At 35.1% G+C, this 257,728-nt stretch overlaps 9 protein-coding genes, 6 long non-coding RNA genes and 1 other non-coding gene across 35 annotated transcripts; 8 read left to right on the top strand and 8 right to left on the bottom strand.

Moving 5' to 3' along the window:
- Positions 1-14,555: 14,555 nt before the first annotated feature.
- Positions 14,556-17,620, bottom strand: LOC125676960 (uncharacterized). Its single transcript, XM_048914851.2, has 5 exons — positions 17,169-17,620; positions 16,493-16,620; positions 15,309-15,400; positions 14,865-15,074; positions 14,556-14,775 (listed from the first exon to the last, which is right to left on the bottom strand). Exons 1-5 carry the CDS (start codon positions 17,289-17,291, stop codon positions 14,738-14,740), a joined length of 591 nt encoding a protein of 196 aa, XP_048770808.2. The 5' UTR covers positions 17,292-17,620; the 3' UTR covers positions 14,556-14,737.
- Positions 17,621-24,482: 6,862 nt separating this feature from the next.
- Positions 24,483-26,160, top strand: LOC130053004 (uncharacterized). Its single transcript, XR_008801437.1, has 2 exons — positions 24,483-24,682; positions 25,735-26,160. It is a non-coding gene; the product is annotated as an uncharacterized LOC130053004 (long non-coding RNA).
- A 3,620-nt stretch (positions 26,161-29,780) lies between these two features.
- LOC125675747 (uncharacterized) lies at positions 29,781-32,994 on the bottom strand. Its single transcript, XM_048913536.2, has 4 exons — positions 32,846-32,994; positions 31,952-32,013; positions 30,682-30,822; positions 29,781-30,494 (listed from the first exon to the last, which is right to left on the bottom strand). The coding sequence occupies exons 1-4, from the start codon at positions 32,914-32,916 to the stop codon at positions 29,881-29,883; spliced, it is 888 nt and encodes a 295-aa protein (XP_048769493.2). The 5' UTR covers positions 32,917-32,994; the 3' UTR covers positions 29,781-29,880.
- Positions 32,995-36,172: 3,178 nt separating this feature from the next.
- On the top strand, positions 36,173-65,238 carry LOC125675901 (uncharacterized). Of its 2 annotated transcripts, XM_056159415.1 has the most exons (13): positions 36,173-36,329; positions 39,662-39,725; positions 40,466-40,697; positions 43,930-44,040; positions 44,203-44,275; positions 45,906-45,947; positions 50,428-50,522; positions 51,632-51,688; positions 53,905-53,961; positions 57,542-57,622; positions 58,739-58,761; positions 58,851-58,920; positions 63,888-65,238. In XM_056159415.1, exons 2-13 carry the CDS (start codon positions 39,669-39,671, stop codon positions 64,088-64,090), a joined length of 1,101 nt encoding a protein of 366 aa, XP_056015390.1. In that variant the 5' UTR covers positions 36,173-36,329; positions 39,662-39,668; the 3' UTR covers positions 64,091-65,238. The 2 variants fall into 2 exon arrangements, with proteins under 2 accessions (XP_056015390.1, XP_056015391.1); XM_056159416.1 differs by lacking the exon at positions 51,632-51,688 and having other exon boundaries at positions 36,174-36,329.
- A 4,339-nt stretch (positions 65,239-69,577) lies between these two features.
- LOC125672967 (coiled-coil domain-containing protein 28B-like) lies at positions 69,578-86,382 on the top strand. Of its 2 annotated transcripts, none has more exons than XM_048909168.2 (7): positions 69,578-69,797; positions 73,740-73,878; positions 75,578-75,721; positions 76,349-76,448; positions 79,680-79,740; positions 80,132-80,154; positions 80,945-86,382. In XM_048909168.2, exons 2-7 carry the CDS (start codon positions 73,797-73,799, stop codon positions 80,976-80,978), a joined length of 444 nt encoding a protein of 147 aa, XP_048765125.1. In that variant the 5' UTR covers positions 69,578-69,797; positions 73,740-73,796; the 3' UTR covers positions 80,979-86,382. The 2 variants fall into 2 exon arrangements, with proteins under 2 accessions (XP_048765125.1, XP_048765126.1); XM_048909169.2 differs by having other exon boundaries at positions 69,584-69,802.
- Positions 86,383-87,523: 1,141 nt separating this feature from the next.
- LOC125674490 (mediator of RNA polymerase II transcription subunit 14-like) lies at positions 87,524-130,455 on the bottom strand. Of its 4 annotated transcripts, XM_056159405.1 has the most exons (39): positions 130,340-130,455; positions 127,383-127,541; positions 125,942-126,074; positions 125,232-125,326; positions 124,482-124,560; positions 124,063-124,192; positions 123,593-123,633; positions 123,283-123,370; positions 122,851-122,958; positions 122,342-122,385; positions 121,996-122,084; positions 121,417-121,454; positions 119,270-119,451; positions 118,134-118,173; positions 117,909-118,037; positions 117,023-117,101; positions 115,819-115,978; positions 115,188-115,380; positions 114,407-114,453; positions 113,044-113,172; positions 111,574-111,650; positions 110,255-110,366; positions 109,525-109,573; positions 108,488-108,625; positions 108,036-108,127; positions 107,460-107,609; positions 106,905-106,979; positions 105,894-105,970; positions 104,633-104,750; positions 104,074-104,316; positions 101,975-102,164; positions 99,274-99,465; positions 98,497-98,544; positions 97,767-97,972; positions 95,505-95,625; positions 90,898-90,959; positions 90,176-90,283; positions 89,051-89,185; positions 87,524-88,634 (listed from the first exon to the last, which is right to left on the bottom strand). In XM_056159405.1, the coding sequence occupies exons 2-39, from the start codon at positions 127,511-127,513 to the stop codon at positions 88,392-88,394; spliced, it is 4,371 nt and encodes a 1,456-aa protein (XP_056015380.1). In that variant the 5' UTR covers positions 127,514-127,541; positions 130,340-130,455; the 3' UTR covers positions 87,524-88,391. The 4 variants fall into 4 exon arrangements, with proteins under 4 accessions (XP_056015380.1, XP_056015381.1, XP_056015382.1 ...); XM_056159406.1 differs by lacking the exon at positions 98,497-98,544; XM_056159407.1 differs by lacking the exons at positions 127,383-127,541; positions 130,340-130,455 and adding an exon at positions 127,059-127,113.
- Positions 130,456-137,493: 7,038 nt separating this feature from the next.
- LOC130053003 (uncharacterized) lies at positions 137,494-153,980 on the bottom strand. 5 transcript variants are annotated; one of them, XM_056159412.1, is made up of 7 exons: positions 153,740-153,980; positions 146,144-146,255; positions 144,828-145,510; positions 144,055-144,141; positions 142,526-142,568; positions 141,436-141,682; positions 137,494-138,611 (listed from the first exon to the last, which is right to left on the bottom strand). In XM_056159412.1, exons 3-7 carry the CDS (start codon positions 145,470-145,472, stop codon positions 138,599-138,601), a joined length of 1,035 nt encoding a protein of 344 aa, XP_056015387.1. In that variant the 5' UTR covers positions 145,473-145,510; positions 146,144-146,255; positions 153,740-153,980; the 3' UTR covers positions 137,494-138,598. The 5 variants fall into 5 exon arrangements, with proteins under 5 accessions (XP_056015387.1, XP_056015384.1, XP_056015386.1 ...); XM_056159409.1 differs by having other exon boundaries at positions 137,494-141,682; XM_056159411.1 differs by lacking the exon at positions 153,740-153,980 and having other exon boundaries at positions 141,519-141,682; positions 146,068-146,181.
- LOC125672966 (reticulon-4-interacting protein 1 homolog, mitochondrial-like) lies at positions 146,430-169,815 on the top strand. The gene is made up of 10 exons (XM_056159414.1): positions 146,430-146,544; positions 151,651-152,007; positions 153,975-154,126; positions 154,882-154,950; positions 158,035-158,159; positions 159,487-159,535; positions 164,141-164,277; positions 164,769-164,946; positions 168,010-168,102; positions 169,487-169,815. Exons 2-10 carry the CDS (start codon positions 151,695-151,697, stop codon positions 169,595-169,597), a joined length of 1,227 nt encoding a protein of 408 aa, XP_056015389.1. The 5' UTR covers positions 146,430-146,544; positions 151,651-151,694; the 3' UTR covers positions 169,598-169,815.
- A 4,286-nt stretch (positions 169,816-174,101) lies between these two features.
- Positions 174,102-192,433, top strand: LOC125675486 (uncharacterized). 7 transcript variants are annotated; one of them, XR_007370522.2, is made up of 8 exons: positions 174,237-174,867; positions 176,554-176,698; positions 176,856-178,182; positions 180,393-180,480; positions 180,583-180,945; positions 188,042-188,085; positions 191,438-191,525; positions 191,636-192,433. It is a non-coding gene; the product is annotated as an uncharacterized LOC125675486 (long non-coding RNA). The 7 variants fall into 7 exon arrangements; XR_007370525.2 differs by lacking the exons at positions 174,237-174,867; positions 176,554-176,698 and adding an exon at positions 174,102-174,217 and having other exon boundaries at positions 178,028-178,182; XR_008801435.1 differs by having other exon boundaries at positions 174,236-174,862; positions 176,554-178,182.
- Positions 192,434-198,058: 5,625 nt separating this feature from the next.
- LOC125675904 (uncharacterized) lies at positions 198,059-203,761 on the top strand. The gene is made up of 3 exons (XR_007370693.2): positions 198,059-198,202; positions 202,464-202,530; positions 202,760-203,761. It is a non-coding gene; the product is annotated as an uncharacterized LOC125675904 (long non-coding RNA).
- Positions 203,762-212,023: 8,262 nt separating this feature from the next.
- On the top strand, positions 212,024-216,415 carry LOC125677251 (uncharacterized). 2 transcript variants are annotated; one of them, XR_007371012.2, is made up of 5 exons: positions 212,024-212,124; positions 212,221-212,299; positions 214,621-214,729; positions 214,941-214,994; positions 215,216-216,415. It is a non-coding gene; the product is annotated as an uncharacterized LOC125677251 (long non-coding RNA). The 2 variants fall into 2 exon arrangements; XR_007371013.2 differs by having other exon boundaries at positions 212,035-212,124; positions 214,600-214,729.
- Positions 216,416-223,748: 7,333 nt separating this feature from the next.
- Positions 223,749-238,000, top strand: LOC125677221 (uncharacterized). 2 transcript variants are annotated; one of them, XR_007370997.2, is made up of 6 exons: positions 223,767-223,795; positions 230,125-230,258; positions 233,032-233,091; positions 233,223-233,416; positions 236,401-236,465; positions 236,689-238,000. It is a non-coding gene; the product is annotated as an uncharacterized LOC125677221 (long non-coding RNA). The 2 variants fall into 2 exon arrangements; XR_007370996.2 differs by lacking the exon at positions 230,125-230,258 and having other exon boundaries at positions 223,749-223,795.
- On the bottom strand, positions 233,023-238,319 carry LOC130053002 (uncharacterized). Its single transcript, XR_008801433.1, has 2 exons — positions 237,995-238,319; positions 233,023-233,402 (listed from the first exon to the last, which is right to left on the bottom strand). It is a non-coding gene; the product is annotated as an uncharacterized LOC130053002 (long non-coding RNA).
- Positions 238,320-239,495: 1,176 nt separating this feature from the next.
- LOC125675575 (uncharacterized) lies at positions 239,496-244,693 on the bottom strand. Of its 3 annotated transcripts, none has more exons than XR_008801432.1 (4): positions 242,660-244,693; positions 240,959-241,122; positions 240,147-240,245; positions 239,496-239,827 (listed from the first exon to the last, which is right to left on the bottom strand). XR_008801432.1 is itself a non-coding variant. In XM_048913316.2 (4 exons), exons 1-4 carry the CDS (start codon positions 242,438-242,440, stop codon positions 239,781-239,783), a joined length of 339 nt encoding a protein of 112 aa, XP_048769273.2. In that variant the 5' UTR covers positions 242,441-242,582; the 3' UTR covers positions 239,496-239,780. The 3 variants fall into 3 exon arrangements, 2 of the variants coding, with proteins under 2 accessions (XP_048769273.2, XP_056015379.1); XM_048913316.2 differs by lacking the exon at positions 242,660-244,693 and adding an exon at positions 242,412-242,582; XM_056159404.1 differs by lacking the exon at positions 242,660-244,693 and adding an exon at positions 242,083-242,371.
- Positions 244,694-245,563: 870 nt separating this feature from the next.
- Positions 245,564-256,597, bottom strand: LOC125675566 (uncharacterized). Its single transcript, XM_048913299.2, has 7 exons — positions 254,538-256,597; positions 251,532-251,963; positions 249,887-250,209; positions 248,576-248,798; positions 247,987-248,184; positions 247,279-247,560; positions 245,564-246,921 (listed from the first exon to the last, which is right to left on the bottom strand). Exons 2-7 carry the CDS (start codon positions 251,953-251,955, stop codon positions 246,818-246,820), a joined length of 1,554 nt encoding a protein of 517 aa, XP_048769256.2. The 5' UTR covers positions 251,956-251,963; positions 254,538-256,597; the 3' UTR covers positions 245,564-246,817.
- Positions 256,598-256,904: 307 nt separating this feature from the next.
- LOC125677763 (U12 minor spliceosomal RNA) lies at positions 256,905-257,054 on the bottom strand. Its single transcript, XR_007371268.1, has one exon. It is a non-coding gene; the product is annotated as a U12 minor spliceosomal RNA (small nuclear RNA).
- Positions 257,055-257,728: the final 674 nt, after the last annotated feature.

Below are 257,728 nucleotides of genomic sequence, written 5' to 3'. Positions count from 1 at the left end.
ATATTAAGGAAATATCAAGTCTTTTTGTGTGTAAATAGTCGCAAAATCACTATTCGGTACCGATATTTTCCTCAGCAAATACATTTATCAGTAGATACCATACTTCATAGTACAAACCACAGTATGTGCCCCACTAATCTGCTCCTTTGATTCACTTGTTCAATTATCAAATTCAAAGCAGAACAAACATATTCAAATCGCATAAGACATTTTGCATCATTATAGAATGTAAAGGGATTAGATAAAATTTCAACGACGTTTCCTTACACACAAGCTGAGTTTATTTTCTTTTTTACAGCTTAATTCCATTCTCTTCTCTCCCTTCGCAACCTGAAATAAGAAGGATGAGTTTGAATTATTTATAGATGTTTCAAGACACCAATGTGATGGAGATGTTTGCATGTCTAATCCAATATTACCGAAGTCCTTCGATTTGACAAAGAAGTCCCCTATATCCTGACCAAGAGCCCGTAGAGCCTGCTTCATTGCTTCTTCAATAATGCGGGGATCCCTCGGACGAGTTAATATGAAGTAGCTCTCAGGAAGATGACGTGTTTGCCGGTGGATGACAATAAATCCCTCAGTTGGATGAGGATCAGCATATTTAAATGTGACCTTTCCTACGATCTCTTGTATATATAAAAAATTCAAAACAAAGGCGTTATTTTCAAGAATGAATCTAACTCATGTGGGATCCTGGAGATTATAGTTTACAAAGTGGCTCCATGAATGTTTACCTCTCTTTTTCCATTGGAATCATTACTTCATTAAGTTTTGTGATTGATATTCAATAATCGTTTAGTTAAAAAGATATTTTAGTCCAGACCTGATAATGGCATACACACCATTTGTAGACATCCGGATAATTAAACCATCGGGTGAATCTGACTTTTCGGGTTGAAATGTTATTGCTGTTGTCCGACACTCTTCCAAAGACCTAAAATAATGCACAGCCTTTCTGGTTGTTTTCAATAAACAGGGAAAAAGTAGTTCAGCACTTTTAAAAGGCAGAACAAATATACATTGTGATGAGGGACATGCTGAACACGTCATTTAGATGTGACCTTAAAAAGAAGATGCCGTGTCTCAGCACGTTCAGGGATTCTCACTGCTGGTGGTATTACAATATGAGTGAGGGACACAAGACATCAAAGTAAACAAAATTGATTGATTTCTTAAAATTAGAAAAAGTCAGTATACACACATACTTCGTCACTATACAACTTCACCCCTTGCTTGTCATAAAAGGCAACTCAATGGAGCGGTTATTCGGATGAGACCGCAATAACCAAGGTCCCTTGCCACAGCAGGTTTGGCACGATAAAGATTTCTCCCAGCTCAAAGGTCGAAAGCATCGAGCATAGGCCTAAATTTTGCAGACTTTCACTGGCAATGGTGATGTTTCCATTCTAAGATCTTCTCAAGCAAAACGTTGAACAATACATAATCAATCAATCAATAGGAAACAATGAACAGTTACAAAGCCGACGATCATGGTAGTTATCCATATATAAATTGATTGTAATTTGATCTTTTAAACACAGATGCTATATTTAAACTCATTGTTCGATTTATATTTTGAAACCAAATTGACATTACAATTCACCAATTTCTTATGCTGCCTTTGGGAGGTGAAGATAACGTCTTAAATGTGGTGTATATTAAGACATAATATGCGAATGGCTCTTACGACATCCAACGATGAAGGAGTTGAACTGATCTAATTCTTCCATCGCAAAGAACCACAAAATCTACAAATATGTTATTCCTGACAGTGTTATTCAATGTATCAATGTGCTCATACCATCGCCCTGAATACTACAACATAGAATGTGTATACTAGTATCTTATTGACATATAAATCATTTGCATTATTAGCGAATGAAAGTGGTGCATTAGTAGGCACTTTTTTCTTCTACTACACACAATTGCATTGGGTTTTTAAATGATCAGAAGCGCACGTCTTCTTGGCCTTTTATCTTCCGACATGATGCTAACTACTAATTAAGAGAAATTTTGTAGCATACCATTACGTAGTCCAAACTTTTTTGGATTTAGATAATCGTTTTTGCAAATACCGGGATTTGAGGACTCCTCGTGCTTGTTGAGCTTCATAACACATTTTGTTCAGGAAAGACGATTGATTCGGGTGACAAAACGATTAAAACTTAGGATTTGTAGCATACCTTTCCGTGATCCACACTCTTTGAATTTAGATAGTCTTTCTTGAAAATGCCGGGATCTGAAGATGACGACGTTGCCGAACATCGAATCAGAAAAACTACTAAATATAATCTAAACGCATGCATCTCAGGGATTACTTTCAAGATGATGTTGAAGGTACAAATCGTCTTTCAATATAATGGATCAGATGGATTCATCAGTGTCTTAAATATCGCCGAACTTTTGACCCAAATCACTCCGCAGCGAATGAAATCAATCCATTAAGAAATAAACGGAATAATGTACATCAGTTTTCTAGAAAAGAAAACAAAATAGATATTTATGATTTATGCCTTAAAATTCCGAAATTTCAGTCCTTTTAAAAATCATGATCTTGATCATGATTTCATCCTTAACAGGATCATCAAGAAGATACTATACATAACTTTATAGTTTGTCTGTTTGCATATGCAAAATTAGGACTATGCTCGTCTCTTACGGAAATGGGTGATCTTTAATAGGTATCGTCCGACGGACCGCCCCATTTAGTCGCTTCTTACGACAAGCAAAGGGTACTGAGAACCTATTTTGATCCGGATCTCCTCGGTAGTTCATAATTGGGGAAATATGAAAGGAGGGGATAACGAACAGCGATCAATCTCATAACTCCTATAAGCAATACAAAATAGAGAGTTTGGCAAACACGGTTCCCTGGATAATCCAGATGGGATCAGATGCCTAGGAGGAGTAAGCATCCCCTATCGACCGGTCACACCCGCCGTGAGCCCTATATCCTGATCAGGTAAACGGAGTTGTCCGTAGTCAAAATCAGTGTGCCAAGAACGGTCTAACAATCGGTATGAAACATTTCATATAGCATTTGACTCAAAGATAGGTTGTAATGGCAAACTAGATCGATTTAATGACCTTACACTTTGCGAAATGTTGACTTTAAACGAGATTGTCTGTTGAAACCCCTGCACCATCAACTTGTTTGTCAGTAGGCTGCTTCTATTTATAAAATGCCCATACGCAGAACAAGCTATTGTGTATCGAATCAGTTGAAAGATATAAACACTATAATTATGCAGGTGATAATGGAATATTGCTACATGAATATGGGAAGTTGACGATGGAGTAGCTGAAATCACCTGGTTTGTCATACAGTTGAGTTGTTAGTTTGGCGTTAATATCTACGTTCAATAAAATACCTAAGTATGAAGCAGAAGTAGACGACTCCGGGTGTCTTTTATCTCGAGTTCACTGGGATATATCAAATCGACATGTGAATGAAAATTATTACTGTTAATAGATAATACGTCGTCGATATATCTAAATGTGGAATTGAAGGCCACAGCAAGATATTTTGTTCTTCTCGCGTAGAAGTTTTGGAATAAGTTCTGCTTCATAGGAATATAAAAACAGGTCAGAATAGAAAACTGAAATATATAAACTTTGATATTTTTTCGAGACCTCTAAGCCAGTTTGTAAATCGCAAACACGTAATCAAAATAATTTAATCCCAAACAGCAGATACCAAGCTTTTGATGGTGTTAATACATTGATATCTTTTAACGCGTCTCACAATTAATATACTGCAATAAAGACTCTCGGTTCTGTATTCTTCATTTTTCATTTATGACATAGATAACAGTTTGTTATCTTCACTTTTCCTTATTCTGTGTGGATTAATATTGTTTAAACATTGGGACAGCAATTTCGTCTCCAACGATAAAATCGTTTTAAGGAGTTGCTCATAACTGAAGACAAAAGATGGTACATATGGGACATGTTAATACAAGATTTACAAGTCTGGGTAAATACATTGCAAAGGCTTTTACGACTTCTTCAAAATTTGAAATTGTCTAAATAAACAAGATTTGAACACTACATTCGATCTAGTTTGCGTTAGTATGAGTTCAAAGGTTTGAAACGGAATGATTTGAGCATCTTCATCGTCAACTTCCATAGTCATGTGTCAAACTGCCATTAATTATCACCTGCACACGATATGGTGTTTGTGTCTCTCACCTGATTCGACACGCAAGAGCAAGTTCTGCATATTATTAGGGTTTTTTAATCCAGGTCGATTACTGCAAAATATGTTGATGTTACAGCAGTTTTTATTGTCAAATTGAAAGTTAACATTTCGCAAATGCTATGGTCATTATAATGATGTAATTTAGAAATGCAACCTGACACCAAGTTAAGTGCTGCCTGGCGTATTTTATATCGATTGTTTGACCTTTCCTCACATACTGAGTTTAACTACGAATGATTCCGTTTACCTGGTCGAGATATAGAGCTCACGGCGGCTGTGACCAGCCAACAGAAGATGCCTACTCCTGGGGTATTGATCGCACCTCTGGTTTGTCTTATTACTAATTTGGATTATTCATAGAAGTAATAAGATTGATCACTCTTCGTTATCTTCACCTTTTCATTAAATGTCGCCATGTGTACATACATTGTACGTGTAGGGTAATTTCATTGAACAACGTTTTATAGTTATGGTACAATAGTTTACATTTATTGGTGAAAGGTAAAAAGAACGAACAGCAATCAATCTCCTACCTACTATAACGAATGCAAAATAGAGAGTTGGGAAACACAGATTCATGGGTATCAGGTGTCCAGGAGGAGAAAGCATCCCCTGTCGACTGGTCATAACCTCCGTGAGCCCTATTCTGGATCAGGTAATCGCAATAATTCGTACTCAAAATCAGTCTGTAATGGACGGCCTAACAATTGGTATAAAACAAGTCAGACAGCATTTGAACTAATGATACGATAGACTGACAAAATCAATCATTATAACAACCATACAATGCTGACTTTAACCAATATTTCATTAGCGATAATCCCTGGCTCGGTAATAACACTGCCTAGTCATTTTGTGATAAACCAGTTAAATTAGTGCAATAATTGAACGTGAATGACAGAAATAAGTGTGTAACACTTTACGAGATTTTAGCATAATGAAGGCATAAAATTATCCCATACATGTACAAACGAGCAAACCATTCATTATTTGAATACCCATTGATACTAGTAATAAGAATAAATACTTATCAATAAAAATGTATGGTTAAAATCAGATAACTTTGGTTTTGTCCCCAACAATAAAGAGTTAGAAATAAAGTCCAATTTCAGAGAGAGAGAGAGAGAGAGAGAGAGAGAGAGAGAGAGAGAGAGAGAGAGAGAGACAGGGAGACAGAGACAAACAGAAAGACAGAGAGATATATAGAGAGCACATCTGTAATTATTGAATATCCCTAATTCATATGGTATGCTTTTCATTTACTGTATATCAATTCACATTCCAAACACGAATTGTCTCTATTACTCATTATCACTATCATTGCTATTATTAAACAGTGGAATTAAGAATATTGATGAAATTGATTAAATGAATGAAGGGAATTACAATGATTATTTCAAACCCAGGTTTTCTAATTACCATTTATAGCATTTTATATCGTAGTAGTCATCTCAATAAGCTGAAAACAATATACACATTTCAGAGGAAATAACTTTGAAACATTCACAGTTAGAATAAGTATTTAGTCTTTCGCACATTTTCATATTTTCTGCCAGGTCACGTTAAACTAAAATATATAATGATTTACATCAATTTTATAACGACAAATAATTTCTCCAAAGTTCAATAAGCATTTTGAAAGTTTCTGTTCGTTATGGGTGCCCAATGAACATTAACACAGAAAGGAATGTGTCTCTGGTTGATCAGTCAGTAATGAAATTTCGGCGAGTCAGTCGGTCACACTTACCGTGAGCCCTATACTTTGATCAGATAAACGGGGTAATCAAGCGCAGTGAATAGAGAACAGCTCAATTTTTTATCAGCAAAATTAATTTTGCATGCCTAAAACTACTTTCAATGTGTTTTAAATGAAATATTTACCGTAGTTTCAGAGTTTGAAAGCGATGGAATTCTTATTAGGGTGTTTTGTGTCGTTTAAGGGTGTACTACATGTAGCTGTCAGTAGAAAGGATTTTGAGGGAAAAGATGATGATGATTATTTGTCGGCGCAAGTACTTTGCCATCTAAATAGATCATAGGAGCCTTTGTCCACATACAGTTTTTAAAAAAAAAAGCAGTAGGACAGAGACCCAGATGAATTGTGACAAAATGAATAAATCGAAGCTACCAATTGCTAGGCCTACAACATATGCATTCTGTTCTGGCCTTAAAATCCGATTTTGTAAAATATCTAACACTTCTTTCACAATCAGTTGATCGAATAAGTTCGCCTGTGATGTTACCGTACCAAATGACTAGCTAACTTATGAACAATACTTTTTTGAAATCGGGGCTTAGGTTGCAATCCATGTTATGGCTAATTATTGCCATATGTCGGCGAAACAGCTATCAGAATTACTATAAGCATAAAAAAGACAAAATGCATATCAATTTGTATACTTTAAAAACATGCGATGTGTAGTTTAAGGGATATCCTTACCCATAGCACAAGTTAGAAAGCATTTGACCCAATGACACGGTGTATGGAGTATCTCCCTCATGCATAGCTCTTATCTTTCGACAAATTTAGCTCCACTTTTTGGCACTCTGTTTTTCCCTAAAATAGCTCTAACAAGTATGCTGTTATTTCGGATTTCAAAAATTTCGGTTGAGCATCACTGAAGAGACATTACTTGTCGAAATGCGCATCTGGTGCATCAAAATTGGTACCGTATACGTTTTTACATGAGTAAACTAGATCAGTAAAACGAACATAGAAGTTGCGAAATGCTGACTTTAAACGAGACATTAGAAATCCCTGTGACATCACCTTGCTTGTCAGTATGTTACATGCATTCAATATAGATTCCTACAGTACGATTACGTTAATCATGTACAATATGGAAAGTAACTGGAGTGAGAAACTAAGGAGTTCATTGTCAACGTTATAAAAAGCCCAAAGAACATTATCAAGTTATTCACATCCCAAACAGCGGATATATTAATAATGCACGTACTGAGGTTAGTACACTGTTATCTTTTGACGTATCCTAAATCTAATAACCTATAATAAAAAGTGTCCGTTTCGTATTCTTCATAAAAGGTGAAGATAACGAGCAGTGATCAATCTCATAACTCCTATCAGTCAATACAAAATAAAGAGTTGGGCAAACACGGTCCCCGGATATACCAGAGGTGGGATCAGGTGCCTGGGAGGAGTAAGCACCCCTTGTCAACCGGTCACACCCGCCGTCAGCCCTATATCTTGATCGGGTAAACGGAGTTATCCGTAGTCAAAATCAGTGTGTCAAGAACGGCCTAACAATCGGTATGAAACATCAACTTGTTTGTGAGTAGCCTGATCATAAGCAGAACAAGGACTTTAATTCAATGGGATTCAAAACATTGATAACAGTTTGCTATCTGCACTTTTTAATATTATATGTGAATTACGTATGTATAGTATGGGATATCCATGGTTATCCATTTTCCGTAGGTCGCAGGTTTACAGACCTCTCTTTCTCACTAGAAAACCCCACCTGAAAATTTGACCGATGTATCTTGCCAATGTATATACTACTTCGTTAAAAAATATTTTGCATTCAACAGCACAGTTTTTAGTAACTACGTCTTCAACATACCATTGTTTTAACGGTATCGACACTGTTATCCATTGAATTATATGGAAAATAATAGTGATTGACTTTATTCATTGAATAATTCAACTTAAAACAGACAGATTTTGGTATAATTCAACTTGATAATATTGGTATCAAAGCGAAACAAAAACAATTTGAAAAACATTCATGAAAACAATTATGGGGTAATTGAGTTCGTTTATTAAAGAAAAAGATGTCAAAGTTTTATAAAAACTCTCAAAGCAGCAGTTTTTAACAAATAACGTTACAAATATTCGCGACGTCATTCAACAACGTTATTCATTTACATTTAATGCATCACTTCAAATAGAACTCAAAACAACGTTATTGACTCCTGGTTTTGAAAGGGAAATCAAATACGTATAGACAAAATAATCAATTATTCACAAGATATATATCGCAAAATTTCTTAATATATATAAATGTGTATATTTATTGCGCTATATATCTTAATCCTCTTGCGCTGCTAATAATTGAAATTCTTTTCTTCTTTTGCGATCGCATGATCACAGTAAAAATGAGTAAAACTAATACAATAGTATGCTTTTATTTTTGAATGCCATTAAGGTTAGATGTTTAATTTCATATAGCTTAATCATGCCTTGATATTCAAACCAGAAATAAAACTTAAGTTGTTTCTATTTTACAATATATTTATGTTAATGTAACACCACCATCCCTCACAAACACATAGCAATGCTCACTTTCCCAAAACATCAACGTGATTTAAAACTAAAATCATCTTTAGATTCACTTGAAACGTCTGCTACTTTTTCTAATTTTCGATCAACTTCACTCTCTTGATCTTTTTACATTTAGTCTTGAGCCCGCTGCAGTGTTTGAAATAGCCGTGCGCCCGACCGCCCGAGACGCAAAAATTTTACGACGGGCGAATAAATTTCTTGGTATGAACGCCCGATCGGATGTAATAAAATTTCCGCTAAATAATAATTTATCAACTTCATATTTGTACCTGTAATAAAATGGACAGACCCCGTCATTTTTTGTACATTTTACTGTTTATTCTACCGTATATCGACATGTCAATAAAATATAATGTACCAGAAACGAATTAGGTCCACCGCACTTCATTAGAAGATTGATACATGTATAGTCCCTGAAACGTTCTTCTTTCCCACTTGAACGGCGAGCAAACGGTGAACGCACGGTGAGCGAACGGTGAACGAACGCAGAGCGAACGGTGAACGCGATTTGGTGAACGGTGAGCGAACGCAGAGCGCAAAGTGAACGATGAATGAACGATGAGCGCACGCTGAACGCAAAATGATCCATTTACTCGGAATGTTTCGGATTTTTCCTAGGGATTTTACTTATTTCATAATCAAGTAATAAAATCATGTACATATATATTTCATCAATTAATAAAAAAAAATTAGATAAACCGGAATCGTGATACAGCATATTTTACAGTTCTGGATATATTCAATGTAATATATTTTTTGTACAAGCACCGAGTATACATGTATATATTTCATGAAATTATCGCAAATTGTACATTAATACACGCAACAGTCATTCACAAACAAAAGCAAATTCCGTATGTACATTGCGTATACCATTACATGTACAGATATATTTAATGCATGGGTATAATATAAACAATGCATGTGAAAAGGAAAACATCCAGAATTAACAGGTGTTCATGTATGGCTTCAAACCTTACGAGCTCAATCGTTTGGGATACCTGTAATTGACAAACACCCCCGAAAGGAGTCAAGATAGATGCAGTAAACAAACAATACGGACAGTATACCCTGTGTCAACACCTCAACACTCCTAACAGTATTAAATATTCCTACTTACATTTTGTGTCATTCATTTGTTGCAGCTACATCGACCCGAGGAAATAATCAGTACAAAACTTTCTAGTTTTATTATTGAGTTGACCATAGATTACAGTTAGATCGTGCAATATTTATATTTATTATATAGCTAATAAATAGTCTAATATAAAATCTGCGGAAAATCTAGAGAATGTTAGTGTTCAATATCCTGAGAATTTATTGAACGCTAACATTGCATTGCGTAAATTGTATGCTCCCGAAACATTCCGAGTATGAGCGTTCAATATTGACGTTATCGTAACAAGCCAAAATGGCAGACGACGGTCCTCCGAATCTGACAGAGCCGGTATTTGATATTTACTTAAGCAAAATGTTTCACTGTACATAAATCATGTCCCCATTTACAAAATCAGTTTGCTTCATGCATTAATGACTGGTTAAATATTGAACAGTTAAGAAATGCATGCTGTTATTGCACACTGCCAATATTGAAGAATTCTCGTCTATTTTGGAGTAGTTTGAGTGAAAAGGGATATAATTTAACAACTAAATACTTTAGCTATATAATAAAAGGGTTATTGAACTTATATAGGTGAATATTGGCACTCGTTGGCTGTCAAAATGCACTCGCAAGCTCGTGCATTTTTACAGCCAACTCGTGCCAATATTCACCAATATAAGTTCAATAACCCTATAATATTTGATGTAGATAAAACTGTTTATTATACTGAACTACCCGTAGAATGTTTAAAGGCTAATGCAGAATCGTACCAGATAAGCAATCCCATCTTTGCATTTAGGACAAATTTTACAAAAGTTTCAAATTTAGCAAGAGTAGTAAATAGCAGTTTATTGACAATGTCTTTCATAAATATAGGCGTAAAAATAGCTATATCAGTTTGCATTCTGACACGTACATACGGTACAATGTACATTATGTAGCATCGTTTGTTTGTTTTTATTTTTCAAAGTAGGGGGGGGGTGACTTTTTTAAAACTCTTGTCAAGCAATGCAAAATAATTATAATGATTTGTGATTTTGCCCGAACTTGTAAATGCTAAATCGTGAACACAGGAACTTGTAAATGCTAAATCGTGAACACAGGAACTTCTAAATGCTAAATCGTGAACACAGGAACTTGTAAATGCTAAATCGTGAACACAGGAACTTGTAAATGCTAAATCGTGAACACAGGAACTTGTAAATGCTAAATCGTGAACACAGGAACTTGTAAATGCTAAATCGTGAACACAGGAACTTGTAAATGCTAAGTCGTGAACACAGGGGAAGAGGTTCTCATTACCTGGAACTCCCTTACTTTTTGTACTTGGGTTAAATTCATAACGACAAGCTCTTATATTCGTCTCTCATTTAGAATTCTTTTTAACCAAAAGCTCAGATGAACCTTTTGGCATTCACAGTGGATAATCCTGACATTTTGTACTTCAAAATTAAATTTCTGATATAGTAAGAAAGTCTCCTTCCACTCTTACGCACACGTTCAATTTTCATTTTCGCCTTGCCATCAAGATTGGTCCTTTCACTTTAGTGTTCCGAATGACAATGAAAAGACTGAACGATGAACGAACGGTGAGCGCACGCTGAACGCTTTGTGAACGGTGAGCGCACGTTGAACGGAAAATTGTGAACGGAGAGCGCACGGTGAACGCACGCTGAACGAACGGTGAACGCACGGTGATCGAACGGTAAACGAACGGTGAGCGAACGGAAAAATGGTAAAGTATAGAACGTGTCAGGGACTGTAATCATACATGTAAAAGTAATTTGTTTAAATGCAGTTAATTATTTTCACAGGGCTGGTAGGTCTTCGGCGGGGCTAACAACTTTTACAAGAAGTGAGCTCTGCATGTTTAGCTGATTTTAAAGCGAGTTTCAAACACTCCTTAAGGTGGGTAGTTGTAATATTTAACTTTGCTAAAATACACGTATCGTTTAATTGTTTACTTGCTGTTCCCCAATACCGGCATTCATTTGTAAATATAATTGATTTCTCTCTCTCTCTCTCTCTCTCTCTCTCTCTCTCTCTCTCTCTCTCTCTCTCTCTCTCTCTCTTCATTAGATGCATTTTAATTTTCTTGGGGGAAAGCCTTTAAAGTATTGGAAACTCCTGCTTTCTTTTCCAGGGGGTTCTGAAAGTGTTTTAGAGACATTCCCAGCAGGATACATCGACACATTTCTTGACAGGAAATCCCTGTCCAACGTTTTCTAATTATTAAATGTTGTTCGATCTTCGAGAAATTTGTATGATGGGTAGGAATAAAATTATGAACTCGCCATTTTCAAATGTCCGTCATAAACTCGTCAAATCTCTGAATAAAACTTTCATGAACTGGGGAACCCCATCCGATTTTTTCCGAGTTGTTTTAAAAACGCTTATAAAGGCATTCCCAACATCGCCAGCCGTCTCACCTCCCCAAGTTGTCCGCTGCTAAACTTTATACAGTAACATTGTCAAACACATTACATTTTTGTACTAGCCGAAATTTTGCACCGGAAACGTAAGGAAGAATTAAAAAATTAAACGAAGCATGTTCTACTTCGATAATAACTGTTGGTAATATTTATAGCGAGCGCAGCGAGCCAGCGCGGAGCGCTGGCTCGTACTGCGAGCTCTAATGACTAGAGCGCGGGAAATAATCCGAGCTAAATCTCAACCTATAACAAGAATTTTTTTTGACGCCAATCCCAGAAGTCCCTCGTACAAAATGGCGGATGGTTCGATTCGTAAAATAATAATTAAAAAAAAATCTTTGAAGTATTACAAACCTTTCTTATTTGAAAGGAAAGGATGAAAATCATATTCTTCCCCCTTTCTTTTTCTTTTTAAAATATTGTCTAAAGAAATGTAAACAGTCGCGTCACAATTACCAGGCTACGTCACAACACGCTAGTTGCATTTCCCGCTAAACTGGTTCCTACATTGGCGAGAAGAACAAGACAGTAATACAGTGAACCAGATCAGTTTTCCTTGTTTTCAATATAAATTTTTTGAAAATGTATTCAGATATGCTGCGCTCGCCCCAACGGTCACACCGTAATCATATTATGAGTTCAATAAAATATTACGTACTTTATATATGTAAGACTCTAAAGTGCGATGTCACGCCAAAGGGCAATGGTATGCGCCAAAGTCCGGAGTTCATTAACGTTTGTGACGTTACATCATTGCGTCGTCATTCTTAACGTCTTTCAAAATAAAACCGAAAGCAACGTACGGTAATCTTTACACTGTTGAGGATTATGAGAACAGCAAAGTGCATTTGTTGTCGAACTATCTTCTTCGCCCAAACATTCTTTAATTCATGATCATTTATTACTTTGACGTACACGTATTAAATTGATAAATTTCTTGGGATATGCTATAATACAAAACATTCTATACGATTTCGCGTTGAAACCTTTTGTGTTTAATAACACGACAACTAAATGGTAATGAAATAAGTTCTTATTCTTATTTTTGTGCATGAATTTTGCACTGATATTTTGGTGAAACAACACACGGTTGATTCAGTCTGTACCAAAACACTGTGTACTTAACAAACCAATGGATTTCGGCGTGTCACACCATCGCACTTTGGCGTGTCAGATCATCGCACTTTGGCGCATAAATGCGGACAACCGCACTTTGGCGTGTCACACTATCGGGGTTTGGCACAGATCATCGCACTTTGGCGTAACCATCACACTTTGGAGTCCTACATATATTCATTCAATGACCCATGTATACTTTATTCAGACAATTGTTACGTCACAATTGAAGGTGCACGTAAATAGACGTTGAATTGAGTTGTAGGATTTGCGTACCCCAAAACGATGACGGAAGCAAACCCGCGACCTACGTTAAATGCATTGCGGAAAGTTTTACTTCAAAATTATAAGGCGTTTAAATGAGTATAAAAAAAACATCTAGACTTCGCTAGTAATAGTACGTCACATGTACTCGATAGTATTTTATATTTTTGTTCAAACATCTTCTAATTCGCATAAAGTCATAAACTTTTCCGCAATGCACTTGATAAAGAAATAAATGTTAGACAATATTGGAGGGTACGAACTCCGACGCTTCAACCAGGCATGCAGTGTTAAGCGCGTTAACAACTAAATACACGGGAACGAGATTCGAGGGACAAAAGAATGTTAATTGAAACGTTGGGAATTCTACAAAAATAACTCTAAAATGAATAGGAAGTAATACTTTACACGTAACATTGGTAGAGACATCCTACAATATCGATATTTTTTCATAGATTTATAGGAAATTACACCAGGAATTTAGTCAAGATTTATAGACAACAGTGTTCGACCTTAACGCCTGTCCAACAAATAATCAGGATGAAATGTTTTAAAGGATAGTTTGTCCTTTAAGCCGGTAAATTTGCATGCTTGCTTTGCAAAAGAAAATAAAACAACCATTTCCCTCAACCATGATAGACCAAAATATACAGGTATATTTCATTTTACAGGTTGGTTTTTGTTTTGTATCCCGTTGAGAATGTTTCCATAACATTGAGACGTCATCAATTGTAGGTGAAATCCCACAAAAACATGCTTAGCGCTTACGGTCGTAACATTGAGGTTCCTTAACGTTCCAAAACCTGTAGCGACACGGTGCCTTCGTTTTAAGGTCATATTAAAAAAAAATTTGATTTTCATTTTTAAATCGCTAGCGTTTGGTGAAGATGCAATAACTACCTATGTTTACATTATCTGTCATGGCACGTCTTTCCAATCACGAAGCGAATGTTCAGAACTCCTGAGCTACCGTAACCGGTAGTTGTAATCATATGAAGAACAGTGTAGGAGATTCGGAATCATTTGTATTTATGGTTATTTTATGTATATTTTGAACGTGATTACCCACAGCATTTATCATCACTAATCAGTACCGACAATATTTTGCTCAGCATATCAGCAAATATCAAATTTCATAGTACAAAGAACAGTTTGTACCCCACGAATCTACTCCCTTGATTTACTTGTTCATTTATTAAATTGAAACGAGAACAAACATTCAAATCACCTAAGATATTTTGCATCGTTGTAAGTTGTAATGGAATTCACTGAAATGTTAACGATTCCATAAACTCGTTCTAACTTTATTTCATTATTTACAGCTTGATTCCATTCTCTTCTCTTCTTTCACAACCTGAAATAAATAGGAAGAATCTGAATTACTTGTGGATGTTTCAAGACTCCAATGTGATGGATATGATTGCATGTCTAAAGAAATATTACCGAAGTCCTTTGATTTGACAAAGAAGTTCCCAATATCCAGATGAAGAGCCAGTAGAGCCTGTTTGATAACTTCGTCGAGGTTACGGGGATCCCTCCGGCGGGTTGAAATGAGGTAACTGTCGGGAAGATGATGTGTGTGTCGGTGTATGACAACAAATCCCTCAGTTGGATGAAGATCAAGATATTTAATTGTAACCTTTCCTAAGGTCTCTTGTAAATTAAAAATTCAATATACAGGCGTTATTTTCAAGGATGAAGCTGATATGGTGTCCTGACGATTATGATTTACACGGTAATTTCAAGAATATCAATATCTTCTTGTCATTGGAATAATTATTCCATTATTTGTTTGCGATTGATAGATACTATTCAACAATCATTCTCATAAATTTTAGCTGAAAAGAAATGTTATGGATAGTCCAGACCTGATAATGACATACACACCATTTGTGGACATCCGCATAATAAATCCATCGGGTGAATCTGACTTTTCGGGTTGAAATGCTACCGCTGTTGTCCGACACTCTTCCAGAGACCTAAAATAATGCACAGCCTTTCTGGTTGTTTTCAATACAAAGAATAAAGACAGTTCGGCAAAATTGGTAGAAGTTTGAAAGGGCTAAACAAATATACAATATGACAAAGGGCAAGCTTAACGTATCATTAGAAATGATTAATTGATTGATTGAATATTGTTTAACGTTCCTCTTGAGAATATTTCACTGACATATAGTCGTCACGATTGCCAGTGAAGGGCTGCGAAATGTGCGCCTTTATACGGCGTTTATGGTCTTTGAGCAGGAAGGATCGTTATCGTGCCACACCTGCTCTGGCATTGGACCTCGGTTTTTATGATTTCCCCAAAGGACAACCATTTTAGTTGCCTCTTACGATAAGCAATGGGTATCAAGGATCTATTCTAATCCAGATCACCACGGGACTTAAACAGAGGGTTCCGTGTCTCAGCACGTACACGAATTTCCACTACTTGAGTGCAATACATAGGTCTTAATTTGTGACGTTTCACCAATAGCTGATGGTGTTCCGATACGAGTGAGATATTACATAATAGCTTGATTGCCTTCTTACAAATAGAAAACATGAGACCTCACACACACTCAAACACACACTCACACACACACACTCACACTTTGTCACTTTATATCATCACCCCATGCTTGTCGCAAAAGGCGACTAAATGGGGACAGTCCTTCGAATGAGAAAGCAAAATCCAAGGCGCCATGTCACAGCAGACGCGGCCCGACAAAGATGCCTTCCTACTCAAAGGCCGTTAGCGCCGAGCATTTTGGCATAAATTATGCGGCCCTTCAACGGCAATGGCGCCTTTTTCATTGTAAAATATTCTCAAGCCGGGCGTTCAACAGTATACAATCAATTAATAGGGAATAAAGAACAGTCACAGTGAGCCAACGAGGACTATTGCGATAGTTATCTATACATAAATTGGTTATAAATAGATCAATTTAACGTAGATGTCATGGTTCAACTCATTGCTACATTTATATTTTGAAGCGTAATTGACCATAACTTGCACCAATTTATTATGCTGCTTTTGTGACGTCATAATAACATCTTAAATATGATAAACAATGCTAAAAAGATCTTACGAAATCCAACGATTAAGGATCTGAACTGATCTAATTCTTCCATCGCAAAGAACCACATAATCTACGAAGGTGTCATCTCGGAGGGTGTTATTTAACGTATCCATGTGCTCATACCACCGTCCTGAGAGCTACAACATAGAAACATTGTATATCGTATTGACCTATATATCATTTGCATTATTTGGGATTTAAAGTGTTACATAAATAAGCAATTCTCTCTCCGAGTAAAATACAATTGAACTGGAGTTTTAGATAATTAGAAGTACATTTTATCTCCCTTGGTCTTTTGTGGTTTAGCAGCACATATGTTTTCTTATGAATTTGTATCTTTATTAATATCTTATATGAAGAATTCATAAACATTGGAAATACATGTATAAGTTTTACATGTATTCGAGTTCATATTTGATTTGGTGATGCTGAAACAAGTTTTCTGTATCTGTTATACACTTGCGGAAGTGATACGTTTCGAGAATTTTTTCCCTTCTATCATTATTATTCTTCCTTATTGTTTTCTATTTATATTCAAATGTCACATATAAAAATCCTGGTTGATTTCTGTGCATATCAAGTTCATTTGATATCAATTACTCCACAAACAAACATTAGCAAAATGCTTTAGTAACTTCAGACAAGACAACAATTATTAATTAAAAGAGAACTTATTGAAGCATACCTTTCTGTGATCCACACTCTTGGGATTTAGATATTCTTCCTTGAAGATGCCGAAATCTGAAGATGATGACGTTTCGGAACATCGAATAAGAACTACGAGTAGATATACTTTAAACGTATACATCTCTAGAGCAACTTTCAAGACGATGTCGAAACTAACGATCGTCTTTTCATATAATGGATCAGCAGGTTTGGTTTGTTTCTTTTATAGTACCGATCTTATGACCCAAATCACTCCGCAGCGAATGAAATAAATCCAGTAAGAAATAAAGGGAATTATATACATCAGTTTTGTAGAAACGAAAAACAAAGGTGGAGATTTCAGATTAGTGCCTAAACACTGTAATATATTAATTAGGTATGTCAATTTACTCGGATAGCATAGTCAAATACTCGGATGCTTTTGTCGAGCGATAGTCGAGTACTCGGTAAAAATATCCGGATTGACAGGGTACAAGTGTACCTAAGTCATCATTTTTCCATTATACTATTTTTAAAGTATGTCCAAGAAGTGGAGATCGGAAGTATATTTACAGGCCAACATCCAAACTCAAATGATTCATTTGAACATGAACGAATTAAAACCAGTTTGACTTTACCATCACATGATTTTTACTCACAAAAATACTGAAGGAATTAGAATTTATAACCATTACTAAAATAACTATTTTAACGAGTACTCGACTTTGAAAAATTTGGTCAATGATCGGTATGATCGAGCGATAGTCGAGTACTCGAGTACTCTTTGACATCCTTAATATCAATTCTTCTGAAAATTACAATATTCATCCCCACCTGATTTTTTAAAATGATGATCAAGAGAAGAGTTTTATACGTAACTGGTTTGATTATTTGATTGTATATTGTTTAACATCTCGTTCTTCAATTTTTACTCATATGGACACATCACCATTGCCGATGAAGGGCTTCAAAATTTAGGCATATGCTCGACACTTACGGACTTAGAGCAGGAAGGGATACTTATCGTGCCACATCTGCTGTGACATGAGGTCTCGGTTTCTGTGGGCTCATCTAACGGACCGTCCAATTTAGTCGTTTCTTACGACAAACAATGAAAACTGAGGACCTATTCTAACCCGGATCCCTACAGGAGTCCACAACTGGGGAAGCCTTGTAGGACATGTATAGGTACAGTATCTACCTTTTCTCTTCCATTTGCAACAAAAGCAAGGTTAAATTTCAACACTACTCCCTGTGTACTGAAAATCATTATTTTCTTGAACAGTGACACTTGAATCGTGTGTTGAATGTAGGAGAAGTTTGTAAGAAATGTCACATCCTAGCAGATCTTGGAGAAATACTTTATACAATTTTTTTCAGAGATGTTACTAAACCTTGGAATAAGGTAAAAATTGCAGCTTTTTCTTTACAGTGGCGTGATGACGTCACGCTATTCAGTCGCATTTCAGGAGTTTTACTTTCTTTTTACCGTAATTAAGATTTTCATGATTCAAATTGACAAAACTCTTTCTACATGTTACGGAATTTCAAAATATTAGGGTAGTTTATTACATTGTTAATCATACTCAAGCATGCTAGCCTAGGTGATTTTGTTTCTTTACGTTCAACACAAGTTCTCGGAAACGCTGCTAAATTATTATTTCTTGTTATCCTAATGAAAGGTGAAGATAACAAACAGTGATCAATCTCATAATTCCTATAAGCAATACAAAATAGATCTGGATTGCACTAGTACGAGTACGTTACAGATGTACAATAGGAACAGCGATTTGGGTGACATACTGATGAGTTACTTGTCGACATTATCAAAAGAATTTTAATTAATAACGTGTATATTACCCAGATTCATGAACAGAGTTCACTACATCCACTCGTGTATTGACTCGGTTCCTACTGTAAATTCCTATACATGTATGATATACACCGATATTTATTTCTCGGAAAAGAAAAGAAAATTTTCCTCGGATTTTGACTGCTCTAGGAATAGAAAACTCAACCTTATAAAGTTTAATTTTTTTCGAGACTGCTAAGCCAGTTTCTATAGCACAAACACATTGCCAAATTCTTCAAATCCCAAAACATCGGATACAAAGCACATTGTGCCGTTAACACAGTGCTATCTTTTAACGTATCTTAAAATTAATAGACTGCAATAAAAACTCTCGGTTCTGTATTCTGCATAGGATTTATGAAATAGATAACAGTTTGTTATCTTCACTTTTCCGTATTCTGTGTGGATTAATAATGCTAGACATCGGGACAGCAATTTCGTCTCTCGAGATAAAATCGTTTTTAAGGAGTTGCTTTTAACTGCACACAATAGATGGTACATATGGCGCATAGTTATCTAAGGTTTCTAACTCTAGGTAAATGCATTGCAGAGAGTTTTACGACTTCTTCAAAATTAGAAAGTGTCTAGGTAAACAAATTAAAATTTTCGACAATTCACTCAATCTAGATTGCGTTAGTATGAGTGCAAATGTTTCGAGTGGAATGATTTTGGCTTCTTCATCGTCAAGTTCTAAAATATGTAGTAAAGTACCATTAATTATCACCTACATATGATGTTTGTGTCTCTCAATTGATTCGACACGGGTGGCTAAGTGAGAATAAATCACTTCTTCCAGTGACCTTCAATTTGACATTTAGGTTTATCAACAACGTTTTGTCTATTAAAACATAATTTTCATTCATATTTCAATTCGATATATCCCTGTGAACTCGAAATAAAAGATAACACAGAGTTCTCTACTTCTGTTTCATATCTAGATATTTTATTGAAAATAGATATTACCAGCAAACTAACAACTGAAATTTATGAAAAAAGGGATAAGTTCAGATTCTCTGTCGTCAACTTTCCATATTTATGTAACAATATTACATTATCAATTGTGTTTGATGTTTACATATCTCAAATGATTCGATGTGCAAGAGCTCGGGCTGTGGGTGATCGATTTTTGAATCGGGACAGGCTATTGACGAAGAATCTGTTGGTGCAGGGGTTTCTAGATCGTTATAATGACCATAGAATTTGCGAAATACTGCCTTTAAACGAGACTATTGAAACCCCCTGCATAATCAACTTGTTTTTCAAGTCACCTGCTGTGACACGGGGCCTCGATTTTTGCGATCTCATCTGCAGGACCGCCACATTTAGTCCCCTCTAACCACAAGCAAAGGGTACAGAGGACCTATTTTAACCCTGATCCCCACGGAAATTAGCTCGCGAACCTTTTGATCATCCCTCCTTTATAAGTATATATTCAAGTATCACAAGCATTGGCCGGTTCTATTTCTTTTGTAGAGGTGAGTACTTGAACCTCTGTAGTGCTGACAGAGATGTCCACGTGTCTACACTGTCATTATGGACCATGCTTGGTGTCAAATTGATAACCAATTTGTTATTCATTTTCACACGGTAAGAATTTCTCGGGGTAAGTTAAGTTTTTATTCAATAATACATTTATACAGCTTTGATTGTTACGGGTTAGATAATGATTTACCGTCTGCGTTTGGTGTGATCATGCTAAGTGATTTTGTTTGCGCATGCCCTGTTAAGATTGTGCTACATCCGGCGTTATGTACGAATGATGGTCTTGTTAAGTTTGATCCCACCTCTGGTGTGTCCAGGGGTCCGTGTTTGCCCAACTATCTATTTTGTATTGCTTGTAGGAGTTATGAGATTGATCACTGTTCGTTATCTTCACCTTGCATGTAAAACTTGTACGGTACCAATGTTGATGCACCAGATGCGCATTTTGACAAATAATGTCTCTTCAGTGATGCTCAACCGAAATGTTTGAAATCCGAAATAACAATACACTTGTAAGAGCTATTTTAGGGGGGAAAACGGGAGTCAAATTCGTCCAAGGAGTCTGGCGTTATGTACGAACGATGGTTTTTGGCTTCAGTGTTATCGGTATAGATTTAGAAATCATTTTTGTTATATAATGTATGTATGCATGTATGTAAGGAAACTCCATAACTAGGTTTAAGTAGTCCATGTCGTAACAGTTTATCTGTCGTTCTGCTGGACATTATTGACGAAAATTAGATAAAATAATATATCCGTTCTCTTGCTCCAACAGACCCTGGGGAAATAAGTCATTACTAACGAATTATTCATATCAGTCAATTAAGTAATTCTCCACGAACAGTTAATTCAAGTACTGGGCAGATGCAAATGTTGGCTGAAAATGAGAAGTTGTCTTGTCCAGCTATCTACATATTATATATGTATTCTTTGTGTTTATTCTATTTCTGTGGCTTTCCGTGGACCGGACGCGTGAGTACTTTGCATTTGATTTGACTTAGGATTTGATGTGTAGCTCGACATCTTTCTTCTTCATTGTTATCTTGATGTTTTCCTTTAAATGTTAGCATTAAAATGTTGACGCCTAAATATGCCTGGGGTCATTATCATAACCACACATTGGTATTTCATCGTAATACTTCCGGTGTAATAATTAGACAATTTGTAAACATAGGAGACATGGTACAATCGCGTTAATCGAGGAGTGATTATATATGATTAAGAAAATAAGAGTTACATGCCTCTACGAATTTTATATACCATGTCAGAACGACGTGAATATGGAAAAATGAAATCCAAAATGGAGAAACACATGTCCTTGCGCTTGCAAGATATATATGGTTTAATTTTGCATCAGTTTTCTATATTTTTCTTTAAACATGCATATTTCTGTTACCTATAGAGAAAAGCTGCTCTCACGGCCTGAAGGTCTCTATAATACATGTATATCATCATTTATGTAATGCAACATTCCATTTACAACATTTTAAACATGATAAATTCATAGAAAATTACGTATTTGGATTTGATAATGTTAAAATTATTCTTACAGAGTTTAACACATTCTTAAACACCCTAGTTTAACACAAATATTACAGTTTGTGTATAAAATATATATCTCAGTTTGCTAATTGCTCGGGTACTTCAGATGTTATTTTATCTAATTCAATTAAATTAGCCTATTCTTAAAAATTACATTAAACAAATGCGCTTTTATTTCTATTCAGTCATGTTAACTTATTCTTAGAATATGTCATTAAACAAGTGTGGGGTCTTTTTTGGTAAATTATACCTGAGATGTAAAGAAAAATTTAGAAACGTGGCGTGTGACAGGTGTCCTTAACACAAGTCATAACCATCACGACTCCTATATCATCCAATGCAGCTTTACGAAACTGCAGTAATGTAGCGATTAATTTCTTAATGATCTTAGCGCTGTATCCGAGATCTGGAACTCTGACGTGAAACTAAATCAAATTGCTTTAGGTGGGAGACAATTCAATTTAGAGATTAAAGAGCTCAATTGGTAAATCAATGGAGTGGGAAAATGTAAATATACACAAGGCTTTGTAACGCATCATAATTAATACTTGTCAGCAGCCAGGGTTATGAGTCATACATGTATCCAAAAACAAGTACATTGTATATCTTTCATTCAGCAACAGAAATTAAATAAACTGCGAATAAATGCAATTCCATATATTTAGATTGGTTAAGGTATATAATAGTGTATGCCAAAGTATTTAATTAAAATTAACAAGCATTACAACTTTCATTTTCAAGGTCCTCAAACCCAAAAATGGGCACGTTACCTATTCGCATTCCGAGGAAAAGGTCGTCTCAATCCACTTCTTTTCTGTCAGTATTATGGGATACCTGTGATTTTGACAAAAATGGCTACCTGGACAATGCTGAAAGACGATGTCTTCAACGGTTCTCCAGTGTTGCATTCGGATCATAACGTGTCAACTTTGTGGCGGAGAACAATGAACACATATACTGATATAGTTAGAAAACAGAAAACATTGTAGTGTCTAAGAGAGTAAATGGAACTTTCTGACAGGTTGAAGAAAATGAAACATAGTATGTTGTTGTTTTATTTCAACACTTGATATTGAAATGACTTATATACTTCATAAGATAGAAGGAATAAAAACGCATTCACGTTCTCTGACACTAACGCACCTTTATTTCATGAAAGCCTAAAATATTTTTCAAAGGTGTAATAACTCAACAGAGAGGCGTGATACAGCGACTGGGGGATCTTATAACGCAAATAAAGGCGTAATAACGCGAATCAAATACACGCCTAATAACGCGATATAGAAAGGCGCAATAACGCGAATTAAGGCGTGGATAACGCGATATAGAAAGGCGAAATAATGTGAGATAAATGCGTAATATTTAACGCGAATCAAATACACGCCTAATAAGGCAATATAGAAAGGCGTAATAACGCGAATCAAATACAGACCTAACAACGCAAAGAACGGCGTAATAACGCGAATGAAAGGCGTGAATAACATAATATAGAAAGGCGCAATAACGCGAACCAAATACACGCCTAATAACGCGATATAGAAAGGCGCAATAACGCGAATTAAGGCGTGGATAACGTGATATAGAAAGGCGAAATAATGTGAGATAAATGCGTAATATTTAAAGCAAAAGAAATGCGCCATAACTCAATAGGAAGGCGTAATAATGCGAAAGAAAAATGTTATTCAAACGCATACAAAAGGCGCAGTAAAGCAAAATATAGGTGTAGTGAAAATGACCTAAGATGCATTATGATGGTAATTCCAAGGAAGGGTGTTATGATAATTAATACCAATTAAGATTCTGTGTTTATCTCTTTGATCTCATTGATGTACAATGGTGAGCAGTTTTTCACTTCGTAAAATGTGATACGACATGGCACTCTATAAGGAATATACGATGAGATTTTCTCTTTCACATAACTGAGTAAATTCATAGCCCTTCATACAAAAACATGGAGAAATATTGGAGTATTTTATATACTGCCTAGGGCTGTCCCTTTTACCACTGTCTTTAGGATCGAATCGAATTCGGAACAAAATTGGTATGATATCGAATCGAACCGTGTCACGACAGGCGTTGACAAGATAAAGAAGCCTCTCCACAACGCTGTCAACGTTAAACATTAGCCATTGTGCCACAGAACCTAAAGCTGGTGGCGTCTCTTTTCGAATGGGACTGTTATAAAAACAAAAGTTAGACAAAATGACATTGGTGGTGTGCTAATCGGTAAGGGACGGCTGTCTTTGAAAAGTTTAAGAGTGAAAATAAAGGAACCTGGTGTACCTATGTAATTAAGATGTCGTATCAGTTGTGATTTGTAAACATACACGGAAACAATTTGCACAAAACAGTCTTTAAACACTATCTTATTCATTAAATGAATATGAGCGGGCAGTGTGTGTTGCTCCTCCCTCTAACAAACAATCGTATTCTCACTTTGTGATGAGCAAACAGTCATTAGACCCTCCAGGGAGACATATATCATGACACCACTCTACATTATAACAGGAATTCTATCTGATAAAGAAAATTCAGTTCACACCGAACAATTCAAGATACTTTACACTTGTTAAAGTCCTGATGAAAATGAGTGAATTTCAATCAAGGCGCTTTGTGTATTGCTTATGTATTTTCTCGATTTATTGGCATTCATTAATGGGAGTAAATGGACTTGATAGGTGAGTATTTGTAAACAATTGTTCTGAATTTTGAAATGGTATCATAATAGCGTATCTACATGCATTTTCGTTTCATAAATAGTAATTTCATCTTATTATGATTTTTATTCAAATGTAGTTTTCGAAAACATTTAACCAAGTAAGATTGTCATGTTGTATATATAGGTGTATAGAATACATTGTTAAAGGAACCAAAACATATATAAACCCTACCTACATGTAGTCCTATATTTAAAAAAAATAGTTCTCTTCAGATGAATGAAACTTTTCACACTATACATCGGTTCAGTTACAAAATGTACATGTAAATATTACATGTAAATATAATCATTTTTAACCATAACTAAATCCCGAGGAGTTACTTATATATCAAAAGTGATTTTTTCAAAAAGATTTGTTGATAGTCATCTAATTACAAAGCAATATGATTATAAAATTTGAATTTAAAGAAAATGTAATGAATATAAGTATGCAAAATCTTTTAAATAATAAACTAAATATAAATCATATAACTTGAAATATCTTATCCAAGGGGAGATGACAGTTTCATAATACTCTGAAGGTGAGTCAGTTGGGATGGGTTGTGGGACTAATTATGATCACTCATTAAAACTATCCTACACACAGTGTTTTATCAGGGATGACATAGGTAATCCTTCAGTGTTATCAGAATGTAGATTCACAGACTGGGATTAATTAAATTATTCCAGGTACGGAAATTCGGACAATTTTTTCTACCTCTAAAAATCAATAATTTGACGATATTAAAAAACATTAAATCGGATGACAACTGATGTTCTCTATAAATCTACGACAGGCTCTGTAGTGAACAACCGACAATGTTCATTACCTAGATGGAAAGTTCTATGAAATGGAAAGGAAACAGGTTAAATTCAATATTTAACAAGAAACCATGTTTCGCTCATATATATTTTCTAGCATAATGTAAGTGATTTAGAGTACCTCGAAATTTCTCAGTATCATGAAAATCAATATTACAATACTCTATTAGATTGTGTTTTATAATTATCTAAGTACTTCTGTTTTAAAAGGTCCATGAGCCGAAATTTAAATTTCCTTCCACTCCGGTTTCGGCGGGCCCAGTCATCTCCATCCAGCTCCTTCCTGTCTGTGTTATGGGATACCTGTGACTTTGACAATAATGGCTACTTGGACTACGCCGAGAGACGATGTCTTCGAAGGTTCTCCAGTGTTGCGTTTGGGTGATGACGTCATTTTCCTGGCGGATGAGAATGATTAACAGCCTGCTGTCGATACAATTAATCGTATCAATCAAAACATGGTGCGGTTAAGGAAACACCCGCTCAATCGTTTATCTCAAATCTTGATTCAAGTATATTTTATCGTATACAAAATCATTTAATATTACTTGCTAAATAAGGGTATTTTCAATTTTAAACGTTAATTGCTAATTCTACGTTTATAAGATTTTCAAATATATTTTTGTGCATACAAAATAGTTTTTTTATTTATTGTTTTGTTTTCTGCAACTGTCCGTAAATCACCGTATGGGTGTCGACATTATGGATTTAACCACGTCTTCAAAAATGATTTAAAAATCTTCCTTTTATTGCCTCTGAATTTCGGACAGGAGACAGAAATCCTGATGCTCAATATTGACGTTTCCACAACAGCACAATGGGCTTGCGGTAATGTTGCATCTGTAAAGATCATTGTCTAGCACACAAATTACTAATTTCTAGTATGATCATAATTTAAGCGCATATCAACATAGTTAAAATAGGATGATGATCATTCAATTTTATCTAGGATTTGAAATTTGAGATTGAATGAACTATATTCATAACATCATTAGAGAGCGGGATTTCATTAAATACCGTCAGTTTTTTCTCTTGTACTAAATACAGAAATAGAAATATTAATTTGTTTGAGCCATTTCTTAGACTAATCAAGACTTGAAGATCATGAATTAGGTTGTCATAAAATAATTTATCCGATTTTGAAGACTGATGCAGAGAACTCTCATCGGCAAATAATCCATATACTCACTGTGTTTAATATCTGCAATATCACTGACTTATAACAAAAAATAATGGTCACAATCTAGATAGCAGTGGTATTCCAGCAGCCAAAGACTGAGAGATTGATCATAAATATCTGTACACAACATTCTGGGTCCTATTCTCGTTCAACATTTTAACCAAAAGACAACATTACCTTGACTACCATACGATTTTTACTTAAATGGTAATCCTTTTGCGCTGCACACGGTTTAATGTTTTCGATAAGTTACAAAAATCATTCAGGAATTTTCCCCATCATTCACTGCCTTAGAAATACTAGTCATTGGTATACTGTATAATGACAGGTAAAATGTCCGCCTGATATAGATTTATACAAAAGAATGTTGTCTTGAATAATTGTAATGCGTTCTATAACTCTGTTGAGATATAGTTCTATTAACAGACTCTAACATATAGATTACCTTCGAGATCGCCTTTAATTCTCGTTGTTCTCGTGCTCTATTCTTATAGTCGCGAACGACGGGAACACGTGCACACCAACGTGTTATTGCTCTTCAACCACACTACCTACAGATGTGGTGTGATTTCTAGCACCTCGAACTCGAGCTGAGTTCCTCGGGTTTTTTCCGCTAGGAAGCAGACAATATGATATTTAAACAAATGGAAAAACATAAATGGAAGAGAGAACATTGGAATTGTTAGCGAGGAGATGTTGGAGAACTTGAGGAATTGAGAGAGTTGGTCAACATGTAACAATGAATTTTAGCAAATTATAATATTAAACTATAAAGAATTGCAACAATTTATTTAAATTGCTAAATTTTATGCCATATACCGGTGCATGTATTTATTGATTTTAACTTGTATCCGTTAATGAACCCTTAAAATTCACTATTTTCAAATATATAATAAAAACAACAATACATAACAAAATCTGCATCACCATCAATATCAATCCTCAACCAATATCAGCCCTCGGGATTGGAGTCTCGCGTTGATATGGAGTGCAATACAGATTTTGCCACGTATTATTCTCTATGTATATACAACAAGAAGCAACAAGAGTTGGTACTAGAGGACCTTAATGTGTCTACATTTACATAAATCAATATTCAATCGCCACATATATATTTTGAAAAGGTAGAGTAACGCAGTAACGCAGTAAAATATGTGTTTACAGTATTAATATGTGCGTGGACATCTTGTTGCATAAACTTCATAAAAAATAGTAAATTAATAATATTTATTTGATAATGAATATAAATATATTTTTCTTCAATACTTCTATGCATGTTATTGATAGGGAAGTGTTCTACAAAACAATAAAAATAATGCTTTTTCATTTCCCTATGCGCACTTTGTAACTGTACGTTTTCGTATTACGGGGGATAGGCTCTTCCTCAAACACTGATTGATCTATAAACCAGATAATGCATAAACCAAGACCGATATATCATTAGTTTAAGAGTAGTTTCCTCTATATCAATTTGCGGTCAATTGCATCATATGAATAACTTAATCAAGGATTGTTGAAAAACCTTATCTTAACTTGGTACCATGTTGCATTATAATTTTTTATACACAATCAGGCATATTTTACATGCTATTCTTCACTTATATAATCTGATAATTACTTATAAATCCTGTTTAGCGGTTACAATAAACTACATGATTGTGTTGTTTGGATGAAACTTTATTGTACACACTAGCTTAGTTAGTTTACCTTAAAATGTGTGCTCTTTTAGTTCATTTGTTCTACACTCTACATGCCTTTGGTTTCTATCGTACATACTACAATGACAGGGCATGCTTACTCCTCCTAGGTACCTGACCCCAGTATATCCATGGATACGTGTGTGCCCAATTCTTTATTTTTTACTTCTTAAAGAAGTTATGAAATTGGTCGCTGTTCGTTGTCTTCACATTTCATATTATGCTTTTTCTAAACTGTGATATAAATGTCAATACTTATTTTCCAATGTGCATCTTCCTTTGAATTAAACATTTCGACAAAATGCACTCCATGCCCCGCCGTTGTTGACATTATCCGTTTATTCCCGGTGTCTTAAAACCCATACTGTGGCCCCTGTGGACTGATTAGTCGCTGTTTGAGCACACATGATTTCATCTTCATTTTATAAGATATATTTCGAATAGTTTTAAGACTTTTCGTATGGCCAGTGGTTCTTTTTGATTTTCTTTAAGTACATGAACTCCATCCTCAAATTTCAATATTTATCAACTATCTCACCATGGCTTTTCAGATATTCAACTATTTTCTGTACTGCTGGCCCTGTACGTCAATATAGTTTACAGTACATGTCTTGTCATTTCTCCTCTTTGTTGTTTGGTAGGGTACACGTTGAACCTTGGCTGTTTAATTAACATACTTATACTGTACATTGTATGTACTATCGAGACAGGTTAGTGACACTAAGTTGATGTTACAGGAGTTTCAAGTCAGCATATCGCACATTTTATGGTCGTTATAATGATCTAATTTACCAACACAACCTGTCATTAGGTCACATACTGTCCGACGTGTTTCATGCCGATTTTTAGGCCGTTCTTTACACGAATTTGACTACGTTTTACTCCATTTACCTGATCAATATATAGGGATACAGTGTGTATGACAGGCTGACAGTGGCTGTTCACTCCTCCGAGGTACCTGACTTCACCTCTTCCATGTTCAAGGGTCGCGTTTGCTTTACCTGTAATTTTTATTTCTTTTTGAGATTGATCGCTGTCAATTATATCTTAATTTTCATTAAAAGGAATGCATGATCAACCCCCTTAAGTATATACATGTAAACCATTCTATAGTTTAGCGCAGCTGAGGTGAGTGTATAAGTAACCTATCCTTTGTCATTCGTCGTTGTTGTAGTCGTTGTTATCGTTGTTTGCACTTTTTCCACTCTCAAGAAACAGTGGACCATTTTGAACCAGCCTTGATACAAACTATTCGCAGGTAGCGATAATACAACGTTGTTCAAATAAAGGGTTATTTCCCTTTCTAAAGGGAGACAATGACGATTTGATTTGATTACCCTTCTGCATTTTATGGTATAAAATAATAAGGTGTGCTCTGTGAGATTATTATTTTAATGTTTAATGAATTTAATATAATGTATTAGTTGATAATTACGTGTCTTAATACAGTAAGTATTCATTATAATAAATGTATGGGCGTCAACTAACAGGCGTGATATACTCAGCTCTATCATTCATCACTTTCGAGCCCGTAACATGCTGATCTCCAAATGTCACTGGTGTCAAATACACTTCTATGGCAAGATTGGGGTCCTTCAAATATGGTGTTACTTCATCAGTAATATGAAGGTACTGTTTATCCTCGAAGCTCTGTTCTAATTTACCATACTGTTCTTCTTTTATCTCTTCATACATATGAGACGTGTGCTCATTTTCTATAATAGCATTCTGTTGAAGTTCATGCGAACGTAAATATGAAACGCTGTCTTCTTCGGTTCCTCTTGGATTGTCTACCTCTGATATCCTATTTGATACAGAATTTGACTCTAAAGCCATTTTTGTTCTCTTTTGACAACCTTTGCTGTTATTCCGAAAGAACATAAGTATACTAAATACTATACTGAAAAGCACGATAGATGATATGGTTATGACTAATAAAAAGGTGTCTTTTTGAGTAATTATAGGGAGTTGAAAACTGCTGTTTACATGATTTGAATTCGAAAATGTGACGGTTTGATGATTTTCGAAAAAAGTGTTTCTTGTAAATCTTTGGTCTGTGATGAGGTTCTGATGCGAGGACGCAAACTGTATTCCTGTAAAATAGTTGATTCACTTCATGTATTCAAGAAGTTCAGAATTGACATCTGATGACGGAAATTAAATCGAATTCACAAATACAAATATGTAAAACTTATACGGTACCAATTTTGATGCACCAGATGCGCATTTCGACAAATAATGTCTCTTCAGTGATGCTCAACTATTGTAAATAAACCCCACCTTTAGTTTTCAATGAATAACAGCCATCAGCTGGGTCACAAAATGAGGGTTCACAGTAACACTCGTATTGGCATCTTTCACCATAACTTGGATATTTACATTTCAGCAAACATCCTTGTCCATAGTAACCTCTGGAACATTCTAAAACGGAATAAAAGGTAGTTTGATTGTGTCATGGATTTGTTTGTTTGTTTTCCGTCCCTTCGAAAATATTTCACTTGAGACTTACGGTAACAGTCTGTGCAAGGGAGGCAAATTGTTGAACTTTACATTTTGACGGAAGAAATGTTTGTTTACATCTAATTGAAATGATTTCATAAATGAGTTTGTTTATGGGACTTATTAGAAAGACTTTGAAGTGAAATTTGATATTTTAATCCTCTCAACATTTAGTTATCCAATTATTGTTACCATTCCAGACAAATTGTCAAATCTGGTTTAGGACACAGTCATATAAAATTGATATTAGACAGAGGGGAGCGAAAGGTCTGGAAAAACAATTACATGGAAATGTCTGAACAACCAAAGATTAACAACTGTTGCCGAAATAGCAATTAAAACGTTTTCATAGGGTTACTTCCCATTTACATGTATTTGCTTTGATACAGAATGTAAATTTAATGTTATTCCTATTCTGTTCCTTTTCAGGAAAATGAATCAAATGCAAGTATCGTTATCCTATTCATAACTTGAGAATAGTATAAAGTATGGTATAAGGACATTGGGTATTTGACAGAAACACCATTGATATGTATAAGTAACTAATATGATATATATATATATATATATATATATATATATATATATATATATATGCAAGGCGAAGATAACGAACAGTAATCAATCTCATAACTCCTATAAGCAATACAAAATAGAGATAGTTGGGCAAACACGGTCCCCTAGATACACCAGAGGTGGGATCAGGTGCCTAGGAGGGGTAAACATCCCCTGTTGTATATATATGTGTGTGTGTGTGTGTGTGTGTGTGTGTGTTGTGATTTATTTTAACTGAATATGTAGTCATCATTTGTTTTGCTCTCTATCAAATTAGAATTCTGCTTTATTTTTTATATGTGTTATCTGTGTACATGATTATCCGAGTAGACAAAATTAGGGGCTCTACAGTATGTATATGTATGTGTAATGTGAGGAAATTATGGTTGTATATTGCATAACGTCGTAGAGAGAGAGAGGGGGGGGGTATATGATATCATAATATAGAATTACTTTATTCAAGTAAGTTGCTCGATGTGTTACTTAAGACACCCACCTTCACATTTTCCAATATTTGCATTCCATATGAAGCCATTACAGCATTCAAAACCATTTTTTCTGAAAAAAGAAAATGCATTGCGTTTTTAGAAGTAGAATAAAGATTTTTCCAAGTGTTTTCTTCCATTCGTTTTTCTTGATTCCCTCGTGACAAACGAGTAATATTTTCATGTTTGTAACGTGAAAGGTGAAGATAACGAACAGCGATTAACGTATATTCTACCGTCAATCATTATTTCTTATTATCATAATCATTGTACATTTATATAACCATTTAGTTTTTCAACACAATTACCCTAATGCGCTTAAACAATTTATGGTCCACGTTTTGCAATCTGGTTTTAAAGAACAACGACGTTTTATATTAAAGTTTTATTCTTAGGATTTTTTTTTATTTGCATAAACGTCAACTTCCTTGTCAGTAGCCGTAGAACAAGTTCTTGCTTATCGAATCAATTGAGAGATATAAACCCCTGTAACATCAACTTGTTTGTCAGTAGCCATTACAAACGCCATAGGCTGACTGGTATAGCGGGTGAACGCTCTCGAACTTGTCAAACGAAGGTCAGATCGATCCATGAATAACGTAGCATTTACATATTCGGATTATAATTGCACAAAAAACTCGAAATGAGACATCATGAATACACAATTCAAAAATAAGTCTCTCTCTCTTTCTCTCTCTTTCTCTCTCTTTCTCTCTCTCTCTCTCTCTCTCTCTCTCTCTCTGTGTGTGTGTGTGTGTGTGTGTCTCTGTTTCTCTCTCTCTCTCTCTCTCTCCTCTCCTCTCCTCTCTCTCTCTCTCTCTCTCTCTCTCTCTCTCTCTCTCTCTCTCTTTATATAAGAATATAATTCAGTCAAACATTTTCCTCTGACATTGCAAACAACTTACCCAAAACATTCTCTTTCCAGGGAAATATGTGAAATCGCCAGTAAACATTGCACTACAAATAATATGTACATCTTATCATTATGTGCATTACAGTGGTTACACAATTTTTATTCTGATGACAGCTCAGTTTGTTTCCTTAATTGCACATGGTGATTTTTTCAGGAAAACGGAAATTATTTTCACACACCCAAATTCAAAAGAGAGATGTTTGAGAAGGACCTATTCCTGTTGTTGTAATCAACCAGACAAATACTGTCTAAAATTAGAAATTATTGTTTGATCTGGTTAGGTTTAGAATTCCAGGTTTGACTAAAACAATGCAAACGAGAACCCTTTTTGACACTTGTATTTGCTTTATAAAAGTTGTAATTCCAGTTACAAAGGGTAGTAATTGCTTCTTCGCCAAACGCTCGGCATTTAAAAGTCAGAATCACGGGTCATTCGGGTATGACCTTAAACACGGATGCCCCGTGTCGCGACAGGCGTTGACATGATAAAGAACCCTCGCCGTTATGACTCTGAGCGCTACGCATACTTCTAAGTTTATGGTACTTCACCTACAGCTGGTGACGTCTCAATATGAGTGAAAAATTCTCAACAGGATGTAAAACAATCAATCAATCATAACTTCTATAAGGAATAAAAAATAAGAGTTGAACAAACACGAATCCCTTCATATGCTAGAGGTTGGATCAGGTGCCTAGTAGGAGTAAGGATCCCCTGTCTATCGGACACACCCACCATGATCCTTAAATCTTGATCAGGTAAACAGAGTAATCAGTAGTCAAAATGGGTGTGCCAGGAATGGCCTAACATAGGTATGAAACACGTCACACAGCATTTGACCCAAGGACAGATTGGATTGGCTAACTAGATCGTTATGGCGATCATATAATTTGCGATATTTTCATTTGCTATTTCACTATTATGTAAATATTTGTCGGCGTAACTTACTACATGGTTTCTGAGCTCCATCATGTAGATGACTTTGTCAAGAGGGTTGAGGATTAGAACTCAAAACAAGAAAAACTCTCATTTATCCCCTTTTAAAACTCCTAGCAAGTGTTGCAGAAAATTACCAAATAGTACCCATGCTAATGTTCAACCACATTGAGCATGTCTTCTAGAGATAGAAATTGTCCGAAGTATGGAGTTAGCAGGTTATTCAGGTTATCTTACATAATCTGAAAATGCCTAGGATTCTGTTTTGCAGTGGTTTTGAATCCTCCCCACCTCTCACCACTAGCGGAGGGTCTTCGGACGACGATAGAGCCTGAAATCGCAGTGATAACCGCAGTTGAGCTGTGTACGACTGTTTATATTCAACAATATTCATAACGCAAATGATGTATTACCAAATGAGACATCGAGGATATCTGAATCTTGGACTTTTTAAAATGACTAATTTGAGGTCATCATTCTCCATTTGTGCTTACATCGATTTCCACCTAGACTACAGTTGACAGAAGAAAACAGAACGTGTCTTTGTATTAAATGATTTATATCTAGGCACTGTTAAGTATGTGATTAAAAAGTTTGGATGCAGTAGTAAAAGAAGTAAGAAATACAGGATGTAGGAATGACGGAATACAATACTCAAATTTATTTCGCCTTACTTTATGTAAAAGTCAAAGAATTTCCAAGACCATTCCTTTTTACTAGATCGGTTTAATGTAATGTCGATTTATGCAGTCCGCGTAACGGCATCGCCTCACGTCTTGTAGTGCACTTATGTTATCAGGCATCTGTGTTAACCTTACTTCGTGTCATAAGAGTATTAAATCTGAAATAAAACTTTATTGATTACATATTTTTAGATTCTCTTTTGCATACAAAGAACAGCAACTGACCTTAACGTACTACTACATTTACGAAGTGCTAACTTTAAACGATATTCTGGATATTGTATGCTTGCAACAGCAGCTTGTATTTCAGTAGCTTGCCTTGATTTAAAAACTGACCATACACAGAACAAGCTCTTGAGTATAGGATCAATTGAGAGACATAAACACGCTATGCAGGTGATAATGGAATATTGCTATATAAATACTATGTATCAGAAGTTGACGATGGGGGAACTGAAGTCTACCACTTTGTCATAAAATTGAGGATTTAGTTTGCCTTTAATATTTATATGTTCAATAAAATATCTAAGTATGAAGCAAATTCGGAAAACTATATGATATCTTTTATTTCGAGTTCATTGGGATATATGAATGAAGAATAAATAAAACACTGTCGATATATCAAAATGTCGAGTTGAAGGTCACAGCAAGAATAGTTTTCGTCTCATGTAATAGAAACATAAAAGATAGAATGATACACTACTGACAACCTAATAGTATTGCTGTCACAAACTGTCGTGAATCATTACATAATTAGTTCAATATATTGATGTTTTTATTCCCTGTGTTCATAAACATAACTTGTGTTTGCATATCCCAACTATAATCCTTGACAAAGTAAATCACTTATTACGTTTTTTACTGACTCTGTACAGATATATATTGGATTGGACAATCTCTATAGATTGAATACACACAGAGAGAGAGAGAGAGAGAGAGAGAGAGAGACCGTGTGTTCGGTCGACACGGATGCTTACTCCTCTTAGACATCTGATCCCACCTCTGGTGTGTCCAGGGGTCCGTGTTTGTCCAAGTAGTTTGTTTTTGCTTGTAGGAGTTACAAGATTGATCACTGTTCGTTATCTTTACCTGCCATAGTATTGATAGTTATGTCTTTGTAGAGAATGATTTGTTATTGTTGTATGCTAATTAGTTTAATGCAAACAAATGTTTAGAATGTTTGTACGATGTTCCAATGCCAAATTTTGGTCGTCTTTTTCTCAACCTCTTTAATTGATTTAACTGTTTCAAATCCTCTGTTCATTGCATAGTTGTATGTTTTATGCAGAAGGGGGATACAAAAATATATTCTTTTTATATATTTGACAGTATAAAGATAAATTCTAATTCAATATTTGTTTAGGAACGACGGATCCAAATCAAATTTCGCGCAATTGCACTTAAATTCGCGCATATATAATGCTTCAAACTGTCGTTGGTATACACAACGAAATAAAAGAAAATATACACTCTTTTCTTGTTGTTGACGACAATACCTACTATCGCACCTCCATTTGTGATATCCTAGATCCACCACTGCAATTATGTTGTGGTAAACGATGAAGGATATGGCATCAAGTTTAAAGTTTTATCTGATGTCACAAAAAGCATATAATTCTGCATTTTACCTACACAATTAAACGTCAATGTCTATCCAAATTTGCGCATGTGTACTGCAGACTATGCATTAGTAAACATGTGCGCTCATAAATAACGTGAAAATACATTTTGTCAAGAGTTATTTTCCTTTAACATTTTGAATCGAAAGTAGTTCAATTTAAAGTGATATATTCAAAATGAATTGTTAAAGAGTCTACAACTTGAAGTCCATTGGATTCTCATCTAGTTCATCTCTATATGTAAGTATACAAAATGAGACTGCCATACCGCGGGTTAAGTATGTGGGACATTTGTAAACTGATATATTTCAAAATGTAAATGAGATAAGGTGAAGGTAACGAACAGTGATCATTTTAAAGCATACAAAATCTCGAGGAGGGCGGATACGGACCACAGGTGGGATCAAGTGCCTAGACGTAAACATCACCATGCATCTTATATCTTGATCAGGTAAAAGGTAATCAAAAATCAGTGTGCAAAGAATGGCCTAACAAAACATATGAAACATGTCAGACAAACTTTACCTATCGACATATTGCATCTTGATAACGACCATAGAATTTGCAAAATAACAAACAATGATATTTAATAAGAGTCACCCCGTGATTCCAAATGCAGTCACCTTTCAATTATGAGTATGAGATGTTATCAATAATGAAAAAATAAAACGACTGTTAGGGACCAACGATAGCAAATACATTTTTTGACTTAAAAGCCATGCTTTAAATACCCGATTACAAAACTACAAATGTCTGCTATAAATAGATATTCTATAGTCAGCGTTGACCTAGAAATAGGCTGCAAAATATTTTTGTAGAGATATGTTGTACTTTAACTGTTAAACTAACAGCACACAATATATGTCCGATCATTGCAATGAGTATTATTTGTATCTTCATTTATTAAGAAAATCATTGATATATTTATAAAGCATTTATTTTACGCTGTTTTAAAAATTAATAGATGGATAAAATAATATATATCTTACATGAATGTTATAGAAATAATGTGATAAATTCTAATTAGCATTGTTCTTCGTTACATTCGATTACGTGTTAACTATATAAACTAGGCAAAAAAGACACTATATAACAATATGTTGCTTTTGGTTATTTTAGAATGATACATCAATGTGTTTCTATTTTTACTTTTTCAGTTCTTACTTACAGAATTTAGTCCATTCATTTTTCTTCTAACATCACGTATAAACCAATGCACACTCCCTGTAAAGTTGTTAGAAATTCATTCTATGTTTTGGAATACAAAAAAAATATATGAAAATGAAAAATGCATTTCAATGTCTTGAATGATCAGCTGAATCAGAGGCAACGTTTCATTACATAGCTTCTTCTGTTTTCTGCAGTTCTCATTTTGATTCAAAGGTTGACAAAATTTTATTTCCGTATCTCTATGACACCATAGATGAGCAATACACCATATAATGCATGTTTAAAACTTCTATGAATACAATAAATTCTACATCATGATCTACCTGAAATAGTTTCACTTTATATTTAATCCATTGCCAACAATTTTTTTCCTTAAATATAATACTTATAGGTTCACTCTTTCAAGACATATTTGCTAGCAATATGGGAAAACAATTATAATAATATTGTTAAAAGTCTTTTGTAACGCAAAAACACGTTCTCAAAATTTCAATCTTAAAAATCGTTGTATGATATTGCATTTTCGTATTGCATACCTAATAGATTATATATCTTATCTATCTCACCTTTTTTCACTTTCTTTGATTAGAAAGAGTAAAATGTGACAAGTATGTTCAACTTTCATCCATATGTTAGAACAGTGAATCCGTTCTTTATTGAATTTATTTTATTGATCACTGTTCATTGTCTTTAACCTTTTCGAGAATGAAATACGTTTTCATGTCATCTGAATAACTCAGGTGACTTATTGCAATTGATCTGCGGCTGTCGTCGTGCGTCGTCCGCCATGCGTCATCCATTGTGCGACGTGCGTTAATAAGTGAATATTTTTAACTTCTCGATAACTATCATTCCAATTCTTTTCAAATTTGGTATGAAACATCTTTGGGACAAGGGAGACATACATTATAAATTTCAGGTCCCCTAAACCCCTGGGGCCTGAGGGACAGGACAAACTAAATGCATCATGATGTAGAGCAGGAAAGCCTACTAAAAATTGTAAATTTCATGATCCCCGGGGTAAAGTTCCTGACACCAGAACGGGGTAAAACTTGTTATATAGTGCTCTTAAAATAATATATTATTTGGTGCTATTGGTACTTAATAGAAACTCAATGGATATTTACAAAGAATAGGTAGTCCTTTACCAAAATTGCAAATTTGATGATTACAGGAATAATGATTTTGATATCAGGGTTGGACCAAAATATTCAGTTATTAAATGTGTAAACAAGAGAACAGTTTTAACTTCCTCTAGAAAAGTACCATTCCAAGTCCTTTCACATTTGGCATGAAGCATCTTTGGGACAAGGAGGACATAAATTGTAAATTGCAGGACTCCTGGGGCCATTGGGGCAGGGCAAAAAATACCAAAAAATTGGCCAATTTTTAATAAACGTCTTCTCTGCAACTGTACATTTTCCGAGTAAATAAACGCAAAACAAAGACCAGAAATGTCCCCATCATAATTTTGAATTTCATGATCCTAGGGTAGAGGTTCCGAGTCGAGGGAGTGGTCTAACTTGGGGTGTATATATATATATATATATATATATATATATATATATATATATAACACAAACAAACAATTATAACACTCTACCTTACAATTACCCCTAAGATCTAAACGATACATGTGATAATCAATTAATTAATATATAAAGCACCAAATAATCACAACTAGGTACTGAAAAATTTTCACCCCAGCCCGGGGTTGAACCAGCGACCTACGGCACCCACCGCCTAGCAAGACTTGCTAGGCGGTGGGTGCCGTAGGTCGCTGGTTCAACCCCGGGCTGGGGTGAAAAATTTTCAGTACCTAGTTGTGATTATTTGGTGCTTTATATATATATATATATATATATATATATATATATATATATATATATAGTGTAAAAGTGCAAAACATGTAGATGATATTTGCTCTAATGCTAATGATACTAAATTGAAATTAAATGAGCCTATAAAAGGAATTTTACCAGTGATCCTAGGGAGTACGGGTTTGATTTCAGGGTGGAGCCAAAATTATTATAGTGATTCATTTGAAGGACTTATCTAAATTTACTGATACAGCAACCCCAGGGTTTTGACTTTAGAGTGGGACCAAATTAGTGACATCGTTTAATGATAATGCATATATCATATGTAAAGCATTTCATCAGTATATGCACTTTTGAGGGCATTGAAGTCTTTAGAACAAAACTTGTTTTATGCTGTTGTTGAACAGTAGAATTTAGCTTAGATATTCAGAACAGGATTTCTTCTGGAGCTTTAGCCATTAGGATTAGTGATAATTTTAGCTAGTACCCAGGTGACCGATAATGCCTGTGGAGCTCTTATATTTTGAATTGTGCGTTCAAGCTTGTCAGTTATCAATTTTAAGTGTCTATTTTCTTTTGTAGACAAGGGATGTGGAGCATTTATTGTCATACAATTTTCCAAATTTTTATCATCTGGATTGAAAGGGTATGATTACCGCATTTTATTTCGAATTTTGTATCATCATCTTAATAGTGGAATTAATGTTGTCATGCTTCACCAAAAATCGGTTAAATGCGATGACAACGCATTCGGTTCGGTTTGTTGTTTTTGGATTTCGCTCCGGTTTTGTTTACGTTTTACAAAATTCAATTTTGTTTAATACATGCGCATGATTAGTTCGATATTTTGACTAATGTTATTATGATGAATGAAATTCATGTCACACCGCTTGCAGTGGAGCAAAACACGGCGACATGTGCAAAAAATAGCTCGGCATTAAGGAGTGAGAGTCGCGGGTCTTTCGGATATGACTTAAAAGCTGTAAGTCCGGTGTCTCAACAGGCGTTGGAACGTTTAAGAAACCTTATTGTTACAACCGTAACTTACGGTGTAGGTGAGGTACTGCAAATCCCTACCTTTGTGAGGCGCTTAAGACCTGATTATAAAAGTATTTGGGAGCTTATGTTGTATGTCATATTGTCCTCTATCAATAAATATTACTTACCCTTATCTTATTGAATAAAATGGATTAGAAATTGATGTTTGCAGTTGTACAAAAATATTCAGGGCCATCATTATCCTTAAAATCATTACGTTATTTTTACGTTATCAAAACAAGAAAACGGATGTTTTGTTTCCTTAACAGACCGAAGATATCTGAACCGTGACAGCCCTGAGCGGAACGTGTCCGTTTGAAATATAGTATTTCTAATTATTTTCTTTAGATAGAGATCACTAAACAGAATGGCTGTGATGTTTCCTTTTCAACACTTCGGATGGTATCTGCATGTCCCACAACAGTAGAAGAGTTGCAAAATGCCAAAACCCAAAAGAGATGCGATAGCCTTGCACTGATACAGAAATGTGTTTTACATACAAATTTCACATATCACTGCGTTATCAACTTTTCGTTTAATGAAACATATGAAGTTTGCGCGCCTGCAATTTTTTCTCAAGGTATATTGCGAAATGAAACAATATCATAAGCACTACTTTTAAATAATTTATATACCAACATGTTTCAATATGCTTACTGAAGTGAAATTACTGGTTAAAGTTTGTCTGCCTGGCTCGAATTCTTTCACATATCTTTATTCATGTCATCAGTTAAATACATTTGTTTTATAAAACAGCATCAATGATAAATTTTGTGCAGTAGCCTCCTTAAACAGTTTCTACAGGTGGTCTTTTCATTAGAGCTAAGAGCTACAGATGCGACTTTGCGTGTTTTCGATTAATCTTAATAAATTTTTTTTCTTCTTTTTTGAAACAAAAAAATACGACCACAATTTGTGAAAATTATATGCGGACATTCTCAAAGAGTGGAAATTCAGATTCGATGGAATTGCGATCCAATGAGGGGGAATCATAAGACGAATATCCTTGTTAGGCCGTTCTTGGCACATTGATTCTGTGCGAATGCTGTCTTTAACCGAGACTGCTGAAACCCACGTAACATCAATTTATTTGCTGGTATTTGCTGTCTGGATTTAAAATTTGATCATATACCGAACTTGCACTCGATTATCGAATCAGTTTGTAGACATAACCGCTATAATGCAGGTGATAATGTAATACTGCTACATAAATATGGAAAGTTGACGACGGAAAACCTTCAGTCATCCCGCTTGTCATAAAGATCAGTCCTTATTTTGACATTAACATCCGGGTTTTTTTAGCTTTGATCTTTGAATAAGAAATTTCTTTGAGTTATAGTGTATTTGATTCTTAAACTGTTATCTTAACCACAAGTCTATTCATCAAATTACATATATTATAAAAGTATCCTCATATAAGATATCTTGTTGTAACGTATGCCCATGTAAAGTATACACATTAAAAGTATACTCATTAAAAGTATGTCCATGAAATATATACCCCCATGTAAAGTATATTCATTTAAAGTGCAAATAATTTTTTGTAAAAGTATTATTATGCAATGTTATGTATACTCATGTAAAACATACTCCTGTAAGGCACAGTTACATAGAATATCCCCATGTAAAATATGTTCATGTAATATATACCATGTAAATTATCATCATATAAAGTATCATGATGTGAATCATTGTCTTTTAAAGTATACCTCACGTAAAGTGTCCTCAAATAAAGCATCCTATTGTAAGTATCCCTCACGTAAAGTGTCCTCAAATAAAGCATCCTATTGTAAGTATACCTCATGTAAAGTGTCCTCAAATAAAGCATCCTATTGTAAAGTATACCTCACGTAAAGTGTCCTCAAATAAAGCATCCTATTGTAAGTATACCTCACGTAAAGTATCCTCAAATAAAGCATCCTATTTTAAAGTATACCTCACGTAAAGTATCCTCAAATAAAGCATCCTACTGTAAGTTTACCTCATGTAAAGTGTCCTCAAATAAAGCATCCTATTGTAAAGTCTACCTCACGTAAAATATCCTCAAATAAAGTATCCTATTGTAAGTATGCCTCACGTAAAGTGTCCTCAAATAAAGCATCCTATTGTAAAGTATACCTCACGTAAAGTATCCTCAAATAAAGCATCCTATTGTAAGTATACCTCACGTAAAGTGTCCTCAAATAAAGCATCCTATTGTAAAGTATACCTCACGTAAAGTGTCCTCAAATAAAGCATCCTATTGTAAGTATACCTCACGTAAAGTATCCTCAAATAAAGCATCCTATTTTAAAGTATACCTCACGTAAAGTATCCTCAAATAAAGCATCCTATTGTAAAGTATACCTCACGTAAAGTGTCCTCAAATAAAGCATCCTATTGTAAGTATACCTCACGTAAAGTATCCTCAAATAAAGCATCCTATTTTAAAGTATACCTCACGTAAAGTATCCTCAAATAAAGCATCCTACTGTAAGTTTACCTCATGTAAAGTGTCCTCAAATAAAGCATCCTATTGTAAAGTCTACCTCACGTAAAATATCCTCAAATAAAGTATCCTATTGTAAGTATGCCTCACGTAAAGTGTCCTCAAATAAAGCATCCTATTGTAAAGTATACCTCACGTAAAGTATCCTCAAATAAAGCATCCTATTGTAAGTATACCTCACGTAAAGTGTCCTCAAATAAAGCATCCTATTGTAAAGTATACCTCATGTAAAGTATCCTCGCGTTTCTTTTACGTCCAGATAACAAATTTTCACTCTTATTGAGACGTCACGAGTTGTCGGTGAAGTACCACAAAAACTTATATTTGTTTAGTGCTAACAGCAGTGGCAGTGAGGGTTCTTAAACGTGTCACCGTCTGTCACGACACGGGACCAACACCTGTAAGGTCATAGCCGAAAGACCCATGATTTTCACCGAGCGTTTGGCAAAGGAGCAATCTCTATCTAGGTTTACATTTTAGGTTCGATTCCGCCATGACATGAGCGGGGTTTGAATTCACGACCTCTTGGTTACAAACCAAACTCTCTAATGCTGAGCTACCGCGACCGATCCTCATGTAAAATACATTCATATTAAGTATACTTATATGAAAGGTGAAGATAACGAACAGTAATCAATCTCAAATCCCATAAGCAATGAAAAATAGATAACTGGGCAAACTTGAACCCCTGGATACACCAGGTATGGGATCAGCTGTCTAGGATTTTTTATATACCACAACACCCAGGCATGGAAATCATAAATTGATAATCAAGCAGACAAACTTTTAATTCAAATCATGCTACAACTTCATTGTTATTTCGGATTTCAAACATTTCGGTTGAGCATCACTGAAGAGACATTATTTGTCGAAATGCGCATCTAGTGCATCAAAATTGGTACCATATAAGTTTTACATTTTTTTTTTCTTATTCACAAAGTTCCTCCGCGATGTGCATATATTCAACCATCTTCAGTTCAACAACCATACAGGTATCAGTTTGTCAAATACATATGTAAAAAAACCTTCATGTAGCTTAAGTGTAGATTCAAGCTGTTCACCTAACAACAAAATCTACATTTGACATAGTCATCTTATCTTCATTACCAAATGAATGCATTCCAATCTGATTTGATTATCGCCATTGGGAAAATTCATTTGATCTAGTGAGTGATGTGCCGTTAAGTCGCTTTTTTAATTCGTGTAAGAGATAAATGTATCAATCGAGAAGATGTTATTATCTATAAACATAGGTGTGGTAGGTGCCTATTCTGAGAGCACTGGCTACAAACAGAAATATAATCATAAATATTATTTGTTGTAGGGCATTGCCTTGAATTTAACAAGCATGGAAAGGTCATTCAAGAACTTCCAGACACAGACTGTGTTAAGCTTGGTTGCCCAAAACGATTCAGAAGTGCAGATGTACTTAAATGTATGAATGATCCGGATCCGTTTGTCCTTTTTCGTAAACTTACAATCCAAATCCTTGTATTCATCACATAAATTGAAAATCGATATATTTACAAAGAAGGGTTGTAATCGACATAAATATGGAACGGAATCTACAATACAGTACACTGTTTATACTTTTCAGATGTCCAATGCAGCAATTTAGTCAAACAGAAAATATCTAAGACTGATAAATTCGTCATCAAGGATTCTATTAAGTGAGTATTTCCCCATGCAATCGACAGAGTAGAAAACCCCATTTTAGTATATATCAATGCCATAAACACTTGTGAAACAGAAATGCATGAGGTAATTGTTCAGTTTAAATTCAAAACTGTATATTAATTAATTCTACAAACCTCCAAAATCACAACTGAAACTTCCCGAATCTTTCCGGCAAGCGGAAAAATCACGAATGTATTATGATATCCTCGATTTTTACAATAAATCGAAAAACGACCAATATAAATATTAGTCATTTTATACAGCCATTCGGTCAAATGGTGTCAGAAATGTGTCATACCCATTGTTGGGCCGTTCTTTATACACTGATTTTGACCTGATCAAGATATAGGGTTGGGAGGGGATGCTTGCTCCTCTCAGACACCCGATCCCACCTCTGGAATATTCAGTGGTCTGTGCTTGCCCAACTCTTTATTTTGTATATCTTATAGGAGTTATGAGATTGATCACTGTTCCTTATCTTCACCTTTCATGATATATGAGGTCGAGATTCGATGCATCACTATGAACTTTATGCTATGGTTTAGCGTGTATACCACAAAAAAATGTAAATGCCGTTGGATGATTAAATAGTTCTTAAACTACTAGGCAGCGAAATTTCGAAACTCAATATGCACTGAGTAAAATAGCCATAAAATGAGAAGTATCAGGAAATAAGTTAGAGATACATATGTGAAAATTATAACAGCACACAAAATACTTACCGGTTTCATATATATTAAAGTTACAAATTCTGAAATACATTTTTAAAATTTTCGTCCCCAAAAACTGAAAACAAAAATACATAAAAGGGTGAAGATAACGAACAGTAATCAATCTCGTAACTCCTATAAGGAATATAAAATTAAGGGTTGGGAAAACACGGACCTCTGGCCATACCGAAGGTGATTAAGTGCCTAGGAGGAGTAAGCATCCCCTGTCGACCGGTCACACGCCGAGAGCCCTATATCTCGATCAGATAAACGGAGTGATCCTTGTCAAAATTAGTGTGTAAAGAACGGCCTAACAATTAATATAAAACACGTCAGAGAGTGTTTGACCAATGACACCTTGTATTGGCAAACTAGATCGTTATAATGGCCATATAATTTGCGACATGCTGGTTTTAAACGAGACTGTTGAAACCCCTTATTTGTCAGTAGTGTGTGTCAGTTTAAAAACTGATCATACTCAGAACAGGCCCTTGCGTATCGAATCAGTTTAAAGACATAAAAACCAATTACTGCTAATAATGGAATATTGCTACATAAATATGGGAAGTTGAAGAAATGTCATAAAGTTGAGTTATTAGATTGCCGTAAACATCTACGTTCATACTATTCACAAGTACAAAGCAGATTTGGAAGACTGTGGTGCCTTTTATTTCAAGTTCACTCGGATATATTGAATCGACATATGAATGAGAATGATTAATGATAATAGATAAAATTATCGTCGATATATCTAAATGTCGAATTGAAGGTCACAGCAATATCTTTTCTTCTCATGTAGAAGCGTTTGAATCAATGCATATCAATCCTCTGGAATATTTAAAATAATTTTTACTGTTTCTACTAGATCCTGATTATAAGGTTCATTTAGTGAATATGATTTATATGATTTTAGGAATACAAGCACTACAGATTTCCGGAAATCAAAGACAACAAGGTACTGTAAAACAAGAATTTTCAGAAGTGAGGCAATAAAGAATTGGATCTCTCCGCCAAATGAAGTTAGATAAATGTCCCTTTTTAGTTAGCATACTATATTTCAACACAGCCTGGTGATTTCAATTGTAAATGCACTCCCTTTCATAGTTCCGACTTTACTGCCTTCGTTGTATTTTTTTCTTAGGTTATTGTCACAGAGCTGCCAGATCATCGTGTGCTATTCTCCCAATATTTATCTACTCTTATTGTTGTCTGTTTCACCCTTAAGATGAGCTAAACCAATAAGATGTTTGATATGCAAGGTGAAGATAACGAACAGTGATCAATCTCATAACTCCTATAAGCAATACAAGATAGATAGTTGGGCAAACACGGACCCCTGGACACACCAGAGGTGGGATCAGGTGCCTAGGAGGAGTAAGCATCCCCTGTTGACCAGTCACACCCGCCGTAAGCCCTATATCTTGATCAGGTAAACGGAATTATCCGCAGTCAAAATCAGTGTGCCAAGAACAGCTTAACAATCAGTATGAAACACGTCAGACAGCATTTGACCCAATGCGAGGTTGTATGTCCTCATAACGTTTGTTAATGTCTACTTGAATTTCTATTCAACGTTTTGTACATTTGGAAAAAATGTTTTATTTATGACACGTTGTCCATTAAAGAGCTACACTAATAAACGCGATATGTTGCTTAGAAGTTCCGAGCGCTCGCTTGCCAATCGGGAACCCGGGTTCCATTCTTGATCCCGATGTGTTGTCAAACCTAATATCCTTCTTAAACATGCCTTCAGTTCTCGAAACTTAAATATACATACATAGGAATAGATGACGTCAACTTAGGCAACAGTCTTTGTTATAGAAAACGTTTGTCTTGTATACCATCATAATTCAAGTTCAAGTCTGCACCCTGTATTTTTTACAAGTATACCTCCACTATTGATTCCAAATTTGTAATTACAAATAAACTTTACAGTGCCTAGATATAGATCTTGAAAAGGTGAATATATTTATACATATTATACAAAATCCCTTGCATGCTCTTGTTCTTCTTTCAACTATAGTCCAGCTGGACATGTAATTACTGCTGATATTGATATAGTTGAAACTGACGACCTGAAGTCACTTATTTTGAAAGTTCCGAAATTCAAAGATTCCAGACCATTTAATTGGCGAATTTTGTTTTTCTCTAAAATGAATTCTGTTGAAGATTATACCAGATGAAGAACTGAATATTACGAGAAAGAACTTGATAGTTTGTCAGGTTGGATTAAAAAGGAACACAAAAATATCGTTTTAGTCAGATTAAGGATAGGCATTGCAGTAGAGTGAAAACCTTTTCAAATGATGCTTGGTAAAATACAAATCTTTCAAATCATATAAAAGGAACCATCGTCATGTATGCTGATTACCATTACCTCAGTCCTGTAAAACTTGCTATGTAATCAATTTAATGATGTAACACAACTATCGGGAATGCATACCTTTTCCATAATTCTAAGACATTTCTGTCAGATTTTGTGGTCTTAACTATGAATTAAGAATACTTGGAAACCCCATTTCATTATTATTACGGATACACTTGTCTGATTTTATAAGAAAACCTGTTGACGAATTACACACTTAATATGGAATATGAATTACTCAAGGTTACCTCAATGTTAAACTACAGTGACATTTAATTGTGCGCTCTTCAATTGCTGTGGATGTCATTTATCCCCATATATACTTAAAGGGTACCGACGATACTTATCAATATCTAAGAACTCTAAGGAACTGTACAATTCAAATTCATTCTATTCTTTCATATTTGGAATAGATTCGTGGAGAAATTCATGAAACAAAAAATATCCACAATTAATGCTTTGCGATTTCCCCATTCGCCAGAGTTTGTGAGCCTTATAACTATTACATCACAATGTGCAGCCCGCTATAACGAAATACCATACCACGAGATGTAACGTAGTTTGTTAGGTTACAATGTCATACCCCCGGTAGTTAGTAAATCTACAACAGCTACTACTATGACGTAGAGTTTCTGACATAAAGTATTTCAATTACGTAATTAGTATCCTGCACCACCTATCCATGTTTATTTACTACATCAGAAGTGATGGAAGAATGAGATAGGTTACATATGGAATATGTATTGGTTCCAACTGACAAAGCTTGTCTTTGTTAGTAAGGCTCATCATTACAACTATCTTCTAAACAAACTTTTCCTTAACTCCACATTTCTTATTCCAACTTATACTCCAAATTCTCTTTCAAAAGAGGCTTCTGTATTAAACACATTTAATATCCCAGGAAGTGAAATGAATGAATATGAGTTGTTGTTCCTATACAAGATTCTGCAACTTCACAAAAACCCTTATACATATAGATATATTGCTGGATCCAGTAAATGTTCTACCAAGCTCCTATTTTTCTTCCTCATAGAAGTATTACCTACTTTGAGGGAGAAATGTCAGAAGCATTGTACCACGACATTTTTCGAGAAGTTGTATAAATCAAATGTAGATTCTTTATAATTCTAAATAACTTTTAGCACATTTGAAATACAATTTTTTCCCAAATCAACAGCATTAGAGCGTATGACTTTTCAACACTTTACAAGACCATTCCTCACGGTAAATTAAAGACTATGCATTTTGACATCATAAGCAGCTGCTTTTACAATTACCATTGCAACTATCTTTGCGATCAGTCATCCAAAAACACCACTTTGATTCTACGCACAAGTAGTACCGTTCCATTGACAGACTCTCACTTCATTTGATCGAACATACAATTTTCATCCACTGGTTACCTGTATGGTTTGAATAAAACTGAGTTTGAACAACCACGCTGTGCTATATTTGCAATATAATTGGTCAATGAAATTAAACTTAAAACTCCTTGAAAATGTCTATGTTGGTTTATATGATCAGCTCTTCCAACATATCGTCTTTGTTTGACCACAAGAGGCTTGTTAAAACAAATCAACTTTTCAAGAACCACTGAATTTCAGTATGTCACACTTTTACAGATGTAATGTGAATTCAAATTTGTTCACAGCGTTTGGAAAATTCCTTAGATATTATATTTTCAAGAATCACAATGGTTCAAAAGGGCAAATTGACATGCACACAAATGGGTGAAAGGAGAGTTTTGACATTTGCATAGAAATATGCATGAAGAGCATTTAAAATAATCCTCTGAGGAGCTGGGTTGACCAAAATATGAGTTCAAAATGATTCATTAAAAAATTGAGGTCGGTGTTTATAAAATTATATTTTCAAAAACCAAAAGGACTTGGTTTATCCAGTTACTAGACAAGAACCCTTAAGTTATGTAAATTCACTTTCTTCATACCATGATCATGAGCTTTAATGTTCTACATAACCTAAGGTATAAATAAAAAATCTTTTAACATCAATATCATCTTCTCAGGAACTGCAAAGAGCAATAGTGTTGAGCAGATTCATGTATGTCAACACCATGAAAGGTGAAGATAACGTACAGTGATCAATCTCATAACTCCTATAAGCAATACAAAATAGATACCCGGACAAACACGGACCCCTGGACACACCAGAGGTGGGATCAGGTGCCTAGGGGGAGTAATCATCCCCTGTCAACCGATTAGAGTTTTAAAATTATTTACCTTGGACAACTTCTTTAGTCAAAAATGTGGCTTGTATTGGTTTCCTGTTTACCTAACTTGGCATATATCATTTACAGGCATAGCAGAGCAGTAAATGTGAATTTTATTACTCTATCTGTCTCCAGGGGGTTGAATAACGTGGTCAAACTCATCAAAATTACACTATGTTTAGAAATCTCTTTTGTTCTTTTACATTTACGAGAAATACCGTAAAGATACCCCCGATAAGCAAGAAAGACTCTTCTAAATTGAGAAATTCCAAACATCTTGATCGGCGGCACTGGGGCTACCACGGGGTTTTGTAGCTTATTTAGCTAAAAAAAATCCTTGCAATTTTTCGCCTGGAGATCAAGTACTTGAGTCATATGAAAGGTGAAGATAACAAACAGTGTTCAATCTCATAACCCTAACAAAGAATACAAGATTAAACATATGGTAAACATGGACCCCTAGATATACCAGAGGTGCAATCAGTTGTTTAGAAGGCGTACGCATCCTTTGTCGACCGGTCACACATGTTGTTAGCCCTAAATCTTGATCAGGTAAACGGAGTATGGTAATCTGTAATCAAAATTGATATGTAAAAATGGCCTAACAATTGCGTGGTATAAAGCACATGAGGCAGGTTCCGATGCAGTATTAGCTTGTATTTGCAAATACAGTTTGCAAATATAGAAAAGGACATATTGTGATATAATTACTAGTAATTGACAATGAACCTTTGTTTGAAATCTAACCGAATGGCATAATATCAATGTTATATCTTTACTCATTTCTCTTACCAAAGAATCGTATAATCCATTATGTGATTACGTTTTTTCATATTTCAGAGGGATGTACGAATATGTGACATATATATTGATTGGAGTCTTGATCATGATACCAATTTCTTATTTTCTCATCCGATATATAAGGAAAAAGAGAGGTATTGAAGAAAACTCGATTAAAGAAAGCTTGTACCTTATCTTTACCTAACTATCTACTTATTCATCAACATAATCATCTATCTATTTACACATCTAACTATCTACGTATTCATCAACATAATCATCTATCTATTTACACATCTAACTATCTACGTATTCATCAACATAATCATCTATCTATTTACACATCTAACTATCTACGTATTCATCAACATAATCATCTATCTATTTACACATCTAACTATCTACTTATTCATCAACATAATCATCTATCTATTTACACATCTATCTACTTATTCATCAACATAATCATCTATCTATTTACACATCTATCTATCTACTTATTCATCAACATAATCATCTATCTATTTACACATCTATCTATCTAACGATCTCGGTTCCAATAATTCTTTTACCAATAAAACACGTGACATGTTACACCGATGCAATTGAACGCGCCTAAACCCTTTGTAGCAGCCACTTCTGGTAGAGTGTCATATCTTTATGGATCGCCAAATTAACATAAACGAAAATAACTGAAGATCACATTAATTCATTTGTCTCGCGCAATAATGCAATTGATGAGCGCATCAAATCAGTTATTGCATTTCTTAATTGAACTGATGTGACAATAACTGATTTGAACATCCCTATAGCACAATTAAACTCTAGATATAGCAGACTTTAACAGCACGAAATGGTAGAGGGTGCACTTGTATTATTGAAGTAAAAACATTTCAATGGCTACCACTTCTTCAATTTTGCAAAAGTGACAATGGCTAACACCCAGACATGTATGTTCCCTGTATGTATATTCTATTACTTGTAAAATGAATAATGTATTTAAATAAAATGATGAAAATATTATCGAAAATTGAAGATTGTGTTTCTTTTACGTGTCACTGTATCAATACATATTGGATAATTCAAGACCTTAAAAAAGGCACTACCATTTCCAAGCCTCATCCATTCTATCAATACTGATGGGTATACATGTATATTGGAAGTAAGAACGTTATCTAATGAATCACTACATATTATAACATTTTTATTTACTAATGGATTATAAAAGAAATTATTATTCATACCATCTTATTTCTCTGCATAGGAAATACTTCAAACGAACAAGATCACAACGACCCTGAGCAAATTCCTTTAGATACAGGTATGAAAACTGATGTAATTCATTCTAATTCTGAACGTTTATAGAAATGCTACAAGAGATAAATGAAATTTCAATCTAACGGGCATGGGATATTTCAGACAGTGGCTCATCCATCTTCCTCCAACTCTTTTGAATATCAATGCTAGCTCATGTATTCATATCTTAAAGATGGTAAATAATAACGATAGTTTGAATATGATTTAAACAATTATAGTAATTAAAGATAATAGCATCATCGATAATTTTGAGTAGTTTTGCCAGAAGGCACCACAGGAAGTTATGATACTTTTATAACTTTTCATAGTAATGTTTAACAAAGCGTTCTTTGTGACGTCATAATAACGTTGAGTTACCGGTGAAGAAGAAATAACGTCGATTAACCTACTAATGGTACCGATATAGTACATAGATAAAAGAAACATTTACACCAATGACAGGATGTATTGGCAACTAGATCGTTATAACGATCAACGAATTTGCGAAATGCTGACTTTAAGCGAGACTGTTGAAAGTCCTGTTATATCAACTTGTTTGTCAGTAGCCTGGTTCGATAAATAGTTATCATACTGATCAGACAAATGTAATGTTCCCTGCTGTTCTAATGATTAGAAATTGCATTAATTGAAAAAGAAAATATTCATATCTAGTGAACAGTAATTCAAATATTACTTCATTAAACACCACTCTGCGCACAAGTACTCTGAAGTTGATTTGAAAAAGATTCTAGAGTTCCTAGAATATGATTTAAACGATTATAGTAATTAAAGATAATCACATCATCGATACTTTTGAGTAGTTTTGCCAGAAGGCACCACAGGAAGTTATGATACTTTTATGACTTTTCGTAGTAATTTTCAACAAGCGTTCTTTGTGACGTCATAATAACGTTGAGTTACCGGCAAAGAAGAAATCACGTCGAATAATCTACTAATGGTACCGACATAGTACATAGATAAAAAAGCACTTGTCCCAATGACAGGATGTATTGGCAACCTTGTACATGAGAAGAAAAAATCTTGTGTGGCCTTCAACCTGACATTAAGATATATCGACAATGTCTTATCTATGAACAATAATAATTTTCATTCATATGTTGATTTGATATATCCCAGTGAAGTGGAATTAAAAGATACTGCAGGGTTTCCACATCTGCTTCGTAGTCATATAATTCATTGAACATAGATGTTAACGGAAACTAACAACTCAACTTTATGTCAAACGAGATGACATTAACTTCTCCATTGTCAACTTCCATAATTCATGTAGTAATATTCTATGATCACCTGCATGTGGTTTTTATGTCGATTGCAATTGAGTGATTCGATATGTTGGAGCATTATCTGTGTATGATTAGGTTTTAAATCGAGACAAGCTACTGAAAAACAAGTTGATGATACAGACGTTTCAACAATTTCATTTAAAGTCAGCATTTCGTAATCTATCTACTTATTCATCAACGTAATCATATATCTATTTACACATCTATCTATCTATCTAACGATCTCGGTTCCAATAATTCTTTTACCAATAAAACACGTGACATGTTACACCGATGCAATTGAACGCGCCTAAACCCTTTCCATCAGGCACTTCTGGTAGAGTGTCATATCTTTATGGATCGCCAAATTAACATAAACGAAAATAACTGAAGATCACATTAATTCATTTGTCTCGCGCAATAATGCAATTGATGAGCGCATCAAATCAGTTATTGCATTTCTTAATTGAACTGATGTGACAATAACTGATTTGAACATCCCTATAGCACAATTAAACTCTAGATATAGCAGACTTTAACAGCACGAAATGGTAGAGGGTGCACTTGTATTATTGAAGTAAAAACATTTCAATGGCTACCAATTCTTCAATTTTGCAAAAGTGATAATGGCTAACACCCAGACATGTATGTTCACTGTATGTATATTCTATTACTTGTAAAATGAATAATGTATTTAAATAAAATGATGAAAATATTATCGAAATTGAAGGTTGTGTTTCTTTTACGTGTCACTGTATAAATACATATTGGATAATTCAAGACCTTAAAAAAGGCACTACCATTTCCAAACCTCGTCCATTCTATCAATACTGATGGGTATACATGTATATTGGAAGTAAGAACGTTATCTAATGAATCACTACATATTATAACATTTTTATTTACTAATGGATTATAAAAGAAATTATTATTCATACCATCTTATTTCTCTGCATAGGAAATACTTCAAACGAACCAGATCACAACGACCCTGAGCAAATTCCTTTAGATGCAGGTATGAAAACTGATGTAATTCATTCTAATTCTAAACGTTTATAGAAATGCTATAAGAGATAAATGAAATTTTAATCCAACGGGCATGGGATATTTCAGACAGTGGCTCATGTAAAACTTATACGGTACCAATTTTGATGCAACATATGCGCATTTCGACAAATAATGTCTCTTCAGTGATGCTCAGCCGAAATGTTTGAAATCCGAAATAACAATGAAGTTTTAGCGATTATAGGGACAAACAGTGTGCCATAAAGTGGAGTCAATATCGTCTAAGGATAAGAGCTATGTATGAGGGAGATAATCCTTAATTTTGAAATGTATTTCTAAATTTTATAACAGCAATTAAATATGCATCCGTATTTTCAAGATAGTAACGGAGTACTTAGCTATTGGGCTGTAGAGACCCTCGGGGACTAACAGTCCACCAGCAGAGGCCTCGACCCAGGGGTCATAATGTAAAACTTATACGGTACCAATTTTGATGCACCAGATGCGCATTTCGACAAATAATATCTTTTCAGTGATGCTCAGCCGAAATGTTTGAAATCCGAAATAACAATGAAGTTTTAGAGATTATAGGGACAAACAGTGTGCCAAAAAGTGAAATCGAATTCGTCTAAGGATAAGAGCTATGCATGACGGAGATAATCCTTAATTTTGAAATGAATTTCTAAATTTTATAACAGCAATTTAATATATACATCCGTATTTTCAAGCTACTAACGAAGTACTTAGCTACTGGGCTGTAGAGACCCTCGGGGACTAACAGTCCACCAGCAGAGGCCTCGACCCAGGGGTCATAATGTAAAACTTATACGGTACCAATTTTGATGCAACAGATGCGCATTTCGACAAATAATATCTCTTCAGTGATGCTCAGCCGAAATGTTTGAAATCCGAAATAACAATGAAGTTTTAGAGATTATAGGGACAAACAGTGTGCCAAAAAGTGGAATCAAATTCGTCTAAGGATAAGAGTTATGCATGAGGGATATAATCCTTAATTTTGAAATGAATTTCTAAATTTTATAACAGCAATTTTATATATACATCCGTATTTTCAAGCTAGTAACAAAGTACTTAGCTACTGGGCTGTAGAGACCCTCGGGGACTAACAGTCCACCAGCAGAGGCCTTGACCCAGCGGTCATAATGTAAAACTTATACGGTACCAAGTTTGATGCACCAGATGCGCTATTCGACAGATAATGTTTCTTCAGTGATGCTCAGCCGAAATGTTTGAAATCCGAAATAACAATGAAGTTTTAGAGATTATAGGGACAAACAGTGTGCCAAAAAGTGGAGTCAAATTCGTCAAAAGATAAAAGCTATGCATGAAGGAGATAATCCTTAATTTTGAAATGAATTTCTAAATTTTATAACAGCAATTAAATATACATCCGTATCCATCTTCCTCCAATTATTTTGAATATCAATGCTAGCTCATGTATTCATATCTTAAAGATGATAAATAATAACTATAGTTTGAATATGATTTAAACGATTATAGTAATTAAAGATAATAGCATCATCGATAATTTTGAGTAGTTTTGCCAGAAGGCACCACAGGAAGTTATGATACTTTTATAACTTTTCATGATAATGTTCAACAAGCGTTCTTTGTGACGTCATAATAACGTTGAGTTACCGGTAAAGACAAAATACCGTCGATTAACCTACTAATGGTACCGATATAGTACATAGATAAAAAGAAACATTTGCCCCAATGACAGGATGTATTGGCAACTAGATCGTTATAACGACCAAAGAATTTGCGAAATGCTGACTTTAAGCGAGACTGTTGAAAGTCCTGTTATATCAACTTGTTTGTCAGTAGCCTGGTTCGATAAATAGTTATCATACTGATCAGACAAATGTAATGTTCCCTGCTGTTCTAATGATTAGAAATTGCATTAATTGAAAAAGAAAATATTCATATCTAGTGAACAGTAATTCAAATATTACTTTATTAAACACCACTCTGCGCACAAGTACTGTGAATTTGATTTGAAAAAGATTCTAGAGTTCCTCATTGGCAATATCTTAGTAGTCTTTGGTGATCAGGTCTTCCAACAGACGAATTGTGCTTCTTGTTTTTAGCTGACCTGTTTTGATATTCTTATAAGACAGAATTTATTCAACACCTTGTACATGAGAAGAAAAGATCTTCCTGTGGCCTTCAACGCGATGTTTAGATATATCGACTATGTCTTATCTATGAACAATAATAATTTTCATACATATGTTGATTTGATATATCCCAGTGAAGTGGAATTAAAAGATACTGCAGGGTTTCCACATCTGCTTCGTAGTCATATAATTCATTGAACATAGATGTTAACGGAAACTAACAACTCAACTTTATGTCAAACGAGATGACATTAACTTCTCCATTGTCAACTTCCATAATTCATGTAGTAATATTCTATGATCACCTGCATGTGGTTTTTATGTCGCTTGAGTGATTCGATATGTTAGAGCATTTTCTGTGTATGATTAGGTTTTAAATCGATACAAACTACTGAAAAACAAGTTGATGATACAGGCGTTTTAACAATTTCATTTAAAGTCAGCATTTCGTAAATTTTATTGTTATAATTTGGTACAATGCTGTCAGAAGTGTGATGTGTTTCATACCAAATGTGCCCCATGGGGATCCAGGTTAGAATAGGTTCTAAAGTACCCCTTGCTTGTCGTAAGAGGCGACTAAATGGGGCGGTCCTTCGGAGGAGACCGCAGAAATTGGGGCCCCGTGTCACAGCAGGTATATCACGATAAAATCCCTCCCTGCTCAAAACTCGTAAGTGCCTAGCATAGGCCTAAATTTTACAGCCCTTCACCGACAATGGTGACATCTCCAAATGAGTGAAAGATTCTCGAGCGGTAAGTTAAACAATATACAAACATCATACCAATTGTAAGACCGTTCTTTACTGATTTTGACTACGGATTATCCCGTTTACCTGATCAAAATATAGAGCTCATGGCGGGTGTGACCATTTGACAATGGATCCTTACTTCTCTAAAGCACACGATCCCACCTCTGGTATATCCAGGGGTCCCTGTTTGCCCAACTCTTAAGTTTGTATTCCTTATAGGAGTTATATGAGATTGATCACTGTTCGTTACCTTTACCCTTTCATAAATATTAAAATCAATTAAGATCTCACATGTTCTGATATACCAATACAAATTGAAGTGTTTTCAAATGTTGTCTTTTTTGGAAATCATATAACAAATATAGCTGGATCCATGTGTAGATAGACCTCAGATAATAGCATTTCGACCTCGCACTACATGTTTGGCAATGGTGTTATTCTCAGAGATTGACATATCTAAAGGCTATAGTTGCATTATAATTAGATATGAATATATATATATATATATATATATATATATATATATATATATATGTATGTATGTATGTATATATATATATATATATATATATATAATAAAAGTCAAGAAACACAAAACACGAATAACATTTCACTGTTAGCGCTTTCGGCTTTAATGCCTCTTCAGACAGTTATAAAACTTTTATATATCATAAACCTATATAAAATATTTTGTGCTTAGGTAACTTAACCAGTGAAGTTTCAAATGTTCAAGAAATGAATATTCAAGAGCTTGCTTTAGCCAATCTTTCTACAGACTATGGTAAGTTTTTTTAACAAGATACATTCTGATATTAAAGCCGGCTTTTATGAAAAATCGACGTTTAGATAGAATATATGACTGTTCGAACATAAGAATGAATTCACAGCATTACAATTAAAGGATGCATGTAAGTAACATTTGAATCAGAATATATTTTCATAAATATCCCTATATCTATGGAGAATTACAAATTCAAATATGATATTGGCTCAATGTGTAATTGTAAAGGCAGAATAAAATAAATATCCTGAAACTTAGGAAATCACAAAGAAAATGCAGGTGCACATTAATTGTAATTTTCTGTGAAATTCAACATTACATTCATCTCCAAACCCATTACGATGGCCTAGTGGTTAAGATGTTTGCAGCCCGCTGTAGGTCCTGGTTGGTCCAGGCACCGTGTTAAACGCCAAGCGCCCAGCATTAGTGAAAGTCACGGTTATTTCGGATAAGTAAGAGTTCCTGTGTCGCGCAGGCTTTGTCACATTAACAAACCACATTGCCACAGAGTTGTCCACTTCGCATAGTTCTACAAATGTAGTCATTCACCTAAAGCTGAACTGTCACGTTCCTAGAACTGAAATTTAGCAATTTCGCGACAGATGTTGACATTTTAAAGAAACCTCCTCTGCTATGCCCCTGACCGTCTTGGAAAGGTCAAAACGTAGAACATTTCAATTAACGCTGACGACCTCTCTACATTTCGAAAACTATATACAAACAAACAGGAAAACAAACTATTCACTTTTTGAGAAGGTTTAATGCTACATTAGTTGTATGAAGATTGACAAACATATTGCAATCTCCTTCATTAATATTGGAGGTCATGAGTTGCAACTTTTCATTTGGCCACGTCAATTCTAAAGTGTAAACTATTTAGCAATTGTTCCTTTGCCAATTGCTTGGCATTTAGTCTTAGAAGTTAAAGCCACGGGTCGTCCGGATGTGACCTTAAAACGGAGGTCTCGTGTCGCTACAGACACCTCAAAGTTACGACCATGAGCACTAAGCATATATATGTAGTGTACAGCTAGGTCTAAATTGATGATGCACTTTTAGCTAAACTTTTGTGACCCTAGAGCTGTAATTTAGTATGATTTTGATTTCTGGTTGCAGAGTCACACAAAAGAAAGAAGAAGGTAAGAGATAAATACATTTAGCTTCATCACCAATTCTCCATCATGTATGTGATTTACTTAATATCATGATTTCTTCATTCTCTTTTTAGACTACAGAAGAAAGGAGGATAAGAAATTCTAGTATAGAAAGTACTATAAGTAATGTGTCTGTGAAAACTGGTAAGATTTACAGTGAGAAAGTGCTAAAATACGGTGTCTGTAAGAAGTGTTACAAGCAATGTGTCTGTAAAAACCGGTAAGATTCACCGCGAGAAAGTGTTACAAGTAATGTGTCTCTAGAAACCGGTAAGATTAACCGTGAGAAAGTGTTACAAGTAATGTGTCTGTGGAAACCGGTAATATTTGCTGTTAGAAAGTACTACAAGTAATGTGTCTCTAGAAACCGGTAAGATTAACCGTGAGAAAATGTTACAAGTAATGTGTCTGTAGAAACCGGTAAGATTCACCGTGAAAAAGTGCTACAAGTAATGTGTCTCTAGAAACCGGTAACATTTGCTGTGAGAAAGTACTACAAGTAATGTGTCTGTAGAAACCGGTAAGATTTACCTTCAGAAAATGCTACAAGTAATGTGTCTCTAGCAACCGGTAAGATTTACCTCAGAAAGTGTTACAAGTAATGTGTCTATAAAAATCGGTAAGATTTACCATGAGAAAGTGTTACAAATAATGTGTCTCTAGAAACCGGTAACATTTGCTGTGAGAAAGTACAACAAGTATTGTGTCTGTAGAAACCGGTAAGATTCACCTCAGAAAGTGTTACAAGTAATGTGTTTCTAGAAACCGGTAAGATTTACCTTCAGAAAGTGTTATCAGTAATGGGTTTGTAGAAACCGGTAAGATTTACCTCAGAAAGTGTTACAAGTAATGTGTCTCTGGAAACCGATAATATTTACCGTGAGAAAGTGTTACAAGTAATGTGTCTGTAGAAACCGGTAACACTCAGCGAGAGAAATTTTTACAAGTAATGTGTCTGTAGAAACCGATAGCATTTGCTGTGAAAAAGTGCTGCAAGTAAGGTGTTTGTAAGAAGTGCTACAAGTAAGGTGTCTGTAAGAAGTGCTACAAGTAAGGTGTCTGTAAGAAGTGCTACAAGTAAGGTGTCTGTAGAAACCGGTAAGATTCACCGTGAGAAAGTGCTACAAGTTATGTGTCTCTAGAAACCGGTAACATTTGCTGTGAGAAAGTGCTGCAAGTAAGGTGTCTGTAAAAAGTGCTACAAGTAATGTGTCTGTAAGAAGTGTTACAAGTAATGTGTCTCTAGAAACCGTTAAGATTAACCGTGAGAAAGTACTTCAAGTAATGTTTCTAGAAACTGGTAAGATTCGCCGTGAAAAAGTACTACAAGTAATGTGTCTGTAGAAACCAGTAAGATTAACCGTGAGAAAGTACTACAAGGAATATGTCTGTAGAAACCGGTAATATTTGCTTGAGAAAGTGCTACAAGTAATGTGTCTGTAGAAACCGGTAATATTTGCTGTGAGAAAGTGCTACAAGTAATGTGTCTGTAGAAACCATTAACATTTGCTGTGAGAAAGTAATATAAGTAATGTGTCTGTAGAAATCGGTAAGATTTACTGTGAGGAAGTGTTACAAGTAATGTGTCTAGAAACTGGTAAGATTCACCGTGAGAAAGTGTTACAAATAATGTGTCTGTAGAAACCGGTAACATTTGCCTTAAGAAAGTACTACAAGTAATGTGCCTAGAAACCGGTACGATTCATCCTGAGAAAGTGTTACATGTACAAGTAATCTGTCTCTACAAACCGGTAACATTTGCTGTGAGAAAGTGTTACAAGTAATGTGTCTGTAGAAACGGGGAAGATTCACGGTGAGAAAGTGTTACAAGTAATGTGTCTGTAGAAACCGGTAAGATTTACCATGAGAATGTGTTACAAGTAATGTGTCTCTAGAAACCACTAAGATTCACGATGAGAGGGTACTACAAGTAAGTGTGGAAACCGGTAAGATTTACCATGAGAAAGTGCTACAAGTAATGTGTCTAGAAACTGGAAAGATTAACCGTGAGAAAGTGCTACAAGTCATGTGTCTGTAGAAACCGGTAAGATTTACCGTGAGAAAGTGCTACAAGTAATGTATCTAGAAGCCGGTAACATTTGCTGTGATAAAGCACTACAAGTAATGTGTCTGTAGAAACCGGTAAGATTTACCTTCAGAAAGTGCTACAAGTAATGTGTCTCTAGAAACCGGTAAGATTTACCTCAGAAAGTGTTACAAGTAATGTGTCTCCAGAAACCGGTAACATTTGCTGTGAGAAAGTACTACAAGTAGTGTGTCTCTAGAAACCGGTAAGATTTACCTCAGAAAGTGTTACAATTAATGTGTCTCTAGAAAACGGTAATATTTACCATCAGAAAGTGTTATAAGTAATGGGTTGGTAGAAACCGGTAAGATTTACCGTGAGAAAGTGTTACAAGTAATGTGTCTCTGGAAACCGGTAACATTTACCGTCAGAAATTTTTACAAGTAATATGTCTGTAGAAACCGGTAAGATTCACCGAGAGAAATTTTTACAAGTAAGGTGTCTGTAGAAACCGATAACATTTGCTGTGAGAAAGTGCTACAAGTTAGGTGTCTGTAAGAAGTGCTACAAGTAAGGTGTCTGTAAGAAGTGCTACAAGTAAGATGTCTGTAGAAACCGGTAAGATTCAACGTGAGAAAGTACAAGTAATGCGTCTGTAGAAACCGGTAAGATTAACCATGAGAAAGTACTACAAGTAATGCGTCTCGAAACCGGTAATATTTACCGTGAGAAAGTGTTACAAGTAATGTGTCTCTAGAAACCGGTAACATTTGCTGTGAGAAAGTACTACAAGTAGTGTGTCTGTAGAAACCGGTAAGATTTACCTCAGAAAGTGTTACAAGTAATGTGTCTCTAGAAACCGGTAATATTTACCGTCAGAAAGTGTTATAAGTAATGGGTCTCTAGAAACCGGTAAGATTTACTGTGAGAAAGTGTTACAAGTAATGTGTCTGTAGAAACCGGTAACATTTACCGTGAGAAAGTGTTACAAGTAATGTGTCTGTAGAAACCGGTAAGATTCACCGAGAGAAATTTTCACAAGTAAGGTGTCTGTAGAAACCGATAACATTTGCTGTGAGAAAGTGCTTCAAGTAAGGTGTCTGTAAGAAGTGCTACAAGTAAGGTGTCTGTAAGAAGTGCTACAAGTAAGATGCCTGTAGAAATCGGTAAGATTCAGCGTGAAAAAGTACTACAAGTAATGCGTCTGTAGAAATCGGTAAGATTAACCGTGAGAAAGTGCTTCAAGTAATGTGTCTCGAAACCGGTAAGATTTACCGTGCGAAAATACTAAAAGTAATGTGTCTAGAAACTGGTAAGATTCACCGTGAGAAAGTGTTACAACAAATGTGTCAGTACAAACCGGTAACATTAGTCTTAATAAAGTACTACAAGTAATGTGCCTAGAAACCGGTACGATTCATCCTGAGAAAGTGTTACATGTACAAGTAATGTGTCTCTAGAAACCGGTAACATTTGCTGTGAGAAAGTGTTACAAGTAATGTGTCTGTAGAAACGGGTAAGATTCACGGTGAGAAAGTGTTGCAAGGAATGTGTTTGTAGAAACCAGTAAGATTTACCGTGAGAATGTGTTACAAGTAATGTGTCTCTAGAAACTACTAAGATTCACGGTGAGAGGGTACTACAAGTAAGGTGTCTGAAGAAACCGGTAAGATTTACCATGAGAAAGTGCTACAAGTAATGTGTCTCCAGAAACCGGTAAGAGGTTACCTCAGAAAGTGTTACAAGTAATGTGTTTTTAGAAACCGGTAATATTTACCGTCAGAAAGTGTTATAAGTAATGGGTCTGTAGAAACCGGTAAGATTTACCTTGAGAAAGTGTTACAAGTAATGTGTCTCTGGAAACCGGTAACATTTACCGTGAGAAAGTGTTACAAGTAATGTGTCTGTAGAAACTGGTAAGATTCAGCGAGAGAAATTTTTACAAGTAAGGTGTCTGTAGAAACCGATAGCATTTGCTGTGAGAAAGTGCTCCAAGTAAGGTGTCTGTAAGATGTGCTACAAGTAAGGTGTCTGTAAGAAGTGCTACAAGTAAGATGTCTGTAGAAACCGGTAAGATTCATCGTGAGAAAGTGCTACAAGTCATGTGTCTCTAGAAACCGGTAACATTTGCGGTGAGAAAGTGCTGCATGTAAGGTGTCTGTAAAAAGTGCTACAAGTAACGTGTCTGTAAGAACTGTTACAAGTAATGTGTCTCTAGAAACCGTTAAGATTAACCGTGAGAAAGTACTACAAGTAATGTTTCTAGAAAATGGTAAGATTCACCGTGAAAAAGTACTACAAGTAATGTGTCTGTAGAAACCAGTAAGATTAACAGTGAGAAAGTGCAACAAGTAATGTGTCTCTAGAAACCGGTAACATTTGCTGTGAGAAAGTACTACAAGTAATGTGTCTGTAGAAACCGGTAAGATTTACCGTGAGAAAGTGCTACAAGTAATGTGTCTCTAGAAACCGGTAAGATTTACCTCAGAAAGTGTTATAAGTAATGGGTCTGTAGAAACCGGTAAGATTTACCGTGAGAAAGTGTTACAAGTAATGTGTCTCTGGAAACCGGTAACATTTACCGTGAGAAAATGTTACAAGTAATGTGTCTGTAGAAACCGGTAAGATTCACCGTGAGAAAGTGTTACAAGTATTGTGTCTGTAGAAACCGATAACATTTGCTGTGAGAAAGTGCTACAGGTAAGGTGTCTGTAAGAAGTGCTACAAGTAATGTGTCTCTAAGAAGTGCTACAAGTAATGTGTCTGTAAGAAGTGCTACAAGTAATGTGTCTCTATGAAGTGCTACAAGTAAGGTGTCTGTAAGGAGTGCTACAAGTAAGATGTTTGTAGAAACCGGTAAGATTCAGCGTGAGAAAGTACTACAAGTAATGTGTCTGTAGAAACCGGTAAGATTTGCTTTGAGAAAGTACTACAAGTAATGCGTCTAGAAACTGGTAAGATTTACTATGGTTTTGCTGTTTAGAAACGGAAGTACTGAGTAATCCGAATACTATTTGGAAATTGAAAGTGCGTTGAATTTAGTGTTGAATGTATATTTATTGATGCATTTTTCTAAATGTTTTAGGCTATGATGCAGGGAGTTTTTCTTTCTATCTGAAGAAGTACAATCTGCAGGAGTGTAAAGAGTCATTATTTAACAATGGAATAGATTGTGTCAGGACATTTTTAGATCTAGATAGGGGGAAAATGCAAGCCTTTGGATTGAAGTATGGACAGATTCAAAAATGTTTACTAGCAATACAAGACATATCGAAAGAACGTACTTAAATGTTTAACTGTAGCTAAGTATATACAGTGAGGCCTGTCTAATCCAACAACATTAATACCGTAATACCTGTCGTATGAAATCTTGAGAATGGACAATACATGAATGGGTCGTATATGTGAAGACAGATTAGCAGAATGTTGATATGTATCTAATGGTTTTAAAAACGTATGCTTCAAACTGTTTGAATAAGAACCTGTTTGTTTACGATGTTTTAAAACATAACAAAAAAGCAAACCCTCTTAATATGATGCTGGTTTAATATGATTATTCCAGTTACATGATTGTTGTAACATAAAACACATCTCATTAACTGTCCTTTAATGTGGAAAACCGCTAATTACCTATACTGTACATGAAGTGGCATGCGGGACCTGTGCATTCCATTACAGTTGGAAAGAGAGAAGATGGGATAGGTAAACACTCCAATGTAATGCATCACACAGCTACCTGAACCTGGTAGACTGCATGTCATTATCTTGATTAATAAACAGCCTCATCACATAGAAATATGCATAGTTTTGTGTATGTTAGTTAACTGAGCAGTTTTTAAAAAAAAATTAATTTTGTGAGAATTCATTATGCTAAACATTTTATTTCATAGATTGAATAGAAAATATGCTTACAATACCCACACATGTACAAGAAAAAGTAAACATACTGTGTTCAGCGTGACCTGTTGTTTGTATGAAAATGTATAGATTATATACGAATTCTTCATGATTTTAACCCACTTACGTATTGTGTTGAAATAGTTTGGAAAACAAGACATCATATTGCCATTCTGTGCCATATATTGGGATATTACTGTGTTCAGACTTAGTGAAAACCTTACAGGAGGAAAACAAATTGCTGTTAAAAGGATTGAATGTGGATAAAGTTGTTATATAAATGAATAATGATGATAGTAAAAAGACTTTCAATTTATGTATATATAACGTGGGAGAGTGAAACTTTCTCTAAATGACTGTTAAAGGTACTTCATTTTAGTAAAGAAAACAAGCATTTTGCAAGTATTGTTAGACAATGAGTCAAGTTTGCGTAATATTCTGCGTGAATTATCTTATGCCAGCAGTTTACGCATTATCAAAACAAATATGCACTAGAATTTTGAAATACATGTAAGTCTATAAATATTGTCGAAATCCCATGGGCACGAGTTGTGCTCCTCTATTAGCTTTTTGTATTCTTATGAGACAGGGTTTATCTTAAAGCTTCTACGTGAGAAGAAAAATACTCTTGCTGCATGGCCTTCAACTCGACATCTAGATAATTATATCGACGAAGATTTATCTATTAACACTAATCATTTTCATCCATTTGTCGATTCGATATATCCCTGTGAACTCGACTAAAAATGAGACCCCATAGAGTCCTCCACATCTACCTCGTACTTAGATATTTTATTGAAGTTTAGGAATTCAGTATAGGTACACTGACTCATACCTGTTATCTCAGCGAACTCGAAATTAAAAAAAAACACTAGAAATTTCCACATCTGCTTCATGCTAACTATGTAGATATTTCATTGAACACAGCTCTGTGAACGACAAATTATAACAGTTCAATTTTATGACAAACGAAATGACATGAGCTTCTCCATCGTCAATTTCCCATATCTATGTGGTGGTGTTCCATTATCACCTGCAGATGGTGTTTATGTATCTCAGCTGATTCGACAAGCAAGAACATGTTCTGCGTAAGATCAGATTTCTTTAATGAAGACAGATTACTGACAAATAATTTAATGTTACAAAATTTCGCAAATTCTATACTAATTTTGACTACAGATTGTTCCGTTCGCCTGATATAGGGCTCATGGTGGATGTAGCTGGTCAAAAGGGAATGCTTACTCTTCCTGGGCATCTGATGTGTCCGGGGTCCATGTTTGCCCTACCCTTAATTTTGTATTCCTTATAGGAGTTATGAAATTGATTTGACAACACTTTAATTTACAATTTTGAGAGAAAATCTCTTGATCTTAAACAGAATATACAGCATGTGTAATTCTTAACAATAGTTTCTTTATATTTCTTATGCACAAACTATGGCCCCGTGCTGACACCAGTGACTATGATTTGAACTAAATTCAGTCAGTTCTACACAGGGATTGTTATGAGTCCCTACCCTGGACGGGGTGTCTTGATTTGATTTTTAACTATATATTCTATTTAAGGAGAATAACATGATGTGTGTTTTCTGACCCTGAGGATGGATTCTTCTGAGTTAGAAGATTTGACATTATGCATTAGGCCCTAATCATTTCCTTATTATCTCCCCTTTGATGATGAGAACTTGGTCTACTATAAACTGGGTATTTTGTTACAAGTTTATAATGGTTCATATTTTACTTCCAATGAACCCATCATACATTAGGTCCTAATCATTTCCTTATTATCTCCCCTGTGATGATGAGCACTTGATCTACTATATAAAACTGAGTATTTTGTTACAAGTTTATAATGCTGGAACTTGATTCGACCTCGCCGGTATTACCGAGCCGCCGGTTTTTGACCGGCTGAACACTTGATTGGAAGCCGATTATGCGTGTGCATCAATCGGGCCGGCCTGCTGGCGCCAAATTTTTTGACAGGCGTGAGCGGGACCAAGATGGCGTCGTTTGTAGATATGCAAGTTTTGTCAGTTTCATTAACGAACAGCAGCTTCTACATAAGTGCATTATGCATATATTTTTACAAGATCTTGTAACAACATATATCTTTATTATTCATTTCATCACTTTTGTCAATGCATACACCTCGAAGACCCTACATTTATGAAATAACAAAAGAATGTGAGTTGTTTAGTTACGACTCATCCAATCTTACAGGTCAGTTGCCGATTTTTATTTTTCTTAGGGTTAAATAAATAGTTCTAGAAAAGCCACTTGCAGCTGCAAGAGAGGCTAGGACAGACAGTAGTTTATGTATGGTTGTCCGATTATTGTGTCAAAATAACTATATGGAACGCTATCAATATATGTCTAATTAAAAAACTGACACATACGGCATTGTTGCGGCAATGAATATTTCGTCGTTATCATCGTCAACCTCTTCTTCTAAAATTGTGTATAAAACTGTAGCGGTTATGCTGGGCGCAGCCATATTGGATTTGGAGCCGGTGGTGCCGCCACACTTGAAGGGCGACTTCGGTTCATACCCGAGTTAGTAAGGTAAATATTCCAATGTTCTTTCTTACTCCCATGTATAATACTCCAGCCAATCACATCTATCGTTTGAAAACTGACACATGCGCAGTATTATTCCAAGACCGACATATTGCTACCACACTAGCCCTCATAGAAGGCAGGGTTAGTTGAGTAGAGTTCAAATGTCACAATACACCATATAACAGTTGAAACTCTCTCCGTTCGGTTGCAACTCGGGTAGCCCGAGTTAGTACACAGGTACGAACCGAAGTCGTCCTTGATTCATTTTCAGCCCGGTCACATGACTAGCGGCCCGATTTTGCTGCGCATCAAGTTCCAGCAATGGTTCATATTCATCACGTGAAGGCGAATTTATGTACGGAGTCCTCGGGTCATGATGAAATGATATATGCATGATAGTTCGAATTTAATATGTTTACGTTATATGGTACAGATGTTTATGATAAATGTACAAGTCATACCTCAGGCGAATCAATTACTGTTATGCTGTTTTAAAGCTGTATGGTCCGAATTACAATATTTTTTCCATCTCGTAAAAACGCTATTAAACATCGCACGTATACACTAGTTATGAGGCTGTATGACATGTCATACATTATTTCACCTGTTTTAACCCAAATTATTCGATATTTACAAATAACCACTCTGACATTTCAAGTGACAGTCACGTGACCAGTTCAAACTTTTAGATCATCGGTGGTCTTATCTGTGAAAAGCTGTGTATTTTGTTACGACAGTACCGTGCCATAAAAATATCAAATACCTCTTAGTAATTCGTTGTTTTACGCTCTTTCAGCCTTAAAACTAGACGTTTGCATTTGAGTTAATACATCATGTTGGGATTCCCCTGACGTACGTGGGTCTATTTATAGACGTCTAATATGGGATGATTTATATATGTACCACACTATATTTACTTTCTAAATAATATTTTCACTGTTTTCTTTCACATGCAGATGTTTTCAAGCATGTAATTAAGGGAAAGTTAATAACTTTATAAAGTAATTAATCTGCTTTAAAGTAATTATGTACAAAAATAATGCATCAACATCGGGTCATACATAAATGTAGGGCCTATATAGTCCATATACCCCCCTCCCGTATAGCAAGTAAGTAATTTATTTCCAATTTTGGGCCCAGAGAGCATACAAAGAATTCAAAGTTCATATACATAAATCATAAAAGAGTGATTATTCAGAAGATAGATAAAGAAATTTTACAAGTTCACGATAAATCAACTTTTCTTAGTAATGAACAGCTATAAATTTTCAATAATAGTTTTACATTCGTTGTAAGCCAGACAAACTTTTCTCTATCACACAGGTTTATAAAATTCTTGCACAAAATGTTCATGGACTCTATGAATGGTTTTCTTAATTAAGTGTTGGTATGCTATGCAGTCAAATACAAAATGGAATTCATCTTCTACACAGTCAGATTTGCAGACAGTACATTTTCTCTCATTGACATGTGTTTGTGTGTAACGTCCAGTTTCAATAGTCAAAGAATGAGAACTGATTCTAAAATTTGTGAAACATTGCAAAAGATGAGGATTACAAATTACTGAAAAATATTTTTCTCTACAGAATCTTGTTTTGCATAGGTTTCAAAGTTTAACATAAAGAGGTATTGTATATCCAACTTATTCAAAATATAATGAATGCTACTGATCCAGCTGCTTTTGTTATCATCATATAATACATTGTTTCCATGTACAGCATTTATTAATAAGGAACTAAAATGAGCCGTGTAGTGTCTCTTAACAACTTTAATAACTCTTTATGCTAAACTTTGATATCAAAGGACAAAGATATTTTATAACTTTGTCCCAGTATACATGTACTATGACTATTGATTTATTTTTTCTTCATATGGCAGGGCCGTAAATTACATGGAGGCGGAGGAGGTAGCTGCCTCCTCCAACTTTTGAGCCAAAAAAAATTAAAAATTAAAGTTCATTAGAATTTATGTTGTTTCCAATAACTAAGAACATGATACCTCCCTTAAAAAGCATTCCAAATCTTTCTTTTAGAATGAGTTAGTCAAGTAACATCTTAGAAGGCCCTAGAATCAAGGATTTTGCACGAAACGTGTTCAGTGTGCACAAAATGTGCTCAGCGTCTGGGGGCCTGGGCGTCCCCCAGACCCCCGCCTAATTTCCTGCCTCCTCCAAACTGAAGGTTAATTTACGGCCCTGTATGGTAGCATGTCCACAGTCGATTTAAAAATATCATTTCTTAACGACCAAACCGACAACGCACAGGAAACCGGAGAAAATATTTCCCTTGCAATTGCCTCCAGTAATTACCTTGCGGTTGTAGTTTTCCGGTCGAAACAAATAAGTAGTCAGCAACTCGGGGAAACCTCACTTACTCAGCCTTGACGGTTGACCAAGTTGACAGGAATAATTTTGATTATTTTCTAAGGAAGGCCTGAAAAAGAGGACATTAGACTTGTGTTTAGTTATTGATAGTAATCAACACAGGACGAAATCCGGCTAACCAATCTTTATCGGTTTCCCTGCACACCAACAGAAGCAGGTAAGGTGGGTGATCAGGCCTGGAGGTTATAAAACTTTTACCGTACTCATACTCAAACTCAGCTATATTTGTTTTGAGTACAACTCTGAGCAAGCTCCAAAAATACTCGAAAAATCTTCGAGCATGTTCTCCATTTCAGCATGAGAATAATTTTGTAAAAGTTTTACCTTCACTTTTGAGGACTTCTGGAGAACCCGTACCCAGGAAAACCCGTACCCAGGAGAACCCATACCCAGGAGAACTCATACCCAGGAGAACCCGTAATATCTGGGTACGAGTTCTACTAGAGAAAAACTTTGTCATTTTATCAAGTAGAAATGTGGGTACAAGTTCTCCTAAAGAAAAACTTGTCAATCGTATTATAAAAATCTGGGTACGAGTTCTCCCAGAGAAAAAACATAGTCATTTTATCTGATAAATCTGGGTACGAGTTTTCCTACAGAAAAAACTTTGTCATTTCTGTCAAAAATCTGGGAACGACTTCTCCCTAAAAAAAAAAACATAGTCGTTTTATCTGATAAATCTGGGTACAAGTTCTCCTACAGAAAAAACTTTGTCATTTCTGTCATAAAAATCTGGGTACGAGTTCTCCTGGTGAAAAACTTCGTCATTTTGTCATATAAATCAGGGTACGAGTTTTCCTCCATGTGCCGGAGAATAGAGTTACGCTATAAAAATACAATGTCGCAGGTTTAAAATTGGTGTTTAATTGCAATAATTATACTAATTATCGTCTCAAGCCAAACAGCAATTCAAATGAAAAACAAAACAACAAACAAGTATGATCATTGTATTTACTTTTTTTATTCAATTGAAAGGCATGTTTATAGTAAATTATGTATAATGTATAAAATCCTCGATTTTTTCAAGGGAAAGTATACCCAGATTCCAATACCTAAAATGGTAACGAGATAAACTCGTATCAAAATTTTGATTACTATATATTGAGTATATAATGACAAACTTTTTCTCCATGAGAACTCTTACCAGAATTTATATGACAATAAAGACTAATAGAATCCTTCATTAGTACGAGTGTGGGATAGGGAAATTCCACCGAGGGGACAAGATTCGCAGTCTAGGACGAGGCTTTGCCGAGTCCTAGACAGCGAATCTTGTTCCAGAGGTGGAATTTCCCTATCCCACACGAGTAAATAATGAAGGATTATTTTTCTCACATTTTACCTACAGTTTAGTGCATAAATTTAGGAACTTTGAGAAAATTCTAAATTATCAAAATCCTCATTTGAACTTCGATGCAAAAACTAATTAGATAGGCAGAAAGAGCATACCCGAAAATGGTTTACTCTGTAAGTGTAAACTAAAAAACCCAAGGTTGTCCAACAGAAAGCTATATACATTAAAATTTAAAGATAACAATACAAAATATTTTTGCTTCACCGTGTAACGTAAATCTTCACCGTGTCACGTAAATCATAGAAAATATATGACGTCACAATCAAATGACGTCGCAGCAGTGTGAGACATATAGAATATCACACTCTAATGTTGATCTCGGACCTGGGATTGGCCCCGAGAGTTGATCACTCTAGGGGCAATCCCAGGTCCGAGATCAACATTAGAGTGTGATATTGTTTATATCATATACCTAAAACACAACAAGTTGATAAACATTTTTTTTTAAATTGGGGTGGGGGGGGTCAAACATAAATACATGGTATACTGTACAACGATATTTGACTATTTCATTCCTTCAGAGAGTTTACTTTAATGGTTACGTTTCCAGTACTATTGACATTGTGAAACATGCTAAAGTTTGGGTTTTGTAGCTTTATTCCATTGCTGATTTTTATTTATTTTTTCGGATTTACCAAACTCGCCCGTTTTCAATATTTCATATAATTTGTAAGAGTTGTAGAACTTTGTTTACGTGGCGTCATCGTATGAACGGGAATGTTTACAGATCTGATGCTGCTATTTCTTTGCTTAAGGAATGTTACCTTATACTGAAGTAAGTTTTTTTTTTACCGTTTCCCATCTGTTTAGCATCTATAAGTCGTTGAAATACGTCGGAAGATAATGGTTCTACTTTTCTCGTTTTATTGCCAAGTCCTCGGGAATTTAGATTTCAGAAATCGTTTTAAAACAGTTTTCTACATCAAAATTGCTGTAAATTAACATTTTATCTCCATTAGGACCGGGGATTTCTGAAAATGCTTCAGTATCACCCTCCATAACCCTCCTACTGTTTTCTGTCACCTAGAACGTTGATTGTTTTGAAATGAAGTTAAACGTGTTATTGTTCTAAATAAACAAGTGTTACTTGGGTTACCCCCCTTTGCTTAGATACTCGCTACAATTTAGCGCTGTTTTCAAAAACGTTTTTGTTTAATTTTTCTGCTTAAATTAAATTTTGTCGTGGAAGAAAGTATTATATATGAAAAAAATTGTGTCTAACATCATTTTTTCATGTAGTTATGTTAGATTTCAAAAGATTAAAGAAGAAATAGCCATTTGAAATTTGAGGGCGAGACAGCCCCTTGACAACGGGCCGAGACAGAGATATCTCGGCCCTTAGGGCGAGACAGCCCTACCTACTTGCAGCTGTCTCACCTTAGCCAAGATAGGTGTATCAGGGCTGATACACTACTAGGTATATGATATAGAAAAATCTCACATGGCTGTCTCACATGGGTAAAGTCTATCTCACACTGGTGATAATGTGAGAAATAGTTTTTCTCCATGAGAATCCATTTAATAAAATGATTAAGTTTTTTTTTCTCCGGGAGAACTCGTACCTAAATTTTCATAACAATTTTTTTTTCTCCAGGAGAACTCGTATCCAGATTTATCAGATAAAATGACAAAGTTTTTTCTCCAGGAGAACTCGTACCCAGATAAATATCCGATAAAGTGACTATGGTTTTCTTTTCCAGGAGAACTCATACCCAGGTTTTTATGACAGAAATGACAAAGTTTTTCTCCAGGAGAACTCGTACCCACGTGTAAAGTATTGTGAATCGAACCATAGCATGATATTACCATGATATACTATCTCATGGTTAATCGTTTCCCCCTTATTTGTTACAATAATTACTTGCAGACGTGGACCGTGGTTTAGACTCGATATCCATGGTACTAGAAATAGCATTGTCACTTCTACTCAATCCAATTCCGTGCTTTCAATGTTTTGTCATTGACGGTGTTCATCCTGTGGCGTATTTCAAATGTTTCTAACATATCTTACATACTGTCATTGTTTTGTCCACAATGCCTTCATTTAACAATTGATCAAAATACAGCCACATTTGAGGATTTTGATGCCATTTTGTTTAAATGGATTTCTAATAATGATTCTAGACTATCACAAACCGAAATACGGAAAAAATGGAGCCGAACCTGACCCGAACAACACGACTTGCAGGTTTTCCGTTATTTTGGGTACCTGTTGCAGCCCTAGTCTATCATATATTTTTAATTTATTGATAAAATTACCGACTCCTGCGATGTGATACCCAAAAGGACCCTAATCTGGAAATAAAGCTATTCCTGATTAATTGATGAACGATATTTCTCTTTGATGAGAGTACAATTCTGCTGGTGCCATTTTCATGTGCATATACCCGAATACATCTTTAAGGCTAGTGCACATTCCATCTCTAAATACCCAAGTAAAACATTATGTATACAAACATTTCCGTATTGTATCAATATTCTGTTAAAGGCTGTAAATTATTTGTCAGCATTTCAGATGTTGTTTAAAGATCTTGTAACCATGGTAGCAGAGTAGTTTTACATGTATCTGCTTGACTTTCAAGATGCAAATTAAATTGACTGTTCAAAATTTCATATCTTATCACTGAGTTATATATATTGTCTTTGAACAATGTATTGTTACCTAGCAGTAGATGTGATAGTGTAAATGGAGCTTAGTTGTGAAGGACTAATGGCTCATTCATTTAGAATTTTATCATTTCTCAGCAACAAGTGTATCCCCCAATTCCCTGCAGAATGGAGTGAATAAAGATTCAGGAAAAAATGGAGGCTGGAGCAGGTGTCTTCAAGGAAGACATATACCCCTTATCCATACGGTCCCCAGAGAAGAAACACCGAAAAACAGGTAACAGTTACATATACGTCTCACCCTTACAGTCCCCAGAAAAACCCACAGAAAAACAGGTGACAGTTACGTATACCCCTCTCCCTTACGGAGATACAGAAAAATAGGTAACAGTCACATATACCCCTTATCCTTACAGTCCCCAGAGAAAAATCTCAGAAAAATGGGTATCACTTCGTTACAACAGTCCAAAAATCATATACTGTATACACATACAAACAACTTTATTCCACCTGGCATCATATGGTGGTTTTGAAAAAAAAAAACCCACATGCAATGTTCTATTTTGTTCATGATTGGAAATGGTGAGTATCAGAAAGGTATTTTACAGACATCTGAATCACGAATTGTTAAAAAAATATTGAAGAACCTAGACTGCTATTTTAAACATTTGGTGTTTAAATATTTATTAAAGGTTTTTAATTACATCTTGTAATATAGTTTTCCTCTATGAAGTAACGAATTTCAGCGCGCGACACAATCCGTTCACATTGACTATGAACGGATTATGAACTAGCTTAAAGCACGCGACTGAGAAAGCGTAATGATTTGAAAAAAATAGAACATCTGTTACAAAGATCTCACAAGTCACACCTTTGGATTAAGATTGTAAACTTACGTGGATTATCAATCCAATCTTGCGGTCTCCTACCTCCAAAATACAGTGCACCTTCCAATGTTGATAAAAGGCAGGGTGAGACGAAATGTGACGTCATGTCTATGTGTTGACATACGTCACAATAACTACTGTGACAGAGGCTAGGAGTTCGTTTTATGCAACAAAATAGAAGCAATGTAAACAAACAGTGTTTTAGTAAATGAATATAAATATAAGAAATGAACATCACTTTTGAGCTGTTCATGGTCAATATGAATGGATTTGGATTTGAGGCAAATTCTCTGTGAATCGCTAGCGCAATTCACAGAATTTGCCTCTGAAAATCCAAATCCGTTCATACTGACCATGAACAGCTCAAAAGTGATGTTCATTTCTTAGATATTCCAATGATTGATTTTAATGAATATTATGGATGTGGTGTTGAATTATGGTATACTTGTGATGTTATTGAAAAGTATTATCTCAGGTGCCTCCATATTGCAGCAGTGTTAAAAGTTTGAGGTCATTTTGTATCTCATCTCCCCACATAGTTAGTCTTGTACTTTATAATTATCTTAAGACAAATACTTTATAATTATCTTAAGACAAATACTTTATAATTATCTTAAGACAAAAAACATTTATCAATAACTTTTCTTTTCACTTTCAAAGCATTTTAATGGCAACAAGGTATATTGCATGAGTTTTTTTCTGTATAGAAATGGAGAAAACATATTCACATGATATTTAATATCCAAGATGCAATGTTACTCACAAAGCATATCAACTTTACTACTTTATATCACACAATATATATGTGATACATGGATATAATTACTATATATTTGGATAATATATAACCTAGAGAGTATTATACCATAGAATTACCAACTTCTGAAAAGTGGCCCAAAATTGATCCTCAATGTATCTTCTTTGTTTTTTTCATTATGAAAATATTATTCTTTGTAAAACTGATTAGTTTGCTGTCAGATGTAAACTATGACAGATGTTGGACAAAGTGTTATTTTTACACACGTTTAAAACACATGTGTACATGATACAGTACTGATTAAGCAATGGTGTACATGATTTATTGTAAAGGTAAAAATGACGCAGTCTCACAGAGTACAGGAAGGATGTGTAAGGAGCACACGTTTCTGACAGATGTGGCGGACGTTCGGACGATGGAGCACGGTCTCTTACAGCTACTGGAGGACTTCCACTGCGGGAAATTGCAGGCATTTGGTAGGTTACAAAATTACAGGCATTTGGTAGGTTATAAAAATTTACAGGCAATTGATAGGTTATAAAAATTACAGGCATGTGGTAGGTTATAAAATATTACAGGCATTTAGTAGATTATAAAAATTTACAGGCATGTGGTAGGTTATAAAATATTACAGGCATTTAGTAGATTATAAAAATTACAGGCATTTGGTAGGTTATAAATATTACAGACATTTAGTAGATTATAAAAATTACAGGCATTTGGTAGGTTATAAAAATTACAGGCATTTGGTAGGTTATAAATAATACAGGCATTTGGTAGGTTATGAAATATTACAGGCATTTGGTAGGTTATAAAATATTACAGGCATTTGGTAGGTTATGAAATATTAGAGGCATTTGGTAGGTTATAAAATATTACAGGCATTTGGTAGGTTATACAGTCAACAGAGAAATTTTTCAACAGAATGCAGTATGTATGTATCGATGCTGTTGACAGTACAGATACAGTGTCAGTAAATAATGATATACTATCTTGGACATTTTTGATACACTTGTGTAGGTGGGTTAATGTATGTGTTAACATGAGACAGATACAGTAAGTTATGATATACTATCTTGGACATTTTTGATACACTTGTGTAGGTGGGTCAATGACGTTTGAGAAGATGGACCAGATCCGAGAGCAGCAAGAACAGCTGGCCAGGCTTCACTTTGAGATGGACATTCAGCAGGACATGCAAAGGTCAGGGCAAGGAATCTCTGTACAGTCCACATTACTGTCATTCAGGACAATGAATCTCTGGACAGTCCACATTACTGTCATTCAGGACAATGAATCTCTGGACAGTCCACATTACTGTCATACAGGACAATGAATCTCTGGACAGTCCACATTAATGTAATTCAGGACAATGAATCTCTGTACAGTCCACATTAATGTCAGGACAATGAATCTATGTACAGTCCACATTAATGTCATTCAGGACAATGAATCTCTGGACAGTCCACATTAATGTCATTCAGGACAATGAATCTCTGGACAGTCCACATTAATGTCATTCAGGACAATGAATCTCTGGACAGTCCACATTAATGTGATTCAGGGCAATAAATCTCTGTACAGTCCACATTAATGTCAGGACAATGAATCTCTGTACAGTCCACATTAATGTCATTCAGGACAATGAATCTCTGTACAGTCCACATTAATGTCACTTTCATTAAGTAGAATTTCGTATTCTGTTAGTGTTAGTAAGTAGTATTTACACATGTCGTATTGTATCGACCACATCAATGTGATGTTATGGAGTTTGCTACAAATTACAACATAAACAACTTGTAAACAAGTGTCACAAAATAAACAACTTGTAAACAAGTGTCACTACATAAACAACTTGTAAACAAGTGTCACAACATAAACAACTTGTAAACAAGTGTCACAACATAAACAACTTGTAAACAAGTGTCACAACATAAACAACTTGTAAACAAGTGTCACAACATAAACAACTTGTAAACAAGTGTCACTACATAAACAACTTGTAAACAAGTGTCACAACATAAACAACTTGTAAACAAGTGTCACTACATAAACAACTTGTAAACAAGTGTCACTACATAAACAACTTGTAAACAAGTGTCACTACATAAACAACTTGTAAACAAGTGTCACAACATAAACAACTTGTAAACAAGTGCCACTACATTTAAAGATAATAGCTGTAGAGAAGCGTTGCATTTGCAGCTGTAAACAATAGAGATGGGACGATGATCGATTATTATCGAAAATTGATTGGTTTACCCTTTCCGATTCCGATTATCAATTATAAAATTCTATAATCGAAAGTCGCTGTCAAGACCAATAATAAAAATGGCAGATAACAAGGACCAAGTTAGTTTCGTATTTTCGTTAATTTCAAAATGGCGATCCAAAGTAATGACCATGCCGGTTCCAGATAGTGCCAATTTCGCTGTTAAATAAAACAAAGCGTGTATCTTTTTTATGTTCAGCACAGTTTTACATGTGGAATTTTTTTTTTAAAACTATCTGTTTCAGCCCCAGGGTTAGTGTCAGTTTTATTGTAGTTTGCTGTTAGATAAAAAATAAATAGTGCATCAATGACTGGTTTTGTTCATTTATGCAGTATTCATATAGAGAAAGTAACATACATGGTGTTGCAGAAGGTTTAAACAAATAATATTGAATGAAAAATATATTTTTTAAACGATTATTAATCGAAAATTGATCGGTTTTCTACTCCCGATTACAAAATAATATTGATTTTAAACCGATTGCCCATCACTAGTAAACAAGTATTACCACTTTGTGGCTGGAAATAATTAAAGATCATTGCATTCAATGCTATAAAGAAGTATCACTGCATTGATAGTAGTAAAATAGTGTCACAACCTTCACAGCTGTAAACATGTAGCTGTAAAAATATCTCTACATTCACTACTGTAAATACATGTCACAGCATTCAACACTGTAAATACATGTCTCTACATTCAATACTGTAAATACCTGTCACAGCATTCACCACTGTAAATACATGTCACAGCATTCAACACTGTAAATACATGTCTCTACATTCAATACTGTAAATACGTGTCACAGCATTCAACACTGTAAATACATGTCACAGCATTCAACACTGTAAATACATGTCACAGCATTCACCACTGTAAATACCTGTCGCAGCATTCACCACTGTAAGTACCTGTCACAGCATTCATCACTGTAAATACATGTCACAGCATTCAATACTGTAAATACATGTCACAGCATTCAGTACTGTAAATACATGTCTCTACATTCAACACTGTAAATACGTGTCACAGCATTCACCACTGTAAATACGTATTACAGCATTCACCACTGTAAATACCTGTCACAGCATTCAGTACTGTAAATACATGTCTCTACATTCAACACTGTAAATACATGTCACAGCATTCACCACTGTAAATATATGTCACAGTATTCACCACTGTAAATACACATCACAGCATTCACCACTGTAAATATGTGTCACAGCATTCACCACTGTAAATACATGTCACAGCATTCAATACTGTAAATACCTGTCACAGCATTCACCACTGTAAATACATGTCACAGCATTCAATACTGTAAATACGTGTCTCTACATTCAATACTGTAAATACATGTCACAGCATTCAATACTGTAAATACATGTCTCGACATTCAATACTGTAAATACGTGTCACAGCATTCAACACTGTAAATACGTGTCACAGCATTCACCACTGTAAATACATGTCACAGCATTCATCACTGTAAATACATGTCACAGCATTCAATACTGTGAATACATGTCACAGCATTCAATACTGTAAATACATGTCACAGCATTCACCACTGTAAATACATGTCACAGCATTCAACACTGTAAATACGTGTCACAACATTCATCACTGTAAATACATGTCACAGCATTCACCACAGTGACTGTAAATACATGTCACAGCATTCACCACTGTAAATACATGTCACAGCATTCATCACTGTAAATACATGTCACAGCATTCAATACTGTGAATACATGTCACAGCATTCAATACTGTAAATACATGTCACAGCATTCAACACTGTAAATACATGTCACAGCATTCACCACTGTAAACATGTCACAGCATTCAATACTGTAAATACGTGTCACAGCATTCACCACTGTAAATACGTGTCACAGCATTCACCACTGTAAATACATGTCACAGCATTCACCACTATAAATACATGTCTCTACATTCATCACTGTAAAGAAGTATCAATGTATTCAGCTGCTGTTAACAAGTTTTGCTGTATTTAAAGCTTTAAACAAGATCCACTGCAGAGATTTTCTAATTGAAGGAAAATAAAACTGTATAAGGAACATAATAGTAACTCTGACAGCCGTGAATATTTTCTTTTCTACATAAGCATTATAACATACAAATTTACTATTTTTAGAAGAGATACAGATGAAGGCCGAGCGGCAGCCAATGAAAAGCTGAAGAAGCTGGTAGACAAGGTCAGTATGTCGAGTGCTGTTTTAGAATTGTACGCATCACATTGAGATTAAAAATACATACAAAACCTCTACTGCAGCAAATAAATTCAAAGAATAAATGCATTATGAGACAACTAGTGAGGCTACATTTGGTTATTGATGATCTGGTTTTCTGTCGATATTGAATGTACATATTATGAAATATTGACAAGGACGTGTTTATATTCCACATTTAGTGCTCTGCTATACCAGATATAGATTGGAGTAACAATTAACTGTACAAAGAATAAATTTAATCTGGAAGATGAACACATAAGTCAGTCATTTTACAGTCATGCTTATTAAAAAATAAAAATTCAGAGAAAGAGTTTCTGTTATGCATGTTTACATTTGATTTTCTTTTTCCTTTCAGCTACATTCAATAAGCTCCTCCATGTATCCTTTGTTTACTGATTCTATATACTGTTTGTGTTTACTGATTCTGTTTATTGTTTGTGCTTACTGTTTGTCGTGGTGAGTGATTCATAACTTCGTGATTAGGAAGTCCTGTGTAAGAAGCACTGCTGGTACTTTGTCTATGTCTGACTTACACACACAACTAGGTACTCATGACTGCTTTAGCACTAGGCATTTAGAAGCGGATTTGACCTTAAAAACAGAGGTTCTACATGTACGTCATGGCAGGCATTTGCACATTGAAGAACCCTCACTGCTACAGCCCTGTCAGAGTGGTATAAACATGGGTCTAAATTTGTGGTACTTCACCTACAGCTGGTGATATCTCAATATGAGTGACAACTTCTCGAAAGGGCATGCAACAGACAAACAGTCATAAATCTTACTGAGAAATTTTAAACTCAGTACTCAATAAATAAAAAAAAAATAGATAACGTAGGTTGACATAAGTATTTTAGATAATAAATCAAGTAGCCGTGGTAACCAGACGCATCAGAGTAACAAATTACATTGGAATGACAATTGATATGAAAGACAAAGACAATCATAGATTTGAAAAGATTTAATGAATAAAAAATGGGCAATGTCTATAAGTTTGATAGACTTTTTATATGTACATGTACTTGCTGTCTATAAGTTTGATTATATGTACTTGATTTGCTGTCTTTAAGTTTGATTATATGTACTTGATTTGCTGTCTATAAGTTTGATTATATGTACTTGATTTGCTGTCTTTAAGTTTGATTATATGTACTTGACTTGCTGTTAGTCAATCACTTCCAAAGAATGAAGGCAACAGATAATCCATTCCAGAACCAAGGACTCCCAGAATTCCACTTCCTGTCACCGATTCCATGTTTATTTTGTGTCTAAGGTTATATTGTGACTTTTTATATAAGATGGAACACCATTCACGTTTGTAGAATAATGCTTGTTTGCTTTTCTTTGGGTTGAATTAATTCATGACAATGCATTTGAATTCTATAAAGGCATTTTATTGTTAATTTAGACTCATTTCAAAATGTTGACATCGTGGTAGACTTTTTAAAAATATGTGGGTTTTACATACATTGTATTTTATTTTTCTGCACTGTTTATACTATATCTTTCATTGGTCATTTTGGCACCTTGGTAATGTTGACTTTCATGTCAAAATTTCCATTTATATGAAAAAGATAATCCACCTAATGTAATGGAATATTTCACACCATTTTCTTAATTATAGTAAACATTTCCTGCTTTAAAATGTGGTGATGAATGGTAACTAACTGTATTGATGTCAAAGAAGATTTATGAAGAGGAATGTACAGATTGATATCTCGTTGTCGTGGTGTGGGGAATTGATTTCTCGTTGTCATGGTGTGGGTTTTGATGTTTGATTATCATGTTATTCTTCCCTGTAACAAAGTTATAGGGACTTCAGAAACTTTTGTGTTTGTGAAAAATATCAGGGAAACAGTGTGTAGAGGACCACTTAGCATTGCTGCCAAATAAACAGCTATCCATCTCTTGGTCCGAATGTACACAAAAACTGTAAGCGATGATGATGCGTGTTGCAATCTCTTTGTGGTCACACCCCCTCACCCGTCTTAACAAATAGCTCAATATAATCATTTTGCTGTCTCAGATCTGATATTTTACAGTTTTATATACACAAATATCATTGCTATATCTTTGCTCTTTTAGTTATGTTTTTTTATAAGTTGTATGTACAATAATTGTGTATTTTTTCAATTGAACCAAAGGAACAATAGTGATATTTAAAGGTATAAGTTTACTATGTAAGTTATATACTGGCATTCTCGAAGTATATTTGTATACACATGTACCACATATTTATTCATTTCTGACAGTCTGCAGACCAAAGCTTTCCTTTGTTGGCATTTTATACACAGATGTGAGTTAGGGCATTCCTGCTATTTATGGTAACTTCTTTACGATGTAATATACTCTCAGTCAGACTTAGGTTGCTTATGGCCAGATGGTGTGTCCTGACCTTGAATCAAATCTATCTGGTCAAGGTCACTTGTAAAAGATGTTAGGATTTTTTTGCAGTGCCATTAGTTTATAACAGAGACATTAGGCACACAAAAATGATTCGAAGACTGCTTAAAGATATGGTGTCTCTTGAAGGAAGGAATGTATCGTGATCTTCCAGCAAGGTCAAGGTCATAGACCTTATAATTTCAGGCTAGTCTGTGATTGATGAGCCCCACAGGGGATATTGGCACCAATAGGACAGGATCTAGTTTAATAATTCACACAAAGTAAAATCATTGTTTTGCGTGGGGTTTTTTATGCAGTAGGAAATTTTTGCCATGAATGGTTGAATGATACATGCACAGATCCAGTTTTCCTCACATGATGCCAAGATTTTACATATTAGAACGTGGACGTGTTCTTGTTTCACGAAGTGTAAATGGAAAGATGCTTGTGTTTGTGAACATGCATGTTGTGTTTGTGAACATGCATGTTGTGTTTGTGAACATGCATGTTGTAGTTGTGAATACACATGTTGTGTTTGTGAACATGCATGTTGTAGTTGTGAATACACATGTTGTAATTGTGAACACGCATGTTTTGGTGCACTCTCCATAGCTTCCAGGAAGGTAGATAGATTAGCATACATTTATTTTGTTCTAGATTATTTTTCTATTTTACTTGTAAACAGTTTCTGAATGTGAATAACCACATTACTACACTCAAAATGCGGAAATAGAATTGCCACTGAAGAAAACAATTTTACAGATTTAGCTATGATGTTATAATTCAGTCGTGTTTGCATTTACTAATATTTTTGTCAGTGACAACTTATGCAGTGTCAGTGTATGATATTTCTTGATAAAAGCACGGACCTTTCAATTTCACATGTACTAGATAGACTACTAATTTATAGAGTAAATGTCAAGGTCATTTGTTATGTGGATATCAAGGTCATTTGTTTTGTTATGTGGATATAAAGGTAATTTGTTATAACAAATGACCTTTATATCCACCTAACAAATAACCTTTATATCCACATAACATATGACCTTTATATCCACATAACATATGACCTTTATATCCACGTGCACATAACAAATTTGTTATGTGGATATTAAAAAAAATGGAAGCATGCAATGATGTGATTTATGTCCGATCTGTTTCAACTGTACAAATCAACCCATGCTCGCATTGTATCTAAAACAATGATAAATATAGATATTGAAAATTAGAAAGTACATCTTAAATTAGGGTTTTATCTTATTTCAATGGTTTTTTAAGTCTTTCAGTTTTATAAAGATCTGTTATTATATTAGGAATAAATGTCTAAATAGTATGTACTATCAGGGGATAGAAACAAGGAATGCAGGAGGAGGGGCATTTTTATAGTCAGTGAAACAGATGATGCAGAAATTGGTTTAATAAACCCCACTATACAAACTAAACCAGGTTGTTTATCTGGTCAAGGTCACTTGTATAGGATGTTAATGAGCTTTTTAGTACAAGCGGGGAATTATAACAGTTGTAAGGGGGATTATGAATGAACTTAAATTTCTATGTATATATGAGTTGTAAGGTCGTTTCCACATTACAGTTCCTGCATTGAGAAACATACACTGAAGCAATGTAGGTTTGTACTGACAGAATGGTGGGAAACATGAAAATTTGTTGGCATTACATATTTATATTTTCTTTCTTTAGATATTGGACTCTATGTAGACTAGAATGTCATTGTTTAGGGACATCCATTATCATTGTGATTAGTAAGTAATATAGCAATATGTAAATTAATTAATATCGTTATAATGAAACATTATAGGATAATGTTTGTTCTGTTTCATTTAGTTAAGAGATTTTTGTGCCATGATATTTTTTTCTAGTTGTCGTTTCGCTTGGATTGATCTAGCCATTCCAACACTTGTGCCCCTTTGGATACAATACATATCAATGTACACATCTCGGAAACACACATTCCTGTGTCATTAGGATCAATGTTTTGTTAATTGATCAACATTGTAGATCTAACATTCTACGCTATATACTTTCCTCCCTTTTTGAGCATTTTGTGGTCACATGATTTTGTGGTGTAGACACAACCGTGAAAACAACAAAAATTGATATTCAACAAAAAATAATGAAATCACAGCATTACATGCACAGCATGAAATAATGATGCTTGTAAAGGAATTATGGTGAGACGACTCTGGTGACAGAAATGGTTCCAAAGGAATCGCTCCTGATGCTCAGAAATAAGTTTTTAGGGTGTTTTGGTGGGTTTTTTTGCATATTATAGCGTTTTTTCAGTGATGCAATAAAATGATCGACAAATATATATACACATGTAATTATGCATTTGATGCACAGTACAAGTAGAATTACACTGTAGATGTCACAGTACAAGTAGAATTACACTGTAGATGTCACAGTACAAGTAGAATTACACTGTAGATGTCACAGTACAAGTAGAATTACACTGTAGATGTCACAGTACAAGTAGAATTACACTGTAGATGTCACAGTACAAGTAGAATTACACTGTAGATGTCACAGTACAAGTAGAATTACACTGTAGATGTCACAGTACAAGTAGAATTACACTGTAGATGTCACAGTACAAGTAGAATTACACTGTAGATGTCACAGTACAAGTAGAATTACACTGTAGATGTCGTGGCATGTTAAACATTGGTCAGGTAATTATAAATGAATCCTAATTGTTCCGGTTTTTTTGCCAGAAACACAAATCCTATGATCCACACAGTATTACATTGCTATTTGTTATTGTTTATATTCACATCCTAATTTTGACTGTGTCACATTTTTAAAGTAAACTTTCTGACCTATTATTCATTTTATTGTTTCTTTATCTGTAACATCCGCAACTTTTATCTTTACCATCGAGAGAGGGGTGGGGGGGGGGGGGGGGTCCCAGAATTCTATAGGAAGCATTTTCTCATGGAAAATATTTACATGCGTTCCTTTAAAGTACAATGTGATTTATGGCTTAAATTTTGGTCCCGAGTTTACTCCCTGTAAGATGAATCTTGATGAGGTGCTTACGCATTCTGTCTTCAGATTTAGTTCCAATAATGTTGTTGGGAATTTTTTTATATCTTTACTGTCTGTAAGCAGTGATTAACGTTAAGTTTATATCTTACTGTCTGTAAGCAGTGATTAACGTTAAGTTTATATCTTACTGTCTGTAAGCACTGGTTAACGTTAAATTTGTTACAGTGGTATGAGTGAAGCCTCTTGTATTAATCACTTTATTCCATATCTGTCTCAGAATAGAACACTGTTCTCCTATTACAGCAAAGAGCAAGACTGAGAACATGTAATTTTATCAAATAAAGTGTAGCAAGTCTGTAGTGATGAAAATATTATATATTATGACCAATGCTCAACGCGTACTAAATGTAATAGTTAAATGCTTGATGTGTTATGCACCAAATAAGGTACAATATGTATCGTTTAATGTTTGTTATTAAAGATGAATGCGATAAAAAAAGTTTCAAGTGTCGTTTTATATCTAGGAGCATGCATAATTTTTTTAAAATGTATAACGAATTTGTGGGCATTCATCAGCTTCATTTTTTCCTGCAAGCTGTACTGATCCTGTGTCAAGACAACACAGAAAAACAGTTCATAGTCCCATGACATGACTGCCTCCAAAATTGAGAGTTTTTAATTATCATTTGAACAGTAGGTTTGAATTCAAGTCACATTCTTGGTACATGTATCAGAAGCCAGTCATACTAGCTGTGTGTTATGGTTTTAAAGATAAGAACAAGGTATGATTGTGTATATAAAAAGGCCCCCCAAAAATTTCAATTTTAAATGTGTCTTGAATTAAGCTTGATCTGTGTTTTAAGTATTAAAAGTTAAATATATGCTAAGTATACTATCTCAACTTAAATTAAAGTTGTTGCTTATTTGATAGCATTATTACATAATGAATAAGACTTTTTCCCTGCCTTTTTTCGAAAAGAGCTTAATAACTGTTAAATTTCATCCAGATTATTGCCTTGGAAAAGGTGTGCCAAATCTGTCAAGCAAAACGAAATTAATATATATTGTTTATTAATAGACGATAAAAAATGTATTTTAATACCCCCAGAATTTTTTTATTTTTTCCATTGACTTTGGCATTTTTATGCCAACTTCACACTCTTGTCATTACGCCACGAAGTTATTTTGGATCAAATTAAATATAGTTTTGGTTTGCTTATATATTCTTTATTGGCATGGCAGATTTTGGGACTCGGATGACTGTAGAAACTGTACTGTACCTGCTTCTTTATTTGACAGAGAAATTCAATGTGAAAAAATTCATCAAGCAGAATTGCAGTATTATGGATCAAAGCTCTATGGTAACCATATTAAAGACCTGGTATTCTTCATTTCAAACATGTCTCCAAAATTCACAACTACTTAGACAAACATTCTATTAAGGTAGGTCCTTAGTCCTGGATTTTTGGGGTTTAGGTAGCATTTTTTTGTTTGGAATCAATAAATTAACATTCAGAGTAATGAAAAAAGGCAAAACAGTTAAGGGTTTCCATATTAATTTTCATTACATACACCACTAAAGTCATAAACCCCGATGTAGATTTTTATGAAATTCATTGGAAACAGTTATTTGTTGTTATTTTAATATAAAAACAACAAAATATTTTTTGAATTGCATTTATTTATCGGGAAACATGTCAATAACTAAAACACATGTCATTTTCAATATGTTCATCAAGTTTTAGAATAATATGTGGAAAATTATTGAATTAGCGTTATTCCCCAAAATGTTAAAAAACAAACAAATGTGGACGCATTTTCCTTATAGCATGGTTTACATATCATTTTTTCTGTTTATATTAGTAGAGTTACATCTGTTATAGTTATTCATGGGAAAAAATCCATACCTTTCCTTAATAATTTCAAATCTATAGCTTCCAGATTATGTATACCCCCATCAAAAACTGAAGTCTGGCACCATACAGCTGAGCTATTTAAATCACTCGGGATTAAAATTGTATGTAATTTCATGAAAAAACACAGATAATGATTCCTTATCACCTTGGTAAAATGTTTGTCAAAAATAAAGGAAATATATCACATTATGGACTTGATAAATAATTGAATGAAAACAGAGTTATTGTCCTTGGATTCAATATTTTGAAACATATCATTGACTATTCAAATATAACTAAGACTTTTGAAATATTTTATGGCTAACAAGATTTTTTACATTAACTATTGAAAAAGATTCCAACAAAATTTATGTTCCTATCATTAAATTATTGACTTTGCAAAATCCTATGACGTCACACGAGTGTGGAACTACGTTAACAACAAAAAAGTAAAGGCCCGCTTTAATTAATATCTTTTTATTGACATCAACATTCTTATATGCATTCACACGAGTTCCCTTCCAAAGGCAGGGCAATGGCTTAAACAAGTTATCAGTGATTTATTATGCAAGAACATGTCTAAATGCAAGAACGTGTCCATATATGAGATCGCTGGACAAAGCATATAGACCTCTGTTTTCGCTTCCTGTGAAAACTAATACAATGACCAATATTTTATTTGAACATCTTTGTAAATAAAGCCCACACAATATAAATGTTTGTTCATTATATATCACCGACTTACAATCTACAAGACTTGTATGATAAACATTTAGGCAGTAAAGTATGCTATATCTCTCAAACTACCACATTTTGGGTGTCAGATTTTATGGTATTGAAAATATTTGACAAATTTTTCTCTCAAAAAAGTTTCAGATATTGATGTTTTTATTTGTAGACAGATTCTCATTCAATGCTATTGTGAAAGAACTGGTGCTTTAACTTTCTGACAAATGTTTGTCATCTGCCTTAAAAAAATACAATGTTTCCTACAAGCCAAACATACCTGATAAACAGGTATATATATACAGTATGATTGTATTAAAACTCGCATGACCAGAGGAATCAGTCTCGCTGTGTACCCAAGAATCATCAGATGATGACATGCACACACTAATCAGCCATAACACATTCATCAGTAACTCCAAAATATATATAAATATGATATCCGTTAAGATCAGCAATGAAGTGTGGAATCAACCATGGAGTGGCAGCATCACGCAGTAGTCCTGTCATGATAAGCTGCACTGTATGTCCAGAATTTCTGCGTCACATCATAAGTTAGGTTTAGCCATGATAGTATGATACATCAATATTTTCTGTGTCGTATCATAAGTTTAGGTTAGCCATGATGTGCTGAACAGCTGGGAACAGGATGCACTCCGCACTCTGAGGGTGGTAGAAGTTCTGTAAGAGCTGAGAGATGGCCATGAAGGCGGGGGTCTGGGGTTGTCCCCTAACGGGCTCCATGTGCTGTATAGTGTTGGCACTGATGTCGTATAGCAGGGGCACAATGATGGACTGTGGGTCCTGGCCCGTGGGGGGTGGGGTAACAACACGGGTGAACTGTAGCTATAAATAGAACACAGGCCAATCAATTGTTTGTATGTATCTCCAAGACAAGCCGGAGTGCATTCAACACAGAAAATTTCATCTCCAGATTTACATAAATAACTTGAGATATTATCTGAGTTAGTTGCTATCACTGTTTTCTGTTCCAATAGTACTTGACATTCATGCAGAAAATACAGGCAAACATGTATATATATGAACATGTCATATTGGATGACAACCAAAACCATTTACAACATACTGTATAGGATTTTGACAATAAAGAAAATGATAGCATTTCAGAGAATTTTCTAAATTATAATACGATAGACCACAAAATGTTTGTCAATGTTATGGGGATGCAATTTTGCTCCTTGTTACAAAAGGTAAGATGTGTGTGTGTGGAGGGGGTTATTCATTCCCAGAACTCTACTCACCATGAGTAACATCTTGATCTGTTTGTTTTTTGCCACTGCAGCTGTTCCTGCAGGTGCCACAAACGCCGCATGTGGTGGCACGGTCAGGCACCACTGCATGGACCACTTCATCCCACTGGACTGGTTAGGACCCATCTACAAATGGAAGGATGAGATTAAAACCAGTTTATGTCTGAAGCAAGATGTCTGCATTCTGTAATTCTGTGAATAATATTTATCCATTTCATCAGTCAACATGTACATGTGATGTTGGGGGCCGGGTTGCACTTTTTATGGACTATTGTAAAAACCATAAACAAAGGCACTGTGACAATTCTGAATCAGCAAAACCACACCCCCTCCCTCCTAATTTGATGCCACTCCCTCAGAATGACAGGGATATGAATTACAATGTTATAGTTATCATAGAATTGAATGCACATTAGTTTACATATACACGAGAGACACGTTACATATACACGAGAGACGCGTTACACACACACGAGAGACACGTTACAAATACACGAGACGCGTTACACATACACGAGACACGTTACACACACACGAGAGACACGTTACACATACACGAGAGACACGTTACAAATACACGAGAGACGCGTTACACATACACGAGAGACACGTTACACACACACGAGAGACACGTTACACAGACACGAGAGACGCGTTACAAATACACGAGAGACGCGTTACACACACACGAGAGACACGTTACACACACACGAGAGACGCGTTACACACACACGAGAGACACGTTACACACACACGAGAGACACGTTACACACACACGAGAGACGCGTTACACACACACGAGAGACGCGTTACACAGACACGAGAGACGCGTTACACACACACGAGAGACGCGTTACACATACACGAGAGACGCGTTACACATACACGAGAGACGCGTTACACACACACGAGAGACGCGTTACACACACACGAGAGACGCGTTACACACACACGAGAGACGCGTTACACACACACGAGAGACGCGTTACACACACACGAGAGACACGTTACACACACACGAGAGACACGTTACACACACACGAGAGACACGTTACACACACACGACACGTTACACACACACGAGAGACACGTGGAATTTCTGAAGTAGCACTATACCAGTTCTAATCTCATGAGCTGGACACAGTCTTTGAGAATCCTGATGGGGGTCTCCAGTATTCTGCAGAAAGCTCTCAGGGCGTTTACTTTGTACGGAGGGCAGGCAACCTGTCAACAGTAGGACATCTCCATTTACGTGGGTGTAATCAAACATTTAATATAGCGTTGTCAGGTCAAACTCGGGACCGTTTCTTAAACAGCTACCACTGAACATACAAATAAGAATTCATAAAGATGAATAAAACCCAACATGTGACATATATTTTAAAAGATGTGAATAAATTTTCACTTTGTAAACTTTAAGATACTCAGTCATGTTCAAACAAGAATGAATATCCATTTTTTAAAACTTTATTATAAATCAACACTGACCAATAAATTGTATATTAACATTGAGCAATAAATTGTATATTAACACTGACCAATGAATTGTATATCAACACTGACCAATGAATTGTATACCAATACTGACCAATAAATTGTGTATCAATACTGACCAATGAATTGTACATTAATACTGACCAATGAATTGTATATCAACACTGACCAATGAATTGTATACCAATACTGACCAATAAATTGTGTATCAATACTGACCAATGAATTGTATATTAATACTGACCAATGAATTGTATATCAATACTGACCAATGAATTGTACATTAATAATGACCAATGAATTGTGTATCAATACTGACCAATGAATTGTACATTAATACTAACCTTAGAATCAAAGTACTGTTGGATGATGTTCAATACCTCCATACTCCACTGATCTCTGTGTTCTGAATCAAAGAAAATCCCGATACATGTGTATATCATATAATTAATAGATTTATCTGAATCAAAGTAAATCATGATACATGTGTATATCATATAATTAATAGATTTATCTGAATCAAAGAAAATCACGATACATGTGTATATCATATAATTAATAGATTTATCTGAATCAAAGTAAATCACGATACATGTGTATATCATATAATTAATAGATTTATCTGAATCAAAGAAAATCACGATACATGTGTATATCACATAATAGATTTATCTGAATCAAAGAAAATCACGATACATGCCTATATCATATAATTAATAGATTTAACTGAATCAAAGTAAATCACGATACATGCCTATATCATATAATTAATAGCTTTATCTGAATCAAAGTAAATCACGATACATGTGTATATCATATAATTGATAGATTTATCTGAATCAAAGTAAATCACGATACATGTGTATATCATATAATTAATAGATTTATCTGAATCAAAGAAAATCACGATACATGTGTATATCATATAATTAATAGATTTATCTGAATCAAAGTAAATCATGATACATGTGTATATCATATAATTAATAGATTTATCTGAATCAAAGTAAATCACGATACATGTGTATATCATATAATTAATAGATTTATCTGAATCAAAGTAAATCACGATACATGCCTATATCATATAATTAATAGCTTTATCTGAATCAAAGTAAATCACGATACACGTGTATATCATATAATTGATAGATTTATCTGAATCAAATTAAATCACGATACATGTGTATATCATATAATTAATAGATTTATCTGAATCAAAGAAAATCACGATACATGTGTATATCATATAATTAATAGATTTATCTGAATCAAAGTAAATCACGATACATGTGTACATCATATAATTAATAGATTTATCTGAATCAAAGAAAATCATGATACATGTCTATATCATATAACTAATAGATTTATCTGAATCAAAGAAAATCACGATACATGTGAAAATCATATAATTAATAGATTTATCTGAATCAAAGTAAATCACGATACATGTGTATATCATATAATTAATAGATTTATCTGAATCAAAGAAAATCACGATACATGTGTATATCATATAATTAATAGATTTATCTGAATCAAAGTAAATCATGATACATGTGTATATCATATAATTAATAGATTTATCTGAATCAAAGTAAATCACGATACATGTGTATATCATATAATTAATAGATTTATCTGAATCAAAGTAAATCACGATACATGTGTATATCATATAATTAATAAGGTGAGTTTACCTGATGTATATGATTCTACGTAATTGAATTTATGTATATTTACTTGGCATAAATCCAATGTGAATTTACCTGTTACATATTACTGTATCTTGTATAATTACAGTGAGCTTATGTGGTACATGCTGTTGTGGTTTACTCAGTACGGTGTACATGTATTCACTAATTCAGGATGCTGTTGTGATTTACTCAGTACGGTGTACATGTATTCACTAATTCAGGATGCTGTTGCGGTTTACTCAGTACGGTGTACATGTATTCACTAATTCAGGATGCTGTTGCGGTTTACTCAGTACGGTGTACATGTATTCACTAATTCAGGATGCTGTTGCGGTTTACTCAGTACGGTGTACATGTATTCACTAATTCAGGATGCTGTTGCGGTTTACTCAGTACGGTGTACATATATTCACTAATTCAGGATGCTGTTGCGGTTTACTCAGTACGGTGTACATATATTCACTAATTCAGGATGCTGTTGCGGTTTACTAAGTACGGTGTACATATATTCACTAATTCAGGATGCTGTTGCGGCTTACTCAGTACGGTGTACATATATTCACTAATTCAGGATGCTGTTGCGGCTTACTCAGTACGGTGTACATATATTCACTAATTCAGGATGCTGTTGCGGTTTACTCAGTACGGTGTACATATATTCACTAATTCAGGATGCTGTTGCGGTTTACTCAGTACGGTGTACATATATTCACTAATTCAGGATGCTGTTGCGGTTTACTCAGTACGGTGTACATATATTCACTAATTCAGGATGCTGTTGCGGTTTACTCAGTACGGTGTACATATATTCACTAATTCAGATTCTGTTGTGGTTTACTCAGTACGGTGTACATATATTCACTAATTCAGGATGCTGTTGTGATTTACTCAGTACGGTGTACATATATTCACTAATTCAGGATGCTGTTGTGGTTTACTCAGTACGGTGTACATATATTCACTAATTCAGATTCTCTTGCGGTTTACTCAGTACGGTGTACATATATTCACTAATTCAGGATGCTGTTGTGGTTTACTCAGTACGGTGTACATATATTCACTAATTCAGGATGCTGTTGTGGTTTACTCAGTACGGTGTACATATATTCACTAATTCAGATTCTGTTGTGGTTTACTCAGTACGGTGTACATATATTCACTAATTCAGGATGCTGTTGTGATTTACTCAGTACGGTGTACATATATTCACTAATTCAGATTCTGTTGCGGTTTACTCAGTACGGCTTACATATATTCACTAATTCAGATTCTGTTGCGGTTTACTCAGTACAGCTTACATATATTCACTAATTCAGGATGCTGTTGTGATTTACTCAGTACGGTGTACATATATTCACTAATTCAGGATGCCGTTGTGGTTTACTCAGTACGGTGTACATATATTCACTAATTCAGATTCTGTTGTGGTTTACTCAGTACGGTGTACATATATTCACTAATTCAGATTCTGTTGTGGTTTACTCAGTACGGTGTACATATATTCACTAATTCAGGATGCTGTTGTGGTTTACTCAGTATGGTGTACATATATTCACTAATTCAGATTCTGTTGTGGTTTACTCAGTACGGTGTACATATATTCACTAATTCAGATTCTGTTGTGGTTTACTCAGTACGGTGTACATATATTCACTAATTCAGATTCTGTTGCGGTTTACTCAGTACGGCTTACATATATTCACTAATTCAGATTCTGTTGCGGTTTACTCAGTACGGCTTACATATATTCACTAATTCAGGATGCTGTTGTGATTTACTCAGTACGGTGTACATATATTCACTAATTCAGGATGCTGTTGTGGTTTACTCAGTACGGTGTACTTATATTCACTAATTCAGATTCTGTTGTGGTTTACTCAGTACGGTGTACATATATTCACTAATTCAGGATGCTGTTGTGATTTACTCAGTACGGTGTACATATATTCACTAATTCAGGATGCTGTTGTGGTTTACTCAGTACGGTGTACTTATATTCACTAATTCAGATTCTGTTGTGGTTTACTCAGTACGGTGTACATATATTCACTAATTCAGGATGCTGTTGTGATTTACTCAGTACGGTGTACATATATTCACTAATTCAGATTCTGTTGCGGTTTACTCAGTACGGCTTACATATATTCACTAATTCAGATTCTGTTGTGATTTACTCAGTACGGTGTACATATATTCACTAATTCAGGATGCTGTTGTGATTTACTCAGTACGGTGTACATATATTCACTAATTCAGATTCTGTTGCGGTTTACTCAGTACGGCTTACATATATTCACTAATTCAGGATGCTGTTGTGATTTACTCAGTACGGTGTACATATATTCACTAATTCAGGATGCTGTTGTGGTTTACTCAGTACGGTGTACATATATTCACTAATTCAGATTCTCTTGCGGTTTACTCAGTATGGTGTACATATATTCACTAATTCAGGATGCTGTTGTGGTTTACTCAGTACGGCTTACATATATTCACTAAATCAGGATGCTGTTGTGATTTACTCAGTACGGTGTACATATATTCACTAATTCAGGATGCTGTTGTGGTTTACTCAGTACGGTGTACATATATTCACTAATTCAGGATGCTGTTGTGGTTTACTCAGTACGGTGTACATATATTCACTAATTCAGATTCTGTTGCGGTTTACTCAGTACGGCTTACATATATTCACTAATTCAGATTCTGTTGTGGTTTACTCAGTACGGTGTACATATATTCACTAATTCAGGATGTTGTTGTGATTTACTCAGTTCGGTGTACATATATTCACTAATTCAGATTCTGTTGCGGTTTACTCAGTACGGCTTGTATATATTCACTAATTCAGATTCTGTTGTGATTTACTCAGTACGGTGTACATATATTCACTAATTCAGGATGCTGTTGTGATTTACTCAGTACGGTGTACATATATTCACTAATTCAGATTCTGTTGTGGTTTACTCAGTACGGTGTACATATATTCACTAATTCAGGATGCTGTTGTGATTTACTCAGTACGGTGTACATATATTCACTAATTCAGATTCTGTTGTTGTTTACTCAGTACGGTGTACATATATTCACTAATTTAGGCATTATCTACCCGTGTTTTGTATCATTACAGTGCATTCTCGATGATTAAGTTGATCTTACCTGTACTGACGACATTAAGTTGATCTTACCTGGTACTGACTGGACATTAAGTTGAACTTACCTGGTACTGACTGGACAGAAGTTCATCTTACCTGGTACTGACTGGACATTCATGTGCAGACTCTGTAGGTTGTTACTGAAGGAAACATGAAACTGTAACGTCTCCACTTTAAATGAGATGATGTTGGGATCCGTGGACCGTAACGGGGTCAGCTGTAACAAAAGACATCACCATGAAATACAGCACTGTAACAGATCATTTCTAGAACAAGAGATGTGGACCAACATTGAGTAATGGTTGATGTGACTTACAGACTCAGTAATGGTTGATGTGACTTACAGACTCAGTAATGATTGATGTGACTTACAGACTCAGTAATGATTGATGTGACTTACAGACTCAGTAATGGTTGATGTGACTTACACACTCAGTAATGATTGATGTGACTTACAGACTCAGTAATGATTGATGATGTGACTTACAGACTCAGTAATGATTGATGTGACTTACAGACTCAGTAATGATTGATGTGACTTACAGACTCAGTAATGGTTGATGTGACTTACAGACTCAGTAATGATTGATGTGACTTACAGACTCAGTAATGATTGATGTGATTTACAGACTCAGTAATGGTTGATGTGACTTACAGACTCAGTAATGGTTGATGTGACTTACAGACTCAGTAATGATTGATGTGACTTACAGACTCAGTAATGATTGATGATGTGACTTACAGACTCAGTAATGATTGATGATGTGACTTACAGACTCAGTAATGATTGATGTGACTTACAGACTCAGTAATGATTGATGTGACTTACAGACTCAGTAATGATTGATGTGACTTACAGACTCAATAATGATTGATGATGTGACTTACACACTCAGTAATGGTTAATGTGACTTACAGACTCAGTAATGGTTGATGTGACTTACAGACTCAGTAATGATTGATGATGTGACTTACAGACTCAGTAATGATTGATGTGACTTACAGACTCAGTAATGATTGATGTGACTTACAGACTCAATAATGATTGATGATGTGACTTACAGACTCAGTAATGATTGATGTGACTTACAGACTCAGTAATGGTTGATGATGTGACTTACAGACTCAGTATAGATTGATGTGACTTACAGACTCAGTAATGGTTGATGTGACTTACAGACTCAATAATGATTGATGTGACTTACACACTCAGTAATGATTGATGATGTGACTTACAGACTCAGTAATGGTTGATGATGTGACTTACAGACTCAGTAATGATTGATGTGACTTACAGACTCAGTAATGATTGATGATGTGACTTACAGACTCATTAATGATTGATGTGACTTACACACTCAGTAATGATTGATGTGACTTACAGACTCAATAATGGTTGATGTGACTTACACACTCAGTAATGGTTGATGTGACTTACAGACTCAGTAATGGTTGATGTGACTTACAGACTCAGTAATGATTGATGTGACTTACAGACTCAGTAATGATTGATGATGTGACTTACAGACTCAGTAATGATTGATGTGACTTACAGACTCAGTAATGATTGATGTGACTTACAGACTCAGTAATGATTGATGTGACTTACAGACTCAATAATGATTGATGATGTGACTTACACACTCAGTAATGGTTGATGTGACTTACAGACTCAGTAATGATTGATGATGTGACTTACAGACTCAGTAATGATTGATGTGACTTACAGACTCAGTAATGGTTGATGATGTGACTTACACACTCAGTAATGGTTAATGTGACTTACAGACTCAGTAATGGTTGATGTGACTTACAGACTCAGTAATGGTTGATGATGTGACTTACAGACTCAGTATAGATTGATGTGACTTACAGACTCAGTAATGGTTGATGTGACTTACAGACTCAATAATGATTGATGTGACTTACACACTCAGTAATGATTGATGATGTGACTTACAGACTCAGTAATGGTTGATGTGACTTACAGACTCAGTAATGATTGATGTGACTTACAGACTCAGTAATGATTGATGATGTGACTTACAGACTCAGTAATGATTGATGTGACTTACAGACTCAGTAATGATTGATGTGACTTACAGACTCAATAATGGTTGATGTGACTTACAGACTCAGTAATGGTTGATGTGACTTACAGACTCAGTAATTATTGATGTGACTTACAGACTCGGTAATGGTTGATGTGACTTACAGACTCGGTAATGGTTGATGTGACTTACAGACTCAGTAATGGTTGATGATGAGACTTACAGACTCAGTAATGATTGATGTGACTTACAGACTCAGTAATGGTTGATGTGACTTACAGACTCGGTAATGGATGATGTGACTTACAGACTCGGACTGAATCAGCCTTGGTAAATTCCTCCTAAGGAACACACTGCCTAGGAATCTCTCCAGGGGAGATAAAGACACTGCATATGGCATGGACTGCGGTCGATTAGGGGTCAGGAGGGTGTCGAATGCATCATGTGACAGCAGGGTCGGTATGGAGGCGGCCCAGGCTCGCTGTGGCAGCATACGTGTGGTGTGACTTAACACTAACAGAGAAAAGTTACGAAACATAAACAATGATGTTGACAACGAAAATAACATGTTGTGTGAATAAAAACTAATCCTTTTACTTGTGTGAGATTCAAACTCGTGCTAATGCATGCTCCATTATACTTTCTGCAACAACATGCATTTATATAGATCTCACATTTACAAAATTCAACTTTAAATTCTATAGATCATGAAGAATATGTCTTACAGCAGAAATAATCCACTAAAATATCAACAAGAATTTGAAGAGAAGAAAAGGATCAGCAAATTGAACACATGCAGCGACAAAGCTTCAAATCCCGGAGTTCAATTCCCCGAAACTGTCGCACATAGAGCTTACAGTCCTCTTCAATACACTAAGCAACATACCAGTCATATGGAGTGTGTTTAGCATTCAATTTCTCTTTTTATTTTCAAGAGCTTTAGTGATAGAATTCTAATATGCTAAAAGAAAAGGCCTTCATGGTATAATCCCCAGATACATATGTAAAGTTTATAGGGAAATATTTCTACAACTTACAAAATTGAAAATCATCTCCATTGTTTCCAAAATGTTTAGAGAGAACCTCTGGAAAACATTTACATGTGAATGACTTTCACAAATTAACAAATTTTGTAACTTTGAAATCACTTGTTACTAATCAAATTATCAAATCATGTCAAAAACATTCTGTCATTGGTGAGATAATGTGTGTAATATCTTGTATCATATGATTTACTAATAATGTTGGCCTCTGACCTAAACATTTTTTACCAACATCCACACATTTTAATTAAGCTTGCTTAACCTTACCTGTAAATTTGCTGGGACCTATGACCTACCGTTAAACGAGAAATGATTGAATGGGAAAGCTGTGGTTATTACCTGTAGATTTGCTGTGACCTATGACCTACTGTTAGATGAGAAATGATTGGATGGGAAAGCTGTGGTTATTACCTGTAGATCTGCTGTGACCTATGACCTACTGTTAGATGAGAAATGATTGGATGGGAAAGCTGTGGTTATTACCTGTAGATTTGCTGTGACCTATGACCTACTGTTAGATGAGAAATAATTGAATGGGAAAGCTGTGGTTATTACCTGTAGATCTGCTGTGACCTATGACCTACTGTTAGATGAGAAATGATTGGATGGGAAAGCTGTGGTTATTACCTGTAGATTTGCTGTGACCTATGACCTACTGTTAGATGAGAAATAATTGAATGGGAAAGCTGTGGTTATTACCTGTAGATTTGCTGTGACCTATGACCTATTGTTAGATGAGAAATGGTTGGATGGGAAAGCTGTGGTTATTACCTGTAGATTTGCTGTGGTCTCCATCCTTCACCTGTGTCTGGGGGGAGTGTAGTGCTGGGTTACCCGGTGAGTGGGCTGTATGTCTGGAAGCAGGAGATGGACCTGCCACTGAGGGCGAGTTTGGCCAGTTTCTCTGTACCGGTGATGGCATGGCAAGACTAGCACTGGTGAAAGGAGATCCAACATCTAAACCTGTCAATGATACACAGCTTATAGGGGGATCCAACATTTAGACCTATGAAACATTTATGCCAATTCCACAAAACAAAGGCTGAGAATAACTAGTGGGTATTGTTTTTTACAGATGTCTCCCCTTCAAAGTTTGATTGTCTAATAACCGGGGCAACAATAATGAGTGCAAGCGTAAGAGGCAATAACAACGGCTTGCATCAAAATCAATGGGTCAAGGTAAAAAATTTGGTACAGTACATCTTGTTTTAAATCTGCCTTCCATGTTGTAAGTTTAAAAACCTAGTGTCAAAGGGTTCCCAGGTTATGGTCTGGACTATACTTTGATGTAAAAGAGTGACCTTGACAATGTAAGTAGGTCAAGGTAAAAATGTTGGTAATGTGCACCCCCTCCTCAATATTGCCTTTCCATATTACAAGTTTGCAGTCTTGATGTCAAACAAATCTTAGTTATGAAATCATCAAGGTTTTTTTAAACATGACATTGAATGAAGAAATGGGTCAAGGTTAAAAAATTTGGTACAGTACATCTTGTCTTAATGTCTGCTTTCCATGTTGTAAGTTTGAAATCCTAATGTCAAAGGGTTCTCAGGTTATAGTCTTGACTATACTTTGATGTAAAAGAGTGACCTTGAATGAAGAAATGGGTCAAGGTCAAAGATTTTGGTACAGTACATCTTGTCTTAATATCTGATTTCCAAGTTGTAAGTTTGAAATCCTAATGTCAAATAGTTCTCAGGTTATAGTCTTGATGTAAAAGAGTGACCTTGATACTGTAAGTGGATGAATGTCAAAAACGTTTGTGGTGTGCACCCCTTTTCCATATAGCCTCTCCATATTCCAAGTTTAAAGTTTTAATGTCAAACGGTTGTCAAGTCAGCTTTTGGTCTGGACAATATTTTGACATAAAAAATTGACCTTGACTTTATAAATGGGTCAAGGTCAAAAAATTTGGTGGAATTCCCCCTTTCCTCATTCCCCCTTCTCATATTCTAAGTTTGAAGTCTTAATGTCAAAGGGTTCTAAAGTTATGGTCTATTAATGTTTTTCTTAATTTGACCTTGAATGAAGAAAGGAGTCAAGGTCAAAAATTTTGGTGCATGTATCTATGTCCTCTTGCCACGTTCCAAGTTTGAAATCGTAATGTCAAAGGGTTCTCAGCTATTGGCCTGGACTAGATGTTGACGTAAAAGATTGACCTTGACTTTCTAAGTGGGTCAAGGTCAAAAGTTTTGGGCGCGGGCACCCCTCCTCCATACCATCTCTTTATGTTCCAAGTTTGAAGTCTTAAAGTCAAAGGGTTCTCTAGTTTGGGCCTGGACAAAATTTGGTTGAAGAAGAATGAGAAGAAGAAAAATGACAAAAACAATACATGTACGTCTCCCCTTTGAAGGGGAGACATAATTACAGATAACACATCTAGCATTGGATGAAACACTGGATCAAAACAATTCACACTATATCACTTCAAAGAATGCTGATCTTAGATTCAGAAAACAGGCACCATTTTTAGATTAGGGCTATTCCAGAAATAAATACATGGGGGGGGGGGGGGGGGGGCACCTTTTGTATATACCAAGCACCCATAAAAAAAATATAAAAAATTACCCCATGACCCATCAAATTAATAAACTCATTTTACAATGACCCATCTAATAAAAATAAAAAAACTAACCAAACCCACTACAAAAATATTTTTAAAAATGAAAACGGTACAAATCTCGCGAGGTTTTCGGGACAAACATTCTAGTCAATGACTCGGTAATGCCTGTGCGACATTGTATCACAGTAGTTCTGAAGAAACGATGTCACATCAACAATCAAAGGCATCTATGGCGGGAATGTTGGAAAGATTGGGAGTCCAAACGATGCTATTATCATGAAATGGGTATGGATGTTTTTCCACGAATCGTTCGTCTTCTAATGGAGCCCGCGCCCGGAGGACTCTATATCACCATCACACCGACTGATAAATATAACGCATCGGTACCCTCGTATAAATCAACTAAAGTTTGCCTATTTTTATTAGAAAACGGAGTACCTATTGGTTTCAAAATATTCCCAAAATCGATGCACTGTAAACTGTAATAATCTACAGAACAGAGTTCGCCGCCATCACGTCCAAAGGGACCCTAATAAACGCGCCTCTAATTTGAAGAGTGCCGTAATGGGAAGTTATGCGTTGCAAAGAGTGACAACTCGAATAGTTCTATGTTACTTCCGATTTCGAAAGCAGCATTTCGAAAGCACGTTTTCAATTTTCCCTCCGATGTTTTGTAACCAACACGACAAGAGCGACAATAAAAATATTCTGAAAACTCAACACCCACGTGGCACAAAATAAAACAATAGAAACTACCCACTACCCATAATAAATATTTTTTTAACAGTCCAACCACGGACCAATTAAAATATGAAAAAATACGACCACCCACACAAAAAAATATCGTTTGCCGCCCGACCCCCCCATTTGATCATTTCTGGAACAGCCCTTATTAAATTTAATCTCTACCTTGAGGTCCCATGAATCCAGACGCTGGACTCTGCATGTGTATCCCGAGAGACTGCGGTGAAGGGGCCGGTACGAATGCACTGGATCCTGGGGACGGAACGTGAAGCTGGGGGTTCCCGGGGGACCCCACGTTCAGAAGAGTTCCAGGGGAGGGAGTGCCAATCAGGGCAGTGGAGGGAGAGGGAGTCACCTGTAATGTACATATATACATTTATCACTGTAATGTACATATATACATTTATCACTGTAATGTACATATATACATTTATCACTGTAATGTACATATATACATTTATCACCTGTAATGTACATACATACATTTATCACTGTAATGTACATATATACATTTATCACTGTAATGTACATACAGTAAAATATCTGTATCTCGAATATGGTTTATCTCAAATACCCCGCTTGAGTCGAAGTCGACCGCTGGTCCCGGCCGTGTTCCCTATATAAATGATTTTAAAAAACTCTGGATATTTCGAACACGGTAATCTCGAATACCCCGCTTATGTCAAAGTATTTTCAAGGTCCAATGCCCTAAATTCACCTGGTTTATCTCGAAGTGCAGTCAATTTTCCGCTCTGCTTAGCATACCTGGCGTCGTTAAGTCACACATTCACGCCCGCGGCTACATAAATCGACTGCTAATCCACGCTCGCCTTTTCCGGGTAGACCCAGGTCGCAATAATTGGTTCAACAGCTTGGGTAATTAGTGAAGCCTTCCCAACTTTACAGAGCTTCTGAAGTCCGCCGCCAATTATGACCTAACATGCCCGATTCCAGGGACGGTGTTTTGAATGATACACACTATATCATTAACATGTGGTTTAGATAAACGCACTAAATTGTCGAAGTGCGCTTGAAAAAAAGTAATGCCCATAATAACGATAGTGCATTTAATAATATACGCTTCCTCTGACACTAAAACTAGAACAGAGAAAACATGAAAATCTTCATTGTGAACTGAAATCAAACAATTTGGATCACAGTGGCATATAAATAGAGACCCATGAAATTTTCAGCATTCGACAAAATGTCTCAAGACCTCCATTATGCTGTTCTTCGGGGACTAAGATCTAAATGCTGTCAGAAAAGTTCATTGAATAAAACATTGTAGAACATTTTTCAAACGTCTGAATTTTTCGTATCTTTGTAGTATTGTATAAAATAGCATGCATATTAGTTGTACTTAATAGGGTATTGTATTTAATAAACATTAAAAAGTTCTTTTTAAAAATCCGTCTTTTTTGTTTCTTACGTGATAAGTTCTTTCACTACAACGCAATAGCTACATCCCAGTCGAGCCTGGACATCAGTCAGTAAGCATACACATTTGCACGATCATCTTAATTTTGAAACACATTGTGAATTCAATGGGATGTTTATAGATATGAAAAAAAACAAAACGAAATGTTTGTCTTTGAAATTCCACAATATTAATTTATCAACTTGCATTATACTATAAGAAACTGAAACAGGGTTGTTGTTTATGATGCAAATACCATACTATGCATCCAATATCCTCCCAAAAAATATTCAAGATCGATTTTGGATATCTCGAACCCCCAGATATTTCGAACTTTTTTCGAAGTCCCTCAGACTTCGAGATAGAGATATTTTACTGTATATACATTTATCACTGTAATGTACATATACATTTATCACTGTAATGTACATATACATTTATCACTGTAATGTACATATATACATTTATCACTGTAATGTACATATATACATTTATCACTGTAATGTACATATATACATTTATCACCTGTAATGTACATATACATTTATCACTGTAATGTACATATATACATTTATCACTGTAATGTACATATATACATTTATCACCTGTAATGTACAATATTTGGCGGGACACAAAATTAGCAGATTATGGTCTACAAGGTATAGCATTAAGTGAAGTGGATAAAATTTTGGTGAACTCAATCTTATTTATCTATACAATGTATATGCATACTGATGAACTAAAATTCAGCAATTTTTATTTTGGTGAATCTTTGTAAATCTCCAAAATAGGCCAAAAAAAACGGCTACACGGTGCATCTATACCAGAATAGTGACAGAATACTAACCCCAGACATCCTCGCAGCACTGGGAGAGGCAGGAGTGTGGGGGTTGGAAGGCGGAGTCATGGGGAACCTGAGGCCCGTCTCTCTCTGTCGGGAGGCGGGGGAACCGGTAGAGGGTGGCTGGGATGACAGGCTGAAGATGTCGATAGAATCCATTGGTGAGGGCGGATTGTCATCCTCTGTAGTAGACATCCGGTGAGTGTGCCGGCCAGTTATCGCATCATCCACGTATTTGTTCAGGAAATGCTGAAATACAACAACTGGAGTAGTTAGAAGAAACACAGACTGTCTGATATCAAAACCAGTTTCAACTTCGAATGATAAAATATTTGGTACATCCAAAACAATTTGGTACATCCAAAACATTTCAAGTTAAGATCACTTGATGGTAATGATAAATTTCCACAGAGTGAAAAAAAGAGACAAACAAGATTGATGTGACTTTGAACATAGAGGTAGGAAAAGAAGATAAACGTGACCTTGAACTAGAAGACTGATTGACCTTGAACATAGAGGTGAGAAAAGAAGATAGATGTGACCTTGAACAAGAAGACTGACTGACCTTGAACATAGAGGTGGGACTAAATCCATCCACAGCTTTACTGTTGTCAAATAAACTGTACGCCCCGTCTCTAACGGAAACAATCTTGTTACTACGGAAATGGACATCTATACACGAACTGACGATTGTTAAAGAAACTCACTCAATATCATGTTATACATACATATATATCAATAAAGCTAACGTGGTTTCATTAAGGCAGCTAAGACAATTTATTGCAATTTATCATCATACCTAAATGATATCAGAAACATAAATAAAACCTTGTTGAAGCTAAAGACTATAATTTTTCTCAATACATGACCTGTCTATTTTTAGACGTTTCTTACTACACGACCTATCTATTTTTAGACGTTTCTCACTACACGACCCTGTCTATATTTAGACGTTTCTCAATACATGACCCTGTCTATATTTAGACGTTTCTAACTACATGACCTGTCTATTTTTAGACGTTTCTCACTACATGACCTATCTATTTTTAGACGTTTCTCACTACACGACCCTGTCTATATTTAGACATTTCTAACTAAATGACCCTGTCTCTATTTAGACGTTTCTCACTACATGACCTGTCTATTTTTAGCCGTTTCTCACTACACGACCTATCTATTTTTAGACGTTTCTCACTACACGACCCTGTCTCTATTTAGACGTTTCTCACTACATGACCTGTCTATATTTAGACATTTCTCACTAAATGACCCTGTCTCTATTTAGACGTTTCTCACTACATGACCTGTCTATTTTTAGACGTTTCTCACTACACGACCTATCTATTTTTAGACGTTTCTCACTACACGACCCTGTCTCTATTTAGACGTTTCTCACTACATGACCTGTCTATATTTAGACATTTCTCACTAATGACCCCGTCTATATTTAGACGTTTCTCACTAAATGACCCTGTCTCTATTTAGACGTTTCTCACTACATGACCCCGTCTTTATTTAGACGTTTCTCACTACATACATGACCCTGTCTGTTTTTGGACATAAAGACTACAACTTTCCTCATTAAATGACTGTCTGTGTTTAGACGTTTCTCACTACAAAACCCTGTCTATATTTGAACATGACTAGAACTTTCCTCATTAAATGACCCTGTCTATATTTGGACATGGAGAGAACTTTCCTCATTAAATGACCTGTCTGTTTTTGGACATGGAAAGAACTTTCCCCATTAAATGACCTGTCTATTTTTGGACATGGAGAGAGCTTTCTTCACTAAATGACCCCATCCGTAGACTAGTTAAGGATACATGTTCCTGTAGGCTATGCGGACGTGGGTAGTGGACTGTGGAATCACTGTAAAACTCTGCATCGGCTGCTTCACATTCTGTTAAAACAAATAACAGTGACATGTTAATTAACAGCATGTATTGATTGCTAATTAACAACATCTATTGATTGCTAATTAACAGCATCTATTGATTGAGGCAGGATCTTTATCCCCTGGTGGGATAATTACCGGTCAGCTCCTACAGTTGGTTTACAACACCAATTGTCCAATAGAAACAGTCACACGTAAAGTCATTAACACACTACACACAACACCAAATGTCCAAAAGAAACAGTCAAATGTAAAGTCATTAACACACAACACAAGAGTTCTCATGGCAGCACATGCACACTGTAACGCAATAAGTAGTCTTATTATATAGCTAATAAATCTGTGTAAAATCTAGAGAATGTTAGGCTTCATTATCCTGAGAATTTATTGAACGCTAACTTTGCATTGCTTAAATTGTGTGCTCCCAAAACATTCCGAGTATATTGACCTTACCGTAACGACGTAAACAAGCCATAATGACAGGTTTAATATTGAACAGTTAAGAAATGCATGCTGATATTGCACACTTTCACCTTAGATGCCAATATTGATGAATTCTCGTCTATTTTGAAGTATTTTGAGTGAAAAGGGATATAATTCAACAATTAAATACTTTAACTATATAATAAAAGGGTTATTAAACTTATATAGGTTGAATATTGGCACTTGTTGACTGTCAAAATGCACTCGCAAGCTCGTGCATTTTCACAACCAACTCGTGCCAATATTCACCAATATAAGTTCAATAACCCTATAATATGATGAGTCCCAAATTCCTAGCTCTTAATCAGAATATATACAAAACTTTAATGCTATGAAAGGTTAATCTACAAATTCCTAGCTCTTAATTAGAATATATACAAAACTTTAATGCTATGAAAGGTTAATCTACAAGGTTTATCTAAGTCTATATAAGACAACTTCCGGTTCTTTCACTTACAGTAGCCGCGGCCTGTACCAGAGACATGTTCAGCTTGTTGATGGATGTCATCGGGGCCCAGGTCTCGTGCAGAACCTGCCGTGATAAAATAATTATAGGTAATAATGTGAAATATCCCAATCAATTATCTCAGTGTTCACAAATACAAGCCAGACAACGCATGTAGCCAGACAATGCATGTAGACAGACAACACATGTAGACAGACAATGCATGTTGAGAGACAACACATGTAGCCAGACAATGCATGTAGAGAGACAACACATGTAGCCAGACAATGCATGTAGCCAGACAAAGCATGTAGCCAGACAATGCATGTAGACAGACAACGCATGTAGACAGACAACGCATGTAGACAGACAACACATGTAGACAGAAAACGCATAGAGCCAGACAATGAAAGTAGACAGACAACGCATGCAGCAAAATTTCCTCAGTAAGTTTTGAGAAGAGTAGGGATGAGTTAGCTACATGTACATAGGGATTTAAAGGACAGCTAGAGTTCTCTTTGTTAATACTATACAACTGCTGACTTTGGCTGTGGTAGGGGGCCTTACCTGACAGATCTGGGCCAGTGAACGCGAGTGGTTGAGTTCCCTCTGGTATTGAGACAGCAGTATTGTGTGAGGGTTGATGGTTGTGGAACTACCTACAGTTCCTAACGACACATTGAACTGTTTAGCATCGCCCTTCCACTGGATGTTAATCTACAAAACAAAACATCAATGCAAGAAGTGCTGCACAATACCTCAAAGTATAAATAAAGGAAAGCCTCACATTGTGAACCTCTTACATACAAATGTAAACATATCACAGAAAATAAGAATACGGACAGTTCCTTATCAGACCAGTTCTATTGGTCATTACAACAGACAGTTCCTTATCAGACTTGTTCTATTGGTCATTACAACAGACAGTTCCTTATCAGACTAGTTGTATTTGTCATTACAACAGACAGTTCCTTACCAGACTAGTTCTATTGGGTCATTACAACAGACAGTTCCTTATCAGACTAGTTCTATTGGTCATTACAACAGACAGTTCCTTATCAGACTTGTTTTATTGGGTCATTACAACAGACAGTTCCTTATCAGACTAGTTCTATTGGGTCATTACAACAGACAGTTCCTTACCAGACTAGTTCTATTTGGTCCATATAACATTGACAGTTTACGATAGTCATAGGCATAAACATCCACTGTTGATCCGAGTTCTGTCCTGGGATCTGAAACATGTAGCATGACAATCAGCACACACTGTGTGAGAAAAACTCAGTATCACTGTATAATTTATTCCTAGGTGTGAAGTTTATCTGTTTGTTTGATCTACATTTGTATATGAAAAGCCACAAATTGAATTTGTGACTAAAGCAGTCATGGATCATTTAACCTGCCAATATCTAATATAAAGTTTTCATGAAGCAAACACTTTAATCACTAAGTCAGAAACACTATGAAATTAATCCAGTAACAAAACATCTCTATCCTGAAATAACTGATGAATGACTGCAGTGTATATAAATACAGGTATCACAGTAGGATTTTCTCTACTGTATTTACTCAGTGTCTGTTCATTGTAATTCTACCTGTGTACATTTCAGCGAAGTCGTGAACAATGTTATATAGGTGACAGATGCCCGCCCACTCATCCAGGATGTCCTTCACCACTTTCTTAAGGTTATCTATATTTAGCTCGATCATGATGTGGACTCTTTGGACAGGGCCTGCCATTAAAAAAACATCACTTTTCATGCACTTTAAAATGAAACACACAACAAATTTGCTAGATATCACAGCTGTCAATCAATGTGACTCAGAAGATTTGCTAGATATCACAGCTGTCAATCAATATGACTCAGAAGATTTGCTAGATATCACAGCTGTCAATCAATATGACACAGAAGATTTGCTAGATATCACAGCTGTCAATCAATATGACACAGAAGATTTGCTAGATATCACAGCTGTCAATCAATATGACACAGAAGATTTGCTAGATATCACAGCTGTCAATCAATATGACACAGAAGATTTGCTAGATATCACAGCTGTTAATCAATATGACACAGAAGATTTGCTAGATATCACAGCTGTCAATCAATATGACACAGAAGATTTGCTAGATATCACAGCTGTTAATTAATATGACACAGAAGATTTGCTAGATATCACAGCTGTTAATCAATATGACACAAAAGATTTGCTAGATATCACAGCTGTTAATCAATATGACACAGAAGATTTGCTAGATATCACAGCTGTTAATTAATGACACAGAAGATTTGCTAGATATCACAGCTGCCAATCAATATGACACAGAAGATTTGCTAGATATCACAGCTGTTAATTAATATGACACAGAAGATTTGCTAGATATCACAGCTGTCAATCAATATGACACAGAAGATTTGCTAGATATCACAGCTGTCAATCAATATGACACAGAAGATTTGCTAGATATCACAGCTGTTAATCAATATGACACAGAAGATTTGCTAGATATCACAGCTGTTAATTAATGACAGAAGATTTGCTAGATATCACAGCTGTCAATCAATATGACACAGAAGATTTGCTAGATATCACAGCTGTTAATTAATATTTTACACAGCAGCATCATTACCCTGTTCTTTTCTGTTTGAACTTTCTAATGGTGGCTTGGAGAATAGGAACTACAAAAAAAAAAGAGCTTCAGATTTACAACCAATAAGTAAAGTCTTCTATATAATCTTATATAACCAATAAGTAAAGTCTTCTATATAATCTTATACAACCAATAAGTAAAGTCTTCTATATAATCTTATACAACCAATAAGTAAAGTCTTCTATATAATCTTATACAACCAATAAGTAAAGTCTTCTATATAATCTTACTATCTGGCACACTTCAGCCCTGCACCCCTTCATATTTTGCATTACTTACAATACTAAAACAGTATCTCTTTTCTTCCACTAATAACTCATTGCTCATTGGCTGATTGCCCTCAAACTCTACATTCCAGCTTTTTAATTGGTAGGCTGCCCCATTACTATTACAGTCAAGTCTCTGAACCCTCTTACTTTTATAACCTAACTTCCTATTGGTTGATTGCCCATGACTATTACAGTCAAATCTCTCTACCGTCTCACTTTTATAACCTAACTTTCTATTGGTTAATTGCCCTGTTACTCTTACAACACACTTTCTTCTAACTTGGTGCATTGACTTTCTTTTACAATGAAACTTTTAATAGCTTGACGGGCACGTTACCTCTAAATTTGGTTGATTTTTATATTAACTACACAACTTCTCAGTGGCTGGGTTTTAAACTGTCTCTACAATTCAGCTTCTCATTGGTTGATTTTTGACTTACCTCTACAATCCAATTTCTCATTGGTTTACTGAGGATCCTGACTTTCAAAGACAGCAGCAGTTTTTTCACCTTAGCACACATCTCCTGACTCAAACCCTCCACTTCAGGCATTCTGAAAGAATCCAAGCAAACTCCAACCATGCTTCACTCTATCAGCAGCCCCCCCCCCCCCCCCCCCCCCCCTTATAATGAGTGGTACCGATAAATGGTACCATTCCCAATCCCAAACACAATAAACCATGCTTCACTCGGTCAAACTTTAATACCAGACAGATCGTACAAGTAAGGCCATAAAAACTAGAATAAAAGTATCTGGTTCTAAGGCTCATTTGCATCTATTCAAATGATGCCGCATGGCTGATTTTAATATCATTTAGATAAAAAAAAATCTGAATGCGGTGTCATGTTACTCTGTAACAAATGTTTTTGGTTATAATTGTTGAACGCTTACTGCTGTCTCAGAAACATTTAAAAGGCAAATTCTACACAATGTTAAGTTACACGTGATCAAGATGGCAGCAAATGTTTCCTTGGTGTCTGTAGTATGCTGTATAAATAAGGGTAGGTTATACAATTGTTATGCTGTGGAGCTTTTCAGATGCAAGTACCATATCAAATATCTATTCGGCAATAATATACTGCAACTTTTGAGTCTATCAATACTCAATATGTGAGCAAACAAACTCTGACAGAAGTTTGCATTGTAACCATCACCAAAACAGCTGAGAAATGAGTGATAAGTCTTCTGTGAAGTATTATTTCTGAGAAATGAGTGATAAGTCTTCTGTGAAGTATTATTTCTGAGAAATGAGTGATAAGTCTTCTGTGAAGTATTATTTCTGAGAAATGAGTGACAAGTCTTCTGTGAAGTATTATTTCTGAGAAATGAGTGATAAGTCTTCTGTGAAGTATTATTTCTGACAAATGAGTGATAAGTCTTCTGTGAAGTATTATTTCTTGCACACGAGCATTGTTACATGGTTGCCATATCTTATTGAATATCTAAATAATGTTTTAAAAAGCCTCAATCATCATCATTATCACAATAAAAAAGAGGGGGCGAAAAAAGCCAAATTTTGGAAAAACTGGCAAAAGGGCAAGATAATTTTTTATGGCCTAACTAGTGCAGTAATAATTACCCGAGTAACTGCAGTAATAATTACTCTGGTAACTAGTGCAGTAATAATTACCCGAGTAACTGCAGTAATAATTACTCAGGTAACTAGTGCAGTAACAATTACTCAGATAACTAGTGAAGTAATAATTACCTGAGTAACTGCAGTAATAATTACTCTGGTAACTAGTGCAGTAATAATTACCCAAGCAGAGAAAGACAGAAACAGGATCCCTCGCAGTCTGCCTGCACCCCAGAGTGAACTACCCCATTCTTCTCAAACTGAAAAACAAAAAATCCACATCTTATCAGATCCACACCACAGTCTTCTCACACTGAAAACCAACAAAAATCCCAATCTGATCGAATCCAGTTTACTTCGGTTCTCTGGTAATATGTAACTATTCAGATCTTTATCTCAAATGTGGGATATCTGGACCATGCTGGCTTTGTAAAAGTTTTAATCTAAAACTTGTGAAGACTTCAAGCAGTCTTCGACGTTAACCGGTGGCCCGATGCCCGAGGCCAGTAAAATCCGGATCGGGCTTCTAAAAATATTTAACCCAGGAGTCTGGAGGGCCTGTAAATGTTTTATTGTATGTTTTATATATATTACAAATAAAGCGTGAGATTGACTCAGACTTTGTCATGACTTACATGTAGCAATGAAATTTCGCATTGAAAAATGATCAACCATCCTGCCTTTAATGAAGTATAGGGAGGCATAGCACTGGAAGTTAATGTAAATATATAGTATGTGCATATATAAAAATTACATGCACATACTATATATTTACATTAACTTCCAATGTCCGTGTTGGGATTCCCGTGGGGTTTTGGATTAGAATAGGTCCTCAGTACCCCCTTGCTTGTCGTAAGAGGCGACTAATAGGGGCGGTCCTTCGGATGAGATGGCAAAAACCAAGGTCCCGTGTCACAGCAGGTGTGGCACGATAAAGATTCCTTCTTGCTCAATGGCCATAAGCGCCGAGCATAGGCCTAAATTATGTAGCCCTTCACCGGCAGTGGTGACGTCTCCAATGAATGAAATATTTTCAACAGGGACGTAAAATAATATTCAACCCGTGTAGGGAGGGCGCTTGTCAGTGAAATTCCAAACCTCACAAGCGTATTTCACAATCACAACCATCAGATCCAAATAAAAAATTTTTAAAAACCAGTAGTACAAGGAGATAAAGAGATATAAAAGTTAAGCCCCATTGGACCGAAGGTGGGCCTTTGTTGAGATTTAATTCAGGAGAAAACAATTTTTTGTACGTGGTGTATACAAAACATCATGAGCTTCTGATGTCATCTGTTGAAAAATAAAATAAGATATAATAATGTCAGTTGTTCTTTAACTATGGTCATCTGGATATGTATTTTCCTACAGTAGAACATGCTTGTACCTTGCAAATGACAAGTGGTCGAATTAGAAAAAAAACATTTTGGGCCATTAAAATATTGTTCGGGCTTGCAAAATTATTATACTGGGAGGCCCGAAGGGCCTGTGCTTCACAAAGTTTTTCGTGAAGACTGTTCAAGTGTCGCATAACAAGTAAAATACTGGTCTTCCTAAATGTACATTGGCCATCAGAAGTTTGAACCTAGCTATGGGATCAGTATGACAAACTGTCCAGTCTATCAAAGCTTGTATTAGTAATTACAGACTTACCTCCAGTCCTAAGTTGACCAATGGAATCCTCTCTTCACAGCTGGCTAGAATGTAGGCCAGCTCAGGGATAAAGTAAGGATGACCTTTAGTTTTCTTCACTGGGGGCTCTCTCAGTTCTCCAAGCATTATCTGTAACATCAAAATGTCAACCACATTACCTACAGACTGTACACCCAGGAGACACCCCCCCCCCCCCCTAATGTCACATGACAGTTCCACCACATTACCTACAGACTGTACACCCAGGGGACCCCCCCCCCCCCCCTAATGTCACATGACAGTTCCATCACATTACCTACAGACTGTACACCCAGGAGACACCCCTCCCCCTCTAATGTCACCTGACAGTTCCACCACATTCCTTACAGACTGTACACCCAGGAGACACCCCTCCCCCTCTAATGTCACATGATAGTTCCACCACATTACCTACAGACTGTACACCCAGGAGACCCCCTCCCCCCCTTCTAATGTCACATGACAGTTCCACCACATTCCTTACAGACTGTACACCCAGGAGACACCCCCCCCCCCTCTAATGTCACATGACAGTTCCACCACATTACCTACAGACTGTACACCCAGGAGACACCCCCCCCCCCCCCCCTTCTAATGTCACATGACAGTGTGTACACGACTGTATACTCTACCTTTCCCTTTCTTCTGGCAAGTCCCCCTCCACCCCCACTATTGTCACATGACAGTTTAACCACATTACCTTCAGAATGTACTTCCCGGAGACAACCCCCCCCCCCCCCCCCCCCCCCCATAATGTCACCTGACAGTGTACATGACTGTGTACCCTACCTTTCTCTTACTTCTTCTGGTGAGACACCCCCCCCCCCTTTAATGTCACATGACTGTGTACCCTACCTTTCTCTTACTTCTTCTGGTGAGACACCCCCCCCCCCCTTTAATGTCACATGACTGTGTACCCGACCTTTCTCTTACTTCTTCTGGTGAGACACCCCCCCCTTTAATGTCACATGACTGTGTACCCTACCTTTCTCTTACTTCTTCTGGTGAGACACCCCCCCCCCCCCCCCTTTAATGTCACATGACTGTGTACCCTACCTTTCTCTTACTTCTTCTGGTGAGACACCCCCACCCCCCCCCCCTTTAATGTCACATGACTGTGTACCCGACCTTTCTCTTACTTCTTCTGGTGAGACACAACCCCCCCCCCCCCCCCTTTAATGTCACATGACTGTGTACCCTACCTTTCTCTTACTTCTTCTGGTGAGACACCCCCCCCCCCCCCCTTTAATGTCACCTGACTGTGTACCCTACCTTTCTCTTACTTCTTCTGGTGAGACACCCCCACCCCCACCCCCCTTTAATGTCACATGACTGTGTACCCTACCTTTCTCTTTCTTCTTTTGCTTTCTGTATTACTCTGTTCCTGTTCTTCTGTAAATCAGAATAATAATTTTATTTCACAATGAGCTCTCAGTGAACAAACTTTCTAATCTGGGGGCTAATAGTTTTCAAGTTATTTGAACTCTAAAATTTAAATCACCATTTAGAAGCAAATTGAGAAGTACATTGACATTTAATTTACATGTAACTGAGTCAACCTCCTGATTCTGACACAGCGGCTGCAGCGTTTAATTACCGTATATTTCTGTGAATGGGCTGCGAATGAATAATTACAGTATATTTTGGTGAATGAGCAGTGGCTGAATAATTACTGTATATTTTGGTGAATGGACCGTGGCTGAATAATTACAATATATTTTGGTGAATGGGCCGTGGAGGAATAATTACCGTATATTTTGGTGAATGGGCCGTAGCTGAATAATTACCGTATATTTTGGTGAATGGCCAGTGAATGAATAATTACCGTATATTTTGGTGAATGGTCAGTGAATGAATAATTACCGTATATTTTGGTAAATGGGCCGCAGATGAATAATTACTGTATATTTTGGTGAATGGGCCGTGGATGAATAATTATCGTATATTTTGGTGAATGGGCCGTGGATGAATAATTACTGTATATTTTGGTGAATGGGCCGCAGATGAATAATTACCGTATATGTTGGTGAATGGGCCGCAGATGAATTACAGTATATTTTAATTAATGGGCCGCAGATGAATAATTACCATATATTTTGGTGAATGGGCCGCAGATGAATAATTACCGTATATTTTGGTGAATGGGCCGTGTATGAAGGAGAAGACGTCCAGTGGTATGAGTCGTCCGGCCTTCAGATAGAGTTTGGAACAAGGGTCCTCGCTGATATCGATCTCCGAGCCATCGGCGGTGCAGAGTGTGGTGTCCAGGAGATAATACTTGTAGTCCACTGTGGTGTCTCCTTCAACCAGCTCCACAACCTGAAAGTGAGGAAGTGTAGATCTGTGACAAATCTCCAGTATTTCTGTCTGCCTTTCAATCACAAATACTTATCACAAACACTTATACAGTCAAACACACTTACAACGAAGCGCTAGGGACAAGCAATTTTGATTTGTTATAAACATAATTCACAAATCTAAAATCTAACGTTCAATAGGATATAGATATTTCAGCATTGTTTCAGTGGATGCACGCCAGAAAAAAACAATCCAAGGTGCCCCAAATCTATAAAATGTTCATGTAAAATACTGCCGTCTTTAAGTTTGTACTTTCTTTAATTTTAATAATAGCGATATCTCCATGCACACAGGGAGAAAACTGTTCACAAGTTATCTCCCTTAAAGCATTCTCATGAAAAATCAATGAGAAAGTGGTTTTTTTCAAATTCAAGTAGACCATCAGTCCAGGCCACCTACCAGATAGAATGCCGACTGCTTGGGGGCTCTGATGTAGAGGCGGGACTTGCTGATTTTTTCCAGTGGGTGATTGGTCAGGTTGATGAATGGGAGGTGCTTCTGACAGGTGGTGGGCAGGTACTGAGCAGACTTCTCACACCTCATTACACACAAACGTAACCTGAGAGAAACATCATATTCAAAATCATAACAGCAGAGTGTGTGTAATGTTTACTCTGAAGTAGAACAGCTCATGACACATGGTGAGGAAATACAAGACAAGTTTACTACCATCTCCTTCAAGTCTGTTAAAACAGAACATTGACTTTCTCTATATTATTCTAAATTTCTAATTATCATTTTTACAAACAAACAAAAAAGAAAAAAGACTGCTACAAAACATGAAAGTTACCTACACTTGTCTACACTGCTAATAACTAAATTTCGTCACGAGAACGGCTACCATCGGGTGATATAAATCTTTACAGAACCCAGACTTTACATTGTATAATTGCTCATTAGTACATATGTACCAGACTTGTCCTGTTTATTAAGTGACTATAATACTTAGATTTCTGAGAAGTCTGTCCAGATTTGTCATGTTAATTAAGTGACTATAATACTGAGATTTCTGATAAGTCTGTCCAGATTTGTCCTGTTAATTAAGTGACTATAATACTGAAATTTCTGATAAGTCTGTCCAGACTTGACAATGTCCTGTTTTTTATATGACTATGACTATATATATAATATGTCTTACGGCGTGACCGTGTTTGAGGGCGAAGCAAAAAATATTGGCATTAGTATCTAGATCCATAACAGGACAAAAAATATCCCGAAATATTAGCACCTAACGTGTGAGGACAGAGGACAGAGCTCAATCAAAGTATTCTAACTTTAGACATTTTTGATCCGCCTATTTATTGAACGCAGGAAACGCTATGCAACTGATGTAAACAGTGCATTGTGACGTCATATTCAGCGTCGGTGTTTAGCAAATACACAAACATATATCTGTAGGAAATATTGTACAATAAATCGTTAATATAGGAGTGATTATACATGTATATGATTAAGAAAATAAGATTTACATGCTTTTACGGATTTTATTCAAGTTCCATAGGTATGGTTTAATTTTTCATTAGTTTTCTATATTTTCCTTTTAAGCATGTATATATGTGTTACCTATAGGGAAGGGCTTCGCCCTCTATAAATATAATTATACCTTAGATTTCTGATTAGTCTGTCCAGAGTTTTCCTGTCTCCATTCAATGCATCCTCTAAATCTTCTACCTCTTGTAAATCTACAAAAAGTAAAAAATATACATGTTCAGTTTTCAAGCGGTTCAAGTGAAGGTCTTGCAATAGTTTTTGTGCTTGAGAAAAGTACCACACAGCTACACAATGATATCTAATGCTTGGGACATTTAATCATCCTTCAACTATGATGGATCACTTGGGGGTTGTCATAAGACAACTGACTTCAGCATCGGACTTTCACTTGATGAAATATAAACAATTCCATGTCATCTATTACAACAGATGTAGGGCTTCAGTGTTCAGGAGTTATCACCAACCGTTCGATAAAGAACATATTCACAGACAGATAAAGGGAAGTCCTAACCCTGCTAAGTAAAATGAAATAATAGATGAACTATTTTGTGCACATAAATAAAATTTCAATATATCTGCAATATAATCACAGAATCTCAACCAAATAAATCATGTTCTCAGTCCTGTTCTTAAAGAGCTGGTTTGAAATTAAATTATCCAAGCAATCTAATTAAAATTAGATGTTGGATCCGCTCGCATACTCGCTACACAAACATCTAAAAACATCCCATAGAGGGTCACGTCAAAGGTCAAATTCGGTATCACTCTAGACTTATCGGATTCAACAAACAGTCAATGATTTTGCCAGTGGTGATTTCATTGGTCAATCGAATTTGACCTCTGACGTGACCCTCTAAGGGATGTTGTTAGATGTTTGTGTAGCGAGTATGCAAGCGGATCTAACATCCAATTTCAATTAGATTGATTATCCAAGTTGAATTGTACTGAGCATTTATGGTTTAGTTGATACTTAATATGTTGGTGCAGTGACCCCTGACCTTTAGCAGCTGGTACAGAGGCCAACAGGGTCCCTCTCTGACTGTCCACCATCACCCTCAGCTTCTCCGAGTCCATACTGGGCTCCAGCAGAGGTACATGAAGGGCCACAGGCAGGTCTCGAATCTCACCTAAAACACACGGGTATAAAACTCAACCTGAAACGTGCACATTCACAACCAACATGTGACTTTTAAGTCTGTGTGACTTGACAATAATGTACTTACAAGTTCCTTCTGTGAACTTCTGAAGATCCTTAGCAAGGTCCTGTCATGAAAATAAAGTGAGATAAATCAGATTCTGTCATAGTTAACGTAAGCAGATATATAAATTATCCAGCAAACTCGTTAATGTCTACACAACTGTCAATCTCCTATTCTGTGATGATTAACGCAAGCAGATATATAAATTATCCAGTAAACTCGTTAATCTGTTGGCATTTCATAGACGTTCATTATTAAGGGAAGTGACTTTTGCTAAATCAAATTTTTCAGAATTATTTTGCAACTGTAACATTGTCCATTGTATTCAATGATCTAACCTATTACATAACTGGACTTTTAAAAATCATCACCAACCTACCTACAGAGACATAGCATGTTCATACTAAAATCATTGTAATAGAAAAACACTAGAAAACCATTGTACCAGAACACCATAGTAAATGTGTAACAGAAACTCATTATATAATATAAAACTATTGTATTAAAGAGAAGATGAATATAAAGATTCTGATGGGAAAATATACCCCATCCCTCCATTCTGATTGCTTAACAAAACCTCAACACTGAGATTATTCCAAAAGAAGGGCAATGAGGAGACAATTGTTTCAGAAAGTATGTCAGTTTTTGACAAGAATTAATTTCCATTACCTATAAAAGAATCACTGTAAAATCACACATACATGTATACTTGGCGAATGACTATACCTTTAACATCGCGAGTGCCTGGGCTTCTTGCCTTGAATTTAACAAGTGCCTGAGCTTCTTACCTTTATCTTGGTGAGTGCCCTGAATTTATACCTTTAACTTTGTGAATGCCCATACTTCCTACCTTTAACTTGGCGAGTGCCTGGGCTTCTTACCCTTAACTTGGTGAATGCCAGGACTTCGTAACTTTAACTTTGTGAATGCCCATACTTCCTACCTTTAACTTGGTGAATGCCAGGACTTCCTACCTTTAACTTTGTGAATGCCCATACTTCCTACCTTTAACTTGGTGAATGACAGGACTTCCTACCTTTAACTTTGTGAATGCCCATACTTCCTACCTTTAACTTTGTGAATGCCCATACTTCCTACCTTTAACTTGGTGAATGCCAGGACTTCGTAACTTTAACTTGGCGAGTGCCCTGATTTCCTACCTTTAACTTGGCGAGTGCCCGGACTTCGATGGTCTGAATCAGTAATCTCTCCATGGACAGGTGGTTGCTCTTGATGGCCAGCCCCACCCTGCTACTCTCCTCCGCTGACATGGACGGGAAGTGACTGATCTGTAGGGGTTTCCCGTCATCGTCCTCAGCCACATGGACACTCAAACGGAACACTAAAAGGTGAAGGTTAGAATATAGACACTCAACCGGAACACTAAAAGGTGAGGGTTAGAAATAAGACACTGAACCAGAACACTAAAAGGTGAGGGTTAGAAATAAGACACTTAACCGGAACACTAAAAGGTGAAGGTTAGAAATAAGACACTGAACCGGAACACTAAAAGGTGAAGTCTTATGATAGAGACACTCAATTGGAACACTGAAAAGTAAAAGTGTTATGCTCAACCAAAAAATTGATCGGTAAGGTGCTATGTCAGAAACAGACACTAGACCAGAACACAGAGAAAAACAAAGACAATCAACCGGACCTCTGACACAGATCTCTGTAACGTAAACTCAACCGGACCTCTGACACAGATCTCTGAAACGTAAACTCAACCGGACCTCTGACACAGATCTCTGTAACGTAAACTCTGAAACAAAACCAGACTTCTGACATAGATCTCTGAAACATAAACTCTGAAACAAAACCGGACCTCTGACACAGATCTTTGAAACGTAAACACTGAAACAAAACCAGACTTCTGACATAGATCTCTGAAACATAAACTCTGAAATTCTACCGGATCTCTGAACCATAAACTCAACTGGATCTCTGAAACGTACACTCAACCGGACCTCTGCGACAGATCTCTGAAACGTAAACTCAACCGGACCTCTGAGACAGATCTCTGAAACGTAAACACTGAACCTCTACTGGATCTCTGATCCATAAACTCAACCAGATCTCTGAAACATAAACTCAACCAGATCTCTGAAACATAAACTCAACCGGATCTCTGAAACATAAACTCAACCGGATCTCTGAAACATAAACTCAACCAGATCTCTGAGACAGATCTCTGAAACATAAACTCAACCAGATCTCTGAAACATAAACTCAACCGGATCTCTGAAACATAAACTCAACCAGATCTCTGAAACATAAACACAGAAAGTAAACCGGATCTCTGAAAGATAAACCAAAAAACTCAACTAGATCTCTAAAAGATACAGAGAAACATTAAATAAAGAATTCTATGTGTACAGTATTTATACAGAAACATTAAATACAGAATTCTATGTGTTTAGTACTTATACAGAAACATTAAATACAGAATTCTATGTGTTTAGTACTTATACAGAAACATTAAATACAGAATTCTATGTGTACAGTACTTATACAGAAACATCAAATACAGAATTCTATGTGTTTAGTACTTATACAGAAACATTAAATACAGAATTCTATGTGTACAGTACTTAAACAGAAACATTAAATACAGAATTCTATGTGTACAGTATGTATACAGAAACATCAAATACAGAATTCTATGTGTTTAGTACTTATACAGAAACATTAAATACAGAATTCTATGTGTACAGTACTTATACAGAAACATCAAATACAAAATTCTATGTGTACAGTACTTATACAGAAACATTAAATACAGAATTCTATGTGTACAGTACTTAAACAGAAACATTAAATACAGAATTCTATGTGTACAGTACTTAAACAGAAACATTAAATACAGAATACTATGTCTGTAGTACTTAAACAGAAACATTAAATACAGAATTCTATGTGTGTAGTACTTATACAGAAACATTAAATACAGAATTCTATGTGTTTAGTACTTATACAGAAACATTAAATACAGAATTCTATGTGTACAGTACTTATACAGAAACATCAAATACAGAATTCTATGTGTGTAGTACTTATACAGAAACATTAAATACAGAATTCTATGTGTACAGTACTTAAACAGAAACATTAAATACAGAATTCTATGTGTACAGTACTTATACAGAAACATCAAATACAGAATTCTATGTGTTTAGTACTTATACAGAAACATTAAATACAGAATTCTATGTGTGTAGTACTTATACAGAAACATTAAATACAGAATTCTATGTGTGTAGTACTGATAGAAACATTAAATACAGAATTCTATGTGTGTACTACTTACATAATGACTCCTGCGATTTGTCTCTTCGACCCGGATCTCTACAACATGAAATAAATCAACATGATTATCATTTATCTTCCAACGGGACTGATCGATATATGTATCATGTCAGCCATGTAATCAAATAAACACAATAAAACAAATCTTATTGGAAATAAACAAATTTCAGTAATCATACCAGTGCTTTATGAGATGTTTTATCAATTACAGACCCAAAGAAGGACAGGTGTTGGAATCGAGTGTCGTTAATGATTTGAGGTGTGATGGACAGAATGACGGATGGACTTACAGACAGCTGTAAAATGTCAGCCCCGAGTGTCCCTCTAATATAACAATATCATACCTCCCAATATCGTATTTCTCCCCATATAAATACTGTCTCTCTAATACAATGATATCGTACCTTCCGATATTGTGTATTTCTCCCCATATAAATACAGTCTAATACAATAATATCATACCTCCCGATATCGTCTTTCTCCCCATATAAATACTCTCTCTCTATTACAATAACATTGTACCTCCCGATATAGTATTTCTTCACATATATAAATACTGTCTACTACAATAATATCATACCTCCAGTAGGAGAGAGACAAACACTTCCCGATATCGTATTTCTCCACATATATACTATCCCCCATTCGGTCTTTAATCAGTCGTTGTGTCTGAAATACAAAAACAGCTGCATAACGTAACTATCAGGTCAATTTCATATTTACAGGTTTTCTCTTCTAAATCAGCAGACTTTGCAGCCATTAAAAAGAAAAAGATTTACACGTTGTAATAGGTTATGATGCAACAATGGATTGGAAATCAAAAACCATGTTACTCAGACTGAGAATTTAAAGAAGTTTATCATTTCCTTACAAAGAACAAACCAAAGTTTTCTGTCATAAAATGGAATTCTTTTGAAATTCTTTACCTGAGAGTGCAGGACCTCAAGTTGTAAGGACAGACAAAAGGAATCTAAGCGTGTCAGGAATTAACAATGCTATCTTACACGGTGATAAAATTGTAACACAGAGATAGAATTGTAACACAGAGATAGAATTGTAACAGTAAAGGGCCTCTTACATCTTACAGAAACTGTCCTGGACAATTTTTAATATTAAACTGATAGATGTTGATATATATGCCACTTCATATGCTTGGTACAATTATTTTTTTCTTGATTTTCAAGGCAAAATTTTTAAAATTCAATAAGGCAGACATATTTTTTATTCACTTGCATGATGTTGCACAAATAACATCGCTGATTTCAACAGAATTTTTAGTTCTATTAGTTAATAAAGTGGAACTATCTGCGTTTTGTTTGTTGTTGTTTTTTCGACTAAGAATGATTGAAAATCTATGTACTGTTTACAGAGCCTGGCAATAAAAACCATTAGCCCATCAGTATAATCAGTCTATCTATTTTTCAGGTAAGGATACGTAAAATTCTGTAAAGGTCATGTAGAGGTCGCTCGTTGTCCATTAAGCGTGACTGGACAAGCTGATGGATGTAGTTTATCTGTAGAGAGTGGACTAAGGACTTCCCATCTAAAACACAAAAATAGCTCAATCAAATACAAAAATAGCTCAATTCAAAACAAAAATAGCTCAATTGAGTACAAAAATAGCTCAATTCAGAACAAAAATAGCTCAATCAAATACAAAAATAGCTCAATTCAGAACAAAAATAGCTCAATTTAGTACAAAAATAGCTCAATTCATAACAAAAATAGCTCAATTTAGTACAAAAATAACTCAGTTCAATACAAAAATAGCTCAATTCAGTACAAAACTAGTTAAGTTCAACAATGAATAAGTGCTGTTCAATAAATGAAAAACATATATTCATATTCTCCATCTTTAAGTACACACCCCCAGTTTCAGGATCCTCCACTAGGAGATTAATATCCAGTAATCTCCATGGAATCTTGGGACTGTCTCCCATTAAGGTCAAGGTCACCTACAATCAACCATAAATAGACTACATGTACAAATATGTAAAAGTGTGTTCATTGTAAAAATAGCATACAAGTACTACACATACACAAATGCACATGTAGATTTTGAGCACAAGAGATCAAGAATCTCAATGAACATGCATGTGTACTTGAATTTTTTCAGAGTGCAGGCAGATAATTTCCTGATATACAATTTTGAAAAATCAATTCTTTAAGAGACTTACCTCGAACTCGTGTTCAACATTAAACTTCACTCTTCCATTCTCTACAAACACACAGTTCAAAGAGAATCATTAAATCATGTTTATTATACAGGCATTATGTTCATTTCTGATGGGAGACAGGGCAGTCCTGGTGGTAATTCAAAATTTTATCTTTTTGTAGAAAGACATTAATTTTGTTTGGAACTTTATGTACACAACATTTCAATTTATATCTATTACAGTTGGTTTCATAACTTTTATGGCAGAGCATCAAATATATATTATTATTTGTCTATTGACAACTGATATTCATTTAAAGTCTCCCAGCTAAATTGTATTCCAGCAATTCCTTATGCAACATGTACATAAATGTTCTACAAGCTGCACTTTGAGCACAAGGTACCTTATATACATGTACTAATTATCTTGTTAATTTGCTTTCCTCATCTGAGCGGGGGGATCTGTGACCACTAGTCTATACTGTATCTTACCGACTTTGAGTTTCCTCATCTGAGCGGGGAGATCTGTGACCACTAGCCTGTACTGAATGACCTGGGTCAGCCTCTGCAGGGTCTGTCTTTTCTCTGCCGGGGTGATGGCATCCGGGGGTACAATCTTATCCTGTAACACAATCATCAAACACTTAGCCTTAAAGGTACGGAAATTTAACAGAAGGACTCGTCAGACACAGTGACAGTAGCAGGCTGCTTTTCTGTTCCTCCGTGTACCGTACTGACCCCAAAACATACTGCACCCTTATAATATCAGTAGTCAAAATTCCTCAAATAAAGTGCAAGACTTTCTCACTTATAATTCATTTCAAAATGCATTACTTCTCTCTATACAAGTTATAGACTTGATAAAAATGAATCATGACGTCAATAGAAGATGCCCAATACATCAAGCTTACCCTGATACAGGAAGGCAGCCTGGGGTAGGTACCCAGGGTCAACACATCAATAGCGCAGGGCAGAGAGAAAGTGGGCAGTCTGTAAAAAACAAACATCTACAGAATCAACACATCAATAGCACAGGGCAGAGAGAACGTGGGCAGTCTGTAAAAACAAACATCTACAGAATCAACACATCAGTAGCACAGGGCAGAGAGAATGTGGGCAGTCTGTAAAAACAACAGAAACATCTACAGAATCAACACATCAATAGCGCAGGGCAGAGAGAACGTGGGTAGTCTGTATAAACAACAGAAACATCTACCGACTCTGAAGTAACATTATATACCCAGACTCTCTTAACTATTAGTGAAATAAAATCAGTGTCTTAAATATTCCTTTCAAATATTTACACTGCCGATCAGTTTTATTTTGCTACATGTTATTTTCCTGAGAATACAATGAGCATGGGATATCACCTTCACAAATCATTATTCATTGCACAAGTCCTCTATATCTAAGAGCTTATTTGTGGAAACTCAATTTTCGCAAATGACTCGTCCCGTAAATAATGTTCTCGCAAATAAATAAAGGTGACTTACAGTATTGGAAATATTGAGCAACACTTCAATTTAAAACAAAGCAATAAAACCTACATATATATACACATGTGTTGAAAAAAAGAGAAACAATTCTTTAAATTCCAAATTCACTAATTAGAACATCAAACAGGGAAAGAAAATTTTAACAAGAGAAAGCAACAATCTGACCTTGCGTTAACTAGAGTCTCTCTGGCCATTTTGGCTAACATGTCTGCCGTCTCTACGAACCACATGGACTGCTGCTCAAGAAAATTACAAATCTCCTGAAAATAAAAATCAAGTTATGTACAGCTTGCTTGTTCACCAATCAAAACCTGTCTTACAAATTACAAAGGGAATAAGTGATTTTACCCTGCAATTAAACTCTTTACCGGCCCAATAAACCAAAGATATACCCAATCAATGCCATAATATAGCTCCATGCATTCTATCCGATTGTGATGCTCTCAAGCTTTTCCAAGTTTACATTACGATATTAATGACATAACTGTTAAACGATGAGCATTTTCTTATTTCTATAACCTACAATGATCAATGTAGGTTGGTAGAATCTTATTCAAGTGTATATTGTGTTGAAGGATAAACAATGCAGGGTTACTGTCTGAAATATAAGTGATGTTTGGGCTCGGGTATAAAACATAAACAGCCTCATCCTCAATCATGTTTTCAAATTACCCTCACCATAGAATCACGGATATTTCAAGACCCATGTATTTCATACGGCAAACTCATTGTTTATTGTCATATTTTTGTATCTAACCATGTAAATTGCTTAAAATAACTATTATCCTATTTACGCATGTCAATGGAATAGGCTTTTTATGCTTCATGGGAGTGAACTCGGTGACTATTCAACTGGACATGATGTCACTACTCACAGAGCACTTGTCCACTTTGGTGGCGCTGCTGGCCCACTTGACCAGAGCTAGTAACCGAATAAACAGCTGTCTGGTTCGACTGGCAAACTGGACAATTTCCACCTTCCTCTCCATGTCTGTCTTACGGGGAAGTCTGAAAGAAAACAAAAATTATACAGTCTGAAACAAAAACAAAAATTATACAGTCTGAAAGAAAACCAAAATTATACACTATGAAATGAAACAAAAATTATATAGTCTGAAAGAAAAATCACAATAGTCTAAATGGAAGAACACAACAGAATTTTCTGAATTGAGCACTTCACAAATGATTCACAGTGATGACCACCTCTCATATCAACCAACCTGACTGTGGTATGCTTACAGACAACACTGTTAATTCGTGGTAGTTCTCTGTACTATGTAGTCTATGACTATGGTGTACTTACAGACAACACTGTTAATTCGTGGTAGTTCTCTGTACTATGTAGTCTATGACTGTGGTGTACTTACACACAACACTGTTAATTCGTGGTAGTCCTCTGTACTATGTAGTCTATGACTGTGGTGTACTTACACACAACACTGTTAATTCGTGGTAGTTCTCTGTACTATGTAGTCTATGACTGTGGTGTACTTACACACAACACTGTTAATTCGTGGTAGTCCTCTGTACTATGTAGTCTATGACTGTGGTGTACTTACACACAACACTGTTAATTCGTGGTAGTCCTCTGTACTATGTAGTCTATGACTGTGGTGTACTTACAGACAACACTGTTAATTCGTGGTAGTTCTCTGTACTATGTAGTCTATGACTGTGGTGTACTTACACACAACACTGTTAATTCGTGGTAGTCCTCTGTAGTCTATGACTTTGGTATACTTACAGCTCTGACAACACTGTTAATTCGTGGTAGTCCTCTGTAGTCTATGACTTTGGTATACTTACAGCTCTGACAACACTGTTAATTCATGGTAGTCCTCTGTAGTCTATGACTTTGGTATACTTACAGCTCTGACAACACTGTTAATTTGTGGTAGTCCTCTGTAGTCTATGACTTTGGTATACTTACAGCTCTGACAACACTGTTAATTCGTGGTAGTCCTCTGTAGTCTATGACTTTGGTATACTTACAGCTCTGACAACACTGTTAATTCGTGGTAGGTCCTCTGTACTATGTAGTCTATGACTGTGGTGTACTTACAGACAACACTGTTAATTCGTGGTAGTTCTCTGTACTATGTAGTCTATGACTGTGGTGTACTTACACACAACACTGTTAATTCGTGGTAGTCCTCTGTACTATGTAGTCTATGACTGTGGTGTACTTACAGCTCTGACAACACTGTTAATTCGTGGTAGTCCTCTGTACTATGTAGTCTATGACTGTGGTGTACTTACACACAACACTGTTAATTCGTGGTAGTCCTCTGTAGTCTATGACTTTGGTATACTTACAGCTCTGACAACACTGTTAATTCGTGGTAGGTCCTCTGTACTATGTAGTCTATGAGGGTGGCCAGGGGAATTGTGCCCCCGCCTGGGGCTCCTCCCGGCATCCCCATGTGGGACTCTATGATTGGTGGCATTCTTTATAATGGTTTTGATTCTACAACACTAAAGAGACAATTCGCTATTATAAGAATTCATATCAATTTCAAATCAATCAGGGGTTTTTTTGGTCTACTTAAAGGGTGGAACCTTCTCAAAGACTGAAGATCTCTATTAACAAAACATCTGTGAATGTAAGTAAAGAAAACTATATATTACTTCATATATTCCAATGGAATTGAAAAATTGAAAGTTTGCTGGGCATATGGTGAAAGTTCCAGTTAGTTTTGCCCACAAAATGGGCGTCTTCAGAACATATTATGATGACAAATGTAATCAGACTTATTAAAGTAATGTTAATCATTGTAGAATTCCTAATACTCATAATTTACATCTTGATACTGAGAGTTCTGCATACTTTCGACTTAGGACTCTGTGTATGAAACGAACTCTGATTAATTAGAAATTTCAATAACTTGCATTTTCATTTCTGTACCACGTTTCCCCCTAAGACAAATTGGTCCTCAGATGTGATACCATATTTGTGGAACAAAATATTCATTCTTGTATATGTATTTGTAAAATACGATAAAAATTCCTCACTTAATATATAGAGTTCAATAGTTTAGGGTATCTCAAAACACGAGTACATCCCTTTAATCATTCGACAGCATGGTCACGATGGATTTATAAAACAACTCAGTTACTACTCGTATATACATCCACCCGCAAACTTACAAAATGGGTGACACTTGCCCAGGCCCTACACTGAAGGTTTATAACGATGTATTATTTGTAATTTAGTGTGGAATTGAACAGGGCTTAAAGCTAATTTCTTATGTCACCAGTCCAGCCGGACTGATGGGGTATAATTTTACCCAGTCCGCAGAAAAATTTACCAGTCCAACAGAGTTTTCCAGAAATAATTAAACATATTTCATTAATGTTATTAAAATGAAATTTAACTCAATATGCCTCACACAATATTGTAACACTTGAATTTGGGGATTTATATTTAAGAATTAGATTCGTCTGATATGATCTACAGAATCTGTACGATACGATCATGGTTTGTAAATCATTACTCGCTAAAATTTTCGAGTGTTTGCTATTTTTACAATCTACTCACAATTTGCGAGTATTTCTCGCTAATTTCGAGCCCTGTCAGATCGAAACATGCCAAATGTCTGTATAAAATTTCATAAGTATATTTTCCAATATGATGCTTTAGAAAATTAACCAGTCCCATCGGACTGTCTAAAACAAATGTCAGTCAGTCCGCCAGACTTTCAACCAGTCACAGACTGACGGGCATGTTAATTTCGAGCCCTGTTGAATGGTGTCAGTTGGATTTATTTGCAGAAAAATCATTCATGGATTGATTTAGATAAGTTTTGGACAATTCATATCAAATGTAACTTGAAATAATATTGAACTGCGACTGATGCGGTAAACATTTCCCACATACTTTATACAGGCTTGGACAGAAACGAGGAGGACAGGAGAGACCGAACATAAATTACCCCCTCGTTTCTACAGAAATTATTTAATGTCATGAATGACCATATCATCCACCTGGTCCTGATTGAATGTCTTCCTAGCATATATTTCTCAGATGTGTCTGAAAACAACAAATGATCTCGACACGAGTGTAATCAGTGAGTCTGTATGGTGTCCTTTGAACGTTTTATCGAGTGACATCATGAGTTGAGCATGTGAAGGCAATACTCCAGCATGGTAGAAGTTGATGGCGAGATACTTTTGATTTAGCACCGCTTAACGAGATACAAAAGAAATGTTAACCATGGCGTAGGGAAGGCAAATGTATCTCAATATAATTCTCCACAGATATAATTATATGGCATTTTATTATTTGAAAAGGACCCTTGTGAAAAGAAAGGAAATATATTTATTTATAATAAAAGCAAAAATTCCATCACAGAGCTTTGGGAGCATAACTCAACATTCACTGTATAACGAAGAAGACATACCGAACACTTCAAAAAATATGGTTACATCAAAACTAATATGATTTTCTGATTCCATATTTCTGATATATATCTATTATACACAAAACAGTTTGATAAAAATAAGTTTTAAAGTGTATTTCAAAACTCAGTACGGGGAACTATTTTTTTCTCTGTTAAGAAGAAAGGTCTAGCATTAGAACGATAACTCGCTTAAATGGCATACCTGCAAATTGGCTGTTCGATGTTCGATTGTTAATCATTTCCTTTATATAGATCTCTTTTGTTAAAAGATCGGAAGTTTTTTTCAAAATTGTATATTAAAAAGTAAGAGATATGATTAACAACTGAACAGCTGATTTGTAGATCTATATGTTACCTGCACGCAAGTTATCATTCTTGTGCTTCAGTCATTAGTTCCCCATACAGAGCTTAATAAATTAAATTTAAAAACTTATTTTTATCAAAATTGTTTGTGTTTATTAGATATTTAAGACATGCTTAATCAGAAAATCATGTTAGTTTTGATGTATATAGCCCATATGTTGGTAGGTCTTCAATTTATTAGGTATGCCCACGGTATGTGCGTTTTCCTTGTTTACACAAAAACCATGTACGATGCAGTCTGGAGAGTTGTCTGCCCAAGCTTGTAACAGTGTAAACCAAATGTCTGGGGCACGACAAACAATAATACTCCAGTAATCTGTCTTAACCTTATCGAGATTAAACCCATGAGCTGATGAAGACAGGCTCGATACAATATCAGAATGAGGCCGCAATCTGTTCGGCTGTACTGTCGTGCGAGTACTAGGGCAGTAGTATATAGAGTAGGCCCCTTTCCTTCCGTAATATTGTGTAATTTACCGTATCACTCGCAAACGAAGATATCCTTCTTACCTATTTCATGTGAACGCAGGCAGAAAATACAAACAAACCACAGGGAAATGTGCGAAGTTTTTGAAAATACCGAATCGCCATTTTTAAATTTAAAGAGTTATCTACCCTTATGTTAGTCAGTAAGTTGTTCGTTGGCGTATTCGTACAAAGTGCACTTTTGCCACCAAAAAGTGCAGATATAAAATTATCTGTTTTTGTAAAAGTCAATAAATCGATGTATGAAAGAAATGAATAAAAATAAAAATCGAGGGTTACACTCCTCTGGATCCGCCACTAGACATGATACGCTCTCACTTACTAGACCTGCGAGTACGCGAGTTACTCTATTGTATTAAATATTTAGATTTAGAAATAAATTTAATGATATTACTATTATTCCGTACACTTAAAGAAATAAAACTAAACATACAAAGCCAAAGTATTGGATAAAAAAATCAAAGTTTGATGTTGTAAGAGATCGGTCAAAATTTATTGGGGGTGGGGGATATTTCCATTAAAAAAAAAACCAACTTGTGTCCTATCTTCTAAGAATACAAAAAAGTTGCTGTCCTATATTAGATGTTTAATAAAAAAAAATGTGTGTCCTATCTAATTAATAAATAAATATATATTTATCTATGAGTAAACTACATTTTTACTTCACTTTAAAAATCTCTTGAGTCCTTCATAATTATCACTTAAAATTTGTCTCTCCATTGTTATGTCAGCTGAGGAATTCAAGCCCCTGAGAAGCGTTTGTTTACTTTGTCATGTTTGTTCGGTAAGTTGTCTCGTGAAGTTACAAATCTCATTATTTTCATCTTATTTTTTTCTTTTTGTTAAATTGTTGTTTTAAGTGCTACATTTTGCATATTTCTTAATTACTGTTTTACTGAATTGTTGTCTCATGTACTTACAAGAATTTTTCACATCTCAGTGTTCTCTATGAAAGGTGAAGATAACGAACAGTGATCAATCTCATAACTCCTATAAGCAATATAAAATAGAAAGTTTGGGTAAACACGGATACCTGGATATGCCGGAGCAAGGATCAGCTAGGTGTCTAGGAGGAGTACGCAGTCCCTGTCGGATCGGTCGCACCCGCCGTGAGCCCTATATCCTGATCCCTATCTTGATCAGGTAAACGGAGTCAAGAACGACCGGGCCGGTCTAACAATCGGTATGAAACAAGTCAGACAGCATTTGACCCAATTGATAATAGGTTGTATTAGCAAACTATCAATTTATTAAAGATGTGTAGACTTTATAGATAAATTATGGCCTCCTTCAAGTTATGACGAACATGATATACTTTTTTATTTTCTGTGGTTGAAACCCATACTCCATGCAAACATTACACGTAATTTTTGCAATTTTATTTACGGCTGGATACTTCTTTCGTGATTCTTAATTACCTGTTTGAATATAAAAAAAAATTCAAAAGTCCAATATTTCATTGCAAATTGTCTATTGTGAATTTGTAACTCACGATGTGTTGAATTAAAAGTTTGAACTTTATAATATTTTTGTTCATTGCTACATTTGCCAAAAATATAGTTGTCCTATCAGTGTTGGAAATAAAAAAGTTGGAGTCCTATCAGTATGTAAATCAAAATAAATGGGTGTCCTATTGCATTTTGCACCAATCCCAACTCCTCAATACATATTGATCGGTCCCTAAGCAGAGATGTTTTTTGAAAAATAAAAAAGGAGGTACATGTAGCCGTTAAAGGGACTGATTCACGATTTTCCCAAAAATTTGGTTTTTCACTTTTGATGATCAGAATCTACTGTCTAATGTTTTTTAAAAGATTTCACATTTCAAAGATGACTTTACTACAGTGTATTTACATGTTCTGGCTCAGTGGTTCTTGAGAAGATTTTTAAATGACGCCACCTTATTTTTGTGATTATCTCCCCTTTGAAAGGGACATGGCCCTTCATTTGAACAAACTTGAACACCCTTCACCCAAGGATGCTTTTGGCCAATTTTGGTTGAATTTGGCCAAGTGGTCCTGGAGAAGTCGATAATGTAAAAAGTTTACAGACAGACGGACAGACGACGGACATCAGGCGATCAGAAAAGCTCACTTGAGCTTTCAGCTCAGGTGAGCTAAATAAAAAAAATCACGGGGGATGTCCTCTCCACACAGACGCCTCCCTGGTTCTACGTCTCCGGAAAATCCTATAACATTAATTATCTAAATAATGTATTTATTTGAAAAGCTACCTGACTTATAATATGACATAAAATACAATGTCCCATGCACCCACCCACCCACCTTTGAGTATGTAACTACACCGTGAAAAATCTTTCACATATTTCTAGAATTTTGATCAATGTATATATTTATATCCTCTCGGTTTACCTTAAATATAATGTAAATAATAAAGCAATAGTAATAGGATAATTTTGAACAGAACTTAGACTATCCCAGGGGAAATGATATCTAAACCTGTTGTAGACGGATTTGTTCTTTCTCTAAATATGCATATATAGTCTATATCACATTTCAGCAAAAGAAAAGAAATCAAATTTCATATATCACTCAATCCCCACTCACCCCACCACCCACTACCATCTGACTATGAAATCTTGCATGCCCCAGAGGTTATCAAATCTGTTGACATTTATTATCATGATTATATGTCCTCGAAATATATCCATCCAACGTCATCAAAACAAACAATCATTGATCATTTCAAACCTAGTCGAACTTGGTTCTAACTAAATTAGGCTCTGACTCTGGGGTATCTAAATCTTTAATTTTATCCCTGCTATACTGTGAATCCAGTTCTCATTTAACATCAGTCGACAATCAAACAAGCAAACAAATAAAGATTTATAAAATGTATTGTAGACATTTAATCATAGACATTACCGTATTACCATTTGGTCCCACACTAAGACTAAGGCCTGACTTAGTTCTGCCCCTGAATCATGTGATTTCACACCCAGGCAGACATGTAGTTAATTAATATGGTTTTTCTACGTAAGCACTTGATGAGTTTACATTCAATATTAGTAGATTTTAAAACATATTTAAGTATACTTGTGAGAGTTTGTAGTAGCGGTAGAATATATGACTTCCATATTACCACCATGGAGGCCGAACCCCCCCCCCCCCCCCCCCCCCAGTTGTTATCAAGAAGACGTTAAAAATTGAAGTGTATCGTAGAGGAGCGGAATATACAAATCTAATTTTGATTCTCTGATGGCCTTACATAGGATTTTAAGTCCTTTTTCCAGTCAGCATGTTCAGTGCACAGGGGCTTAAGCCCATTTTGGGCCCAAATTCTGTGATACTATCAATATAGATCTATATTTATGGTATAACAGAGTTCGGGCTTAAAACGAGCTTGGTCCCTGCATGTGGTTCAGTGCGGTAACTCACACTCTACTGATTTGTTTTACAATTACAGACATACGTCACACAGTACGGAAGCCGTTCATTGGACGGACTGTACATTGTACATAACATCTGGTACGACTGAAACCCTACTTGTGGTCGAGGCTGACCAGGGAGATACGGTATAAATGTATATAAACATAGTTTATCTTTTTAAACGGGCAAGTTAAATTGTGAAAATAAATCTTTTGTAAGGGACCAGACAGTGTACATGGTGACCTTTGACCTACTTTTCACTTAACCTTGACTTTATCTTCTGAACCAGGGGGGGGGGGGGGGTATAGGGCATTGACATTTTACATGTATAAGATTCCTCATGGTACCAAACATTCTGATATATACACCTTTGTAAAGTTATCGTTTGAATCTAAGGGGTAAGTAGTGTCATTGGCTTCCTGGCTAGCTAACTTGTCCTCGTATAACTCTTGTTTAGAGGCGTAGTGAATGGTAGTGGAAATGTGAAAAATTAAACCCGTGTATTGAGGAATTATCTCATAATTATATCATAATAAAAACTGAAGGATTATCCCATAGTAAAAACTGAAGGATTATCCCATAGTAAAAAATGAAGGATTATCTCATAGTAAAGAATGAAGGATTATTTCATAGTAATAACTGAAGGATTATCTCATGATAGTAAAAACTGGGAAATTATCTCATAGAAAAAACTAAGGGATTATCTCAGAGCCAAAACTGAGGGATTATCTCATAGTAAAAACTGAGGAATTATTCCATAGTAAAAACTGAGGGAATATCCCATAGTAAAAACTGAGGGATTATCTCATAGTAAAAACTAAGGGATTATCTCAGAGCCAAAACTGGGGGATTATCTCATAGTAAAAACTAAGGGATTATTCCATAGTCAAAACTGAGGGATTATCCCATGATAAAACCTGAAGAATTATCTTATAGTCAACACTGGGGAATGATAGTAAAAACTGAGGGATTATCCCATAGTAAAAACTAAATGATTATCCCATTATGATAGCAAAAACTAAGGGATTATTCCTTAGTAAAAACTAAGGGATTATCTCCTAGCAAAAACTGAAGGATTATCTCATAGTAAAAACTGAGAGATTATCTCATAATAAAAACTGGGGAATGATAGTAAAAACTAAGGGATTATCCCATAGTAAAAAATAAAGGATTATCCCATTATGATAGCAAAAACTGAGGGATTATTCCATAGTAAAAAGTAAGGGATCATCTCCTAATAAAAACTGAAGGATTATCTCATAGTAAAAACTGAAGTATTATCTCATAGTAAAAACTGAGGGATTATCTCAGAGCCAAAACTGAGGGATTATCTCATAGTAAAAACTAAGGGATTATTCCATAGTCAAAACTGAGGGATTATCCCATGATAAAAACTGAAGGATTATCTCATAGTAAAACTGAGGGATTATCTCATAGTAAAAACTGAGAGATTATCTCATAGTAAAAACTGAGAGATTATCTCATAGTAAAAATTGAGAGATTATCTCGTAGTAAAAACTTGGGAGTTATTTCATAGTAAAACCTGAGGAATTATCTCGCATCAAATAAATATCTGCAAGCCTAAAGTCCTCTTCGGTTAAATTTGACGTTAGGGGACTAAATCAAGTAAGTTGGTTGTTTGGAACTATAATTTAAATCAGATTATCTTTTTGTAAAGCAAAACTGCCAAAATAATGGGATTAAACTCCTATTAGAAAGTACTGAATTGCTAGGAGATAATCCCTTAGTTTTTACTATGGAATAATCCCTCAGTTTTTGCTATCATAATGGGATAATCCTTTAGTTTTTACTATGGGATAATCCCTTAGTTTATACAACAGGAGAGGTGAAAATTTATGGCTGATCCAGGAATCAAACCCAGGATCCCTGCATTACTAGTCAGGTGCTCTAACCACTGAGCTATCAGAGTAGGGTAGAGGTAGCATTCTCGCTGCTGTGACCCGAGTTCGATCTCCATGATTGACAGTGGTTGTATATGTGAAAGGGTATGGTGGTCACCTGCTCGGACAAGTGGGTTTCCCTTAGGTACTCCAGTTTCCTCCCACATAAATGACCCCTAGCGCAAACATCCGTGCATTAAAGGACCCCATTGGAAATAAACTTTCAAGTACTTGGTATTTATACGTACGTTTGTATGAATGTATATACCAAATAAACATTTAATATTTTATTTATCCAGGTTGATATCTATGATCCATACAGCCCAAACCACTACATCTCTCCATCCTTAAACTGTCTCCAAGACACCCAAACCACTACATCTCTCCATCCTTAAACTGTCTCCAAGACACCCAAACCACCACATCTCTCCATCCTTAAACTGTCTCCAAGACACCCAAACCACCACATCTCTCCATCCTTAAACTGTCTCCAAGACACCCAAACCACTACATCTCTCCATCCTTAAACTGTCTCCAAGACACCCAAACCACTACATCTCTCCATCCTTAAACTGCCTCCAAGACACCCAAACCACTACATCTCTCCATCCTTAAACTGTCTCCAAGACACCCAAACCACTACATCTCTCCATCCTTAAACTGTCTCCAAGACACCCAAACCACTACATCTCTCCATCCTTAAACTGTCTCCAAGACACCCAAACCACTACATCTCTCCATCCTTAAACTGTCTCCAAGACACCCAAACCACTACATCTCTCCATCCTTAAACTGTCTCCAAGACACCCAAACCACTACATCTCTCCATCCTTAAACTGTCTCCAAGACACCCAAACCACTACATCTCTCCATCCTTAAATTGTCTCCAAGACACCCAAACCACTACATCTCTCCATCCTTAAACTGTCTCCAAGACACCCAAACCACTACTATATCTCTCCATCCTTAAATTGTCTCCAAAACACCCAAACCACTACATCTCTCCATCCTTAAACTGTCTCCAAGACACCCAAACCACTACATCTCTCCATCCTTAAACTGTCTCCAAGACACCCAAACCACTACATCTCTCCATCCTTAAACTGTCTCCAAGACACCCAAACCACTACATCTCTCCATCCTTAAACTGTCTCCAAGACATCCTTAAATTGTCTCCAAGACACCCAAACCACTACTACATCTCTCCATCCTTAAACTGTCTCCAAGACACCCAAACCACTACATCTCTCTGTCCTTAAATTGTCTCCAAGACACCCAAACCACTACATCTCTCCATCCTTAAACTGTCTCCAAGACACCCAAACCACTACATCTCTCCATCCTTAAACTGTCTCCAAGACACCCAAACCACTACATCTCTCCATCCTTAAACTGTCTCCAAGACACCCAAACCACTACATCTCTCCATCCTTAAACTGTCTCCAAGACATCCTTAAATTGTCTCCAAGACACCCAAACCACTACTACATCTCTCCATCCTTAAACTGTCTCCAAGACACCCAAACCACTACATCTCTCTGTCCTTAAATTGTCTCCAAGACACCCAAACCATTACATCTCTCCGTCCTTAAACTGTCTCAAAGATATCCTTATATTGTCTCCAAGACACCCAACCACTACATCTCTCCATCCTTAAATTGTCTCCAAGACACCCAAACCATAACCTTTTGCCCCTAGCAGAACTTTCACCTGCAAGTCTAAGGGTGGTCAACTACACCAACTATAACAGCTAAGGAGAGAATAACAGCTGTACCGGAAATCGAATCTGGGGTCCCTGCATTACTAGGCAGGTGCTCTAACCACTGAACTATCCATGCCCCATATAGCCCAAACCAATAAATAGGTATAATAAAAACAAAACACAGGATGAAATGCTAATATAATTATATATTCAATAAATAAATACTTGTATTTCATGCTAATCATGACAAATATCAATAATACATTCATGTGAATTACTGTTTCAATGATATATCAACATACACAAAACACAGGTCTGTAATATTACACTGAAAAAACAAATACCACATTCAGGGAAAATAGTCCATATAAATACACTATGTAACCACCTCTTATAGTAAATAAATAATTATAAATTCAGTACATAGGTACCTAGAAATATTTAAGGCATAAAATCACAGCTGGACCAAGATGAGGTGGTTGTCTGTGACAAATAGTTCTCATCAATTAGTACATAACTAGGCAACTCCCCTTTACATGTTAAATAGTTCTCATCAATTAGTACATAGCTAGGCAACTCCCCTTTACATGTTAAATAGTTCTCATCAATTAGTACATAACTAGGCAACTCCCCTTTACATGTTAAATAGTTCTCATCAATTAGTACATAACTAGGCAACTCCCCTTTACATGTTAAATAGTTCTCATCAATTAGTACATAACTAGGCAACTCCCCTTTACATGTTAAATAGTTCTCATCAATTAGTACATAACTAGGCAACTCCCCTTTACATGTTAAAATATTTCAGCTCGCATTTAATTATTTTTCCAGATTGGAAGATCTGACAAAATCTAATGTTAATGATAACCTTGTTTTAAAAAATGCATTCTTGGAAGATACAAAGTTGGCCAATTAAAATTTCAAATGTTGGCAAAGCTTTATAAAACAATTACAAAGAAAGTTGAATATCAATTGTGATACAGCAAATGAACTTCTCGGTTCTAAGCTTCAAGATTTCTTTGTAAATAAAACTTTTGAAGAATTAATTTACAACATATCAATAAAACTCAATGTGGAAAACTCTCCTTTTATAGTACATTAGTGAAACCATATTTGTGTCTTCCAATTCACAGGAACCTGCGCTCTTATCTTACAAAACTAACAATAAGTGCACATCAGTAAGACCAGTGTCAAAGATGAAAAACATTTTTTACTTGATTGTCCTTTATACAAACATGTGAGAGAAAAATATTCAAAAATATCATGATTATCTTGCATCTTGCTGAATCCTCTAAATATTGCATCTACAAAAAAAATTGTTTATATATCAGAGACTCTTTATACCTCAGAATCTGCTGTTACAATTATAATACCTGGCATGTAACACTATATATCTATACTATATATATATATATATGTATACTATATATATATATATATATATATATACATACATAATCCAAATAGAAAGAGTTGATATCACACAGTCAAAATAATTCAATAAAAAAGCAGGAAAATATACAGTTCCAAAATATATTTAAATCACTAGTGCTTTCTGGATTTTAACATCCATCCTCAGGTGAATACAAATTAATAATCTATTGATCTTTATTTATTAATTTGTATTCACCTGAGGATGGATGTTAAAATCCAGAAAGCGCTAGTGATTTAAATATATTTTGGAACTGTATATTTTCCTGCTTTTTTATTGAATTACATATATATATATGTATCTAATACTACATGGTTAACAACACTTGCATGTGCTTTAGTGTCAATAAAGAATTGAATTGAAATAGCCATCAATATATACACACACACACACACACACACACACATATACATACATACACACACATATATATATATATATATATATATATATATTAGAACTGCATATTTTCGTGCTATATGTATATATATATATATATATATATACATATAGCACGAAAATATGCAGTTCTAAAATATATTCAAATTAACCTATGTACAGTGTCATCACTATATTTAGAGTGCTGAGATACATGTAAATTGTCCATACTATGAAATTTCCTAGAACCAAGGTCGGTAAACATGTTAGTCCCAGATTTCCTGACCCAGGGATAACTACGAAATTTCCTAGCCCCGGGATAGGATGGTCTGCACTGAACCGGTGTTAGTCCTTTATAGTTTTTTCTGTTAAACATGACCTCTGGCCCAGATTTACATAGAATGGTCACTAAATTAGCATCACTGAACATGTTTTCTTCACAAGAATGTAGTATTGTTTCACCATTCAAATATGATACATGCAGTTCATAATCACACTCAAACTCATCTAACAGCTTCATAACCATGCTCTCACGTTTATAGCGAGCACCAAGTATTGCTAATAAAGTGCACTCTTCTTTGTCCTTAAATTCATTCATTAAATTCAAGGCATGTACCTTTGTAATTAATGCACTAAAAAACTTCCATGGACCTGCATCATGCTTAAAACATTGATAAATCCAACGAGACACATCAGAAGAATCCAATGAAACAATCAAATCAAGATATTCTTGTGCAATATCAAGTTTTTCAAAAACAAGAGAGTAAGTGATTATAATTCTATACATACTTTGTTGGTCAATCTCAGAAGGAACTAATTCGACAAGTTTAGATAGAACATCCCTCCAATCAGCTCCCGGAGCCTCATTATGACTAACTATTATATTCATTAGAAGACTTTCTACAGTATCTGTTGATATTACACAAGAGTAGTCGCCATCAGTCTCCAATTCCCTGTTCTCATCAAGCAGAGATAGTGTTCCCAAAAAACATTCCCTAGAACCACTTTGACAAGCTTTGTGTAAAAACTTAGTACAAAACTCTTCTGATTGAAGATTTTGTAGCAATAATTCTTTAAACTCAGAGTTATCAATAAACTTTTGAAAGGTATGAATCAGGTCATAATCCACAATAACTTCGAATATTTCAAAATCAAAGTGAAATCGATCGTTAAATGTTCTAATTGTTTCACTAGCTAATTTATCTTTTTTATTCATACAGGCCCCAGCAACAAAGGACCCTAGAAAAGTATTGAATCTGTCATCTTCTTTAACAACCTCCAAGAAACAAGACACCAGCGCGTCATCATTAAAGGAACGGTGCTTGTACACATCTGTGTATGCATCAGCTGAATTAGGGGTATAAAGACCTATCAACTTTTCAGCGAATTGTTTAGTCATATCCATCTCTAAATGCATACAAATTTCCCACCTCTCTGACACATAATTCTGGGACCTAACGTAAGTAAAGACAACAGACTTGTCTATACGCTCCAAGAACATTTCAGGAAAATTTTCACCAAAAGACAGCAAGATTGCTTCATATACAACCATGTGTCGAATTCTATATCCTTCGTCTGAAGAACTTAAAAAGATGTTCATGTCCTCCAGACAACCCCTAATCCTGGCTTTGTTTAATACCACCCCATGTCTCGGTAATCCAAGTCCTTCTGCAATTTTTTCAATCTCCTTTTTGAATTTCCAGACACTATCTAAACTCAATGCTTTATCCTGTAGGAAAAGGAAAACCAAAAGAGCATAATTTAAATACTTATCTTTCACTAACATATCATCCACCTGCTTTTTAAAATGACTTAAGGCAGAGCGAGTTAAGAAAAATGTTGACCTTTGCTTTAAGGATTCGGGGTTTGAAAAAAACTCTTCGCAAAGCAGAGGAAACCCACTGACAGTTTTCATCTTAGCGATGTTATTCAGAGTCTGTTCACACAGACATAAGTCATTCTGATCTAAAGACTCAAATGCTCGATCTTCTAGATATAAGGATTCACAAACTGAAATTCTATGAAGGTTGCAAAACTCGCGTAACATGCGCTTCTTTTCTCGATCAGTCATGCCAAAGTCTAGCCCTGAGAGATCGACCGGTGAACTCGAAGTTTTATACATGTTAAACAAAACATAGTCCATTAATTTCTCCTTCATCAATCCCCAAATGCAATTTCTGAATGAAAAAATAATAAAGACTGGGAAGTTTCTATCACTAATTCTAAGATGCATTGCATCGAATACCTTACTCCATTTTTCAAAACTTCTTTCGCTAACATTGGACTTTCCTAATATGTCATCAACAAACAAAACAAACTTTTTCTCTTTGGATACAAATCTAAACCACTGACTGCTCTTGGTAAGTACTAGCACAATAGCATCTTGATGCTCTTTCTTTACGTTTCCCATCAGCTGCAGTCCAAAGTGAGTTTTTCCGCTTCCCGCGTCACCCGTCAGGCAGATAAATCGGTGTTTGTCGAGAAGCTTGACGCAATGTCTCATAGCTTTCCGAGGTTCTATGTACACTTTACTTTGGTGGACTTTCATGTGCATTTCTGAAAAATCTGAAAATACAAAATACTTGTTATCATACCGAATGGTAAAAAGTTCTTACAACAAATGAGATCGGCCACACGACATTGCTCAGCAGTTACATTTTGTAAAATTTCAAAACCCTATTATGATCCCACCCTGGCCCCTGGTGTGGAAAACCTTTGAATTTACAATTCATGGGGATATTCTTTCTTCGCTAAATTTACAAACTGGGTCCTTCTAATTCTTGAGAAAATGAATTTAAATAGAAATGTTCTTATTTGTGCTTTTCTAGGTTAGATCTTTAAATCCCTGTTGTAGCACCAGTGATACCAACAAATTACAGATCTACAGTAGATAAGTAATACATTTCTGTACGAATTACAGATCTACAGTAGATAAGTAATACATTTCTGTACGAATTACAGGAATTGTACTCCTGTGGTTCAGAAGAACTTTTAAATATCTGTGCTCTCACCTCACCTTGGCAAAAAAAAAAAAAAAAAAAAAAAAAAAAAAAACTTCATTATTATCCTTCAGAATAATACAATCAATTTTATTGGTCGAGGGCTGGTCACATGAAGGGAGACAATTCGTAATGTCTCCCTCACATACCATTATTGGAAGCAAAGCTACCAGGTGAGGTCCTGTGAAATGTCGAATCAACAGAGCCTGCAGAGTATTTAAAATGTCAGCGTTACACACACACTCACTCACACGTATTCACCCACACACGATGGGTCCCCTAACTCTAACCCCTCTTGCACTGAATTGTGAAGGGTTAATAAAACGAATCAATACCACCTAATGTAATAAATAACCCTGTACCAAACACAAATTCAGGAATTTGATCAAGTTGACAAAAATATACTTACGGAGCAAATTTTCCATCTCAGGATCCGATTGCTGTCCTCCCCTCTACAAAAAAAAAGTTTCTCTTGAGGCAACAGTTTCCCTTCAAAGTGTACACTATTCTTATGATTGATCTGGTTGACATTTTAACACAAAAATAAATCTTTCCTTCTTTACTACCATGCAGTGTCACATATATAGGTACTGTTTAAGTAGAATTTTTAGCGAGGATTTAATTTTCGCATTATTAGCAACAATGTTGAGATCGCTAAAATTGAATATTGCTAACAATTAATTCCATATTGAAGGTAATAGCTACCTTTTTTGGAATTATAAAGTCACTAAAATTAGCACTCACTAAATATATATACCCATAATCCCTGGACAAATCACTAAATCTGTGCCTTGCTAAAAATACAACAGTGAATTACATGTATATGGTATCCAGTCTAAGTATACAGGGAAATATTTGCCCCCCTTTTATTATTGCCCCCTTTTTATTTTTGCCCCTTTTGCTCTCATTGTCATTGAGCAATTTCAAGACTGGACAAAACTGTTTTCTCTCTTTGAATACAACTGTGTCTGGCCAAATTCAAAATGAGGCAAAACCATCTGTAACTGTCATGATTGTAGAAACCATCTGTAACTGTCATGATTGTAGAAACCATCTGTAACTGTCATGATTGTAGAAATCACCTGTAACTGTCATGATTGTAGAAATCATCTGTAACTGTCATGATTGTAGAAATCATCTGTAACTGTCATGATTGTAGAAACCATCTGTAACTGTCATGATTGTAGAAATCATCTGTAACTGTCATGATTGTAGAAATCATCTGTAACTGTCATGATTGTAGAAATCATCTGTAACTGTCATGATTGTAGAAATCATCTGTAACTGTCATGATTGTAGAAAGGTTAAAATAGTGTGATTCAGAATTTGCCTCAAATCCAAATCCTTTCATATTTACCATGAACAGCTCAAGAGTACTGTTCAATTCATATATTTATATTCATTTACTAAATCAGAGTTTGTTTAAATTGCTTCTATAAGTCATGAAATATTCCTCAGTGGGAGTTTGTTGAAATGGAACACTGTCTTGGAATGTGAACTTGAACATCAAAATATAGTGCACATAAAATGAACAAATGAAATGCATTGTAAATTCAACAAATCTAATGAGTAAGTGATTTTTTTTTTATATAATTTATAAAGGAATATAATTTTTAAAATGAAACTTCACAATAAAGGTAACTTTGATATTTTATCCTGAATTTAAGTGATTCCTGGGTACTGCAGAGGCTCGTTGTTCGGACTGAATAGCGTGACGTACCCAAGGATTTGAAACTGCCAGGTAAATAGATTTGTGCAGATCGAGATAGAGGGCTCATAATGCTGAGACCGTCCAGGGGAGACAGCTGGCGTCGCTAGCTTTTCTACTCACTCCACTGTCCGCACTAGAATTCCTCGTGTCTGGATGTGTTTTGTCTCTTTATATTAATTCATTTGTCCCTATTATGTTAATTAGATTTTATACTCAATCTCACTCACTTGAATAGTCAAGTCTGACAGTTTGTTGGAAACCTCCGTCACTTTCTCAGAAATCTGATGCGTCTGGGCTTGGACGTCAAATTCGTTCTGTAAAAAGAAACTTCAAACATTTTAATTTTTCCTTACATACGTCATGAAAGATTTTTTGGCGTCAGATTAACAAATATTCTTTTTCATTCTAAGTATATTTAGTTGAAGTGAAGTTCATTGACTTGCTGATCACAAACTGACAGTATAAACATTGACTTAAACAATAAAATCAAACTGCAATGATTTAAAAAAATGTCTCATGAATTATTTCTCATTAGAGATTTTTAAAAAAATTAATATCATAATTAATCTGAATTCCTCTTCCTCCATCAACATGATCAATGATCAGTCAGGGAACTCACTGATTATCAAATTGAATTCATCAATAAGCCATATGGTAATATTTTTTAATTGTCATGACTACAATTCCTTCCACATACCACAGTGTGAAATCATCACTTAAATCCAAATCAGATTTTGGGGCACTATTTAATACTGTTTCATCCCCCCCCCCCATCTTGTTTGCCATTGTACATTGTCAGTGGGTGAATTTAAGACTGAGCAAAACAGTTTTCTCTCGTCTTTTTCACACAAAAGTGTGTCTGGGTGAATTTAAAGCAGGGTGAAACCATTAGCAAGAGCAGCCAGACCACAATAACCTCATACATAGAGGTACATCCTCAATATCAATTAAACACTTCAATCTGTGACATTATTTACAATTTACTTTTAAAAAATTCTACCTTTGTTTGTTCCCAAAATTTCCGTGATGTCCTTTGATTGTCCTCAGTGAGAGGCGATGTCTTCAATCCGTCCACACTCTCACAAATTTCCCGGTAGAAATGTTGTTCACACTTTTCCGCCATCTCCTTTATGGCATTCGACAGCTTCAGCCAAATCTGATCAAACATGCACGAGTCCATTTCAGCATTCCCTCTGTGTAATAATTCTTTGTTGTTCCTCAAATCCCGAATATTTTCCACCACTTTTCTTTGCCCTCTGTCTTCGATAAGGAATTCCAAGAGCAGACAACTTGTAAGGGTTATATCCCAGCTTTTCACTGTGTCTAAATCAGATTTAGGAACAAATTTGCAACAACATCGATGTATAAATTTTTTTGAACAGCAGTCATCTACATTTTCATACATAAGTCCTAAAACATCTCGGTGTATGTAAGATTTTTTGGGTATTTTACAATTTCCAGCACAACATTCTTTGGAAAGCATCAAATGAAATATCCGATGTTTAATTTCCTCCAAGAAAGCAGGAAGTCGCTGCCATCTTGTGTTTCGAAGTTCATATATGATTCTTTGTTGTAAAACTGTTGTGCCATACTTCATCAAAAGAAATACAACCTTTAGAAATTTTTCTTCATTTGCATCGGCCATATTGGGACATTATTCAGCAAACACTTGATTACCTTGTCCTGTAAGTCGCAAAATGAAAATTTATAGTTATACATTTATAAATTTACAATTAGACCTAGACAAGAAATTACAATATGGCAGGGTTTGGCAAAAAATCAAGCACTAGGAAAATAAAAATTTGTGGATGTAGGCAATGCCTGTCTACTTCTCTAATGTTAAAGATAATAATAAAGAATTACATGCAACTTCTTGGCGATGCCATTGCACTTATGAAATTCAGACTAATTTAATCTTCATTTAATTCCGAATAATTATATGATAAATCACAGGAGTCGGCAATGTTATCAATAAAGTAGAAATATATGAGAAATGGGCATAAATACTACCACTGAGCTACGCTCGCGAAGCTCGATGGTAGTATTTATGCCCATTTCTCATATATTTCTACTTTATTGATAACATTGCCGACTCCTGTGGATAAATAAAAGATTACATGAATTCAATTTTATGTCATAGGCCTATGTTCATATCGATCGGTGTTAAACAGAAAGTACACAAAACAGGAAAAAAATTACACCCTCAATACATTGTTGTCTTAATAATAGCAAAATATAACCTAATTAGTGTCCATTCTACGTGGTCATTTAGTAATCGGTGGGAAATTATACTTGAACTTTACTTGTGAACATTACCGTGATTACGTTTCCCCGCGGTTTGTGAGTCAGGTTTCTAGGTTTCCGGTTCCGCATTTCGAAGTTCCCCGAGGTTAAAGTTGACGGTTTGCCGCAGTGCTGTGGTCCTCAACTTAATTAAGTCAGTTTGAAAATTGATGAGATTAATCTTGTGTATTCAATAAAATAAATGAATTAAAAAATTAACTTTTACGTAGATTATGCAATATTTATTTGCCCTCATAGCATTCCTCAGTCACACAAATTTGATACGAGAAATATCCAAGCAGCGAAACATATCGCAGCCGCTTGATAAAGTGAAAGCGAAAGTAGATCGCTATGTTGTGTAACATCATTAGGCCTACTAGCTAGTCTATGTGGTGTAGTTGATTCATTAATCAAGATGTAATCTTGTTGAGCAGGTTTGCAAATATATCATATCCTTGCATACTATTGAAATCTTTCTGCAGAACCTTTCTAGGGAACGCAATGAGAGTTTGTGTCATGTTATAAAAGAATGTTAATATTTCGTGACAGATCCATGTGTTATACAGGTTGGGAACACTTCCCCTGTAGCGACAGCGAGATCTTCTCGCAAAAACGCGATCATCCCTCTCTAGCGAGAGTAAATATTTGATCCCCTACAACAGAGAAAAACACCCTTGGAGTACATCTCTTCATCAGATGTTCATGTTTCACGTGGAAAGAAAAAAAAAGTGCTGAAATGTTAGATACTTCTGCAAATATATAGATCAAAAGAAAAACACTCATGATGTGCATTGGATTTTAACCTCCTTCCCTCTTACGCAGCAACATTGATATGAAATTTCTTGAATATGTGTTCTAAATTTTATAGACTGAGAGTGTCAAATCGTATAATGCTGACTGTGTGTCACTTAATCAGCATTGCGTGGAATTTTCCGTTATTTTCAAAACACATCTTTATGGTAATGTTCAATTTCTTACTAAAGAGGGATAATCACGTTGTAGTGAGTTGATCTCGCTATAGGGGAAGTGTTCCCAACCTGTTGTATAAGTGAGATTCGTCGAGGCTGGATATTTGGACTGACGCCTCTTCGGAAGAATGTCCAAATATCCAGCCTCGGCAAATCTCTCTGAGATTAATCCATGTGATGTACCACACCAATTTGTTAAAAACTTTAAAAAAAGATAAATAACAATGAAATATGTCCAGAAATGATTTATTGCGATTGATTCTACAATTAAAATATCAATCTTGTATTACTGTGACTGTTCTGTGATTTTCCTTTCTCTTAGCTATTTTATTCATACAATATATATTACAAAAAATGTGTCGTGTCAATAAATAAATTTATTTCAGTAAGTACTCTAGTAAGTCTTAGCAATTTTAAAGTCACTTCTGTGAAGATAACATTATTGTGCACTGTATACACTGTATCGTCCTGCATTGTGACATCACTAATGATTATAGTGTTGTGAAATCAGCAGAATTAACATTGATTTATGTCTCTCAACAAATCGCCATGATATCATGCACCCATAATTCAACTTGTACCAGAATTGAACAAATTAAGCTTGAAGACTATGTAAGAGGCAGAAATCCAACACCTTGCACAAATGCTTTAAGGCTGTGACACATTTCAATGGTTGATCAGTTTCAGTTAGGGAGGATGTCCCCTAGTGTTAAAATTCTGAATATCAGTGTCTGTTTGTTTTTGACACCATTTGCTGAATTAGAGCTAGAAAGCTCCGCATTGTAGCGGTCAGAACAAACTTCTGAGAGCTTCACATTGTAGCGGTCAGAACAAACTTCTGAGAGCTTCACATTGTAGCGGTCAGAACAAACTTCTGAGAGCTTCACATTGTAGTAATCAGAATATTAAGCTTCTGAGAGCTCTGCGTTGTATCGGTCAGAACAAACTTCTGAGAGCTTCACATTGTAGTAATCAGAATATTAAGCTTCTGAGAGCTCTGCGTTGTAGCGGTCAGAACAAACTTCTGAGAGCTTCACATTGTAGTAATCAGAATATTAAGCTTCTGAGAGCTCTGCGTTGTAGCGGTCAGAACAAACTTCTGAGAGCTTCACATTGTAGTGGTCAGAACAAACTTCTGAGAGCTTCACATTGTAGTAATCAGAATATTAAGCTTCTGAGAGCTCTGCGTTGTAGCGGTCAGAATAAGCTTCTAAATGTAATGTGCTTGGTCTGATGGTTTGCTGTCACTGGTGTTCAGATATCTCGATTGATAGAGCACCTGACTTGGAGAATCCAGGGGATCGGGGTTGAAATTGCAGTTTGGTTCATTGCATTTTCTCCCTTCCTGTTACATCCGGTGCTATAGACCAGCCCCTGTAACTGACAGGTAGCCAGGGGATGTCAGATGGGTTTAATTGCTGGTGGTCAGAGGATGTCAAACAGGTTTAATCACCGGTGGTCAGGGGATGTCAGACGGGTTTAATCGCCGGTGGTCAGGGGATGTCAGATGGGTTGAATCGCCGGTGGTCAGGGGATGTCAGACGGGTTTAATCGCCTGTGGTCAGGGGATGTCAGAAGGGTTTAATCGCCGGTGGTCAGATAGCTCAGCTGATACACTACACCTGGCTAAAGATTCAGGGGCTTGGGTTCAAATCCCGGTCTTCATGTGCATTGCATTTTCTCCCTTCCTGTTAAAGAATTATTACTAATATCATTCATATACATGTAGTTAGTAAAATTCATAAATGAATGAAATTGTTAGTGAATTGTTTATTGGGGGTGGGAGAGGGGTAAGCTTGGAATTTTACAACTTGCTATCGATTAGGATCATGACGGAGAAAAGAAGCCATTTCCTCAGATCAGCATGCGGAAAAAAAAATTACACCTAGTGCAGTCAGAGAAAAGAATAACTAAATTACACCTAGTGCAGTCAGAGAAAAGAATAACTAAATTACACCTAGTGCAGTCAGAGAAAAGAGTAACTAAATTACACCTAGTGCAGTCAGAGAAAAGAGTAACTAAATTACACCTAGTGCAGTCAGAGAAAAGAGTAACTAAATTACACCTAGTGCAGTCAGAGAAAAGAGTAACTAAATTACACCTAGTGCAGTCAGAGAAAAGAGTAACTAAATTACACCTAGTTCAGTCAGTGAAAAGAGTAGCTAAATTACACCTAGTGCAGTCAGAGAAAAGAGTAACTAAATATGAGTATATTAGTATTTTTAGGTCACCTGAATCATTCAGGTGACCTATTGCTATCTGTTTTTGTCCGTCGTCGTTCGTCGTGCGTTAACATTTGAACTTCTTCTCTGAAACCCCTGAACCAATTTCAACCAATTTTGGCATATAGCATCTGTGGGTGGAGGGGAACAAAAATTGTGAAATTTGTGGTCCCTGCCCCCCTGGGGCCTGAGGGGTGGGGCAAAAACCATCAAAATGAGTGTAATTTTAAAAAATCTTCTTCTTTACTCCTGGACATCAAGAAGCCAAACTGTGGGCATAATTATAATGAGCGTTGAGCCCTCTACCAAAATTGTGAAATTCATGGTCCCTGGGGTAGGGGTTCTTGTGTTAGGGTGGGGCTCTATTGGTCATATAGTGAAAATGTAGAAATTCTTTGAAAATCTTCTTCTCTCTCTCTGGGTATTAAGTAGACAAACTAATAGCATGGTAATGATGAGCAAGGATGCCTCTTTAAAAATTGTGAAATTCATGGCCCCTGTATCAGGGGTTCTGGTGTGATAGGGTGAGGCTCTATTGGTCATATAGTGAAAATGTAGAAATTATTTGAAAATCTTCTTCTCTGTCTCTGGGTATTAAGTAGACAAACTAATAGCATGGTAATGATGAGCAAGGATGCCTCTTTAAAAATTGTAAAATTCATGGCTCCTGTATCAGGGGTTCTGGTGTGATAGGGTGGGGCTCTATTGGTCATATAGTGAAAATGTAGAAATTATTTGAAAATCTTCTTCTCTGTCCTTGGGTATTAAGTAGACAAACTAATAGCATGGTAATGATGAGCAAGGATGCCTCTTTAAAAATTGTGAAATTTATGGCCCCTGGATCAGGGGTTCTGGTGCTAGGGTGGGGCTCTGTAAGTCATATAGTGAAAATGCATTATTTCTTTGAAAATCTTCTTCTCTGTCCTTGGGTATTAAGTAGACAAACCAATAGCATGGTTATGATGAGCAAGGATGCCTCTTTCAAAATTGTGAAATTCATGGCCCCTGGGTCAGGGGTTCTGGTATTAGGGTGGGGCCCTATTGATCATATAGTGAAAATGCATTTTATTTCTTTGAAAATCTTCTCCTCTGCTGCTGGGTATTAAGTAGACAAACTAATAGTATGATAATGATGATCAAGGATGCTTCTTTCAAAACTGAAATTTATGGCCCCTGGGTCAGGGGTTCTGGTGCAAAGGCGGGGCTGATTGATTATATAGTGAAAATGCAATATTTCTTTGAAAATCTTCTGTTTTTGTTCGTCGTTGTGCGTTAACATTTAAACATTTTCAGCTTCTTCTCTGAAACCCCTGAACCAATTTTGGCATATAGCATCTGTGGGTGGAGGGGAACAAAAATTGTGAAATTTGTGGTCCCTGCCCCCCTGGGGCCTGAGGGGTGGGGCAAAAACCATCAAAATGAGTGTAATTTTAAAAAATCTTCTTCTTTACTCCTGGACATCAAGAAGCCAAACTGTGGGCATAATTATAATGAGCGTTGAGCCCTCTACCAAAATTGTGAAATTCATGGCCCCTGGGGTACTAGGGTTCTTGTGTTAGGGTGGGGCTCTATTGGTCATATAGTGAAAATGTAGAAATTCTTTGAAAATCTTCTTATATTGGTTTTATCTAAGAAGTAAATAACCCTTTTCTTTATGATGTCTCAGACCTAGGTTTTTTAAAAAGGATTATTGATTGAACATAAAAATGACACATGTACTTCATGACCACATAGCTATTCAATGTTTCTTCCATCCAAAAGTAAAATTCTTATATTTAAACTCAAACCTAATTCAAACATTGGAAGGTTGTTACATGATACTCAGGTGACCTATAAGGCCCCTGGGTCTCTTGTTTATATACCCATCAATGTTTCAGTTTTTGATTCTGTTGATTTCACAGTTTGATCTGATTTACCGGATCACCACACTGTGGTTTTCTGATTCCGCATTAATGTAACGCTTTTCTTTGTGGAAAATATCGACCGCATCACAAACAAAACTAAGTTCACAAAATATAATTTCACTGTATATCTGTGTTTATGATAATTTGAATACAATATTACATTTAATATCTCATAAATGTGGGCATAAAAATATGTAAGGGTGTGTATAATAAAATTTTCATTACTACAGTAATTTGATCCAAAGAGTTGGATCCAATCACTTCTCGTTGACAGGCGCGGATCATCAGATCAAATTTGACACTTCACATCTCGTGTGATTTGATGAGCGTTACTGTAGTAATAAATGATATATATGTAAAATGATCTCATCCACAGTACGTTAAAGTGTCATTTTTTTCCAGTTTAAATTGACCATTTATGATGTTTATTTTTCTATTTAAACCAGCTGTTTATGATTCAATCTAAACACCCTTGGAAAGGAACCACAGGATGCTGGAGACAGGGTTAGCTACCACAATGGCTAGGAATCTTCTGCGACAGTCCTACATAAAATCGCTGTGCGCCTCCCAGAAAAAATCTCACAAAGCAGTATTAAACCCGGGCACTTGGCGGTGCCAGCATTCGAAAACAGCACCGCGAGAGATGAGTGGCGTGATGAAAGCATGGCAGATCCGGAGGTACGGCGGTAACGATGAACTAATGTGGTCAGAGTCCGTGAGGGTCCCTCGTATCGTCCACCCTGAGGACGTCCTCGTCGCTGTGAATGCGGCCAGTCTGAACATGCTGGACATCAGGATGAGGGGTAATTATAAGTGTATGTCTGACGTACTATATATATATATATACAGTATGAACATACTGGACATCAGGATGAGGAGTACCACTGCATAGTAATATATACAACTTAATTATATTGTAGTCGCTTACCTATTGAAGTACCAGACACAGAGCTTAGATTTGTTTATGATGGCGTGTCAGGTTAGACACTAGGCACGTCTGACAGATCGAGTCTACTAAATGATAAGTTCAGTTAGGTGAAATGTCGGTTTATTAGTCCGAGTGGTTGTGTTAAAAATAAAGAGGAAACTTTATTTCAAACCGTAAGGTATTTTATTCATAACTTATTAATTAACATAACTGTAAAGACTTTGCGAAAAATTTTGAATTGTGTGATGTTGTAATCTCTATTTTTAGTCACGGTTGGAATTGATGTTTTACATCTACTCGATGTTAAATAGATGTGAAAAGTTTTGTTTCGGTTAAGTAGATATAAATGTATTGTAATTAATTTTATTAATTTAAAAAACAGTTTATTTTAATTGATATAAGAATTAATAATTACGTCATCAACAGCCAATTTTTTTTTTTGGTGTTAAATTGTCATGTGCGGAATATCTCTATATCAAATACATCTTCTTGTCCTCAAGAAAAAGATGTCGCAAGAGAAAAAAAGAAAAGGTAGGGAAGAAACAATGTGAGGCTTTGAAATAGAGATTTAAAAAAAAAGTTCAATGTTTTTTTATTGTAATTGGACGAAAGAATTTCCGTGCCTGGTAGAATTTAAAAAGACAGAAAATTTGTGTTGTAAGATAAAAGACGAAATTTAAAAGATTTTTTATAAGACAATTAAATACATTTCATTTCAAACTTAGCGTTTGTCATTTGAGTTAAAGTTGTATTGTCCAAATTACAACATTTTTTTCCCTCTCGTAAAAATGCTATTAAATCATCGCACGTATGTAGTTATGAGGCTGTATGACATGTCAATCATTATTTCACCTGTTTTAACCAAAATTATCTATTTACAAACAGCCGCGTCACCCTGTCATTACAAGTGACAGTAACGTACGTGACCAGTTCAAACTTTCAGATCATCGGTGTTCTTATCTGTGTAAAGCTGTGTATTTTGTTACAACAGTACCGTGCCATAAGTTTAATAGAAATAAAAATATCAAATACCTCTTAGTAATTCGTTGTTTTACGCTCTTTCAGCCATAAAACTAGACAGCTGCGAATGAGTTAATACATCATGTTGGGATTCCCCTGACGCGCGGGGGTTTATTCATAGATGTCTTACATGTACTGTATAATTTATGCATTATCTGGAACACCTCGGGTCTTTCACTGAAAACACCGTGTTTTGGGTGAAAGGCCCGAGGTTTTCTGGATGATTTATGTATGTACCACACTATATTTACTTTCTAAATAATATTCTCAGTTTTCTTTTACATACAGATGTTTTCAAGCATGTAATTAGGGGAAAGTTAATAACTTTGTAAAGTAATTAATCTGCTTTAAAGTATAATTATGTACAAAAATAATACATGGACATCAGGTCATACAGCTTTAAGGAATCAAATATTGAGAAACTACAGGGGTTTTTTAAAAGTTGGTCAGGGCTAGTTGATGTAAGGTCAGGTCTAGTAAACATCATTAGAAGTCGGTGCCCGCGACTGGTCTAGTGCTCAAAAAAGTAAAAATTAAACCCCGACATGGTGACTTGGTCATGATAATTTATTATAGTAGATACTTACTCTTACAGCTGTAATCTGACTATTACCATATTGTGACTTCAGAAATCAGTGGTTTGTCCTACAAGAAGTCATATCATTATTAGAAAAAATGTCCACAATCAAATTCTGCATGGAAGTGACAGTTCTGGAAGTACCATCCAAAAGAATCATCACTGTATACATTCTCAATGCATGGAAGAATATATTTTTGATAATGACAATTAATTTGAAGTTTATGTTATATTTTTGTCGATAGAGGGATACGGCAATGTAATGATAAACACTGTCAGGAACAGAGATAGACTCCATGCCCCACAGTCCGAGTTTCCTCTGATTCTTGGAAGAGATTTCTCTGGAACTGTTCTCAAGACAGGAATGAGAGTGAAGAAAATTAAAGTGGGTGACAAGGTAAGTCATATTTTGGGACACACTGTACAGGGATTAGTACACTGAGTACAGGGATTAGTACACTGAGTACAGAGGTTAGGGGGTGGAATCGATAGTACACTGAGTACAGGGATTAGTACACTGAGTACAGGGATTAGGGGGTGGAATCGATAGTACACTGAGTACAGGGATTAGGGGGTGGGGTTAATTAATAGTGCAGAGGTTAGACAATAGGGGGTGAGGTCAATAATGCAGAGGGGGTGGGGATCAGTAGTGCAGGGGTTAGGGGGTGGGGTGGGGTCAAGAGTGAAGAGGTTAGGGATGGGGGTCAATAGTGCAGGAGTAGAGATGGGATAATAGGAATTCAGGAACTGGGGGTGCCCTGAGTACTATGGGAATTAAGTCAGGAACTGGGGTGCTCTGAGTACTATGGGAATTAAGTCAGGAACTGGAGGTGCTCTGAATACTATGGGAATTAAGTCAGGAACTGGGGGTGCTCTGAATACTATGGGAATTAAGATATTTATAAGATATTTGGGATTAAAACTAAAGACTGAGTTCTATTATAAACATCCATTATAAAGGAAGCAAATGTAGAAAATAAATTAACAGGGGAAAGGGGGGGGGGGGTGCTGATGATCAAGGTGACAGAATGAAAGGTTATGCATAAAACTGCACAGTTTGCATCAATTTGTTTTCTCTGTGTGAGTTTATAGTTTCTAAATCAGAGACCTGTGTGACAGTGCTATATTTAGAATGACTCGTTTCTCTTTCAGATCTGGGGTACAGTGTCTCCATTCAGACAGGGATCACATGCTGAGTTCACAGTCACATCAGAATCACAGGTAAGTACTAATGATGTCAGAATCACAGGTAAGTACTAATGAGATCAGAATCACAGGTAAGTACTAATGATGTCACATCAGAATCACAGGTAAGTGCTAATGATGTCACATCAGAATCACAGGTAAGTACTAATGAGATCACGTCAGAATCACAGGTAAGTACTAATGATGTCATGTCAGATATACCGGTAAGTACTAATGAGATCACGTCAGAATCACAGGTAAGTACTAATGATATCACATCAGAATCACAGGTAAGTACTAATGAGATCAGAATCACAGGTAAGTACTAATGATGTCACATCAGAATCACAGGTAAGTACTAATGATGTCACATCAGAATCACAGGTAAGTACTAATGAGATCACGTCAGAATCACAGGTAAGTACTAATGATGTCATGTCAGATATACAGGTAAGTACTAATGAGATCACGTCAGAATCACAGGTAAGTACTAATGATATCACATCAGAATCACAGGTAAGTACTAATGATGTCACATCAGAATCACAGGTAAGTACTAATGATGTCACATCAGAATCACAGGTAAGTACTAATGAGATCACGTCAGAATCACAGGTAAGTACTAATGATGTCACATCAGAATCACATGTAAGTACTAATGAGATCACGTCAGAATCACAGGTAAGTACTAATGATGTCACATCAGAATCACAGGTAAGTACTAATGATGTCACATCAGAATCACATGTAAGTACTAATGATATCACGTCAGAATCACAGGTAAGTACTAATGATGTCACGTCAGAATCACAGGTAAGTACTAATGATGTCACATCAGAATCACAGGTAAGTACTAATGATGTCACATCAGAATCACAGGTAAGTACTAATGATATCACGTCAGAATCACAGGTAAGTACTAATGATGTCACGTCAGAATCACATGTAAGTACTAATGAGATCAGAATCACAGGTAAGTACTAATTATATCACGTCAGAATCACATGTAAGTACTAATGAGATCAGAATCACATGTAAGTACTAATAATATCACGTCAGAATCACATGTAAGTACTAATGATGTCACATCAGAATCACAGGTAAGTACTAATGATATCACGTCAGAATCACAGGTAAGTACTAATGATGTCACGTCAGAATGACAGGTAAGTACTAATGAGATCACAATCACAGGTAAGTACTAATGATATCACATCAGAATCACAGGTAAGTACTAATGATATCACGTCAGAATCACAGGTAAGTACTAATGATGTCACGTCAGAATCACAGGTAAGTACTAATGATGTCACGTCAGAATCACAGGTAAGTACTAATGATATCACGTCAGAATCACAGGTAAGTACTAATGATGTCACGTCAGAATCACAGGTAAGTACTAATGATGTCACGTCAGAATCACAGGTAAGTACTAATGATGTCACGTCAGAATCACAGGTAAGTACTAATGATATCACGTCAGAATCACAGGTAAGTACTAATGATGTCACATCAGAATCACAGGTAAGTACTAATGAGATCACGTCAGAATCACAGGTAAGTACTAATGATATCACATCAGAATCACAGTAATCTAATTAAAATTAGAGGTTAGATCCGCTCACATATTCGCTACACAAACATCTAACAACATCCCGTAGAGGGTCACGTCAGAGGTCAAATTTGCCTGAAAAATTAACCAATCGCTACAAAGGTGGAATGTTATCGGCATCCAATGAAAATCCTCATTATATACTGTATTTGGTTACTTATCAAAGATGGCGACCGATGAAGAAATGGAAGCGATTAAAACAGCTTTGAATATATTTGATCTCGAGGCTTTGAAAATGAACAAGAACAGTTACTTTATGTCATCTTTGCTGAAGTATACATGAAAAGATCCCCCGATGTCGCCATAGTTTAAAATTTAAACAAAACACGCGATAAATAAGTCACGATCGTGGGTGCCGCTATTTTTTCCTCTTCCTTGCATAAACAATACATGGAATTGTGGGATAATACCCAATCGATATGAAGGGGGAAATTTGATTGACTGTTGCAAATTTGACCTCTGACGTGACCCTCTATGGGATGTTGTTAGATGTTTGTGTAGCGAATATATGAGCGGATCTAACATCTAATTTTAATTCAATTGGAATCACAGGTAAGTACTAATGAGATCAGAATCACAGGTAAGTACTAATGATGTCACATCAGAATCACAGGTAAGTACTAATGATATCACGTCAGAATCACAGGTAAGTACTAATGAGATCACGTCAGAATCACAGGTAAGTACTAATGATATCATGTCAGAATCACAGGTAAGTACTAATGAGATCAGAATCACAGGTAAGTACTAATGAGATCAGAATCACAGGTAAGTACTAATGATATCATGTCAGAATCACAGGTAAGTACTAATGAGATCATGTCAGAATCACAGGTAAGTACTAATGATATCACATCATAATCACAGGTAAGTACTAATGATATCACATCATAATCACAGGTAAGTACTAATGATATCACGTCAGAATCACAGGTAAGTACTAATGATGTCACGTCAGAATCACCGGTAAGTACTAATGAGATCACGTCAGAATCACAGGTAAGTACTAATGAGATCACGTCAGAATCACAAGTAAGTACTAATGAGATCAGAATCACAGGTAAGTACTAATGAGATCATAGTCGCATGTAAGTACTAATGAGATCAGAATCACATGTAAGTTAGAAATGGTTTGCTGACCACACATCAGTCAGAAATAATCTGCTGAATCCCAAGTCCTCTGAATCATATGTAAATCAGAAATGTCTTCTTATAGTTTCTTTCTCTGACTTTAAAACATGGTGAAGCAAAAGTTGTTTATGTGTATTGGGAAGTGGCTTGCATGTGAGGACTAGGTTCTACAAGGGCAAATTATCATGACAGCTTAAATTATGTTTAATGGATTTCATTTCAGAACAACGCAAATTAGCAGTCTTTGAAATACATATTCTGGCACCCAACAGCACTTTATATTGACAAATGAGTTCGAGACACTTTAATGGAGTGTAATGTAATCGCGAAAAAATAATAATCAAGAAATATATTATGTGAATGTTTATGATTTGTAGGTTTCCCTTCGACCACCCAGTTTAACTGATGTAGAAGCTGCCTCGCTCCCATATGTGGTTTCCACGGTGATGACAGCTCTTTGTGATGTTGGAGAACTGAAACAGAGTAACACTGCCAATAAAAGGTGTGTGATCTTAGTAGTTATAAAGGTGTGTGATCTTAGTAGTTATAAAGGTGTATAGAGATCTTAGTAGTTATAAAGGTGTATAGAGATCTTAGTAGTTATAAAGGTGTATAGAGATCTTAGTAGTTATGAAGGTGTATAGAGATCTTAGTAGTTATAAAGGTGTATAGAGATCTTCGTAGTTATAAAGGTGTATAGAGATCTTCGTAGTTATAAAGGTGTATAGAGATCTTCATAGTTATAAAGGTGTATAGAGATCTTCGTAGTTATAAAGGTGTATAGAGATCTTAGTAGTTATGAAGGTGTGAGATCTTAGTAGTTATAAAGGTGTGAGATCTTAGTAGTTATAAAGGTGTGAGATCTTAGTAGTTATAAAGGTGTATAGAGATCTTAGTAGTTATAAAGGTGTATAAAGATCTTAGTAGTTATAAAGGTGTATAGAGATCTTAGTAGTTATGAAGGTGTGAGATCTTAGTAGTTATAAAGGTGTATAGAGATCTTAGTAGTTATAAAGGTGTATAGAGATCTTAGTAGTTATAAAGGTGTATAGAGATCTTAGTAGTTATAAAGGTGTATAGAGATCTTAGTAGTTATAAAGGTGTATAGAGATCTTAGTAGTTATAAAGGTGTGAGATCTTAGTAGTTATAAAGGTGTGTGATCTTAGTAGTTATGAAGGTGTGAGATCTTAGTAGTTATAAAGGTGTGAGATCTTAGTAGTTATAAAGGTGTGTGATCTTAGTAGTTATGAAGGTGTGAGATCTTAGTAGTTATAAAGGTGTGAGATCTTAGTAGTGTGAAGTTTAAGGTTAGGATAGTGATTTTATAGTTGTAAATTAAGGTTAATTCTAGACGTAAAGAATTGATTCAATTTCTTAAAAGGTCAATGATAATATATTCTGAAAAAATACGACTAACTTATAAGCAAATACCATATAGCAGGTATTTACTGCGGGTCTAAAATTTGGCAATTTGCTGGCTCTAAGGTATCATAATAGTTTTAGCAGAATAAATTTTGGTGAGCAAGGAAGAGTTATCTCTCTTGCAAATGCTGAAGTCGTAATTGGGTGCATATTTAGCGAGTGAAAATTTGGCAGAAAGCTATCCAGTTGCTAAAATAAGCCAAATTTATCACCCCATGAAAAAAAAATACTATACGGTACATGTGAGAATATACAGGAAGCAAAACTGACAAATAACAGTGGGCTACCTAGCCATCATTCTAACACTTGATAATGGATATTTTTTGGGATGTCCTATACCAATCATGCCAATCAATGGTGTAAACGTGAGGACAAGATCTGATTCATCTGAATGTTTTCTTTGTAGAGTGCTGATATATGGAGGGTCAGGTGGCATTGGGACTTTTGCTATTCAGGTTAGTATTCTGTTGGTCAGTATTCTGCTGGTCAATATTCTACTGGTCAGTATTCTGCTGTAGGTCAGTACTCTGCTGCTGGTCAGTACTCTGCTGCTGGTCAGTATTCTGCTGGTCAGTACTCTGCTGGTCAGTACTCTGCTGGTGGTCAGTATTCTGCTGCTGGTCAGTACTCTGCTGGTCAGTATTCTGCTGGTGGTCAGTACTCTGCTGGTCAGTACTCTGCTGGTCAGTACTCTGCTGGTGGTCAGTACTCTGCTGGTGGTTAGTATTCTGCTGGTCAGTACTCTGCTGGTCAGTACTCTGCTGGTCAGTATTCTACTGGTCAGTACTCTGCTGGTGGTCAGTACTCTGCTGGTGGTCAGTATTCTGCTGGTCAGTACTCTGCTGGTCAGTACTCTGCTGGTCAGTACTCTGCTGGTCAGTATTCTACTGGTCAGTACTCTGCTGGTGGTCAGTACTCTGTTGGTGGTCAGTACTCTGCTGGTGGTCAGTATTCTGCTGGTGGTCAGTACTCTGCTGGTGGTCAGTATTCTGTTGGTGGTCAGTACTCTGCTGGTCAGTACTCTGTTTGTGGTCAGTACTCTGCTGGTCAGTACTCTGCTGGTCAGTATTCTACTGGTCAGTACTCTGCTGGTGGTCAGTATTCTGCTGGTGGTCAGTATTCTGCTGGTCAGTACTCTGCTGCTGGTCAGTACTCTGCTGGTCAGTACTCTGCTGCTGGTCAGTACTCTGCTGGTCAGTACTCTGCTGGTCAGTATTCTACTGGTCAGTACTCTGCTGGTGGTCAGTACTCTGTTGGTGGTCAGTACTCTGCTGGTGGTCAGTATTCTGCTGGTGGTCAGTACTCTGCTGGTGGTCAGTATTCTGTTGGTGGTCAGTACTCTGCTGGTCAGTACTCTGTTTGTGGTCAGTACTCTGCTGGTCAGTACTCTGCTGGTGGTCAGTATTCTGCTGGTGGTCAGTGCTTTGCTGGTGGTCAGTAATCTGCTGGTGGTCAGTGCTCTGCTGGTGGTCAGTATTCTGTTGGTGGTCAGTACTCTGCTGGTGGTCAGTACTCTGCTGGTGGTCAGTATTCTGCTGGTGGTCAGTACTCTGCTGGTCAGTACTCTGCTGGTCAGTACTCTGCTGGTCAGTACTCTGCTGGTGGTCAGTACTCTGCTGGTGGTCAGTACTCTGCTGGTGGTCAGTATTCTGCTGGTGGGGTTTTAATGTAAGAGACTTACCACACAGTCAGGCTTTTCAGAGTCTGTAATGTACCTGTGATTTATTTTGATAAGTTAAGTTTGAAGAATCTTTTCTCTTATATTTTTTATAGAAATTGACATTTCTTTCACCAATGACAATGAATGCATGAATGTTGCAATCTAGTTCAATCTGGTTTTTAGTACCACCTGTCTGTAATCATTATCAAATATGGAGTGTCATCAAGGTCAAAGGGTGCATTGGCTGTTCCGTTTAATGTAACAAATGGTCAACCATACAATATTTTATAACTTAAAACTAGTTTATATTTTAAAACAATGCATTAAAAAATAAATATAAACAAGAGGCCCATGGGCCTAGAATTGCTCTTCTGATACATTGTAGAACAGGCAAAAATTCTCACTAACCAAGATTCATCAATTAACAAAGTTTGATGACGTTAAGTCAAATAGTACCCCAAAATTTAAATGTAACTGTCCAAAAGTAGGTCACGGTGACCTACTTTTGGTCAACACGCTGAAGACTCAAGATGCATCAACTGACAATTCAAATAGTATTCAAATATAGCTGTCAAATTCCAAAAGAAGGCCACAGTGACCTACTTTTTGGTCGACACACTCCAAAGACTCAAGATGCATCAACTGACGAAGTTTGATAATTGAAGTCAAATAGTATCTGAAATATTCAGATATAAACGTCAAATTTCAAAAGTAGGTCACAGTGACCTACTTTTTGGTCGCCACACTCTGAAGACTCAAGACCCATCAACTGACAAAGTTTGATGATTGTAAGTGAAATAGTATCTGAAATATTAAGATAATTATAGCCGTCAAAATCCAAAAATAGGTCACTGTGACCTACTTTTTAGTCAACACACTCTGAAGACTCAACATGCATCAACTGACAAAGTTTGATAAATGTAAGTCAAATAGTATCTGAAATATTAAAATATAGCCGTCAAATTCCAAAAGTAGGTCACGGTGACCTACGTTTTGGTCAACAAACTATGAAGACTCAAGATGCATCAACTGACAAAGTTTGATTATCCTAGCTTTCATAGTGTCCAAAATATGCATCTAAAATTGAAAATGTGAAATTTGAATGTCTTCAAAATTCAAAAAGTAGGTCACTGTGACCTACTTTTTTAATAAATATGTTTCGAGACCTCTAGACGCATCAACTTACAAGGTTTGATGATTCTAAACCTCTCGGTATCTGAAATAACAACCTAAAATGTATTCATAAATGATTAGCCATAAAATTCAGAAAGTAGGTCATGGTGACATACTTTTCACATGATGCACTTCAAGGTCCCATGATCCATCAACTGACAACTTTTGATGATCATAGGCTCAAAAGTGTCCAAGATGTGCATCAAAATCCATTTAATAATAATTACCTGCGAAATTCAAAAAGTAGGTCACCATGACCTACTTTTGAGACAACATGATATTAGGTCCTAAGATGCATCAACTGACAAAATTTGATGATCCTAGTCCTTGTACTAAGCAAAATATCAAAGTTTTAACAAAACAAAATTTAAGGTCAACTTTGAAGTGACCTTGAGACCACACCCTTTGCCCCAGGATGATGCCTTGAACAATTTTTTATCTACAACCTATCCTCATCCTTATGCATAAGTTTAGGGATAATTTGCCCAGTGGTTCTTGAGAAGAAGATTTTTTTTAGCAACCACTACTTTTGTTTGCATTTTCCTAATTATCTCCCCTTGTTAAAGGGTCATAACCCTAGTTTTAGTACAAATGAAAGCCCTTGGGCCAAGGATACCCTGTGACAAATTTGACAAAAATTGACCAAGGGGTTCTTGAGATATAGCCCTTTTTCCAAAAAGTTGACGCACACTGCACACCAGACATATGGCCATATGATTAGCTCTTTGAGCCTTCGGTTCAGAAGAGCTAACAATAAAATGTCTTTCATCGGATGATGAAGGTAGCAATCATTGCAGAAAAATTTACATTACCTGCTTCTTTTCTGCAATGCTAGCTACCTTCATCACCCAATAGAACAACAAAGAAAACATTTTATTGTTTAAATATATGCATTGTACATGTAGCATGTCTGAAATCATACTGACATTTTTAGCTCACCTGAACCGAAGGTTCAAGTGAGCTTTTCTAATCAAAATTTGTCCGTTGTCTGTCATTGTTGTTGTCGTTGTAAACTTTTCACAATTTTATCTTCTTCTTCAGAACTATTGGGCCAATTTCAACCAAACTTGGCCAAAAGTATATTTGGGTGAAGGGCTTTCAAGTTTGTTCAAATGAAGGGCCCTGTCCATTTCAAAGGGGAGATAATCACAAAATGGCAAAAATAGGGTGGGGTCATTTAAAAATCTTCTTCTCAAGAACCACTGGGCCAGAAGAGCTGAAATTTACCTGAAAGCTTCCTGACATATTGCAGATTCAAGTTTGTTCAAATCATGGCTCCCTGGGGTAGGATGGGGTCACAAAGGGGGATCAAAGTTTTATATACAAATATATAGGAAAAATCTTCTTCTAATCTCAAAAACCACTGAGCCAGAAAAGCTGATTTTTACATGAAAACTTTCTGACATAGTGCAGATTCAAGTTTGTTCAAATCAATGCCCCCGGGGGTAGGATGGGGCCACAAGAGGGATCAAAGTTTTACATACAAATATATAGTTAAAATCTTCTTCTCAATAACCACTGAGTCAGAAAAGCTGATATTTACAAGAAAACTTTCTGACATAGTGCAGATTCAAGTTTGTTCAAATCATGGCCCCTGGGGGGGGGGGGGGGTGGGTAGGATGGGGCCACAAGTGGGGGCGGGGTCAAAGTTTTACATACAAATATAGGAAAAATCTTTAAAAATCTTCTTCTCAAGAACCATTGGGCCAAAGAAGTTGACATTTACATGAAAGTTTTCTGATGTAGTGTAGATTCAAGTTTGCAAAAATCGTGGCTTCCAAGGGTAGTTGCGGCCATAATAGGGACTAAAGTTTTACATGCAAATATATACGGAAAGTCTTCAGATATGGGCCAAGGTGACTCAGGTGAGCGATGTGGCCCATGGGCCTCTTGTTTTTTTATTGATGATGTAAAGCAGACTATTTTAGGTTTTACTTCTCATATGTACCCTTGTCTGTCTCAGTCAAATAGCTCTCGATTAACCATTAGTGATTTTTAATTGCTATTATGTTGAAGGCATTAAATACTGTACCTTTATATATTCTTGGAAGAATGCAGGAAAATGATTCATATGTAAATTATCTTGTGTACCCCTAACAATGCTGAATGAAAATTAGAGTTTGGACATGTATTTTTGGTGGATTTTTATGAAAAAATATTTCACATGAAGTAGGTCATTAAAAACAAATATATTCTCGCTTTATTGAACTTTTCTGTCCTTGTCCAGCTGATGAAGGCATGGGGAGCCATCGTCACGACGACCTGTTCCACTGATGCCGTTTCCCTGGTTACCTCCCTTGGAGCTGACTACGTAATCGACTACAAAACACAGAATGTACAGCAGGAGCTGAGAAACATGAAAGGGTTGGGCAATATTTTAGTTTTTAGCACATCTAACCCAAAGTTGCAAAGGAATTTATCAATTTGGGAAAAGTTTTAAAATCTGGTTAAGAACCATGCAGCTAAAATTGTTCTCATGAAATCTAGATTGAATTGGTTCAAACCGTGACTCCTAAGATCAGGACGGGGCCACCATCAGGGAGTAAAAAGTTTCCTGTTCGGATCAACAATGTCAAATTATATCATTGTATGAAATATCCTGACATCTAGTGTAGGTTTCAGTGGTTAGATTCATGACCCTAAGCCAAACCTGGATCCTTTGGGATTTCGTGTTTCACACAGGTTTATACACTAGAACCACTAGTCTGCAGTTTGTTGATTTTAAGTATCCGTACATGGTGTTGGTATGATCCTTGACCCCACGAATGAGTTCAAGGCCACAGTAGCAATTGAGAGTGTTTGTTAATATAGGAATACTAACTGACTGTCAGTTTTCATTAATTACTGTCTTACAGGTATGATCTCATCCTAGACGTCCACGGAGGGGTGGACTTCTCCTTTGATCTTCTGAAGAAATGGAACAACTCGAAGTTAGTGACAATAAAGACCCCATTTTTACAGAACACAGACGACTATGGAATTCTCCCGGGGCTCCTGAGATCTGGTGCCAATCTCACAGCCAATATTTTACAGGTGAGTCTGTTTTGTAGGGTGGTTCTAATGACTCCAGTACTGGGGATTTACAGTGCTCTAAAGTCATTAAGGAATTTTACAGCATAGGAAATACAGTACAGTAGAACTTCGCTATCTAAAACACCAATATTTCAAATACCATGGATATATCAAAGTTATTCCGAAGTACCAACCACTTATTCTTTAAATATTTTACCCTCAATATCTTGAATCCTCGGATATCTTGAAGCATTTTCTCGGTCCCATCGAGTTTGAGATAACGATGTTTGACCGTACTATTAATTCATCAAGGAATTCTACAGCATAGGAAATATATGAACATCTTACTGTAGCGAAAACATTTAAAATTAGCTATTTCAGTTTGAAAAAAAATTGTATTTCTGTAGTAAATTCAATCAGAAAAAAAGAATTGAAATCTGTGTGGGACTGGAGCTTTTTATCTAATGAATGGGAGCCTAACACTAAAACACACAGATAAAGTGGTGGATCTAACCCTGTAAAACACACAGATAAAGTGGTGGATCTAACACTGTAAAACATGCAGATAAAGTGGTGGATCTTTCTTAGATCCACCACCGAGATAGTCAGCCTAACACTGTAAAACACGCAGATAAAGTGGTGGATCTTTCTTAGATCCGCCACCGAGATACGCAGCCTAACACTGTAAAACACACAGATAACGAGACACAGTGGGGGATATTTCTTAGATCCGCCACTGAGCAACAATACTTAGAGGGCTGAGACACATTGTAGAGACAATATGTTTTGTGGTCGTTTTGGTGGAGTTCCTGGGTACTTCTATCTCTTGAATTTAAACAACCAAGAAATAATTACAGTGAAACCTGTATTAAGAGACCGTCCAACGGAGAATGGAAAAAAGGTCACATATGACAGGTGGTCTCTTAATACAGGTTGCCTATTTTCCGCAGTTAATGGATAAAATATCGTAAATAATTTGTACAATGGAGAAAATTACTACATGTATTTGGAATTTATCATTAAGAATATCAAGTACGGTTTTAATAGTTGTAAAATAAAATTAATTATACACAAGTTAAAAATCTAGAATATGATGTGTTGTATCATAATTTTTTATTCATCAAAAATTACATTTAATCTATTTAAAAATGATAAACTTTGCATGCATTTCATATTACACATCTACATGAGATTTAAAAATTATTTATGAACTGCATGTAAAAATTTTTAAAACTTATAAACACTTTGTTGTAAAGGGTATTCATGTATAGCCTACTTGTACAGTGTAACTAAAAAATGCAATGCTTGTGGTAAGAAAGCAAATGGTGAAGTGTTGCGTCTCCTTTTGTACAATACATGCTGGAAAAATGTTATTCAATTTGAGAAACATTAAATAAATCACAATATCCATTGTACATACACAACAAATCTTTTAAGCTTAGAAATAATGCAGGCAATTTTCTTGAACTCAGACGTGTCAAATACTCGGGGCATGTCGAAGTAAGCAGCTAGTTCCGGTCATTATTCTGGAAACCTCTAGTATCTCATGCAGGAAAAACTGCGAATACTCCGTTTAAAATTTCAGTCCTAAGCACAATATTTACCTGATTTATATCACAATGGGACAAATTTTTACTCTGTTGAACATAATGGTATAACAAGTGGTAGATTTTCATTTCCCGGCTCTTCTTAAAGTTTGTCGAAATTCACACCTTCAAATACACCGGCCTTGATTCCCTGATCCTTGATTTTGTTAAATAAACATCAACTCGGGTTTTATTAATTAACCACACACGACACTGCATGTTGACAGCTTAGGTATAATAATTTATTCAGAGGGCCGACTAAACAAAATCATCGCCAAACTGTGCGTATCAAAACGAAAGTGTTAGGGGCGATAATTCCCAGAATAGTCGTGCGTTTGAAAACGAAAGTGTTAGGGGCGATAATTCCCAGAATAGACGGCTCAACTGAAATCGAAAGTAGTAATCACGTTGTAATCGAAAAAGGTACAGTAGTTAAATAGAGGTAAAATTTTGTGAAAATACACGAAAAGGTTGTAAAAAACATGGTCGTTGGTCTCGTCAGACAGGTGGTCGTTTAATACAGGTACAATATATAGAGTAACGTCTTGGGGGGAACTTTTTATGATCACATACGACAATGAGTCGCTTAATACAGTGGGTCGCTATGGCAGTTTTGACTGTACACAATTTATATCATATTTCAATGTACAGAATCCTGGTTCATGCCACTGTATCTCAGCAAAACTGCATAATATTTCCACTGCACTAAACTGGGTCCATACTGATGTATATAATTCCACAAACTATTGTATAGGGGATTAATTCCACAGGTTTCTCTTTCTTCTGAGAGGTTTATGGAATATTTATGAAGTGTCGGGGGGGGGGGGGACTCATATTCAATAGATTTGGGTTGACATAACAAGGAAGATTGTGCGTTTTCTGCTGCCATTGAAATGGTGGATGAGAATCAGTATTCTGTTTATTTAGTGGCTGACTCGACTCGTGATAAGCAATGCCGACCTAAACAGTGTAAAATAGAAAGCTATCTGTTTATTTAGTGGCTGACTCGACTCGTGATAAGCAATGCCGACCTAAACAGCGTAAAACAGAAAGCTATATGTTTATTTAGTGGCTGACTTGACTCGTGATAAGCAATGCCGACCTAAACAGTGTAAAATAGAAAGCTATGGACAGTATTAGCGGAAGAAGCTTTGTGCCAAAATGGCCTAATACAGTAAAGATTCTGATCCAGTCATGGCAGTCATTATTTTTCTGACATACTTTCATTTTGAGGCATTGTGACTGTGCATGGTATCACCCTACTACACACAACATATAATGGAGTCACATGTTCAATGTTTTCTTCTGATCTCATTTCTCATTGAAAAAGAGAAAGTAAAAACACTTCAAAGACCAGGAAGTAAAGACCTTTTGAAAATGTTATTTTCCTCATATGAAATGAAAAAGACCAAAATAATAAAATAAAAAAAACCAAAACAAAACAACAACCACCAAATAAGAATAGATTATACTATGGTACATATGATGATTTCTTCAGGGATTGAAAGATGGAAGAAGTTACAGATGGGCCATGTTCAAACCTAGCAGAAAACACCTACAGACCGTGAGACAGATGATAAAGAGAGACGAGGTAATATAAACACTGTGAGATAAATGATAGAAAGATGAGATAAAGACTGAGATAGATGATAGAGAGATGAGATAAAGACTGAGATAGATGATAGAGAGATGAGATAAAGACTGAGATAGATGAAAGAGATATGAGATAAAGACAAATAGATGAGAGAGATGAGATAAAGACTGAGATAGATGATAGAGAGATGATATAATGACTGAGATAGATGATAGAGAGATGTGATAAAGACTGAGGTAGATGATAGAGAGATGAGATAATGACTGAGATAGATGATAGAGAGATGAGATGATGACTGAGATAGATGATAGAGAGATGAGACAATGACTGAGATAGATGATAGAGAGATGATATAATGACTGAGATAGATGATAGAGAGATGTGATAAAGACTAAAAGACAGATAATAGAGATATGAGATAATGACTGAGATAGATGAGAGAGATATGAGATAAAGACTGAGATAGATGATAGAGAGATGAGATAATGACTGAGATAGGTGAGAGAGATATGAGATAATGACTGAGACAGATGATAGAGAGATATGATAAAGACTGAGATAGATGATAGAGAGATGAGATAAAAACTAAGATAGATGATAGAGATATGGGGTAATGACTGAGATAGATGATAGAGAGATGATATGACTGAGATAGATGATAGAGAGATGTGATAAAGACTAAAAGACAGATAATAGAGATATGAGATAAAAACTGTGAGACAGACGATAGAGGGAGATGAAGAAATATAAACATAGTGAGATAGATGATAGAGAGATGAGACAGATGATGTGAGACAGATGATGTGAGACAGATGATGTGAGACAGATGATGTGAGACAGATGATGTGAGACAGATGATATAAGACAGATATTTGAGACAGATGATGTGAGATAGATGATGTGAGACAGATGATGTGAGATAGATGATGTGAGACAGATGATGTGAGACAGATGATGTGAGACAGATGATGTGAGATAGATGATGTGAGACAGATGATATAAGACAGATATTTGAGACAGATGATGTGAGATAGATGATGTGAGATAGATGATGTGAGATAGATGATGTGAGACAGATATTTGAGATAGATGATGTGAGATAGATGATGTGAGACAGATGATATAAGACAGATATTTGAGATAGATGATGTGAGATAGATGATGTGAGATAGATGATGTGAGATAGATGATGTGAGACAGATGATGTGAGACAGATATTTGAGTATACATGTACATTCATATTTCACAATTATCTATTGTAATTGCTAAATGCCAGTCAGTGTTATCATCTTCGTATTCCTTTCTTTCCCCACAAACATTAGAGATTCTTATATCCCACCACATTTCCTCTTTCTGTTTCATACTTTCATTTCTCTCTCAGATCAAGCCAGTTATCGACAACGTGTTTCCTTTTCTGGAGGCCGACAGAGCTTATGAAAAAATGGAAGAAGGACATGCCCGGGGAAAAAATGTCATCACCATGTGTACCTAGTCGTCTGTATAGAATAGTTTGTGTTTGTATTGGTATATAACAGTCATGTGACTTCACGCATGTCGGATATATGTGCCGATTTAATGGTCAGTGATCACCAGTATTTGATAGTCATAACTATCCCTTCAGATTAGAATTTCGTTTATTTCTTGTTATATGATGTATGTATTGTTACATGTGCATGTATAAAATAAATATTAGAAAATTACCTTTAATAAGTGAAGAGTTATGCTAAAATACCTTTTTAGACATTTTTCTTTTTTTTTGGGGGGGGGGGGTATCACCAAATCAGAAATCATATGATGAATATGGATGCTTGCTTTAAAATGCAGCAAGAACCTGCCTTTTAAATCTCACAATAACTTCCATACGCCAAGCTGGGGATTAATCCTCAGTAAGCTGCGAGTTAAATATTGGTCAGACCCGTGTAGGTGTGGCCTACCGCAAATATTTGTTATTGATTAAAAAATTATTCTGCAGAAACAATACAAAATCACTAGTCATTGCTCCATATGCACTTTTTAGCAACGACAAGTACACTGATCAAAAGAAAGAAGAAAAAACACATAGTAATTTTTGCGCTGAATCTTGTCAAATAATGCTCTCATACATTTCCGTGGTCTCGAGTGGATCGCCTGATTACTACTGGTTACATGTAAAAACTTGTATGGTACCAATTTTGATGCACCAGATGCGCATTTCGACAGATAATGTCTCTTCAGTGATGCTCAAGCCGAAATTTTGGATATTCGAAATAAGATTAAACTTGTAAGAGCTTAAAGTCAAACTAGAGTGCCAAAAAAACTGGAGCCAAATTCGTCCAAGGATGAGAGCTATGCATGAGGGAGATATAATCCTTAATTTTGAAATGAATTTCTAAATTCTTTAACAGCAATTAAATATACATCCGTATTTTCAAGCTAGTAACGAAGTACTTAGCTACTGGGCTGTAGAGACCCTCCGGGACTAACAGTCCACCAGCATGAGGCCTCGACCCAGGGGTCTTAACATCTAACGCTATTGTGTACTCCATATTCTGTAGAATTTGAGGATAATATCCCAATAAATAATGTTGAATTGGTCTCTATAGCTCTTTAGTGGTATAAGATCCTATTGCACGTAATTCAGGCACCAGTAATCTGTCGAATGCATGGGTTTCAATATTTGATTGCATTGTCTTTAAGAATGGTGAAGATAACGAACAGTGATCAATCTCATAACTCCTACAAGCAATACAAAATAGAGAGTAGGGCAAACACGGAACCTAGATATACCAGGGGTGAGATTGGGTTCCTAGGAGGAGTAAGCACCCCCTGTTGACCGGTCACACCCACCGTGAGCCCTATATTTTGATCAGGTAAACCGTTAAGGTGGTTCATTGCACGAACATTTTATTTGATGCGTCGTATGAAGCATGATTTCACCATCAAAAGAATTTCAAGCTTTCAGTTATCTCATGATTTTTTGCTGAATTTTTATTTCTGGAATTATAAAAAAGGGTTTTGTTTTTAAATAAATCTAGAGTCCAAATTTCGTTGTCACTTGGTGCATGATATGAATATCTAATAAGATATGCCTAAAAGACTCGAGGTAGACGTTCTAAAAAAAAAAAAAAAAGAAGATATTTATGAAAATCAGATATTAAAAGAATACATCAGCAAATGATCATCATAGAGCAGGTAGGCCATATGTTACGTCACCAGCACAGGATTTCTTCATTCAATTGTGTCTACTTCTGCCTCATACTTAGATATTTTATTGAAAGTAGACATTAACGGCAAACTAACAACTCAACTTTATGACAAATGTGATGATTTCCAACTTCTCCATCATCAACTTCCCATATTTATGTAGCAATATTCCATTATCACCTGCATATGATGTTTACATCTCTCAACTGATTCGATACGCAAGACCTTGTTCTGCGTATTGTCAGTTCTTTAAATCGAAGTAGGCTACTTACAAATAAGTTGATGGTGCAGGGGTTTCAACAGTCTCGTTTAAAGTCAGCATTTCGCAAATTCTATGGTTGTTATAACGATCTAGTTTGCCAATACAACCTGTCATTGAGTCAAATACTGTCTGACGTGTTTCATACCGATTGTTAGGCCGTTCTTGGCACACTGATTTTGACTACGGATAACTCCGTTTACCTGATCAAGATATAGGGCTCAAGGCTGTTAACGCGTCCATGTGAGGAAGTTGATGGCCATAGCAACATATTTTTTTCTCGTGTAGAAGCGTTTGAATCAATTCTGCCCGGTAAGAGTATAGAAATAGGTTAGCTGATAAAGGAACACAATTTGTGCCCATGGGAAATCCAACAGATTGTTGGAAGACCTGATCACCAAAGATTACGAAGATATTGTCAATGAGATCGAACTCCAGGATCTTTTTAATATCAATTTCAGAGTACTCGTGCATAGAATCAGGGTAGTCTTTAACAGAGTAATTTTTAAATGATTAATTAAGAGTCAGGATGGTGATTAATCAAGAAATGAGCTTTATGATTCTTTTCTTGATGTAGGTATCGGAGGGAAAATTGAGTGTAGCGCATTGATGAAAAACTTTTTCGTCCAGTTTTCTCTATGATACATTCATTTCTTATCATTTAAACATCATATAAATATTATAAAACATTCCGTTTATATAATAATACATGATTTTGTGTTCAAATTCATACGACATATAAATATATGGAAGTCAAAATCAGGTTTTCTTTGATTGAGAAATCAATCGAATTTTTCAGTCAATCGAAATCGCCTAATGTTATCAAGATCATAACTATCAAATGATTTGATTGACCACACGGTATGAATATTTCCATTTTCATACCTTAATGTTAAGAAGTATAGTCTGTCTATAATTATCGTGAGGAGTGGTCGTGTGAAGTGTTGAATAGTCTAGTCTGTCTATAATTATTGTGAGGAGTGGTCATGTGAAGTGTTGAATAGTCTAGTCTGTCTGTAATTATTGTGAGGAGTGGTCGTGTGAAGTGTTGAATAGTCTAGTCTGTCTATAATTATCGTGAGGAGTGGTCATGTGAAGTGTTGAATAGTCTAGTCTGTCTGTAATTATTGTGAGGAGTGGTCATGTGAAGTGTTGAATAGTCTAGTCTGTCTGTAATTATTGTGAGGAGTGGTCGTGTGAAGTGTTGAATAGTCTAGTCTGTCTATAATTATCGTGAGGAGTGGTCATGTGAAGTGTTGAATAGTCTAGTCTGTCTGTAATTATTGTGAGGAGTGGTCATGTGAAGTGTTGAATAGTCTTGTCTGTCTATAATTATTGTGAGGAGTGGTCATGTGAAGTTTTGAATAGTCTTGTCTGTCTATAATTACTGTGAGGAGTGGTCATGTGAAGTGTTGAATAGTCTTGTCTGTCTATAATTATTGTGAGGAGTGGTCGTGTTAAGTGTTGAATAGTCTAGTCTGTCTGTAATTATTGTGAGGAGTGGTCATGTGAAGTGTTGAATAGTCTCTCTGTCTTTAATTATTGTGAGGAGTGGTCGTGTTAAGTGTTGAATAGTCTAGTCTGTCTGTAATTATTGTGAGGAGTGGTCATGTGAAGTGTTGAATAGTCTAGTCTGTCTATAATTATTGTGAGGAGTGGTCATGTGAAGTTTTGAATAGTCTTGTCTGTCTATAATTATCGTGAGGAGTGGTCATGTGAAGTGTTGAATAGTCTTTCTGTCTTTAATTATCGTGAGGAATGGTCGTGTTAAGTGTTGAATAGTCTTGTTTTGATGGTAATTTGAGAAAAAATTTGTGATTTCAATTTACTAAAAGTTCTTCGGGATTTTTTTTACCATACTCATTTGATTTACACCACTTCTTGCATGAAAAGATGAAGATAACGAACAGTAATCAATCGTAAAACTCATATAAGGTATACAAAATAGAGAGTCGGGCAAACTCGGATCCCTATATGCCAGAGGTGGGATCAGGTGCCTAGGAGGAATAAGCATTCCCTGTCGATCGGTCACACCCGCTGTGATCCCTATATCTCAATCTCATAACTCCTATGAGAATACAAAATGGAGTTGGGTAAACCGGTCACACCCGCCGTGAGCATATGCTGTGGCACAATACTTTTGAAGTTTCTCTTTCACAGCAGTTAATATTTTCGTGAGGGCTTATTAAAACATTTACTGGATTCAACAATGGATCTATGTATGTAAGGGTAACGAATCAAATTTTATATGAACGAATAATTGTTTACACTCATGGATTTAAAGGGACTGATTCACGTTTTTTGAAGACATTCTTTCCCCTTTTTTTTATGTTAAACGTCAAAATCATACTCGTTTAATGTTGACAGCAAAACCTTTGACCCTCTGAATGCAATGATAAGAATAGTATTTTAGCCATAACTCTATGTTGTGTAAACAAAGACCCGAGTCATGTTTACACTAAAAAAAACCACTTCACATTCCAGCCATTATGCTGAGGTCTATACAAATATTCTAAATATTCCACGCGTATACCAGCATACCGACATCTATAATGTCACGTGTTCCAATGCCTGTAGTCTGTGTCTGACTACCGTCAAATCGTTCCTATGCTTAGTTTAATACTAGTCGTGTGTTAGTAATTTATTAGTATGGATAATCATGATAAGCGAGTGAGTAAAAACCTTCTGCTTTATTATTTAATATAAAAAAACCACCTTCTCCAACTTTTGTACACTGCGCTGGAGTATGGAGATTACGTTTTCGATCAGAGAATGTACCGGGGTTAATATAAAGTGCATATCGCTTGATATCGACAGGTTTAAATATAACTTCATACGGATGAATGCTTATGTGAAACTTATACGGTACCAATTTTTAATTTTTATAAGGTTTCAAGTTTTTCTCATTCGCTGTCAACACCACATAACCCGGAGGGTTTACCCTCCCAGTGATTAATTGTATGCATCTAAACGATTTTAATTTTTTTTTTAAATTTTGATTGCAAATAAATAAGGACGTTTTTAAAACCTGCTTTTCCGGTCATTTTCCCATGTTAACCTGGAAGAATGCAATATTATATAGCATCCTATGTGTACGTGATACACCAGACTAAAGAAATAAAACATGCGTTAACTGATAAAATGAAATACGAATAAATCAAAATCAGAGGAAATCCCTCAATGAAACAAAAACTGAAACCAGAAAAACCATGTCAGTAGAACTAGAGTGTTTACCGTGCAATGGTTTGGTTACAAGACGCCTTTCTGTGAGACACACGGACTTGGATATCCTTGAAAAATGTCTACAATCACAGGGTAATGTAAGCAACATTTTAATCTTTTAAAATTACCTTCCTCATTCTTCTGGTGGATGACAAGTCATTGAATCGGAAATAGGGTTGTAAGAAATCTAGTGGCGGTCGCTATGAAGTGTTGTGGGATTTAAAGATAGAAGGAAAACCAACTACAACACTTATAAGTCTCAATTAAAATCTCCTACAACACTTATAAGTGTCAATTAAAATCTTAAGAGAGTCTGTATCTCACATTTGCTCGTGTCTCTATTTTAATGTAGATTAAATCTTCCCTATCTGTCATACAATTTGCGTTTATATTTGTCTAGGCATTATAAAAAGAGACATGGAAGAGAGCAGATATGTAGAATAAAAATTGAATTAACAGACAGACTTGAGAAAGTGTTAATGGCCATTTTTGTTCAAATATTCAATCAAAAAGAGCATCACCCCTTCTAGATCCGCCATCGACATCATTTATTTTATTTTTTCTATTTTGCTGTTGTTTGACTATGTTTTTTTTCAAATAGGAAGTGGATTCCTTAGCTGATAAATATTTACACGTATGGTCCTTAATATTTGCAGAAAGTAGATTTCAGTACTATTTCGGTTGAGATTCGTCACGGCTGGATATTTGAAGGGACACCTTTACCCAATCTAGGAGTAGTCCTCTCTGGAAATTTACATTCAGCTTCGGTCGATTCTAGCAATTAATGTGCAGTCGAGCCAAATAATTTCAATACATAAACGGATTTGTTGGAAAATGTCCACTTAATTTTCAATGATGTAATTTGTTTTATGCAGAAGTCATACATCTTACAACACATCTTGGAGCAGACACTCTTCATTGTTTATAACGTAGTCAAAATGTGTGGTGACCTCAAGATAATAATTAACAAAGACTAATCTAAAATGGAACAAAGCTTTGTCCATATTTTCTGTGGTTCTTTGACTTCAAAAATACACATTTGATATTCCTTTTGGAAGCACAGATCTTCATTTGTTATTTCATGTTCACAAAATACAAATGGTGTTAGTAATGTATAATTTATTTACATATTATACCACAGCAAAACTGCCGTGATTTATCACCTTTGATCAGTTTACAAGCTTTTATGTGCACGCTTTGCTGCTCATTTAATTTTTGTAGCTTTAGACTTTTCCATCAAGTTTGCAGCACTAAAAGATAGGCAATGTTCCTGTGTTAGTCTGTTGACAATTCTCGCTCTGCTTATACACTGTACACATTTCATACTCCTTTTAGAAGCATGAATGTAAATCTGTTACTTCACGTTCTCAAAATACAAATGATCTCAGCAGTGTGGTTATCTGTCTCCATATCACACCACAGCGCGACTACAGGGAGTAATTGCTCGTACTTAATGACGTTCTTCCTGTACCGTCTCCACTCTGCTTATAACACTACTTTTGTCTCGGCTCATGCACTGTCTGTGTGTATGGTTTAATATCTACGTTAATGTTAAGCGGTTACCATGAGAATCAATGTTTTGTCTTTCAGAATTTCAGTCGATAAATCAGTATACTGCAATTCATGGAAGATTCGGTATTTTTGCAATTCAATTTTTCCTAGAATAGACATGTAAACATAATTGTGTTTAGAAATACTTGTTTATGAAGCATTTTAGGGTTCTTGGGATTTGAGATGTTCAGTTGTCATAATAAAAGATATTTGATGATCTTTTTAACTTTTAGGTACATAACACCTCCATCCCTCAGCCCCAGTTATGTGAAATGTCGATCAGCTGCATGACATATCCATTGTTGTCATTCTGCAAACATTCATCAATTTCATTTAGTTTGTATTGCAGCTTTGATTCACTCGCACAGATAATTATCGGTATGCAAAAAATGTAGGCAACTGAAAATTTTCTAGTAATTTTTACAAGGACTTTATATATCTTAGTGAGTTATCGCTCTTACTTTACTTTTACATCTATGAATATTCACTTCATCAAGAATTTAAGATTTTGCAGCTTAATTATGATTTTTCTTAGCTTTAGACTTGAAATCGTATGATAAAGTTCACCGTAATAAATCATAGGCCATGCTCGCTGCATCAAAGGAACGAGTTGAAAAATACCCACACTGCTATTTTCGTATGTATGTAAAAGTAAGATAATGAAAAGTGATCAATGCCATAATTCCAATAATGAATACTAAAGAGTAGGGCAAACATGGACCTCTGGGCTCAGTTACACGAAACTGAGTTAAGGCCAAAAAATATATGTTGGTTTCCACTTTCCCTACCTACCCTGAAAATTTCTGCCGACCCTAACACATTTTTCCATTCTAACTGATTTTGCAATTGTCATCACTACAACAAGAGTATATTTATTGACTTATTTATCAAGTTATTTATTATGCACTTATACTAGACAGATTCCAAAACACAGAAACAGTTTTTCTTTACAGTAAAGTGAAGAAATGTATTGATTCATCATATAAATTTTATTTGATTACAAAATAATCACTTTATTTTATGCATTGTAGAATACTAAATCATTAGAAAATTATTCAAGTGAAAGTGGAAACCAATAGATATATTTTTTTGGCCTAAGTTTAATTGACAGTTAACGTCTATATAAATGAAAAGTTATCCGGCAATGGTTACGTCTCGATATGAGTGAAACATTCTCGATATACAACCAACAACCGCCTATTAAAGCTAACTAACCGTCCTGAACACACTAGAGGCGGTTCTTAGGAGGAGCAAGCATTGCAGTTGACAGTCACACCTGTCATGAACCCTATAACATGTACAGAATTCCTACTTAATGATTATGGAAAGACTGTTCTAGAATTCACCCATTTTCACTTACAGAAATAGAAAGTGGAATAACTATGTTTAGTTTTTTCCTATAAGTTTTAACAAGTTTTAGCTGCCCTGAGTTAATGTCTGTGGTAAAATGAGCTTCACGCCTTATTAAAAGTATTATATGCCTGCCTTTAATTTAATTTTTTTTTACGTATCTTTGAGAATTAATTCAAGATATGGGACTCACGGTGGTTGTGACCGGTTGACAGGGGATGATTACTCCCCCTTGGCACCTGATCCCACCTCTAGTACATCCATGGGTCCGTGTTTGCCCAACTCTCTCTTTTGTATTCTTTATAGACGTTATGAGATTGATCACTGTTCGTTAATTTCACCTTTTCACGTATTTAGAGACATCGCCAACTATGGGTAAAGTACTACAAATTTAGACCTAACATATGACGATCAGGGATGTGAGGGTTCTTCAACGTGTAAATGCCTACGTTTGACGTGGATATAAGCTGGACTAGAACTCACAAATTGAAGCGAGCGCTTTAACCATTGAGGTACTGTGAAAGATGAAGGTAACAAACACTGATCAATCTCATAACCCGTCAATCTCATATTGTAAAGGTAGATGACATTATACAAGGAAGACCTCATTCGGAGGAAGACATCACATGTTGTCAGGTTCATGAACAGAATTGTTACACGATGACGCCCATATCTGCCTCCCTATCCACATCTCACTACTGCGATGTCTCATGACTGATGAGGCCGTGATTCACTTATTAGTCGGACGACTATATGGTGAAGAGGTTATCTGCTGCTATCTCGATATAGTTTGCCAATACAACCTGTCATTAGGTACCTAGGAAGAGTAAGCATCTCCTGTCGACCGGTCACACTCACCGTGAACCCTATATTTCGATCAAGTAAACTATAGGGCTGTAGGTAGAATCATCGTGTTAAGAACGGTGTCTCAATTGATATGAAACACGTTAGACAACATTTGACCTAATGACAGGTTGTATTGGCAAACTATATCGTTATAACGACCATAGAACTTGCGAAATGCTGACTTTAAACGAGACTGTTGAAACTCATGTGATATTAACTTGTTTGTCAGGAGCTTCCTTAATCTAAAAATTTATACGCAGAACAATCTCTTGCGTATCGAATCACTTGAGAGACACATACATCACAAACATGTGATAATATAATATTGCTACATAGATTTGGGAAGTTGAAGATGGAGAAGCTGGAATCATCCCGTTTGTCATAAAGTTTCATTGTTAGTTTGCCGTTAGCATCTATATTTCTGAATTATCGGAACGTTTAACATGGTTTGTGAGGAACCTGTATGTGTTTGATTGAATAAAGATTTCTGAGAATTTTATGTATTTTTGTAATAAAAGGAAACACAAAGCTCCTGCATAATAAACTTATATTCGATCATGCAAGGACGTTTCGAAATGCTTAAATAGGAATCAAAGTATCAATTCGAGTTTTTTAAAAAAATCTAAGTATGCTTGCAAAAATGAATTAATACCTTTTTTGTTTTTATTTCAATAATTTTCAGATAAATAAAACAAGTTAAGATGGGTTTAAACGTGAAAAGCGAATCGTAATTCCGTACCAGCAGTTCCATATTACATGTATTTAAATCGTCCTCGTCGATGACAACATTTCCTTTTTGAAAACAGAATTTTTCCTCCTCTAAAGGCATGTTACAATCAGTTATATATGCTGTTAGAATCCTTATCATTTCAATGAAACATCTATTACATTATTTATTTCTGTTCTTCATAAATAGAGGGTAATTTATCATAAAAACACAATTCGAATTGCCAGGCATGCAGTTTTGGAGTGAATACCATTCTTTATATCATTACGTTGGCAATCACTCAGTTTACCTGATATCAAACTATATGTCTCATGACAATTGTGACCAATCAGCAAGGGATGTCTTTCCCACCTAGGCATCTGATGCCACATTCCGTGTGTCTAGAGGTCTGTCTTTGCCCTACTCATAATTTTGTATTGTTTGTAGAGATTTTAAGTGTTACAAATTCATTGATATTCAAAATACGGTCGGCCGCAGTAGTTCTGTGATAGAATATTCGCTTCGTAACCGGAGGGTCATGAGTTCAAACCTAAGACGTTGAATTAGGTAGTGGTTGCTCCTTCGCCTAAAAGGTTCGGTATTTAGAAGTGAGAATGATGGGTCTTTCGGATATGGCCTTAAAATGAAGCTCCCATGTCAAGGTGTATGTTTCGATAAACAACCCTCACTCTGACGGCCTTGAGCGCTAAACAAATGGTTTAAATTTTGGTACTTCACCTGCAACTGGTGATATCCTGATATAAATGAACCATTGTCTGCGGTATGTGAAACAAACAACAATCAAACCACGGATGAAGAAGAGTAAGTGAATGGAATTTCCATTAAGATTGTGATATCTTTACACTGTAACCGATCTCAGGTGTGATATCTTTACACTGTAACCGATCTCAGGTGTGATATCTTTAAACTGTAACCGATCTCATGTGTGATATTTCTAAATACAATGTAACACTTATCTGACAAGAGATAATTTGTCAGTTCAGATAATAGAATAAGATATTCAATTTACATACCTCACACATCACCAGTAGAATTGTAGAGGTTCGTTGGGTGTGTCTTAGATACCTCTAACATTAAGGGTACCCTGCTATATCGACAGTATGGATTGTTAAATAAAGCAACTCAATATTTTTTCTTTTTCATTGACAGATGTAAAATGTGATGGCTCCAAAAGAAATGTATTAGAATGGTTGTACTGTGGAAACTAGTCATTGTGTTGATAATCGATGGAGTACAGGTACACATTGAAATTACTCCAAAGTGGTTTTGAGTACTGATATTCATACAATGTATAGTTTTCTCCCCATTTTATACATGTTTTCGTTACCATTCTTTGCAGAAAAATGCAGTTAACTCCTGGAAAATCAAGGTTATTGAGAAAAATACAATTGAAAACTTGCCAGTAAAAAATTACTCAACACCAACTGTTGGTATAAGTACAAGCAAGACAAACAACAGAACCAATTCTACGGAAATTAGTACACTATCTCAGAGCCTCCAGGTAGAGGAGGGAAGAATGAACGTGGTCGTGGTAACTGCCGCAGTTGTGTGCCCCTTAGCTTTTATTGTTTTGATTTTATTCATCTTAAAGAAAACAAACAAGTTAAATGTACTAACTTTGTCGGTGTTCAAATTATTCAACAGAGATAGATCTACGCCAGAGGATGAACCGATGGAGCTCATTACAAGTAGTTAGTTTTGAGTATGTGTTTGAATATGTGTCTTGTGGTGTCTATATTATTATGTAAAGATATTGTATACACACAGTACATCCGGATCCATAATGAAATGTGAGTAATGAAAAGAATAGCATCTTCATCTTGATGACTGTCAAAGTACAGGTTCCAAGGGAACATCAGTAATATATAGGTATACATTTTAATCATAAAGCGATTACATACAACGGAAAACGTGTATGGGGAAACTAAACTATTGGCGATTTAAACGATGATAATAGAGATCACGGGTGATTTAAACGATGCTAATAGAGATCACGGGTAATTTAAACGATGATAATAGAGATCACGGGTGATTCAAACGATGCTAATAGAGATCACGGTTGATTTAAACGATGATAATAGAGATCACGGGTGAAAATGGAATACACATATACAATGTGTTCATGATGTTAGCCAATATTTAGAGTCAACCAATCTGGTTTCTTGGATGACAAATTAAACACTTAATTATTGTGTAAAATTTGCAAACAACAAACAATTTTGATTAATGTATATTTTAAGTTTACCAACAACAAAACCAGACGCATTTGATAATTGTGTAAAGTTTGAATTTGAAATGATACACCACAGACTATGACATTTTAAAAGTTGAAAATTTGCTCTTTTTCATTTTTTGTACTTATTTTTTCATTTGTATTGTATATATTTTCAATTTTTTATTCTGTATTCTTCATTTGTAAATAATTTTGAGTATAAAATTGTCGATATGTATATATATGTAAATATAATGGTATTTATATTGTAATCAGTCGGGTAGGTACTGATGAACTTGTTTGTCAGTAACCTGTTTCGACTAAATACTTATCATGCGGAAAACAAGCTCTTGCACATCGGATCAGCTGAGAGGTATAAACACCATACGCAGGTGATAATGGAATATTGCTACATAAATATGGAAAGTTGACGATGAGCTGACGTCATTCCGTTTGTCATAAAGTTGAGTCGTTAGTTTGCCGTGGCACATGTCTGTCATATGTGGTAGCATCGATCTCTATTATCTCTATTTCATTATTTTCTGCTTACTTGTTTACGTATATTCCTATTTTCGTATTCGAGTTGTTTATTTCATGAAACAGGAAGAGAGTTATCTTTTATTTTCAAACGTATTTTATTACAAAACTTCTCATTGGTTACTTCTAGATTTATTATCACATCGTAATACAGGTAACTTTTACATTCATTCTTTTGTTAAAGGACACATCTCATTTTTTCAAAGTATACAAATTTACATGCATTTTTTCTTCTTTATGCTTATGCAAGGTGAAGATAACGAACAGTGATCAATCTCATAACTCCTACAAGCAATACAAAATAGATAGTTGGGCAAACACGAACCCCTGGACACACCAGAGGTGGGATCAGGTGCCTAGGAGGAGTAAGCATCCCCTGTTGACCGGTCACACCCGCCGTGAGCCCCATATCCTGATCAGGTAAACGGAGTTATCCGCAGTCACAATCAGTGTGCCAAGAACGGCTTAACAATCGGTATGAAACACGTCAGACAGCATTTGACCCAATGTGAGGTTGTATTGACGAACTAGATCGTTATAACGACCATAGAATTTGCGAAATGCTGACTTCAATCGAGACTGTTGAAATCCCTGTACCATCAACTTGTTTGTCAGTAGCTTACCTCGATTTAAAAACTGACTATACGCAGAACAAGCTCTTGCATATCGAATCAGTTGAGATATATACACACCATATGCAGGTGATAATGGAATATTGCTACATAAATGAGGGAAGTTAACGATGGAGAAGCCGAAATCATCCCGTTTGTCATACAGTTGAGTTGTCAGTAATAATCAAATTCAAAGTGGAAAGCACATTATTTTATTTTGATAAAGCTGCAATCTTATTATTATTTTTGAATTGTGATCTGCACGTTGTTAGGAAATGGGAACATGGCGTTATACTGACGCACTCAAGATGTTAGGAGTTCAATGAAGAAATAATTTTATAATTCAATTTAAAGCTAAGAAATACAATATTCTATTATCTATATAATTAAAAGTTCAATTATTTTGCATTTTTAAATTTTTGTTAATCTAACAATTGGAAGAAACCTGAAAGCACAAGTTATATCGGGCATGTTGTGACAAAGTGAAGGTCAGTTGATCCGAGTATGTATTGAATTTGAAGTGCTTAGTTTCCATACATCCATTTTCTCGCAGTTTATCAGGGTCTCTATCTGAACAATTTTAAAAAGGTGAGTAGGTGTTTTTTTAAAAGGTAAAGTTCTTGCTCGAACAAACAATTATCCACATACGTCTTTTGTCGCACCTTCCTTCGAAAAATTGAAAATTATTCACGTCTAAACCCTTTCTACCGATAATGATAATAATAATAATAACATATTTATATAGCACCCTTTTCATACACTATGTACACTCAAAGGTGCTTTACAATACATTTATACCTTACAAGGGAATGTTATACACATAATGCATAGAAAATAAATAAAACATTAAAAGCTGTACCTATCCTCATTGTACATATAAAACATGAAAACACAAGATACCATAAATATGCTAGATAAGAATAAACATCAGTTTCAGGGCGTATTAAAATAATAATGAAATACACACACGCACACACACCATATAATGTCTCAGGTATAATACATTAAAACATACACCCCCCCTTTTTATATAAAACATCACAAAATGGTACTCGAAAGCTAAGACACACAGTCTTTAGTTTTCACAGTTTTTCACAGAATCTAACCTACACGAATGACTGAAATGATAGAAACTAGTCCTGGAAAACTTGATGGAAAAAATGTGTTTTCAGTGACTTCTTGAATGCACACAGTGTTCTACAGCCCCTTACATGCTCTGGAAGGGCATTCCACAGTTGTGGAGCTAATGTTCTGAAACACTGATCTCCGTATGTTACGGTTCGACTTTTTGGAATAACTAAAGTGACTGATTGTTTTATAGACCTAAGATTTCGGATAGGCTTATATACCTCTAGTAATTGTTTGATATAAGTTGGGCACTCATCATTTAAGGCTTTGTAAGTATAAGTAAGTATCTTATATTGTGTCCTATACTGCACAGGTAACCAGTGTAGTTCTCTTAGTGTTGGAGTGATATGGTTGTAACGAGAGGTCCTGGATATGAGACGTGCGGCAGTGTTCTGAATATGTTGGAGCTTGCTCAGGACTTTCTTTGGAACACCAACCAGGAGAGCGTTACAGTAATCTAATCTTGATGTAATTCGGGAGTTCACAAGAGATTTAGTTGCTTCTGTTATTAAATATTTTCTGATGTGGCCTATTTGCCGCAACTGTGCATAACAAGATCTGCTGACAGAGTTCACTTGTTTCTCCATATCCATCTTGGATTCAAACATGACACCAAGATTTCGAACGCAGGTTGAAGGATTAATTTGTGAGTCACCTACTGTCACTGAAATGTTTCTAATGAGGTTTGCATTTCGATCAGATGCAAACACAATGACCTCAGTCTTATCCGTGTTGAGTTTCAACATATTGTCATGCATCCAAAACACGGTGTCATATAGACAAACCTCAATACGATGTAATGTATCTGCCCGAGCACGGCACAAAATATCTTAATGTAATATTTACAAGCCGTTGGCGTGATAATTGTTTTTTTTTTTTTTATGTCGATTAAATCTAATCTGTATATGAAATGGCTAATAGATGTTTTCAAACTCGAGGGCGCATATGACGAAAGCGAAAGTGAATATGTATATATCAAAAAGATTTTAATTTCATCGCTTTAAAACTCAAAACTACGCAAAATGTTTAATTTAAAACACATTTAAAGTAGTTTTGAATTACTTTTGCTGAAACAATTAAAAAGTTTAAATGTGTGATGTGTTCTTTAAGAAAACCCAAGTACAACCGTGCTCAGGGCTTCTGCTGAGCCAAACCTTTCAACAAGGTAGATATCAGGAGTCACCTCACCCTATATTTTTTCATCATTATTTCTTTATTTTTCCTATTTAGTCATATTTTTCTCTCAAGCCACATTCATTCCCCGGGATTATTATTTTGGTATTTATCATACAATTGTTGAACCTTTTAAAACTTTTAAAACCTTATTTATTATTTTATTCCTAGCCTCACTCTAGGCGGACTCAAACTTACCTGAAAATATCTAAAGGATTGAAGATTGAATACTTTACATAAAACTTATTATCATTAAAAAAAACAACACACAACGCGAAGTAAAAAGAACATATCAATATTGGAGTTTTACGAAGATACTTACTTTTACAATCGACGGCTGACTTATACAATTTAAAGGGATCAACTCCAACTACAGAAATTGGACCGAAATAAATATACAGACTGCATCAGTAAGAACACCAAAACCGACCATTATGTTTATTACAAGAGTATTGTAAACTCTTTAGCAACTCGTATTCTTTTTACATTTGTTCGACTCTTTCGCAATGCACTACTCGTTTTAATATTTCATGAAATTAAATTTATCGATATTCAAATGTACATGTAATTTATTAACTGCGAATGACGAGCTGAGAAATGCATGAAGGGACCCAGAAAATTGCCATAAAGAGAGTGTTTTTAAGCTTCACTGTATATCATAAGTGTACCACAGCGCACTCATTGTAAGCAGACGACCCCGAGTTATCCTGACATTTCTAAATAATGTCTTCAGCCTTGGAAGCTTAAATGTTCTCTATACCTCACATCTTATGATTCTGGCTCCCCAAGGAACAGAACAACCTCTACCCATCCACACATATACCTTTGGACGGCAGCTCTATACTAGGCCAAAAAGTCGAGGGGTAGGCTTGTCGAAATATATTTTTTCATAGCCCCTCCCTCTCATTTTGAAAAAAAAATGCTACGTCCTTGTTTCTCTCTCTGTCGTGTTGAATATCTAGGTATAAATGTAAATACAACCAATACGTGATGTGTAATTGTATACATATACATGTATATCAATATACACAGTAGAATTAACAATGTTTGTGGTAATGACTTATGAAAATTGGCCCCCACGAAAATCGATTACTCTCTAGTATACTAGTATACTCTATACATTATTGATATAATCATTTGGCATGTGTTTGTCCTTTAGAAATGCCGTACCCCATGGATATCTGGGTTAGAATAGGTCCTCTGCAATACCCCTTACTTGTCGTAAGATGCGACTAAATAGGGCGATCCTTTCGATAGTACCGGAAAACCCGAGGTCCCGTGTCACAACAAATGTGGCATGATAAAGATCCATCCTTGCTCAAAGGCCGTAAGCGACGATCATATGCGTACATATTGCAGCCCTTCACCGTCAATAGTGACGTCTCCATATGATCTATCAGTTGCTTTTACATCCCTTCCTGGATTTTTCAATCATATTGAGAGGTCACCATCTGTAGATAAAGTACCACAAATGTTGACCCGCCCTCTGTTTAGCGCTCAGCGCCGTAGTAGTGAGGGTTTTTTTTTTATCGTGTCAACGCATGCCACGGCATGGGAACTCCGTTTTTAAGGTCATACCTGAAGAACCCGTGATTCTCACCTATAAATGCCGAGGGTTTGGCGAAAGAGCAATCGCTACCTATTTTAACGCCTTAGGTTTGCCATATGAATGAAAAATTCTTGAGAAGGACATTAAACAATGTTAAATCTATCAATCTTAGGCTTGACGCGACCATGGCACGAGCGGGGCTCGAAATCACGACCTCCCAGTTACGAAGCGAACGCTCTACTACTTAGCTAAGTGAAAAATTATCGAGTGGGATGTTAAACAATATATACAACTGAATGCGGTAAAGTCTTTTAATTTTGTAAATACCACTTCCAAATTTTTCATATTTGGAGTTGGCCCATTTAAACTGTAAAAGTCAGTCGTCGATTGTAAAAGTAAGCCTCTTCGTAAAACTCCACTAGTGGCAGAATGTCCAATTACTACACATAAATCCTTGTTAAATTAAGAATTTAGAACCGTCAGAGGAAACTTCCGTATTGCATTGCGAATGTTTAATAAAAATAAATCAACAGAAAACAAAGGTAACACTTCTGTTTCATACTTAAATATTTCATTAAAAGTATATATCAACGGCAAACTAACAATTCAAATTTAGGACAAACGGGATGATTTCACCTTCTCCATCATCAACTTTTCATATTTATGTAGCAATATTCCATTATCACCTCCACTTTCCCTACGCACCTGATCCCACCTCTGGTGTATCCAGGGCTTCGTTTTAGCCCAACTCTCTATTTTATATTGCTTATAGAAGTCATGAGATTGATCACTCTTCGTTACCTTCACCATTCATGCCGACGCCATGCAACTTGCACTCAAAATGTGCGGCCACATTAAGATAGCAAAGTTTGAATATCATGTTTAGAACGGACTAGTGATCAATGATCCTTAGCTTTGTCGATACTTTCTGTGGTCATGTGACGGTAGAAATACAGATTTCCCATTCCTTGTGGAAGCATGGATCTTGATTTGTCACTTTACGTCAAATACAAGCGATGTCAGCCTTGTACATGTATTTAACGCGTATGTATCTACATGTACCTGTACACATCCCAGTGAGTCATCCACTTCATTTACAGCCTCTCTCGTCACTGTCTGCTGCTTTATGCCAGGTGAAGATAACGAACAGTGATCAATCTCATAACTCCTATAAGCAATACAAAATAGATAGTTGGGTAAACACGAACCCCTGGACACACCAGAGGTGGGATCAGGTGCCAAGGAGGAGTAAGCATCCCCTGTTGACCGGTCACACCCGCCGTGAGCCCTATATCCTGATCAGGTAAAGGGAGTCATCCGCAGTCGAAATCAGTGTGCCAAGAACGGCTTTATACTTCTAATTTTTATAGCTTTAGACAATGTGACTCCTTAAACTTTTATAAAAAGTTTTCAGCACTAAACATAGCGATGTTATGTTCAGTGTTGATGTCCTGAAAATTTCCATCAGGTTAATATAGCTACTTTTGACTTAGTTCTGGGATCAGTTGTTGATGAAAGACAGGCCTATGATGATCTATGATAAAGGTAAGAGACTAACGTAGGAATTAATCTCTTTGTCTTATTTCAGAATTTCAATATATGAGTCGGGACGCTGAATTTGTGGAATACTAGGTATTTTGTAATTCAATTTAATTGATTCCTTTTAGAAATGCTTGTTGTTGATACATTTTATAGTTTTTAATTTAAGATGATCATTACCAAAAAAAAAAGCTCCGATATTTGATGATGTTAATAACTTTTAGGTATATAATACCCCCAACCCTCAATCTGAGGTATATGAAATGTTGATCAGCTGGTATATATTCAATGTTCTTATTCTGTACGTGCATGGATTTTATCCAGGTCCGATTTAAAGTTTTGAAGTTTTTATCTTAGTTATTTACCATCCACACATAATAGAAAACGATATGCAAAAGAGGCATGGAATTGAAAATTTTCTGGTTATTTTTGACAATGACTCTTATATAGCTTCATGAGTTATCGCTCTTTGTTTACTTTTAAGACTATGAATATACAGTTAATATTTTGCAGCGTACTCTGATTTTTTAAACTTTAGACTTGAAATCTTATGCGAAATGTTACTGCAGTAAATTAACGTCGCTGCATAACTGAACTGTTGAAAAATCCCACTGCTATTTTCGGATGTGTGAAAAGTGAAGATAACGAACAGTTATGATAATACCTATACAAAATACAAATTAAGGGGTAGGGCAAATACGGACCCCTGGACACACCAGAGGTGGGATCAGGTGCCTAGGAGGAGTAAGAATCCCCTGCTGACCAGTCACGTCCGCAGTGAGACATGTATCCTCTGTGCATATTTTACATTATAGATACAATTGAGGTTCATCTGTTAATTTGATGACCGCAGTATAATTGTATTTCGAAGTGCAAAAGGCGAATGCAGAATTCACTTATATAAATAAAAAGTCAAATATATAATATTTTTTGCTCTAAAATAAATTCAACAAGTTTTAGCTGTAATAAAGAATGAGTGTTAGCTGGAGTTGTTTTTATTATACGAGTTGTCTGTAATAAACTAAAATTCACGCCTCTCAAAAATGTTGTATATATATCTTTAATTGTTTGTTTATTTATGTGTCTTTGCGAATTCTTTCACTTATTTAGAGACGTCCCCAACTCTGGGTAAATTACAACAGATTTAAACCTACATATCGTGCTCAGGGTTGTAACAGTTAAGGTTCTTTAATATGCTAACGCTTGCCGCGACACGGAACTTCCGTTTTGAAGGGGGTATCCCAATGATGCGCGACTCATACTTTGACTTACCTGATGACGCCGTCATTAACTTATCGTTACTCCTCCTAGGCACGGGCTGATCCCACCTCTGAAATATAGAGGTGTTCGTGTTTGTCTAACTCTCAGTTTTCCATTCTATCTAGGAATTATATGATTGATCACTCAATGTTCGTTACCTTCACCTTTCATTCTTAAGATAGTATTTTGAAAAGGTTATCTGCCGCTATCTCGTATAATGTAAAACTTATACGGTACCAATTTTGATGCACCAGATGCGCATTTCAACAAATAATGTCTCTTCAGTGATGCTCAACAGAAATGTTTGAAATCCGAAATAACAATGAAGTTTTAGAGCTATTTTAGGGAAATACAGAGTGCCAAAAAAGTGGAGTCAAATTCATGGAATGAATTTCTAAATTTTATCCCAGCAATTAAATATACATCCGTATTTTCAAGCTAGTTACGAGGTACATAGCTACTGGGCTGTAGAGACCCTCGGAGATTAACAGTCCACCAGCAGAGGCCTCGACCCAGGGGTCATAATGTAAAACTTATACGGTATCAATTTTGATGCACCAGATGCGCATTTCGACAAATAATGTTTCTTCAGTGATGCTCAACCGAAATGTTTGAAATCCGAAATAACAATGAAGTGTTAGAACTATTTTAGGGAAAAACAGAGTGCCAAAAAAGTGGAGTCAAATTATTAAAAGGATAAGAGGTATGCGTGAGGGAGACAATCCTTAATTTTGAAGAGTAGGCGAGAACCCGTTGTCTCGACACGTTGTGTTACATATTTAGCAAAATATTTCAAGGATGTTAAAGGGAAATAGTACAAGGGAGAATGCAGAAAGCAAAACATCATAGCGAGAATGAATATCTGTTTTTCTTTCTCGAATTGCAAACTGATCTACATGTTGCTTTACGCTTCTTTATTGCATTCGTCTATTTATTTGTTAGTAGTTAGAAAAACAGCAAATTCACAAAGAATGTAAATATAATATTAAAACTTTACGCTTCATAATTCTACATTATTATAGTATTACACAATCATAATATCACACCATTTTAATCTTATACTATCATAATATCACTGTATTTTAATCACACTTTTTATGCTTTTTAATTTTTCACTATTATAATTCTTCTCAATTTTAAATACGAGGATAGTTACGCATATCAATATTGAGTTTTACAAACTGACTGATCTTGAAACCACGGGCAAGAAAGAGAAAGTTGATGGAATCTTTCAGAAAGATTTTTTAGAAGTCCCTTCTAAAATTTAAACCCCCCCAAAAATATGTGAGCTATTAAATGTCCTCTACGAGCGGCATAATCATGGGTCCTAGTTGTACATGGTTGAACGAATTAGATTGAAGTAATAGTTGGATGAATTTAACGGTTAAGAATGGGGAGGATGGAACGAAGCGATCGAATCCCTTAATCGATTGAATGATACTTAATATGATCTAACATCTTTATCGATTGGATGATACTTAATATGATCTAACATTAAATGATACTTAATATGATCTAACATTAAATGATACTTAATATGATCTAACATTAAATGATACTTAATATGATCTAACATTAAATGATACTTAATATGATCTAACATCTTTATCGATTGGATGAGACTTAATATTATCTAACATCTTTATCGATTGGATGATACTTAATATGATCTAACATCTTTAGAATGTAATACACTTCTTCATTGGCTGATTCAAAGTTCTGCGCCAAATCAAATGTTTTCTCTCTTTTGTCTCTGGTACTCGAAGCTGTCTACTAAACATATGCTGTCAAAGTGAACATGAAAGATTCTTAAGCTTGACGATTAAGTATATCACTTCATGAGAGGAAAGGGGGTTATGTTCTAAACACTGGTCTCAAATTCTCTCAGCAATGGTTCATCGTGATCATGTTTTACATATCTTGATTATGTCTGTAGTCAATCTCAAGTGTGATATCGCTTGATACATGAATCATTCTAACTATAATGTTACATTTATTTGGTATCAGAAGTCAGGTAGTTGAGAAATTAGAATAAGATATTCGATATAGATACATCATCAAAAGGGGATCTCAAGGTGTCACTTAGAAACCTTTAACAATTAGATGTGTATACCCTGTTATATAGACTGTGTAGACTGTCATGTGAATCTTTTTGTTGTGTACTATATTTCTTTTTCATTAACAGATCTAACATATGATTGCTCCAAGAGAAGAGTCTTAGAATGGTTCTACTTTGGACTGTAGCATTTTTGCTGATTATCCTTGAAACACAGGTACTCGTTAAAAGTACTTCGCGGTACTAGCTGTTATAAAGTACTATCATTCATGCGCTATATCATTATTTCTATCACTTTATGTCAGTTTTCTTTACCATTCATTGCAGAAAAATGTCGTTAACTCCCGGAAAATCATAGTTGTTAAGAAAAAGACAACTACTGAAACCTTGACAGCAACAAATGACTTCACGCCCACTGTCAGTATCAGCACAGACAACATAGATAATGTATTGAATTCTACGGAAATCAGTACAAACGAATCTTCAAGACTCCGGAAAGGAAATGGAGAATGGAATGTGGGCGTGGTCGTAGCTGTAGTCTCTGTGTGTTTGTTGAGTTTTACTCTGACTATTATAGTCATCTTGAAGAGAACAGATGGGTTACATGTACCATCCTTTTGTGTATGCCAATCGTTCAACAGAAACGGACCAGAGAACAATGAAAATATCCCGATGAATACTTCTAGAGATGGTGACTAGTTTTAAATGTCTACCCGTATATTTTGAATTGTGTAATATCATGCACCTTCAATGAAAATTTGTAGATATTTATACTCGGCATTTTGATGCATTGCATTTTGACGGATTGTATGTACTGTATGCGCGATGTAATACATTGACGCAGACAATGTTTGTAGAGTTTGATCCATGTATCACCTTGTAATGGAACTGTATATTTTGTCATCTTTGTGCATTACGTTTTGAGTAACCTGTATTTGGAGTGAAGTCTATGAATTACATATTGTTGAGGATCTGATTGTAAAATCCTGCCTAGGTATTTTACTGTGCAGATATATGTATGTTGCATTCCATGTATACATTACAATGTGAAGGACCTTGTTGTCTTCAGAGGTTATTGATACAAATATAATTAAGCAACTGATTATAAAATTGATTTTTTTTAAAGATTTGTGTGTCTTTCATTCATGACAAAATTTCTGGTGTGTTTTAATCTAATATTGTGAGTTCTGATGAGTGGTAAATGATTTAATGTTAAATGTTTACTTACAACGACAAGATCTATATTTCTTATCGACTTTGGTATCTATGGGAAGTTGTCATTTGTGTGTAAGGGAATTGAAGTTCTTATAGAAAAGTCACGTGTCAGAATGTTCAGCCACATTACCCTTTCACAAACAGCCACAGTACATCAAACTCGGGTGACCGCGGTGAGAAGCGAGTGTGTTAACCTCTGGGCTACCCGAAAGTTGTTTTTTTTTTTAAATCGAGGCAGGCTACCGACAAACAAGTTGCTATTATAAGGGTTTCAACAGCTTCGTTTAAATTCAACCTTTCGCAAATTCTATGGTTGTTATAACGATCTAGTTTACCAATAAAACCTATCATTGAGTTACTTGCTGTCTGGCGTGTTTAATACCAATTGTTTGGCCATTCTTGGCACACTGATTCTGACTTAGCATTACTCTATTTACATCATCGATTTATAGGGCTAACGGTGGGTGTGACCGGTGGACAGGGGATGCTTAGTTTCCCGCGGCACATGCTACCACCTCTGTTATATCCAGAGGTCCGTCATCGCTATTCTATATTCCTTATAGGAACTATGAGATTGATACCTGTTCGTTATCTTCACCTTATTAGTTAACTGAGGATGTAATTAGATGTATGTACGTTTTAGAGAGGATTGGGAATTGTTGAAATATGGAGAGGTATTATAATTAGATAGTAGAATTTATTTTAGAATCGAAGCTTTATCTATCAATTATGCATGTGAATTGGCTTTGTAATTATAGATGTATTTACACTATGATTTTTAATGAATAACTACATTGATGATTTAATGAACACCAACAACTATAAAACTTGATATTGATGATAGGAGTTATGAGATTGATCACTGTTCGTTATCCTCACCTTTATAGGAGTTATGAGACTGATCACTGTTTGTTACCTTCACCTTTATAGGAATTATGAGATTGATCACTGTTCGTTATCCTCACCTTTATAGGAGTTATGAGATTGATCACTGTTCGTTATCCTCACCTTTATAGGAGTTATGAGATTGATCACTGTTCGTTATCTTCACCTTTATAGGAGTTATGAGACTGATCACTGTTTGTTACCTTCACCTTTATAGGAATTATGAGATTGATCACTGTTCGTTATCTTCACCTTTATAGGAGTTATGAGATTGATCACTGTTCGTTATCGTCACCTTTTGTATAATAGAATGTTTAAAATCCTTCACCCTGAAAGGAGTTTACCAATCACACTGGGGAAAGTGATTTCTATATAGATACTCAAAGTTCACAGTCTTGTAACTAAACAAGGTAAATTCAGTAAAATTCTCCATGAAACACTCTTCCATGTTGGGAAAGCAGAATCATCAGACAGAAAGGCTGAGATCAGGCTCTATTTACCTGTAAATACACACAGTACTTGTAAGTAAACTTTTGAAATTAAAAAAAAACAACGCACCTGCTGAAATTAAGAACCGCAGAGGTATATATAGTTTGTTAAGGTTCTCACCACTAGGTGACTTAAGATGCCCAACCTTTTGGACAAACTAAGTCGAACACGTCAAATAGGCCATAGTTTTGTCCATATTTTCTGGAGTTGTTTGATTGTCAAAATTGAAATTTCATATTTCGTTCGGACGCATGGATCTACATAAATTTTGTTGATTCACGTTAGTTTAAGCAACATATAAATGGTGTCGGCAATGTATTTATACACCTACATATCACAACACGACTACAGTCAGTCATCGCTCTTAGTTTTCATGATTTTCTGCTCACTTACATCTAATTTTGTATAAATGTGGCAAATTTATTACTCAAAATTGTTTCAGCAGTAAAGATGTACCTGTGTTAATTTTCTGACAATTCCCACTCTGCTTATACCATCACTTTGGACTCGACTCATGCACTGGATGTGTGTTTGATGATCCCGCGTTTAATATCTAAGGTAAGAGACTAACATAAGAATCAATGTTTTTTCTTTCAGAATTTCTGTTGATGAATCAGAATAGTGAACGTATGGAATAATAAGAGCACGAGAGCCCTGCACGCTCCAATGATTACTTCCCTGTACCTAGTCACATGACTAGTTCTGATGGCTGAGCACATATATGTGGTCGTAGGTCATAAATCATAATGAAATAAAAAAAGAAAAGTATCTTTTAAAATAATGTTTTCATATTGAATAAAATTTGGGGGGTGTTATAATCAGTAGTAGTATATCAGTAGTAGTAAGGAGTAATAAATATGCTGATTTGAAGATACATAGTATGCATATACATGTGAAATAACCAAAATGTATACAAAAACGAACTAGGGCAGAGTCGCTATAAAGAATTTTATTAATAGAGTGGTACTTGTTATTTAAATATAGATTGTGCCAGAATAAGAATTTTTAATGTCATTGTCAGGTGCTACTCCTCAAGATCCCGTGCCATGTTTCTGTAGATAGTACTAGCCGTAACACGACATGGCTCCATAATTCTTATTCGATAGTATGTATTATGTGAATAAAACTAAAGATGCATAATGTAATAAGTGGTGAGTTAGTACATGTACTATAATTGTATTAAAGTAACAACCTTCATAAGGGATGTTTTAGTTATACAAATTGTACCCGTGTTATCATAACACCAAGTACAATAACGGTGATAAAATATCAAATAAATCAATATAAGTATGGTTGTAATATCAATGTAATTAAGTACTAACTTATTTGAACTATAACTATGTTAATGTCTATGCATCCAACATGTAATGGCATGCTATACGTACCTACATAATAACCTGATAGTTAAATAGTATATGATTGTATATATGTGAAGTGTAAATGCCACAATCAACCATAATAAGTGGTATACTAAATCATGTAATGTATGAATTTAATTAGATAAGAACTGATTAAAATTATTACTATACTAATGTTTGTATATGTTTACATAATATAAAAATAAAAAGTAAATAGATCAGCCCCACATAAAAATAAAATCACAAATCGCATATATACGACATGTTTACATATATAAAATAAAATAATATTTATCACGTCTGCATACACACAAAATGGACAAACCGGAGGTGGGAGCAGGTGTCTAGGAGGAGTAAGCATCCTCTGTCGGTCGGTCACACCCGCCGTGAGCCCTATATCCTGATCAGGTAAACGGAGTTACCCGTAGTCAAAATCAGTGTGTCAACGGCCTAAGAATCGGTTTCATTATCAGTAAAACGTTTTGCAATCATTTAGAATCATTTGATATGTACAGGCATGAAATAGAATTTGAAATTATCATAACACACTAATATTTTTAGGCTGTGTTTAAGAAGGTGAAGTACTGATTTTGGATATGTATCAGTACAATAGTTTTGCAATCATTGAGAAAAATCATATCATGCAAAAAGCTATGGGAATACTTACATTTTTACTTTGCTTGCCAGCGTAACAGATAATGCTTTTGTATGTACCCAATAAAAGATTTGTTTGTAGTTTGTTCATACTGAAGGTCATTTCTAACTCCTTGGGGAGGTCATTCTTGATTTCATGAATAACAAGCATGGTTTGGTTTGACTCACTACGTAAAATAATGATGTGATCATGGATGTACCTGCTGGGTATTTTTAAGAGTTAGATAACAATCTCAGAGATGAAAAATGCCAGATTTGCGGAATCTTATAAGCCCATTGTAAAATCTTGCTTTTGTAAAAATAAGCGTCTAAAACCAACATGAAAATAGGCGTTTTATTTAGTTAAAAAGTTCTATCATAAATCCTATGGTGTCATGTTTTACAATGTGCATTCAACTGATGCTGTAAGAACAAGAATGACTTAATGTCTGTGCTATCATCTATACCGGTATAACATAAAAAATCAAAAGATATAAACTGCAGATCCATGTCGTAAGGATCAATGTATATGTTTCTAAGCTAGTTAAAGAACTGTCAATTATATATGTTACTTACATTTAATTTTGAGTTTTTAAAGAAAAAGTCGGACGAGTTTGCTAATTACATTGGAAGGTTCTGTGATGATTGTATCAAACCTATGTGTCAGGACTTTAATAAAAGTTGATTTTTAGGTGAAGCTTTATGCTTAAGCTTATGAAGCTAAGGTAAAATGTTAAGTAAAGGTAACTTAATATCAGAAATTAACTAAATAGATAATGCTTGATGACTTTTTAACAACGTTAAATATCGATCAGCTGATATATATTCATTATAGTCATTCTGTCTACATGCATACATTTTATTTCTTTATTTCACAAAATTTACAGAATGCTATCAGAGTGTTTTACTCTATGTAATTGGAAATTTTCTGGATTTGACTTCTGTTACAAGGACCCAATATAGCGTCAGTGAACTACGGGTCTTTTGTTTTAATTTTATTGTTTTTATCATTTTCAACAAATACATATACACCTTTTACTCACACTTTCGCACAGATTAAAGAAAGCAATATAGACAATTACATGTATATTCTAGTACTTATTGTTAAAAAAGAAGAAGAAATGTTATCATTAATTGAAAAGACATTTTCATTTAGACCATTTCTTTTTGTAAAATTTTTGTTCTGTAAGTTTTTCCTCCAAAATGTAGTAATCATATAAACATTTCAAAACATCATAAAAAACAATATTAACATTCTTTCTTGAATATTGGAATATGTATCTCTTTACTAAGAGGATTATAAAGTTTAAAACCATGTGTTTTTTTTTCTGGAAAACCAAAAATAACAGTTGGTACACTAAATCCCATTCTTTTACCAGATTTTTGAACAATCCAATCTGATAATTTTGTCCATAGGGTAGAGACAGAAGGACAATAAAAAAAATATGATTAATTGTTTGTGGTTCTAGTGCACATATTGAACAAAGTGGAGAGTTTTTAATTTTTGATATATGTAGGAGTTTGTTAGTACCTAATATTCTATGAATGATTCTATAGTTGAACCATATCAGTCCTGAATCTTTTGTTACAGATTTGATGTTTGTATATACATGTTTCCAATTTAAATCTAATTGCAAATTTAAATCATTAACCCATTTGTTTTCACAAATAGGTCGATGCTGTGATTTTGATATTAAATAGTCATAAATATTCCTAGAACCTTTTTTGTATTTGCATAGAATTTTAATGAATTCAGGTTGATATGGTTGAAAAGTTGTATCATGTATAAGCAGTTTGATATTAGGCCATGAGTGCACAATAGCTTGTTTCAATCCCTCATATGTAGTAAATGGAATCTGAATTGAGTAATCAGTTGTGATACTCTGGTAGCTGATAAAGTTGCCATGCTTATCTAATAAATCATATATTATGAGATTGATCACTGTTCGTTATCGTTATCGTAGAGCGGTTAGTGAATTCCATAAATTTTAAATATATGAATGTAGGACGGATGTGTCTTGTCACTTGCGACTGTTACAATGTTCTGAACAACTTCCTGGGCAGTATGGTAAATATTTGGACGTGCCGTGGCCAGGGCAATCCTTCCGATATTTAGAATTGTAATATTTCCGTGGAAAATGGCATATTAAGACGAAGAGTATTTCAAAAGCATCGATCGAATTTTGGGTACAATGGAGGAGAAGTAATGCTAGGTGCTGTCATCCAGACCACAACGCAGAAAGCTAAACGACAATGAGGGGCAACCCCTACACTTGTCAACACTGGCGGACAATTGTAATTATGGTTGGACTAGGTAGGATCTAGTTCTTAAACAAATTAAGAAAATAAATATCATATGTATGTATGTGTATCTATTTATGATTTTTACATATGTTTATATTTCACTTGTGTATGTATACACACGTACACACACATACACAGAACCCACTTTCATGAATAAACAAACTGACATATTGACTCAGTCATTAAACAATAAATATGATAAAAGGTGAACCTGGGCAGTGCATGTGCATCAGTCTCTCTCAACTTAACCACTCCACCCCCACCCCCTCTGACATCAATAAGTTTTTTGTTTTTTTTTAAAGATATTTTTGTTTCTATCAAGAAGACAAAACATAGAAAAACCTAGATATCATGTCAACAATAAAAAAAGTTCATCAGGACATTACACTAGTATTTACTCCTGAAATAGGAATTACCTGATGACATGATAGAGTGTTATACACTCACACTCTTGTTTAGTTATAACCAGAATAATAATCACAAATTAATATAAAATTATTAATGCAAGGTGAAGATAACGAACAGTGATCAATCTCATAACTCCTACAAGCAATACAAAATATATAGTTGGGCAAACACGGACCCCTGGACACACCAGAGGTGGGATCAGGTGCCTAGGAGGAGTAAGCATCCCTTGTTGATCGGTCACACCCGCCGTGAGCCCCATATCCTGATATTATATTATATCAAAATTCATAAACATAATTAGAATATGGGTGTATAAACATGTAAAAAATAAATTATTTTTGTACAAATGACTTATCAGGACATTTTACTGAATATCAGGATGTATATACATACAAACACATGAATTATTTTGCATCAAAATTTCTTTCTTTTTAATCTATGAAAGAAAACAGTGTATTTAATCAAAACAAATCTTAAGATATATTTTTTAAATACACTTTAGCATGTTTAGTGATAGGGTCCTAGATGTTGACATTACTGCACGGTAGTAACGTGCAAACAGAAAGTACACATTTATGAATAACAGTCAGTCTTTTATCATGATATTACCCATATACTGCAACAGAGAAAGCCAATATATAAAATTAGGCAAAATTTAGTTTATATTTAGACCATGAAAATTTTCTTTAAAATCGTGTAATATGGACGAGAGGAAATCATGTTAAGTATGTATTCTACAATGCATTAATGCTAACGTATCTTACTTTGTTTTACCAATGTTCTCATATTGTAGGTTATTCTGTGGTAAATATTTACTTTCTGAGATCCAGCAATTCAGAGATTAACATAAAAAACCTAAGAGGCCTTACTTGGTGGCTAAATATTAAGACTCGTATATACACTTTAGCTGTGGTTATACAGGTTACCGGAAAAATCAATGTGCTTATGAAGGCGGAAATTTAAGTGGTAATGTTCACCAACAATCCTCCCACTGTTCGTTTCTGGAAATTTATACACTGTAATATTCAAGTTAGCTGACAATAGTACATATGTACATACTTATAAAACGTGAAAGATTTATTTTTATCTAAATATGTGGATGGGATATATACGTTGTGAAATAACTTGATCAAGTTCTAACTATTTGTTATTTAATCTTTGTGTGACTAATAATGAGACATCGTTTTAGCCTCTCTCCAAGTAATCGGAATAGAATACGATTGATTTAGATTCATTTCCTTATTTGGTAGGATGCCTCCAATTCACTTCCTTATATAGTAATTTACTACTTAACTGCTTTATATTTTTTTCCGTTGGTACCATGCACGTTATGTTGTTACAATAGGACTATCACGTCTGTCCCGCAACTTCCCTATTTCCGCGTCGCCGAGAAACAAATCACACACAAACTCCTTGGGAAATAATTATTACCCGTGTGGTAGGAATTGTTTTCAGCTCAGCTTATTAGCTCAAACCCATACGGTTTACAGGCATGTAATAATTACACCACATACATGTAGAAAAGGTAAGAACATTCATCTATTACATAAGAAGTTCACATCAATATACACATATAATAATACTGGGAGTACAATGGTGTACACAACACACATTATATCAAGTTTACGAACATAATCATATGTACATACATGTATATTTAACAAACATTATATCAGCTTAGCAGTAGCTTTTCGAAGAGCGATACAAAGATTGTGAAGTTGTTTTCTGTTTCTAAGGCTAAGTAACTGAACCAGCTTAAAGGTATATGACCTTGTTCTATAATATTTTAATGTATATACTACGCCAATTACTATACTGTGGACATTCCAAAATAAAGTGATATTCATCTTCGAATTTGTTTACATCACACAATTTGCAAATACGTTGAGCGCGTTCTGTTTGATTGTAACAGCCTTGCTCTATAGCAAATTTACGTGGAGATAGTGAATAAGGTTTTCCGGGATGCATTTTCTAAGATAATACTGTAAATTGAATGTATCCAATAAGTTTTTGTAAATAAAAGATTTAGAAGAGTTTTCAAAGAAATAGTTTCTTTTTTTGGATGAATATATCTGTCAGTCTTTGTTTTGTTTTTGGGGGTTGTTAACACTTAGTGAATACCAGGCATTGTTGAAACCAAAAGAACATACCATATCCTTCACCTTAGACACCCATGAATTATGATAAGGAAAGACATACATTTCATCATATAAAATTTTCAATATACAATTCTGAGTACCCAAGATTTTGACCCAATACTTTAGTATACGTACTTTTCTGTGTATTAATAAAGGTACACGGTCCAATTCTGAAAAAGTCATATAATTTAAAGTGGAGTTCTTAATCTTAAATATCAATTAACAAAAACGAGTGTGAACCATTTCAATATCCTTTCCTATTTTGAAACCCCATATTGCTACTCCATAATTGAGAACACATGCAACATAAGTATCAAAGACTTTTAACTTTGTTTGTATATTCAAAAAGTGATCTTTCCATGTTTTTAGTATACCAAACATGCACTTCCTACCCTGTTGAGTTAATATTTTTCTGTTAGAGCAAAGTTACCATTGAAAGTAAGATTCACGCCTAAATAATTCAAACTATTGTCAATTGGCAATTTCAATTGTTTCCAACTAATAAAGCCGGTTATCACTACGAGGTAAGTTCATACCTTTTCTAGATACAACAATTTACGTTTTCACAACATTGACCTCAATACCCCACCTGTCATAGTAAGCATGCAATTTATCTAATACACTCAGAAAACCTTCATTTGACTCTGTCATCAAAACTGTGTCTTCAGCATACATCAAAACAATGCTAGTTATCTTAGTCGGGTTAGCTTGAAAGAGGCTCACATTCAAAATTAATGATGTAGTGTGAAAGGAGACAATGCTTCTATATTTCACCATTTATAGAGAAGAAGAAATCAGACTTAAACTTAACACATGACTTGACTTCACTATAATATTGTCAAAGAACATTCAGACCGATGAAACCATTATTGGCTAATTTGTACAACAACTTGTGTCTATTAACTCTATCAAATGCCTTCCTATAATCTACATTGTAACAATATAGTTTATGTCCTTTGCTAAGGCATTTAGAATTAGTCCATGCAATAGCATCAGTTGTACCAAACCCTGATTTAAAACAAAATTGTGCATCAGATACGATATCATTTTCTGAAGACCACTCCGCCAATCTATTATTACCCCGAGGGTATCTACAGCCCAGTAGCTAAGTACTTCGTTACTAGCTTGAAAATACGGATGTATATTTAATTGCTGTTATAAAATTTAGAAATTCATTTCAAAATTAAGCATTATCTCCCTCATGCATAGCTCTTATCCTTGGACGAATTTGGCTCCACTTGTTTGGCACGCTGTTTTTGGCAAAATTTAGATCTAAAACTTCATAGTTATTTCGGATTTCAAACATTTCGGTTGAGCATCACTGAAGAGACATTATTTGTCGAAATGCGCATCTGGTGCATCAAAATTGGTACCGTATAAGTTTTACATTAAAACTGTAATGAAAATCTTAGCTAAATTGCTTATCAAAGTTATCTCCATGTAGTTACTAACATCGTTCACATTTCCCTTTTTGTAAATCGATATAATTCCAGAAGATCAAATTATAGGAAATCCTCCCGAATCTAAAATTGAGTTAATATTCTATTAAATCTGAAATCGGTAATTAAGTGCGAGAATGGTAAATAATTTTTGAAAAGTCTTTCGTTCAAATTGATGGTATGACTTTTGTTATCTATATCATCAATGATAAGATAAATATTCATCTTTGATATGGAATACCTTAATAATGACATAATCATTGCTCAGACTGATTTTATATTATAGGAAAAGTAATAAAAACACATGAACTATGAACTGGGAGCTACTTTGGATGGTGTTTATCTTCACAAAGGTATGTATATTCCAATACCATTTGATGTCTAAAGCAGTTTCCTATGTAATCAAATTTTAAACTTGCTTATTCTTAAACATAGTAAACATTAAAAACACTTTCACTGACTGATGCAAAAGAGATAGAAATTGGAATATAGATAAATTCAATGTACCTGACTAAATTTCATAAAAATATTACTGTACGTATGCCAAACATTACCTAAGATATTCTGCCTTCCATTTTGTAGTTGAGTGAGGGGAAGGATTGGCGTATACTCAAACAATCACAAACTGCAGCTGTAATCAACTCTACACATGAGACTGGAAACAAAAGTGTGACAGAGCATGCGTTCAACAGCTCATCGTATATAATAAATGAAAGCCAGAAAATGAGAAATATAACAGTTTCTGAGACCGGGCCTGCAAATCAACCGCCTGAATACGTCATTGCTACCATTATATCCCTGGTTGTTGTTGTTTTTATTTGTATTGTGGCTGTGTTGTTTTGGTACAGGAATAAACTAAACACCTGCTGGTGTCAAAACAATTTCTCGGTCTGTACATGTCTGGTCCTTTCTGAAACATCGGAGCCAGCGGAGCAGGATGTGATCCCCCGTGAAAGTGACAAAATGATGCAAGGAGAGCAAATGTGAATGGAAATGAAACCAACATCCCTCAAAGTCACATTTTCTTCCACACTGATAATAGTAACACTTAATATATGTTTTATGCGTTGATATTTTACGATATTTGATGTTTATTGTAAGTAACTATTTCCAGTGATACTTCTGTTACAGCCTGGGTTTGTAGGAATTAAATGTAGGCTAAAGTTTGCTGTCTTTCATGAATAATTAGTAGTTACATTTACAAAGAGAGAATAATTTAGAATACAATTTTAGTATTGAGAAACACATATGCTACTGACGAAATCATTCCTATACATATTATATAAGGAGCAGTGTAACAAAAATACTTTTCTGTTTCTATTTCATTTCCATCACACAGAAAACATATAAATGTTAGATAATCTTATGTTGTATTATTATTAATTAGTCATCTTCTTTCAAACATACCCTTTTAATACTAATCATAAATATGCCAATATAAAATATGTATTTTTAAACATTGGGGTCATTCTGATAAACTGTAAGTAGTAGATTTGAGAAAGAATGATAAGTATTGTTGAATGTTAAGCATGATGCTTGTTGACGGTTAAATGTTGAGGCTAATGCAATAAATGAAAAAAAAGATGTTACCTATTATAGAAATCCCTTCCTTGTTGATAGAATGTACCAACATCAAATACCGGAGAGATGACGTTTATCGGGTAGAGGTGAAATTTGAATGGAGCTTGAAGACAACGGATAGCAATCAACCTGATATATTCCACACATAATTTAGAACAGGACAAACACAAACCACTGAATACACCAGGTGCCAGGACTTATTATCCCCTGTTGAACAGTCACACCTATATATATATATATAAAAGTACGTACCATCTATCCTTCTGTGTTTAGTAAACCAGAAGTGATAAAAGAATTAGATAGGTTACATGAGGAATATGTTTTGGTTCCAGCTGACAAAGCTAGTAACAACATTGTCTTTGTTTGTAAGGCTCATTATTACAACTGTATTTTAAACGAACTTGGCATTAATTCCACTTTTGGTAATCATACTTATACTCTAACTGCCCTTTCAAAAGACGAAATTCTTCAAAACCATGCTTCAGTTTTAGACACATTTAATATTCCAATCAATGGGTCGAATGAATATGAGTTACCGTACCTACACTGGATTCCTAAACTACATAAAAACCCTTACAAACAAAGATACATTGCTGGATCCAGTAAGTGCTCTACCAAGCCCCTATCTTTGCTCCTCACGAAAATGTTAACAGCTGTGAAGGAGAAACTTCAAACTTACTGTGCGACTACATATGCCAGAAGTGGTGTTAATCAAATGTGGATTCTAAAAACTTCTAAAGAACTTTTAGTAGACTTGAAATCACAGAATTTTTCCCAAATCAATAGCATTAAAACCTATGACTTTTCAACACTATACACGACCATTCCTCACGATAAATTAAAGACTAGACTTTTTGACATCATAGACAGTTGCTTCGTCAACAAAAGCGGAAAACGGAAATATTCATATCTAGTGATCAGTCATTCAAAAACTTACTTTGTTAAACACCACTCTGATTCCACGCACAAGTACTCTGAAGTTGAAATAAAAAATATGCTAGAGTTCCTCATTGACAATATCTTCGTGGTCTTTGGTGATCAGGTCTTCCAACAGTCTGTTGGAATTCCCATGGGCACGAATTGTGCTCCTTTGTTAGCTGACCTGTTCTTATATTCATATGAAGCAGAATTTATTCAAAAACTTCTACGTGAGAAGAAAAAATCTCTCGCTGTGACCTTCAATTCGACTTTTAGATATATCGATGACGTTTTGTCTATTAACAATGATAGCTTTCATTCATATGTCGATTTGATATATCCCTGTGAGCTCGAAATAAAGGACACCACAGAGTCGTCCACTTCTGCTTCATACTTAGATATTTTATTCAAAGTAGACATTAACGGCAAACTGACAACTCAACTGTATGACAAACGGGATAATTTCAGCTTCTCCATCGTCAACGTCCCACATTTATGTAGCAATATTCCATTATCACCTGCATATGGTGTTTATATTTCTCAACTGATTCGATATGCAAGAGCTTGTTCTGGATATAGTCAGTTTTTAAATCGAGGTAAGCTACTGACAAACAAGTTGATGGTACATGGATTTCAACAGTCTCGATTGAAGTCAGCATTTCGCAAATTCTATGGTCGTTATAACGATCTAGTTCGTCAAAACAACCTCGCATTGGGTCAAATGCTGTCTGACGTGTTTCATACCGATTGTTGAGCCGTTCTTGGCACACTGATTTGACTGCGGATAACTCCGTTTACCTGATCAGGATATAGGGCTCACGGCGGGTGTGGCCAGTCAACAGGGGATGCTTACTCCTCCTAGGAACCTGATCCCACCTTTGATGTGTCCAGGGGTCCGTGTTTACCCAACTATCTATTTTGTATTGCTTGTAAAAGTTATGAGATTGATCACTGTTCGTTATCTTCACCTTGCATCAGGTAAACAGCAATCCGAAGTTAATAGTTGGTATCAAATAAGTCCAACAACATTCGGCCAGGCTGTGTTTCTCTTGTTTGTATGGGATATTTGTTGGAGAATACCGGTGTTTCCCCACGACGTTTATTATCATGCTTAATTTTGTCTTAGTTACGGTTTCATCTGGCAGCTAGCCAAACTACATGTACCTTTTATATAGAAAAGAAACAAATCTGAAAGAGAAAACTGGTAACGTTACCGATAAACCATACCCAACATGCATGCGCTATTAAAATCCAGAGATGTTTCTGTTTAAATCTACATAATATAAAACGGCATTTTTTGTGCATCAACAACAATGTCCAATTTGTATCGCGTAACTGTTTGTAAGTACGATGTAATCTAAAAAAAAAAAGAAGGTACGATGTAATCTGAAAACGTGGGGTTCTTCCTGGAGAAGATATGGAAATTTCGATTTATAAATAACCTTGCGTAATGTAATTGTAGGTCATCGGTAAAGTCTTCCTTTAAAGTCTGAAGGGTTTCAACAGTCTAGTTCAAAGTCAGTAGTTCTTGAAATCTATGTTCGTTAAAACGATCTAATTAACCAAAATACAATCTGTCACAGGGCCAAATTCTGTAAGACATGTTCAGACTAATTGTTCAGTCGTTCTTAGCATACCAATTTTGATTACTTATTACCACGTTTATGCGATCAAGATCAAGGGCTCTCGATGGGTTTGGACTGTCAAAAGGGGATGATTATTCCTCCATGGCACTTGATTCCACCTTTGGTATGTCCAGGGTCCGTGTTTACCCTTTTCTTAATGTTTTATTCTTTATGAGATATATGAGATTGATCACTGTTCGCTTTTGACCATGAGCCAAGTTGGTATGATACCAAAAGAAAGCAGAAGGTAAAATTATGGATGCACAAGCTGAAGTCATTCGAAACGCATGAAATCATCAAAACTACTGACTTCACAAAGATGAATATGGCCTAAACCCTTAGTAGATTATGAGATTCATCTAGGCCTACTCGTCTGATCATGTCCATAACAGTAGTACTACTGCTATTTTAAAATAATTTTTATTTCAATTTTCTTTACAGAATTATCCTCTTTTGATAAACGGGTGATCTCAACTTCTCCATCGTTACATTCCATTATCTATGTAGCAATATTCCCTTATCACCTGTATATGGTGTTTACATCTATCAACTGATTCTATAAACAAGAGCTTGTTCTGGGTATGGTCAGTTTTTAAATCAAAGCAGGCTACTGACATACAAGTTGATAATGCAGGGTTCGAACAGTATCGTTTAAAATCAGCATTTTGCAAATTACATGTTCATTATAGCGATCAAGTTTCCCATTACAATTATCAATGGGTCTAATGCTGTCGTGTTTCATTCCAATTGTTAGACCGTTTTTAGTACACTGATTTTAACAACGGATAACTCCGTTTACCTGATCAAGATATAGGGCTCATTCTTACTCCACCTAGGCGCTTGGTCTCACCTCTGGTATATCCAGGGGTCCGTGTTTGCCCAACTCTTTATTTTGTATTGCTTATTAGAGTTATGAGATTGATCACTGTTCGGTATCTTCGCCTTTCACTATGACCTTAATCTGAGATAACCAATTGCTTTTGTGTAAAACCCATTTATTAGTTTATTTTTATTTCTTATTTTACACATCTTTAATGCAGAAGTCATGTAACTTACACATTTAGAACATACATGTATTACAAGACAACAAAGTTTAAAATTATATTTAGAACAGACTAGTGATCAATGGTCTTTGTCCATACTTTCTGTGGCCATGTGACGGTAAAAATACTCAGTTCACATTCCTTTCTAGATTTGTCACTTCACATTAAATACAATCGGTCTCAACCGTGTACATGTATTTACAGTGTATATGCTTACCTGTACATATCCCAGTGAGTCATCCACTTCATTTACAGGCCTCTTTGTTCAGCATCTGCTGCTTTATACTTCTAATTTTTATTTAAGAAATAAGATATGATTTTTGAATGTCATTGGCATATGACATGAATTTGATCACGTGATCAAATCATATAACGTCATATCCCAATAACACTTAAAAATGATGTCTTATTTCTTATATTTTCTATTTTGATTTGTGTTCTTATCGAGCTTCAATGATTATGTAGCAGATGACCGAAATAACGATCGTAGAACACAAACTATAGTTCGTTAGAGTTTTATGGAATAAAAAATTAGGAACAATATCAAAGAGAATATGAGATATAGATATTTAATTGAAAAGGTTAAAAAAAAAAAAGACGAAACCGGTGTAAAATAAAGGTAATTTAGAGTGTAAAGTTAACCGAAATGAAGCCAAGAAGAGCAGTATAAACTATATTCGTGATGTGATTAGGTCGCGATGAGCGATGGAGAAACTGACGCGTCTTCATTAAAATCTTACAACAGAAATCGAAATATCTCAAGTGACCAAAAAGTCCGTCAGATCGTTTTTAGTTTCTCTTACACACCACTGAAAGTGTTTTAAACTGAAGGTAAATAAGAAACGCAACCTACCTGCATTTTGTCTAAATCTGTCGTAATAGCTACTTTCGTTCTCAAGATTGTATGCTGAAAAGGCTATCTGCCGCTTTTTCGTATAAGAGTAGGCGAGAACCCGTTCTCGAGACAGGTTGTGTTACATATTTAGTAAAATATTTGAAGGATGTTAAAGAAAAATAGTACAAGGGATAAAAATCTAAATGCAGAAAGCAAACAATGACAATGAAAATGAATATCCATTTTTTTCTTTCTCGAATTGCAAATTGATCTACATGTCGCTCTACATTTCTTTACTGCATTCGTCTATTTATTTGTTAGTAGTTAGAAAAGCAGCAAATTGACAAAGAATGTAAATATAATATTAAAACTTTACGCTTCATAATTTTACACTATTATAGTATTACACTATCATAATATCACATTTCATAAATTAGCACTTCTATAATTTCCCATATCTTAACCTCTTGATGGAGATCATGTAAAGATCATTACTGGCATATCAAACCAAACCAGAAAATGTACTAATCCCTGTCAAAATTGATAGATATTACTAAAATAATCATATTGTTGCTAATTGTAGGCACCTGTCATGAAGGAATTAGTTTTCTCGATCTATCAATTCATTTTGTAAACCATTTTACATCAAGGATATATATATTTCTTGTGACAATGTTCTCTATGTCTACTTTTTTAAAATATAAATCCGATCGGACATTGGTTCAAACTTGAATAATCGAAATATTTCTAGATTTTGCCTATTCAATTTTAAAATACATTTGTCCTAGATTAAGATATATTTTTTCTGAGATTTGTTTTGAAGATTTTAGCAGTAGAGTTATAAAATATTGAAGAGTAACTTTCTCAGCTTTCTTTGTTTTTTTGTTTAAGAACTAAAAATTTTACATGAGTCGTTTGGGAGGAAACTACGCTTGTGTTTACATGGGGGGATGGGAACAGATTCTTCTCGAAAAAACCAAACAACCACCATTATTTTATGTACGTTATATTGATGATATTTTGGCATCTGGGCGGGTACAGAAAAAGAACTTAAACAATTCCATAAAACCGCGAATGAAATACATCCAAACATTCAGCTTGACTTACGTCTATCAAACACCAAAATCGATTTTCTTGATGTAACAATCTCAATAACAGACGGAATCCTTTGTACTGACTTATACTGCAAACCCACCGATAAACATATGTACCTTAATAAAACTTCCAGCCACCCCGAATCTACAAAAAAATATACTCCCTTTGGACTTGGACTCCGTGCGCGTAGAATTTGTTCCACAGAAGACAAATATCAAATTCAGCGGAAGGAAATAAAGAAAAATGTAAGAAAACGCGGTTATTTAGATAATGATGTAGAAAATGAACTAAAGAAAGTAGATCAACTCGACCGATCAAATCTCCTAAACTACAGAAAAAAGACGAAGCAGGGTAACCGTGTTCCCTGCATGGTAGACTATTCTAAAGTGCTTCCCAATATTCATAACATTTTAAAAAACCGTCAAAAAATTCTTGAAAATTCTGACCGCCTCAAAAACGTTTTTCGAGATATGCCCATTGTGGATTTTAAAAGAGACAAAAATTTAAAAGACATTCTGGTACATAAGAAACACAATAATCTATTTTTTAGAAAAAAAAAATTATGCGAGCCGTGTGGTGCTAAAAAGTATACTTTATGTCAATATGCCATTAAAACCAATCAATTTGAGGACTGCAACGGTAACAAATATCATATAAAAAATTATATTAATTGTAAATCCAGCAATGTAGTTTATGGAGTGTTTTGCAAAAAATGCCACAAAATTGTATATGTGGGAGAAACTGGGGTAATTTTAAACCAAAGGCATGTTTCGAATTTGTCATTTGCTAGACGAGAAACTGATTACTCTGTTGCTGTTCATTTCTATACGGATTCTCATAGTATTGACGATTATTCTATCATAGGAATTGAAAAACTTTACAAAGATGACATTTATCGTCGCTTTAGAGAAAAAGTATGGAAGAAAAATTTCAATATTTTGTACCACACGGAATAAACAAAAGAGAATATTTTTGTCTTTAATAATTAATGTCTTGTAAGACTTGTATGCAAAGAACGTGTTATAATAACTGATTATAACACCATTGATGTATTTACGATTAACTACTTACTGTAATATTTCTTGTTTGTATTCACTTAGGCCAGTAGTTGACTGTTTGTGAACAAACATTTCTAAAATTCTGTCACATTACTAAAACCAAATATTTAATTGAACGCAATAGTAATATTTTAGGATGTGTCCACGAGGTCGGGTGAGTATTGTTCATTTTATTACTAGACTCTTTCCTTTCTCAAATGTTTTTCGCGCAATATCAACTTTGATGTTTATAATACTTACTGTGACGTCATAGTACTTTCGTGTATGTAGTCGTGTGTTACGTTGCTATGAGAGATAAACACGACTGAAGAAGACAGGTAACACGGTCGAAATATTTCTACAAAGTGTTTAAAGTTTATATATATATATATATATATATATATATATATATATATAAAGCACTGAAGAACCAACAACATTCAGTATCTAAAACTGTCGGATCTATATTAAATAGATACAATGGTCAGGGAAAATAATTATATAAAGCACTAGAATGACCAACGACATGAACAATTGGAATTGTCAAATTTTCGGGACAACCTGTCCCTTCGTCAGGACGTGAAAGGATTACATTATGGACCATAATGTAATCCTTTCACGTCCTGACGAAGGGACAGGTTGTCCCGAAAATTTGACAATTCCAATTGTTCATATCGTTGGTCATTCTAGTGCTTTATATATATATATAGATAGATAGATACATACATACATATATATATATATATATATATATATATATATATATATATGGTGTGAGAATCATTGTATTTAATGTAGCTCATTACACCAAACTTTTATTCAAAACACCTCTTATGAAATATGATTTCACCATCGAAAGAGTGATACAAGCTCTCAATTAATTGATATGATTTTTTGTGGTTGTCACAAAATGATAAAAAGGTGTTTTGTTTACAAATAAGAAATTCTTCAGTCAAATTTTCGCTGTGATTTGGTGCATGATATGACTATCTAATAAAATATGCCTAAAAGATTTAGATATAAACGTTCGAATTGTTTTTAGAAAAAAATATTTATGAAAACTTAACAAGTTATTTGGTAATATTCTTTAATTTACGGATAAAATCTTCAAAACATATTTCTTAATATTTATCTTTAGATATGTGCATAGTAAATTGTTTGAATCTTAATCTTTATTTTAATCATTACAAGAACTTGTAGTGAAAAGTGCATACAACAGCGATACTAGCTTCGTGACAAACTGATCAAGATATAGGGCTCACGGCGAGTGTGACCGGTCGACAGGGTAGCTTACTGCACCTAGGTACCTGATTCCACCTCTGGTATATCCAAGGGTCCATGTTTGCCCAAATCTCTATTTCGTATTTATTGTAGGAAATTGATCACTGTTCGTTATATTCACTTTCATGTAAAAGTAGCAAAAATGATAGGAAAAGAATGAAAATTTGAGAAAACGGCTATTAAGGAACATACCCCTTTTAGGTGAAGATTTGGGGGATGAAGGTTTGGGTGATAAGTACAAATTTGGAAAATGTTTCCGTAAGCCTTTGACTTCTGATATTTTTTTGTTTTTAGTTAGTTTGTGTTCTCTCTCTATCTATCTATTTGCGTGCTGACTGTCACATTAAAAATCATTTTACGCAAATGTTTACAAATGATTCATTTAGTATGTACTATACATTTAACATATCGTTTATTTATACTGTAAAGGGGAATTCCATCATTTAAATTTAGCCGAGTAGCATGGTTTATATTTAGAACATGGAAATTTGCTTCCAAATCGTGGAATACAGACGAGGGGAAGTCGTGTTTGGTATGTATTATACAATGCATTAATGCTAACAAATCTTACTTTGTTTTCACATGTTGTAGATTATCTGTTGTATATATGTATTTTATGTTTATCTAGAAATCGAGCAATTGAGAGATGGGCATAATAAACTAAGAGATCTGACTGTGTATAAAGTCTGCATTGAGAGTCAAGTATCGTATGTATTCATGCCATAGGGTAATCAAAAAATTAATATAATTGCACAGTTAATAATGAAAACAACGTTAATTACGATGTTAAAAGGAACAATCATACCAAATAGTGTTCAGACAGCGATCCATGTAAACTTCTATGATCGTTATAATTATCTAGTTTTTTTCAATACAACATATCATTAGGTCAAATATTGTCTGACGTGTTTCATATCAATTGTTAAGCCGTTCTTCGCACACTGATTTTGACTACTGATTCCTTCGTTTACCTGATCAAGACATAGGCCTCACGGCGGGTGTAACCGTTTGACAAGGGATGCCTTACTCCTCCTAAGCATCTCATCCCACCTCTGGTGTGTCCAGGGTCCGTGTTTCACCACCTTTTTAGCTCACCTGAACCAAAGGTTCAAGTGAGCTTTTCTGATCGCTTTTTGTCCGTCGTCTGTCTGTCTGTCTGTTAAACTTTTCACATTTTCGACTTCTTCTCCAGAACCACTGGGCCAATTTCAACCAAACATGACCAAAAGCATCCCTAGGTGAAGGGCTTTCAAGTTTGTTCAAATAAAGGGCCAAGTCCCTTTTAAAGGGGAGATAATCACAAAAATGCAAAAATAGGGTGGGGTCATTTAAAAATCTTCTTCTCAAGAACCACTAAGCGAGAAAAGCTGAAATTTACCTGAAAGCTTCCTGACATATTGAAGATTCAAGTTTGTTCAAATCATGGCCCCCGGTGGTAGGATGGGGCCACAAGGGGAGATCAAAGTTTTACATACAAATATATAGGGGAAAAAATTAAAAATCCTCTTCTCAAGAACCACTAAGCCAGAAAAGCTGAGATTTACATGAAAGCTTCCTGACATAATGCAGATTCAAGTTTGTTCAAATCATGGGCCCCTGGGGTTGGATGGGGCCACAATAGGGGATCAAAGTTTTACATACAAATATATAGGAAAAATCTTTAAAAATCTTCTTCTCAAGAACCGCTGAGCCAGAAAAGCTGATTTTTACATGAAAACTTTCTGACATAATGCAAATTCAAGTTTGTTCAAATCATGGCCCCCGGGGATAAATTGGGCCCCAAGGGGGGATCAAAGTTTTACACACAAATATATAGGGAAAAACTTTAAAAATCTTCTTCTCAAGAACCACTAAGCCAGAAAAGCTGAGATTTACATGAAAGCTTCCTGACATAATGTAGATTCAAGTTTGTTCAAATCATGGGCCCCTGGGGTTGGAGGGGCCACAATAGGGGATCAAAGTTTTACATACAAATATATAGGAAAAATCTTCTTCTCAAGAACCACTGAGCCAGAAAAGCTGATCTTTACATGAAAACTTTCTGACATAGTGCAGATTCAAGTTTGTACAGATCATGGCCCCCGGGGGTAGGATGGGGCCACAAGGGGGATCAAAGTTTTACATACCAATATATAGTTAGAATCTTTTTCTCAATAACCACTGAGTCAGAAAAGCTGATATTTACAAGAAAACTTTCTGACATAGTGCAGATTCAAGTTTGTTCAAATCATGGCCCCCGGGGGGTAGGATGGGGCCACAAGGGGGGGGGGTCAAAGTTTTACATACAAATATAGGGAAAAGCTTTAAAAATCTTCTTCTCAAGAACCATTGGGCCAAAGAAGTTGACATTTACATAAAAGCTTTCTGACATAGTGTAGATTCAAGTTTGCAAAGAGTAGTTTGGGCCATAATAGGGACTAAGGTTTTACATGCAAATATATATGGAAAGTCTTCAGATATGGGCCAAGGTGACTCAGGTGAGCGATGTGGCCCATGGGCCTCTTGTTGATTTTGTTTTCCTCATAGGAGTCACTGCTTGTTATATTCACCTTTCATGTGCAGATTTCCTACTCTCTAACCTCGTTAAAGTTTAATATTCACATCGCTATCTGTATGTACTGGTGGCTAAATGTTACGACTCGAGGAATTTTTCAACATCGATATAAATGTTGTCCATCTTGAATAAAAGTTGAAGTTTAAAAAATGAAGGAGAGGAGTACGCATACCCTGTCGACCGGTGACACACGCCATTACCCCTAATTGTTGATCAGGTAATCGGAGTAATCCGTAGTCATAATCCGTCTACAAAGAACGGCTTAACAATAGATGTGAAACAGGCATCTGACCCAATGATAGGTTGTATTGGTAAACTAGATCGTTATAAGGACCATAGACTTTGCAAAATGAAACTGTTAAAATCCTTGTAACATCAACTTGTCTGTCGATATAACTTCAATTCATCTCCTTGGATGGTGATACACTAAATTATTATTATTTTTTTTTTTAGAATTTTCACATTATCACACAGGTTAGGTTGTTCTGCTATAACTGCCACTGCTTTCGTAACTTCCTTTTTTCTGCGTGATGGTGAAACACACTGGGTACCCACTCCATCGGTAACAATTATTAATTAGGTGGTAAGCGATAATTATTACTTAATTGATGTTTGATGTATGCGTCAACTATCATATTAAATTTGAAATAGGTAATTCAATTCGAGAATGGTTAAAATCTTTTTTGGAAAGCAATACGTTGGAATTGATCTGAATTTTATGATGTATATCATCAATGACAAAGTATATATTTATTAGAGACATAAACATTACTTAGAGTTGTTGTATATTATAGGAAAAGTAAACAAACAACATGAAGCTACTTTTGATGGTGCTATTCTTCTCAAAGGTATGCAATTTTCAATACCAATTGATATCTGAAGCAATTTCCCATTGAATAAAATTTCAAATGTTTGTTTAGTGAACAATGTAAACTCGTTCACTGATTGACCCATATAAAGGGATAGAAATTGATATACAGGTAGATAATACAAAGATATCTACTTATCCGTTACTTTCTCCAATTTTTATTCAAGTACTACTCAAGAGATTCTGGCTTCCGTTTTGTAGGTCAGCAATGGGAAAATCATCCATACAGTAGGGGACGAACCATCACCAGAGGCATCTGTAAGTAACTCTACACACGAGACTGGAAACGTGAGTGTGATAGAGCATGTGTTCAACATCTCAAACGATAACTCATCGTATAACACGAACGAAAGACAGGAAATGAGAAATATAACAGTTTCTGAGACCGAGCGTGTCCATGAACTGCCTGGATACGTCATTGCTATCATTGTATCCCTGGTTGTTGTTGTTTTTATTTGTATTGTGGCTGTGTTGTTTTGCTACAGGAATAAACTAAACACCTGCGAGTGTCAAAACAATTTCTCTGTCTGTACATGTCTGGTCCTTTCTGAAACATCGGAGCCAGCGGAGCAGGATGTGATCTCCGGTGAAAGTGACAAAATGATGCCAGGAGAGCAAACATGAAATCATAAAGTGACGTTTTCTCCCACAATGATATTAAGGATACTTAATATATGTTTTATGTGTTGATATTTCCTGATATTTAGTGTTTATTGTAAGGAATTATTTCCAGTGATACTTCTTTTACAGCCTGAGTTTGTAGGAATTAAATATAAAGTTTGCTGTCTGTCGTGGATAATTAATAAGTACATTTATAAAGAACGAATTATCTAAAATTAAATTTTGGTATTGAGAAACACCTATTTTATCGAAGAAATTCTTCTTTAACATAATATATAAGGAGCAGTGTAACAAAAATACTTTTTTATTTGTATTTCATTTTTCACAGAACACATATTCTGTCCTCAAATGCTTCGCATTTATATCGACCAGTTTCCATTCTCCATATCTTAACATGGCCATAGTTGATATCACGTTTGGGGGGAGGGTGTAATTCTACAACTTTTTCGACACTGTTTTGAGTCTTAAAGAGCGAGTAAGTTCTGAGTTAGGGAATATTGGGAATATTTTGGACCCAATGAATCGAGGATTGCTGACGTAATTTGGCGTATTGCAAAAAATAGAAAATACTATAGTTGAATCAATTTTCATCACTGTAATATGCTGAATGGGATGAATATTTCTGTCACAATACTTCCGTTTATTACTGGATATTATGTGTACATGTATATATGTTAAATAATCTAATACTGTACTACCATTAATTAGTCATCTTCTTTCAAACATTTCCTTTTGATATTAATCATAACTATGTCAATATAAAATATATATTTTTAAAAATTGTTGTTATTCTGATGAACTGCATGCAGTAGGTTTGAGAAGGAATGATAGGTATTGTTGAAGGTTAAGCCTATTCATTGTTGACGGTTAAATGTTGATGCTAATACAGTAAATAAAACAGAAACCCCATCCATGTTGATAGAATGTACCAAAATCCGGAAAGATGCTGTTTATCCGGCAGATGTTGTCAAATATGAATGGAGAGTGAAGACAACCTGATATATTCCACACATAATTTATAAAAGGACAGCCATAAACGGCTGAATACACCAAGTGCCAGAACTGAGTATCCTCTGTTAACTGGTCACACATGCCGTGATATCTATATCTTTTTCGGGTAAACCGAGTAATCCGAAGTCAAATTCAGGATGCAAAAACCGTCTATGAGTTGGTATGATATGCGTCAGACAGCATTCGACCAGGCTGTGTTTTCCTTGTTTATATGAGATAGTTGTTGGAGAATACCGGGGTTTTCGAACGACGTTTATTATTAAGCTTAAGGTAGCGACGGATAGCAACCACGTGATCAGTAAAAATTGTGTATTTTCACGTGAATTCATTTTCCGGAATTCCTTACTCCGTCATAGAATAGTCGAAAAACAAAAAGGGGTTCCGAAAGTGTTTTGTTGCTGTGACTGACTCGCCTACAGAAAATATGCACATACCACATAAGTATACGTCAATGTCTGTAATAATGGTAGATCAAATGTTTCATCTGTGTGAAACTTTTTGCTAATCGAAATGTTAAACCAACCACCAATCCATGTATATAGATGCGCTACGTAAACAAAGTTGTTGATTGATGCATCGTAATGTCCGAGTGCTGCATGCTGAGAGATTAAAAATACTGTTTATAAAGTCATTGAGAGGCTAAACAAAGTTTCTTGCAAGAAGAGGAAGTTGGTGGATGCATTCAACTTGGACAACGAAATCATAGATTCGTTTGGTGAGTGAAAAAAATGCCATAAATTTGTATTCAAAAGTTCAACTCACATTTCCTCTGCTATTTCACAACGCGATTTATAATAATATCTGTAAGTTTAAACACACGACATACAGTAGATGTATTATTTTGTATGTATATATGTATTCCATATGTGCATAAAATATAACTCCCACCTGTGCATGTGATTGTAAACGAACGGATGTCATGTAAATGTATACCACATTTGTAAACATGGGCTCTCACAACTCTTTTATTAAGAAAATAATAATATCGTTATGAAAATAACCGTTACGAAAATAACATACCTTGAACTACATGTATAAAAGTAATGAAAAACAAATATCTGTATAGACCTACTATCTAGGGGTATGAGGGAACCGGATAAAAAGTAGAGGGGGGGGGGGGCATGTGTTGAATTAATATAATTCCCTAGACTATAGTATACATATACTATTACTTTGAAATTTCAGTGACCTAAGAAATATATCAAACCTGAAGTTTCGTGTTTCACACAAACGTGTAGGTTGGCAAAACCTTTTTAAATTATGTAAATTAATCACAAGTCTGCATATGCCCTCTCATAGGCAAATATATGCACTGTATGTATAAGTAAGTTATGTATACTACACGTATGTCCTTCTCTTGACCCACATTTTGTAAATAAAACCGATATGATAAGTCTATGGCAGTTTATGAAAACATATATACATGTCATCTCATTGCAATTTATAATTTTGAAACATCAGTATTTAAATTTTAACTGAATATGTGTTGAGACACAGTTTTAAAATTCACATTGTCTGACGCAATCTAATTACTCAATGGTATAATATAGACCTAACTGTGCAAATATCAATTATGATGATCTTTTTTCTAGGCATCAGCCTGAAGACCGAGGGAGGTTAGATAGGACCAGTGCAGGTTGAAGTGGATTTCGAGTCAACAAGTATAACAGCAAGAGAGGTACTATATTTTTTTTGATAAACATTTGTAAAGACAATTCTGACTATATCAGATATTCATATTTTTGCTATATTTAAATATATTTATCTATATTTTGAACAGGTACTCCATTTACAGTGATGATGATATATCCCTTGGACTCCCACAACTCCACAAATTTAAAAATGTTTGATCAAGTTCCGAAGATTAAAGAACTACTGCAAAATTTGGGACTGGATGAAAAACATTAATTCACTTATATGAGCTAGAGCAGTGGATGTTATACAACATACTTTAAACTAAATTGTCAATTTAAGGGAAAACAAGTACATGTCCTCGTATATTACAAGTACATGCCTTTTAAAAGACAATAATGTTGCATAGATGTAAAGGAAATATTCTTTCTTAGATATATTAGTAAAAAATGTGCACATGATAGAATATCAATTTTATAACTTCAATCAATGTGTTTGAATTTACCTTGTAATTCAAAATTTAGTTTAAACATACATCATAGATACATTAATGTATATCAAATTTTTAGAAAAGCTTCATAATGGAACTAATTCACCCCCCACCCCCACCCCCCTTATACATACAGTGAACATAGACCTTCACCTGGGGAAAACTTCAGTTAGTTAATGCAATATACATGTACATGCATTCTCAGTTATCCAATAGTGAGTTTTTGGTTCCATGTGAAACTACAATTAGAAATCTTAAACTTATGAAAGGCACACCTATCTGTGAGGGTAAGATGACTCAGATGGACTTAAATGTAGTGATCCATGGGCAGTCCATTGGGTCTCTTTCCATTGATATTAATTATTTATTGAAATATGAAATGGTTATTTAAACATATTTGGTGTATTATACTGTATAGTGATATAAATTTCGATCCAAAAATATGTATAGGTAATAGACTTGGTCCAGTTATTACAAGAAATTGTATGAAAAATAACTAAATATTTAGGCAATCATTGTGAGTGCGAAAAGGTCAACTACAATAGCACACACTATATATCATTCTTAAATGGCTCATAGAAACTTCTAGTATTGTGAGTTTGAATGCTCAATATGGTAATTTGGAAATGCTTAATCATTTAAGGTCAATAGTTTATCTCTGCTGACTGTATCTCTTAAAATTCATTTCTAGAAGGGAGGGGGTAGGGTTACAAAATCTGACATAGTTTCAGATTAAACCTCATTTGGTATATTTTTTTCTATTCAATATTTTAGATACTACTTGACTTATTGTAAAAATGAAATAAAATCAGAAATTTTATGAGCAGAATTTTGTTGTCAGAAAATGTATGCCTGATAGTATTTGAGAAACGCCATATTTAGGGTAAATTTGGCCAATTGCCAAGTCGAATCATGCCAATGTTTTCCATAGATGCATTTTGAATTTCTAATCCATGTTGATTTTTTATCTGTTTGTGTTTAATTTACATAACTATATATGACAAACAATATTTCTGGTGTCAATAAAATTTTTATTGGCTTTTGTGTTAATTTGCTCAATTTTGGCATTTTTTGCCTTTTGGGGCTGCAAAAGAGGGGATTTCAATCTCGCTTTCCTCGAAAATTAACCTGATTACTTTAGTAGATTTTTTTATATGTTTTGGGATAAAGTCAAAATGTTATAATAAATAAAATTGAAAAAAATTCAATGAGCGGTTTTTTGGGGGCTAGCTATCAATAGCTACCTTAATGGCCTACATTTTTGCAGTTACTCCCCTTACACCGGAAGTTTGGGGCGCGCTTATGATTGCGGTCCTAAGCTTCACATAAATAGTATTAACAAAAAGTGTATAGTAAAGTTCACGTTACCAAATTCTTTAGAATACTAGGTTTAAACAGGCTATAATATATCTATGACAAAAACAAGGTTTAATTTCTTCGATTTTAAGGAGAAAACTTTAAATTATGCGTTTAGTCAAACTGTAGAGTTGGGGAAGGGGGGGGGGTAGGTGTATTTGAAGTTATTTCTGTCCAAGTTATAATGCAGTCAATACCGAGAATTTCAGTAGTAATCTGTTTTAAAAACAGCAGATGCCTAGAATTTAAAACAGTATGAAAGCATGTACTACAATCAGGCACGTAGCATCGTAAGGGGGGGGGGTTGACTTCATAGTATTGCCTAAAATCTCTTGACAAGTAAATAAAAAAAATCCAAAGCTCAAGAAGGAAGGCTGCAAGGATTGATTTTTCAGTTCCATTCATCGGTTAAATTTTACATATCCACTACCATTCACGACAATGCTTTTTAAAGGGGGCAGCCTATCCGACTACATATCTATCTCTGCACGTAAAAAAAACCCACCCAAGTTTGTATGTAATAATAAGAGGAGACAGACTCATTTTTGCTAAGAGCCTGACGATTGTTTTTGTGCTCATTTGAGTAATTGAAGTGCAAGAAGAGGTGTAAGTTGATGTACACAAACTCTAACTTTCAAACGAGTGAATCACACGCGAAAAAATATTTTTACAAAAATATTACTATAGAAATACCAATTCGAGATAATTAACATGCTTTATTTATTGGCACCAGGTGTACATTTAGCAACAAGTAGTTTTATTCAGTGGGAAATGATAAATTGATAATGCACATGTAGGCTATGGGTTGGTTTTACATCATATGTTTTTAGGCATATTGTATTGCATGGTTTTTTTTTTTGGGGGGGGGTTGGGGGGTTGGAGGGGGGTGTCTCTGTGCGTTTTGGTTGTCGAAAATATTGATAAAATATCATGATTCTGATCTAAAGAAATCGAGGACTAGGTAATATTTACATACTTTATTACATCATGACCATGCATTGCTTGCGAGATAACCACACAAGGAACACATATAAATGTAATTAGTGACTAAAATATTTTGTTCATTTATACTATTTTTAAGTCATTACACTTAATTCTTAGAACAATTTCTTTTACTGGCAATTGATTGCAATCAAAAATTGTAATTTTTTCTATTTATTCCTTATATGGCACCGTCAAGTGGGGATCGCAATTTGCTGTGCGCCCTCTGTAATCAGGGGGGAATAACTCGCATAGCGTTACGAAAAATGTAGGCCATTTTGACTAAGTTTCAGTTTCATCTGGCAAATAATCAAACTACCTTTCATATCTTTTGCGTATATATATTAGAAACAAATCTTAAAGAGAAAACTGGTAACGTTATTTATAAACCATACCCAAAATAGGATCCAGAGATGTTTTTGTTTAAATGTACATAATAAAAAACCGAATTTTATGTGCAATAACAATAATATCCAATTTGTATCGCGGAACTATTTATAAGTACGATGTGATCTAAAAAAGTCGGTTGGTTTATCTGAAGAAGATATGGAAATTTTGATTTATAAATAACCTTGCGTAATGTCATAGTAGGTCATAGGTAGAGTCTTTCTTTAAAGTCTCAAGGATTTCAACAGTCTCGTTTAAAGTCAGCACATTTCTTGAATTCAATGGTCGTTAAAATGATATAATAAACAAATACACAACATATCATTGGGCCAAATGCTGTAAGACGCGTTTCAAACTAATTGTTCGGCCGTTCTTAGCATACCAGTTTTGATTCCTTATTACCACGTTTATGTGATCAAGATATAGGAATCTCGATGGATGAAAGGTGAAAATAACGAACAGTGATCATCTCATAACTCCTACAATGTGGGTGTGGACTATCGAAAGGGAATACTTATTCCTCCATGGCACTTGATCCCACCTCTGGTGTGTCCAGAGGTCCGTGTTCACCCTTTTCTTAATGTTGTAGTATTTATGAGATCTATGCGATTGATCACTGTTCGCTTTTGACCATGAACCAAGTTGGTAAGATACCGAAAGAAAGCAGAAGGTAAAATTCTGGATGGACAAGTTGAAGTCATTCTAAACGCATGAAATTAACAAAACTACTGACTTCACAAAGATTAATATGGCCTAAATCCTTACTAGATTATGCGATTCATTTAGGCTTACTCCTCTGATCATGTCCCTAACAGCAGTACTATGGCTATTTGTTTGAATATTTTTATTTCAGTTTTCTCTACAGAATCATCCTCTTTTGACAAACGGGATGCTTTCAACTTCTCCATCGTCCACTTATTCCATTATCACCTGCATATGGTGTTTACATCTCTCAACTGATTCGATACAAAAGAACTTGTTTTGGGTATGGTCATCAAGTTTTAAATCGAAGCATACTACTGGCAAACACGTTGATGGTGAAGGGTTCCAACACTCTCGTTTAAAATCAGCACTTCGCAAATTCTATAACGATCTAGTTTGCCAATACAACCTAGCATTGGGTCAAATGCTGTCTGACGTGTTTCATGCCGATTTATAGGCCGTTCATAACACACTGATAACTCCGTTTACCTTATCAAGATATAAGGCTCACGGCTGGTGACCGGTCAACAAGGGATGCTCCATCCTCCTAGGCATCTGATCCCACCTATGTTGTGTCTAGGGGTCCGTGTTTGCCCAACTTTTTATTTTGTATTGTTGATAGGAGTTATGAGATTGATCACTGTTTGACATCTTCACCTTTCACTATGACCTTCATCTGAGATACCCAATTGTTTATGTTTAAAATCCATTAATTAGTTTCCGTGATTCTCTGTTTGTTTAAATTCATGATTTTTATTTTTTTATTTGACACATCTTTAATGCAGAAGTCATGCAGCTTACAACACATTTAGAACATACATGAATTGTGCATTGTTTATAATGTTGCCAAAATGTGCGGTCGCATTACAAGAATACAAAGTTTAAAATGATACTTAGAACGGACTAGTTATCAATGGTCTTTGGGTTTGTCCATACTTTCTGTGGCCATGTGACGGTAAAAATACACAGTTCACATTCCTATCTAGATTTGTCACTTCACATTAAATACAATCGGTCTCAACCGTGTACGCGTATTTACAGTGTATCTATTTACCTGTACATATCCCAGTGAAGTCATCCACTTCATTTACAGCCTCTTTGTTCAGTATCTAATATCTGCTGCTTTATACTTCTAATTTATGTAAAACTTATACGGTACCAATTTTGATGCACCAGATGCGCATTTCGACAAATAATGTCTCTTCAGTGATGCTCAACCGAAATGTTTGAAATCCGAAATAACTATGAAGTTTTAGAGCTATTATAGCCAAAAACAGCGTGCCAAAAAAAGGTGGTGTCAAATTCGTCTAAGGATAAGAGCTATGCATGAGGGAGATAATCCTTAATTTTGAAATGAATTTCTAAATTTTATAACGGCAATTAAATATACATCCGTATTTTCAAGCTAGTAACGAAGTACTTAGCTATCTTTTACAAAACAAAAAAGTTTTCAACACTAAAGAAGATAGCGATGTTCCTAAGTTGATGTGCTGGAAATTTTCATCCTGCTTATAAAACTACGTTTGACTTAGTTCATGTATTAGTACTAGTTGTTGAAGAGACACGTATGTATGATGACCGATGTTTGATCTACGCTAAAGGTAAGAGGTACCCGTATAGGAATCAATCAATCTCTCAGTATTTCAGTAGATGATTCAGACAGCTGCATTTATGGAATGTTAGGTATTGTGTAATTCAATTTAATTGAACATTATTCTTTTTATAAAAGCTTTTTCTATGTGTTTTATTGTTCTTGAAATTTACGATGTCCAGTGGCCATGACGAAAAGCTAATTGATGTTATTTATTAGCCTTTAGGTATACAATACCCCCACCTCTCGGTCCGAGTCACGTGAAATGTTGATCAGCTGGTATATATTCAATGTTGTCATTTTGTATACATGTACATACTTGAATTTTATTCAGTTCCGATAATGAGTTTTAAGTGTTATTTCAATTAATTACTGTCCACACAAAATAGAATATGCAAAAAAGCATGAAATTGAAAATTTCCTGGGAATTTTTGACAAAGACTCAGATATAGCTTCTGTGAGTTATCGCTCTTAGTTTACCTTTACGTCAATGGATATGCAGTTAATCAATAATTTAACGATTTTGCAGCGTATGTCTGATTGTTTTAAGCTTTAGGATTGAAATCGTATGCCAAATTTTACTGCAGTAAATTGGGGTCGCTGCATAACTGAACCTGTTGAAAAGTTCCACTGCTATTTTCGGATGTGTGACAAAGTGAAGATAACGAACAGTCATAATAATATACAGAACACAAATTGAGGGGTAGGGCAAACACGGACCGCTGGATATACCAGAGGTGGGATCAGGTGCTTAGGGGTAGTAAAAATCTCCTGCTGACCGGTCACACCCGCAGTGAGACATATATCCTGTTTGCATATCTTACTTGATAGGTATATTTGAGGCTCTCCTGATAAGTATGATGACCGCAGTATGGTTGTATTTCAACATGCAGAATGCTAATGCAGATTTCACTCTGTAGTTTTAACTTATAGAGATAGAAAGTGGAATATATAATTATTTTTATTTTTTGCTCTAAAATAAATTCAACAAGTCTTAACTGTAGTAAATTTGAATGAGTGTAATCTTATAATTTATCTGTAATAAACTAGAATCCACAGGCCTTCTCAAAATATTGTAAATATATCTTTAATTGTTTGTTTATTTACCTATCTTCGAGAATTCTTTCACCTACTTAGAGACGCCACTAACTGTGGGTAAAGCATATATCACTCAGGGCTGTAGGAGTAAAGGTTCTTATTATTAGTCCTCCTAGGCAAGGGATGATCCCACATCTGGTATATCCAGGGGTTCGTATTTGCCCAACTCTCAATTTTGCATTCCTTATAGGAATTATGTGATTGATCACTCAATGTTCGTTACCTTAACCTTTCATTGTATGCTGGAACGGTTATCTCTCGCTATCTCGTATCAAAGTACGCGTTGATGAGACAGGTTATCATCCTTTGCCACTGCGCATGTGACTGTTCACTCACCTTTCAAGTTAATGAACAAGAAACAGAGAACGGGACTTCCGTTTTTAGCTCACCTGAAACGAAAGTTCAAGTGAGCTTTTCTGATCACATTTTGTCCGTCGTCCGTCTGTCCGTCTGTAAACTTTTCACATTTTCGACTACTTATCCAGAACCACTGGGCCAATTTCAACCAAACTTGGCCAAAAGCATCCTTTGGTGAAGGACTTTCACGTTTGTTCAAATGAAGGGCCATGTCCATTTCAAAGGGGAGATAATCACAAAAATGCAAAAATAGGGTGGGGTCATTTAAAAATCTTCTTCTCAAGAACCACTGTGCCAGAAAAGCTGAAATGTACCTGAAAGCTTCCTGATATAGTGTAGATTCAAGTTTGTTCAAATCATGGCCCCCGGGGATAGGATGGGACCACAAGGGGGAATCAAAGTTTTACATACAAATATATAAGGTAAAACTTTAAAAATCTTCTTCTCAAGAACCACTAAGCCAGAAAAGCTGAGATTTACATGAAAGCTTCCTGACATGATGTAGATTCAAGTTTGATCAAATCATGGGCCCCGGGAGTTGGATGGGGCCACAAGGGGGATCAAAGTTTTACATACAAATATATAGTTAAAATCTTCTTCTCAATAACCACTGATTCAGAAAAGCTGATATTTACAAGAAAACTTTCTGACATAGTGCAGATTCAAGTTTGTTTAAATCATGGCCCCCGGGGGGTAGGATGGGGCCACAAGGGGGGGGGGTCAGAGTTTTACATACAAATATAGGGGAAATCTTTAAAAATCTTCTTCTCAAGAACCATTGGGCCAAAGAAGTTGACATTTACATGAAACCTTTCTGATGTAGTGTAGATTCAAGTTTGAAAAAAATCGTGTCCTCCAGGGGAAGTTGGGGCCATAATAGGGACTAAGGCTTTACATGCAAATATATATAGAAAGTCTTCAGATATGGGCCAAGGTGACTCAGGTGAGCGATGTGGCCCATGGGCCTCTTGTTTAGGTCATATCCGAACGCCCGTGATTCTCACTTCTAAATGCCGAACGTTTGGAGGAGAAATCAATATCTATGTTAACGTCTTAGGTTTGACGCGGTCATGGAACGAGCGGGACTTGAACTCACGACCACCCGGTTACGAAGCGAACGCACTACCACTGAACTACCGCGACCGCATCGCGTGTGTAATGACAATTATAATAATGACAGTTATGAAGAGTAAAGAAAAATTTATTGTATAGTTTGAAAAAAACTGAAAACTTTTCATACCTAGAATTAGATTGAAACTCGACAAGGTATAGAACACTGGTAAGGGAAAAATCAAAAATCATCGTAAACTACAGGTCTACGTTATCTGTCAAACCAGATTCAAAGTAAAGGTCAAGATAAATAAACTTGAAAAAATCTTTTCCAACAATTTCAATATGTCACAAAATAAGTCGCGGGGCTCGTGGAATGTGTATGTTCACACTCCGATACATGTAGCACTAAAAAACCGAAAATCAGAATATACATAGTAGATGTAAATATTTGAAATTAATCAGAATACACACAGATAATGTAAATATTAAAAATCAATCAGAATATGCACAGTGAATGTAAATATTAGAAACTAATTACAATACACACAGTGAATGTAAATATTAGAAACTAATCACAATACACACAAAGAATGTAAATACTAGAAATTAATTAAAATACACACAGAGAATGTAAATATTAGAAATTAATCAGAATACACACAGAGAATGTAAACATTGGAAATTAATCAGAATACACACAGAGAGAATGTAAATATTAGAAATTAATTAAAAAACACACAGAGAATGTAACCATTAGAAATTGATTAAAATACACACAGAGAATGCAAATATTAGAAATTAATTAAAATACACACAGAGAAAGTAAATATTGGAATTCAATTAAAATGCACACATAGAATGTAAATATTAGAAATCAATCAGAATATGCACAGTGAATGTAAATATTAGAAATTAATCAGAATACATACAGAGAATGTAAATATTAGAAATTGATTAAAATACACACAGAGAATGTAAATATTAGAAATTAATCACAATACACAGACTGAATGTAAATTTTAGAAATTAATCAGAATGAACAAAGAGAATGTAAATTTTAGAAATTAATCAGAATGAACAAAGAGAATGTAAATTTTAGAAATTAATCAGAATGAACAAAGAGAATGTAAATATTAGAAATTAATTAAAATACACACAGAGAATGTAAATATTAGAAATTAATTAAAATACACACAGAGAATGTAAATATTAGAAATTAATCAGAATACAAGCAGAGACTGTAAATATTAGAAATTAATCAGAATACACACAGAGAATGTAAATATTAGAAATTAATCAGAATACACACACTGAATGTAAATTTTGGAAATTAATCAGAATGAACAAAGAGAATGTAAATTTTAGAAATTAATCAGAATGAACAAAGAGAATGTAAATATTAGAAATTAATTAAAATACACCCAGAGAATGTAAATATTAGAAATTAATCACAACCCACACAGAGAATGTAAATATTAGAAATTAATTAAAATACACACAGAGAATGTAAATATTAGAAATTAATCAGAATACAGACACTGAATGTAAATATTAGAAATTAATCAGAATGAAGAAAGAGAATGTAAATATTAGAAATTAATTAAAATACACACAGAGAATGTAAATATTAGAAATTAATTAAAATACACACAGAGAATGTAAATATTAGAAATTAATCAGAATACAAGCAGAGACTGTAAATATTAGAAATTAATCAGAATACACACAGAGAATGTAAATATTAGAAATTAATCAGAATACACACACTGAATGTAAATTTTGGAAATTAATCAGAATGAACAAAGAGAATGTAAATTTTAGAAATTAATCAGAATGAACAAAGAGAATGTAAATATTAGAAATTAATTAAAATACACACAGAGAATGAAACTATTAGAAATTAATTAAAATACATCCAGAGAATGTAACTATTAGAAATTAATCAGAATACACACAGTGAATGTAAATATTAGAAATTAATCAGAATATACATAGAGAATGTAAATTTTAGAAATTAATCAGAATGAAGAAAGAGACTGGAGATTTAAGAAATTAATCAGAATGAACAAAGAGAATGTAAATATTAGAAATTAATTAAAATACACTCAGAGAATGTAATTATTAGAAATTAATTAAAATACACCCAGAGAATGTAAATATTAGAAATTAATCACAACCCACACAGAGAATGTAAATATTAGAAATTAATTAAAATACACACAGAGAATGTAAATATTAGAAATTAATCAGAATACAGACACTGAATGTAAATATTAGAAATTAATCAGAATGAAGAAAGAGAATGTAAATATTAGAAGTTAATTAAAATACACACAGAGAATGTAAATATTAGAAATTAATTAAAATACACACAGAGAATGTAAATATTAGAAATTAATCAGAATACACACACTGAATGTAAATTTTAGAATTAAATTAATCAGAATGAACAAAGAGAATGTAAATTTTAGAAATTAATCAGAATGAACAAAGAGAATGTAAATATTAGATATTAATTAAAATACACACAGAGAATGTAAATATTAGAAATTAATCAGAATACACACAGGGAATGTAAATATTAGAAATTAATCAGAATACACACAGGAAATGTAAATATTAGAAATTAATCAGAATACAAGCAGAGAATGTAAATATTAGAAATTAATTAAAATACACACAGAGAATGTAAATATTAGAAATTAATCAGAATACACACAGAGAATGTAAATATTAGAAATTAATCAGAATACACACAGAGAATGTAAATATTAGAAATTAATCAGAATACAAGCAGAGAATGTAAATATTAGAAATTAATCAGAATACACACAGAGAATGTAAATATTAGAAATTAATCAGAATACACACAGAGAATGTGAATTTTAGAAATTAATCAGAAAACACACAGAGAATGTAAATATTAGAAATTAATCAGAATACACACAGAGAATGTAAATATTAGAAATTAATCAGAATACACCCAGAGAATGTAAATATTAGAAATTAATCAGAATACACACAGTGAATGTAAATATTAGAAATTAATCAGAATATACATAGAGAATGTAAATTTTAGAAATTAATCAGAATGAAGAAAGAGAATGTAGATTTTAGAAATTAATCAGAATGAAGAAAGAAAATGTAAATATTAGATATTAATCAGAATACACACAGAGAATGTAAATATTAGAAATTAATCAGAATACACACAGAAAATGTACAATCTGATTAAAACCAGATCCTGAGATCTCCTCACTTAGATTGCTACACTAGGATCTGACGTAACCCCATATAGGGTCACGTCCGCATGACCTTTCGTTAAGCCAATCAAATTGACCCTGTCGATTTATACCAACGATAATTTTTCACCCATGAACCTTTGCGTCATTATTTACGTTTGAGATGCAATAAAAATGACTGCGCGTTTGACAGACGACGGCATACCTGACAAAACATGCGATTTAAACAACGTCTATTATTCTCTGCAGGTTTTCTTTCATTCAAACGCTAAAAAATCCCAATGGAGTTCACTATTCAAGGAAAATAGCTGCGATTGTTTGGTTTGAAAGAAAACATATCGCAGCTAGATGCGACGTCACAATGCACCGTTTACGTCGACTGGCGTTATATTCCTCGCGTTATTTAAGTAGACCATCTTGAAAACTCTTCAAATCGTACCCATCCCTATTCACACATAAATCGAAATTCACAATTAATTTAATTTGGGTGTATTTCATATCGTACGTTTTGTTGTTTGTATGAACGGAATAGATTAGGCATTATTGCAAAAGTTTAAAATTCTTTATGCGAGAATATACAATTTTACAGTGTGGAATAAACTTCGTGGGAGAGAGATTATAGCAATTTGTTTACGAATTGCCAGGAACCGCCTAAATAGCCATCATTGTCTGTATGGCGCAATCTGACTGGCTGATAGTTCTCATGAATATTCCAAGCAAAAGGTCATGTGGACGTAACCCTATATGGGGTTACGTCAGATCCTAGTGTAGCGATCTAAGTGAGCGGATCTCAGGATTTGGTTTTAATCGGATTGAGAGAATGTAAATATTAGAAATTAATCAGAATACACACAGAGAATGTAAATATTAGAAATTAATCAGAATACACACAGTGAATGTGAATTTAAGAAATTAATCAGAATATGCACAATGAATTTAAATATTAGAAATTAATTAAAATAAACCCAGAGAATGTAAATATTAGAAATTAATCAGAATACACAGAGAGAATGTAAATATTAGAAATTAATCAGAATACACACAGAGAACGTAAATATTAGAAATTAATCAGAATACACACACTGAATGTAAATTCAGAATGAACAAAGAGAATGAAAATTTTAGAAATTAATCAGAATGAAGAAAGAGAATGTAAATATTAGAAATTAATTAAAATACACACAGATAATGTAGCTATTAGAAATTAATTAAAATTACACCCAGAGAATGTAAATATTAGAAATTAAAGACCCAATTTTAAGTTGACATCCCCAAATTGTAAGCTGTCAATCAAACATTTAACAATAGATCTCAGGTGGAGTGACATCTGTAGACACTGTGGTCTGGGGCTACCCCAGAGAGGTGTTTTGATAACAATAACAGCCAGTATCTACAGGCATTCTTTAGATCTTGAGGAAGCCCAGTATACCTGAGTTTTGATAGCAATGACCTGTCCACAACTGCTATTTTCTTGTAATGCAATTGGTTTTAAAAAGGCCCCTGAACAATGCAATTTCAATATGATTGTAATTCTTTTCCCCCCTCTATACCTGTACATTATTATAAATTACACAATCAGAAATCAAATAATAATTTGCACAATAATTTCTAAAACTTGTAACCAATTGATATACGTTATGTCATCAATTTATGACACCTCTATATTTATAACAGAAATTATTCATTGAGTCAATGACAGAGAGAGAGAAAGAGGGGGTGGGTGTAGAATGTGTGTCAGCTACCCTTAGGAATACAACCATTATTCAAACACTATGAGCACAGAAATTCTGCAGAGGTCCCTGAGACAGGTCATGTGTATATCAAAACTATATAAAAAAAAGCATGGACAGGTAGATTTCGACCATGTTCTGTCTCTGTGTATTTCTTTGAGTGCCATGGGATATAGCAATTAACACCTTGGTAGACCCTGGCCACTCCAGGTAAATAACATCTGTTTAGATTAGGCTCCGCCTACATTTTCACTGACCGTACGGTCATGAGATGGGTCTTTAATCAGAATACACACAGTGAATGTAAATATTAGAAATTAATCACAATACACACACTCAATGTAAATATTAGAAATTAATCACAATACACACAGAGAATGTAAATATTAGAAATTAATCAGAATACACACAGAGAATGTAAATATTAGAAATTAATTAAAATAAACCCAGAGAATGTAAATATTAGAAATTAGTCAGAATTCACACAGTGAATTTAAATATTAGAAATTAATCACAATACACACATTCAATACCAATATTAGAAATTAATCAGAATACACACAGAGAGAATGTAAATATTAGAAATTAATCAGAATAACATAGAGAATGTAAATATTAGAAATTAATTAAAATACACACAGAGAATGTAAATATTAGAAATTAATCAGAATACACACAGAGAATGTAAATTTTAGAAATTAATCAGAATACACACAGTAAAGGTAAATATTAGAAATTAATCACAATACACACAGAGAATGTAAATATTAGAAATTAATCAGATTACACACAGGGAATGTAAATATTAGAAATTAATCAGAAAACACACAGAGAATGTGAATTTTAGAAATTAATCAGAATATTTCACAGAGAATGTAAATATTAGAAATTAAATAAAATACACACAGATAATGCATATATTGGAAAATAGTTACAATACACACAGTAAATGTAAATATTAGAAATCAATCACAATACACACACTCAATGTAAATATTAGAAATTAATCAGAATACACACAGAGAATGTAGACATTAGTAATGAATCAAAATAAGCACAGGAAACGTAAATATCTAAGTGCAACAGTTGAAAGTCATCGGATATTGACTGGTCTCCAGGTTTGGTAAAATATCTTAAGGGTGTTAAAGGATAACAGTACAAGGGAGACGACTCTAAATGCAGAAAACAAACTATCATAACAAAAATGAATGTCTAATTTTCTTTCTTGAATTGCAAATTGATTTACATCGCATTCGTTTACTTATTTGTTTGAAGTTAAAAACGCCAAAAATTCACAATGAATGTAAAAATACGACTAAAACTTTACGCTTCATAATTCTATATTATTATAGTATTACACAATCATAATATCACACCATCTTAATTTTATACTATCATAATACTACTGTATTTTAATCACACTTTTTACACTTTTTAAATATTCACTATTATGATTCCTCTCAATCTTAAATACGAGGATAGTTACGCATTAAGATATTGAGTTTTACAAACTGACTGATCTTGAAACCACGGGCAAGAAAGAGAAAGTTGATGGAATCTTTCATCAAGATTGATTGGAAGTGCCTTCTAGAATTGAAAATTTACAATCAGTGTGCAATCGAAATCTCTGAAAAGAGAAGTATGAAAATCCTTTACCTGTTAAAAATAGATCCCCGTGATATCATTAGATTATCTTTGTTGTGTGTAACAAAATCGTATTATCTCTACACGAACACTGTAATTCTTTTCCATTTCTCTTTACGTAGCTGCACAGTAGGAAGTTAGAGCTTGATATTGTCAACGCTTACTTTTATGCGGCGTTAATTGTAAGTTATCAACAGTCAATTATAATTATCAAATTTTTGCAGGAAATTCCAATAATTCTGAATTCCTTTTATAAAACACTGTAGGCAATTTTCATTTCCTAACTTTGTAAAACCCACTCACTTGCTTATAGGTGTGTTGTACTTCCTGGATAGCCATTTTCCCGTCCACCAGGTTAAAAAATTCCCATGATCAATTCTATATATAGCTGTACTGGAATGTGTTGAGACAAGAGGAGAGAGGCTTTCATTCAAGGAATGAAGTTAACATTAACCAGCAATCATCCCATCGCTAGTTTCTGGATATGTGCAAGCTGGAATTGGCAAGGTAACAGATAATAGTACATTAGTATACCTTAAATTTATAAAAAGTTAAACAACAATCGTGATTCAACACATTTAATCTCAATCTTGTGACACTGGATTTAAATATCCGAGTTTTACCTTTCTGTAACTGCTACTGAAATAGCAAAAGTTTATCTCCTTATATGGCGATGATCATTTCCTTATATGGTGCTAAATGAATTCCTTAGATTTTTTCACATTACCATACACTTTAGGTCGTTTTCTGTGTCGTAACAGTTTTGATCGCGCGCTGGTGAAACAAAACACGCAATCTGTATCCTAATTCTTTATTGCGAAAGACATACATCTTATAGCATTATAACAAAATTGAACATGGATAATAATTACAAAGCTGAAAATAAACGGCCAATTCTTACAAAGACATCTAGCAGATGTAATACAATAGTATAATGATAGTAAAAAAGGAGAATGACGATACAAATTACATATTATGGACTGTTCTTAGTTCAAGAGCTTTACAAATAAATTTTCCTAAGTTACAAAGTTCTTTAACATTGTTCACACTTAATAGTTGTATAAATTTGAACATGGAGGGTTTACTCCAGTAATACTTTTTCACTAACTTAGCTCTAATCTGACAATATGCAGGACAGACTAACAAAAAGTGGTATTCATCCTCAATTTCAGTGAAACGTTTTACAAAACCCCTTTTCACGTGGTACATTTTTATGTCTGCCAGTTTCTATGGATAAATTATGTGATGATAACCTTATTTTGGAGATACCCTTTTTGTACAATTTAGGAATATATTTTTCTAGGTAATATTGCAAGCAAAAATTATCAACCAAATGTTTGTAAATAGTGCATTTTGATTCATACTGCATGTTGCTATGTAAATTTTGAATAAAATGATCCTTCAATCTTTGTTGTATTATTGGCAAACAAATATGGCTATTTAAGTTATGTTGATCATGCCACATATAACTAAGTCCCAAACAATCAAGTTGCTCCTTGATGAAAGTAGCCCAGTTACGACTTGTATGCTTTGTATTTTCACAGATATTGTATAAACATTCATATGCAGCATTAAGTATACAATTTTCAGACTGCAATAATTTAAACCAAAACTTGAACATTCTCAAAATACGAACATGATACAATTGTAAACGCCCTGTTTCAAAATATGCCATGGTTGTATTAGTGTTTTTACGAACACCAAGTGCAAATTTTAAAAAATCCAGGTGAACCTTTTCAATGTCAGGTCCTTTATGTAATCCCCACACTTCACACTCGTAATTCAAAATATTACAGACATATGTATCGAAAAGGGAGAATAAGGTACAATGATTTAAATACAAGTGTTTTATGGTTGATTTAAGGGCAAATAGTGCTTTGCGACCTTGTGATGCTAACTGTTTCTGCATTACCAAAAATTTACCATTAAAATTAAATAAAACGCCCAAGTAAACAAATTGATCTAATACTTGTATACTTTCATCTTTATACACCCATTTCTCATCTGTGCGAATCTTCCCACCATTTCTAAATACAACAATGTTAGTTTTTGCTACGTTAACAATTAAATCCCATTCATCTGTATAACTTTGCAGTGTATTTAACATATTTTATAGTTCAATAACCGATTCTGCAAGCAACATCATGTCATCAGCATACATCAAAATATAAAGACTTAATAACTGTAAATCAGTCGGATGATTACCTTTTTTGATAAATTCAATTTCAAGGTCATTCACATACAATACAAAAACAGGGGAGACAACACTTCTCCTTGTAATAGACCAATGTGATTTTCAAAAAATTGTGAAATGTGACCAGAGGATTTTACACAGGTTCTAATCCTACCATACATGGAGCGAACAATAGTAAGCAGCTTCCCTTGTATACCGTAGTGTTTTAATTTTCTATACAATTTTTCCCTGTTAACTGAATCGAATGCCTTCTTAAAATCCACGAAGCAACAATATAATCGTTTTTTGGATTGGAGTGATTGTGCTATAAGACAATGAAGCGCACAAATGGCCTCCGTAGTACCTAGCTTGGGTTGAAAACCAAATTGTGCATCTGAAATAATATCATACGAGGCTGCCCATGAGACGAGTCTTCTGTTTAGTATGGAGGTAAACAATTTGCAGAAACAACTAACAAGACTTATTCCTCTCTAATTATTTGGATCAGAAGGATCGCCTCTTTTGAAAACAGGCACAATACCAGCGTCAGACCATTGTGTTGGAAAAACTCCTGATGATAAGATACGATTGGAAATAACATGCAAATATGGTACAAAAAATTCTCTAAATTCCATGAAATACTCATTCAAAATATAGTCCAAACCATGAGATTTCCCCCGTTTTAATTGATCAATAGCTTCGGATATTTCTTTGTCGGTAATTTCCACATCTAGTTCATTAAAAACTGTAGGTCCTGTGTCTTCCACATTAGAATAATCTTCTGTGGGAACAAATGTAGCTAAATCTTTAAAATGAGTGTGGAACGATTCTAAGTCTATCGGTGTATTTTTTGGCTTTCTTTTTCGAAAATGTTTGTGGAATACTTTTGGGTTTTGTTTACGGAGATGTTCAAGTAAATCACCCTCCTTTCGTAAATACTGACGCCTGAATTTAACTTCTAAATGTTTATAATTCTTTTTTGCTTCAATTAAATTCAAGTGATTTTCTTTGTTTTTGTAATGATTGGTCGCGCGCTGGTGAAACAAAACACGCACTCATTCCATCGGTAACAATTGTTACTCGGGTGGTAAGAGATGCTTATTACTTCAATGATGTATGTTGTGTGTGTCAAAAACTCTATCAAATATGAAATCGGTAATTCAATTCTAGATTGGTAAATCTTTTTGAAAAGCATTACGTTGAAATTGATGACATGAATTATGTGATCTATATCGTCAATGACAAAACATACAGTGAGTAACATAAGAAATACGTTGATAATGACATAAACATTGCTCAACATGATTGTATCTTATAGGAAAAGTAAAACAAACATGAACTATGCACTGGGAGCTACTTTTGATGGTGTTTTTCTTTACAAAGGTATGCATATAGTCTGCAGCAGTAATCAGAATTCAAAAGATTGTTTATTTTAAAACATAGTGAACATTGTAAAAACACCCACTTATTGGAGAAAAAGTTAATAAAAATTGCCATATAGATAAATTGAAAGTATTTATTCATTCGTTTCTTTGTCCAATTGTCATTCAAATACTTCTATACGTGTAACAAAATTAATTAAGAAATTCTGCCTTCCGTTTTGTAGGTCAGCTGTGGGAGTATTTTTAATACAGTAGGAGGCGCACCCTCACCAAATGCATCTGTAAGTAACGCTACACACGAGACTGGAAACGTAAATGTGACGGAGCATGCGTTCAACATCTCAAACGATAACTCATCGTATATCACGAACGAAAGACAGGAAATGAGAAATATAACAGTTTCTGAGACCGAGCGTGCACGTGAACTGCCTGGATACGTCATTGCTATCGCTGTATCCCTGATTGTTGTTGTTTTTATTTGTATTGTGGTTGTGTTGTTTTGCTACAGGAATAAACTAAACACCTGCGGGTGTCAAAACAATTTCTCGTTCAGTACATGTCTGGTCCTTTCTGAAACATCGGAGCCAGCGGAGCAGGATGTGATCTCCGGTGAAAGTGTCAAAATGATGCCAGGAGAGCAAACATGAAATCATAAAGTGACGTTTTCTCCCACAATCATATTAATGATACTTAATATATGTTTTATGTGTTGATATTTCCCGATATTTGGTGTTTATTGTAAGTAACTATTTCCAGTGATACTTCTGTTACAGCCTGAATTTGTAGGAATTAAATATAGTTTGCTGTATGTCGTGGATAATTAATAATTACATTTACAAAGAAGGAATTATCTAAAATTAAATTTTGGTATTGAGAAACACCTATTTTATCGAAGAAATCCTTCCTTAACATAATATATAAGGAGCAGTGTAACAAAAATACTTTTTTATTTGTATTTCATTTTGATCACACAGAACACAAATTCTGTCCTCAAATGGTTTGCATTGATATCGACCAGTTTCGATTCTCCGTATCTTAACATGGCCATAGTTGATTTCACGTTTTGGTGGGTGTAATTCCACAAATTTTTCGACACTGTTTTGAGTTCTAAAGAGCGAGTAAGTTCTGAGTTAGGGAATATTGGGAATATTTTGGACGCAATGAACCGAGGATTGCTGACGTAATTTGGCGTATTGCAAAAAATAGAAAATGCTATAGTTGAATCAATTTTCATCACTGTCATATGCTAAATGTTGTGACCATTTCTGTCAAAATACTTCCGTTTATTACTGGATGTTTTGTGTACATGTATGTATGTTAAATAATCTAATGCTGTACTACCACTAATTAGTCATCTTCTTTCAAACATATCCTTTTCATATCAATCATAACTATGTCAATATAAAATGTGTATTTTTAAAATTGTTGTTATTCCGATAAACTGCATGCAGTAGATTTGAGAAAGTTAAGCCTGATGATTGTTGACGATTAAATGTTGATGCTAATGGAATAAATAAAAAAAGATGTTACCCATGATCCCTTCCTTGTTGATTCTCTCATACCGGAAAGATGCTGTTTATCGGGTGGCTGTTGTGAAAATTAAATGGAGCGTGAAGAGAACGGATAGCGATATATTCCACTCATAATTTAGAACAGGATAAACACAAACCACTGAATACACCACGTGCCAGGACTTAATATCTCCTGTGATATCTACATTGTATATCTTGATCGGGTAAACGGAGTAATCCAACGTCAAACTCAGTATGTAAAGAACGGTTTAATAGTAGGTATGAAATCTATCAGACAGCATTCGGCCAGGCTGTGTTTTCCTTGTTTGTATGGGATATTTGTTGGAGAATACCGGGGTTTCCCCACGACGTTTATTGTCATGCTTAGTTTTGTCTTGTTCCGAATTCATCTGGCAAATAGCCAAACTACATGTACCTTTTATACCTTTTATATAGAAAAGAGACAAATCTGAAAGAGAAAAATGGTAGCGTTTTCGACAAACCATACTATTACTGCAATACACACCAATTACTAAAGTAAAATATTTTACTTATTTTAGAGTACAATTGTACTTAGTTATTCCTTTTTACTTAAATTTGTTAAGATAGATAATTAATGATTATGTAGCATTCATTAAAAAACCTAGCTACTAGTAAATTATGTCATTACTTAAGATTAGTAAATCGAGATCGGGTTTCTAATTAAAAACATCGGGTGTGAGATTTAATCGATCTGCTGCAAACAAGAAACGAATTAACCGGGAACATTGATTTCTCCAGACGTCACGATGAATGTGGTTATATAGATCAAGGAGTTGGTGTACTTATTCTTTATGGCTGTTGAGTAATAAGGCCTAAAGTTTGCTATATTGTAAATGTTCACAAAGCAGTTAACTTCTGGCCTAAGTTGTTAGTTAGATACTTAGGCCAGAAGTTAACTGCTTTGTGAACAAACATTTTTAAAATTTTGCTACATTACTTACCAAATATTTAATTGTACACATAGTCATATTTAAGAATGTGTCCACGGGGTCGGGTGAGTATTGTTCTTTTTATTATTAGGCTCTTACCCTTTTCAAATGTTTTTCGGGCAATATCAACTTTGACGTTTATAATACTTACTGTGACGTCATAGTACTTTCGTGTATGTATCCGTGTGTTACATTGCCATGAGAGATAAACACAACTGAAGAAGACCGGTAACACGGTCGAAATATTATTACAACAAAGTGTTTAAGAGTTTTTTCTATATTTTACCTCCAAAACAGAGACTATATATATATATATATATATATATATATATATATATATATAAACAATAATAAATTACACTTTCGAAAATAATTGAGGGTATGAAGAGCAACAAACATACTTTTAACGAAGTGCTAACACGTTTAATTAGGTATTAATTACGTTTAATTAGGTATTAATTACATTTAACTAGGTATTGGGCGCAACGCGTCACAGCTTATATCGTCATTTCAAACATAAAACGTATTTCTTAAATAAGAAAGAAAATCTGTGTTTGAATCCATTTTATTGTCGCGGTTTTCTTTTTACAACTTATGACCTCCAAATGTCGACCACAAAGCGTGGGCATTCTTCCGATGATCACGAACCCCCTATCCAAACTGTGTCTCCTTTCCTCATCTGTATTCGTGCAGTCGTTGTGCAAGGCTTTGCGTAGTTAGAACCTCGGGCTCCACAGTAACTATTGCCAAATACAGCATTATTTTTTACGAGTTCTGTATTGAAGGTGTCTCCGTTGTCGACAGTGATGGTCCAGTCAAAGAAATACACGCCTTCTATCGGTGCAGTGAGAATTTTCCAGTTCTTGCTCTGTATCCGTTCCCTTTAATTGAATAACAAGACAAATATACGTATGGCGAAAACCATTTTCTACAAACTGTACTTCATTTCCCTTTGCTAGGGCTTGGAATACACTTGTATGTGTATGTGTGTGTCCGAAATTTAAACATATTTTGAAAAGTTTGTCAAAGACAAAGTCTTGATACTTAATTATCATAGTGGTTTGATACCGTAAAATGACCCTTAGAAAAATAATGCAGTCAGACATAGACACTTTTAAAAACATATACATGTATACATATTCTGTTTTATTAAAAAAGGTTAGCTAATCCCCGATTAAACAACGGTTTATCCATGCTTACCTTTATTTGTTATGACATGTCCAAACTTAACAACGTGATGTTTGGGAATATTTACAAGACGTTTGCTTGCTCTAGCCTGGAAGGCAATCACCTTGGCATCTGTTGAAAGGCATGACAATTATCAAAATACAGTGTATTCTATGATGGAATACTATCATTGGAGCTATAAATTATAAAATTGTGTTAGGCGTTTTTTGAGAAACTTGGAGATTTACTATCAGTCGAAGCGTAATTGTACGTTTTCCAGAATCAAAAACATGAAGGTTTGCTACAGTGAATGTAGGCTATGTCTGTGCACTTCTCTAAAGAGAACAGATTTCCTGAAACATTTGACTACAGTTATATTGATTACATGTCGAACATGTGTTTGTGCTACTAGATGGTTATCCTCATAGACATAGAGAGATTATTTACTTCGATTATTATTGACTAACCATTTTCTAATGTGATAATGAGTAACAAAGATACACCGAGTGCATTGAATTGAATGTTCAGTTGCAACTTTGTATTCAATTTGTTTATTTAGAATTAGACCAAACAAAATGTTTGAGCATTTGTACATTATAAATCCATTCTTCAGTATATATAGCAATGATCAGATCAATCTTTTATTTGTTGTTATGCTTTCCAGTTTTTTCTGGTTTGTATGAAATGTTTGCGAATCTCAGTAAAGATAAATTCTTCGTTAAACATCACTCAACAGCAAACTATGATTTGTCATTACATCAAAGTTAGCAATTTATTAATGAGCTATTCCATAATAGATTTGGAAACTGGGCTTTTTTAAAAAAACTGTACAAACTATTACATACCACCAGTGAAGAAATTTGACTTGGCCTTTTTCATCATGGAACATGCGGTGTTGAGATAGAAATACGCCCAGTCTCCGGGGTCCACCCCAAGGGTCACGCAACATAATGACAGCACAAGAAATACAATGCAGACCTTCATGTTGGAAATTGATCCGAAGTGAACACTGAAACAGGTAGGATGTCATTTTATTTATACAGTGTATTATTAGTGTCCACAAGGAAATCCTGAAATACGACATTTTTGAAATTGAAAATCGTTTTCTTTTTAAGGAAGGATTCTTGTCGTAATTCAGGCAAATTCAAAAGGTACGTACCATAAGGCCCTGTATTATCTTCAATTGTGAAAAAGTACTCTTTCTTGCTTACAATTGTAACAATGGACGTTATTGAAATTGTGTTTGAGCAACTTAAATTATAGGAAACTATGTTTTCGGAATCAACGGCAATTGAAAAATTTGAATTACCGATTTTCGACCAGTAACACAATGCCAAGCGAATAAAAAAAGATATATGGTATTCTATAGTTGTATAGATTGATTGATATTTTCCGCCACACTCAACAATTTTTCAGTTATCTGGTGGCACCCAGTTTTTATTGGTGGAAGAGAGAACCCAGATATAATGTACCTGGGAAGAGAACACCGACCTTCTGAAAGTAAACTGGGAAAATTTCTCACTTACCGGCGCGACCGGGATTCGAACCTGCGCCGATAGAGGTGAGAGGCCGTGTGATTTTGAGCTCAATGCTTTAACCACTCAGCCACGGAGGCCCTTCTATAGTTGTAGAATACAACATGTAAAGTCTTAATGCTTTCAAGAATCCATCCCTAACAAGCAAACATGTATCATTAAAATAATTTTGCACATAAAAGGTGAAGATAACGAACAGTGATCAATCTCATAACTCCTACAAGCAATACAAAATAGATAGTTGGGCAAACACGGACCCCTGAACACCAGAGCTGTGTATGACAGATAATATACTAATCTAAATTTGCACTCCCGATCTTGTTTGATAATTAAGAGTATAGTATGCTAAAATCCAAGTGCAATGAAATTTTTAATTAACAACTTTGACCACTAAGTCTTCATTCAGAATCAGTGTATGGTAAAATGTAATTTACTGTCATTTTCATAAGTTTTCTTGTAGATTTTCTTTCCGAAATCATCACTGACAGGCTTCGTATTTATGCCAAAACATTTCTTTCTAGCATAAGTAAGTGAAAACGAAAGAAAATACATTGCAATCTGTTTTCTGAAGAAAAACTGCGAAAATAAGAATTTTATTCAAAGTTTTAGGAACTTTTGATGTCAAGTGCTTCATATGTTTGTAAATGTTTTGTCAAACTGTATTTGACATGATATATGAAATAAAATAGGATTCAATTGTCTTTAAGTCTATTTTACAGGGTAAAAAAGTCCTATCAAATCTATATGGAAGTAAAATACTAACAATGCTACTTTGTCTCCAAGTATGTACATCCAGCTCCTAACATGAAATGCTTTATGAATGCAAGGTGAAGATAACGAACAGCGACCAATCTCACAACTCCTACAAGCAATACAAAATAGATAGTTGGGCAAACACGGACCCCCTGGACACACCAGAGGTGCCTAGGAGGAGTAAAAATACCTTATTGACCGGTCACACCCGCCGTGAGCCCTATATCCTGATTAAAAATTATTTTGAAAAAAACATACCTTTTCTCTGGTGTGTAAGTGGTGATCAGATTGGAGTACACAAACAAACGTTAATAGATGCAACATATTGACTGTAATCCATACACCTCATTAAAATGAAATCCAATTCTAACTGTCATATAAGATGTTTCTTTTTAGAAAAGCTTCCAGATTCAATCAATCTATCCTAAAATAATCATTTTAAGACCTATGAAAATGAATGATTAGATATATGGTATGTCCAGGAATCCGTGTTTACCCAACTCTTAATTTTGTATTCCTTATAGGGAGTTATGAAATTGTTCAATGTTTGTTAACTTCACCTTTCATTGTACAAAATTGATATTGCGCAAAAAAACAACACACATTTGAAAAAAGTAAGAGTCTAATAATAAAATGAACAATGAAAGGCGACGATAACGACACATATCAATACAAAATAGAAATCACGAAATAATAATAAAATTAATAAAATGAACAATACTCACCCGACCTCGTGGACACATCCTAAAATATGACTATGCGTACAATTAAATATTTGGTAAGTAATGAAACAATTTTTTTTTTTTGAAATGTTTATTCTAACCCGGATCCTCATGGGATTTAAGAGGTATTTGATACGTTTATTAGAAATTAAAAAAAAATACTAAGAGGTCTTTCATATTTTTAATTCTAATAATCTTATGGCACAGTACTGTTGTAAAAAATAGCAATAAGACCACTTATGATGTGAAAGTTTGAACTGGCCACGTGACTGTCACTTGAAACGGCAGAGTGACGCGGTTGTTTGTAACATCGATTTAAAATCAAATAACTGGTTACAACAGGTGAAATAATTTATGGTATTTCAAACCGCCTCATAAATACATACGTGCGATGATTTAAAGAGGTTCGCACCTGAGATTTGGAGTAATGTCATTTTTGGGGGGTGGGGTGGGTGGATGTATTTTTGATTTCTACATTGAAAGAGGATTAGGAAATTAAAAAGAAAAACTAGGGTCGCAACGCTTGTTATTGAGCAAATGATCTTTTTGCACTTAAGATTTATTCAATTAAACTTGATTTGTCTTTTGACGTCAACACAACACAAATCAATAATTACATAAAATAGATATATAATCATGTCTTCTAACACTACAGATAAAAAGAAATTTAATAGTAATAATGGAAATAAGTAATGACCTTTTCGCACTTAATATACGGCAAAAATTCATGTTATCTTTGAGAATTCAAAAGGACGTATTAGGAGTAATGTCAATTTTTAAATAGAATTTCAAAAAGTGGGGGTTGGAGACTAAGTTTTTAAATTATCGGCAGAAACAATGCACTTTTATACAAAATGTCCAATGAATTAATCTAAACTTTTATAAGAATCACAGGTTTGGTATGAAGCATCTTTGGAACAGGAGATACTTCAATTATAAATTTCAGGATTCCTGCAATCCTGGGGCCTTAGGGGCGGGACATCAGTGTTCTGTTTGGAAAAATATATCAACCAAATTAATAAATTACAACATTTCCAAGTTCCAAGTCTGAACTACCTCTATCATAAATTATAAAACTGAAATACATGTATAGGAGTATGAAAATAAAAGATATATTGAATGAAACGAAACTGAGATATCACGCAGAGTTAGAATTTTTTGATTAATCAATCCTTCCGCCACATAATATAGTCCCTGCAAAACCTTTTCAAAATTTGAATTGACACACTTTTTTTCCAACTGGATTGGGTTCAGTAATACATGTGTAATATATTTGCACTAATGGGATCAGTATTAACCAGTAAATACTTAGTTGTAGCATCAACGGCAGTCTGGCTCAAAAGCTCGCGAGCTAACTTCCTTAATAGCGTTTTTACACGATGGAGAAAGAAATGTTGTAATTTGGACCATTCAACGTTAAGAATTTCAGTTCAAAAGTAATGAACATCTTACAGGTGATTGGAATTTTGATTTAGTCTCAGTTTGTTACATTATCCCGGCGCCAGTTTGCCCTATTCTCAAACAGGAGGAGATTACTCTTCCTAGGCACCTCATCCAACCACTGGTGTGTCCAAGGGTTCGTGTTTGCCCAACTCTCAATCTTCTTCATGGGATGTATCAGGCTGATCACTGTTCGTTATCATCACATATTTTCATGTTTTGAATGTGGCTCCAGGATGTAAACAGATTGATTGATTTATTGTATCTTGTTTAACGTCCCTCTCGAGATTTCTCACTGATATTGAGACGTCACTAATACCGGTGAAGGGCTTGAAATTCAGGCCTATGCTCGGGAATCTCGGTCATTGAGCAGTGGAGGATCTTTAGTTGAAATTTACTTTTGCTTCGAAATAGTACGAAATTATCTGGATCCTGGCGACATCACACGACTATGAATCATTTAGATCAATGTGATTTCTTTCGTTTGAGGTAGGAATTGGAAATCAATTTCTACTTGGTTTAATAATGAATTACTTGTTCGGAATTACAAGGTTTTCATTCGAATACCTGTTTGTGTCACGTGGTTCTTTAGAACTGGTTTCATAGCAAGGCTTTATAAGGGAATGCATAGGTGTTAAATACCAGTTTAGGACGACACGGGCAGCTAAACACAGGAGTTTAAATTTTATGAAATGCGTTAAGCAAATTCATTTAATTCAACTTTATGATATACAATTATGTATTTGTACATTTAATATGCCCAGTATTAAATAGTTTCAGCGTGTCGTTGCTAATTCCACACAGTGTGTTATTTATTAGTATTCTACTTTCGTTAGAAAGTAATGAATGGACTCAAAGGAGAAATGCAATAGGGAGAAAATCCAAATGAACATAAAATAATTATATTGTAAGCAATCGCAAAGACGTAGAAGAAGGCGAATTGTTGGGTTTGTCCATTGTGATTGCCTGTTGTAATACAAAGAGAACAGAGAACCCGCACTCGTTAATATAAACTTTTATTAACATCAGTGGACCACGCCTGTATGTACAAATGTACCATGTCTGTAATGTTTGTTAGTACATACATCATATATATAAAAATAGTATACGACATACCCATGCATTGTAAATATCTTATGTGTTTGTCTACATACATTTCTAGTGCACATTGTAAATATCTTATGTGATTTCTAGTGCACATTATAAATATCCTATGTGTTTGTCTACATACATTTGTAGTGCACATTGTAAATATCTTATGTGATTTCTAGTGTACATTATAAATATCCTATGTGTTTGTCTACATACATTTGTAGTGCACATTGTAAATATCCTCTGTGTTTGTATATGTATAGCGTACTTCAATAGAATATTTCATTGAATTCTACGTCAGCAGCTCTATGTTAAGTACCGCAGGCTTTGACCTATGTGTACTCAGGACAGTAGCATAAGGCTCTTTGTCGTGTCCCCGTTATTTCTGAAGGACGCGTGACTTTTACTTCTGATGTCGGGTGAAAGACGCGTGACTTTTACTTCTGATGTCGGTGAAGGACGCGTGACTTTTACTTCTGATGTCGGGTGAAAGACGCGTGACTTTTACTTCTGATGTCGGTGAAGGACGCGTGACTTTTACTTCTGATGTCGGGTGAAAGACGCGTGACTTTTACTTCTGATGTCGGGTATTTGGCGAAAGAACAGTCACTGCCTTTGTTGAAGGTCGTCAGTTAGATGTGGCACAGGGATCGATCATGGGGCTCCGGTTGTAACGTGAAGGCCCTCATCACCAGTCTTCTCTGACCGGAAGTAATGTCGTACTAATCAGACTGACCGGAAGTAATGTCGTACTGATCAGACAGTGATCATTCTGTAAGAGTCAATAGGGAACAATGGTCATAAAATATCACCTGATCAGGATATAGGGTTCACGGCGGGTGTGACCGGTCGACAGGGGGTGCTTACTCCCGCTAGACACCTGATCCCACCTCTGGTGTGTCCAGGGGTCCGTGTTTGCCCAACTATCTATTTTGTATTGCTTATAGGAATTATGAGATTGATGATCACTGTTCGTTATTTTCACCTTCCATCACCATGTACTCCTACAAGATCATTTCTTTGAGGAATCAATTCTGAACGTGGGTGACTTTTTACACCAAAAATGTGCTTCTTTCGCTCAATCCGCAAAGAAACTAGTTCATTCTGAGGAGACATGTAATGTATCACATCCTAGGAATAAATATAGATACATTTAAAAATGTTACAAGGCAGTTTTTGGATTTGTATTGTTCACAATGTCCCTTGTTGCAGTCTCTTCCTCATGTTCATTGGGTGCTTTAGTAGATGAAGGGAGGGGACTTTTAGCTGTAAAAAAACGGAATATTGTATACGAACATCAACATTTCATTGCGTATATTTAAGCTTGAGATAATTCATTCCATTTTCACCAGGATACTTTGTACACGTATATATAAGCTTGAGATAATTTACTCTATTTTCTCCAGTATACTTTTGTATACGTGCAGTGTAATGACAAACGTATTGTTTGGAAAGAAACACTATAATTTATGTCATAAATGAAACTCGATTGGAAGTATATCTAGAAAATAATTATGAATAGGAGTTTCCCTTCTTCCTGTGCTTCTGGATGAACTGAAGGTATAGTTATTAAATTTTTAAGATCTCCTAAATCTATCAAGTAAATAAATGTAGATAACATACCGTTAATATCCCGGACAAACTTCGCTAGGGTCGTTTGGCCGCTTAGTTTCAGAGCCTCACAGAATGAATGGTAACCGTTCTCCCTGGTGACTAACACTTCTATCAGCCTCTCTATCCTCTGTTTACAGAAGGCGGGTGTCTCTATGTACAACGCCTGAGCTGGGGTGATCGTCTCTTTTTCGAGAAACAATGGGAGCAGGATGACCACGTCTTCCATATTTTCGTACAAATAGTCCAGCTTATCTTCCAGCAGTTGTTTATGTGATGTGTCCATCGGTCTACCTAAAATAGTAGATGATCAAAGAAAATAAGACCGTATGACCAATGAACTGATTTGGCTACATACAAATCAAATGAAACAGTTTCTATGACATTGACCTAGACATTTCTATTTGCACTGATCACGAGGAATTCATTACAAAGTGTTTACTCAACCTATGGATAACTGACAGCAACAACATTACGAAACTGTCCTTTACAAAAAATTTCAAAGATGGACAATTTATACAGCTGAGATAAACAATTTTACTGTTGAGACATACAATTCTACTGTAGAGATAAACAATTTTACCATTGAGATATACAATTTTTCCATGGAGATATTTAATATTACCGATAAGAAATACAAATATTACCGTTGAGATATACAATTTTACCATTGAGATATACCATTTTCACAGTTGAGATTTTTTAAGACTTGGTACTAACTTTCTATGTTGATGCCGACTCTCGTCAGCGCCCCCACCATACGACTGACGCTGCATGTCTCTGACTGTCTGCTGGAGTAGAACCTACACATCTGCCAGAACATCTCAGACGGACCAGACGATCTGTATCTGTTCACGTCATCCAGCTGTGCACAGGTCAGTCCTAACTCACGCCCCAGTGCAGGAATCTCATCGTATCCTTGAAAAAGAAATCAGCTTGAAGGCAAATCCAGTTGTCGCTTAGATCTAAACATACGGGACACTCTGTCATTGCTCGGCTGTTTTATTTTCCATGGTGTGCTGTCGTTATTTGATTCTTTTATGGTACGGACAAGGTGAGTCTTACATTTACCCAGAACTTATTCGTAATTTGCGCGGGTGTACAAAACCGCACTGACACCCAATTTTAATTGCAAGTTTTAGCTTAACAAACACTGACATTATTAAGGATTCTGGGAATTATACTTTCCTGCTCCCCCCCCTCTCTCTCTCTCTCTCTCTCTCTCTCTCTCTCTCTCTCTCTCTCTCTCTCTCTCTCCTGTCTCTCTCTCTTTTTCTCTGTGTGGGTGTGTCTCTCTCTCTGAACTAACCTATGAGACCTTGGTAGCGATGAAAGAAGGCTGCTACCTCTGACGGAACTCTCCTCAGACCGGATGTGGAGGATCCGCCCTCTTGTTTGGATCTTACCCTGGCGCTGTCTTCCAAAGACAACATCCTGTACAAACACTCCATGTTCGTGTCTGTGGTCCCGCCCTTCTCTTTAGGTGCTTGATCATTCAAAGCCCGCCTCAGTGCCTTCACTTCCGCAGCCAACTAAAACAAAGTAATGTCCATGTCAGAGGTTTAATTTTGTACTCAGAGTAAAAGACACTATTGTGGTAGGAGACAAAGATAGATATCCAAGGATAAAGATATTCTACCTATTTGTCTAGGAGACAAAGATAAGCACCATAAAATAGATATTCTATATATTTCCCTAGGAGACATCTAAGATTAAAGATATTCTATACATTTCTTTAGGAGACAAAGATAGACAGCTAAGATTAAAAATATTCTATATATTTCTCTAGGAGACAAGGATAGACATCTAATATTAAAAATATTCTATATATTTCTCTAGGAGACAAGGATAGACATCTAATATTAAAAATATTCTATATATTTCTCTAGGAGACAAGGATAGACATCTAATATTAAAAATATTCTATATATTTCTCTAGGAGACAAGGATAGACATCTAATATTAAAAATATTCTATATATTTCTCTAGGAGACAAGGATAGACATCTAATATTAAAAATATTCTATATATTTCTCTAGGAGACAAGGATAGACATCTAATATTAAAAATATTCTATATATTTCTCTAGGAGACAAGGATAGACATCTAATATTAAAAATATTCTATATATTTCTCTAGGAGACAAGGATAGACATCTAATATTAAAAATATTCTATATATTTCTCTAGGAGACAAGGATAGACATCTAATATTAAAAATATTCTATATATTTCTCTAGGAGACAAGGATAGACATCTAATATTAAAAATATTCTATATATTTCTCTAGGAGACAAGGATAGACATCTAATATTAAAAATATTCTATATATTTCTCTAGGAGACAAGGATAGACATCTAATATTAAAAATATTCTATATATTTCTCTAGGAGACAAGGATAGACATCTAATATTAAAAATATTCTATTTATTTCTCTAGGAAGCTGAATGGAATTGATACTAGTACATCCATATAAGATCTATCACATAAACTCTTAATTATCAATTCTTTTCATTAATTAAATACCTGTTCTTTTAATCATTTACCTGTTCTTTAAATTAATTAATTACCTGTTCTTTTAATCAATTATCTGTGGGGTTTTTAAATCAATTACTAGTACCTGTTCTTTTTCCCATTTGTACTTTAAGCACTGTGTAGATATCTCGGTGACGTATGAATATGGGCAGCCATTTTCATTGGACAGTTTGTCTTGCATTTCCTGGATTTGTGTCTCCAGTCTTTGGTTGGCCTCCTCAAGGTCTCCACATTCTTTCAGACGGATCTGAATCAGGTCGTTGTTTCTTTTCTTCAGCCACGCATTTTCACCCATGTAGGTGTTAATTGCTTTGCTGTGAGATTCCATCAGCTCATAAAGAGCTCGTCCTTCTATATTCCACAGGAACTCTTTTACCATGTTGATTTCAAAGTATGGCCTCTGTTGCTCTATATAGAACATTGAAAACATTAAAGATAAAAGTACTGACAGTACTGATGGGAGTTGATTTATGGTCTTTGTTGCTCTCTAGAACATTGAAAACATTAAAGATAAAAGTACTGACAGTACTGATGGGAGTTGATTTATGGTCTTTGTTGCTCTCTAGAACATTGAAAACATTAAAGATAAAAGTACTGACAGTACTGATGGGAGTTGATTTATGGTCTTTGTTGCTCTCTAGAACATTGAAAACATTAAAAGATAAAAGTACTGACAGTACTGATGGGAGTTGATTTATGGTCTTTGTTGCTCTCTAGAACATTGAAAACATTAAAGATAAACTACAGACATACAGGTAACAAGCCGCACAGGTTGTCCCAGAAAATAGGTAACCCTCTGTTCAATAGTGAAATACTTTACAACTTTCTTTGTAATAAGGAATGAATGACATTTCCTGTTTACATTAAGATTTTACACTTACTTCTTAAATACAGTATATATAGATTATGTGACTAAACTTAATTCTCTGTGTTATAGGAACATAGGATTTTATGTCAAATTGAAAATCAGTTTCCATATTGAAAAATAAAAAAGGGAAACGGCAAGTATGTGTTACATACAAAATGTTCTTGTTATTTATACTATTATTTTACATTTATCACTATCCTTTCACTGAAACGTCAACTGCAAGTCTGAATTTTAGGATTTAGAACTTTCTGTAAAATCTCCAAAGTATCACTGCTCGTCTCATGACTGTCAACACCAATTGCTTTCGTCATCCGTTATATAACACAATACACTTTGTCTTCAGTCAACATAATACTTCTCATCTTCAGTCAACAGGAAGCTATTCATCTTCTGTCAACAAAACATTTTATTCGTTTTCTGTCAACACTCGTCTCCTGTTTAAACAAAGCTCTTCGTTTCCTGTCTACATAATACCTGAACAAAGTTACGAGGAATTCAACAATTGCTTGGTCGTTTAATGTGGCTACAGAAATCATAACAGGATCACGGAAACAAAAATGGAAGCCAGATGTATATAAATATTTATACACTGTACATGGAAAACGCCAGGGCGAGTGGGCTACACCACGGAAATCAGCAATCTTCATTGCTTGCAACATCAACCAGACTGAAACTTAGAGTTGAGAAAAGTAACGGATACCAACATGTGACATTTACCAAGTCGTAAATGTGAAGTACCAAGTCGTAAATGTGAAGTTTACAGACAGACAGACGGACGGCGAACACAAATGTCAATTATCAGAAAAGTTCACTTGAGCTTTCCGCTCAGGTCAGCTAAAAGCAAATAAAACATTAGTCTTACCATGAAACTTTTGTTTCACACGTTTCAAAAGTCTTTTGGTCCAATCCTCAAAGGGCTGATTCATATTCCCGTGAAATCTGTCCAGATTTCTAAACAAGGCGGGAATTTCTACATCATCTAACGTCACCATGATTATCTGTCGTCTGAAATCCATGGATAATGCTATCTCGTACTGGCAGTACTGACAGTCCTCTTGGATGGAATCTTTGGATGTTAAGGCCAGCAATAGACCACACTTTGGAATAACACTTCTAGCAGTCTCTATGCGGAGCTGAACATCGCCATCTCGAACTCTGAAAAAGCATTCGAACCCGCACCTCTCCAGCACCGGCAGAAGCTGTCTGATGAGGTTACAGTCGGCTTCACTGTCACCACAAGATATGTAGATGAGAGAACACTCTTGCCCCGGGAATCGAAGAGCCATTCCTATGTCTAAAAAATAACAACGATAACGAATAAATAAATAAACAAAATGAAACTTATAAATAGAATAAAATACAAATTTCAAAGAAGAAGTGAATTAATTATTAATTCTACAATTAATTCTCACGGATTTTGCAAGTGGGTTGCATAAAATATCAATTAAATGATAGCGCATCCAAAACATAGTCTCCACCAAAGAAGTCATGGAATGCCCGACTGATGTCAACCGGCATCAGTAAGTAAATCAACTTCTCAATCACATTCTTAACTTAGTATACATGTATCAACTTCTCAATCATATTCCAGCACTTCGTATATCGACTTCTCAACCACATTCCTAACTTAGAAAATCAACTTCTCAACAATATTCCTAACTTAGTAAATCAACTTCTCAACCATATTCTTAACTTAGCAAATCAACTTCTCAACCACATTCCTAACTTAGTAAATCAACTTCTCAATCATATTCCTAACTTAGTAAATCAACTTCTCAACCACATTTCTAACTTAGTAAATCAACTTCTCAATCACATTCCTAACTTAGTAAATCAACTTCCCAATCACATTCCTAACTTAGTATATCAACTTCTCAATCATATTCCTAACTTAGTAAATCAACTTCCCAATCACATTCCTAACTTAGTAAATCAACTTCTCAACCACATTCCAGCACTTCGTATATCAACTTCTCAGTCATATTCCTAACTTAGTAAATCAACTTCCCAATCACATTCCTAACTTAGTAAATCAACTTCTCAACCACATTCCAGCACTTCGTATATCAACTTCTCAATCATATTCCTAACTTAGTAAATCAACTTCCCAATCACATTCCTAACTTAGTATATCAACTTCTCAATCATATTCCTAACTTAGTAAATTAACTTCCCAATCACATTCCAGCACTTCGTATATCAACTTCTCAGTCATATTCCTAACTTAGTAAATCAACTTCCCAATCACATTCCTAACTTAGTATATCAACTTCTCATTCATATTCCTAACTTAGTAAATTAACTTCCCAATCACATTCCAGCACTTCGTATATCAACTTCTCAGTCATATTCCTAACTTAGTAAATCAACTTCCCAATTACATTCCTAACTTAGTATATCAACTTCTCAATCATATTCCTAACTTAGTAAATTAACTTCCCAATCACATTCCAGCACTTCGTATATCAACTTCTCAGTCATATTCCTAACTTAGTAAATCAACTTCCCAATCACATTCCTAATTTAGTATATCAACTTCTCAATCATATTCCGAACTTGTACATTTTGATAGTAAATCAACTTCCCAATCACATTCCAGCACTTCGTATACCAACTTCTTAATCATATTCCTAACCACCTCCTTATTGCTCTATCAACAGCGCATATCAAAATGTATAATTTACAACTTGTAAAGATAGGCATGGACAATAGAACGCAGGTGTATTAAATCTGATTGCAACAAGAAACATTGGTGCACGCACCAAAGTTATGGGCCGAACAAATTTCCAAGAGAGTATCATTGTTTCCATAAACTAAAACTGTCTCGTAAACATATTGATTGGACAAGTGTCCAAATTCGACCCATTAACATACAAAATGAACAGTAATCTGTTACTCCTTAAAGATCTGTGAACTACGTGTATGTCCAGTAGGCAAAGGTTCTCCAGTGGACTTTTTTAAAGAGCAGTCTGAACCTTAACCTTAAACCACTGTGACCTCAGAATAATGTGTTTATATGCTGCTTTACGTCTCATTCTCGAATTTTTCACTCTTATAGAGACGTCACCTTCGGGCGAATTGAGCAGTGAGGGTTCTTTATCGTGCTAACGCCTATCGTGACACAGGACCATGGCTTACAAGCCTCATCTGAATGACCTCAAAATAATAGATATGGGTTATTCTGCTCCTTGGATGTTATAAGTTTGATGAATATTTACAATGTTCATTATTGGAAAATATTGAGCTTTTATCACTTGAATATATTAAGCAAACATTTTCTAATGTGCAAAATAATTCAACCAATGACTGTTGCATGAATACTGCATTAATTTAATTTCACACTTTCCATATTAAAACTGTGACATTTAATTTGGGTTATCCAAATATCATAACCTTTCGCTATGAAATAAATCAGATTTATTCAAGATTGAAAATTTTATTAGCACAACCTGTGACAATATTTAACAAAATAGTATAATGCAATAATCAAAACATTCTTTAGCACCCTTGGAATTATGCATTTTTCAAAAAAAAAAAAAAAAAAAAAAATTACGCCACCTCTATAAATAGGTCAGCAGATAAGTGCACGTGACCTGTGTGTTACACAAAAAACAAAACAACAAAAACAAAACAAAAACAAATGTTTAAAAAACACCACCGAATTACTTTACATACAAAATGAAAACGTATCATGATAATCAGTAATCCAACTTAAAAAAAATAATACACACTCATCCCGCAGAAACTCATACACTTCTCAAATTCTTATTTCATAGAATGGGCCGGCTCGTGCCGGCCCATAATGAATACAAAATCACACCAATGTCTTACCTCTTGAAATGAATACAATATCATATCAATATCTTACCTCTCTCACTTCCAGGTGGCAATAGGGAAGAAGCGGAAAATTTGTTCCGGGTAAACCCCGACGTAAATTACAGATTGGTTTATATTTAAAAATTCACGCTCTGAATGTTCTACTGCACACGAATACCCAGACTATTTATCTGTGTTTTAATTCCGAGTCATTTTTAATTGTCATCGAGGTGGACAATACATACATGTATTATATAGAGAGGCGTTCTATAGACACCGATCACTATTCGTGTATACACGCATTATAAATGAATGCTAGATTTAAATGAACAGCAGTTCTGTGTTTGTTCAGTTTATATTTTGTTTTCGATTCTTTTAGCTTTGCATACAATTTATAAGTAGTAAAGTACAAGGTTAAGGAATTGATTTGATATATCGTGGGGGTACGGCGGGGGGTGGGTTACTTCTGAGAATTATCATTAGGAAGAGATGTGACATTATATACTAAAATGTATTTGTAATATTTACCATTGTTTATGAATAAAGTCCAATGGGCAGGACTGTAATATTGGTCAAAACTTATTTGGACTGGTCATTTCAAAACTTAACACAAAGAAATCTTGAGGCGAAAAACTCCAAACCCAATAAACAGACAAAACACAAAACCAAAACACCTGTGAAATAAAAACACCCATTTATGACTAGGCCAAGACATAATTAGGGACCCCAGACACTCTATGCTAGAGAACTGACTGAATATTAAATTAGGATCGATTGAAGAAGTAAATCATTCAATACACATATCAAAAGTATGAAATAATAAAGCACATATGCAATAATGTTTATTTCTAAAACAACATACCAGTTTAAAAACACTTATCGCCATATGCAGCACTAATCCCTCTGATAATTCCATTACCATCATAGTACCACTATTTCAGTCCCTGGGAATTGTACCAAGTTTGAGGGAAAAAAATAATCTTGGAGCTGCTGTTCTAGTTCTTTGTACAAATGAATAATGCATGCAGTAAATATCCACACATTAAAATCATCAAGTATTGGTGAACAGTACTGTAAACTGATTGCTAAAAGCCTCACTTGAAAACCCGAGACTGGATATTTACCTTTAACAGGGTGCAAACAGAGAAATAAAAAAAGTCTAATCTAACAAAACCAACTCCGTATAGAACTATAAACGAATGATGATAAAGTGTTTTCATTGAGGATAGTATTTCCCCTATAACTATCCATCCGTTTACAAAAATGCATGCTGCTATACAACTGTAATGCGAGTGTATTCAGGGCCGTAAATTACATGGAGGCGGAGGAGGCAGCTGCCTCCTCCAACTTTTGAGCCAAAAAAAATTAAAATTTAAAGTTCATTAGAATTTATGTTGTTTCCAATAACTAAGAACATGATACCTCCCTTAAAAAGCATTCCAAATCTTTCTTTTAGAATGAGTTAGTCAAGTAACATCTTAGAAGGCCCTAGAATCAAGGATTTTGCACGAAACGTGTTCAGTGTGCACAAAATGTGCTCAGCGTCTGGGGGCCTGGGCGTCCCCCAGACCCTCGCCTAATTTCCTGCCTCCTCCAAATTGAAGGTTAATTTACGGCCCTGGTATTATTTCCCCGAGACCCCGAAACTTTGAGCCTTCGATCATCGTTATAAAATTACGAATGGCCTGGCGACGATGATCCTTACGGCACCATTACTCAGTAAAATACGATATACTCTGGTGATCAGAGCTTGGAGCGAGGGTGAAAAAAACAAACAAACAAACAAAAAACACCACCCCATAAAAAACAAAAAGCGCGCGTTTCATAACCTCCAAACTTTTTCAATTCTATAATATATACTCATAATGTTTAAAAAGAGAAAAAAAAAGAATGGATGACCGACGGAGAAGGTTAGTCCACAATCTGATTAAATCAGCTGTTTTGAATCCGCTACCGCTTCTCAAACATAAATGCCAGTACGCGAGCGGATCCAACATCTAATTTTAATTACGTGATATTCGTAAACAATTCTAAACAGAGCACACATAATTCGGAGGAGACATCCGTGTTATCATATACAAGTGAAAATCCATGTCCATAGACCACAAAATCAACTCTATATTTCAGCACGTTCATTAATATACTTGGTATTTAGTATATATATATATATATATATATATATATATATATACCTCCCTTAATTTAATATATAAAGTGTATATATATATACCACTTTTTAAGCATGGTGTTGCATAGATAGACAAGCATACTCATTGACATCATTTCCAGTCCTTGGCATGTGCTATTGTGTCCATGTACGGACAAGTAACTGCAACAATTGTTTTGTCTGTTGCTAAAGATAAATAGCATTCCATATCCCTTATCCGTAAATACTACTATTTCTTTGATTAATGGGCGTTAGGCAGATCACAACAACCCAGGCATCCCGCTAAGTAGGCGGGTCACCATGGGGGCGACCTGTGCCCTCACACAAATTGTTCAGAGATGTTACTCTGGAGCCAGGCGCTACCCTAGCTCATTATTTTCCTTACTCATTAGTTTAAGGCATAACCTTTCAATTGTTTGGTTTGACTACTTATATTATCTCGATTTTGCCAATTTTAAACTTAACATATTTGCATTTCTTTGTTTGTACACAAATATTTCATCTGAATGAGTACATTAGTATACATGATTTTACAGTAATCAGTTACCACATTATACGTTTTAAATTCTTGAATTAATATTTAATGAAAATTTACTAACATACAAACAAATTCATGTGAATATCACAATAAAAATTAAAAAATCCAAGTTAAGAACACGTATTTTAAGGGAGACAACTCTTAATGCCTCTAATTTATTCACTGCTATATAAAATACATCACAAGTAATGATAAACACGAGGACACGGCGCAAATAAAAAAAATAATGTTACAAACACAATATAAAACATCGAAATGAAATACCTCATACATGTACATACAAAAGATATGTAATAATGATAATATCAAGTTATAGTCCAGGTCTGTCAAAATTGTCACAAATGGCTTAGTGTTAAAATGATGTATAGGAGTGTTAGATGTACAGCTTTATATTGTGATCTGGGTGACTGCTACATGGGATATACAATGACTATGAGAATATGAATAACTAGTCAAAAAATTATAATTTAACAGCCTCCTGCAATTTTTTTCAAACTTCATTTACAATAAAACTTTGCTAATTCAGAACTACACATCT

Source organism: Ostrea edulis, chromosome 3 (genome assembly GCF_947568905.1).
Source record: "Ostrea edulis chromosome 3, xbOstEdul1.1, whole genome shotgun sequence".
Taxonomy (NCBI): domain Eukaryota; kingdom Metazoa; phylum Mollusca; class Bivalvia; order Ostreida; family Ostreidae; genus Ostrea; species Ostrea edulis.
This window is presented reverse-complemented; position numbering and strand designations above follow the sequence as displayed.

Excerpts from the sequence above, each read along its gene's own strand:
- LOC125676960 (XM_048914851.2), bottom strand. The coding sequence starts at position 17,291 with ATGTATACGTTTAAAGTATATCTACTCGTAGTTCTTATTCGATGTTCC. Across the intron at positions 16,621-17,168 it reads AGAGTGTGGATCACAGAAAG|CTCTCAGGACGGTGGTATGA; the intron begins GTATGCTTCAAT and ends TCTATGTTGTAG. Across the intron at positions 15,401-16,492 it reads ATCCTTAATCGTTGGATTTC|GTCTCTGGAAGAGTGTCGGA; the intron begins GTAAGATCTTTT and ends GCATTATTTTAG.
- LOC125675747 (XM_048913536.2), bottom strand. The coding sequence starts at position 32,916 with ATGTACATATTATTTGTAGTGCAATGTTTACTGGCGATTTCACATATT. Across the intron at positions 32,014-32,845 it reads CTGGAAAGAGAATGTTTTGG|AAAAAATGGTTTTGAATGCT; the intron begins GTAAGTTGTTTG and ends TTCTTTTTTCAG. Across the intron at positions 30,823-31,951 it reads AAATATTGGAAAATGTGAAG|AATGTTCCAGAGGTTACTAT; the intron begins GTGGGTGTCTTA and ends ATTCCGTTTTAG.
- LOC125675901 (XM_056159415.1), top strand. The coding sequence starts at position 39,669 with ATGTGGAGCATTTATTGTCATACAATTTTCCAAATTTTTATCATCTGG. Across the intron at positions 39,726-40,465 it reads TTATCATCTGGATTGAAAGG|ATAGAGATCACTAAACAGAA; the intron begins GTATGATTACCG and ends TATTTTCTTTAG. Across the intron at positions 44,041-44,202 it reads AAGTGCAGATGTACTTAAAT|ATGTCCAATGCAGCAATTTA; the intron begins GTATGAATGATC and ends TATACTTTTCAG.
- LOC125672967 (XM_048909168.2), top strand. The coding sequence starts at position 73,797 with ATGGAGGCTGGAGCAGGTGTCTTCAAGGAAGACATATACCCCTTATCC. Across the intron at positions 75,722-76,348 it reads CGGGAAATTGCAGGCATTTG|GTGGGTCAATGACGTTTGAG; the intron begins GTAGGTTACAAA and ends ACACTTGTGTAG. Across the intron at positions 79,741-80,131 it reads TGAAGAAGCTGGTAGACAAG|CTACATTCAATAAGCTCCTC; the intron begins GTCAGTATGTCG and ends TTTTCCTTTCAG.
- LOC125674490 (XM_056159405.1), bottom strand. The coding sequence starts at position 127,513 with ATGCCACCAATCATAGAGTCCCACATGGGGATGCCGGGAGGAGCCCCA. Across the intron at positions 125,327-125,941 it reads CCAAAGTGGACAAGTGCTCT|GAGATTTGTAATTTTCTTGA; the intron begins GTGAGTAGTGAC and ends TTTTATTTTCAG. Across the intron at positions 118,038-118,133 it reads GAAGTTCACAGAAGGAACTT|GTGAGATTCGAGACCTGCCT; the intron begins GTAAGTACATTA and ends CGTGTGTTTTAG.
- LOC130053003 (XM_056159409.1), bottom strand. The coding sequence starts at position 145,472 with ATGGCCGATGCAAATGAAGAAAAATTTCTAAAGGTTGTATTTCTTTTG. Across the intron at positions 142,569-144,054 it reads TGTCAGACTTGACTATTCAA|AGGGGAGGACAGCAATCGGA; the intron begins GTGAGTGAGATT and ends TTTTTTTTGTAG. Across the intron at positions 141,683-142,525 it reads TGAGATGGAAAATTTGCTCC|ATTTTTCAGAAATGCACATG; the intron begins GTAAGTATATTT and ends TTGTATTTTCAG.
- LOC125672966 (XM_056159414.1), top strand. The coding sequence starts at position 151,695 with ATGCTGGAGACAGGGTTAGCTACCACAATGGCTAGGAATCTTCTGCGA. Across the intron at positions 154,127-154,881 it reads AAATTAAAGTGGGTGACAAG|ATCTGGGGTACAGTGTCTCC; the intron begins GTAAGTCATATT and ends TTTCTCTTTCAG. Across the intron at positions 158,160-159,486 it reads AGTAACACTGCCAATAAAAG|AGTGCTGATATATGGAGGGT; the intron begins GTGTGTGATCTT and ends TTTTCTTTGTAG.
- LOC125675575 (XM_048913316.2), bottom strand. The coding sequence starts at position 242,440 with ATGTACATACTTGGAGACAAAGTAGCATT. Across the intron at positions 240,246-240,958 it reads GTCAAATTTCTTCACTGGTG|ATGCCAAGGTGATTGCCTTC; the intron begins GTATGTAATAGT and ends GCCTTTCAACAG. Across the intron at positions 239,828-240,146 it reads ACATGTCATAACAAATAAAG|GGAACGGATACAGAGCAAGA; the intron begins GTAAGCATGGAT and ends ATTCAATTAAAG.
- LOC125675566 (XM_048913299.2), bottom strand. The coding sequence starts at position 251,955 with ATGGCTCTTCGATTCCCGGGGCAAGAGTGTTCTCTCATCTACATATCT. Across the intron at positions 250,210-251,531 it reads TGTGAAACAAAAGTTTCATG|AGCAACAGAGGCCATACTTT; the intron begins GTAAGACTAATG and ends TGTTCTATATAG. Across the intron at positions 248,799-249,886 it reads ACAAATGGGAAAAAGAACAG|TTGGCTGCGGAAGTGAAGGC; the intron begins GTACTAGTAATT and ends ACTTTGTTTTAG.